Here is a 284,473-nt window from a genome sequence, read left to right as displayed (position 1 = left end):
GCCATACCTCTGTACCATGCCTTCTTCCCATAAAAAGTCCAAGGATTTCTCTCTTGGTTTCCTTTCCCTAGCACCTAAATAAACTATTATTTTATTCTAATCAGATTTGTGTGCAAGAGGGTGTTATTCTTTAAAGAGGAATTCCTCAGAACCCCTACCTCAACCCCCCCCCACACACACACACCATGATTTCCCCATAACAAGGGTGTTATTTTAAAGTTGTTTGGAAGTGAATATTGGAAGAGGTTGGCTGGATTGCTGCCTGTACACCATCTTGGCTCCTTTTTATTTTGTTATTTTAATAAAAATGGTAGCAAAATGATATTTAAATGTAAGCTATTATTATTTCCACTGCACCATGTCATTTCTCACTATAAAAAAGATGTCCCCAAAGTCTTAGTGTAGTTTTAAGCTATAGAACTCTGACTCATAACAATACCTTAAGACCAAAGGGGGCTAGTACTGGACTAAGTCTTTTGGTACACCCTGTATTCTATGCCCAAGGAAGATCAGTTCCATTAGCCTTTTCCCATACTGGTCCAAAAATAATGGTGAACTTTGGGATTCCAAAGTCTTTTCAAGATGAACAGAACATCTCTAATCTTTAATCCTCACAGGCACCCAATCCACCATTAACATCAATGGTAGAACCATTACCATCAAACTCTATGTGTAGTAAATTATTTTTATGAGACTTAGAGCAAAGCATTAATACTAGGGCAATGTATTAAACTAAATAGTTGTGGAAGTTTGAAAAGTCACTCCACTTTTCTTGGGCCCCATTTATAAGATGGTTGTATTTAAAGACTTCATTCCATAGTCCTTTCCGGTTCTGTCGGTTTCTGTGAAATAGAATATTTTAAAGTGGGTGAGTAGATGGGAAGAGAATAGTAAGTGTCAAGTATCTGAGGCTGGATTTGAACACAGTCCTCCTGAGTCCAGGGCCAGTGCTTTATCCATTGTGCCACCTAGCTGCCCCAAGAGAATAAACTCTTAATGGCTATGTGATCTTGGATCAGAAAGTAATTTAGGTGTGGTGACTTTGCCCTGGGGCACTGAATGTAGAGGATTATTATAGCACTTGCAATCCTTTAACACCACAGAAACAACAGTTTAGCGTCTCCTTAACAAGGATCATTAGGGGGCAGCTAGGTGGTGAAGTGGATAGAGCACCAGCCCTGGAGTCAGGAGGACCTGAGTTCAAATGAGGCCTCAGACACTTAACACTTACTAGCTGTGTGACCCTGGGCAAGTCACTTAACCCCAATTGCCTCACCCCAAAAAACCAAAACAAACAAACAACAAAAAAAAAACAAACAAGGATCATTAGTCAAAATCGAAAACTATAGGATGATGAGCTGAAGTATGCCCCGCCTCCAGTAACATCACTGCACTTAATGTTCTAGGAATTTTTGTCTTTACACCATAGCACAACATTCTTTCTCCCCACTTCCCACCTCTGTACCTATACCTGGTGCAAAAATTCCATGTTAGAGCTCAGCCTTGGATAAATCACTTTTCTTTTTAGACTTGAGTTTCCTACTCTATAAAATGCGGGATGGGGATAGACTCTAAATTCCTTTGTAGTTCTAACATTCTACAGTGAATATCACATACACATACATATGTATATATGATATGTATGTGGCCCAAGATCCCAAAAGGAGTTAATGGCAGAGAACTAGAAACTGGGCTTTCTTGACATCAAATTCAATGCTCTTTCCACACTCCAAACTTTCACCCTTATTCTTTGGACTTATTTCGGAGAACAATTGTTTATTCTCAGGTTTGGCTAAAGTTCAACTAAAAATAAGGATTTTTATTTGAAACATTTTTTTTAAAAAGGTGTCAATGGAAAGCTGCCTTTTGACAGGCTCCTCTAATTAAGCTTAAGATAACACATGGTTTATTACTCTGGTCTCTGGGTTCACAGAAAGATATTATCCCAAATAATGAAATGCTGACAAATTCTTATAATTCTTAGGGTCCTTTGGCACATACTCAGGTCTATTCATCTTGTTTCCATTTTTCTCATCTTATATAGTCAAGGAAGTGGAGCTAAAAAGAAAATGTAACCTTCAGAAAAGGAAATAGCACTTGATCAATCAGTTGGCATATATAGAATATGACCTTGTCCTTATCCTTGCCCTCAAATATCTTTTTGTTTTGTTTTTGCAGGTCAATGAGGGTTAAGTGACTTGCCCAGGGTCACACAGCTAGTAAGTGTCAAGTGCCTGAGGTTGGATTTGAACTCAGGTCCTTCTGAATCCAGGGCTGGTGCTTTATCCACTGCACCACCTAGCTGACCTCCTGCCCTCAAATATCTTATAGACAAATTGATGAGGCAAGACATTAATCTTGAAACAACATTAAAAAAAATACAACAGAGTATATAATTATTTGCTAAATTTTGTAGCCCTGAAGATAGAGAAAGGAGACATTGGTGAGGGTAGAAGTATGATTTAAGGTAAAAAATTCTGGACCTAAGTCCTGGCTCTGACACTAGGTATATGAAATTGGGCCAGTCACATCATCCCTCTTGGTCTGTTTTCCATTATTATTATTATTATTATTATTATTATTATTATTATTATTATTTTGCAGGGCAATGAGGGTTAAGTGACTTGCCCAGTGTCACACAGCTAGTAAGTGTCAAGTGTCTGAGGCTGGATTTGAATTCAAGTCCTCCTAAATCCAGGTCTGGTGCTTTATCCATTGCCCACCTAGCTGCCCCCTCCTTTTCTATTTTGACAATTTTTCTAATTGAAAGGGTGGCCAAAACCAAAACCAAATATGAAATCTACATGCTATGGAAACACTAAGAAAGCCACCCATGGAGAAAAGACATTTTTCTTGGCTTTTTTATGGTTTTAGCAATGTCTTTCCCTGAATCTAATTTGCATATGAGTAACAGGAGGTTTTTTTTTAATGGTGGCTGGGAAACACTAGCCCCTAAAACTGTTTTGTGACTATTGGACAAATGTATGTTGCCTAGTTATGCACAGACAGGGCATGGAAATTCTACTGATAAATGAAAATATTTTGAAATCGGGCATGGGAACGAAAAGGTGACATGCTCAGAAAAGGCCAAATTTGTCCCCAGATTCACCTTATGACATGTAAACCCCCAAAACACACCTCCACGGAAAAAGGTACCTGCCTCAGAGGTTGGTTTAAATCCCCAGGAACTCCAAATTAGGATAAGCCCATCCACGTACCTCCCCGAGGAGGAGATTATTATAATGAGACTGATAATCAGTTTATCCATACTATCAAAATAACTGTCTTTCTTTCCTTATTTGAGAGATACTTTTCTACTTTTCTGGTTTTCTCCCTGTGTTCACTCACAGTATTGCAATAAAACTTGGGAAACTGAGTCACTGAGTCTTGTAATCCTTTTGGGAGGACTCATGATCAATTTGACCCTAAATCCATCCCACATCAGATGGATTTTTAAAAGACCTCGTACTGGTGGGGAGATGAGTTGAGATTTAAAAGGAGCTAGTGATATTTATTTATTTATTTATTTATTTATTTATTTATTTATTTATTTATTTATTTATTTATTTATTTAATTTTTTTTTAGTGAGGCAGTTGGGGTTAAGTGACTTGCCCAGGGTCACACAGCTAGTAAGTGTTAAGTGTCTGAGGCCAGATTTGAACTCAGGTCCTCCTGACTCCAGGGCTGGTGCCACTGCACCACCTAGCTGCCCCTGGAGCTAGTGATTCTAAGAAGTGGGGATGAGGAGAGAGTTCATCCTGGGCATGGGAATAGCCAATGTAAGGAGCAGAGATAGGACACAGAAGGTCTTGTGTGAGGAATAGCAAGAAGACCAATTTGGCTGGAAGGAAGAGCATTATTTGGGATAATATCTTTCTGTGAACCCAGAGACTAGAATAATAAACCATGTGTTATCTTAGGCTTAATTAGAGGATCCCGTCAAAAGGCAGCCTTCCATTGACACTCACCTTTTAAAAGGGAAGAGGTAGGTTGGGACTTGACTGTGAAAGGCTTAAAAAAAAATGATGTTATATTTGATCCTAAGGGCAATAAGGAGACACTGGAGTTTATTGTATATGGGAGGATTATGATTAGGCCTGTGTTTTAGGAAAACTCATTAGGCAACTTCATGGAGTACAGGTGGGGAGACAGTTGAGCTAGGAAGACCCATTGAGAGGTTATTGTAATAATCCGAGAGAGATGAGTTGATGAAGACTTGGACTGGGGTGGTTGTGGCAAGAGTGGAGAAAGAGAAGGAGAATAGACAAGACTCAGTAACTCAGGGGCAGCTAGGTGGCGCAGTGGATAGAGAACTGGCTCTGGATTCAGGAGGTCCTGAGTTCAAATCTGGCCTCAGACACTTGACAATTACTAGCTATGTGACCCTGGGCAAATCACTTAACCCCAATTGCCCCACCAAAAAAAAAAAAAGACCCAGTAACTCAGATACTGGAGGAGTCAACAATGTGCTGAGGGAGGAATCGACTTTGAGGTAACAACCTCAGGTAAACAGAAGAATGATGAGAAAAATGAAGGGGATGCAGAGAGAAACTGTGTAGGGCAAAATTGTTTCAGACATTCCAGGTGACATTTCCTGAGGTAGGTAGTAGGGTGGAGGAGGCAATGTGTACACAATTTGGTGCTGCACGTTCTTGGGGTTGTCATGCAGAAGGAGAAGACATTGTCTTCTCATTACCCATACTGCCAGACTTGGCTGATGTGTTACTTGCTTTAGCTGAACTGCCTTTCTTTTGTTTTCTTTTTATTTTTGTTTGCAGGAATGGCTTTCTGGGGAGAAAAAGGAAGAGGAATATATTTGGTAATGATGATGAGGTAAAAACAAATGATACCAATAAGCATTTTAAAATAATATTTTATTTTTTCCAACTATATGTGAAGACAATTTTTTGTTTGTTTGGGGTTTTTTGTGGGGCAATTGGGGTTAAGTGACTTGCCCAGGGTCACACAGCCAGTAAGTATTAAGTGTCTGGGGGCAGATTTGAACTCAGGTCCTCCTGAATGCAGGGCCGGTGCTCTATCCACTTCGCCACCTAGCTGCCCTGAAGACAATTTTTAACTTTCAATTTTATAAGATTTTTGAGTTCCAAAATTTTCTCCCTCCCTTTCTCCCCTCCCTCCTCCCTAAGACAATAAGCAATTTGATATAGGTTCTATATGTACAATCATGTAAAACATTTCTGCATTCATCTTTTTTGTGAAAGAAGAAACAGAATGAAAGGAAAAAATTATGAAAAAAACAAAGGAAGTGTAAATAGTATGCTCAGATCTGCATTCAGTCGCCATCATTTCTTTCTCTGGATGTGGATAGCATCTTTTGTCATGAATCCTTAGGAATTGTCTTGGGTCATTGTATTGCTGAGGAGAGCTAAGTCAATCATAGTTGATCATCGAACATTATTTTTTTTTTAAAGATCACCCTGTTCCTGTGTTCCAGGAGCTCATTATGCTCCTTATACTACAAAGCAGATGGAACTTTGTGTCCCACGTGGTTAAAAATGAAAGCTCGGCATCCCAGACTTTCCCTCTGATTCCCTCTGGAATGTGTGGGGGGCTCCATTAACGTGGGTTGGAGCCCGAGATCAGGCCATGTAGTTTAGTGACCATGAATCAGCTGTATCACCTCTCTGATCTCATGACTTCATAAGTAATAGTACAGGGCTGAATAATGGGAAGCTGTGTGACAGTGGCTAATTTGCTGGGCTTTAAGTTAAGATGACTCTTTCTATTCCTAATGTTTGGTAATTCTGTCTGGATCATTCTTTAGCTCCTACCACATCTGTCTTTGTACTATGCTTATTGTTTATTTCATATACACCTGTTAGACCGTAAATCCCTTTAGGATATCTTTGTATCCTCACCCAGTACAGTGCCTGGTACCCACCAGACACTTAAATTGGGCATCATTACAAGAGGCACAGTGTCTAGGATAGGGAAATGATGATCCTACTGTACTCTGCTTTGGTCAGATGACATCTAGAATATTATGTTCAACTCTGGGTACTAAATTTTAGGAAACACATAAACTCTAGAAAGTATCAAGAGGAGACTACAGGAAGCCTGAATGTGTACAAGTGATAGAAAAAGAGTAAAGAGGTATATTAGAGTAAAGAAGTATATTTTTGCTAGTTCTTGAAAATGATTTCCTTTCATTTCAAGTTTCTTGAGGCTTAAAGACCTCCGCTTCACCTAACCCAACCCTGGCCTGCTTATGGCAGCAAGTGGGGATCCCATAAGCTGTTACACATACTCCAAAGAAAACAAAGTCCAAGAGTTACCTCAATACTTCTGAAATCCCAGAATGATGAAGTTCCTCCTATGCCCACCCCTCTGTCTCCTCTGCACAGCTTATCCCGAAATAACCTTCAGGCCTGGTGCCAGAGACTCAGTATCAGTAAAAATGGCTGGGACACCCCCAGCACGGAAGAAAAGGCCCAGTGGATAAACATCAAAATGGAAACTTCAGTTGAGGAAGATTGTCCAGGTGAAAGGTGGCTAAAGCAGCAGAGACACTGACAAATAAGAAAAAGAAAAGAGAGGTAACAAAGACTCCTCTAGTCCAGACAGCCAAAATAGCAGCATGGGGCAGACTCATGGCAACAGTGAAGTCCAAGGTGATGTGTAGTACATGGTGAAGCTTTTCCTAATGATGTCCCTGGTTTAGTTCCTTTGAAATTCCATGGTGGACAGACCTGGGTGCCTGAAAATGACATACTGATCCCTCTCTTGTTATTGCCCACCTGCTCTTTTCCACCCCCAGAAGTAGAAGACAATTGGTTGTGCCCCAAATGTGTCTTCAGGAACAAAATCCTGATGGAAAATTTTCTGTGACTGTAAAGGACCAAGGCTACAAGACTGTTTTTTACTTCCTCAAGATACTGACTTTAAAATGTGACTTTCCTTCCACTGAGAGTTTCTTTCCCAGTTAGTCATTGGCATAGCTCCTGTTTTCATTGGGAAAGTTTCCATCCACCCAAGTTTTTGGTAAGGATAGAAAACTTACAAGTCAACAAAGTAGGAAGGACCTGACCAAGTCCACATATCATATGGTTTTGGTCAGCAGCTGAGGATAAGTAAAACTGAAAATCTTAGAAACAAATAAAATTTAACTCTATTCACCATTGCTTGCCTATCTTTTGTCTCCTTGTGCCAACCCCCAGGACTTATACGGCTATGAATTCCTTAAAAAACAACAACAATAAAAAACCCAACCTACTCTGCAAATAATAAAAACAAAACAAAACCCCACTCTGCAAAATCAAAGGTACTCTTTGGATTAGCTAAGAAAATTACTAGGGCAGCTAGGTGGTACAGTGAATACAGCACCAGCCCTGGATTCAGGTGGACCTGAGTTCAAATCCAACCTCAGACACTTGACATTTACTAGCTGTGTGACCCTGCGCAAGTCACTTAACCCCCATTGCCCTGCAAAAAATAAATAAATAAGGGGGGCAGCTAGGTGGCGCAGTGGATAAAGCACCGGCCCTGAATTCAGGAGTACCTGAGTTCAAATCCGGCCTCAGACACTTGACACTTACTAGCTGTGTGACCCTGGGCAAGTCACTTAACCCCATTGCCCCACAAAAAAAAACCAAAAACCAAAAACCAAAAATAAATAAATAAACAAACAAACAAACAAGCAAATAAATAAATAAATAGATAAACTAAATGTAATAGGAGTTTAGGGAAAGAAAGGGTCACTTTTGTCCAGGATGACTGGGGGATTGTTTTGGAGGAGGTAACATTTGAACTGGACATTGAAGGAGGAGCAGAATTTTAAGGGGCAAAGATGGAAGGGGAAAAGGAATTCTAGGGTAGGAGATACCGATTGGAATTGAAGCTTTGGAAGTAAATGAGATTTCTGAGAGAGAAAATGAAGACTGAGGAGAGAACAGGCACAGTAAAAGAAGCTTGGAAAGCATTTATATTTAGGGTGCTGGACACAGGAAAGGAGACCAAGAAGCTGTCAGAGAAGCAGGACATTCAAGACAAGGCAGTGCTGAGGAAGCCAGGGGAGAAGGGAATTTCAGGAAAGAGGAGATGGTAGATAGTTAGATGCTGTAGAGAGTTCAGGTCCTCCTGAATCCAGGTCCGGTGCTCCATCCACTGCGCCACCTAGCTGCCCCACTGTTTTAATTTAAATTACTTGTTACAGCTCAAAACTCCTGAGCTCCAAGGATCCACCAGCCTCAGCCTCCCCAGTGGGTAGCAGGGATTACAGGTGTTAGCCAACAAACACAGCCAGCTCCCTTCCCCTCTCACAGTCTAAGAGTGCTATTCCTTCTGGGAATGAGTAAATGCTCTCTCTGGGTTAGTCTGAACATAAGTTGCAGTTCCTGCAAGGAGGGACAAGAAATGCAATATCTATCAGCTGAAAGTTGTTGTTTTCTAGAATTTAACTATTTTCTTTTTCTTTTTTTTTTTTGGTTTTTCTTTTGTTTTGTTTTGTTTGTGGGGCAATGAGGGTCAAGTGATTTGCCCAGGGTCACACAGCTAGTGAGTGTTAAGTGTCTGAGGGGTCCAAACATTTCACTGGTCAGAGAAGCAGAAAGAGCTCTCCACACAGGCAATGACATCATCATTGTAGTCAGTGTGACACCCAGAAAAACTCTTTGTATATAGTACCCTCTCTGAGGTACTTCCTCTAATTCCCCAAGCAGGCTGGGTTTCAGAGGGTATTTGACTATCCCCCTCCCCTTTTTAGGATTCCATGATCAAATAACCCTAAAGGATTGTGATCTCTGACATAAACTGCCTTAATTTGGTGTTTATATGATTTTAAAGGTGCATAGACATTGACCTTCAAAGGAAATAAAACGTTCTTTTCCTCAGTATGAGAAATAATATAGCTGTGACCAAGATAGAGGAAAGTAAGGAATTTTCAGATCCCAGAAGGAACTTGTTGAAGAATTGTTAAACTCTTCCCAGAAGGAATAGCAAGGACTCAACCTGTCAGAGGGAAGAGGACCTGGCAGTGTTTGTTGGCTAACACCTGTAATCCCTGCCTGGGGGGAGGCTGGGGAGGCTGAGGCTGGTGGATCCTTGGAGCTCAGGAGTTTTGAGTTGTAACAAGGCAAACACCTATCAGGTGCCTGAACTATGCCAATGGGATGAGCGCCGCAGGAGGAGGGAACCACCAGGTTACCTAAGAAGGACCAACAGGCTCTGGTGGTAAGCGATGAGTAGCTGCTGCACTTCCAACCTGAGTGAGATGGGAGAAAGGGAAGAAGGAAAGAAGACCCAGTCCAGCCCTGAAAGAAAGAAAAAAGAAAGTAAGAGAGGGAAAGAAGGAAGAGACTTTACAGATGTTCCAGTGCAGTCCTCTGATTTTATAGATGAGAAAGCCGAGCACCAGAGTGGTAAAGCAACTTGCATGAGGTCATATAGTCTGTGGCAGAGCTAAAACCTGAATTCTGTTCTTCTGGCTTCTAGTCTAGTGTTTCCCCCTACAATACATACCTAGAATAGCTGTTCTTTTTGTTTGCTTGTTTGGTTTTGGAGGCATTCCAGGGTTAAGTGACTTGTCCAGGGTCACACAGCTAAGCTACTAAGTGTCAAATGTCTGAGGCTGGATTTGAACTCAGATCCTCCTGAATCCAGGACTGGTGCTTTATCCACCTAGCTGTCCCAGAGGGTTTTTTTTTTTAATCACAAAATTTATAGCAGAATTCCAGGAGAATGTAAACTCCTTGAGGGCAGAGTCTGTTTCACTTTCATCTTTGTGTCCCCACTGCCTAACACAGAGCTTTGCACATAATTAGTACTTAGTATCCTTTTGTTGAATTGAAATCAATTAAAGGTAACCTGTAAAACCAATGATAACATGGAGGGGGGCAGGGCAATAAGGGTTAAGTGACTTGCCCAGGGTCACACAGCTAAGCTAGTCAGTGTCAAATGTCTGAGGCTGGATTTGAACTCAGGTTCTCCTGACTCCAGGGCCTGTGCTTTATCTACTGCACCACCTAGCTGCCCCTGAAAGGAACTATATGTGCCACATATTTGTAGAAGGGTTTTTGTTTGTTTGTTTGTTTTTGTTTTTTGGGGTTTTTTTGGAGCTAGTAAGTATTAAGTGTCTGAGTCCGGATTTGAACTCGGGTCCTCCTGAACAATGATAACATTTTAATTTCTTTGCTGTGGCCAGTACTAAGTCTGAAGAGACCCAAGGTATAGTAGGATCCTTCATTCATTCAACAAATATTTGTCAAGTACCTACTTACTATGTGTTCACCTACAGTTCACCCTGTAAAGTAATTGAGGCATCAGACAAAGCATAGTTAGATCACTCATTAGAATCATAGAATTTCAGGGCTGAAAGGAACCTTTGAAGTCATCTAGCGGGATCTCCTAGTCTATGCAAGAATCCCTTCAATAACACCCTTGAAAAGTGGTCATCTGGCCTTTGTCTGAGTACTTGTGGTAACCCCTAGCTCACCATCCTATAAAACAGGCCATTTCATTCATGTATATTTTAATTGTTAGAAAATTCTTCTGTGACCTGAATCAAAGTTGGCCTCACTGTAACTGAGATTCACTGATTCTAGTACTTTCTGAAAGAATACATTAAAAGGCTATATTTTCTTCTAGATGCACAACAGCTAGGTTGAGAAATAGATAGAGCGGGGCAGCTAGGTGGCGCAGTAGATCAAGCACTGGCCTTGGATTCAGGAGGACTTGAGTTCAAATCCAGCCTCAGACACTCGACACTCGACACTTACTAGCTGTGTGACCCTGGGCAAGTCACTTAACCCTCATTGCCCTGCCCAAAAAAAAATAAAAGAAAGAAAGAAAGAAAAGAAAAGAGAAATAGATAGACTGCTACACTTGGATTAAGGAATCCCTGAGATCAAACTAGGTCATAGATGTATGTAAAGCGTTTTGCGAATCTTACGAGGCTAGATAAATTGTAATTATTACTCTCTCTGGGTCTCTGTTTCCTTATACATAAAAGAGGGAAGATTATACCTATAGTATCTAGCTCACTGGGTTGTTATGAAGGTCAAATATGATAATGCAAGAAAAGTGCTTTTGTTATGGGAATGCAGTGGGACTGAAAGAAACTTAATAACCACAAGTTACTGAGAACTGACTGATACCTAACCCATTCCCAGGGCAATGAATTCCCTGGGGCTTATCAATCTTTGTCAATTCCAGACTCTGGATTGATTTATGGATCTCCCCCAAACAAACTATCCCCTCCCAAAGATTCCCCAGTTTACTCCCTGGACTTTAGGTTATTATGTAAAAGGATCCATTTACCTTAAGTACTTTCTATTTAGAGCTAAGTAGCTTCTATACTTAATTTAAGGGCATTCTTATACTTCCCTTTGTTAAAGGTTCTTTACCTTAATTAGATGAGTAGTTTCTATCCTTAACTCTAGGGCAGTCTTATAGCTCCCTCTGTTCTGTTACCCCTTATAAACCCTGTCCTCAGTCCCCATCTTTGGGTATTCCTAGCATTCTTGCTTTGCTACTGGATACTCCAAGTTATAGCTCTTCTCCCCCATTAAAGACCTTATTTCTCCTATAGTGATTGTTTCATTATTTTTCAGGTTGACAAACCTAAAGATCCCAACCCCCCAAGACCTAGGAAAAAGCAGCTCTCTCTCCCACCTCAGGTATGAGGTGTGGCAAGACATGATCCCAGTATGCTGATAAGCAATACTAAGGTTTGCTAAAGGATATGTAGGATAGGGTTGGATGCTGAATATCCTGGATACCCTGTTGTCAAAGATTCCCTCTTAGTTATCTGGCCCCTTACCTTGTAATTCTCTTCCCTTTGTCGTATAAAGATACAAAAGTCCAGTCTTCCGTTATTCTGGGACAGTAACCAAGGTGATCTGTTCCCCAGCCATACTTCCCTCTTCTAATAAATTCTCTTTTTATTTTACAAGATTCATGATGAGCCTCAAATTCTTTGGGTGAGCTAGCCCCTCCCTCTACTCAGGTCACAATTCCTCTCAAACATTTCATTTTTCTTTCAAATTGCATTTTATTTTCAGCTATGAATTCTCTTTTTCGCCTCTACTTCCTTCTTCACTGAGAAATAAAGGAAAACAAAACCATATCACAAATGTGCATAGTTGAGCAAAACAAATTTCTGCTTTGGTCATGTTAAGAAGAAAAAAAAGGGGCAGGTAGGTGGCACAGTGGATAAAGCACTAGCCTTGGATTCAGGAGGACCTGAGTTCAAATCCAGCCTCAGACACTTGACACTTAGCTAGCTGTGTGACCCTGGGCAAGTCACTTAACCCCAATTACTTCATGAAAACAAAAAACAAACAAAAAAGAATCAGGGCCTTCCAGCCCCTTTTTTTTTTTGCACCCACTAGCTGCACACTAGGGTGCCTCTGTCTCACAAGAAGGAAATAAACAAGCCTTTGTCACATCGCTACTGAATTCCTGAGAATTATTGAGAAGAGGATTGTTTTCCCTCACAAAGTCTTGCCTGGTTTCTCTGAATCCATGATTGGTTGGTTTCTAAGCACTTGCACCACTTGTCTGCACTTTATGACCCTGGGGAAACTGCTCTATTACCTCTTCTTTATTCTTTTTAAAAAGTTTTTATATTTAAAAGAAAAAAGGAGGGAAGATGTGTACTGAAGGCCAGTAATCCCCTTTTGGCAATGATAATTTCATTGTGAATTTCATAGTTGCCCAAGGTCACATGGACTGTGTACCATTTCTTCAGGACAATCTTGTCCCAGGAGGTGCCTGTCTGGACTACAGTGAGTTTCCTCAGGTCACCTATGGAGTCTTGGGGTTGCACTTCACTCTGGATCTTCTTGCCCAGCTTGCAACCTCAATCTTGGTTTCTGGACACCCTCCAGCAGCAGCAACAGCACCTGCAGCTTCAGAGCTCCACCCCTGCCCCCAACCATTTCAAGGGAAATTCAGTTCTACATTTATCAAGCACACCTACTGCTTGGTGCAGAAGGAGATGAAATGCTGAGATAAGAGACTTCAAAATCATGGGCAGATCTGACAGAACTGGTAACATGACTTTATTTTCCATAATTTATTATAAGGCATGAGGGGCAGGGTGGCATAAAGACCAATGTTGATGTTGGAGCCAAGAAGCCCTGGGTTTAAATGCTGCTTCAGAAACATACTGGCTGTGTCACTTGGTGATCCAGCTGAATCTCTAAAATCCAGAGTTTCAGAGAAGGTGCTGACCTGGATGGGTAGAGGAAATTCCCCACTGGGAGTTCATACCAAACTTCCCCTATTATAAGACACTAAAGACACTATTTTCAAGGAAAGTCATTCCAGAGTAATTTATAAATGGTTATATATATATATGTATGTATGTATATATGTATATATATACATACACACACACAGATATATGTTTACATATATCACTTGACATTTAAAAATTTTATTTACTTATTTATTTTAGTTTTCAACATTTGTTTAGATAAGATTTCAAATTTCAAATTTTTCTCCCTCCCTCCCTCCTCCCCTAGACAGCAGGTAATCTGATATAGGTTTTATATATATATGCATATATATATATATCATTAAACATATTTCTGTATTAGTCATTTTACACGAGAAGAATCAGAGCAAAAAGGAAAAACCTCAAAAAAAGAAAAACAACAGCACCAAAAACAAAAGAAATAGTATGGTCCAATCAGCATCCATATTCCATTTTTTTCTTCTTTTTTTTCTGGATTTGGAGAGCCTTTTCCATCATGAGTCCTTTGGAACTTTCTTGTAAGGTTGGATTGGTGAGAAGAATCCAGTCTATCACAGTTGATCAACACACAATGACGATACTGTGCACAATGTTCTCCTGGTTCTGCTCATCTCACTCACCATCAGTCCATGCAAGTCCCTCCAGGTTTTTCTGAACTCCTCCTGCTCATCGTTTCTTACAGCATAATAGTATTCCATTATATTCATATACCACAGCTTGTCTAGCCATTCCCCAATTGATGGGCATACCCTCAATTTCCAATTCCTTACCACTACAAAAAGAGCAGCTATAAATATTTTTGTACATGTGGGTCCTTTTCCCTTTTCCATGATCTCTTTGGGGAAAAGACCCAAAAATGGTATTGCTGGGTCAAAGGCTATGCACAGCTTTATAGCCCTTTGGGCATAATTGCAAACTGCTCTCCAGAATGGCTGGATCAGTTCACAGCTCCATCAACAATGCATTTGTGTTCCAATTTTTCTACAGCTTCTCCAACATTTATTATTTTCTTTCTTGTCATATTAGACAATCTGATAGGTGTCAGGTGGTACCTCAGAGTTGTTTTAATTTGCATCTCTCTAAGGAATAGTGATTTAGAGCATTTTTTAATATGGGAATAGAAAGCTTTGATTTCTTCATCAGAAAACTGCCTGTTCATATCCCTTGACCATTTCTCAATTGGGGAATGACTTGGATTCTTATAAATTTGATTTAGTTCCCTATATATTTTAGAAATGAGACTTTTATCAGAAGTACTGGCCATAAAAATTGTTTCCCAGCTTTCTGCCTCCCTTCTAATTTTGGATGCATTGCTTCTGTTTATACAAAACCTTTTTAATTTAATGTAATCAAAATCATCCATTTTACACTTCATAATATTCTCTATCTCTTGTTTGGTCATAAACTGCTCTCCTTTCCAAAGATCTGAAAGGTAAACTATTCCTTTTTCTCCTAATTTACCTATGGTATCACCTCTTATGTCTAAATCATGTACCCATTTTGACCTTATTTTAGTATAAGGTATAAGATGTTGGTCTATGCCTAATTTCTGTCATACTATCTTCCAGTTACCCCAGCAGTTTTTGTCAAATACTGAATTCCTATCCCAGAAGCTGGAGTCTCTGGGTTTATCAAACACTGTATTACTAATGTCATTTGCTACTGTATCACTTGACATTTAATGAACCTTCTATGTCAGAGGTTGAGGTGAAGAGAGATAGCCTTGAAGGACTCAAGCAAATATAATTAAGGTAGACATTGAACTCTCTGCATTCATGAAAGGAGTATTTCATGGGCTGCAGAAGTTGTGACAGTATCATGCTATTGATGGAGAGCTGTTAGTGATACTAGAGATCCTCTACTCCAAATCCCTCCTTTTACAGATTAAGAAACTGAGGTTCAGGGGTCAAGTGACTTCTCCCAGCATGGCATCTAGGTTGTGCCATGGATAGGGCATCAGACTTGGAGTTAGGAAGATCTACTTTTGTTTTTTTTGGTGGGCAATTAGGGTTAAGTGACTTGCCCAGGGTCACACAGCTAAGTAAGCATCAAGTGTCTGAGGCCAGATTTGAACTCAGGTACTCCTGACTCCAGGGCCGGTGCTCTATCCACTGGGCCACCTAGCTGCCCCCAGTCCTCTGATTTCATAGATGAGGAAGCCGAGTACCAGAGTGGTAAAGCGACTTGCATGAGGTCATATAGTCTGTGGCAGAGCTAAAACCTGAATTCTGTTCTTTTGGCTTCTAGTCTAGTGTTTTTCCCCTACAATACATACCTAGAATAGCTGTTCTTTTTGTTTGTTTGCTTGTTTGGTTTTGGAGGCATTCCAGGATTAAGTGACTTGCCCAGGGTCACATAGCTAAGCTAGTAAGTGTCAAATGTCTGAGGCTGGATTTGAACTCAGATCCTCCTGAATCCAGGGCTGGTGCTTTATCCACCTAGCTGCCCCAGAGGGTTTTTTTTTTAATCACAAAATTTGTAGCAGAATTCCAGGAGAATGTAAGCTTCTTGAGGGCAGGATCTGTTTCACTTTCATCTTTGTGTCCCCAATGCCTAACAACACAGAGCTTTGCACATAATTAGTGCTTAGTATTCCTTTGTTGAATTGAAATAAATTAAAGGTAACATGTAAAACCAATGATAATTTTTTTTTGGTGGGGCAGGGCAATTAGGGTTAAGCGACTTGCCCAGGGTCACACAGTTAGTTAAGTGTCAAGTGTCTGAGGCTGGATTTGAACTCAGGTCTTCCTCAATCCAGGGCCAGTGCTTTATCCCAGCTGTTTTTGAACCCAGGAATCCTGTCTCCTCAGCCAGTGTTCACATGTCCCTAAATGTTCATCCTATGACTGTCCAGGATTTTCGTTTTTGTTTTTTCTCTTCATAGTCTGCTTTTTGCTTGGGGTGGGGGTGGGGGGGCTCTTTTTCGACTGAACTTCTGAGCTCATCAGTAGAGGAAGTTGAGAGTGAAGGACTTCCTCTAGCAAAGCCTATAGGCAACTCTTCCATACATCCAGTTAGAGAATTGTCTAGGCCACTCAAGTAATTTGCTTTGAGTTAAAAAGTACTAAGTAGGGGGCACTTAGGTGGAGCAGTGGATAAAGCACTGGCTCTGGATTCAGGAAGACCTGAGTTCAAGTTCAGCCGTAGACACCTGACACTTACTAGATATGTGGCCCTGGGCGAGTCACTTAACCCTCGTCCCGTAAAAGAAAAAGAAAAGGTCCTAAGTAGCACCAGATGAATTAGATCTTCCTCCCTTTAAATCATATTTTTATCTACTAGGTGCCATTATCTGCTTCTCTCTAGTTTGCGCTTCAGCGAAAGTAACCAGAAACTTAGGGGAAACGCCCACTTTGGGCAAATAAGTTTAATTGTAGTTCTAAGGCTTCCTAAGAGTTCCCACCTGGGTGAATAGCAGCACTTGATTAAGTAAACATTCTTTTTCTTTGTTTTGTCAGGATTTATCAAAAGATTCCTTTCGACCATCCCTTTTCATCCGGACGATCCCCACCCTTTCCTTTTTAAATCGGGCTATAAATGCAGACCCCAGGCTGATGAAGACTGGAGGTGAGCCTGGTAGCCACCCTGAGGCCCCGACCCTTCTTTAGAAGGAACTTTCTTGGGTGCAGGCGGCGGGCCGAACTCGAAGCGAGCATAGGCCTCCCGAACTGTCGTTTGCCTGAACTCGCATTCACGGCTCCTCTGGTCGGGCCGGTGTTCCAGAACCGAGCGCGTGGGAGCCAGGTGGGCAGTTTTCACCCGGCTGCTGGGCCGCTCCGCTCCGCCTGCGAAGAGTGGCAGCGATCCCTTCGAAGGAGGTAAGTCAGCTGTGTCCGGGGTCGGGGCTGGGGCTGGGTCGAGGGGGTGGGGGCTGGCCGGGTGCCAGCTGCAGGAGCAGGAGCTGCGGGAACTTTCCCATACTTGCGCTGCACCTTCCTCTAGGCTACCCAGGGCTCACGAGTACCTGGTCGATTCATTGCTTTGGCTAGGGAAAAGGTAAAGAAAGGACTGATTAATACGGTGGACGATATTAGTGGGTGTTCTTATTTTTTATCACAGTCATTTTGAGTCCTATTGAACACCCCCCCCCCATTTTATGGCGCATTTTTTTTTTTAGTTTGTATTTCTTTATTTTATGTCTGTCTCTCATGTCTTTGACTACATACATATATACATATACATATTGTCATTGCACTATGAGTACATAAAAATTGCTTAGAAAAAGAATGATTATCTTGATTTTCATAGTCCCCTCCCTCCAAATGAAAATGATTCAATAAGTGTATAGAGGATGGGTCTAATAGAATATATATTCATGATATTATTGAGTATTTTTATGAGATATTTTATTTTTTCCGTTACATGTAAAGATAGTTCTCAACTTTTGTTTATACATCCTTTACAATTTCAGATTTTTCTCCCTCCCTCCCCTCCCTCCCCCCTCCCCTAGACAGCAGGTGCGCATTTTTCTGATAAGGAAACTGAGGCAAACAGACTTGCCCTGCCACGCAGCTAGTAAATGTGAACTATATCTGAACTCAAGAAGACTCCAGGCCTGGCATTCACTTCACTGTGCCACCTTAGCTGCCTCCTATTTTAATCGTTAATCATTAGGTCTTCAGATTGAAGAAATGTGGATGTTTAGAGACCCAAATGATCTTTCTCTGTGCTGTCCATTAGACAGACTGTGGCCACACCAGAATGCCTGAGAGGATTTCAAAGGGTTACCTGCTGGAAAAGGGGGCCTGCCTTAAAGTGCTTGTGGGGAGAGATTATGCCTGTACCCCCTGCTAGGAGGGTTTTCTGGGTGAAGAGTAGAGGGTAAGATAGCTGTCACTTTTCGCAGCTACAGGAAAATGATGTGGGGCAAGTAGTCAGGGTTGGGGGAGGCAGTTTTTATAGGGGAATGTGCCTATTTTAAGGGTTGGTCCATTTGGAGGTTAGAAGAGTGCAGCATCTTCTGGGAGTTATCCTAGGGTCAGGAGGTGAGGGCAGTAGGCTAATTTATGCCAAATTTTAAAGACAGTGTTGATGGCAAGGATGGCTAGAGGGAGGATGAAGTTAGGAATAGGAAGAGGGCTGACTTTGGAGGCAGAGGACCTGCTACTTCCCACCTGAGAGACATTGGGGCTTCTTCCTTCCTTGATTTCCCCCATCTGTAAAATGATACTATTGAACTGGGTGGTTCCCATTCTTTTTTTTTTTTTTTTTGGTGAGGCAATTGGGGGTTAAGTGACTTGCCTAGGGTCACACAGCTAGTAAATGTAAAGTGTCTGAGGTTGGATTTGAACTCAGGTCCTCCTGAGTCCAGGGCCGGTGCTCTATCCACTGTGCCACCTAGCTGCCCCTAAGGTTCCCATTCTTGATCCTGTGGATGCTTTGCTTAAGACTACTGCTGGACTGGAGATCTGCGATAAAATCTTGGATCCCAGCCCTGGTTGAGTGACCTCTCCCCTCTCTGAGCCTCAGCTTTCTCCTCTGTAAAATGGGAATAATGTGATAAAAGTATTTTGCAAATTCAAGTTCTATAGAGATCACAAACTTAAGAGCTGGAAGGAAGGGCTGTAAGAGGCCACCACCTAGTCCCAACCTTTCATTTTACAGACACAGAAACTAAACTGCCAGAGAGGTTTGGTCACTTGCCCCACAGGTAGTGTTAGGGAATGGATTTGAACTCAGCTTGGGTTCTTCCTTATCTGGTGTTCTTTCTGCCACTGAAGTGGCTTTACCTGCTTGTATCCCATCTCCCATTTAAAAGAAAACCATTTCTGCTCCCTGATAGTAGGTGGGTTGATCCAGTTGGTGGTGTCTTGGGCTAGCTGTGTATCTGTCATTGCCTAATGTTCTCCAGCAGTTCTTCTCTCCTCCTCCTTCCCCTCCTCCATTGTTGAGTCTCTTCTATGTAGTTTCTTTAAGGCAAGTGGGTTTTCTCTGCCCTGCTAAGTAGAAATAAAAACATCCTCAAAATCAGATGAAATTAGACACCTTTGAACTAAAGGCCTAAAAAAATCGATTGTCCTTGGGATTCAGTGAAAAGTCTTGGTGGTTTTTCTATTGTGGGCATCTTTCAACACAATCTTACCTCTCTCATGCTTACAAACTTGAAAACTGACTCAGAAGTATAGGAGACTTGCCTAGGGCCACATGGCTAGCCAGTAAGAGTTGGAGCTGGGGACTAGGTCTTCTGACAATTATCCAGAATAATTTGGGCAGGAGAAGAACAAGAATAGAATTCAAATCATCATGAAACTTAGTCTCGGCTCCTCTCCTTTCCCCCAAACCTTTTCCTTGGAACTGGAAGCCAGTTCTGCCTTAGAGCTGGAAAGGACCACAGAGGACAAGTCTAACCCCCTCATGTAATAGCTGACAAACATGAGACCCAGGGATGTTAAGTGATTCTTCCAAGATGAGACAGATGATCAACATCAGTGGTAGGATTTGAATGAGGGTCTCCTGTCTCCAGAACTTTTGTTCTTAATATTGTGCTAACACTCCTTTTTGTTTTCCTACTTGTGCCCTATTCACTGTTTAGTGGGAAAAGTTGCAAGTTTAGAGAGACCCAAAGGGAATAGGCTAAGGAAAAGAGGTTTACTCCCTACCTGATTTGTGACTGACCTGGTCATTTTAGAAATGAGGGCAGGTCTGTGCCTTGAAAAGGTGAGGGAGGCAAGAGTGAGAAATCCTTGGGGAGGGGCACACCTCAGGAAAATCAGGATTTATTGAAAGTAGATCTCAGAGCACTGAAAATACTGAGTAGCATTACCCTATTCTGACACTTTCAATCAATTAACCACCATTTAACAAAAACCACCCACCAACTAAGTGCCTTAGGTCCTAGAGATACCAAGTACTAAGTACCAAGAACTAAGCAATGCCTAAAGAGTTTACAAGCAAGGTCCTTTAGTTGGCCATAACTTGTACCACTAATATCAATACTCCCTACTCTCCCATCCCAGTCACACCTAATGGCTCCATTTTTGAACTCTGGCTTTTCTTGAAGGGAAGACAATTCTGCCCTTGAAGAGCTGTTGTAGAGCTAAAGAGATTCCCTCATCCCTGCATCCCTAGCACTCATCCTCTTGCTGTTAGACCCTAAGTAGTCTGGGCTACCCTGAGACTAGCTCAGCATCTCCTAGATAACTGAGAGTTTATTCTAGTTGGGCCTATTCTGGTTTTACCTGGGCCAGGCAGAGGATAAATGTAGTAACTGGAGCTTCCAGAGAAGTCTGTTGGATTGGGTAAATGGGTCTCTGTATGTCTGCCTGCAAAAGGGTGTTGATTGGTTAGGTGCCAACATCCTTCACTTTTTGTTCTGAAGCTGCCAGGTGACCTACTTTATCATCTGGCTCTCTCATCCATAGGAGCTTCTTTGGCTCTGGGGGTGGAGAAGTCCAGAAAAGGTAGAAGGGAGTGGCTCAAACAACTGAAGGAAATGTTTGCTTCTGGCCTCATGAGTATTAAAATGGCCAGGCCCCATTGGTACTGAAGCCTGCCTAAAATTCAACTCACTTAGCAATGCTTGGGATTCCTGCCTAGGTGGATTGGGGTTTCTCTGGAACTACTTCAAGCAAATGCTAAAATGTTGCTGAAATAAACTCCAGTGGGCTTTTCCTTCTGAACACTTTGAAAAGCATCTTGGAATCCTAAAAGAGGAGGGTGACCTTGTATTTCAGCTCTTTTTGCCAGTTGCCCCAGTTAAACCACTGACCAGCTTCCTGAGTGAAAAAGCCCATGAAGATAATCTCTTGCAAAGCTATACTTACTCTGACCTGATGAAATAGGTTAAAAGTTGTTTCTCCTTAAACAGACAAGTGGGAAGGAAAGTGAAATCTTCCCTAAATGACCATCTACCACTTACTGAGAGAAAATAGCATGGATTTTCCAACCCGTGTATGGCATGATGTGTCAGTGGCAGGACTCTTCATCTCTGGTAAAAAATGGATTATCAGGAAGGAAGTCTTGAAAGTCTCAGAGGTTGCTGGGGAGCTTGCTTTTCATAGATGAACATTATTCAGTTTGAGGACAGTAGAGAAGTCTCAGAAATAATAAGGAAGAAGATTGGAAACATTCCAATGTCAGGTAGGGAGAGTAACCCTTAGGAAAGAGATGAAACTAATTGAGAAGTTTGAATTAGAGGGTTAATTTTTTTTTTTTTTTTGGTGAGGCAAGTGAGGTTAAGTGACTTGCCCAGGGTCACACAGCTAGTGTCAAGTGTCTGAGGCTGGATTTGAACTCAGGTCCTCCTGAGTCCAGGGCCAGTGCTCTATCCACAGCACCACCAAGCTGCCCCAAGGGTTAATCTTGAAAAGGAATGGAGAACCATTGGAGGGAGGAGCCTTTAATGAGGACATAGTTGACATTTGTTGAGCTGGTGACTAAAACACATGGTTTGGATAGTTGAATTGAGTCAGCTACATTTAGAGGCTAATAAAGAAGATTCTAGAAATCCAGGAGGCCAATGACCAAGACCAGGATTAGTGATTTAGTTATGAAGTTGGGGCAGGAGAAGAGAAAGACTGAACTCAGGGAGAAAGGACATGACTTGATAACAGGCTGGACATGTGGTTGGGAAAGTAAAGTTTGAAGTTTATTTTTATTCTATTTATTTAAGGTAATCAGGGTTAAGTGACTTGCCCAGGGTCACACAGCTGGTAAGTGTCAAGTGTCTGAGGCCAGATTTGAACTCAGGTCCTCCTGAATCCAGGGCCAGTGCTTTATCCACTGCACCACCTAGCTGCCCCTATTTTTATTATTAAAATAAGAAAACAGACAAAAACTTTAGAAAAAGGAACTAACAAAAAAAATTATGCTACAATCTGTATTCAGATACCATCAAGTTGGAAGTTTGAAAAATGACCCCATGATGTCACACATAGGAGAAAGAAATATATTGGTTATATTCTCAAAATGAGCTTGTTTTGTTGATGCTCTTGTTGTATATCTTACTGTCCTGGGTTTCCATGTTGGTATAAAATCCAGTGATAGACATTTAAAAAAAATTTTTAGAATTTTTTCCCAATTACATGTAAAAACAATTTTTAACAGATTCAAAATTTGCCTCATACGCAGCGAGATCTCTAAGACAGGGGGAAAAAATGTAGAAGCAACAAGTGGAAGAGGGCTTAAGTAGTTACAGCCTCTATCAGATGATAATGACATTGGTCTTGGGGCAAGGGTTTTACTTAGCCAGCTTGTCAAGTGATAGACATTTTAAGTTTTTTCAATTTTATTATCCACAGACCATGGTACCTCAGCCTGAACTGAGAAACTCCCACTCTGATCCTAATAATTATGTTGAAGCCACCACCCAACAAGATACTGTATCTGAAAAAGATAAAGAACCCCCCCACAGTAAGTACCATTCTCCAATTCATCTTGAAGCAACATGACCCTGTCATCTTCTATTCCTCCCCAGGAGGAATGGGCCCTCTCCCTGATGTTGTTTTTTTTTTTTCTTTCCTTGTCAGATGATGCCCGATCTACTTTAAGTATGATGGAATCTTATGTTGCTGTTACAGCGAGTCAAGAGTCAATAGTAGAGCAAGACCCATGGGATATGCCGAACTTGAAGGACTCGGGGATCAAGTGGTCAGGTAATGCTTAGCTCCCTTTTTGTTGTTCAGTCCTTCTGTGACATTTTCTTGCCCAGATACTGGAATGGTTTTCTATTTCCTTCAAGTGTGTCTGTACCTTACAGATAGGGAACTGAGGCAAATAGGGGTCAAGTGACTTTCCTAGGGTCTTACAACCATTAAGCATTTGAGACCTGATTTGAACTCAGGAAGCTGAGCTGGGGGAACCATTTCTAGGCTCTGGGGGCCAGGACTAACAGCACCTAAGTAAGGGCCAATCCTCCTAGGGCTGGCCACATCATTAGTAATATCTGGGGGCCAAAAGATTCTTTCCAAAAACAAAACTGTCATTTCTGTTGTGAAGTCCAATACTTAAAAGTAATGCCTAATGTCCTCCTGAAGAGCAGCACTAGGTGCTTTGGCTGGTCACCCTCTCAGGACCCCTCTGCCTGGAGGTGGCTGATATTATTATCTGCACCACTTAGCAAGCCTGTGGTTCAGCTAAGAATGCAGCCATGATGTGCTTATGGCTCCTTCTCCCTCCCCTCCAGACCACACCATTTTCGGTGCCAAAAAGCTTCTCCATAAATGTGGCTTTTTTATTAAAAAAAAAAAAAGAAAAAGAAAAAAGAAGAAAAATAGGTGGCAAAACTGGGGGGCCACTTCATGTAAATGGTATGCTTCTTAAAATGCAGTTTCTAATGCATCTCCAAAGCTGATAACCCAGGCTGCCTGCTCTTGGCTAGAAAGAGATGGGAGATTCTTGTACAAAATGCTAGATTCTGTGTGTGTGTGTGTGTGTGTGTGTGTGTGTGTGTATGTTGCATACAACAAAAAGGACAATATTTGTAAAAGTGCTGAACGCAGTTTTGCACATAGTAGGTGTTTCATAAATGCTTATTCACTTCCCCTTTGCTATTGCAGAGAGAGACACCAAAGGGAAAATAACTGCTGTCTTACAAGGATTTGGAAAAGTGCTTCTCCTCCTGGGCTTTCTCTACTTATTTGTCTGCTCCTTGGATGTTCTCAGCAGTGCCTTCCAGCTGGTTGGAGGTAGGAAAAGCAACTTCAGAGAGGGTCTGAGGTTTGTGGGTGGGTTGGGCGTTTGTTTTGGGGTTCTTTTGTTTTTGCTTTGGAATTGATCAACAAGCAGTCTCATCCCAAGTAATCTCCCTTCTTTTTAAAACTATTCTCTGCCTGAGGGGTCTCACCTTTTTATCCACTCCAGTTTTACTGGATGCTTCTTGAATCATGCTTTCCCTTCTCCCTTCCCCAGCACCCAACCCACCTTAGACTTCTTTTTTTTTTTTTTGCAGGCAGTGGAGGTTAAGTGACTTGCCCAGGGTCACACAGCTAGTGTCAAGTGTCTGAGGCCAGATTTGAACTCAGGTACTCCTGAATCCAGGGCCACTGTGCCATCTAGCTGCCCCCTCACCTTAGACTTCTTATGGAAGTGAGACAGAGACAGTTTAGGTATTAGGTTTCAAAAATCTTTGTGAAAAGACTTTGATATGGAAGTTAGGTCACCAGAACAAAGTTTTGTGGTGAGAGTGACCCTCTGCATCCCTGTATTGATGTTTGAAACACAACCTCTAGTTCCAGAGACTAGAATCTATGTAAGATGCATACATGTGTATCTTGTGCTGTGTTGGCAGCAGAAGTGGTTGTCTCTGGGAAAAGTGAAACAGGTAGTTTACACTAAGTGAAGAGAAGCCTTGGGGTCATTTTGTGCAAATAGGCTCACTTTGGGCCTTCCCCATCCCTGCCCTTATATTCTCTGCACAAATTCTTCCACTTCTATCTCAAAACAATCTGTCCTTAAATTTGGATCCAACCTGTCCTAGTATGTTTTCCACATTTTTTACTTTAATTGGTGTGGTACATAGATGGTCATTTGTTTTTGACTCCAACCACTTGGACATTTCCTTTGTGTAAAGCCTGGCCTTCATGCTTCTACTCTGTATAGTGGAAACATGCAAAGAAAATGGAAGACACAACAGCTAGGTGGCACAGTGGATAAAGCACCAGCCCTAGATTCAGGAGGACCTGAGTTCAAATCCAGCCTCAGACATGACACATACTAGCTGTGTGACCTTGGGCAAGTCACTTAACCCCAATTGCCTCACAAAAAAAAAAAAAGGTAAAAAAAAAATAGAAAATGGAAGACCTATCTCTACCCTCAGGAAGGAAGTTTGAATTTTGTTGGGATGACACAACATGCACATGAAAAGAATTCCGAGTCTTCTAAAGCATTCTAACAGGAGCAGCTAGGTGGTGCAGTGGATAAAGCACAGGTCCTGGATTCAGGAGGACCTGAGTTCAAATCTAGCCTCAGACACTTGACACTAGCTGTGTGACCCTGGGCAAGTCACTTAACTCTCATTGCCCCACAAAACCCAAAAATAAATAAAGCACTCTAAAGAATGGGGGAAAGGAATGAGCATTTATATAACCACTTATGATGTGCCAAGTATTGTGTTAAGCAAATCCAACCCTCACTGCCCTCTGCCACATTGAAGTCATCTGACTCCTCACTCCTCATTCCCATATAGTGGACCCTACCCTTTCATCTGTGGCCAAGCAGTCCCAACCGATGACCATATATTTGTTTTAAAATTTTTATTACCTCTGCAGGAAAAGTGGCTGGGGAGATTATGAATGATGGTTCAGTGCTGAACAACCCCGTGGCCGGCTTGATGCTTGGCGTGTTGGTGACTGTCTTAGTGCAGAGTTCTAGCACCTCCACCTCCGTTGTTGTCAGTCTGGTGTCTTCTTCATGTAAGTTACCCTCCCCCTCCTCCTCCTCCTCCCCGTCCCCCACCTCAGCATTGTAGCTTAGGCTAGCCTGGATTTTTCATTCCAAATTTCAGAATCATGGAATTATAAACAATCTGCTCTGGGGGTTTCATTTCCCTACTTTTCTATCCTTCTAAGTTTTGGACAGAGCTGTTGCCACAGCCACCATTGGAGCAGTGATCAACCTTCCCCCCCCCCCCCCAACATTGCCACAAGTGGTCTTAATTTTCTTGCTATGGGAAAAGTCCCAGATGCCCTGCCTTAATTACAGTTCTGGGCACTTGGTCTCAGCAGCAGTTGGTTATTCATCACACAGGAGATCTTCATGCAAAGGCTGGATGAGTGACTGGTTGGGGATCTTGTAGAAATGATTCCTGATTCCTTAACCGTTCCTTAATCATTCCCTAATGATTCCTTTGTTTCTGTGAATTTCCTCATTTTTTCTTCCTCATTTACCTTTTTCCTTTGACAGTGCTGACAGTAAAGGCAGCAATTCCCATTGTCATGGGAGCCAATATTGGAACTTCAATCACCAATACCATGGTGGCCCTCATGCAGGCTGGAGACAGGAATGAATTTCGAAGGTAGGAAGTTTTATCTCACTTATTTGCTAGTCATGTTGAGAATCTTTACCCAGCTCCAGATACTTATCTGGCTCTTCCAATGGATCTCCTTAAGAGTATGGAATAAGCAGATACACAGAGCAGTTCTAATAACTCATTTCACTTTGTGTCAGTTCATATAGATCTTAGCATGGTTTTTTTTTTTCTTTCTGAAACTACCTTTTCCTATAGAGAAATAGTACTCCATCACAGTATAGCCCTTTGAACAAAGTTCTTAATTGTTCCCCAGAATGGTTTGACCAGTTCATAGCTTCATCAGCAGTTCATTAGTTAATCATAAGTCTGATTTGTTGGTACAATAGTATTTCTTTTTACTGGGGTTAGGAAGACCTGAGTTTAAATCTGGCCTCAGACATTTACTAGCTGTGTGACACTTGACAAGTTACTTAACCTCAGTTTGCTTTAATCCACTGAAGAAGGAAATGGCAAACCCCACAGACAATGATATGTTATGGTTATTAAGACTGACATCATTTCCCTTTACATTTTGTTCTTCTAGACTTGGAAAAAGCAAAGTGAGTATTATAGGAATATGGTCTGGGAATAGGTAACAGGTCATTGTGGGTATTGGTGGTGGTGCTGAATATCAAAGGGAATTTTTGTCTCTCTGGTGAAGGGAATATCACCAGCATTCTATTTTCTGAATTGGTTTTCGGGTTCTACTGACTCCTGTGTAGAGATGTAAGAAGTGATGAACTGAGTCAGAAGCAAAGGAGACTTCTGAGAAGGAGCAGAACATAAAAGAAAGATAAATAGGAAAAAACAGGCTGGAGCGAAATACACAATTAGTAATCATAACTGAATATAGTATTGGGATGAACTCTTCTATAAAAGGGAAGTCAATAGCTAATTGGATTAGAAACCAGAATCTAGACACAGAATCTAGAGACATATTTGAAATAGAGACACACACAGTTAAAATAAAGGGCTAGAGCCTAATCTGATACACTTCTGTTGGAGTTGAAAAGGAAGGGTAGCAATTGTGATCTCGTTCATTCATTCTTTGTGCTGCAATGAGGGTTGAAGAGTCAAATTTAGGAAAATAAGAGCCATTCTCCAGTTAATAGTTTAGAGGATATGATTTCTTCTGAAAACTGATTGTTCATATCTATAGTCATATGAAAAAATGCTCTAAACCACTATCAGAGAAAGACAAAGTCAAATAGCTCTTGAAATACCATCTCACTTACCAGAAATTGCAAAGGATGAGGGGGGAAAATGATACACAAATGAATTGCTGGTGAAGTTGTGAACTGGTCCAACCATTCTGGGGAACAATTTAGAACTCTGCTCAAAGGCCTATATTGTGATGGAGTACTCTTGTTCTATAGGAAAGGAGAAGAGTAGGGTAGTTTCAGGGGAAGAAAAACATGGTAAGATCCATATGAACTGACACAAAGTGAAATGAGAAGAACTGGGAGATCTTTGTGCACAATAAGACCAATATTGTAATGATGATCAACCGTGACTTGATTATTCTGATCAATACAGTGATCCAAGATAATTCCAAGGAACTCAGTGATGAAAAATGCTATCCACCTTGAGTGTGGATCAAAGGATATTTTTTCACTTTTTCTTTTTTTGCAATATAGTGGGGAAACTTCCCATGTGGAAAGCTTGGGAGTGTTGATGTTTGGAAACTCCAGCAGTGGGTCAGACCACTGAAGGTATTGAGTGACTGGCCTGGGGTCCTATAAATAGGACACTTGAAGCCAGGGCTTCCTAACTTTCAAGCCAGTCTTTCTCACCGTCTTCCCACCATGTTTTCTCATCCTGCACACAGCAAGCACTTAATGAGAGTGACAAGACAGTAGTACCATAACTTTCAATGCTTTGGGTTCTCTCCTTCCTCTAGGGCTTTTGCAGGAGCAACTGTCCATGATTTTTTTAACTGGTTGTCAGTGCTGGTGCTGCTGCCTTTGGAGGTGATGACAGGCTACCTCTACCACCTCACCAATGTCATAGTGAAAGCCTTTAACATCAAGACTGGAGAAAATGCCCCTAAACTCCTGAAAGTGATTACAGATCCCTTCACAAAAATCATCATCCAGGTAGGCATGAAGACTCGTTCTATTTATCTCTAGCCAAAACACTAATTCTGAATATGCTTGGCTATTCATCCAGCCAAAGAGGAAGCTCTTTCCCAAGAGATGCCTCCTAACCAAGATGTATTCATTAAACCCCTCCCATGGACCAGGCACTGGGGGATACAATTTTAAACATGAGACCCTCATTGGCCTCAGGGAGCTGGTGGTATACTGGGCCCCTGGAAAAGGGGCAAAAGGGTTTATCTGGCCTGATCCTAGTCAAACTAAGATAAAGCCAGGGGCTCCTGTGAGGGTAGTCCTCTGGAAATGAGGCCAGTCTGTGTCTCCCTTTTGCACACATCCTGCTTTTCTCTTCTGTGCACTGGAGCCCCTAGGAGAATAACTAACTTTTCAGTCACAAATCATAGCTGAGGCATAGGCTAACTTTTCCTCATGTCTGTTGCTTTCCCCAGCTGGATAAAAAAGTCATAAATGAAATTGCTACAGGAAATGAAGCAGCAAAAAATAAGAGCCTGATAAAGATTTGGTGTAAAACTTTAAAAACTGTGGTAAGTATCAGAAAATGATTCAAAGACACATAGATGGGGGATTGGGAATTTCTGTTCCTCTTGTGATGTTGAGGGACTGCAAGTGCTGTTGGTTTTATATAAATTTAGTGCCCTAGAGAAGAGGGGGAAAGTGGCCTGGGGGGGTGGGGGGTCATGTCTTCAGTGCTGTAAATTTTATCTTCACAGGATACCATTCTTAAAGTTTTTTGGGTTTTTTGTTGTTGTTTTTTTTGCTGTATTGTCATCTAGACTTTAAGCAATGTTACCGTACCCTCACCGGAAAATTGTACCTCGCCTAGTCTATGTTGGACTGATGGGAATCTGACCTGGACCTTCATGAATACAACACATGTAAAGAACATTGCAAAGTGTGAGTAAGAAATCTTCTGGAAGGTCTGCTGAGTAAAAAGAGGAATGCCTAACTCTATTCTCTACCTATATTTATCAGGGAGTCATTTAGAAATCGAAGCTCAAACATCAATTCTAACAGTGTCCTCTTCATGATGGGGCAATGGACCCAGAGTCAGGCAGACCTGATCCAAATCTAGCTTTAGAGACTGAGCAATGCTGAACAAATAACTTACCTGCCTTCTGCCTCATTTTCCTTATCTCTAAAATGGAGATAAGCACCTATCTTGCAGTGTTGTTGTGAGGAACAAATAAGTTAATATTTGTAAATACAGACATTAAAGCACTTTCAGTATACAAAGCACTTCATTATATTTCCTGTACAATTAAACTGAAGGGGCAAGTAAGTAGTACAAGCTCAGGCAAATCCATTCTTGTAAAGGGAGACCTGGGGGAAGCTAGGTCTTGCAGTAGATAAAGCAATGGCCCTGGATTCAGGAGGACCTGAGTTCAAATCTGGCCTCAGACACTTGACACTTTCTAGCTGTGTGACCCTGGGCAAGTCACTTAACCCTCATTGCCCCACAAAACATGCACACACACAAAATACCTTATTAGCTACCAAATTTCCAAATGGAAAGGGAGATCTGCTCACTGTTGCAGAGAGCAGAATCAATATTCAAACCCAAGACTTCTGACTTCAATCTAGTGTTCTTGCCACTTTTGTTATACTGGGTTTAGAAGCTTTAGTACCAGTCTTTGGGCATTAAGCATTTATTAAAGCATACTAGGTATTAGTAAAAAAGGAAAACACATGGAGTTCAGAAAGTTAAGTAAAGGCCTATCTAGTCTAGAGTTCCAGCCTGGTCTCTTGTTCTTCCTCAAGTCCTCCACAACTACTTTGCTTCAGCTATGAAATGCTTCTCCACATTGAGTGTGGAAGCTTTTTATAGGTCTGGAGCAGAGGAAGTCCTTACACACTGCTTCAAGCTGATTGGTTAGCATCATCCAGATCCATTGGTTCACTGAACTTGATGGTGGTCTTGTGTCTCATGAGTTCAAAGTCCTTAGTTTCTGAGAACAGTACCTTCTTAAGGCAAAGTCAATCACTCTCCCTTAATTCAATCAGTTTAATCTCCAGGTGGGCTTTTGAATATCTGCCAAATCCCATTATTTTCTCACATGGGTATACAGAGACTTAACTGCCAATGCACCTTCCCACACTCAGGTTGCAAGGCTTTTTAGTAATCAAAAGTCTTACAAAAAGGTTGGGGACTTGGGGTCCTGGGGCTGAATGTTATTTGGATTGAAGTTAAATTTCTTATCTCCAGCACCACGTCTTGTATAAAGTGATTCTATCTGCCAGGTTAAATGATGAGGAGGAAGAGAAAGATGATGATAAGTGGTTCCTCTGGTTCCTACAGGCAAACATGCATTTGTGGACATCAGTCTCCCAGATCTTGGAATTGGGCTCATCCTTCTAGCCCTCTCCTTGTTGGTCCTGTGCACCTGTTTGATCTTGATCGTCAAGATCCTGAACTCTGTGCTCAAGGGACAAGTTGCTGCAGTGATTAAGAAGACCCTCAATACAGGTAGTCATTTCACCTTCCCTTGGCCTTTCAGTGGGCAGAGTCTTTATGAGAAAGGAGTGTCCTGGCTCCCCTCCCATTGTGCTCCCTGAGCTCCACATCGGAGCCAAGAACTGCAGATGCCCTTGCCCTCCACTTGGGTTCTCTCCTTCCAGATCGGCAATCCTGGGAATCCGTATTGTCTCTTTTGTTTAGAATTGGCATTATTGAACCATTCTTAGAGTTGCCTCAAGCTCTTAAGAGCTTCCTAAGACTGGCCCACATTGTAGCGAATCCGCCAGCCTGCACTGGAAGAGGGAATTTCCTCCTCCTAGCGCTCCCTAAGCCGAAGAAATCACAAGACGGGTCCCTTTCCCTGTCCCTTAAGTTATGCAAGTACTGTTCCTAATGAAGGCACTGTAGATAATAGAGCTTCATTAGTTTCAGTGTCCAGGGTAGCTAGGTGGCACAGTGGATTAATCACTGGCCATGGATTCAGGAGGACCTGAGTTCAAATTTGGCCTCTGACACTTGACACTTACTAGCTGTGTGACCCTGGTCAAGTCACTTAATCCTCATTGCCCCGCAAAAAAGTTTCACTGTCATCAGTTGACATGGGAAGATAGTCTAAGGTACTACATATCCCTGCTGCCTCATCCACAACCGCAGAAACAGGAATGTTGGAGACAAAAGGACAGAAGATCATAGCAATATAGTGGGCAGAGCTTGGCTACGGTGGCCACCTCTAGCTGATCAAAGTTATTAGGAAAGGGCATGTGGGCTGAGCATGCAAGATGGCACAGTGGTTAGAATGCTGGGCCTGGAGTCAGGAATTTGAGTTCAAATCCTGTCTCAGAAACTACATGTGGACCAAGGCAAGCCACTTTTTACCTGTTTACCTCAGTTTCCTCAACTGTAAAATTAGAATGCATCTACGGGGCAGCTAGATGGCGCAGTGGATAGAGCACTGGCCCTGGAGTCAGGAGGACCTGAGTTCAAATCCGGCATCAGACACTTAACACTTGCTGTGTAACCCTGGGCAAGTCACTTAACCCCAATTGCCTTAAAAAAAAAGAATGCATCTACCTCCCAGGGTTGTTTGTAAGGATGAAATTAATTGTATGTAGCACAGTGCCTGGCCCGTAGGAGATTTGTAAATGTTTAAACAACCCCCAGCATCCAGAAAACTATTACCCTTGATCTCACCCCTTCCCCACCCGGGCTGTTCTGAATTAGGATACTGATGAAACTTGGGAGGAGTGACTCAAGCTCCCCCACCACCCTGCCACACTAAGACCTTGGGCAATTTGGGTTGATCTGGGCCCCAGCTCTGGGAACAATGAAGGAAAGAAATGAGCATTTTTATAGAACCTCCTATGTGCTGGGTAGTGTGATTAGTGCTTTAAAAATATTATCTGGTTTCTGCAAAGATGAGGATAAAAGTAGTTTTTAGGGTGTTGTCAGGGAGCTTCTTTGACCCCCAGGCACCTCTTTCTGATGGCTAGAAGTTTCAGAATGAGTTATTAGCAAAAGGACTGTTTCTGGGCCTCCCTTTAGAGGGATCTGAAATGCTGACCAGGACGATTGTAGAAATGGTGCCTTTTTCTTCTGCTTTTCCAGATTTCCCCTTCCCTTTTGCCTGGCTGACAGGCTACCTCGCCATTCTTGTTGGAGCCGGGATGACCTTTATTGTGCAGAGTAGCTCTGTGTTCACCTCTACAATCACTCCTCTGGTTGGTAAGTGCTCCCTTCCTCTGCCTTTCCCTTTGTGCCTCCCCATGTCTCCATTTTTACATTTGGTCCTGCCATGCTCAATCATTCCCACCCAAGACTGAATCCAGTGTTTCTCTTTTCCCTTAGGCATCGGTGTGATCAGCATTGAGAGAGCTTACCCTTTAACCTTGGGCTCCAACATCGGTACCACCACCACTGCCATCCTGGCTGCATTAGCTAGCTCTGGAAATACTTTACAAAATTCACTCCAGGTAAGAATGCACACTTGTGAATCATTGCCTCTTTCCATTAGGCTCTTTTTCTTAACTGACTACTGAATCCATCACATGAATACCCTGGTTTTATAATCTTTTTTTTTTTAAGCGACTTGCCCAGGGTCACACAGCTAGTAAGGCTGTGTGAGGTTGGATTTGAACTCAGGTCCTCCTGACTCCAGGACTGGTGCTCTATCCACGGAGCTACCTAGCTGCCCCTCTGGTTTCATAATCATAAGGAGATAGTTATTACCCCTGAGGTCTTAGCTGCCTCATAATGGAGATCTGTGGGCTAGAAAACCATCCCCAGCTAGTCTTCTCAGAAGCTGAACTTTCTACACAATGACCAGCTTGTACCTATAATGAATTAGGGATGTTGAACAGATACATTCATCCCCCACCTTGTCTCCTGTCCCCCACATAAAAGGTATAGATAACTCTCCCATCTTTTCCCTCCTATTAGTCAGAAAAGGTGGGATGGTAAAGAACTTCTGACTTTGTCAGAAGACCTGAGTTTGAATCCCAGGAGTAAAGCTTGATTCAGAGCATGATAAGACAATAAAATTAATTTTTAAAACAATGAATTCCAAAACTGATTTGGAAAACAATTATAATAAAAGTATCATTGGTTCTGGATTGCAATAAGTTCTTTCATTTTCATTGATTTTTACTCACTGGTATCTTAAATTTCATTTGGAACAATGTTTTTAATTAACTAAATTGTTTTTGAAATCACTGTTTTGGAACTCAGTAAAAGTGCCTTAAAATATCAACTTTGTTTTGTAAGCTAGGACTCCAGCTCTTCGTGGCATTTAGTTCCTGCATGCTCATTTGCAAAGAGGCCCATTTTCATAGGAACTTTGAGATCATCTAGTCATCCTTTTGTAGATAGGAAGAGTTTTGCTGAGGGCCAAGGTCATGCAGGTAGTTAATGGCATAACCAGACTTCAGAAGAGTAGAATGTAAGCTTATTGGGCATAGGCACTTTTTTTCCTTTCTGTATCCTCAACACCAAGCTTAGTGCTTTGCATAGAGGAGGCACTTAATTAATGTTGGTTGACTTGTAGCCAGGTTTTCAGACTCCATATGCATTGGGTTTTTTTGTTTGTTTTTTGGTTTTTGTGAAGCAATTGGGGTTAAGTGACTTGCCCAGGGTCACACAGCTAGTAAAGTGTCTGAGGCCTGATTTGAACTCAGGTCTTCCTGAGTCCAGGGCCTGTGCTCTATCCACTGTGCCACCTAGCTGCCCTCCATTGTTTTCATGACATCCTGATGAATATTCTTACTGAGTATTCTTAGAGGGCATTAGTTTCCAAAGAACTTTACATAATGATCTCATTTGATGCTCAGAATAACCCAGAGAATTAAGGGCTCTATTGCTATGCTATCTTTACAGATGAGCAAAGTGAGCCTAAGCCAAGGTTCTTACTAAAGTCTTCCCAATTCTCCAGATCTAGTACTCAGAAGGTCACACCTAACATAACATCCATCCATCTCCTGCTGGTATATATTTTTTCAGTTAGATGGAATTTATTTTTTGCACCCTATATGAACAAATGATAACAAAACCAGGTAATAATCTAGGTTCGTGAAAATTTGCTTCATTAGCTCAGCACATATTTTTAACCCACTCTTTTTTTCTAAGCATTTTTTTTCTTTTTTGGTGAGGCAATAGGGGTTAAATGACTTGCCCAGGGTCACACAGCTAGTGTTAAGTGTTTGAGGCTGGATTTGAACTCAGGTACTCCTGACTCCAGGGCCGGTGCTCTATCCACGGCACCACCTACCCGCCCCTAGTTTTTAACATACTTTTGTAAGGTTTTTGAGTTCCAATTTCTCTCCCACCTTCCCTTCCCTCCCCCTTTCCAAAGGCAGCAAAGCAATATCATGTTAAGCATGTTTCCACATTAGTCATGTTGTAAGAAAACAATCAGAACAAAAGAAAAAAACCCAGCAGAAATGAAAGCAGTATGCTTCCATCTGCATCCAGATTCCATAGTTCTTCTGGGTGTGGAGAGCATTTTCCATCATGAGTCTTTTGGTATTGTCTTTGACAGCTATTCTCAGCAATATAGTAATCTATCACAGTTGATCATCACACAATGTTGTTGATACTGTGTACAATGTTCTCCTGGTTCTGCTCATCTCACTCAGCATCAGTTCATCTAAATCTTTCCAGGTTTCTCTGAAATCTGCCTGCTTATCATTTCTTATAGCACAATAATATTCCATTATGCTCATATCACAACTTATTTAGCCATTCCCCAATTGATGGGCATCCCCTCAATTTCCAATTCTTTGCCTCCAGAAAAAGAATAGCTATATTTTTGTACACATGTGGGTCCTTTCCCATTTTTTTATGATCTCTTTGGGATACAGATCCAGTAGTGGAATTATTGGGTCAAAGGACATGCATTTTTATAACCCTTTGGGCATAGTTCTCAATTGCTCTCCAGAATGGTTGAATAGTGGTGATAATGGACATCCTTGTTTCACCCCTGATCCTAATTGACTTAGTGTGTGATATATTAGTTTTCATCTTGTCTAATTCTTTGGATTTCAGATTTCCCTGTGCCATTTCTTCTTCAACATCTCCGGAGTCCTTTTGTGGTACCCAATCCCATTCACACGCCTGCCTATACGCCTAGCCAAGGGCCTGGGAGACATCACAGCCACCTACCGTTGGTTTGCCATCGTCTACCTGGTCATCTGCTTTTTAGTAACCCCACTGATAGTGTTTGGCCTCTCCCTGGCAGGTTGGCTTGTGTTGGTGAGTGTAGGGGCAACCCTCATATTTCTGTTGCTTGTGGTACTGATGATTCGGGTCCTTCAAGCCCGCCATCCTCAAGTTCTTCCCAACGTGCTGCAAAACTGGGACTTCTTGCCCTTGTGGTTGCGCTCTCTTCAGCCCTGGGATGAGCTGGTATCTTTTCTCATGGACAACTGCTGCCGAGTATGCTGCTGCTCCTGCTGTAAGCGCTGTAAACTGGCTGAAGATCGAAAAAAGGACGAGGAAATGGTCTTGGAGGAAACTGGAGTAATAACAAGTCCCAAGCCCGTGGCCCAGACCCAGGCAGAGAGCCAAGAACAGGTTCAGTTATAGTCACTGAATCTGTATGGCTTTTTCATAAGTTATGTAGTAAACAACCTGTATGATTCTGGTTTTATATTGCTTGCCTTTGTATATTTTGTAGTATCTTTTAAGTTTGTCCATACCACACTGTAAATATAGAAGTTAAGCACCTCATTGGTGCCTTTTGCACTTTGGATGCCTTTTTCCAGTTGGATTATTCTTGTGATCTTACATGTTTTCAGAAAGGAAACAAGATATTCAAACCCAAAGGAGATGCATTTTCGAAGGTTAGGGAATAGGTTAATTTACTCTTTTTTTTTTTTTTTTTTTTTTTTTAGTGAGGCAATTGGGGTTAAGTGGCTTGCCCAAGGTCACACAGCTAGTAAGTGTTAAGTGTCTGAGGCCGGATTTGAACTCAGGTATTCCTGACTCCAGGGCCGGTGCTCTATCCACTGTGCCACCTAGCTGCCCCCTTTAATTTACTCTTAACAGTTTCTTCTTATCCATCTCGTTTAAATGAGCCCTTCTGCCCTTCAACTCCCTCTCCCCCCATTAGCAAAAATTAGCATCAGATGAGGTGTCTTGTCCAGAGTCTGACCAAGAACCTGAAAACTAGAGCTGGGGTCCATTACCCTTTATAAAGCATTTTTTGTCCAGTCATTTTCAGTTGTCTGACTCTTCACGACCCCATTTGGGATTTTCTTGGCAGAGATACTGGAGTAGTTTGCCATTTCCTTCTCCAACTCATTTTGCAGGTGAGAAACTGAGGCAATCTGGGCTAAGTGAGTTGCCCAGGATCACACAGCTAGTAAGTGTCTGAGGTTGCATTTGAACTCATGAAGATGGGTATTCCTGACTCCAGGTCCAGCACTATCCACTGTGTGACCTGGCTACTGTTTCTTAAGCTAAGAGAGAATTATAAGCATATCATATTTTCTTATTCCTGTTCCTGAGTCTGGAAACCTGATTTAATCTATATAATTGTTGTAGAAGGTACCATTTCCGGTACCTTCCTTTTTGGGGGTGGGGTGGGGAAGGGAGGCAATGACATTAAGTAACAAGTGTCTGAGCCCACATTTGAACTCGGGTCCTCCTGACTCAAGGCCAGCACTCTATCCACTGTGCCACCTAGCTTGACCCCATACCTTCCTTTTTCTTAAGTAACAAGTGTCTGAGGCCGGATTTGAACTCAGGTACTCCTGACTCCAGGGCCAGTGCTCTATCCACTGTGACACCTAGCTTCGCCACCCCCCATACCTTTCTTTTTAATTGAACATTTCCAGGTTAGAGTCAGGCCAGAGAGCTATTAGTCCATGCCAGAAAGAATGGAGATGCCACCCAGTCATCACTCTGAGAAGCATCATATGACTGATTTCAAAATGGAGATGGGATCTGACAGATGATGGGTCAGAAGATGCAAATAAAGACTTAGCCCTTTGGAAACTCCTAATTGGCCTGTATGAGGCAGGCAGCTCTTCTGCAATCCCCACTAATGAGTACAGTGGAGTACATTATTAAGTATCAACTTTGGCCTCAGAAGAAAATAGTTTGTGATTAAGTCACACTCTGCCAGTCTAGCCAGCATGACTGGCTCTTGTATGGCACGGGGAACATACATCATGCTGTTGAGACATAAATCATAAGCTTTCTCTTTTGGCCGGTGTTAATCAAAGATCCTTAAAGGGTCTCTGGTACCAGCTCAGTCTGTGCTGAGATGGGGAGATTCTTCCTCCTCCCTTGGAAACCAAGTGGCACAGTGGATAGAATACTGGGCCCAAAGTCAGGAAGACTCATATTCCTGAGTTCACATGTGGCCTCAGACATTTACTAGCTGTGTGACCCTGGGCAAGTCACTTCACCCTGTTTGCCTCAGTTTCCTTATCTGTCAAATGAACTGGAGGAGGTAATTACAAAACCACTCTAGTATCTCTGTCAAGAAAAGCCCAAATGAGGTCATAAAGAGTGGGACACAAGTGAAAACAAATGAACAACCTCCTCCCGTGGCAGGAGACATCTCCTCTTTCCATAGCACCATTCTTCCATGGCTGCTCAGCTGTGGGGTGGTAGCAAGTGCTGAACTTGGAGAAAGGAAATACCACATCTAGTAATTACCCTCCAAGGTTATTCTAAAGGAATGAGAAAGGGCTTCCCAAGTCAAATGCTATGTAAATATCAGCTCTGCTCAATGCTGTGTAAGGCTCTCCCTGAGATTTAGGGACATGGGGTACATAGAATTGTGGTTGGTTATTCATCAAATGCGATCTTTTTAAAGCCCTTTGAACAGTGCCTGACCCATAGGAAGTGCTATATTATTAAATATCATTCATCTTCACACAAGGAGGAAAGGAAGGAAATGCAACATTTATTAAGCACCTAATATGTGCCAGTCACTTGGATCATCAGAACAACCCTGGCAAGTAGCTGCTAATATTCACATTTTACAATTGGGGAAACTGAGGCAGAGGGTTAAGTGACTTGCCCAGGGTCAAATAGCTTGTTAAGGATCTGAGGTTGGATTTGAACTCAGGTCTTCCTGACTCCAGGTCCAAGCCCTGGCCTCCCTCTCTGCTTCTTTTCATTTGAACTTAAAATTTTTTTTAGATGAACAAGTATGTACTTTGTCCCCCTTCCCCCTGCCTCCTCTCTCCTATCCTCACTAAAAAACAACAAAACAACCCACACATACACACAAAAATAACAATCCTTGGCTATGAATATAGCAAGCCAAACAAATTTCTGGTCTTAGCTATGCCTAAAACATGTCTCATGATCAGTCCTGCCTTTATCTGTTCAACATACATCTAATTACTTAAGTGCATTCTCCTATACTTATTACACAATAGGGATATATATTACAGGAGCCTGGGCCAGAGTTAGAATCCCCCCCCCCCACCAGTGATTTCATTAGTGTGGAGTGTTTTCCCCAGCAACAATTACCACACCCACTGAAAGATTAAGAAACTTGCCCATGATTACCCAGAATTTTGGGGATAAGGATGCCAAGAGAAAAAATAGTTCTTGACTTTGAGGAGCCTACCTTTACTAGCAAGATAAGGGCACAGGTAAATACAATTTAAATACAAATAATGCATAGTAATTTAAAGAGGCAAAGAAGGAAATAAGCATTTATATGGTACCTACTATGTGCCAGGAAACTGAGGCAAGAAGAGGTTGTGTGCGTGAGTGTGTGTGTGTGCACCCATGTGGCCTGATTCTTTGTGAATCTAGCCCCAGGCTCTAACCATCAGCTGCCTCTAAGGGAGAGTGTTAATCACTGAGGTGGGAGGGGAAAGTTTTTATATAGGAGTTGGCACCTGAACTTTGCTTTGAAGGAAGCCAGAGATCATATAAAGGCAATTTGGGAAGGAAACGCTTCATAGACCTAGAAGATCACTGATGCTGAGGCAGAGAAATTTATCAAATGTCATGTTGAGCAACAATTAGCAGACCAGTTTGACTGGATCAGACAGTGAATGTAAGGTTATGTTGTGAAATGACCGGATGGGGAAAGTATGTTCTTGGAAGATTTTAAAAATTAGGAATTTGTAATCAATATTGAGGCAATTGGGAGTCATTGAAGATTTTTGAATGGGATTGGGATGTCAAATCAAATGTGTTGAAAAAATTTTAGTGGTCTTTTGTTTTATCACCTACATTTCTCATTGTCCCTTATCCTCACCCAAAGAACCAGTGAACATTCAAAAAAAAAAAAAAAGGCTGATAATATATTCAGTGTTCTATACCCAAAATCCCCTCATCTCTACGAAGACTTGGGAGAAGTGCCTTTCCATATAGGTTGTTTAGAGCCAAGTTGGTTACTAAAATTTGCAGGGTTTCAATTTGGATTGTTTTGTTTGCTGCAATCATTGCATATATTGTTTCCTTATTTTATTTTTTTACACCAATTCAAGCAGGTTTTCCAATGCTTTCTCTGTATTTATCATATCCTTTGTTTTCATATCACCATATTATTCCATAAGAGCTCTTTTATGATCAACAAATAATGCACAAGGTGAACTTGTTTTCCTGAACCATTTAGCCAACTTTGGGACTAGAAAGGTGTGGTCAACTATAGAAAATCATCTATAAATACTCCACAATCTTCAAGACAGTTAAAAGCAGAGACTCACCTGAGCTCTCCCAAATTCCCTTCCAAACAAGGTTATAAAAATACCTCAAAATGAATTCTGTAGTAGCAGAACCAACAAAAAGGGTGAAACAATTTCCTAGCACAAGATAATTTAGAAGGTCAGCAGAAAAGATCTTATTGTGGTGAAAATGGAGCATAGTCCCAGTACAGGCCATGCCAAAGCAGTAGTAGACTTTAGAGATGACTCAATTAGCAGTAGCAGCTTCCAGATCTCTCAGCCCACAAACAGTGATAAAAGAGGGGTCATACAATTGGTCAGAACAAGATTACAGGAGATTCCTGGGAGCAGGACTCTATTGTGCCCTTTCAGTTCACAGTACAGGGGGATGAGGAATGCTAGCATAGCAGGACTGGGGACCTTGATCACAGTTTAAGAATTAAATGAGTGCTTGTGGTCCCTCACAGACCAGAGCATAGTCCAGGAGAGCAGTGACCTCACCTTTTCTTAGATCATAACAATTTGGAACAACTAAAAACTTACAGATCCCCAGAAATAGCTCTGAACCCCAGGATCAGAGCCCAATTTTAACAAAGTTAAAAGTCAAAACAGGTTGTAAAATGAGCAAAGAACAACAAAAAGAACTTGACCATAGAAAAAAATCAGTAGGGCAATGAGGGTTAAGTGACTTGCCCAGGGTCACACAGCTAGTAAGTGTCTGGCATCTGAGGTCAAATTTGAACTCAGGTCCTCCTGAATCCAGGGCTGTTGCTTTATCCACTGCACCACCTAGCTGCCCCCACCATAGAAAATTACTACAGTGACAGGAAAGATCAAAACACAAACTCAGATGAAACAGAATCAAAGCAGATACATGCAAAGTCTCAAAGAAAAATGAGTTGGTTTTAGGGTCTAGAAGAACTCAAAGGATTTTGAAAATTACAAAGAATTAGATGAAAATTTTGAGAAAAAAATGAGTGACACAAAAAAAAAATCATGAAAAGTCAATAGGTCAGTAGAGGAGAAACAAAAAAATACTGAAGAAAACAACACAGAATAGGCCAAATGGTAAAAGAGGCACAAAAATCCACTGAAGAGAAAAACTATTTACAAAGTAGACTTGGGCAAATGGAAAAGGAGGCACAAAAGCTCAATGAAGAAAATAATTCCCTAAAAATTAGAATTGGGCAAGTGGGAGTGAATGACTCCATGAGAGATCAAGAAACAATGAAAGGGGCAGCTAGGTGGTGCAGTGGATAGAGCACCGGCCCTGGATTCAGGAGGACCTGAGTTCAAATCCGGCCTCAGACACTTAACACTTACTAGCTGTGTGACCCTGGGCAAGTCACTTAACCCCAATTGCCTCACTAAAAAAAAAAAAAAAAAGAAACAATGAAAGAGGGGGCAGCTAGGTGGTGGAGTGGATAAAGCACTGGCCCTGGATTCAGGAGAACCTGAGTTCAAATCTGGTCTCAGACACTTGACACTTACTAGCTGTGTGACCCTGGGAAAGTCACTTAATCCTCATTGACCCTCAAAAAAGAAAAAGAAACAATGAAAGAAAAAAAATGAGAAAATAGAAGAAAATGTGAAATATTTCATTGGGAAAACCAAATGACCTGGAAAATAGATCAAGGAGAGATTTTTTTTTAAAGGACCTGGACATCATATTTCAAGAAATTATCAAGGAAAACTTGCCCTGATATCATAGAACAAGTGGATAAAATAAAAATTGAATCTACCCATCACCTCCTGAAAGAGGTAATGAAACCTCAAAAGCCCCAAATGAAAACTCCCAGGAATATTATAGCCAAATTCCAGAGCCCTGAGAAGGAGGGAGGAAGGGAGGGGAGAGGGGAAAAGGGGGAGGGAGGAGGAAGGGAAGGAGAGAAATACTACATAAAGCAGAGGCAGGGAGAGAGTTCAGGAAACAAAGATAGTCCTTAGTTAACTATATGGTCAAGCACATGGTGCTTAAAGAATGGTGGTTGGTGGTTATAAAAACAAATGTTGAAAACTATCTCTACATGTAACTGGAAAATAATAAAACACTTTTATTTTTAAAAAAGAATGGTGGTTGATTTCATTAATAAATGGGAAAAAATGGTGTCCCATCTGAAAAGGTGAGGATAACCTTCTTAGAGGCAGATTATTTCACTTTTGTATCCCTAGTGCCTAGCACAGAGTTGGTGTTTTAATGACTGGTTGTTGATTCATTGGTTCATACATACTTTACCCCATATATGCCCCCTTCCTCCCCCTCAATTTCTCTGTTGTTGAGGTTTTAAGGAGAAGCACTAGGTAATTCCCACAGCAAGATCTACACTACACACACACACACATACTTGATTTTTATTTTTTTGGGGGCGGGCAGGGCAATGAGGGTTAAGTGACTTGCCCAGGGTCACACAGCTAGTGTCAAGTGTCTGAGGGCAGATTTGAACTCAGGACCTCTGAATTCAGGGCCGGTGCTCTATCCACTGCGCCACCTAGCTGCCCCACAAAGGAAACTTTTAAACTCCTCTTTTAAACTTTTAAGTCACCCTAGTTAGGTACTTGGTTGAACTGTATAATATGTGATGTCAAGATGAAATTCATGCAAACACATCAAAGGAATAAAGTAGAAGGAAGGTTTGGCAGTACAAATATCCAATTACATTCTGTTGTTCCATGTAAACAATGTATGATTTTCTCTTATGACTTTCCATTTCCTGTTCCCCACAGTACTGGGCACATCATTGGTGCTCAATATTTGCTAATTGATCCCTGCCACAATCTTTTTGCTCTGACTTGTCATTAAAATTCAATGAAATTATCCTGGGAAATGACTCTTTGCTTCTCACCTCAGCCCTCCAGTCATTTGAAACAAGACAGTATAGTTTCTACTTTAAGCCAACTTATTACTTAGCCAATATCATCACTGTCCATTTGAATGTTCGAGTCTCCATTTCCATTTCTGGGGTGACAATAGGGGAAAACAGTAGGTTCAGATAGGGTCCAATGAGGGCATTCTGTGGTACATTCTCATCACTGGATTTCCCTCCCAGGATTTGGAGAGAACAGGTTTGTTCTGAGAGATCCTGAGGGGAAAGGGACTCTACTGATCAAGACAGTTTGGTCTTGCCAGACTTGTGACCTGCTCTAGATAATGTCTACATCCCAACCAGAGCTCTGAGCTGGAAAGGTAGTTAGTCCCTATAGAGTCAGTCACCAAGGACCTAGGAAGGTATCAAGTTTTAGAGCTCAAAGGGACCTTTGAGGTGGAATCTGAGGCAGGGGGCAGTTAAGTGGAGTACCCAACAGGTAATAAATAGCCGAGCTGTTTTTGAACCCAGAAATCCTGTCTCCACAGCCAGTGTTCATGTTTCAGTTCATCCTGTCATCAAGTTCTGAAATAAATGAAAGTCATGAGCTGAGGAAGAAAGCATCTTTAAGATAACATGGAAGCAAACCTGCCATCTTGGGGGGTATCCCATTATTGCAGAGCACAATGGATTTCCCAAGCAAGAGACCCATGAAGAGGTTCTTTATACTTTTAGGAAGGGAGGAGGAGGAGAAGGTAGTATGAGGTAGCAAGGCCTGGTCAGGATATGTCAGCACCCCCCGCCCCCCATCAATTTGAACAAGGAAAAACCCACATTCTGACTGTTTTGCCCTTCATGCCATGAATCCCAATAGAAGGGGTGAGGGTAAGAACATCAGGGGGCTGCTGTCTGGCTCAAGCTGGATTTGTCTGCAAGGAAAGGTTCTAGGGTGGGGATATAAGGTATTGTTCAGCTCATGCTTAATTGTTGTTCATATTTTCATCTTTCATTCTTGAAGACATTAGGAAGGTGATGTCTTGACTTACAAATGAATGGGATTTAAGTGAGGTAGGGCTGTGCAAAGTCATTGGTCTAACTCTCTTCCAGGGTCATTGGAGTCCACTGGCAGACATGGTCAAGATGACTGGAGATGGCCCCGAGGACCCTGGCCTTTTTAAGCTAAAGTCTTTCCCAGGTCTCAGTTTGTCTGAGGCAACAACCATTCAGTGATTACAGGTTAATTAAGCATTGAGGCAAAAGATGGCCTAGTTTGACTTCCCAAAAGGATCAGTCTGAGAGGGGAAGATCCTCAGAGTTTCTGTCCAGAACAGAAACAATTGCTATTTACACTTACTCAGAGCCTTCAAAACCTGAACAATGAGCAAGTGAGGTTTGAACTGGGAACTATTATTGACCAAAAGGCATAGTCAAGTAGTTTCATTTGAATCACAATGGACTTTATAAAAGCCTGTTTTAATCAGAGTTATATTTCAAGAAATCATGAATGAAAACATTAGACAAAAGAGTTCATTGTCACAGTTTAACACCCCCCCCACAATGTGAAGTATAAGCAATCAAAAACACATGTAAGGATATGACTCCCCAAGTGGATGGAGGAAGACAAGGAGGGAGAGGGGAGGGGGGAGGGGGAGGAGGAGGGAAGGGAGGGGGAGAGAAAATGACTCAACCTAATAAACATTATCTTAAGGCAGGAATGCAAGGACATTACTGCAATTCTGACGTTGCTAGGATGATTAAGAGATTGTGACAGTTAATATTACATTTGGTGTTAATTTTGCCATTACAGTAAAATTTTACTGTCACCGTTATATGTCTTGGTTTATTTTTTCCCTCTTTTCGCTCTGTACTTTGGGGATTTCTTTTAGGACTGGACTTATGATCTCATCAGTATAGAAGTTGAAGGTGAAGGACTCCTTCTACCTATACCTATTGGCACCTCTTCAACAAATTAGGAATTGTCCAGGCCACTGGGAAGTTAGGTGTTTTGCCTTGAGTTAAAAAGGTACTAAGTTGCAGAGGATGAACGTGACCATCCTCACTTCAAATCAATTTTTTAAATCTACCAGGTCCGGTGATCTGCTTCTCTCTCATTTACCCATCTGCAAAGGGCACAGCAAACCTAAAGACTGCTACCCGAAAAATTTTGGGAAAAAACCCCCGCCAGCTTTGGCAAATAAGCTTAATTGCAATTGTAATGCTTAGTCTGGGCCTTCCACGTGGGTGAGCATTTGAGCTTCAATTAGGTAAAGTCTGTTGGTCTTTGTTTTGAAAGGATTTATCAAAAGATTTCTAATTGACCATCCTTTTTTATCCTTACTCTTCCAGCCTATAAATGAATAAATAAATATAAATATGAATAAACTGGCCTATAAATGCCATAAATGCTATAAATCCCCGCTGAAATTAAGCCTTGAGAAGAGGCTAGTAACCACAGTGTCTTCTCCCATTCCTTCTTTAATAGATATTTCCTGGATAGAGACGCGGGGTGGCCTCGAAGCGCACACAGGCTTCCAGAACTCTGGTGGCCTGGACTCATCATTCATGGCTCCTCGGATCTGGCTTACTGATGGAATGGGAAGGGCTCCTGGGGATCGGGAACCAAGAGAGTAAGAGGAGGTGGGCAGTTTTCACCTGGCTGCCCGCCACTCTGCTTAGCCCTCTCCAGCCCTTCCCTGCCCTGCCCTGCCTGGGAAGCGTGGCTGCAATCTCCGTCCAGAAGGTAGGTAAACTGTGTCCGGGTGGGCTGGCCTGGTGCGGGATTGGAATGTGGAGTGCGCGCTGACAGCAGCAGGAGTTGCTGGAGCAGCTGTATCTTTGCGCAACACCTTCCTCTATATATACCCTGGGCTCAGGAATACCTGCTGGAGTCATTCCTTTAGTTCTTTAGCTAGCGAGAAAGAAAAGGATTGTAGAGTACAGGCAACTCTCCTTTTTTTCTCCAGACAGTCGTGGAAAGGTAACTGAGGGGGGAGAATGTATTGGACAACCTTCGAGCATTTCTGGGGAGCACTAAGGAAGGTCCCAAAAATATTACAAGCTTTTTATCGCCAGATTTCTGCTTTTTATTGATCATTAGGTCTTCGGATTGAAGAAGTGTAGATGTTTAGAGACCCAAATGATCTTTTTCTGTGTTGTCCACTAGACAGACTGTGGCCACCCCAGAATTCCTGAGAGGATTTCAAAATGTTACCTGCTGGAAAAGGGGTCCTGCCTAAAAGTGCTTGTGGGGAAGGGGTGGCTGCCTGTTACCCTTGCAAGGAGGGTTTTCTGGGTGGAAGAGTGGAGGCTAAGATAGCTGTCACTTTTCAGCAGGTACAGGAAAATGATGTGGGGCAAGTAGGCGGGGTTGAGGGGGGGAGGTAGTTTTTATAGGGAAATGTGCCTATTTGAAGGGTTGGTCCATTTGGAGGTTAGAAGAGTGCAGCATCTTCTGGGAGTTATCCTAGGGTCAGGAGGTGAGGGCAGTAGGCTAATTTATGCCAAATTTTAAAGACAGTGTTGATGGCAAGGATGGCTAGAGGGAGGAGGAAGTTAGGAATAGGAAGAGGGCTGACTTTGGAGGCAGAGGACCTGCTACTTCCCACCTGGGAGACATTGGGACTTCTCCTTAAGCAGCCTCAGTTTCCTCATCTGTAAAATAATACTAGTGAACTAGGTGATCTTTATGGTTCCCATCTTTACATCCTGTGATTTCTTTGCTTAAGACCACTGCTGGACTGGAGATCTGAGATAAAATCCTGGATACCAGCCCTGGTTGAGTGACCTCTCCACTCTCTGAGCCTCAGCTTTCTCCTCTGTAAAATGGGAGTAATGTGATGAAAGTATTTTGCAAACTCAAGTTCTGTAGAGATCACAAACTTAAGAGCTGGAAGGGCTGTAAGAGTCTGCCATCTAGTCCCAACCTTTCATTTTACAGACATGGAAACTGCCAGAGAGGTTTGGTAATTTGCCACACAGGTAATAAGGTGTAGTCTGGGTTTGAACTCATGCCTGACTGGATCCAATGTTCTTTCAGTTGTCGAATCTGCTCTTTCTCCTAGATGGAGAGACTCTCTCACTCCTGCTGGGACAAGGGTGATAGAGCTCTGCTCCTGGGTTCACAACAACAGGGTAGGATTGGAAAGAAAGAACCTGTTCCTCTATTTGTTAATAAAAAATAACAAGAACCTATATCAAATCACATGTGTAAAGTGCTATAATTGTTAACTGTTATCAGTCTGTCTACCTTTCCTCATGACCTACGGAGGGTAAAGATCTGTTTCCCTCTTTTATTTAATTAATTAATTTATTTTTGGTCAGGCAATGAGGGTTAAGTGACTTGCCCAAGGTCACACAGCTAGTGTCAAGTGTCTGAGGTCAGATTTGAACTCAGGTCCTCCTGACTCCAGGGACTATGTCACCTGGTTGCCCCCTCCCTCTTTTACAAACAAGGAAATCCAACTCAGAAGTAAAGGGACTTGCCTAGGGCCACATGGCTAGTCAGTAAGGGTTGTGGCTGGGCCTCTGTCTTTTGACAATTACCTAGAATAATTTGGCAGGACAAGAACAGTAATAATTAGAACTCAAATCATCATGAAACTTAGTCTTGCTCATCTCCTTTCCTCCTCACCTTTTCCTTGGAACTGAAAATCAGTTCTGAGTTACAGTTGGAAAGGACCTCAGAGGACAAATTTCAACCTCTCCTTTTACAGCTGACAAACCTGAGACCCAGAGATGTTAAGTGATTCTTCCAAGATGAGACAGATGATCAACATCAATGGTAGGATTTGAATGAGGGTCTCCTGTCTCCAAAAGTTATGTTCTTTCTATTGTGCTAACACTGCTTCCTCTTTCCTTTCCTTCTTGTCCTCCATTTGCTGCCCAGTAGGAGAAATGGCAAGATAAAGAGTGGCCTAAAGGGTGTGACATTGAAAATAATTAATATAGACACAAGTGTGGTTAGGCTTGATGGAGGAAGCTCAAAGAGTTAATAGATAAACTAAGATCTAAATTTTTATCAACAGTAACCAAGAGACTTCGAGTCCCTATTAACAAACAATATCAACAGAAGCTTAAGGAAGGTAACCAGGGACCATTAACCATTAATAGCCATTAATATTCCTAGATGACAGGACACCTAGAAACCAGATTCTAAAGTAAAGAGATATCATAAAAAGAGAGACTCTCTGGCTCTGACAAATTTGAGCATGTCTTTATGAACATGTGCAGAAAGCCAAATGTGTCCTTAGATTCATATTATGACATTTAAACCCCCAAAATACACCCCTAGTGAGAAAGGTACCTGCCTTGGGAGAATGACATAGGACCCCAGGAAGTCCAAATTAGGGTAAGACCTCCCATGAACCTCCCACAAGGAGGAGATTAAGGTAATGAGGTGATAAACTACTTTTTCTCACTATAAATATAACTATTCTTCTTCCCTATTTGAGATACCCTTTCTTTTCTCCTTTGGTATTCTCCCTGTGACCTCACAGTATTCTAATAAAACTTAGGAAACTGAGTCACTGAGTCTTGTAATTCTTTTGGGATATCTTACAATCAGTTTAAGCAGTTAAATCCATCCTTGCTATTGCAGCTACTTCAGGCTTATATTAATCTATCAATATTATACTAGTAAGGGATTGACCACATGTTTCCCTAACTTCTCATGGTCTCAGGCTTCATGGTGGATGAGACAGAGAGAGAGCTTCAGCATGCCAGTTAGCTTGAGCAGGAGCAAAGCTCCCCAAAAGCCCATGTGGTCCCCCAGAGAGACAGCATGTGGTCCCAAGGAGACCAGAGAGAGAGAGAGAGAGAGAGAGAGAGAGACAAAGACCATGTGGCCCTAGAGAACCAACATGGATACCTGTCCAGGTTTTTTTTTTTTTTCATCCTTTTTCTATAAGAGGTGGGTCATTATGCATCAATCAAATCTAATTGGGTTATTATACATCAAATATAATTGGTTGACAAGACTTGAAGATTGTCTATATTAACATGAAGTCCAAGCATGACATCAGGTCACTCAATTCCTGGTAGGGAAAAGAACATTAAGCTTCCCTTCTCTCTCCTTCCCTCCCCCTCCCCCAATAGCTTCCTTTCTAGGTGTGATTTGATCCCATAAGTCCTTCAACAAGCTAGACAAAGGATCTGTCTCCATTTTTTTTCTCCCTTACGTTTGTCCCAGATAAGATTTGATGAAATTTCTCAAGGAGGATTCCACTTTCTTGAGTTGGGGGGAGGGGGCAGGGAAGGAGGAGAGAAAGGACTGATCCGTTGATCCTCCAAGAAAATCAATGATTTAAGAATTATTTTCTCACAAGGGAATAGGCTAAGTGTGAGAAATGGTGATGGTTTGATATATGGTGGAATCTTCTCAGAACAGCTTGATACATGAAGGGATCTTCCCAAGGGAAGCATGTTATAAGGGGAAAAGCAGGGCAAAATTATCTAATGAATTATGTCAAGAAAGAGAAAAGTAAGTTTTTCAAGGCTAAAGATAGAAACCAGTTTGATCTGACTCTCACCAGTGTCCTAGAAAAAGTAGGTAAAAGGTTAATCTTAGTCTCTACTGCGCTTGCTTTATAGACTTATTAATATTAACTTCTCCCCTGTCTAAAATCTCCACCCCATTTTCGATCAGGGGTCACATGAAGGTGTAGGTGTATGGGAGGGATAACATATCAAGGATGATTTAGCTAGAACTCTTCCAGCAACATTGTGAACCTGTGGCTAGCAACCTATTGGTGGCTCAGGGGAGGGATTGATTGGCCTAAAAAAAAAAAAAAAAGATTGGGAATGAGATAGCAAATACCTGTTTCTTAGAATTTCAAGCAATATAAGTGAGTTGGCCATAGTAACTTGTACTACTAACACCAAAATGCTTCTTCTTCTCCCATCCAAGCCATACTTAATGGCTCCATCTTTGAACTAGTAGCTTTTCTTGAAGGGAAGACAATTCTGCCCTTGAAACACTTTTGTAGAGCTTAAGAGATCCCTTCATACCTGTATCCCTTGCACTCATCCTCTTGCTGGTAGGTTGCAACTGTAAGCAGCCTGAGCTACCCTGAGACTAACTCAGCAACTCCTAGATAACTGGGAATTTCTTTTAGTTTACCTGTTGGAGTCAGGTGTAAGTAGGATGTATTAAGTAGCTGGAGGTTCCAAAGCAGTTGGATTCCACAAAAGTCTGTTGGATTGGGTGAATGGGTTTCTGTATGTCTGCCTGGAAAAGGGTGTTGATTGGTTTGGTGCCCACATCCTTCACTTACCTTTTGTTCTGAAGATGCCAGGTGTCCTACTTATCACATTTTTAGAAATTGCAATCACAAGTAATTGCTAATTTTGAAACAGTAGTTAATCTTGAAAAGGATTGGAGAACCATCAGAAGAAGAGACATCACTGAGAAAGTTGACATTTGCTGAGCTGGTGATTAAGATAGGTGGTTTGGATAGTGGAATGAGACATCTACAATTTAGAAGCCAATGAGGAAGAGATTAATGAATATCAGAGCTTCCTAGGTTCCCTGTTGATGTAAAATTCAGTTGCTGTACATTTTTTTGTAATTATTCATCCATTTGTTAGATCATCAGTTTTGCTTTCATATAGTTGGGAAAAATACTAATTATTGGTGTTGAATTTGCTCTCCAATTCTGATACTAGTAATCTGGTTTTCTTTTTTAAAAAAATCAAATTAGCTTATGATTTATCTATTTTATTGTTTTTCCATAAAATCAGTTCCTAGCTTTATTATTTCAATGGAGTTTTAACTTTCACTTTTATTAATCTCTCCTTTGATTTTCAGGATTTCCATTTTGGTGTTTAATTAGGTATTTAAAATTTATTCTTTTTCTAGCTAAAGCTACATGCTTAATTAATTGATTTTCCCATTTTTAAAAATTGTTGTATGCATTTGGAGATATAAAATTTCCCCTAAGTACTTTGGCTGCATCCCACAAATTTTGGAATGTTGTTTCATTGTTGTCATTATCTTTAATGAAATTATTGATTATTTCTATGGTTTGTTCTTTGATTAATTTTTTAGGATCACATTATTTAATTTCTAATTAGTTTTTAATATATGCTTCCACAGCCCTTTATTAAATGTAATTCTTATTGCATTATGGTCTGAAAAGGATACATTTAATATTTCTGCTTTTCTGCATTTTGTTGTGAGGTTTTTATGCCCTAATACATAATTAATTTTTCTCTAGGTCCCATGAACAGCTGAGAAAAAAAGGTATACTCTTTTCTATTCCCATTCAGTTTTCTCCAGAGTTCTATCATATCTAACTTTTCTAGGATTCTGTTAATTTCTTTGACTTCTTTCTTAATCAGTTTTATGGTTATATTTATCTAGCTCTAAGACAGGAAGGTTGGGGTCCCCCACTAGAATAGTTTTACTATCTGTTTCCTCCTGTAATTAATTTGATTTTTCCTTTAAGACTTTGGATGCTATGCTACTTGGTGCATTTGTGTTTAGTAATTTAGTAATATTACTTCATTGTCTGTGGCTCTTTTTTTTTTTTAGCAAAATGTAATTTCCTTGATTTCTCCTATTAAATAAGTCTATTTTTGTTTTTGCTTTGTCTGAGATCATGATTGCTACCCCTGCCTTTTTTTTTTTTTTACTTCAGCTGATGCACAATAGATTTCTTCTCTAAAGCCTTATTTTAACTCTATGTGTGTGTCTCTCTGTTTCAGGTGTTTCTTGTAAACAACATATTGTGGGAATCTGATTTCTAGTTCATTCTGCTATCTACCTCAGTTTTATGGGTAAGTTCATCCCATTCACATTCATAGTTATGATTGCTAACTGTTCATTTCCCTCTATCTTATATTCTTCTGTTTATTCTTCTCTCTTTTTTATCCTTTCCCTCTTCTAGTCTGTTTGGTTTCTGACCACTGACTCATATTATTTATTTTCCCTCTTTCCTTTGTCTTCTTCCTCTCCTACTTTTTTGTTGGCTAAGATAGATGTCTTACCAATTGAGTGTGTAGGTATGTGTGTATGTGTTTCCCTTTTTTGAACAATTTGGATGTGGGTGAAATTCAAGCATTGCCGCCCCCTATACCCCAACTATTTTCTTCTTCACTGTAAAAACTCTTCCTTGTGTCCCTATGACAATAAGAAATATGATGGAAATAGTTTCTGGGTAATTTAATTATTTTTAATAGGCTGGCAGGTTATTAATAAAAGGCCATCTCTGTCAGATCAAAGATTCCTAATGGCTGTGGGATCACAGCTTATATACCCTTCTAACTGTAGGTGGTCCATCACAGAGCAATCAAATCTAATTGGTCAACAGCAATCAAATCCAATAATTGGTTGACATGATTAGAGGTAGGTTATATGAAAATGAAGTCTTGGGATTAGTGACTTAGGTCACTCAAATCTTGGTCAAAAAGACAGCAGAGGACAGAATGTAGACCTCAGCCAAGCTGATGAGAACACAAGAGTTTCCACCTAGGTGTAGTTTGCAGGCTAAATATTCTCAGTGAAGTCCTTCAGAAAGAACCTGAAAGGCTTTGAAAGAAGTGATGGGGGAGGGGCAGCTAGGTGGTGTAGTGGATAAAGCACTGGCCTTGGATTCAGGAGTACCCGGAGTACCCAAGTTCAAATCCAGCCTCAGACACTTGACACTTAACTAGCTGTGTGATCCTGGGCAAGTCACTTAGCCCTCATTGCCCTGCAAAAATTAAAAAAAAAAAAGAAGTGATGGGGGAGTATGAATATCCCAATATATTGATTATTAATAATACCCCAAGATATTGGTTATTTTTTTTATGGGGCAATGGGGTTAAGTGACTTGCCCAGGGTCACACAGCTAGTAAGTGTCAAGTGTCTGAGGCCAGATTTGAACTCAGGTACTCCTGACTCCAGGGCTGGTGCTTTATCCACTGCACCACCTAGCCGCCCCGATATTGATTATTAATAATTATTTTACAAATGTCTTTCTGAGGTGAGATGATTTTCCCCGTTCTTGCTCTTCCAATGCCCTTCTCCCAGTGCATCCCTTTTTCTTGCCTATCCATTTTTTCACATCATCCCAACATAATAGACTCACCTCTGCACTCTCTTTCTTCTAACTGCACTAATAGTTATAAATTGCCTAGAAGATATATGTATCATCTTCCCATGTAGAAATATAAACAGTTTTCTAGTATATACAGTTTTCTGGTTCTGCTCACTTCACTTTGTATAAGTTCATATAAGCCTTCACAGATTTTTCTGAAAGCACCTTGCTCATCATTTCTTATAACACAATTGTATTCCATCCCACCCCCATAACCCAACTTGTTCAGACATTTCCCGATTGATAAGCATATCCTTGATTTCCAATTCTTTGCCACCACAAAAAGAGCTACTATAAATTTTTGTACAGATAGGTCCTTTTCCTTTTTCTTTGATCACTTTGGGATATAAACCTAATAGTATTACAGATCTATTAATGTTACAGACCTTATTATAGTGCTACTGACCTACAGTGTTTTTTTCTTCAGTATTTTTGTGTCTCTTACCAACTTATTGTCTTTTCATAATTTTCTTCCTTTGCTTTCATTTATTTACCTATTTTTTCAACCATTTTTATGTGATTTTTTTTTTTTTTTTGGTGAGGCAATTGGGGTTAAGCGACTTGCCCAGGGTCACACAGCTAGTAAGTGTCAAGTGTCTGAGGCCGGATTTGAACTCAGGTCTTCCTGAATCCAGGGCCAGTGTTTTATCCACTGTGCCACGTAGCTGCCTTCATGTGATTTTTAAAAATCATTTTTTAGCTCTTCCAAAAATTCTTCTTGAACTTTGTCCATTTCACATTGGTTTTTTTTTTCCTTTGAGGCTTTGCTAGTAGCTGTTTTGACTTTATTGTCTTCTACTGAGTTTGGGTCTTAATCTTCCCTGTGACCATAATAAATAGCTTTTTATAATCTTTTGTTGTTGTTGTTGTTGTTTGCACATTTTTCTCCTCTGTTTCTTCATTTGGAATTTCATGTTAAATGTTGAGAGAAGGTGTCCTGTCTCAAACTTCATTGCTTCCAAGGTGGTGTTATCTGGGGAGAGATGTGGTCACTGTTCTGTTGGTATGTACTCTGGTCCTTACCCAGGAAGGGCTCCTGATTCCTTGAGATTATAATCAGTACTGTTCCTCAGGGCCCCTCTTCCATTACTACCTGAGATGATGCTGTTCCTGAGGGTCCCTGATTCCTTGGTGTCAGAAGTGATCCTAACCTTCAGAGCTCTCAAAACTTCTTGACTGAAAGTTTTCCTCTCTGCCCTTGAACTATTTCTGGGAATTTTTTCCTTTTTAGGTATCATAATTGTGTGTGTGTGTGAGAGAGAGACAGAGAGATAGAATATAGGTATGTGCATGTTTCTCTGTGTGGGAGGAGACAGCATCTTAGTAGAAAGAGCCCTGAATTTATATTTTTAAAATATAAAATAAAGTTTGAGTCTTGCTTTTGACACTTGGTAGATATGTGACCTTGGACAAGTCACTTCATCTCTCTAAGTCTTCATAGTTTCTTTAAAATAAGGATAAGGGAAGGGGCAGAGCCAAGATGGGGGAAGAAAGGCAATGACTTTCCTGAGGTTTCCCCAAGACCCCTCCAAATACCTTCAAATAATGCCATAAGATAATTCCTGGAGCAGCAGAATCCCCCAAAAGACAGGGTGAAATAATTTTCCAGCCAAAGACTGCCTAGAAGGTTGGCAGGAAAGGTTCATTGTACTGGAGTGAGAATGGAGCAGTCCAGCACAGGCCCAGCCCCAGAAAAAGAACAGAGTCCTGCCTCAGTGCTAGCAAAGAGACACCTGTCATCTTTTTCTGGTCAACTTTTCATTCCCCTTACTGTATGTGGGCTGAGTTCCACCAGCAGTTGTTGCTGCTGATGATTTAGAAGCTCCTGAGGCCTGCTCTGGCTTGCCGGGATTGAGGAATTTCTTAGCTAAGGCCTTGTGAGCATTTTTCTTATTATTATACTATATCTCTCAGTGTGGGTTGTTGTTGGGTTTCTTGAATTCAATTTTTGCCTTAGTCTAGGACTCTGGCATAATATTCCTCATTGTTTTCCACTTCCTCTTTTTTCATTCTATCTCTGGGGGAGAAGAGAAGGGGGAAAAAGTTACAAAATAACTATTATACATTTAAAAGGAATAGCAAGTTGTACATAATAGATTTGCAGTTTTATGTGCAATCATCTTTTTTGTCTATTCGACTATGTTATGGAAATGCTTGTTTTATTTCTTAAGTTCAGAATAAAATAATTTTTATTAAAAAGTGAAAAAAAGTTAATTTTAATAGGAATCAATAGTATGTTATGTCCGTCTCATTGACTCATTTCAAAACCGAGGTAATCACTTTATTTTGAGTTCAAATCTGATTTCATAGGTATAGCAAACTCTTGGTATAAAAATTTCCTCTTCTGATACAGATTGGCAATTCATCTATAACTTATAGTTTTCTTTTTCTTTCTTTCTTTTTTTTTTTTTAGCGAGGCAATGGGGGTTAAATGACTTGCCCAGGGTCACACAGCTACTAAGTATCAAGTGTCTGAGGCCGGATTTGAACTCAGGTACTCCTGACTCCAGGGCCAGTGCTCTATCCACTGCGCCATCTAGCTGCCCCCTGTAACTTATAGTTTTAAAGAATTAGTACATGAGAGAGCAGGATTTGAACTGAGATCTTATTGATTCCAAGGTGAGGCTTCTCTGTGCTACATTACCCTGCTCCCTGCCCTGCCCCACTTTTTAAAATTTCTTTATTTCTTTGTTTGTTTATAGCATTCTTTTAAAAATTTTTGAGTTCCAAATTCTCTTTCCGCCCCCCATCCGTTCCCTGACTTCCTAAGAAGACAAGTTATATGATATGCTTGCTCTCTCCTAGATGCACTTTTTTTTTTTGGCTGGGCAATGAGGGTTAAGTGCCTTGCCCAGGGTCATACAGCCAGTAAGTGTCAAGTGCCTGAGGTTGGATTTGAACCCAGGTCATCCTGAATCCAGGGCCAGTGCTTTATCCACTGTGCCACCTAGCTGCCCCCTGTCTAAATGCACTCTTATTTAATTCTATCTAATCCAAGTTCCTTTCCTTCACTGTAGCACCCAAGACTGAATATAGTGCTTTAGATATCCTATAATAAAGAATATAATGGAATGATAACAACATGATCTAAACATGTTATTTCTATTAAGGAAGCCTAATATTAAGAAGCATTCCAGGATGGGCTCATAGAAATTCTGGGAATGATAATTTCTGAAGGTGGGAGGGAGGTGCATAAACATCTTCATACCTTCTCTCCTTCATGTATACCACAATATGTACACTAGGTGGCGCAGTGGATAGAATGCTCTTCCTTCTGAAGAGCAGCAGTAGGTGCTTTGGCTGGTTATCCTGTCAGGACCCTTCTGCCTGGAGGTGGCTGCTACTATTATCTGCACCACTTCGCAAGCCTATGGTTCAGCTAAGAATGCAGCCTTGATGTGCTTATGGCTCCTCCTCCCTCCCCTCCAGACCGCACTGTCTGTGGTACCAAAAAACTTCTTCACAAATGAGGCTTTTTTATAAAAAAAAAAAAGGGTGGGGGGGGACCACTTCAAGTAATTGGCATGCTTCTCTTCCTCCTCCTCCTCCTCCTCCTCCTCCTCCTCCTCCTCCTCCTCCTCCTCCTCCTCCTCCTCCTCCTCCTCCTCCTCCGGCAGTGAGAGTTAAGTAACTTGCCCAGGGTCACACAGCTAGCAAGTGTCAAGTGTCTAAGGTCAAACATGAACTCAGGTTCTCCTCAATCCAGGGCCAGTGCTTTATCCACTGCACCACCTAGCTGCCCCTGGCATGCAGTTTCTAATGCATCTCCCAAGCTGACAATCCAGACTGCCTGCTCCTAGTTAGAAAGAGATGGGAGATTCTTGTACAAAATGCTAGATCCTCTGTGTGTGTGTGTGTGTGTGTGTGTGTGTGTGTGTGTGTGTTTGTGTATGTGTGTGCACATGCACATGGACAAGCTATACACTCATGAATGCAACAAACAAAGCAATGTTTGTAAAAGTGTTGAACAGGGTCTGGCACATGGTAGGTGTTTCATAAATGATTTTTCCCTTCCCCTATCTTTTTTTTTTTTCCAGAGAAAAGTAATGTCTTTCACGGGTTCACACATTTTTTTCTCCTCCTGGTCTTTCTCTACTTTTTTATCTGCTCCTTGGACGTTCTCAGCAGTGCCTTCCAGCTGGTTGGAGGTAGGAAAAGCAACTTCAGAGTGGGTCTGAGGTTTGTGGGTGGGTTGGTTTTTTTTTTAATTTGTTTTGTTTTGTTTTGTTTTTGCTTTGTAATTGATTTTGGTTCAGCCAATAGCCAATCAACAAGCAGTCTCAACCCAAGTAATCTCCCTTCTTTTAAACTAGTCTCTGCCTGAGGGGTCTCACCCTTTTATCCACTCCAGATATATGTTACTGGATGCTTCTTGACTCATACTTTCCCCCTCTTCATCCTCTCCCCTCTGCAGCACCCCACCCACCTTACTTAGACCCTAGTCTCTGGAAATGAGACAGTTCAGGGATTAGGTTTCAAGAATCTTTATGAGAAGACTTTGTGATAGAGATTTTAGGTCATCCCATTAAGGTTTTGAGATAAGGTATGAATTTTGATTCCTCTATTGATGTCTGAAACATTACCTCTCCTTTCAGAGATTAGAATCTGTCTAAGATGCCTGTGTATGTGTTGTAGTGTGTTAGCAGCAGTAGTGATGTCTGTGGGAAAGGTGAAACAGGTCAGATTTACACTAAGAAAATAAAGAAAAGAATTGGAGTCATTTTGTCCAAGCTTCCCCATCCCACTCTTCCCTATGTTTTCTCCATAAATTCTTCTAGTTCTATCTCAAAATAATCTGTACTTGAACTCAGAGACCCTGGAGTGTATGTGTATTTTTTTTTAATGTATAAGGTATTTTATTTTTTTCCGTTACATGTAAAGATAGTTTTCAACTTTTGTTTATACAAGCTTTACAATTTCAGATTTTTCTCCCTCCCCTCCCTCCCCCCTCCCCTAGACAGCAGGTAATCTGATATAGGTTATGTCTATATATCTCTATACATATACATATAGATATAGATATATACACACACATATATATACACATAATAACATTAATCCTATTTCTGCATTAATCCTGTTACAAGAGAAAAAATCAGAACAGTGATGCAAAACCTCAAAATAGAAAAAAAAACCAACAGCACCCAAAACAAAAGAAATAATATGGTTCAATCAGCATCTATACTCCACAGTTCTTTTTTTCTTTTTTTTTTCTTGGATTTGGAGATCCTCTTCTACCATGAGTTCCCTGGAACTCTTCTGTACCATTGCATTGGTGAGAAGAATATAGTCCATCACAGTAGGTCAACACTCAATGTTGATGATACTGTGTACAATGTTCTTCTGGTTCTGCTCATCTCACTCATCATCAGCTCACGTAAGACCCTCCAGGTTTCTCTGAACTCTTCCTGCTCATCATTTCTTACAGCACAATAGTATTCCATTGTATTCATATACCACAACTTGTCCAGCCATTCCCCAATTGATGGGCACCCCTTCAACTTCCAATTCCTTGCTACCACGTAAAGTGTGTGTATTTGTTGTTGTTGTTGTTGTTGGGTTGGTGGTTTGTTTTTTTTTTTTTTTTTTGGTGAGGCAATTGGGGTTAAGTGATTTGCCCAGGGTCACACAGCTAGTAAGTGATAAGTGTTTGAGGCTGTATTTGAACTCAGGTCCTCCTGAATCCAGGGCCGGTCTATCCACCTAGCTGCCCCGTGTGTGTATTTAATCTCCAACCTGCCCTGGTATGTTTTCCACAATGTTGACTTTACTTGGCATAGTGGATAGATGGTCATTTGCTTTTGACTCCAACAATTTGGACAATTGACTTTATTCTCCACTCCATTTCCTTTGTGGAAAGCTTGGCCTTCATGTTTTCACGCTGTAGACTAATAATGGGTAGCCATTATTATTACTAAGCTCTAGGACAGGGATGGGAGCACACAAAGGAAATGGAAGACCCATCTCTAACCTCAGAAAGGAAGTTTGCAATTTTGTTGGGATGACACAACAAGTATATGAAAGGGATTTCTGGTCTTCTAAGTACCCTCCTAATGAATATACCTTAAATAAGCCAAGTGAGGGAAAGGAATAGGCATTTATATGTCATTTACTATGTGCCAGCCACTGTGCTCAGCACTCAACAAATATTATTTCATTTCATCTTCACAACAGCCCTGTGAAGAAGGTTCATTTTATAGTGAAGGAAACAGAGTCTGAGAATGATTAAGTGACTTGTCCAGGGTCACACAGCTAGGAAGTGTCTGAGGCTAGATTTGAACTCATGTCTTCTTGATTCAAGATCCAGTGCTCTATGCACTGCCTCAGAACCCCTCAGTGCAATAGAGATGCTTGGTAATTGGCGGAATTGGGTGGAAAAGTTTTGAAGGAAGAGAGTGCCCCTCCCCTCTGACAGAAGGAATACTTGGGGAGGGGGTGGAAGAGAGGGGAAGGGCCCTTCTAGGCCAGAGCAATTCTTCCAAGGCACAGGAACATATAACTATGCGTGAGGAATGGCAAGTGGATTTATTCTGATGCAGCAGAGACACTCAACTGGAGTGAGAGAAGGTAATGAGGTTCAGGGCAAAAGATGAGACTAGGTGGCATTTCCAGCTTTAAAATGTGTGCAGACAAGTGAAATGCCTTGCTTATGCTCACACAGTGAGACAGAGGCTCCCTAAAACCCAATTCAGCCCTCACTGCCCTCTGCCCCACTGCCTGCCTCAGTAGCCAGTGACTCCTCCCTCCCCACTCCTCATTCCTATAGAGTGGTCCCTAGCCTTTGGACTGTGGCCCAGCAGCCCCAACCATCTACCATATAGAGCAGTTATTTAAAAAACAAAACAAAACTTTGTTTACCTTTGTAGGAAAAGCAGCTGGTGTACTTTTCTATAAAGGTTCGATCATTTACAATCCTGTGGCTGGCATGATGATTGGTGTGCTGGTGACCGTCATGGTGCAAAGTTCCAGCACATCTACATCCATCGTTGTCAGCATGGTGTCCTCTTCATGTGAGTCAGCCCTGAGGCTGTCACCCCCACCCCCTCCTAGACCCTTGTTGGATAGGCAAGCCTGGAATAGGTTCAAAGAATTTCATTCCAAATGATAGAATCATGTAATTATTCACAATGTGCCTTGGCCTTTAATCTTTATCTTCCTGCTTTTTCATCCTTCCATCAGGCTCAGTCTCTGTCTCTGGTGTCCATCCGTGTGTCCTGTACCTACTCTTGTGGTAGAGTTAGAAAATTTGGCTCTAGCTGGCAGAATTGGGCTGCATGTTCTTGGATGAAATCTTTAGTGCTCGTTGCTGAAGAAGAAGAGCACTAATCATAGAACAGATCTGCTTTGGGAGAAGGGAATTCAGTGTGAAGGATTCCTTTCTCTTCTCTTTTTCCTGTCTGATATTTAAGCCAACTGAGTCTGAGTCAGTGCCTTGGATGTAGCTATTATTTGAGTGGATTTCTTTTTCTGAGCAGAGATAATTCAGACCAGATCCTTTTGAATCACTTCTTTATTTTTCAAATGGGCTTGATTTGGATCAGATCTCTTCATCTCTCAGAACTGGGTCCCCTCCTCCCTACCCCACCCCACCCCCATTTTTTGTTAGATAAATGTCAACTTTCCCTCTACTGCAAGGGACAGATTTTGGGTCGGGGGTAAGCTTCCCTGGAGTGTGGCTATGAAGGAGAAAAGAGGATAAAGAAGTTCCCTGGAAGACAGAGAATTCTAAGTTGCTGAAGTGGAGGTTCAGTGATCTATCCACTATGCCACCCAGCTGCCCCAATAGGAAGGTAATGTTGGGACAAAGCTGTGACTACAGCCACCATTGTAACAGTGACCACACCCCTCAACTGCTACCAGTGGTCTAGTTTTCTTGCTATGGGAGAAACCCCAGTTGCCCTGTCTTAGTTAGAGTTCTGAGCATTTGGTCTCAGCTGTAGTGAGTTCTTCACTACACAGGAGATCTTCAGGCAAAGGCTAGATGAGTGACTGGTTGGGAATTTTGTAGAAATGATTCCTATTATTGGTCATGACTGGATTAGATAGCTTCCCCTACTTTTTTTTTTTTTGTAGTGAGGCAATTGGGGTTAAGTGACTTGCCCAGGGTCACACAGCTAGTAAGTGTTAAGTGTCTGAGGCTGGATTTGAACTCAGGTACTCCTGACTTCAGGACCGGTGCTCTATCTACTGTGCCACCTAGCTGCCCCTCCCCTACCTTTTTTTAAAAAGCTGATTGCTTAACTTAAGGTTTGGTTTTTTTTCTGTGAAAGTCCACATTTTTTTCCTCATTTATCTTTTTCCTTTGACAGTGTTGACAGTAGAGGCAGCAATTCCCATTATCATGGGAGCCAATATTGGGACTTCAATCACCAATACCATGGTGGCTCTCATGCAGGCTGCAGACAGGGAAGAATTTCGAAGGTACGAAGTTTTGTCTCACTTGTTTGCTTTTCTTTCATGTTCTCTCCATCAGTGCAGTAACTATCTTTGATTAACAGAGTTGAGAATCTTCATTTACCTCCACAGATATCTCCCTGGCTCTTCCAGTAGACCTTGTAACCGTGCAGCTTGTAGGATAAGCACATAGACTGAGCAGTTTAAATATCTCAGCTTAGTTATACATAAGTGTATTTCATTTTTGGTACAGTGTATTCCTTTTTACATTTTGTTCTTCTAGATTCATAAAAAGCAAAACATATATTCTAGGGATATGGTCAGGGAATAGGTAACAGGTCATTGGGGTAGTGGTGGTGCCAAATAACAGACCAAGGGAATCTTTGTCTCACTAGTGAAGGGAATATCACCAGTATCTTATTTTCTGAACTGGTTTTCAGGTTTTACTGCCTGCTATATGGAGATCAGAGCAAACTAGAACATGAAAACTTATAAGAAGTGATGCTCACATCATTTTTGCCTTTCTTGTTTACTGTAATCAGTATTGAGAAATTGCACTGTTCTTTGACAGTAAATGTCGTACCTTGTCTCTTAGTCAATAGAAGCATGTTAGTAGAAGAACCTGTGTGTGTAAACATATACACTCACATATATATGTATACATACATATATATACATATATATGTATACATATATGTGTATATATACATACATATGTATACATACATATATATTTATATGCAAATAAATAATGGACCATTCTGTGCCATTAGGCCACCTCTCTGTCATATTTAACATCTACTGTCTCATATTATCCAGTTCTACTTCTGTCTGTGAATCACAAATACTTTAAGACCTAGTGGTGTTCCTGCAGGGTAAATGTCCAACAAATATTTGGTATTTGAACATAATAATGGCTACTCTGTCTATACCAACAGAGCTACATTGGGTACAGGGGAGAGATTTTTTTTTTTTTGGTGAGGCAATTGGGGTTAAGTGACTTGCCCAGGTCACACAGCTAGTAAGTGTCAAGTGTCTGAGGCCGGATTTGAACTCAGGTTCCCCTGAATCCAGGACCAGTGCTCTATCTACTTGTGCCACCTAGCTGCCCCATGGCAGAGATTTTTAATTGGAATCAAGAGCAGTTGCATGCCATACCACTTTTTAGTAGGCTGCTTCTGCATAGCTCCCAAGTTTTACAGTAATAATAATGGAATGGAGGCTAGGGTCAAGATAATGGAATGAAGGGTCACAATTGCCAAATTTTCCTTCAAACCTTTTCTACAAAACAACCAAAGAAAATGCCAAATTGAATTCTGAGTAGACAAGCCAACAAAATCATTGTGAACAGCTTTAAAAAAAGAGAATCAGAGGTCTATGACATTGTGTTGGGAGCTGGCTGGGAGAATGAAGCAGCCCTGGCTGTAGGCATTTGAGGTCATGGCAACACTGGGAGCTAACAGAACCTAGGCCTGGACAGCATATTTCAAAAAGTTACAAAGGAAAACAGCCCAAATAGAATGGGGAGGCGGGAGTAGGGAGGTGGGGGGGAGTGTGGTGTAAAATTGAAATCGAAAAAAATCTATCAATCACCTCCTGAAAGAGATTCCAAAATAAAACCTCCCAGAAATATTGTAACCAAATTCTAGAGTTCCCAGATTGGTTAAATCTGCAAGTAGCTAGACAGAAAGAATTCAAATACCATGGTGGCACAGTCAGGATCCCATGAGATTTAGCAGCTTCAATGTAAAGGGAGTATTGTTTACAAGAGACACATTTGGAACAGAAAGACATACACAGAGTTAAAATAAGTGCTTGAAGCTGAATCTATTAGACTTTAGTTAAAAAAAGGAAGGGGTAGCAATAATGATCTCAGACAAAGCAAAAGAAAAATAGACCTAATTAAAAGAGATAATCAGGGAAACTACATTTTGCTAAAATGTGTCACAGACAATGAAGTAATATCAATACTGAACATATATGCACCAAATGGTATAGCATCCAAATTCTTGAAGGAAAATGAAAGGAACTATTGGATGAATTAGATAGTAAAACCATACTGGTGGAGGACCTCAATTTACCCCTCTTTAGATAAATCCAACCATAAAATCAATAAGAAAGATGTTAAGGAGATGAATAGCATTTTAGAAAAGTCAGATATGGTAGACTTCTGAAGAATATTGAATGGGAATAGAAATGAGTATACTTTTTATCTCAGTTGCACATGGCACCTTCACAAAAAGTGACCATGTGTTAGGGCATAAAAATCTCACAAACCAATGGCGAGGAGCAGAAACATAAAATGTACTCTTTTAGACCATAATGCAATAAAAAGCCTCTGAAACATAGTTTAAAAATAAATTGGAAATTAAATAATCTAATCCTAAAGAATAAGTGGGTCACAGAACAAATCATGGAAACAAATTAATAATGACAACAAAGACAATATACTAAAATTTTTGGGATGCAATCAAAGCATTACTTAGGAGAAATTTTATCTCTAAATGTGTATATCAGTGAAAGAAAGAAAGAACAGATCAATGAATTAGGTATGCAACTCATAAAACTTGAACAAGAACAAGTTAAAAATCTACAATTAAATATAAAGATAGAAATTCTGAAAATCAGAGGAGAGATTAATAAAATTGAAAGTTAAAAACCCAATTGAACTAATTAATAGAAGTCAGTTTTATGAAAAAAAAACAATAAAATAAATAAATCACTGGCTAATTTGATTAAAAACGAAAGAAGAAAACCAAATTATCAGTTTTGTAAAGCATGAGTGCATGACCACTGAAAATGAAATTATAGCAATTGGAGGCAAGTCTGGGTCATGGAAGATTAGACATTTTTTCTGGTCTCCATGACCTTTCAAACCTCCCCCAAATGGAAATTTGCACCAAATATAAAACAACTTCATCTATTACCATGGTCTAGGGCACTAAGAATCCAAAACAAGGTTAAAAGAAACAAAACCCCAAGGAACTGACACTCACTGATCCTAAACTCATTAAGCACCTACTCTCTACGTTCTATACAACCACCAGCAAGGCTACACTAGCAGACCAAATGTAGGATATAGGCTTATATCAACACCCACCTATGCAATATGTTCCTTACTCTCTCTTTCCAGTGATATAGTGACACCAGCCCTAGGCTGTGGAAGTTTTCTTGGGTCAGCTTGGCCATAGCCCTTCAAGAGAAAAAGCCTGCTAGACATTATAGTCTGGAAGCAATGACACTGTAAAGCTCTGAACTGCTGGTAATGGGGAAAGAGCTAAGTGTGACAGATAATCAGGATGGGACATTGCATGTAGGTAACTGTGCAGCACTCCATGAGCCCTGAGGGAAGAGCCACAAAAATAAGCAAGTCACCAAAAAGGATCCTGACCATAGAAAGTTACTACGGTAATAGGGAAGATCAAAACAAATCTCAGAAGAAAACAACCAAGTCAAAAACTGCTATATCCAAAGCTACAAAGACAAATGTGAATTGGTCTCAGGCCCAAAAAGAATTCATAGAAGAGCTCAAAAAGGATTTTTAAAATCAAATAAGAGAGGTAGAAGAAAAAGTGAGAAAAGAAATGAGTGACACAAGAAAATTATTTTTAAAAAGTCAACAGCTTGGTAAAGGAGGTACAAAAAATACTGGAGAAAATAACACCTTAAAAAACAGAAAAGACGAAATAGTTTTTTTAAAGAAACACAAAAATCCAATGAAGAGAAGAATGCCTTAAAAAGTAGAATTGGCCAAATGGAAAAGGAGATACAAAAGTTCAAAAAGAACTTCTTAAAAAGTAGAATTTGGCAAGTAGAAAATAATGACTCTATGAGAAAGCAAGAAACAATAAAACACAAAAAGAAGAAAATAGAAGAAAATGTGAAATATCTCATTGGAAAAATAACAAGCCTAGAAATAGATAAAAGAGAAATAAGATAAGAATTATTGGACTACCTGAAAGCCATGATAAAAAAGAGCCTATATATCATATTTCAAGAAGTTATCAAGGAATATTGCCCTGATAATTAAGAAACAGGGCAAAACAGTGAAAGAATCTACCAATCACCTCTTGAAAGAGGCCCCAAAATGAAAACTCCCAGGAATATTATAGCCAAATTCTAGATCTCCTAGGTCAAGGAGAAAACACAATTCAAATATCATGGGGCTATAGTCAGGATAACACAAGATTTAGCAACTTCTATATTAAAGAATTCAAGAGCTTGGAATATGGTATTCTGAAAGGAAAAAGAGCTAGACTTACAATCAAGAATCATCTACCCAGTAAAACGAAGTATTAATCATTCATGGGAAAAAATGGATATTCAGTACAATAGAGGACTTTTCAAAACAATTCTGGGATACTACCTCATACCTACTGGTATGACAGCAGAGAGAAATAGGACAGCAAAGAGAAATGACAAATGTTGAGGGGATATGGGAAAAATGAGACATCAATGTACTGTTGGTGGAGTTGTAAACTGATTTAAGCATTCTATAGAGCAATTTGGAGGTATGGCCCAAGGGCTATAAAACCATGCATACTCGTTGACCTAGTAACATCACTAAAGAGATAAAAACCAAAAAGTTAAAGGACCTATATATACAAAAAATATTTGTGGTAGCTCTTTTCTGGTGCAAAGAATTTTAAATTGAGGGGATGCCTATCAATTGGGGAATGGCTGAACAGATTGTGGGATGTGATTATGATGGAACACTATTGTGCTATAAGAAATGATGAGCAGGATGCTCTCAGAAAAACCTGGAAAGGCTTACATGAACTTTTGCAAAGTGAAATATACTATATACAAAGTAACAGCAATGTTGTAAGATGATCACCTGTGATTGATTTTGCTATTCTCAGTAATACAATGATCCAAAACAACTCTGAAGGACTTATGATAAAAAATGCAATCCATCTCCAGAGAAAGAACTGATAGTATCTGAAAACAGATTGAAGAATATTTTTTTTAGTTTGTTTTTCTTGACTTTTGTTTGTTTTCTTTCACAACCTAGTATGGAAATGTTTTGTATGACTACACATGTATAACTTATATTGAATAGCTTGCCTTCTTAAGGGGGGGGAAGAAGAAGGAAGAGAATTTGGAGGACAAAGTTTTAAAAATGGATGTTAAAGGGGCAGCTAGGTGGCACCAGCTTCAGACACTTAAGACTTACTAGCTGTGTGACCCTGGGCAAGTGACTTAACCCCAATTGCCTCACTAACAAAAAAAAAAGAAAAAGGATGTTAAAATTGTTTTTTACATGTAATTGGGGAAAAATAAAATTCTAAATAAATGAAAGAAAAAAAGAAAAAAAATCAAGGACTTTGAAGCATTCCTGATAAAAAGACCAGAGCCAAGGAAAAATTTGACATTTAAATATAAGTCTGAAGAAAAGCTTAAAAATATAAATATGGAAAAGAGATCATAAGGGATTCAATAAGGCTAAATTGTTTCCATTCCTATATAGAAAAATAATACTTGTAACTCCTAAGAACTTTCTCATTATTGGGTCATTTAGAAGGCGTTTACATAAACAGAGGACATGGGTATGAGTTGAATATGATGAGATGATTATCTAAAAAATAAAATTAAGGGGTGAGAAAAAGGATGCTCCCAGAGAAAAGGGAGTGGTAGAATGGGATAAATTATCTCACATAAAAGAGGTATCGGAGTAGCTAGGTGGTATAGTGGATAGAGCACCAGCCCTGGATTCAGGAGGACCTGAGTTCAAATTCGGCCTCAGATACTTAACACTTACTAGCTGTGTGACCTTGGGCAAGTGACTTAGCCCCAGTCGCCTCACCAAAAAAAAAAAAATCAATTAAATTAAATTTTAAAAATTAAATTTAAAAGAGGTGTAAAAAAGCTTTTACAGCAGAGGGGAAGAAGGGGGAGGAAAAGGGGGGAATGTTTGAACATTACTCTCATTGGAATTGGCTCAAAGATGAAATAAAATACAAATTCAGTTGAGTATAGAAATCTGTCTTACCCTACAGGAAAGCAGTAGGCGGTAGGGATAAGAGAAGTTTGTGTGTGTGTGTGTGTGTGTGTGTGTGTGTGTGTGTGTGTGTGTGTGTGTGTGTGTGTGTGTGTGTATGTGTGTGTGTGTGTGTTGTGGGGGAAGGGTACTGATAGAAAGTTATATTTGGAGAGGTGGTAGTCTGAAGCAAAAAAGATTTTTAGGATGGACATGGGAAAGGAGAATAGGATAAAAGGGAGAAAATAGGATGGAGGGAAATATACAATAACCATAACTGAAAAAAAAATTTACAACAAGTTTCTATAATAAAGGCCTTGTTTCTCAAATATATTGAACGGAGTCAATTTTATAAAAATAAGAGCCATTCTTCAATTGATAAATGGTCAAAGGATATGAACAGGCAGTTTTCAGATGAAGTAATCAAAGCTATCTATAATCATATGAAAACATGATCTAAATCACTATTGATTAGATAAATGCAAATTAAAACAACTCTTGAGGTACCACCCCACACATATCAAATTGGCTAATATGGCAGAAAAGGAAAATGACAAATGTTGGAGGGAATGTAAGAAAATTGGAATACTAATGCACTGTTGTTGGAATAGTGAACTGATTCAACCATTCTGGAGAGCAATTTGTAACTATGCCCAAAGGGTTATAAAACTGTTGATATTTTTTGACCTAGCAATACTTCTACTAGCTATATATCCCAAAGAGATAACAAAAAAGTGAAAAGAAACTATTTGTATAAAAATATTTATAGCAGCTCTTTTTGTGGTGGCAAAGAATTGGAAATCAAGGGGATGTCCATTAGTTGGGGAATGGCTGAACAAGTTGTGGCATATGAACGTTATGGAATTCTATTGTGTTATAAGAAATGATGAGTAAGATGATTTCATAAAAAACCTAGAAAGGTTTACATGAACTGATATAGCATGAAGTGAGCTGAACCAGGTGAATATTGTACACAATAATAGTAGTAATGTACAACAATCACCTGTCAATGACTAAACTATTCTCAGCAATACAATGATTCAAGACAATCATGAAGGACTTATGATGAAAAATGCTATCCATCTCCAGAGAGAGAACTGATGGAGTCTGAATGAGGATTAAAGCATACTTTTACAAAAACCTTTCTTTTTCTTTATTATTGTTTGGACTCTGTTTTCTTCTACAAAATTACTAATATGAAAATATGTTTATGTATAACCTATATCAGATTGTTGACCATCTCAGGTAGGGAGGCAGAAAGGGAGGTAGGGATAGAATTTAAAACTCAAAAATGAAAAAAGTGAATGCCAAAAATTGTTTTTACATGTGATTAGAGAAAAAAAAATTTTTTTTTAAATAGAGGGATAGGTCAATGGAAGAGACTAGACTAGAGAGATCCAGAAACAATAGAACTTTAATAACCGAGTACTTGATACAGTGAAAAAATATATTATATATGGGGACATTTCCTATGTGATTAAAAAGCCTGCTGGGAAAAGTAGAAAGCAGTCTGGCAAAATTAGGCTTAGATCAACACCTTACTCCACATGTGAAGTGTGAACCCCTCAATACACATTCTAAATGGATATATGATCTTAACATTAAAGATCATATTATAAAAAAATTGAAAGGGAACCTCTCACACCTATTTGTAAAAGGTGTATTCTTAACCAAACAAGAGATAGCAGCAATTACAGAAAATAAAACGGATAATTTTGAATATTTGAAACTGAAAGCTTTTGTACAAACATTAATGCATCTTGCAAAAGATGGGAAGTGGTTGAATGAGATAAAAATCTTTGCATCAAAATCCTCTGATAAGGATTTGATATTCAAGATATATAAATAATCTTGTAAAATTGGAAACTATGACCAACATCTCACAATTTCTACCAAGATAAGGTCAGAATGGGCATATGACAGATATGAAGTGTGATATCATAAGTAAATTAGGAGAACATATCAAAATTAACCTGTCAGATTTATGCATAAAGGAAGAATTTATGAACAAAAAAAGAGATAAAGAGTATCATGGGGTGCATAATGGATACTTTTGGTTACATAAAGTTAAATACATTTTTGTACAAACAATAACAATGCAGTCAAAATTAGAAGTAAAGCAGGAAACTGGGAGAAAAACAATGTCAGCTGAATGATGACCTCATTTCTCAAATATATAGGGAACCTAGCCAAATTTATAAAAATAAGAACCATTCCCTGATTGACAAATGGTCATAAGATATGATCAGGCAGATGCTAGAATGAAAAATCAAAGCTATCAAAAGTCTTTTGAAAAATGTTTTAAGTCAATAGATTAGAGAAATCCAAATTAAAGCAATTTTAACACTCATGAGAATGGCTCATAGAAAAGGAAAATGGCAAAAGCTGGAAGGGATGTGAAAAAGCAGCGATATTAATGTGCTGTTAGTGGAGTTGTGCTCTACCATTCTGAAGAGCAGTTTGGAATAATGCCAAAGGAATATAAAAACTTTGCATGGTCTTTGACCTACCAATACCAACTACTAGGTTTGTATCCCAAAGGGGTTAAAAGAAAAGGAAAAGTGTCTCTGTGTACAAAACTATTTATAGCAACTCTTTTTGTGGTAGCTAAGGTTTGGAAATTGAGGGGATGCCCATCAGTTGGGGAATGGCTGGATAAATTGTGGTATATGATAATGATAGAATACTATTGTGCTATAAGAAACGAAAAACAGGATGGTTTCAGAAAAACCTGACAAGACCTATATGAATTGAAGCAGAATGAAATGAGCAGAACCAGGAGATCATTGCATTTAGTAACATCAGTATTGTAATGATGGTCAACTGTGAAAGACTTAGCTATTCTGATCAATTCAATGATTCAAGACAATTCCAAAGGGCCTGTGATTTTTTAAAAAATGCTATCCACCTCCAGAGAGGGAAAACTGATGAACTCTGAGAGCAGATTGAAGCATGTTTCTTTAAAAACATTTTTTTTAACATGGGTAAAAGGGACATGTTTTACATGACTTCACATGTATAACTGATATTATATTATTTGTCTTCTCAATGGGTGGCAAAGGGGCTGATGGGAGGGAAGATTTTGAAACTCAAACTTGAAAAAAAAGAATGTTAAAATAAATTAAAATAAAAAACAAATTGGCAAAAATGACAAAAATGGCAAGAGTCAGTATTGGAGGGGTTGTAGAAAGATAGGAACACTAATACAATGTTGGTGGAACAGTGAAATGGTACAACCATTTTGGAGAATAATTTGAAATTATGCAAACAAAGTGACTAAAACGTTCAAACCCTTTGAACCAGAGACTCTATTATTGGACTTATACCCCAAGGAAACCATAATTGGGAAAAAAAGTCTTCCTATAATCCAAAATATCAATTGGGGAAAGGCTAAACAAATTGTTGTACTTGAATCTAGTGGAATATGATTGTGCTATAAGAAATGATGCATTTGATAAATACAGAGAAAGCATAGAAAGATATATGTGAAGTAAGCATAGCCAAGAAAATTCATATGCATAGTCACCATAATGATAAACAGAAAGAATAGCACATCGACAACAACAAAAGTAAATATAACAGTTATAAAGGTCAAGGAGGACTCAAATGAAGCAGCTATGAGAAGACACTTCCTACCTATCCATTAGTAGAGGTGGGAAGGTCTACAGGTATTACACATTGCACATGTTTTGCAACTTTCTGAACATAAGTGAGCAATTATGCCACTTTTTTTCCCTTTCTAAATACCCCACTATCATATTGGATGGCTCTTAGGGAGTGATACATGGGATACTATGGCGATGTAAGAAACAGAAAACATAAAAAGATTAGTTAAAACTAAAGCAATTGTTAGGAACTATTTTGCCTAATTTTATGCCAATAAAACTGACAATCTAAACTAAATAGATGAATATTTATAAAAATATGAATTGCCCAAGTTAACAGAAGATAAAATAGTATACTTAAATAACCCTATTATAGAAAAGGAAATTGAATAAGCTATCAATAAGCTTCCTAAGGGGAACAAAATAAAACCTGAGGACCAGATGGATTTATAAATTAATTATATCAAATATTTAAAGAACAATTCATTCCAATGCTATATAAATGATTTGAAAAAATAGGCAAAAGAGTCTTATTAAATTCCTTCTGTTTCACAAATATATTTTTGATACCTAAACCAGGGAGAACCAAAACAGAGATAGAAAACTGTAGATCACATTCCCAAAAGCAAAAATTTTAAATTGATGCAAAAATTTAAAATAAAATGTTATCAAGGAGATTATAGCAATATATCACAAAGATCATATCATGTCCAGGTGGGAATTACACCAGGAATGCAGAGCTGGTTCAATATTAAGTAAACTGTCAGCATAATTGAACTAACAATAACAAAAACAACAGAAATCATATGATTATTTCAATAGATATAGAAAAAGCTCTTGACAAAATACAACATTCCTTCCTATTAAAAATAGAATAAATGGAGCTTTTCTTAAAATGATAAGTAGCTACTATCTAAATGAAAGAGAAAGCATTATCTGCAATAGAGATAAATTAGAAGCCTTTCTAATAAGATCAGGAGTAAAGCAAGGATGTCCATTATCACCATTCTTTTTCTTTTTTTTTTAAGTTTAGACTCTACTTTTTTTTTAATTAATAAAGTATTTTATTATTTTTTTCCATTACATGAAAGATAGTTCTCATCTTTTGTTTATACAAGCTTTACAATTTCAGATTTTTCTCCCTCCCTCCCCTCCCTTTACCCTCCCCTAGATAGCAGGTAATCTGATATAGGTTACACACACACACACACACACACACATATATATATATATACACATAATAACATTAATCCTATTTCTGCATTAGTCATGTTATAAGAGAAAAAATCAGAGCACTGATGAAAAACCTCAAAATAGAAAAAAACAACAGCACCAAAAACAAAAGAAATAGTATGGTTCATTCAGCATCTATACTCCACAGTTCTTTTTTTTTTTTCTTGGATTTGGAGATCCTCTTCCATCATGAGTTCCCTGGAACTCTTCTGTACCATTGCATTGATGAGAAGAATATAGTCCATCACAGTAGATCAACACTCAATGTTGATGATACTGTGTACAATGTTCTTCTGGTTCTGCTCATCTCACTCATCATCAGCTCACGCAAGACCCTCCAGGTTTCTCTGAACTCCTCCTGCTCATCACTTCTTACAGCACAATAGTATTCCATTGTATTCATATACCACAACTTGTTCAGCCATTCCCCAATTGATGGGCACCCCCTCAACTTCCAATTCCTTGCCACCATGTAAAGAGCAGCTATAAATATTTTTGTACGTGTAGGTCCTTTTCCCCCTTCCATGATTTCTTTGGGAAACAGACCCAAAAGTGGTATTGCTGGGTCAAAGGGCATGCACAGCTTTATCACCCTTTGGGCATAATTCCAAATTGCTCTCCAGAATGGTTGGATCAGTTCACAGCTCCACCAACAATGCATTCATGTTCCAATTTTCCCACAGCTTCTCCAACATTTATTATTTTCCTTTTTTGTCATTTTAGCCAATCTGATAGGTGTCAGGTGGTACCTCAGAGTTGTTTTAATTTGCATCTCTCTAATCATTAGAGATTTAGAGCATTTTTTCATATGACAATAGATAGCTTTGGTTTCTTCATCAGAAAACTGCCTGTTCATATCCTTTGACCATTTCTCAATTGCGGAATGACTTGGATTCTTATAAATTTGATTTAGTTCCCTATATATTTTAGAAATGAGGACTTTATCAGAAGTACTGGCCATAAAAATTGTTTCCCAGCTTTCTGACTCCCTTCTAATTTTGGATGCATTGCTTCTGTTTGTACAAAAGCTTTTTAATTTAATGTAATCAAAATCATCCATTTTGCATTTTATAATATACTCTATCTCTTGTTTGGTCATAAACTGTTTTTCTTTCCAAAGGTCTGATAGGTAGACTATTCCTTTCTCTCCTAATTTACCTATGGTATCACCTCTTATGTCTAAATCATGTATCCATTTTGACCTTATTTTAGTATAAGGTGTCAGATGTTGGTCTATGCCTAATTTCTGCCATACTGTCTTCCAGTTTTCCCAGCAGTTTTTGTCAAATACTGAATTCCTATCCCAGAAGCTGAAGTCTTTGGGTTTATCAAACACTACATTACTAGTGTCATTTACTACTGCATTTCCTGAGCCTAGCCTATTCCATTGATCTACCACTCTATTTTTTAGCCAGTACCAGATAGTTTTGATGACTGCCGCTTTATAGTAGAGCTCCAGGTTTGGTACAGCTAACCCACCTCCCTGTGAATTTTTTTTCATTATTTCCCTGGATATTCTTGATTTTTTGTTTTTTCCAGATGAATTTTGTTATTATTCTTTCTAGCTCTATAAAATAATTTTTAGGTAGTCTGATTGGTATGGCACTGAATAAGTAAATTAATTTAGGCAGTATTGTCATTTTTACTATATTAGCTCTGCCTATCCATGAGCACTTGATATCTTTCCAATTATTTAGATCTGATTTGATTTGTGTGAAGAGTGTTTGGTAGTTGTGTTCATAGAGTTCCTAGGTTTGTCTTGGCAAGTAGACTCCCAAGTATTTTATATTATCCACTGTTATTTTAAATGGAATTTCTCTTTCTATCTCTTGCTGCTGGACTTTGTTGGTCATGTATAGAAATGCTGATGATTTATGTGGATTTATTTTATATCCTGCTACATTGCTGAAGTTGTTAATTATTTCAAGTAATTTTTGAGTTGATTCTCTAGGATTCTTTAAGTATACCATCATATCATCTGCAAAGAGTGATAGTTTTGTTTCCTCCTTGCCTATTCTAATTCCTTTAATTCCTTTCTCTTCTCTGATTGCTAAAGGTAACATTTCTAGGACAATATTAAATAATAGAGGTGATAATGGACATCCCTGTTTCACCCCTGATTTTATTGGGAAGGCTTCTAATTTATCTCCATTGCATATAATACTTGCTGATGGCTTTAGGTAGATACTGTTTATTATTTTAAGGAAAGCTCCCCCTATTCCTAAACTCTCCAGTGTTTTTATTAGGAATGGTTGTTGTATTTTGTCAAAAGCTTTCTCTGCATCTATTGAGATAATCATATGATTTTGGTTGGTTTTCTTATTGATATGGTTGATTATGTTAATAGTTTTCCTAATGTTGAACCAGCCCTGCATTCCTGGTATAAATCCCACCTGGTTATAGTGTATTATCCTGGTGATCACTTGCTGTAATCTCCTTACTAATATCTTATTTAAGATTTTAGCATCAATGTTCATTAGGGAAATTGGTCTATCATTTTCTTTCTCTTTTTTTGCTTTGCCTGGTTTTGGTATCATCACCATATTTGTGTCATAAAACGAATTTGGTAGAATTCCTTCTTCACCTATTTTTCCAAATAATTTGTATAATATTGGAATTGTTGTTTAAATGTTTGGTAAAATTCACCTGTAAACCCATCTGGCCCTGGGTATTTTTTCTTAGGGAGTTCATTAATGGCTTGTTCAATTTCTTTTTCTAATATGGGTTTATTTAAGGATTTTATTTCCTCTTCAGTTAACCTGGGAAGTTTGTATTTTTGTAAATATTCATCCATTTCATTTAGATTGTCAAATTTATTGGCATACAGTTGGGCAAAATAATTCCTAATTATCGATTTAATTTCCACTTCATTGGTGGTAACATCACCTTTTTCATTTTTGATACTGGTAATTTGGTTTTCTTCTTCCTTTTTTTTAATCAAATTAACCAATATTTTATCTATTTTATTGTTTTTTTCATAAAATCAGCTCTTAGTTTTATTGATTAATTCTATAGTTTTTTTGCTTTCAATCTTATTAATTTCTCCTTTGATTTTCAGGATCTCTAATTTAGTATCTAATTGGGGATTTCTAATTTGTTCTTTTTCTAGCTTTTTAAGTTGCATGCCCAATTCATTAATCTCCTCTTTCTCTTTTTTATTCATGTAAGCATTTAGAGCTATAAATTTTCCCCTAAGCACTGCTTTGGCTGCATCCCATAGATTTTGGTATGTTGTCTCATTATTGTCATTCTCTTGGATATAGTTATTGATTGTTTCTATGGTTTGTTGTTTGGCCCATTCATTCTTTAGAATGAAATTATTTAGTTTCCAATTGATTTTCATTCTACTTTTCCCTGGCTCTTTCTTACATGTAATTTTTATTGCATCATGATCTGAAAAGGATGCAGTTACTATTTCTGCCTTTCTACATTTTACTATGATGTTTTTGTGCCCTAATACATGGTCAATTTTTGAAAATGTGCCGTGTACTGCTGAGAAGAAGGTATATTCCTTTCTATCCCCATTCAGTTTTCTCCAGACATCTATCATGTCTAACTTTTCTAGTAATCTATTTACCTCTTTCACTTATTTCTTATTTATTTTTCAGCTAGATTTATCTAATTCTGAGAGGGGGAGATTCAGATCCCCCACTAGTATAGTATTACTGTCTAATTCCTCTTGTAACTCATTTAACTTCTCCTCTAAGAACTTGGATGCTACACCACTTGGCGCATACATATTTAATATTGATATTACTTCATTATCTATAGTACCTTTAAGCAAGATATAATTTCCTTCCTTATCTCTTTTAATGAGATCTATTTTTGCCTGCACTTTGTCTGAGATAAGGATTGCTACCCCTGCTTTTTTTACTTTAGCTGAAGCATAATATATTCTGCTCCAGCCTTTTACCTTTACTCTGTGTGTATCTCTCTGCTTCAAATGTGTTTCTTATAAACAGCATATTGTAGGATTCTGGTTTTTAATCCACTCTGCAATTTGCTTCTGTTTTATAGCAGAGTTCATCCCATTCACATTCACAGTTATTATTACTGACTGTCTATTCCCCTCCATTCTATTTACCCCCTTTGTACTTTTCCCCCCTTCTTTCACCCTATTCCTCCTCACCGACGTTTTACTTCTTACCCCTGCCTCCCCCGATCTGCCCTCCCTTTTTATCACCCCCCTCTCTTTTCTTTACCCTTTTCTCCCTTGCTTTTGTCCTCCCTTCTATCAGTCCCCCCCTTTCCCTTCCCCTTTTGTTTCCCTAAAGAATGAATTAAGTTTCTCTATCCCAATGAACGTATATGTTATTCCCTCTTTGAATCAAATCTAATGAGAATAGGGTTGAAATAATGTTCACCCCTCCTTTCTTTCCCTCTATTGTAATAGGGTTTTTTTTACCTCTTCATATGATATAATTCATCCCATTCCACCTCCCCTTTCCTCTCCTCCCCATAGACTCCCTTTTTAACCCCTTAATTCTTTTCTGTATCATCACCTCAAAGACGATTTATATTTATACCCTCTGTGTAAAGTCCTTCTCTCTGCCCAAATACATTTACAATTCTTAAGAGTTATGAGTATTATCTTCCCGTGTAGGGATATAAACAGTTTAACCTAATAGGGTAACCTTTTTTTTACCCCCCCCTCTGTTTACCTTTTTAAACTTCTCTTGAGCCTTGTATGTTGAAATCGAATTTTCTATTCAGTTCTGGTCTTTTCACCAGGAAAGATTGAAAGTCCCCAATGTCATTAAATGTCCATCTTTTCCCCTGAAAGAAAATGCACATTTTTGCTGGGTAATAGATTCTTGGCTGCAATCCAAGCTCCTTTGCCTTCCGGAATATCATATTCCAAGCCTTGCGGTCCTTTAATGTTGAAGCTGCCACGTCCTGAGCAATCCTGACTGTGGCTCCATGATATTTAAATTGCTTCTTTCTGGCTGCTTGGAGTATTTTCTCCTTCACCTAATAATTCTGGAATTTGGCTACAATATTCCTTGGAGTTTTCCTTTTGGGGTCTCTTTCAGGAGGTGATTGGTAGATTCTTTCAGTGATGATTTTATCCTCTGATTCTATGATATCAGGGCAGTTCTCCTTAATAATTTCCTGGAGTATGGTGTCTAGATTCTTTTTCTGGTCATGGCTTTCAGGCAGTCCAATGATTCTCAAATTCTCTCTCCTCGATCTGTTTTCCAGATCAGTTGTCTTTCCAATGAGGTATTTCACATTTTCTTCTATCTTTTCATTCTTTTGCTTCTGCTTGACTGATTCCTGGTGTCTCATGGATTCCTTATCTTCCAACTATCCAATTTTAATTTTTAAGGCATTGTTTTCTTCAGTAAGATTATGTACCTTTTTTTCCATTTAGCCAAGTGAATTTTTTAAGGCACTGTTTTCTTCAATGAGATTATGCACCTTTTTTTCCATTTGGCCAGATGAATATTTTAAGGCATTGTTTTCTTCAGTGAAATTATGCACTTTTTTTTTTCCATTTGGCCAGTCAATCTTTGTGCTTCCTTTTCCAAGCTGCTGATTCTTTTTTCATATTTTTCTTGTTTTGCTTTCATTTCTCTCCCCATTTTTTCTTCTACATCTCTCAATTGATTTTTAAAATCCTTTTTGAGCTCTTCCAGGAAGGCTTTTTGTTCTTGAGACCAATTCACCTTCCCTCATGAGGCTTCACATGTAGGCAATTTGAGGGTATTGTCCTCATCTGAGTGCATTGGCTTCTTCCCTATTGATACAGAAGCTCTCAATGGAGAGGGCTCTTTTTTGCTTCTTACTCATTATTGCACCTTATTTATTTATTTTTTAAGTTGAGTTGAGGTCTGCTCTGGGGGCACTGTTTTGGGCTTCTTGTGCAGGAGTATAGGTGCTGTGTGACCGGCTTTTTACTCTGAGGCCTTTGGAGTGTGTGCAGTTCGCCCCCCTATACTTCCTGTCTGAGTGTGCTTGGCCAGGTGCCCGATACCGGCACCCGATCCTGCCTGCCCTGTTCGTGGCCCTCCCGGCCGGTGCAGATAGGTTTTTCCACTGTCCTTTTTGGCCACCAGAGTTTTGAGCCAGGTTCCAGGGGCCTCAGTTGTTCAGCTGTGGCCCGTAGCTCCTGCTGACTTGCCCCGACCCCCTCGATGCTGGGTTGCTGCCCTGCACTGGGCCTCCCTTTTGCCTGAGTCAGATAGACCTTTTCCTGAAGTCTTCTAAATGATCTCTGGTTGGAAGACTGTGTCTCTCTGTCCCTTTGCAGGTTCTGTAGTTTTAGAATCCGTCCAGAGGCTTGATTTAATGTTCTTTTTGGGGGAACAGAAGGAGAGCTCAGGCAGCTTGCTGCTTCCTCTCTGCCATCTTGGCTCTGCCTAGACCATTCTTTTTCAATATTGTACTAGAAGGCATAGCAATAAGAGAAGAAAAAGAAATAGAAATAATAAGCATAAGCAACAAGTAAACAAAATCATTACGTTTTGCAGATATGATGGTATATTTAGAGAAACATAGAGAATCAAATAAAAAACTAGTCAAAACAATGAACATCTTTAGTGAAGTTGCAGGATATAAAAAAAACCACATAATTAGCATTTCTATATATTACCAAAAAAACCCATCAAGAAGGGATAAAAAGAGACATTTCCTTTAAAATAACTGCAGACAGTATAAAATACTTGGGCATTCACCTGCCAAGACACACAGAAACTATGTGCACATAATTATAAAACACAGCACACAAATAGATCTAAAATATTGGAGACATATTAATTGTTCATGGGTAGACTGAGCTAATATAATAAAAATGACAATCCTACCTAAATGAATTTACTTATTCAATTCCATACCAATCAAACTACCAAAGAATTATTTTATACAGTTTGAAAAAGTACTAACAAAGTTCATTTGGTAGAACAAAAGGTCAAGAATATCATGGGAGACATTTTTTTTTAAAGGAAAGTGGCCTAGCACTAGGATAGATCAAACTATAAAATAAAGTGATAATTAATCATCAAAACAATCTAATAAAGGGTAATAAATAGCGTGGTTGATAATGGAATAGATTAGGGTCACAAAATATAGAAGTAAACGACCAGAATAACCTAACGTTTCATAAACCCAAAGATCCCAGCTATTGGGGCAAGAACTCACTTTTTGACAAAAACTTCTGGGAAAACTGGAAAGTACATTTCACAAGATATAACAAGATAAGCTCAAAATGGGTACATGATTTAGACATAAAGGATATCCTGAACAAATTAGGACAGCATATAAAGAATTTTCCCATCAGATCTATGGATAAGGGAAAACTTCCAAACCAAAAAAGAGATGAGAGGGTTATTAAAGATAAAAAGTATAATTTTGATTACATTAAATCACTAAAGTTTTTTGCACAAACAAAACCAATGCAGACAAATTTACAAGAAAAGTAAGAAACTGGGGGAGGAAAATTGACAAGTTTCTCTGATCAAAGGTCTCATTTTTCAGATATGTAGGGGACTGAGCTAAATTTATTAATATAAGACCCATTCCCCAATTGATAAATGATTATAAGAAATGAACAGGCAGATTTCAGAACAAGAAATCAAAGCTATCAAAGTCATAAGGAAAAATGTTCCAAATCACAATTGATGAAAAAAAAAAGTAAATTAAAACAACTCTGAAATATCATCTCCCAACCATGACAGAAAAGGAAAATGACAAATGCTGGAAGGGATGTGGAAAAGCAGGGATACTAACATACTGTTGGCAGAATTGTAAACTGGTCCAACCATTCTGGAGAACAATTTGGAACTATGCATAAAGAGCTATAAAAAAGAGGCATACCCTATGACCTAACAATACTGCCCAGAGAGAGCACAGAAAAAAGAAAAAGACACATATGTACAAAAAAATTTATAGTAGCTTTTTTGTGTGTGTGGTGGCAAAGAATTGGAAACTGAGGGGATGCCCATCAATTGGAGAATTGCTGAACAAGTTGTGGCATATGATTATAATGGAAAACTATTGGAGTATAATAAGTGGGGAAGGAAATGATTTCAGAAAAGCCTGGGAAGACATGTGAATTACTGCAAAGTGTAGTGAGTATAATGAGGAGAATATTGTACACGGTAGCAACAATAGTGTAATGACTTTACTCTGATCAATACAGTGATCCATGACAATTCTAAAAGACTCATGATGACAAATGCATTCTGCCTTCAGAGGGAAAACTGTTAGATTCCAACAGCAAATTGAAGCATATATTTTTTCTTTCTTTTTTTCTTGTTTGTTGTTGTTCTTACACTATTTGACAAATGTGGACATATATTTTACATAACTTCATATGGATAATGGTTAATATTATTTCTTGCCTTCTCACTTCATGGAGGGGAGGAGAAAGAGAAGAGAGTATGGAAATGAAAACAAAAATAAAAATTAATTTAAAAAATAGAACAGTAGTACTGGGTGAACTAGGAAACTGAATTAAATTTCAAAATGTAAACCAAAAATGATAATAAAAAAGAATGGAAGGAACAAACATTTATTAAGCACTTACTATGTACCAAGCACTGTGCTATTTATTTGCTTGACAAATGTTATCTCCCTGGATCTTCACAATTCCTGTGAGATATACTTGATGGTTATCCCCATTTTTTATAACTGGGGAAACTGAGGGAGATGAAGGTCAACTGACTTGCCCATTGTCACACAGTCAGGAAGTGTCTTAAGACTGTGTTTAAACTTAGATCTTCCTGACTCCAGACCCAGCACTCTCTCCATTGTGTCACTTCTCTATATAATAGATAGGACATGTAATATAGAATATTATAGAATATCCATGTGATATATAATATAATGTGATATTATGTAATAATAGCTAGCATTTATGATTTGGGTCCAAAGGCTTAGCTTTAATATTTATTTACAAAGCACTTTATAAATATTGTCTCCTTTTAGCCTCACAACAACTCAGGGACATAGGTACTATTGTTGTCCCCACTTTACATGTGAGGGAACTAAGGCAGGTAGAGTTTAAGTGACTTATCCAGGGTCACATTGGTAGTATGTGTTTGAGACTAGATTGGAACTCCAGTCTTCTTAATTCCAGGTTACAGTATTTTATCTACCTTGCCACTTTGGCAAGTCAACTAAAGGTATATTGGAAAGGTCATGGAGTTTACCATTTATTACCTCTGTTGACTATGGGCAAAGTCACTTCTTTTTCTCAGTTTCCTTATCAGCAAAAACAAACAAACAAACAAAAAAGTAGGTAGTATAGAAGTCTATACTAAGACCTCTCCCAGTTCCAAAGCTATAATCCTATTTATGATTCAATTCATCCTTGATAGGATAAACATATTTGCTCCCCCTCATGACTGCTTGGGTCAGGCATATTTTGTGTGTGTGTGTGTGTGTGTGTGTGTGTGTGTGTGTGTGTGTGTATGTGTGTTGTGGGGGGTGGGTAGGGTGAGGCAAAGATCACTCTAATGATTAATCAGGAGGCTTGGTCATTACTACCAAATCTGCCACCTACTCCCTGTGTGACCTTGGTTGAGCAAATTGCAAGAAGGTTTCCTTGTCAGTGAAATGGAAACATTAACAATCTGGTCTGCCTACTTCACAGAAGTATTGCTCCTAGATAGCAAAGAGCTTTGAAACAAGAATCTCTACAACAGTGCAAGAGGAGGTGGTATTATGGTGACGTGTGTAGACAATGCTGTCTTTCTTCCTCAACTGCTCTGTTCAATTGGGGGGGGGGGCACCTGGATCCATGATTTCATTGATGTGGGGAAACTTCTAATGTGGAAATCCCCCAGGGCTGATGCTGATTGGCAGCTCCAGCAGTGGCTTGGCTCACTTTGTTAAGTGACTTGCTCATGGTCCTATAACTAAAGATGGCACTTGAAGCCTGACTTTCAAGCCAGTTTTTTCTCGTTCTGCACACAGTAAGCCCTGTGAATTAACTGTCTTGCTGCTCTTTCTTTCTTTGGGTTTTCTCCTTCCTCTAGGGCTTTTGCAGGAGCGACTGTCCATGATTTTTTTAACTGGTTGTCAGTGCTGGTGCTGCTGCCTCTAGAGGTGATCACAGCCTACCTCTTCCATCTCACCAATATCATAATAATGTCCTCTAATATCAAGCGTGGAGAAGATGCCCCTGAACTCTTGAAAGTCATCACGCAGCCCTTCACAAAACGTATTGTGCAGGTGGGCATCAAGACTCATTCTGATTTTAAGTCTAAGTCCTTAAGAGGGTAAAACAGCACTTGTGATGAACTTGGTTCCTTTCATTAATTTCCTTTCCCAGTCTGGTAGTACTAGTTGGATGTCTCTCCTACTTGCATCTTTCTCATTTCATTGCCCTGGATGAGTGGAGCTAAAAAACAAGCACTGGGTTGCTCTGAGTACCACATCAGTAGAGTTTTGTTCCTTACCACCATTCTGGCCAAAGCAGACACTCAACTGTTCTACAATTTTGTGGCTAATGACTTTTTTTCCTTTATGATGTTGACCTAATAGTATTGTCCTTCAGATCAGGTCAAAGAGGAAGCCCTTTTCCAAGGGGTGCCTCATAATCAAGAAGTATTAATTAAACCCCTCCTATGGACCAGGCACTAGGGGATACAATGTCAAAAATGAGACCCTCATTGGCCTCAAGGAGCTGGTGGTATACTGGGCCCCCTGGAAAGGGGCAAAAGGATTTATCTGTCCTGATCCTAGTCAAACTAAGATGAAGCAGGATCTCATGTAAGGGTAGTCCTCTGGAAATGAGACCAGTCTGTATCTCCCTTTTGTACACATATTGTTCTTCTCTTCTGTGTGCTCGAGCCTCTACGAGAGTAATTAACCTTTCAGGCACAAATCATAGCTGAGGCACAGGCTAACTCTTTTCCCTCTGTTTGTTGCTTTCCCCAGCTGAATAAAAAAATCCTGATTGAAATTGCCACAGGAAATGAGGTGGCAAAAAACAAGAGCCTGGTAAAGATTTGGTGTAAAACTTTTAAAAATATGGTAAGTATCAGAAAATGATTCAAAGGACATAGATGGGAGATTGAGAATTTTCTGTTCCTCTTGTGATGTTGAGGGACTGATTACAAGTGCTATTGGTTTTCTATAAATTTAGTGCCCTAGACCAAAGCTCTAGTCACCCTGCCCTAGTTATACCTCAGACTATGGGGCAGACAAGGATAAAGCAATTGACCGCCCGGGTCCCCATTCTGAGATAACAGTGCTCAGTCTGAGTGCAGCTCAGCTGGCCTTCAGAAGTAAAACAGATGTTCTATAGGTTCAGCAAAGGGTCTGTGGATCAAGCATGAAGGTTGAAGGTCTTCTCTGGGGATTATGAGGAGGGAGAGGTAGAAACAAGGGGGAAAGTTGGGGTTCAATGACTAGTGGGGTCATGTCTTCAGTCCTATAAATTGCATCTTCACATAATAATACCATTCTAAGTAACAGGTATTTTTTCCCTCCTGTATGGTGTCATCTAGACTATAAGCAACGTTACCATTCCCTCACCAGAAAATTGTACCTCTCCCCGTCTGTGCTGGACTGATGGGAACATGACCTGGACCCTCATAAATATATCATATAAAAAGAACGTTGAAAAGTGTGAGTAGGAAATCAACTGGAAACTCAACTTACCTGAATTTCTAAAATCATTCTTCATTTTCTTTTTGTTTGTTTTTGTTTTGTGGGGCAATGAAGGTCAAGTGACTTGCCCAGGGTCGCACAGCTAGTAAGTGTCAAGTGTCTGAGGCCGGATTTGAACTCAGGTCCTCCTGAATCCAGGGCCTGTGCTTTATCCACCGCACCACCTACCTGCCCCCCCTTATTCTTCATTTTTGCTAGGAAGACAAATGCAGGACAAAAGAATTATCAGATAAATGAGACCTATGAAATACAGGTATATGAGACTTGGGGAGATATGTCAGTCATCAGCAGGCTTCTTCACCTTCTCTTGTCAGCAACTGATAGCAAGATGGTCCATGATAGAAATTTGTTAGGACTTATTCTCCTGTTTTTCCAAACAGTTCATATACTATTGGAATCAATTGTTTTTTAAATGTTTAAATTCACTTGTGAAATCATCTGGCCTTCCAGATTTTTTCTTAGAATTTTACTGATGGCTTGTTCTATTTCTTTTTCTAGGATGGTGCTACTTAAGTAATCTATCCCCTATTCTGTTATTCTGGGCAATTTATATTTTTGTAAATTTTAATCAATTTTGCTTAGATTGTTAGGTTGATTTGCATATAATTGGGCAAAATCATTCCCAATAATTGCTTTAATTTCTTCTTTAGCAGTTTATTCACCCTCTTCATTTTTGAAATTAGAATTTAACTTTCTTTTTTCTTTTTTTTAAAATTGAATTAACCAATGGTTTGTCTTAATGATTTTTCCATAAACCCAACTTCTAGTTTTATATATTAGCTCAATGGTTGTCTTACTTTCAATTTTATTAATCTCACCTTTGGTTTTCAAGATTTCCAATATGGTACTTAATTGGGGATTTAAAATTTATCCTTCTTCTAGTTTTTTTTTTTTTAGTTGCATGCCCAATTCATTGGTCTGCTCTTTCTCTATCTAATTTATGTAAGAACATAGAGATATAAATTCCCCCTAAGTACAGCCTTGGCTGCATCCCATAAATTTTGGTATGTTGTCTCATTGTTGTCATTCTCTTTAGTGAAATTATTGATTGTCTCTATGATTTGTTATTTGACCCACTCATTTGTTAGGATTAGATTATTTGATTTCCATTTAATTTTTAATCTATCTTTTCACTGCCCTTTTTTGAATGTAATTTTTATTGCATTATGATCTAAAAGGGGTGCATTTTAAATATTTTTGCCTTTCTACATTTGATTGTGAGTTTTTATGCTCTAATATATTTCAATTTTTGTATAGGTGCCATGTACTACTAAGAAAAAGGTATATTCTTTTCTGTCCTTATTCATTTTTTTCCAGATATCTATTCGATCTTATTTTTCTAAAATTATGTTCACCTCCTTAATTTTCTTGTTATTTTTGTGGTTAGATTTTTCTAGTTCTGAGAGGGGAAAATTCAGATCCCCCAGTAGTATAGTTTTATTGTATATTTCCTCCTGCATTTCTCCTTCAAAAATGTAGATGCTATACTATTTGTTGTACATATATTTAGTACTGATGTTACTTCATTGGCTATCAGCAAGATGTAGTTTCCTTCCTTATCTCTTTCGATTGCTTGTGTTTTGTCTGAAATCATGATTGTTACCCCTGCTTTTTTTTTTAACCTCAGCTGAAGCAGAATAGATTCTACTCCAGCCCCTTCCTTTACTCACTCTTATAACCAATATATTGTAGGATTCTGTTGTTTGATTCACTCTGCTATCTGCTTCCATTTTATGAATGAATTCTTCCTATTCAAATTCACAGTTATGATAGATTTCTATAACCAACCTAGTGTTATTCCCTCAATGAGTAAATTCCAATGAGAATAAAGTTCAAGCAATGTCCCCCCATCTTTTCATCCCCTTTAATAGATCTTTCATGCCTCTTCAGCTGAGATAACTTACTCCATTCTACCTCTCCCTTCCTTCTGCACCCAGTGTAATTGTCTTTTTCATCCTTTAATTTTTTTCAGCCCATCAAAATCACTTTAAACCCACACCCTCTGTCTGTCTGTCTGTCTCTCTCTATATAATATTAATAAGAATACACACACACACACACACACATATATATATATATATACATATATATATAATTATTCCCCTAATGGTGATATAGTTCTTAAGAGTTACAAATACTGTCTTTCTATATAGGGATGTAAACAGTTTAGCCTTACTGAATCCCTTTTGTTTTCTTTTTCCTTTGTACCTTTTTATGCTTCTCTTGAATCTTATATTAGAAAACCAAGTTTTTGTTCAGCTCTGGTCTTTTCATCAGGAATGCTTGAAAGTCATCTATTTCATTGAATTTTCATTTTTTTTTCACCCTGAAGAATTATACTGTTTCACTGGGTAGGTGATTCTTGATTGTAAACCTAGTTTCTTTGCCTTATGAAATATCTTATTCCATGCCCTCTGGTCCTTTGTTGTAGAAGCCTCTAAATCCTGTGTAATCCTGAATGTGGTTTCATGTTATTTGAATTGTTTCTTTCTGTCTGCCTGTAGTCTTTTCTCTTTGACCTGGGAGTTCTGGAATTTGGCTAAAATGTTCCTGGAAGTTTTCATTTTGGAAACTCTTTCAGGAGGTAAAAGGTGAATCCTTTCAATGTCTATTTTATCCTCTAGTTCTAGGATATCAGGGTAATTTTCCTTGATAATTTCTTGGAAAATATGATATCCAGGTGCTTTTTTTTGATCATGGCTTTCAGGTAATGTAATAATTTTTAAGTTATCTCTCCTGAATCTATTTTTCATGTCAGTCATTATTCCAATGATATATTACAAATTTTCTTCTAGTTTTCATTCTTTTGATTTTGTTCGATTGATTCTTAATGTCTCATTAAATCGTTAGCTTCCACTTGTCCAATTCTATTTTTTTCCTTTTTTTTTTTTTGCAAGGCAATGAGGGTTAAGTGACTTGCCCAGAGTCATACAATAAGTGTTAAGTGTTTGATACCAGATTTGAAATCAGGTCCTCCTGAATCCAGGGCTGGTGCTTTATCCACTGTGCCACCTAGCTTCCCCCTCCAATTCTAATTTTTAAGGAGCTTTTTTCTTCAGTTAGCTTTTGTACCAACTTTTCCACTTGACTAATTATACTTTTAAAGAAGTTTTTTCTTCATTAAATTTTTGTACATCCTTTTTGTGCTTCCTTTTTCAAACTATTGACTCCTTTTTTTCATGATTTTCTTACACTGCTTTCATTTCTTTTCTCAATTTTTCTTCGACCCCTATTATTCGATTTTTAAAATTCTTTTTGAGTGCTTCTAGAAGGTCTTTTTGGGTCTGAAACCAATTCACATTTTGCTTTGAGGTTTTGCTTGTAGATGTTTTGATAACTGTTGTCCTCCTCTGTTTTAGTGTTTTGATCTTCCTGTCACTATAATAACTTTCTGTTTTTTGTTCTCTCTCCAACCCCCAGCCTATTTAATTACTTTTAAAGTTGGGTTCTATTCCTGGAGTGGAGGGGTTACTGTCCCAAGCTTCTTGTGCTAGGGATTGCAGGCCCTGGCTGCTTGTCTGGTGCTTTACCAGGGCCATAGGGGTGCCTGGCCAATTGTCTAGTGCTGTACCAGAGCTATAGGAGGCTTAGTCAATCTCCTGGTGCTGTGCCAGGGCTGTGAGGGGCTTGAACACACGCCTGGTGGTATGCCAGGTACTGCAGGGTCCCTGCTGTTGCACCAGGGCCTCAGGGAATAGGGGGTGGAGCTCTGGCTACTCATATGTCACTGACCCATGCTGGGGCTCAGCACCTCCTTCTAGCTTTCTAAGGTATAACCTGCCCTGGACTGTGCTCTCCCATCCCCCTTTTTTTTTTCTTTTGGTTTTTTTCTGTGCTCTCCTTTTACATGAGTGAGACAGACCTTTCCTGCCAACCTTCTAAGTTGTCTTGGGAAACTTGAAAAATTGTTTTATCCTGTCTTTTTGTTGGTTCTGCTGTTCCAGAATTCATTTTGAGCTATTCTTTTATAATTGTTTGGAGGAGAACTTGGGAGAGTTCAGACAATTTCCTGCTTTATTTTTCTATCTTAACTCCTGGAAGTCAAGGGTACTTCCTCACGTTGTAGATTTTAAAGCACCATCTAAACGTTAGCTATTATTGTGTTGATGTGACTCTGAAGCTATATTTAACCTGTTTTCTTGAGTTGCCATATTTTCCAGAAACACAGAACCTGAAGTGTAGAGGAGGCCCTGCAAGAGCCAATGATGAAGGGCCCCCCTGCCCCCGAACTGACATAATTTGCAATTATCAACCCTAATTGAACTTCCAGTATGCCCTTGAAGGTGAATCAGCTACAAAACAAGTGCTAGCCAGTCTGCATCAGACTGATAAACTGCTTATGCAGCTGGGACCTTTTAGATAAGCAAGGACATCACACCTCCATGGTCCACCAATTCCCGAGGGGGGGGGGGGGCTAGTGCCCCTCCCCCTCCTTCTCATTCCCCCTCCTTTTACTACCCCTTTTCTCCTCTCGTGTCACCTACCATATGGGAGGGGAATGACCTTCTCTCCTCCTGTGTGACCTTCCCTTTTCAATGTAACCCTTAAACACCCATGACTTTGTCTACAGTATTGGGTTCCTTTGTATGTTGTATAAAGGATACCTAACATGCATGTCTTCTCCTATCTCTTGTAATAAAATATGTTACTGCTCAAGTCTTTTTGGAGTAGTGACTAAAAGTTGACAATTGTTATTATTACTACATTATATAGAATTTTCAGTATACAAGGCACTATATTATATTTCCTATACAATTAAACTGAACTGGCAAGTAAACAAACTCAGGAAAATCCAGTCTTGGAAAGGAGGAGAATGTCATCTATGGTGCAAAGATCATAGAATGTTAGAGCAGGAAGGATCCTTTGAGGTCATTTAGTCCAACCATCTCCTTTTACAGAGCAGGAGACCCAACACCCAGATAGGTGAAGGAACCTGCCCACTGTCACAGAGAAATTAGCAGAAAGAAGAATCAAGATCCAAACCCAGGACGCCTTTCTTCAAATCTAGTGCTCTTTCTACCATGTTAAATTTTTAAAAAATGTTTCCCATATAAATATTTTATTATTTTCCAGTTACATTTAGAGATAATTTTCAACATTCGTTTTTTATAAGATTTCTAGTTTCAAATTTTTCTCCATCCCTCCTCTCCCTCCCCCCTCCCCAAGACAGCAAGTAATCTGATATAGGTTATATATGTCCAATCATATTAAACATATTTCTGCATTAGTCATGTAATGACAAAAAGGAAAAACCTCAAAGAAGAAAAACAACAAGAACAAAAACAATAGAAATAGTATGGTTCGATCTGCATCCAGATTCAACAGTTCTTTTTTTTTTTCTGGATTTGGAAAGCATTTTCCATCATGAGTCCTTTGGAACTATCTTGGGCCATTGTATTGCTGAGAAGAATCAAGTCTATCACAGTTGATCAACACACAATGTTGTTGATACTGTGTACAATGTTCTCCTGGTTCTGCTCATCTCACTCATTATCAGTTCATGCAAGTCCTTCCAGATTTCTCTGAAATCTGCCTGCTAATTGTTTCTTACAGCATAGGAGTATTCCGTTACATTCATATACCACAACCTGTTCAGCCATTCCCCAATTTATTTATTTATTTTTTTGGTGGGGCAATGAGGGTTAAGTGATTTGCCCAGGGTCACACATTGTAAGTGTCAAGTGTCTGAAGCTGGATTTGAATTCAGATCCTCCTGAATCCAGGGCCAGTGCTTTATCCACTGTGCCACCTAGCTGCCCTCCATTCCCCAATTGATGAGCATCCCCTCAGTTTCCAGTTCCTTGCCACCACAAAAGAGCAGCTATAAATATTTTTGTACATGTGTGCCTTTTTCCCTTTTTTATGATCTCTTTGGGAAAAAGTCCTAATAGTGGTATTGTTGGGTCAAAGAGTATGCAAAGCTTTATAGCCCTTTCAGCATAGTTCCAAACTGCTCTCCAGAATGGTTGGATCAGTTCACAGCTCCACCAACAATGCATTAGTGTTCCAATTTTTCCACAGCTTCTCCAACATTTATTATTTTCCTTTTTTTGTCATATTAGCCAATCTGATAGGTGTCAGGTGATACCTCAGAGTTGTTTTAATTTGCATCTCTCTAATCAATAGTGATTTATGACAATAGATAGCTTTGATTTCTTCATCATAAAACTGCCTGTTCATATCCTTTGACCATTTCTCAATTGGGGAATGACTTGGATTCTTATAAATTTGATTTAGTTCCCTATATATTTTAGAAATGAGGCCTTTATCAAAAGTACTGGCTATAAAAATTGTTTCCCAGTTTTATGTCTCCCTTCTAATTTTGGATGCATTGCTTCTGTTTGTACCAAAACATTTTAATTCAATGTAATCAAAATCATCCATTTTGCATTTCATAATATTCTCTATCTCTTGTTTGGTCATAAACTGTTCTCCTTTCCAAAGATCTGAGAGGTAAACTATTACTTCCTCTCCCAATTTACCTATGGTATCACCTTTTATGTCTAAATCATGTACCCATTTTGACCTTATTTTAGTATAAGGTATGAGATGTTGGTCTATGCCTAATTTCTGCCATACTCTTCCAGTTTTCCCAGCAGTTTTTGTCAAATACTGAATTCCTATCCCAGAAGCTGGAGTCTTTGGGTTTATCAAACACTACATTATTAAAGTAATTTACTATTGTGTCTCCTGTGCCTAACCTATTTCATTGATCATCCACTCTATTTCTTAGCCAGTACCAGATAGTTTTGATGACTGCTGCTTTATAGTAAAGCTTCAGATTTAGTACAGCTAGCCCACCTTCCTGTGCGTTTTTTTTCATTATTTCCCTTGATATTCTTGACTTTTTGTTTTTCTAGATGAATTTTGTTATTATTTCTTCTAGCTCTATAAAATAATTTTAGGTAGTCTGATTGGTTTGTCACTGAATAAGTAAATTAATTTAGGTAGAATTGTCATTTTTATTATATTAGCTCAGTCGATCCATGAGCAATTGATATTTTTCCAATTATTTAGAGTTGATTTGATTTGTGTGAAAAGTGTTTTGTAATTGCGTTCATAGAGTTCCTGAGTTTGTCTTGGCAAGTAGACTCCCAAGTATTTTATATTGTCTACCATTATTTTATTTTTATTTATTAAATTTTTTAATAAAAGTATTTTATTATTTTCCAGTTACACGTAGAGATAGTTTTCAAAATTTGTTTTTATAAGATTTCCAATTTCAAAATTTTCTCCCTCCCTCCATCCCTCAGACAGCAGGTAATCTGATATAGGTTTATATATATATTAAAAAAATATATATATATACACATATACATATATATAATAACATTAAACATATTTCTGCATTAGTCATGTTATAAGAGGAGAATCAGAGCAAAAATGAAAAACCTTAAAAAAGAAAAACAATAGCACCAAAAACAAAATAAATAGTATGGTTCAATCAGCATCCATATTCCACAGTTTTTTTTTTTCTGGATTTGGAGAACCTTTTCCATTATGAGTCCTTTGGAACTTTCTTGTACCATTGTACTGGTGAGAAGAATCTAGTCTATCACAGTTGATCAACACATAATGTTGATGATACTGTGTATAATGGTCTTCTGGTTCTGCTCATTTCACTCATCATCAGTTCATGCAGGTCCCTCCAGGTTTCTCTGAACTCCTCCTGCTCATCGTTTCTTACAGCACAATAGTATTCCATTACATTCATATACCACAACTTGTTCAGCCATTCCCCAATTGATGGGCACCCCCTCAACTTCCAATTCCTTGCCACCATGTAAAGAGCAGCTATAAATATTTTTGTACATGTGGGTCCTTTTCCCTTTTTTATGATCTCTTTGGGAAAAAGACCCCAAAGTGGTATTGCTGGGTCAAAGGGTATGCACAGCTTTATAGCCCTTTGGGCATAACTATCACTACTTTAAATGAAATTTCTCTTTCTATCTCTTGCTGCTGGACTTTGTTGGTCATGTTCTACCATGTTATATTGAGTGTACAGGGACTTAATTGTCAGTTAAACTTCCATAACCTTCCATTTCAAGTCTCTGTGGGAATAAAAATCAGCTTCCTATAAAAAGGTCGGGACCATTACTCTAAATCAGAGTCTCAGGGTTAAATGTTATTTGAGTTTAAATTCCTTTCCCAAGATTTCTCCTGAATCTATAATCTTTTTCTGAATTGGAATCATTTTACATAAAGCATGGTGCTTTATACAACACCATCTACCCAGATCAGGTGATGAGGAGGCAAAGAAAGATGATTGGGCTGCGATGAAATTCTTAGAAAGAGAAACCTATCAGAGTCCTAGAAAAGACAATGCTAGCTCCAAGGAAACCTTCTGCTTTGATAGGCCTTATTAGCCATGAATCCTCTTGCTAAGTGGTTCTTCCATTTCTTCCAGGCAATCACTTATTTGTGGGTGTCAAACTCTCTGATACCAGCATTGGACTTATCCTTCTACCTATCTCCTTGATGGTCCTGTGCACCTGTTTGATCTTGATTGTCAAGGTTTTGAACTCTGCACTCAAGGGACCAGTTGCTACAATGCTTAAGAAGACCATCAATACAGGTAGTCATTTCACCCTCCCTGTGGCTTTCTTTGTGGTGTGGGGTGGGGGGAGGGGTGTTCTTTTGGAAAAGGAAAAAAAAGACACATGGTAGCTCTTTTCCCATTGTGGTACCTGAGCTCCACATCTGACCCATTTGTCTGGAGGCAAGAACTCCAGAAGGATCCAGAAGACCCAGGTTTCCACTTGGATTTTTCTCTTCCTGATTGACAATCTTGTAAATCCATGCAGTCTCCTTTATTTTGCATTTGTATTATTTGTCCTGGTAATGTTCCTGAGCCCAACAGAAGGCTTATTGCTCTGATGTTCTGTCCTGAATAAGAAAGAACTGGTTCTGGAGGGTCTGGCTTAGCTGTACAGAGAGATCTAGGAAAATATATGCTAGCCTATGCCACATTTCCCACACAGGGATTCTTCACAAGATCTTGATGGGATCTCCCTTGGGAGACTAAGAATAGTAATGATGATGATAATAAGAGAGGCAGCATGATATAGTAGGTAGAGAGCTGACTCAGAAGCCAGGAATATCTGCGTTCAAGTCCCACTTTTGACACATACTTGTTGGGTGACAAAGTCACTTAACTCCTTAAGAGCTTGAAGCAACTCTTTAAGACTCCACATTATAGAGAATCTGCCAGCCTGCATTGGAAGAAGGAGTTTCTCCCTAGAGCTGCCTAAGCCAGAGAAATCACAGCACAGGTCCCTTTCCCTGTCCCCTAATAAGTGCTGTGGAGCTCTGAAGTTTGCATATCCCTTATAGACATCCATACATTCAGTCTTCACACCAGTCAGCCACATGGGCATTATTATCCCCACCTGAAAGATGTTCAATGATTTGCCCAGGGTTACAATACCCAAGGTGGGATTTGATCTGGGTCTTTCTGATGCCCAAGTCCATCCTTCTTGGTCAGGCACTTATTAACTCTGTCATCTTGAACAAGTCACTGAACCCACATGAGCTTTGTGGTGCAATAGAAAGTGCATTAGATTTGGAATCAGAGGCCCTGGGTTCAAATGATGCCTCTTCTATATGCTGTTGGGCAAGAAAATGAAGGTCTCTGGTCCTCCAGTTCTCCCTCTGTAAAATGAAGGGAGATGGAACTAGGTGATCTAAAGTCTCTTCATTCTCTAGTCAACTAATGATAGTGAAACTTCTAAAGATCTATTATTTACAATGTCCTCATCAGGAACAGTACTTGTATAACTTTTTTTTTTAATGATTTTAAAAATCAGATCATAGGTTCTTCAAACTTAGAGAATGAAGAGACCAAAACAAAAAAACGACAAAATTTTTGATGAACAATGGGGATTGTCTTGGCTCTTCTCATCAGTGCAACAATCCAAAACAGTTTCAAAATCCAGTGTAAGGGGGCAGCTAGGTGGTGCAGTGGATAAAACACCGGTCCTGGATTCAGGAGGACCTGAGTTCAAATCCAGCCTCACCTGACACTAGCTGTGTGACCTTGAACAAGTCACTTAACCCTCATTGACCCCCACAAAAAAACACAAAAAACAATCCAGTATAAACAAATGTTGAAAATTATCCTTATATGTAATATGTAACTGGAAAATAATAAAATAAAATTGAAAGATTTTAAAAAAAAGAAAAGGGCACATAGGCCTAGCATACAAAATGGCACAGTGGTTCGAATGATGGGCCTGGAGTCAGGAATATATAAATTCAAACCCTGCCTCAGACACTTATTCTTTGTGTGGCCCAAGGCAAGTCACTTAAACTCTGTCTCAGTTTACTCACTTTCCTACCTTTCAGAGTTGTTGTGAGGATCAAATGAGATAATGTCTGCAAAGTGTGTGGCACAGTGCCTGGTGTATGGTAGGCAACTAATGCTCCCTTTTCCTGCCCCCACTCCCCACCACATAGAGAATTAACAACATGCAGCGATTCCTATTGATTCTTTTTTTTTTTTTTTTTGCCTCCCTCTTAAGTGCCATTTCCCACATCTAACCTCAAGGGGAAGCCTATGATATTTCCCAATAAACCCTTTTTAGCCTTGCCTTCACTTCATGGTCAACTGTCCCAATCTCATTCCTTCCCTGGCTGGCTTGTTGTGCATTAAGATACTGATAGTACTTGGGAAAAATGAGTTGCTCCAACCTCTGACTCCCACCTGGACTGTTACAAGCAAGGAAGCTGAGGTGCAGACCTGGGGCAGTTTGAATTGATCACTGACCCAGCTGTGGCAACGATGGGGGGATGGGAAGGGGGATAAGTATTTATATTATGCCTACTATGCGCTAGACTTCTTACAAACATTATCTCATTTGTGCAAAGAAAAGTAAAATAAAAGTCATTTTTAGAACATTGGCTGAAAGCTCCTGAGGACCCATCTCCCCCCAGGAACCTCTTTGCTGACTGCTTTTAATTGCCTTGGGATCTGTTTCTGATAGAAGTTTAGTAAAAGGACTGTTTCTGGATGGACCTTGGAGGGATCTCTTGCATCAGATATAAAATTGTCCCATTGAGCAGAACAATTGTAGAAAGTGTCTGTTTCTTCTCCTGTTTCCCAGATTTCCCCTCCCCTTTTGCCTGGCTGTCAGGCTACTTTGCCATTCTTGTTGGAGCTGTTTTGACCTTTATTGTGCAGAGTAGCTCTGTGTTCACCTCTACAATCACTCCTCTGATTGGTAAGTGCTCCCTTCCTCTGCCTTTCCCTTTGTGCCTCCCCATGCCTCCATTTTTACATTTGGTCCAGCCATGCTCAATCATTCCCACCCAAGACTGAATCCAGTGTTTCTTTTTTCCCTTAGGCATCGGTGTGATCAGCATTGAGAGAGCTTACCCTTTAACCTTGGGCTCCAACATCGGTACCACCACCACTGCCATCCTGGCTGCATTAGCTAGCCCTAGACGTAGTTTATATAATTCACTCCAGGTCAGGATCCACACTTGTGAATCATTACCTCTTTGAATTCTTAACTTACTACTAAATAAACGCCCTGGTTTCTTCTTATCAGATGCTTCATATCACAAGGAAACATTTATTTCCCCTGAGGTCTTACCTGCCTCAGAATGGAGGTCTGTGGGCTAGAAAACCATCCCCAGCTAGTCTTCTCAAAAGCTGAACTTTCTACACAATGACCAGATATCTTCAGCTTGTACCTATAATGAATTAGGGATGGTGAACAGATACATTCACCCCCCACCTTGTCCCCTGTCCCCCACATCAAAGGTATAGATAACTTCCCCCTCTTTGCCCTCTTACCAGTCAGAAAAGGTGGTATAGTAAGAAGAACTTCTGACTTTGATGTCAGAAGACCTGAGTTTGAATCCCATCTGTATTACTTGCTAGGTGACTGGTCTAGACCCATGTTTTGTGTTTAGGCGAGGAAGAGATGACTGTTAGTTACCTTGAAGGATGCTGAGGCTCTGTTTGGGCAGAGAGCAGGAGGAAAGGGGAAGGATATGAACAAAGGTCCTGGGGATATATCAAGTGAAGGAGCATCTCTGAAGAACCAGTTTCACTGCAATGGATGACAATGGTTGTAGCAGTAATTACATTAATAATGATAATAGGACTTGTATAGACATCATCTCCCTTAAACAGCAGGAGGTAGTGCTGACAAAGGCAGATGGGGATCAAGTTCTAGAGGGCCTTGAAAGTTGAACAAAGGATTTTGGTTTTATTTTCATGATAATAGGTATTGGATTTCAGGGTGGGACATTACCAGAGTTTTGATTAAGGAAATGTGTATGGGGGATATATTAGAGCCCAGAGACCATCCAGGGAGAGCCTTTTATAGTAGGCCCATGTCACAGAGCTAGAGATGGATGAACTTTCAGAAATCATCCAGTCCAACTCCTCCCCGCCACACACACCTCATTTTATAGATGAGGAAATTGAGACTAATATTTTGCCCAAGGTCACACAACTAGTACTATTCAGAGGAAAAGCAAAATTATTTCCCACCATTCTACAAGTCCAGTTCACCAAAAAAGAAGATCTGGTGGTGTCATTAGGAATGAAAGGAAGGGGTGAATACAAGAGCTACTGCAGAAGGACTTGGAGAGTGATCCCTTGGAAGTCAAGAGAGAGGGAAGGGTCAAGATTAAGATTTGCAGCCTAGACAAGGCAGGATTAACATTCTCCAGTGTAGGGGCAGCTAGGTGGTGCAGTGGATAGAGCACCAGCCCTGGATTCAAGAGGACCTGAGTTCAAATCCGGCCTCGGACACTTAACACTTACTAGGTGTGTGACCCTGGGCAAGTCACTTAACTCCAACTGCCTCACTAAAAAAAAAACCCAACAACAACAACAACAAAAAACATTCTCCAGTGTAAATATTGTCTCAAGAGGCCCCTGTCTTCTCCTCTTCCTCTCCTCTCCCAGGCAAAGGAGGCCAATTGTACCTGCTGGTGTTTATGCAGGTCAGTCAATGGCTGGGTAGGAGGTAGGTGACAAAGGAGTGAGGGGGGCAGGGTAAGGAGTAGAGCTTAATTCAGAGCATGATAAGTCAATGAAATTAAATTTGTAAAACAATGAATTTCAAAACTGATTTTGAAAACAATTATAATAAAAGTCTCACTGTTCTGGAATGCAATAATTTTTTTCTTATTAATTTCATTGCTTTTTACTCACTGGTACTTAATTCCATTTGGAATAATGTTTTTAATTAACTAAATTGTTTTGAAAATCACTGCTTTGGAACTCAGCAAAAGTGGCTTAAAATATCAGCTTTGTTTTGTAAGCTAGGACTCCAGCCCTTCACATGCATTTAGTTCCTTCCTGTCTGCCTATTTTCAAAGAGGCCCATTTTCATAGGACCTTTGAGATCATCCAGTCATCCTTTTGTAGATAGGAAGAGTGTTTTGCTGAAGGCCAAAGTCATGCAGGTAGTTAATGGCATAACCAGAATTCAGAAGAATAGAATGCAAGCTTACTGGGGACAGGCACTTGTCTTTTCTGTATCCCCAGCACCAAACATAGCACTTTATATATTTGATGTTGTTCTCCAGATGTTTCTGTCTCTCTGGGACCTGATTTTGGGGTTTTCTTGGCAAAGATGCTAGAGCGGTTTCCTATTCCTTTTCCAGCTCATTTTACAGAGGAAAAATGAGGCAAACAGGGTTAAGTGACTTTCCCAGGGTCAGATAGCTAGTAAATGTCTGAGGCCATATTTGAACTCAGGTATTCACAACTCCAGGCTCAGAACTCTATCCTCTGTGCCACCTCGCTGCCCACCATGGCCTTTATGCTTTGCATTTAGGAGAAACTTAATAAATGCTTGTTGACAAATTATAGCTAGGACTTTAGACTCCATATACATTGTTCTTTTCATAAGCACTCTTATTTATAGAGTGCATTAAAGTTTCCAAAGTGCTTTACAAAATGATCTCATTTGATGTTCACAATAACCCAGTGAATTAAAGGTTCTATTGCCATCTTCACAGATGAGCAAAGTGAGTCTAAGCAAGGTTCTAACCCAAGTCTTCCCAACTCCAGGTCTAGTGCTGCCTGGAAAGTCACACCTAACGTTTCCATTCAGCCCCTGCTGCTCTGTATTCTTGCGAGACTGAAGAAACCGGACTAGATGACTTCTGGTGTCCCTCTGGTCTCTTAAATTTATGAATTGATAATGACAACACTTGTGATGATAGTTTCTGTGACACCATTGATCTTTCTCTTCCCCTCTCATCACACTTACCTCCTGATTTCCCTTCCCTCTCCCTGATTAACTCCCACTGTATACTGGATGAGTTTTCATCTTGTCGAATCCTTTTGATTTCAGATTGCCCTGTGTCATTTCTTCTTCAACATCTCCGGTGTACTGCTGTGGTATCCACTGCCTTTCATGCGCCTGCCAATACGTCTTGCCAAGGGCCTAGGAAATATCACGGCCACCTACCGTTGGTTTGCCATTTTCTACTTGATTATCTGCTTTTTCCTACTCCCATTGATAGTGTTTGGCCTCTCCCTAGCAGGTTGGCCCGTGTTGATGGGTGTAGGGATACCCTTCCTAATAGTGGTGATCTTAATAATGTTAATGTGGGCCTTGGATGCTCACCATACATTACCCCTCTGGATGCGCTCCCTACAGCCTTGGGATGATATGATAACTGTCTTCATGGACACATGCTGCCAGAAAAACTGTTGCTACTTCATTGGCCAGTGCTGCCAATCCATGTTCCTGCCCTGGAAATGGAGCTCTTGTAAGGACCAGGGAAGGAAGACTGATCCCCAAGAGACCAAGGAAGTCCCCATCAAGGTCTCTGAGAACGTTGAAGATGCTGAAGTCATAATAAAGAAGTCTCAGTCTTCGGTCAACACACAGGAGAAAAGCACACCCCTGAAGGTTTCTCGCAGCAGCATGGCCATATAGTTGCAAAGTGAACAAGAGGGGAAGAGAAAAGATGGGACTATTTCTTGTTCTGCCTGCCCTTCCTCCCTTGAAGAAGGGCACAGTGGGGCAGATGGTTAACTATCCATTGGACATTTGCTATCCCTACCCTCCACCTGAACCCAAAGCAATGTCAGGTAGGGCTGCCTCAGCATTGGCAGAAACAGTGATCAAAGCACCATCCTTACCAGAGCCCCAATTCTCTCTCACACGATTCTGTTCACTCAAAGGCCTGGGACAAAAATGAGCTAGGCCAGTTGTTCACACTCTCTCCAGAAACACAAGTGCTACTGACCAATAGGACTTGTTTTAAAACCCTAAACTATTTTCAGAAGGAAAAATCCTGCTGCTCAAATACATAAGTATACTTTCATTTTGTTTTTAAATAAGGGTCAGTTTGTTTTCTGAGGCTCATGGCTCTTTCCCAGAAATGACCTGACTGTAAATAGAAATCAATACTTCCCTGCCCCCACAAAGCTGGCAGGCAGGGCAGGCCTGGGTAGAGAAGATGCCAGCTAGTGATCTATACCACCCAGCCAGTCTTAGGAAGCCACATGTCCATCCATTCCCTGCCACATGGAGAACCGCAGGAAGGAAAAGGTTGAGGACTGAGTTTTTTGTATAGCAAGCTGTGTGGACCCCCTTCCCATGCCTGGGTCAGCAGTATGTGCTGTGGTGGCTTCTCTGGGAGGTAGTGTTGGGCTGCCTCTACAGGCTGATGCCCATGGTGCCCAATACCAAAGATAAATTCCAGTGAGGTAGCTCACTGCAGAGGCCCATGCCCCATCTTTCCTGATCTTTTCCCTGCTTACAGTCTATACAGTTTCTCCTGGGCAGTCTATAACCAGGTGATTTCTAGAACATTCAAAAGGTATTTCTGAAGGACAGTAATTTCAGAAGGAAAAACAAAAGGTTATAGATGTGTTTGTGGATCTCTTAGCACTGCAGGTATATCAAGGTGGTAGCACTTCAGTTGCTTGTTGGTCAGCAGCTTAGACCTCTGCCATGGGTCATTTCCCAGAGGGTGATCCAGAAGGCTGGATTGGCCAGTCAGCTTGGTCCCACGCCCTCTTTGATGATGTGCATGTGGATGTGGCTGGGGTGAGGGAGCCTATGCATTCTAGCAGCTCAGGTGTCCTCTCTCTGCCTTTGATGGGCCCTTCTAAGAGAGAACAATCTTCACTTGCCTTTCTACCAACCACATACATCTAACACACCCTCTCCAATACTCCCACCTCATCCCACTTAACTAGGCTCTACCAACAATTTTCTAGCTCCAAAGAGTATGTAAGGTGGGGGAATATAAGTTGAGGAAGAAAAACAACCAGCCCATTCCCCCAATCCCACGTCACCACATTTGGGGTCATATGAAGCCTTGCCCTGATCTTCTACCATATATATAAAACTCTTCTTAGAAAGATACCAGTATAGTCCATATGTATAGTCACTGAATTGTACAGGTTTTTCATAAGTTATATAGTAAATAATCTATATAATTTTAGTCTCATATTTCTCACCTTCGGAAACAAGAAACTGTTTAAGTATAAAAACATCTTATAGCTGACATAAGTAGGAATGTGTGTATATTCTGTTGTATCTTTTAAACTTCTCCATACCACACTGAAAATACAGAAATTAAGCACCTCAGTGGTCCCCTTTGCACTTCGTACACATTTTCTAGGTGAATTACTCATGTAATCTGTGTACCTTGTTAATTATAATGTTTTGGCAAGGAAGAAACAATAAAAGCTATTGAAACTCAAAGATTATGCATTTTTGAAGGCTAGGGAATAAGTTACTTTGACTTACTCTAACATTTTCTTCTTATCCTTAAAAACCTCTTTAAGATGCTGTTTATGTGTGCACTTCCCCTTTCTGCCTCCTTCCCAGTAAGCAAAAAGAAGTGTCTGATCAGGGATCCTGCCTGATCTGACCCCTGAGAGCTAGAGCTGGGGTCCATTATCCTGAGATCCTTTCTTAAGCATATCATTATTTTTCCTTATCATAATTCCTGAGTCTGGAAGCTTGAATTAACCTACATAATTGTTTTAGAAGGTACCTTTTGTTGTACTTTTTCTTTTGTAGTTGAACATTTACAGGTTAAAGAATCAGAAAGAACTGATAAAATGTATGCATAGTATAATTTTATGTGTGTATATGTGTATGTACATATATCTTTGTCAAATGGGGGCCTTTTGTAGTATAGGGGTGGGGATAGAGGAGGGAGGGAGACAGCTTAGAACTTAAAATGGAAACACAAACAAATAAGCAAACACAAATGAATGGATGGATGAATAGACAGACAGATGATTGATAGATAATAGATAGATGATAGATAGATAGATAGATGAAGATTCGGGCCAGAGAGATGCCATTAGCCTAAACAAGAAAGCATGGACATTCCACCTAATAATATCTTTTTTATTGATATGATGTAAGTACTAAGGTTTATTCAACCACGAAAGAAGTCTTCTTGGGGGCAGCTATGTGGCGCAGTGGATAGAGCACTGGCCCTGGATTCAGGAGGACCTGAGTTCAAATTTGTGTAATTTAAGATTCTAAATGTGGATTCTAATGTGTTTCCCCAGTTTGGGGGAAACTGACTAAAAATCACTGATAAAACGAGTTTAGGTTTTTAAGGGTTTATTGAAAATAGAAAGAAAAAGATTGAGAACAGATTCTAACAGCCTGGCATTCCTATCTTTCCTCAAATTTCCTGTGAAGTCCTCTGCCACCACCACCATCAAGTCTGGAAGCCAAAGGCCAGCGCTCTCTGCACAGGCTCCCTTTCCTCCTTCCTGTCTCCTCCAGACCATAGGAGGCTCCTCCAGTTTGATTGGCTGGTAGACTTGATAGACAGCACCCATGAGCAAACGTCATTTCCTAGACGGCCATGGAAAAGGCCAACAATGCCGCTGAGGCATTTTCCTCATGGTGGAGCTCTCCACAGCAAGTCTCCAGTAGGTGGCGTCATTCCAATCATTACAAATCCAACCTCAGACACTTGACACTTACTAGCTGTATGACCCTGGGCAAGTCACTTAACCCTCACTGCCTCATCAAAGCAAAAAAAGAAAGAAGTCCTCTTAATTCACTGGTTACATCAAATGAAACAGTCTGATGAACCATTTATTTTATTAATGTATCCATAGGTTTCTGCTCTTGACTCCATACAATGTAAAATGACCTCTTTCTTGGGTTCTGTCATTTACATGTGAGAAGATATTCTGGAACTGGTATATCTAAGTTTTCAACACATTTAAAGTGGTTAACTATTTCTAAAAACACGAAAACATTTTTGATGAGTCAGTATCTTGAGAAGCATCACTTGGCTGATTTCAAAATGGAGGTGGGGTCTGACAGATGATGGGCCAGAGGCTGCCCTTTGGAAATTCTCCTAATTGTCCTGTTCTTCTGCAGTCCACACTAATTAAAACAGTGGAGTACATTATTAAGTATCAACTTTGCCATCAGAAGATAATAGTGTGTGAATAAGTCACAATCAGCAGTCTAGCCTGGGTGGCTGGCTCTTCTACAGCATGGGAGAGCATCCATTATGCTGTCAGGACATTTCTCATTTGCCGGGGGCTAATCAAAGGAGCTCAGAGGTTCTCTGGGGCCAGCTCTGTTTGTGCTGAGGTTAGGGGATTCTTCCTTTCCCTTTTGCAAAAGGCATCTCCCCTTTCCATAGGCACCATCCTCCATGGCTGCTCAGCTGTGGGGTGCTAGAAAGTGCTGAACTTGGAGCCAGAAATAACACGCCTAGTACTTAAGTCCCAGGGTTATCTTAAGAAGGAATGAGAAAGGGCTTCCCAAGTCTTTCAAATGCTATGTAAATATCCACTCTGGCCAATGCTATGTATCTAAGGTTCTCTACTCTCAGAGGCTTCAGGGATCATTGGAGTCAGCAACACTCAGCCATGTGAGAGAAGCAGAGAGACTTTAGCTCTGGGAGGAGATGGCTTGAAGAAGAATAGGAACGTTGAGAGGGAGCTCAAACAGCCTAAAGAACTGGCTGTAGACTGTGAAAGCCCAGGAGACAGTCCTGGCAGTCTGAGAATGCTGGGTTGGCATATTTTCCCAGCTTGCCCTGGACAAAAGACCTTAGATTGCAGATGATCTGAACAAAGGTTGTGAAGGTAGCCATATGGTATCAAGAGCCACCTTGGCCTGCCTTACTTTTGTTTGTTTGTTTTTTGTTTTTATTTTTTTGGCCTGTCTTACTTTTAAGTGTATTCTCCTTTAAACATTTTGGTGGTTTGGGACTTCAGAGCCAAGTTTTCAGGCAACCAGTAGTTATGGTACCAGGGGAACAAGATGATAATTGTCAAAAGTAAGTAGGCAATGTGGAGCAGGCTAGGTGCACAGTGGATAGAGCACTGGCCCTGTATCAGGAGGACCTGAGTTCAAATTAGGTCTCAGACACTTAACACTTACTAGCTATGTGACCCTGGGCAAGTCACTTAACCCCAATTGTCTCACTCAAAAAAAAAAAAAGGTAAGTAGGAAAATGCTTGCCCTTGAGGAATGGGTATTTCAGAAAAACACCAAAATAGTCAGATAGCACTTAAAGGATATACACAACAGTGTACAGAGGGAGCTTTCAAGGAAGGGAAGGGAATGTCTGGAGGCTAGAACACAGAGAAGTTAGGGAGGTCTTTGAAGGACTGCCTTGAAGGACTAGAAAATCTGATTAGTTTAACATACCTAAGAGGAAGGAGGGACCAATGGGTTTTTGGCACTTACCTAACAGACTCCAGGGTCACATGGAAGAAAAGCAAATAGAGTAACAGGGCTAGAGAGATGAGCTCTGTAATCCCTAGTGAGGAGAGGTGGGAGATAGATGAGATACAAAGGTGACTATAGGAAAGGATCTCCTGATTATTTACCTGGAATTTCACAGTCCTCAAAAGCCCAAACTCACAATCAGCTGATTGTCAAAGGTGCCATTAGCCATGCACATTCTGTGCTATCATTGACAACCTACGTGGAGAGTTTATCGTGTGTGCTTTGGCTCAGACCACTGTTTGTATGTGTCAGCATTCTTTGAGGCCTCTAATCTCTCCTCCTTGACCCACTAAATGATTGCCCCAGCCCTATGGATGAATGAAAAAGCATTTATTAACGACCATGTGCCAAGGCTTTGTGCTAAATCCTGAGAGACAGCAGTAACAAATGAAGACATTCCTTCACTTCAAGGTTCTTCTATTTCATTTGGAGACCCTCCCTATGGGGGAGGGATGACCAGGAAGAGGTGCTTTGATTTGGAAAGTTTGTTGTTGGTGTTTTTCTTCATTCTCAAAGAGGACCATAACAATTGGGTGATGACATTGGGGTGATGTCATGACTTGAACTGACTTGGATTTAAGTGAGAGAGGGTTGTGCAGGGTCACCAACCTCATGCTCACCTCCAGAGCCATCTGGGTCCAGTGTCAAGATACATTTCAGGATGACTGGAGATGGCCCTGGATGTCTTTAAAGCAATCAGGGTTAAGTGACTTGCCCACGGTCACATAGCTAGTAAGTGTCTGAGATGAGAATTGAACTCAAGTCCTCCTAACTCCAGGGCCAGTGCTTTATCTACCATGCCACTTCAGACACTTGACATTTACTAGCTGTGTGACTCTGGGCAAGTCAGTTAACCTCACTTGCCTCAAGCATCCAGGGCCATCTTCATTTGTCTTGATGTATTTCTTGCCACTGGACCCAGATGGCTCTGGAACAGAGAGAGTGAGGTTGGTGACTTGCACAGCCCTCCCTCACTTAAATCCAACTCACTGCAAGTCATAACATCACCTCCCAATGTCATGGTCCTCTTTGAACAAAGGAAAAACAACAACAACTACAACAACCAGCACATTCCCATGGGGCTGCCCCTAGACTTGAGAATGCAAGTTTCCTGAGGGCAGGGACCCTTCCATGTTTGTCTTTGTCTCCTCATCTCCAGTCCAATGCCTTTCTGGTAGGTACCTGATAGCTAGGCTGATGTTGTTGGGTCATTTCAGTTATGTCCGATGCTTCATGACTCTATTTTGGACAGTTTACTGGGATAGTGAGTGCAGCTATAGTGGGGAATATATTGATCTACTCTTTTCAGGAGAAATGGTTGATTTGATTATGATTCCAGGACTAGAATGGTGTGAAGGGCAAGGGTTGGAGGGTAATTGGTCAGGGCACTACAAAGAAGATGCCAAGCAATAAAGTAAATGCTTAACTAGGACAGAGCCACATTTCAAGAACTTGATTTTTTCCACATTAAAAACAAACAAGATCAGAATTCCTGAGCTCTCCTTATATTTCATGAAACGACTAGTAGTTACTCAATTGTTGTCTTAAAAGATTTGAAGAGCAGGGTGTGAAGCAGGATTACTTGTTCAGTTTGGTTCCAGAGGCTAGAACAAGGAGCAATGCATGGAAATGTCAGAGAATCAGATTTCAGCTTGATGAAAGGAAAAACTTCTCAACAAGGAGAGATGTCCAAAAGTAGAATGGTTTGCCTCTGGAAACAGTGGGTCCTCTCTCCAGAAGAAATGTTCAAGTGATGCTTGGATGGTTGCTTGGGGATTATTATTCAGGCAGGTATTGGACTAGATAATACTAACAATAACAATCAACATTTATATGAGAACATTATGACATAGTGACTAGAGTATTATGGTTATGGAGATTAGGAAGATATGGGTTCAAACCCAACTCTAGGCTCTTGTTTTCTTTTCTTGCGTCACTTGTTATTGTTGTTGTTTGTCCTTCATTCTCCTTTATTTATTTTTTTTTGGGGGGGGGTCAGGGCAATGAGAGTTAAGTGACTTGCCCAGGGTCATACAACTAGTAAGTGTCAAGTGTCTGAGGCTGGATTTGAACTCAGGTCCTCTGAATCCAGGGTTGGTGCTTTATCCACTGCACTACCTAGCTGCCCCCTAGTGCAGTTTTAAGGTTTAATATCTTAAAGCAAAAGGAGGCTATTAAAGTAAAAACTGCACTAGATTTTGGGGACATCCTGTATTCTATACCCAAGGAAGATCAATTCCATTGAGCTTTTGCCCATGTTTTACCATACTGGTGAGCTTTGGGATTCCAAAGCCTTTTCAAGATGATCAGAACTTCTATCTTTAATCCTTACAGGACACCCAGGCCACCATTAACATCAAATCCCATGTATAGTAAATTATTATATGAGACTTTTGGCAAGCTTGGCACTGGGGCAATGTATTAAACTAAATCGTTGGGGACGCTTGAAAAAAGTCACTCTGCTTTCTTGGCCTCGTTTATAAGATTACTTGAAGAGTTCATTCACAGTGCTTTCTAGTCTTGTTGGTTTCTCTGAGAGGGAAAGTTTTGGAGCAAGTGACAAGAAGAGATAAGCTTTATGCTCCCATAATTCCTTTACACTAAGTCCAGAGTGTGCCACTACCACATTTCCCATGACATGACAATTCACTACTTACAAAATGACTGAAAATACTTGGGAAGGGGTTGAGTGGGAGGAAGAGAGATAGTTCAAGGTCTAAGTTAACAGTGGCATCTCTTCCCACCAAGAATTTATAGCTCCTTTCAAATTCACTGGGTTAATGTAGTGAGAATGGACCAAATCAGATTGCTCCCAGTTTGGTGCTTGGGAATTAATGTGATATGAATAGATGAAGAATGCAAGTATGTGTGCTTGAAGTCAATTAGAAAGACTATAGTATCAGGACATCCTTGGGTTTGAGTTCCTGCCAAATAATCCTACTCCTCTTCTGCTCCTCACTCCACGTGGAGGTATTAGGTAATGCTATAAGTCTTGAGTCCTTAGTTTAGGTTGATACTTGGAGTTCAAATAAACAGCCTTTGTTTGTGCTGGATTATTTTTTTTTTCAAGAATCCAGAATTGCAGGTAGCCTGTATAAAGGGCCTTTCTTGGGAATTCGGAGGCCCATGATTCTAGTCCTGACAATGTTTTAAGTATACAAGTTGCTCCTTCATCTGTAAAGCCAAAGGGTGGTACTAGGTGATTTCTTAGGGCCTTTTTGATGTGGGGGCTAGGTTTAATTGATAAGATTGATCACGAGGCGTCCTAAAGAATTACAAGACTTAGTGACTCAGTTTCCCAAGTTTTATTGAAAGACTACTGACTACAAGGAGAGCACCATGGAGATAGGTGTCTCAAATAGGAAGAGGAAAATGGTTATATTTATAGTGAGAAAAAGTTGGTTACCTCCTCATTATCTTAATCTCCTTTTTTTTTTTTTAGTGAGGCAATTGGGGTTAAGTGACTTGCCCAGAGTCACACAGCTAGTAAGTGTTAAGTGTCTGAGGCCGGGTTTGAACTCAGGTACTCCTGACTCCAGGGCTGGTGCTCTATCCACTGTGCCACCTAGCTGCCCCTTAATCTCCTTCTTGTGGGAGGTTCATGGGAGCTCCTATCCTAATTTGGACTTCCTGGGGTCCTAAGACAACCTCTGAGGTGTGTTTTGGGGATTTATGTGTCATAAGGTGAACTTAAGGACACATTTGCCCTTTTCTGAACATGTTCCTAAAGATGTGCTTAAACTTGTCAGACCCAGAGGGTCTCTGTGTTTATGATTATCTCTTTACTTAAGATCTGGTTTCTTAGGTGTCCTGTCATTAATGGCTATTAATGGTTAATGGTCCCTGGTTACCTTCCCTAAGCTTCTGTTGATAGTATTGTTTGGTAGGGACTCAAACCCTCTTGGTTACTGTAAGAACACAAACCTTAGTTTCTCTGTTAACCCTTTGAGGTACTATTGATAGCTACTATTGATAGGTTATCTGGTAACCCTTTTAGCCTCCTCCATCACTTTTTGTTTATTTGGTTTTGGGTTTTTTTGTTTTTTGTTTTTCTTTTGCGGGGCAATGAGGGTTAAGTGACTTGCCCAGGGTCACACAGCTACTAAGTGTCAAGTGTCTGAGGTCAGATTTGAACTCAGGTCCTCCTGAATCCAGGCCCGATCCACTGTGCCACCTAGCTGCCCCCTCCTCCATCACTTTTGATGGCTAACTTCAATGGCTCTGTTATCACACTGCTATAGGTACTCCCTTCAGTGGGGGCAGATTGGATGCCATCTGTGCCTTTTCCTGTTGTCCAGCTCTTTTCTATATCCTTCTCTATCTCCCCCCACCCTGTCAAGGGTCCACTCATTTTTTTTTTCTGGGCAACTGGGGTTAAGCGACTTGCCCAGGGTCACATAGCTAGTAAGTGTTAAGTGTCTGAGACAGGATTTGAACTCAGGTCCTCCCGAATCTAGGGCCGGTGCTCTATCCCCTGTACTACCTAGCTGCCCTGGGATCCACTCACTTTAATGTGAGTCTTCCTCTAGATCTCTTGATATTGTGTGGATCCCAATGGGGCACTTCTTTGTTGGTAATGTTTCAGCCTATTCATGCTTACCATGTACCTTTCTCTTCCTCTTGACATGACCTGCAAATTGATCTTCTTGAGATTTTATAGTATTCCATTCCCTGAAGCCATCCAATATCTCTGAAAGATTGTTGATAATAAAAATCTTGGCTGTTATTTTTACTTTCGGGGGGCGGGGGGAGGCAATAGGGGATAAGCGACTTGCCCAGGATCACAGAGCTAGTAAATGTCTGAGGACAGATTTGAACTTAGGTCCTCCTCACTCCAGGGCTGGTACTCTATCCACTGTGCTAGCTAGCTTCCCCCAAGATGGGCTATTTTTGAAAGACTTCTGGTGAGTCTTTTGGAGTAAGATCAAGAATCCCCAAAGGAATTCTTTAGAATATAGTCTTTCTTTGTCCTCTATTTTGCACTTTACCTATTTGGGAATGTACAACATTCCCATACTAGATAGTAAATTCTGTGAAAGCAAGGTCTGCTAGGGGCAGCTAGGTGGAACATTGTATAGAACGTCAATCACAGAGGGAGGAAGACTTGAGTTCAAATCCAGCCTCAGATACTTATTAACATTGTGACCTTGGATAAGTCAGTTAAGCTCTGTTTGGCTCAGTTTCCTCATCTGTAAAATGGGGATAATTACAGAATTGTTGTATGGATCAAAGGACGTAATAAGTCTAAAGGTGGCTTAGAACAGTGCCTGGCACATGGTAGGTGCTTTATATAAATGTTAGCTATTATAACTATTTTAGGTCAATTTTATTAGTTTCAAATTTATTATGTCCTCTTACGCAACCAGCATAAAGCCTACATATAGTAGGCATTTTATAAGCACTTGTTGAATTTGAGGCATCAATTTCTTTCTTTTTCTTTTTTTGCTGATCACCTTCCTTGGTGTTAAAACTAAGAACCTTCCATTTTAATCTCAACGAAATCAGGTTAGACTGAACAAGAACAGACTTGGACAGGCCAGTAAGCTACAGAGAGGAAGCTTGAAAAGTATGGAAGTGTGGAGGGACAATTCTCCCACTGTGGCTCTGTGGATGGAGGGTGGGAGAACAGTCATATTTTTTGGTCAGGACGTCTGTTCCCACATATTGATACAAATTGTCAGATTGTATTTAACTTATAATCTTGGGGAGTTTTCTGGGGGCAAATGAAAAGTTATATGACTTGTTGCAGTCACACAGCTAGTATGTAAGTGTCAGAGGAAGGACTTGAACTGATTCCATAGCTGGGTTGGGTACTATGAGAAGAAATAGAGGTCAGGGTATTTCCTTTTTTCTTTTTGGTGGGTCAATGAGGGTTAAGTGACTTGGCCCAGGGGTCACACAGCTAGTGTCAAGTGTCTGAGGTCGGATTTGAACTCAGGTACTCCTGAATCCAGGGCCGGTGCTTTATCCACTGCGCCACCTAGCTGCCCCCAAAGTCAGGGTATTTCCAAACCACTCAACTTACCTCTGAGGAAGGGAAGTTCCCACTTACAGGGAGAAGAATGGGAGGTTCCCAGAACATTTCCCTTCATGTTTAAAAGGTGGTGGTGAAAAAAAAAAAAAAAAGGAAAAGAGGGGCAGCTAGGTGACTCAGTGGATAAAGCGCTGGTCCTGGATTCAGGAGTACCTGAGTTCAAATCCAGCCTTAGACACTTGACACTTACTAGCTGTGTGACCCTGGGCAAGTCACTTAACCCTCATTGCCCTGAAAAAAAAAAAAGGTGGCGGTGAGGAAAAGATCATTGGCCTAGAAGTCAAGACATTTGGGTTCTAGGGTTGTATCTATCACTAACTAGCTGTGTGATCTTGGACCAGAAAGTAATTTAGGTGAGGTGACTTTGCCCTGGAGCACTGAATGTAAAAGGCTATGATAGCACTTGAAATCCTGCAGCACCACAGAAACAACAGAGTTTAGCATCTCCTTAGCAAGGATCCTTAGTCAAAACAGAAAGCTACAGGATAAAGTAGGCTGAAGTAGGCTGCTCTGCCTCCAGTAGCATCCTTGCACTTAATGTTCCAGGAATTGCTATCTCCACACAACAGCATGGTATTCCCTCTTCCCACCTCCCTCCTCTCAACCTCTACCTGGTACAAAAACTCCATGTTAGAGCTCTGCCTTGGATAAATCACTTTTCTTTTTAGACTTGAGTTTCCCAATCTATAAAATGAGGCATTGGGATAGACTCTAAATTCCTTTGCAGCTCTAACATTCTACAATCAATATCACATATACATAAATATGTATATATGATATGTATGTGACCAAAGGTCCCCACAAGACATTAATTGCAGTGAACTAGCATCTAGTTCAATGCTCGTTTCCACACCTCAAGCTTTCACCCTTATTCTTTGGACTTATTTCAGAGAACAGTTTCTTCTTAGGTCTGGCTAATGTTCAACTGAAAATAAGGATTTTTATTTGAATTTTTTTTTTTTTTTTTAGTGAGGCAATTGGGGTTAAGTGACTTGCCCAGGGTCACACAGCTAGTAAGTGTTAAGTGTCTGAGGCCGGATTTGAACTCAGGTACTCCTGACTCCAGGGCCGGTGCTCTATCCACCGCGCCACCTAGCTGCCCCTGACCCATATTTTTAAAGGTAAGTTTCAATGGAAAGCTCATTTGGACGTGATCCTCTAATTAAGCACAAGACAACACGTGGTTTATTACTCTAGTCTCTTGGTTCACAAAAAGATATTGCAAATAACGAAATGTCAAATTCCTCCAATTTTTAGAGACCTTTGAACATACTCAAGTCCATCATCTTTTCCACTTTTCCTATCTTAGATTGTCAAGACAGTGAAGGCAGACAATTTTATTTAGTCAAGGCTCCATTGAAAGATATAGCATGTAATCTTGTCCTTGCTTTTGAATATCTTATATTCAAATTAAGACAAGATATTCATCTTGAGATAGCATAAAAATATAAGAGTGTGTATAATTAAGTGCTAAATTGTAGGGCACTGCAAAGAATCAGTGGAAGGAAATATTGGTAAGGGCAGAGCATGATTTAAGGTCCAATAACCTGGGCCTTCGTCCTGGATCTGACATTTAGTTGTTCTTTAGTCATTTTCACTCATATCAGACTCTTCATGACCCATTTTAAGTTTTCTTGTCAAAGTTACTAGAACCGGGTTTGCCATTTCCTTCTGCGCATTTTATAGAAGAGGAACTGAAGTAAACAGGATTAAGTGATTTGCCAAGGCTCATATAGCTGGTAGTATCTAAGGCTGGATTTGAACTCAGGTCTTCCTTATTTAGGCTCTATCTATGTTGAGCAGTCACATCCTCCCTCTTGACTGGTTTCCCTTTCCTATTTTGACAATTTTGCTAATTGAAAGAGAGGCAAAAATAAAAATAAATGTGAGACCTGCATGTTAGAGAACACTAAGAAAGCTGCCCATGGAAAAAAGGAATTTACCCAGGCTAAAGATGATTATATGGTGTTGCTCTGAATCTAATTTGTATATAATTGACAGGAGTACTTTGGAATGATAGCTGGGAAACACTAGACCCCCAGAACTGTTTCGTGACTATTAGATAAATGTACATTAATTGGTTATGCCTTAGTAAGTAAAAATGAAGTTTTTATTAATCACCATGACCTAGAACTAAATGAACTTGTTTCCCTAGGAGATGTGTTTAAGATTTCAGAGCTGAAGGGGCAGCTAGGTGGCACAATGGATAGAGCACCGGCCTTGGAGTCAGGAGAATCTGAGTTCAAATCCTGCCTCAGACGCTTGACACTTACTAGCTATGTGACCCTGGGCAAGTCATTTAACCCCAATTGCCTCACAAAAAACCAAAAATCAAACCCCAAGATTTCAGAGCTGATTGGACACATCTTTCACACTACATTGCCTGTATTTTGTCCACCATTGTCATTTCTCTTCCCCTGAAACCTTTGCACTTTGATTCTTGGTTTTCAGGCTTTGATAGGAGATTTAGGGTTAGCGTGAATTTAGAGTTAGGGTTAGGCTTAGGGTTAGAGTTGCAGGGCTAGAATGAGGGGTTATGGTTAGAATTTAGGGTTAGGGTTATCTTGCCTGGACTTCTTTGTCACTTCTTGGACATTTACTGTCACCATGTTCGTTCTTATCTCCCCCTTCCTAGTTCCCTTTTATGTGTTGTGTCCCCCCACCAGAATGTAAGCTTTTTGTGGATAGGGACTTCATGTGCTTCAGTATAATGGTACATGAAGGTGACCTGGTCTCTTCCCATGTGCCGCCTCACTACTCACCTGCCAACTTCTGAGCAATGTGTCCTTCTTGACAGAGATTGCTTATGGACCTTTCACACACAGGTTCTTTACTAAAATGATACCATCTTTTTCATCTGGCAGAGCCTATTGGTAGCATAGTGCACCTATCCAAGTATCCTTCATTTTGATGAAACTAGTGACATACACTTTTGAACTTACTGCATTAATATAGTAGAGAACTAATTCACTTTACAGAACCCAATTCCTTGAATGTCCATGGCTGTTCAGGTTACTTCTTGTATGCTTAAAAGAGAAGTGGGCTATGGCAACTCCTCTCTGTTACTAAGAGAGGCAACAGAGGTTTAAAAGCAGACCAAGAAACCTATGAGTAAGGTGTTGTTTGTCCTTTGCTTTTTTTTTTTTTTTTTGGTGGGGCAATGAGGGTTAAGTGACTTGCCCAGGGTCACACAGCCAGTAAATGTCAAGTGTCTGAGGCTGGATTTGAACTCAGGTCCTCCTGATTCCAGGGCTGGTGCTTTATCCACTGTACCACCTAGCTGCCCCCTGTCCTTTGTTCTTGAAGAAGAGGACCATGACATTGGGGGTGATGTCATGACTTGCAGTGAATCGGATTTAAGTGAGGGAGGGCGTGCAAGGTCACCAACCTCACTCTCTCCTTCAGAGCCATCTTGGTTCAATGGCAAGAAAGAGATGCACCAAGATAACTGGAGATGGCCCTGGATGTTTAAGGCAATTGGGGTTAAGTGACTTGCCCAGGGTCACACAGCTAATGTCTGAGGTGAGACCAAATCTCACTTCAAAATTCAGGTCCTCTTGACTCCAGGGCATCTTGGCCTCTCTCTCTGATCACTAGATTCTAATGCACCTTAATAAAATGCTCAAAAGTCTAAATTCTTGTTAAAATTCCAATTTGGGGCAAGCACTCGTTAGATTTTAGACATCATAGCTAGAATTTTAGCCCCTTACACTACCATTCTTTTGAACTTTCCTGTTTCGGGGCGGGGAAGGATGGGGGCACCACCATCCTACTAGGTACTAGGTTAGCAAACTCAGCATTATCTTCCACTCCTCGATCTTCTTCACCCCTATAGCCAGTCAGTTGCCAGATCTTAACATTTCTGCTACCACGATATTTCTCACATACAACTCTTTCTTTCCACTCATACAATCACTCTTTTCTGTTGTTCAGTCATGTCTGACTTTTTGTGACCCTATTTTGGGGATTTGTTTACAAAGATACTGGAGAAGTCTGCCATTTCTTTCTCCAGTTCATTTTTTTGGGGGAGTGGGGTGGGGCAATGAGGGTTAAGTGACTTACCCAGGGTCACACAGCTAGTAAGTGTCAAGTGTCTGAGGCCAGATTTGAACTTGTGAATCCAGGACTGGTACTTTATCCACTGCGCCACCTAGCTGCCCCCCATCTCCAGCTCATTTTACAGATGAGGAAATTGAGACAGAGGTTAAGTGACTTTCCTGGAGTCACACAGCTAAGTAAGTGTCTGAGGCTGGATCTGAACTCAATGATGATCAGTCTAGCTGTAGTGGGACCCCAAGAAATCCAAAAGATTCAAATCTCTTAGGCCAAAGGGAAAACAGCTATTTCCCATCACAGGAATGAGGTGTGGTATGGCATGGCCCCAGTATGCTAATGAGCAATGCTAAGGTCTGCAAGATCTGGATGGATGCTACATACTCTACTGATAGTAGTAGGTTTCCACCAGTCAGGGACGACCATGAATCAGTGCCTTGAAGAGCCACAGGCCACAGTGTGGTTGTGCAGTCTGATACAGGAGCCGCAGCTCCTGCCTCAACGATGCACTCTCTGTTGCCCTTCGGTTCCTGTGTCTCATTCGTTTTTCTTCCTCCCGAGCTTGAAGGCCCATCTCAGCTGCGCGCAAGCTGTTCCTGAGTACTGAACTCCATCGGGCGTGGTCCTTGGTCCTCTCCTCCCAGCTGCTGGTGTCTATTCCCAGAGCCCTCAAGTCTCGCTTCTCAGTTATCAAAGACACCCTCTTCATTATCTGGCCCCAGTTTATTTTGTGTTTCTTCTTGCTTTGTAATTCTCTCCCTTTTCTTTTTTTTATTTTACAAAATTTCTGACGAGCCTCCAATTCTTTGGGTGAGCTAGCCCTGCCCCCCCCTCCAGGTAGCAAGTCCCCCCCAAACATAGCTATAGTCAGGGGGAGTGCAGAGAGGAGTTGAAAAGGGAGCAGTCAGGAGAAGCTAACAGAAGTAACATCTAGGAGTGAGACAAAGACCCTAGAATCTGAGGTGAGTGATCATTTAAAGAAGGGAGCCGGGGCAGCTAGGTGGTGCCGTCAGGAGGACCTGAATTCAAATCCAGCCTCAGACACATGACACTTACTAGCTGTGTGATCCTGGGCAAGTCACTTAAACCCCATTGCCCCCACAAAAAAAAATAAAGAAGGGAACCACCTCTCCACTTTTTAACCTCAAAAGTTAATGTGTCACCAGAAAAAAAAAAAGCTGTCTGATAATACTTCCCCTTACCTCTGCTTTTACAAAAATGCATGGACTTTAGAACTCTGAGTGATTCAGTATCAACAACATTGTGTGTTGATCAACTGTGATAGACTCGATTCTTCTCAGCAATACAATGGTACAAAATAGTTCCAAAGGACTCATGTTGGGAAAGACTCTCCAAATCCAGGAAAAAAAAAAAGAAATATGAAATATGGATGCAGATTGAACCATACTATTTCTTTTGTTTTGGGTGCTGTTGTCTTTCTTTTTTGAGGTTTTTCCTTTTTGCTCTGATTCTTCTCTTATAATATGACTAATTCAGAGATATGTTTAATGTTATTGTACAACCTATATCAGATTACTTGCTGTCTTGGGGAGGGGAGGGGGGGAGGAAGGGGAGGGAGGGAGGGAGGGAGAAAAATTTGAAACTAGAAATCTTATAAAAACAAATGTTGAAAACTATCTCTACATGTAACTGGAAAATAATAAAATACTTTTATAATAATAAAAAAAAGAACTGAGTGATTACATATGAAAAAGGAAAAAAACAGTCACTTCACGGGTGGTAAACAGTATAAAAATAATTTTATTTACTACTGTAAATAAAGTAGTGCAAAGAGAGTAGACTGGACCCACAATATTGCATTACTGATTTAATTATTGTAGCACACACACAGGCACACGCATTCCTCTTTCATATACATATGTGTGGAAACAGGCACACTTATGCACACATACACACACACATACACACATACACACATACACACCACACAGCATGGCACACCTCTCTCAGAACCCAAAAACCAGGCACAGGGGGGACTAGGATCTAAAGGATTGTTTTCTGCATATTCCATTGGCCTACTTCTATTCTAATGGGTAATTCGTGGTGAAGACTATTCTTAAATACTAATCATTTTCTAAATGGCATCTGAAGGTTTACAATTGTGAATAAACCATATCTGGTAATATCATTAAAGCATTTTAAGCACTATGATCCTAGAAAAATTTAAGGAGAAAAATGTAAACCAATTTACAATGACATTTCCTTTTCTGTAGCTCACACTGATGCGGACTTAACTCTAATTAAGGCGCCTTTTGCTTCCTTTAGGCATGACAAGACAAAGAGGAATTTGGATTGTGCTTCCAGAAGCAGCCTGGTGGTGGAAAGGACTCTTCTTCTCACAAATGCTATGGACTAAAACATTATGAATCTTGCTTTGGGTCTACAATTGCCTATTTTTCAGTAAAGGAAAATTTTGAAAGGACTCAACAACACTGATGAAAGTCCCGTTAAAACATAGCTTGCTTTAAGTGGATTAAGATAGAGCACAGGTAAGTAAATGATGTCCCCTGAAATACAGCAATACCATCATGTGAATCCAAGGGCTGCAAACCCCGTAGGCCACAACAGGGCATCAGTCACATTCCTAACAGTAGCATAGGAAGGGGCTTCTGCTATATTTGCCTGATGTCCTTGAGAAAATCAGTATCTACTCCGGATACTTCCCTGTAACATAAATATCCATATCCATATGTCTATATTTAAGATCTTATATTTATTTGCATAAATATAAGTATCACATAGACATAGATATTTACTCAAGTGCAATTTTAGCTTCTAGTAGTCAAAACATGTTCAAAGGTTTAGCATGTCATTCCCTGGTTGCAGCATTCCTAATGTCTGCTATCAAATACCCATGGTCCAAAGGCTCCATCTCTCTTCTAGGCAAACGTGGAGAGTCGGCGATTCACCCTCGCTGCTCTAAATTATTTGCGGGAATGGCCTCTTCTTGTTCCAAGGAGTCAACAGCTGGATTTGCAATGGAAGTGGCTGTTTCTGAAGAGGGCTGTGAAACAGATGCCGGAGGACCACTGGCTGTAAAGACAGACACACACACACACACACACACACAGAAGAAACAAAAAATATACTGAACACCTGAAACAATAGATAGAAAAAACCCACAGGTTTAGTGAAAGCTAACGGATGCTAGGCTAGGCGTCCAGTTCCAGTTCTGATCGCTTGCTGTCGGCGGAGCTTTGGACAAACCACTAAACACTCCTGAGATGGCACTGGGGTGAGTGCTCTGGCCTTGAGGCCAGTTCCCTTATTGATCACCAGAGCTCTGCTGGCTTTGCTGGCAGATGTCTCTGTCCTCCCTCACAGGCCATGTTGGTTCCTCCTGGAGCTGTTGTCTTGACTGGAGGGAGAATGACATGCATGAAAGGGTCAGTGCTGGACTTGGGAGTCTGAAGACCTGGGTTTGAATCCCTAAGGTGATCTACTTCACTTTACTTAATAAATACATGTATGTATGTATGTATGTGTATATATATAAAATTTATTTTTTGCAGGGCAATGAGGGTTAAGTGACTTGCCCAGGGTCACACAGCTAGTAAGTGTCAAGTGTCTGAGGTTGGATTTGAACTGAGGTCCTCCTGAATCCAGGGCCAGTCCTTTACCCACTGCGCCACCTAGCTGCCCCCATACCTTCTGGGGCTGATTGCCATGATTCTCCAAGAGATGTTAGTCCCATATAATTTTCATAAGTTCAGCCAGCTTTCATTCCTAATATAGGTCAGCTTTTAAAAATGCCACCGTGGCGGCAGCTAGGTGGCACAGTGGATAAGGCACCAGCCTTGGATTCAGGAGGACCTGAGTTCAAACCCAGCCTCAGACACTTACTAGCTGTGTGACCCTAGGCAAGTCACTTAACCCCCATTGCCCTCAAAAAACGAAAAACAAAAAACAAAAAAAACAATATTGGGGTAGCTAGGTGGTGCAGTGGATAGAGCACCGGCCCTGGATTCGGGAGGACCTGAGTTCAAATCTGACCTCAGACACTTAACACTTACTAGCTGTGTGACCCTGGGCAAGTCACTTAACCCCCAATTGCCTCACTTAAAACAAAAATGCCACCATGCTTTGGGAATTACAGCTTCCCCTTTGGATTATCTGCTGTGATGGAAGAGAGCTTTGGTGTACAGAAACCAGACTCATTTCTTTTTTTTTTTTTTTTTGGTGAGGCAATTAGGGTTAAGTGACTTGCCCAGGGTCACACAGCTGGTAAGTGTTAAGTGTCTGAGTCCGGATTTGAACTCTGGTCCTCCTGACTCCAGGGCCGGTGCTCTATCCACTGCGCCACCTAGCTGCCCCACCAGACTCATTTCTATCAGGATTTTTATCAGAATGGCTGCCTCCCCAAGATGGTATCAAGTGCTGTGGTCTCCAACTATGCCTCCCTTTCCTCCAAGTTATGCATCACTCCTGGAGGGAAGGGACTGTTTTCTTTTCATCTTTGAATCCACAGCATCTCACATAGTGTTCTGCACGCAGACACACAGGAAGTCCTTAACATTTGTCATAATATTAGAAGGAGCCCACTTTCCTAAGCTTCTGCTAGGAAGTGAAAGGAAGCAGGCTTGAGAGGAAAGATTCTTTATGGACTATCATTAGTCCTGATGAATTACTTGGAAGGAAGGATATGTTCTGAGGTCAAATGTCATGAAGATGTTCAGAATTCCCAGAGCTGGAAATTATTTTCCCCACATGTGATCTCATGGCATTTTCTGCTCCTCAGTCACATATCATGTCTTACTTATATCAATCATATTTAGCTCTGTCCGTCTTGTCTTCACTATTTGATTATAGCCCAAAGAGGGCAGTGAGAAGCATCGTGGAAGGAAAAGTGGCGTTGGAGCCAGGATAGCAAAGGGTCCAACCATACTGGCTGTGTGACCCTGGCTTGGGCAACTCTCAAAAATGATCACTTGCTGACCTACTGTGATGGACTATATTCTTCTCACCAATGCAATGGAACAGAAGAGTTCCAGGGAACTCATGATAGAAGAGGATCTCCAAATCCAAGAAAAAAAAAGAAAGAAAGAACTGTGGAGTATAGATGCTGATTGAACCATATTATTTCTTTTGTTTTGGGTGCTGTTGGTTTTTTTTTCTTTCTATTTTGAGGTTTTGCATCACTGTTCTGATTCTTTCTCTTGTAACAGGATTAATGCAGAAATAGGATTAATGTTATTATGTGTATATATATGTGTGTGTGTATATATATCTATATCTATATGTATATGTATATATATATATATATATATATATATAACCTATATCAGATTACCTGCTGTCTAAGGATGGGGGGAGGGAGGGGAGGGAGGGAGAAAAATCTGAAATTGTAAAGCATGTATAAACAAAAGTTGAGAACTATCTTTACATGTAATGGAAAAAATAAAATACCTCATACATTAAAAAAAAAATGATCACTTGCTGAGAAGGAACCAACAGGCCTTGGTAGAGGTAATTTCTATATCTGGGGGTTCCTTCTACCATTGAAATCATGGATCTAGTCCCTATTCCCTTGCCTTCTGAGGTCAGGAAACCAGTTTTATTTGTTCACTATTTCTTTATTTCAATTCAAGAAGTAGTTATTAAGTTCATGCTATGTTTAAAACATTGTAACAGGCAATCCAGGGGAGCCGAGAGAAATACAAGTCACAGTATCTATTCTCAAGGATCTTGCAGTCTTTTAGAACTGTCTTATTTATCTCCCCTATTACTCGATTGCCTAGAAGATTATGTTCACATAGTAGGTACTTACTGAATGAATACATGTAGCTTTATCAGAAACTTCATTTGGGGACAGTGAGCCAAGTTCTTATGGAATGATCGCTCAATAAACATTTATTAAACATCTATTATGCACCAAGCATTGTGCTACCTCTCCTCTGGTAAACTATGCTCTCTGAGTCAAGGAGCTCAGAGTCTAACGGGTGCCCCAAAGCAGCTGCAGCCTACTTGTGAAGAGTAAAGGGGGGAGGGGGTTAGAATATATGTGTGTGTGTGTGTGTGTGTGTGTGTGTGTGTGTGTGTATTTAAACACATGAAGACAAAATCATCTGTTTAGGGTTTAGAGCAAGGGTTTTTTGTACCATGGACCCCTCCGGCAGTCTGATGAAACATATGCATGCCTCAGAATATTTTAAATGCTTAAAACAAAATACATAGAATTAAAAAGAAAACTAATTATATTAAAACAGATGTATTTTCCCCCGTCCGAGTTTAGGGACCTCATCAAATCTATCCACATTCTAAGAACCCCTGGGATGATTTTCGAAATATTTTAGTGTAGATATCTCTAGAACAATTGGTATAAAACTATGGTTGGAGCCACAAATTTCTGAGCATTGACCAATGCTCTACTGAACAATAAGGCAGAGTAATACAGTGGACAGTTTCAGACTGTGAATCCCTCAGAGACAGGAAGAAATGGGTTCATAACTCATTTCTGACACTTTAATTTCTCCATCTATAAAATGGGAATAATTATAATAACTGGAGCAATACCTACCCTACAGGATTGTGCTGAGGCTCAGATAAAAAAAAAAGTGAGTTAAATGCTTTATAGACTTGAAAGTTATATAAATTCTTTTATAACTTTTATGTTATTTTCTATTATTATTCTTTTTTTCTTTTTCTTTTTTGGTGAGGCAATTGGGGTTAAGTGACTTGCCCAGGGTCACACAGCTAGTAAGTGTTAAGTGTCTGAGGCCGGGTTTGAACTCAGGTACTCTTGACTCCAGGGCCAGTGCTCTATCCACTGTGCCACCTAGCTGCCCTATTATTCTTACTATAATGGTAGAAATTACTTGGCCTGGTATGTCCAGTAAGGCTTCATTTTTATAGGACTTACATTAGGTTTTGAGAACTCTTTTCAGGAATGCCATAAGATTTTGGGGTGAACACAGTTTAGGGGTGGAGCCTTTGGAGATGGAAAGTCAATTACTTGATCAAATATTTAGGAACAGTCTTTGGAAGTAACCTCATTGGGATGCCACCTGATAGTGACACTTTGCCAGAAGTTGAACAAATGACTCTCTCTCTCTCTCTCTCACCCTCTTGGTGACCTCTGCATTTCCATGTGGCTTCCCATTTCCATTCCATTATAGCTTCCCATTCTCCCACCCCATGGCTCTTCTCCTCATGGGATTAGGAGCTGGGTTCTTGCCTCTTGGTCCCAATGAATTGACTTTAAAAAGTTAGCTGGAATTGAGTCTTGTGGCAGCCAATCGACCTCCTTGAGACTAATTCACACCTTGTAATGGTTTCACCCAGTTTAACACCTTCTCATCTAGTTCCTTTCCAGGATTTCCCTTTCATGGGAAGTGCAAGAGTTTGTTTTTGTTTTTGTTTTTTGGTGAGGCAATTGGGGTTAAGTGACTTGCCCAGGGTCACACAGCTAGTAAGTGTTAAGTATCTGAGGTCGGATTTGAACTCAGATCCTCCTGACTCCAGGGCTGGTGCTCTATCCACTGTGTCACCTAGCTGCCCCAAGTGCAAGAGTTTGAAAAAATGGAAAAAAGGTTTAGCTAATCTAGTTTTTTTTCAAGAATAATATTTCATAAAAACAAACAAAGAAGAAGAATATTTCATCTAGTTAGTCCTAGAGGGTCAGGTGGTTTGATTTTATGTGCTCTTCGAAATGGAGTAAGGTACCTAATTGTTTCTACATGTATTTCATAGACATTATTAATATTATTTAAATAGTTTGTGCTAAAACTGGTTAATGTTTGTGTTGGGCTATTTTAATAAAGCTTTCTATTCTTACAGAAAAACTGCCTTTAGTGGGAAAGCATGATACTCTCCTCCCCTCCCCAGTGAATTAGTTCTATGAGAAACACCGGAGTTTGAACCCTAGGGCTAAGAACCCAGGTGTTACTGTTCACTTGCTGGCAGCCTATGCCAAATTGCAAGCAAAGCACCTTGGAAGAAATAAATAACCTCTTCAGAGTTAGCCTTGCAAACACCAACCAATAAAGTGATGGTCAATTTTATACAAGGTTTCAACCGATACTAAAGAGAACATAATTCTCTATGGGTGATTGGAGCCTAAAGCAAAATGGATGGATGTCTCAGTTTAAAAGTACAAAAATGAATTATTATATTTTAAAAACTGATGACGATACAGACTGAAATGCAAGTAATTCAATAACAAAGTCCCCTAGCTTAGAACAATGTGGCATTCACAGGGTTATTTTTTCCATGTGGCTCCTGGATTTTCATATTATCTGTGTTTTAAGGATTTTTTTGAACACCTTTCTAAGTGTCAAAAACTCATCATCACATCTTCTGCTACTACCCTGGTCCTTAAGAATGCTCAGAATTGGGGCAGCTAGGTGGCACAGTGGATAGAGCACCGGCCCTGGAGTCAGGAGTACCTGAGTTCAAATCTGGCCTCAGACACTTAACATTTACTAGCTGTGTGACCCTGGGCAAGTCACTTAACCCCAATTGCCTCACAAAAAAAAAGGAGGAAGGGAAGGAGACAGAGGGAGAGAGCAAAGAGTTAGGGGGAAACGTATAAATATGTGGGGTGGTACAGCATATCGCCCACTGAAAAGTGGAAAGCTGAGGAAAAGGAAGAAAAAGGAAAAGAAATGATAAATAAAGTGAAGGAGGAAAGAGTATATTGGGAATATAGATGAAGAGATGAAGAAAAGTAGAAAAACAACTTTTGATAAAAAACAATTCTACTAGTCCATGAATTTTCATGGGTACCAGCTGGTATAGAATCATAAAGACAATTTTCAACTCCTCTAACTGAATTGCATTTGTAATAATCATAACAATATTTCTACAGAGTAAAAATGACAACGATAATTTGAAATGGAAAACACTGACAAGATGCAAAATGGATGTGCTATACCTGGTAACAAATTTAGTGATGGAACTGAATTTGCATGAGCTAGATTTATAAGTCAGCTGACGATAAGGCATCAGACCTGAGAGAGAGTTTGGATGGTCCCTCATTAACTTCCTTATGGGACTGTAAGCAAAATGATGGTTCCATCTGCCCTCCTCACCACTGACTCCTTGCTCACCACCTCCTGACATCAGGTTTATTCCGTTCACTTTTCATTTTCTGCTACACAAATAATCCCCACGCTAATGTTTATAGAGCATGTTCCTTCTTCATCTTGTTTGCAAATGTCTACATAGATGTTTGTCAGTCTTTATGTCTTTTTATGTCTGTCCAGGGTGATGGAGCCCATTTCAGACTGCAATCTAATAAGTGGGTTCGTGTGTCTTTGGTCTTTACAGTACAAAGCACTATCCCAGCTCAGATATATGCAGAATAAATGCCTTCTGATGATGATTTCAAATTTCTACATTCATGTATTTAACACATATAATCCATGTATTTGACATGTATCACCATGTATCCATCCAGCTATTCAACAAATATTCATTGAGCACTTGCTATATGCAGGATACTGTCCTGGGTGCAGTGGGGGACACGAAGTTCTTTAAATCTCTATTCCTGCTCTCTCAAGAAATTTATAATCTAGAATAAGGGTTTATTAATGAATTTATTTATTTTGGGTGGGGCAATGAGGGTTAAGTGACTTGCCCAGGGTCACACAGCTAGTGTCAAGTGTCTGAGGCTGGATTTGAATTCAGGTCCTGCTGAATCCAGGGCCAGTGCTTTATCCACTGTGCCATCTAGCTGCCCTGCCAAAATGGTTTTTAAAAGTTCATGAATCCCAGATCTAGAAGATGAGCTAAGATGCATGTATGAGTGTCCACAATACAATGCAGTATCTGGCACACACAAACTAAATCTGAGAGAAATGCCCTTGAAGGGGCCATTGAGACAAGCTGGGGATGATCAGGAAAGGTACTCAATTCACTGCAATGAAACCAATATTTAATGTGGAAACATAGAGGATCTGATATGTGAGCTTGGCCTTGAAGGGCAAGGTGAGAAGGGTTGTAGTGTGAGGGAATCAGAAGGTATTCTAAATGGATGGAAAAGTCTAAGTAAAAGAGAAAAGGGAAGCAGGAAAGTAAGACCTAACGGAGGAAGGAAAAAAAAACCAAACCCACACACCCATCCCTTCCTTTCTCCCCACCCACAAGCCTCCCTCCCCCAATGGGTTTGATTTAGATAAATCATTACCTGAGACTGATGGAAAATACTGAACTGCCAATGCAATCAATACGGACACCAGAAAGGTTCCCAGAAAGTAGATCTGCCGAACATTCAGAAGTGGGTATTAGATGAATAACAGCCAGAAAGGGCAGGGATTGTAAAGACAGATGGGGGTGGGGGGAGATGATACCTACCAGGCTGGAATGCAAAATTCCATTACAGATAATCCGCAAATATAAATAAAACAAAGCTAATGAGCAAGGACTGAGTGAATCTTCATTACTATGGCTCCAGCACCTACAATAAAAACCATAAATCACCCTGATTATTTGACTTAATTTGGTGGTAATACTGATTACTGACATTTTCAAAGTCATCTACAAAGCTGCACAGGTTTTTTTTCCTTGTGAGCAAGAACAATTTCAGGACAGGAGACAGGTTTCAAAGCAAAATAGAATGACAGCCTAGCTTTCTCTTCACTTTTATTTTTTATAGGAACTCAAGGTGAATTCTCAAGGGCTTGGACCCCTTTGGGTAAGTATCCAATAAACCAGTATGAATCTTGCTGCAATGCAGAGACTGCTTGGGCAGGATACTCATAAAGCAGGTCGGGCCTAGCCATACAAACCCTCGACTCTAAGAAAACTTATCTGATGACTGCTCTTTTCACTGCCTGTTAGGTAAGCATTCTCCAAAGGAAGATTTTTATCTAGCAGGGTGACTTTATATCAACAACTCAATCCCTTAAACCTTGTGCCTAAGGCAAATAGTGATCAATCAGCAGAAGTTGGCTGGGCAGGGAGATTTGTAAATTCACTAGTTAGCCATGGATCTTGAGCCCTTTACCTTCTTTCTAGTTAGATAGGCTTAGTGGAGAATCTGGGTGCCTGGCTGGTGTGAAATGCAAGGTAGGCTTTTACCTGGGAGCAAATACCTTTAGGTCAATAACAAAAATCCCATATTGTGATCATCAAATGAAGTTATGAGCTCACCTTTCATAAAGTTCCCGAAGGACTGAGATGTTATTAGAATGAAGCGTTTGATCAATCTCGAGATATTCCAAAATGTGGTAGGGGATAGTAACTCCCTCTTCAATTAGAAGGGCCAGGTTAAAAAATCCCTTTAAAAAAACAAAATAAACAAACAAAAAATAAGCAAAACAAACCACAAATAAAATCCACCACTTCCAAACAAATCACATACCCACACCCCTCATCAGAATGTAAACTTTTACAACCTCCATATTTTTTTTAGTCCTAGTGCCAGATGGTTTTGTCATCTTCATTGATGAGTTGTTTCCCTAAATATATGCATCTGAGAAATTTATTTGCAAAAGAACCAGTAGGCTTTCATAGGGATGCTGAGCTCCATCTGCTCAGAAACTAGTCAACCGGAGGATTTGTCCTTTTCCTTCACTTTCTGAAAAGAGAACTAGCTGGAAATTTTGCCTTCATCACAGCAAAAGGGGCGAAAGATCACAACAAAGGCCAAGCCCATTATTTACTGATTATTCTTTGAGGCCCTTATCAGCAGGCTGGAAATCAAGCTCTGTATTTTCACATTTTGGTGGAGTCATATTCTAATACTAGGAATATTTTTAAGGCATAGGATAGCTGTACTTAACTTTCCTATTAATCACCATGGGTAAATTACTCCTTTAGGGCCTTTCTCTCTCCGGAAAGGCCTTTGCTCTGCTACTTGTTTTCAGGAAGCTTGGGAACAGTTCTGACCAGTTGTATTCTGGAGCCAGCTCATATGGATTGGTAAGCTGATTGTTAAATTTCCAGTGGCAACATTCACACTTCAGAAATTGGTAAATGCCTTAAATCAGGGATTATTTATTGTTTTGTTGATTGTCTAGGTTTAAGAAAAATTATGGGAAAAGTTAATAATGCAGATTAAATTTAAAGATGTGCTGTGCATGCATACACATATTTTATGGAAAGCCCGTTGTTAAACATTTACCAGCACACCCCTGGTTACACCCCTTTTAGATAGACTCCCTTCCCTTGAACAGGGAGGGTATGGAAGAATAACTGCTTTCTCATTCAGGAGCATCAGGGGCTAGAGCCTGTTGCAGACTTGGTCCCATAGCCCTGAAAGGGAAGGCACCAGTGGCCCCTGACTGAGGCCACCAGTTCCGGGTAAGTGATTTCTCCCTAGACCCAGGAGAGAGGCTGGGAGAATCTGTTTGTTGTTCACATCTAGGAGGGCACAATGTTTGCACAAAGAGGGAAGGAAAGAACCCAGCTTTAGGTGCCGATCCCTGGGTGTAGATGCGAAGGAAAGGCTTACTGATAGGTTGCTCATCAACTTCTTTTAAGGTCAAAGGTAGTGACAAGTTGTGGCTAATTAGAGGACTCTTGAAAACAGCTCTCCCCTCATAGGATCACAGAATCAACCTTGGAAGGGCCTTTCAAGGCCACCTTTTCCCACTCCCTCACTTTGCAGTAGCTACACTGAGGCCCAGAGAGGTTAAACAGCTCGCCCTGGGGTCACATTGGTGATAACTGACCAAGGCAGAATCTAAAACCAGGGCCCACATCCCATTCCTTAGGTCCAAGTGCTCACTCTTTTCAATATTTTAATGGAGCCACGACTTCATCAGTAGGTGTATTTCCCCTGATCCTTTGCATCACAGGCTATCTGAACCTCACTGTGGACAATTAAGGTCCATATCCATCTACAGATCTTCCCCAAAGAAGCCCCAAGCTCCACAACACTGGAAATTTTCCCTTTATTAAGTTATTCTTCTTAACTACAGGGCCTTCCCTTGGTTGATTGTTTCTAATTTATCCTGCATATAGCTTATTTGTTCACAGTAGTTTGGCAATTTCTCCTCCATGAGACTGAGCTCCGCAAGAGCAAGGATAGTCTTTTTACCTTTCTTTGTAATTTCGGTACTTAGCACAGGGCCTGGCGCATAGTAGGTACTTCATGTTTATTGAATCACTGACAGTGGTCTTCCTGTCTTCAGATTCTCTCGTCCTGCCTATGTGTCACAATTTTCTTTTAAAAACTGCTTTGAAGGGGGGCAGCTAGGTAGCACAGTGGATCAAGCACTGACCCTGGATTCAGGAGGACCTGAGTTCAAATGTAGCCTCAGACACTTGACACTTACTAGCTGTGTGACCTTGAGCAAGTCACTTAACCCCCACTGCCCCACCCAAAAGAAAAAAAAACTGCTTTGAACTCATCACCTCCTATTAAAAAAAAACATCCCTAGCTCCTATCTGTAGATGGGACAGCATTTAAATCCTTCAGCCCTCTACAACCTGATCTCTACATATTACCTCCCCCAAACTTCATCTTCTGCCACTCATCTACACAAATCCTTCATTCCAGCCAAATCCTGGTTCCTGACCCTTGTTCATTCTCCGTGCCTGGGAGGGATTCCTCTTCTCTTCTTCCCTATTTAACTAATCTGTCTTGCTCTTCCTTCAAACCCCAGCTCAGATCCTAATTCCTCCCTGGAACTTTCCCCACTCAGCCTGACTCTTTCTCTACAATGAGTAGCTCCTCAGAGTTCCTTACAGCACTTAGGATCCATCATGTATTTGGCCCCTGAGGGTTTGCTCAAGTACAAGAGCTGCAGAGTATGAGAAGGCATGGATGAGGCGGGGGCTGTACTAAGGAATGTCATCCCCATACAGAAGTCCCAGTATATAAGGATATGCAGCCTTAGATCCTTAGTTTTCTTTTCTGTGTATATGTCAATTTGGTTCAATAAGCATTAAAGACCTACTAAGTATAAGACGATGCTTTTTGTGTCCTCAACTAGATGGCAAGAAAAGGGACCATCCTTGCAACCCTAGAACCTGGCATGATGCTTATATATAAATATGGCAGGCACCCGATCCTGTATTTGTGGAGGATGATGAGCGAGTAATAAATAGCACTTCTTAGAGCACCTACTATGTGTCAGACACTATATTAGGAACTGGGGATAGGAAGACAAAAATGAAATAATTCCTGCTTACATTCTTTGGGGAGAGCAGCATTCCTTTCCATAAGTATATTAAAATAAAGTAATTTAGGGAAAGGACAACTTGAAGTTTAAGCTGCCTCCTGAAAGAAAGGGCTTCTGGGAGGTAGAGGTGAGGAGGGATTGCATTCCAAGCATGGAGGACAGGCAGTGAAGAGCAGGGAGATGCAGACAGGGACAAGGCTAAGTTTGGCCAGACTAGAGAGTGTGGGGAAGTGATTGATGCATAATGAGTCTAAAGGTAGGTTGGGACTAGGATGTAAAGGGCTTTAAAAGTCAAACTGAATAGGAAGCTAATAAATTTATTGAGCAGATGAGGGAAGGGGTCATATTGATGCTTCAGGAAAATCACTTTGGCAGCCGTATGGAGGACAGACTGGAGCGAGGAGGGACAAAGCAGGAAGGCTAATTGGGAGGCGAATGCAACACTCTAGGCCAGAAGAGACAAGGCTGTGAACTAATGTCCAGCTGTGTGGATGAGTGCAAGAGATATGGAGATAGAGTAAAAGTGGGAACTGATTAGATGTGTAGGACAAGGGAAAGTCAGGAGGTGAGGAGAAAGCTCTAGAATGATGATCTAACAAAAGAAACTTAGGAGTCCTTGGACAGGAAAGAGGAGAAAAAGCTGAAAAGTGCCTTGAAAATTCAGAGAAGGCAGAACATTCCTTGACCTCAAGGATGGTCAAATGAAGGTCAAGATGGTGAGACTGTGACATGTGGCTACAAGTCTCTGATCCTCCTGAGCTGGACAGCAGCCCTGATTTCAGCGGTCTGGCTCCTCTCTCCACCCACATTAGGCACAAGCTCGCCACAACTTAGCAGGTGTTGTACAAAGTTGCTTTCTGAGTTAAAGCTTTACTAGTCTGGTCCTAACATCGCCTGTTCTGTTCTGTTGTTTGTCATGACTTGCAGTGAATTGGATTTAAGTGAGGGAAGGCTGTGCAAAGTCATCAGCCTCACTCTCTCCTCCAGAGCTATCTGGGTCCGGTGACAAGCTGTACATCAGGACGACTGGAGATGACCCTGGATGTTTAAGGCAATTGGGGTTAAGTGACTTGCCCAGGTTCACACAGTCAGTATCTGAGATGACATTTGAATTCAGGTCCTCCCAACTTCAGGGTCAGTGCTCTACCCGATACTCCACCTAGCTGCCCCCTAACATCACCAGACCCACACTTTATGGCTTCCCAGCTTTGGCAGAGTTGCCAGAACTTGTGTTGCAGAGGCATAGATTTTGCAAACCAGTGTCGGATGGATATTGGAAAATAACAAAATCCTTTATTAACCTTCACCGTTAAAATGGTCGATACAAAAGGTCCTGTACAGCACAATCTATTGCTACCCCATAGGAAAAACAGATTCATATCCACTCAGGAAGCTAGGAGGCACAGTAGACAGAGTGCTGGACTTAGAGTCAGGAAGTCCTGAGTTTGAATCCTGGCTCAGAAACTCACTAGCCTTGTGACCCTGGGCAAGTCACTTAACCTCTCCTCATTAACTTACTCTCCTCATTCGTAAAGTGGGAATGATAAAGCTTCACAGAGTTGTTGAGGATCAAATGAGATATGCGTAAAGTGTTTTGCAAGCCCTAAAGTGCTATAAAGGGGCTGGCAATCACTGTCAATCCCTCTCATGTTCTACTTATTTTCCCGGGGCCCATGAACAAGAATTCAAGCTTGGGCCACTAAGGGAGAGCTGGGGTTATAAACAGAAAAGGGATAGGGGGAGGGTGTGAACAGGACTGAAGCTCTGGTTCAGTCGATGCTCTTTCCCTTTGCCAGCCAGGGCTAGAGGCAGCTGGAGGGAGAGAGAGCCAGCCAAGAGAGAGCCACACGACATTCCCCTCCCCGAGGGGAGCAGGTGCCCTCTATCTATAGCACAATTGAGCTAGCATAGCCCAGCACGCAGTGCCAGACAGAGCAAGGCACAATGAGACAAGGATGGATGGGGTCTGTGGTCCACTTTCCCCTTATTTCTGAGTTCCTAAATGGGTCCACAGGCTTCACTCGGTCTCAGTTTCAGTTCTAGCCTTGTGTTTATATAAATGTTCTCTTAGAAGCCAGCTCTAGGGACAGCACTAAATATAGAGATGCAACTGTACAAGTGACCAAGGTCAAAATGTTTTCTGTTAGAAAGTAAATTAAATCAACATTTTAGTAACTGCTGAGCAGATGCCCCCTCCCTCAGCCTCAGTCCTCCGGGAGCACTCACACGGGGAATATTTGTCACCATGGTCCCAGTTAATTTGCATATTTCACACACACACCCCCCAACCTGCCTTCCTCAAAAAAATAAGGGTCCCATTTCCTATGGCACTTGGAAATAAACTATCACCACCAATGCCACCGATGACAGCCAGGGGTGCATTCATGCAAGGGGACTACTGGCCGGAGCAGCAGTCCTCCTCATCTCCTTTGTGCATCATGATTTCAGGGACAGGGCATGGGACTCCGCCAGGTGTTTGTTTACCTGTGAGTCTCCATCCAGCGCAGCCTGGGCATACATCTGCACAGACAGCTCAAGGTCTTTTGATTGGTTCTGGTAGCCATAGTAGTAGAGGTCTCCCATCTTCAGATAAGCTTTGGGACAAGAAGAGATTCACTTACATGGTAGCTATGGACACCCTCACGTTGCAGTGACCTGCCAGTTCTTAAGAACAAGGCTTTTATGCATCCCAAGAAGGCACTTAAACAAATATTTGTGAATTGAATTGAATTGAATTGAATTGAATTGGGAAGAGTGAGAAAGCATTAGCACTTTCCCCCGTGCCTAATTACGAAGTCAAAATCCTTTCCCAAACTGTTTAGGATTTAAATCATTATCCTGAATGGGCCTGTGGTTGTCTTAAGAGTTCAGGCTCAAAGCCTGGGAATGGCAAGATTTCTCTTTGCCGCTGAAACTTAGCAACGTTCCCTAGCACACAGTAGGCATTTAATAAATGCTTGTTGAATTAATTTGTTGCTTAATACCCGAAATCTTGCTGCAGAAGTTTGACTCAGAAAAGCTTTTCTCTCCTATTGCAAAGCCATGTTTTAAGAGATAGCCTCCAAATAACTTTTTTTTTTTTTAAATTGGATTCTCCTCCTTTTTCACCAAAATGGTGAATCTGAGCACCTGTGCAGGTCTGGGAAAATCTGACTTTTAACCCTGATTTTCATCACAGAGTTCTTTCTTTTTCCTAATTTATTTTGAGAATCACTCACTTCACATAAAACAGTTAGATTTTTTTCTTGTCACCAAATGTTCTCATGGTTGTTAATGGCCCAGCTCAGCCGCAGTCTTCCTATACATACCAAATGCAGGGGCATCGATTTGGAAAACAGAGAAATTATAATATCTCCAAACACAGTTAACTCCCAGATATCTTCTCACCAGTTCCTAGTGGGGAAAAGGGTGAAGGAAGGCATGAATCCATCAATCAATGAGATTTGGGGAGATACAGTTTATTCCCCTTAACCTGAAATTAAGAATCTAGGAGGCTAGCGTTTACTTACTGGTCTCTCCTCACAGATATGGGCTAAATTTGTTTGTGACACTTCAATCCCAGTTTCTGCTGCTAAGACAGAATATAGCAGAGCTTCATGCCTAAAAATAGACAATTAATAATAAATTCCATGTAGTGGCTCTTACAAATATTCTGAGAGAATTTTATACTCAAACATAAGAGGGCACAGAATAAGCAGTTTTTAAAAAAAAACATGAAATCACGAGGTTTTTTTTTTAAATGAATACTGTAGATAAAAATACTGCATGAATTGATTTATTTTTCATCTTAAAAGGCTGAGTTCACAGATAAGGGTTTTGTGAACTAGCTGGTACAATGGCGCCCTCTACCGGCTAAATATATGTCCAGGAGGGGACTTCATTGTTCACACTCTTATATTCTAAAGATGCCCAGTGTTTTTTTGGAGCCTTCTACTTTGTGAGAGAACCCATTAAGGCTCATGATTCAGAACAAGCTCAGTGAAAGCTCAGTATTCAAGATGTTGGGAGTTTGACATTAGAATGTTAGCTCCTTGAGAATAGGGATTATTTTCATAATAAGTATGTATGTGTCTCTCTAGCACTTAACACAGTACCTTGCATGCAGTGGGTGCTTAATAAATGCTTGCTGATTGATCGATTTGCCAAACTATGATATGATTTGAAACTGGCCTCTAGCCACAGAGCCATTGTTTCTATACTTTATATTAAATCGGAGTGTTTTGCATGAAAAATTCCAAGCTCTTGAAACTATGGGTGGGGTAGAGAGGTAATAGAGAGAGCCCTAGGCTCAGAGTCTGTCTCTGCTCGGCTACTTGCTTTATGTATAACCTTGGGCAAGTTACAGGTTATCTCACACTCTGAGCCTTGATGGCCTCCCCTGTGAATGGGTCTAAAAGATGAGCACATTCTCCTTCACAGGATCAGACTAGAGGCATGTAAATCTCTTTGTGACTGCCAAGCACCATATAAATAGATTTCATTTATTATTAAAGACCAACTTTTCCAAAATATTCAAAGTGACTACTAGCAGGGTGGCACCAGGAAAGAAAAAACATAGATATTTGGAAGCCAAATGAGGACAGCAAAATCTGAATTCAGCTATGCTGCAGGTCATGGGCAGTGTGACTGCTGAGTGTGCCGATTAGATCACACTCCACTATACATAAGGCAGCAAAGCAATTAGCCATGGTGCATAGCGAGAAGAGACAGGGAAGCTCCCAGCAGGGTCAGTTTTCCAATACATTAAAACAATTTTTTTTCCTTAACAGCTGCAAAATCATTCACGTTATCTGCTTCCCAGAGGATTCAGAGGGTCACAGGCAAAATCCATGCCATGAAATGCCAAGAAATGGGAGCCTGAGGAGGGACAGATATTAGTTATAAACTATGATAAAGCTTTCATTCTAAAGGCCTTAAATTCCATGTCCTTCTGGGGTATGCTGGACTATGGGAACATAAGGGCTTCCTCAAAGACTGAGCCCTGGATCTGAGACCTCACTCTGATGTCCACAAGCCCTTCTACCTCTGGTGAGCCTCTTTCTTCTCTAGTTGTCTCCTTTATAAAATAGTGGCACTGGATGAGGTGACAAATTAGAATGCTTAACTTCTCTGAGTGTTGGACATCTCAGAAATGATGTTGATACTTGCTCTCTCTTCCTTTTTTTGTTTTGTTTGTTTGTTTTATTTTTGCAAAACAATGAGAGTTAAGTGACTTGCCCAGGGTCACACAGCTAGTAAGTGTCACATGTCTGAGGCCAGATTTGAACTCAGGTCCTCCTGACTCCAGGGCTGGTACTTTATCCATTGCACCACCTAGCTGCCTCCTTGTTATCTCTTCCTTACTGGACTGTGAGGGAAACATTATTAAGGGTATTCAGGGACAGCTAGGTGGTACAGTGGATAGAGCACCAGCCCAGGAGTCAGGAGGACCTGAGTTTAAATCTAGTCTCAGACGCTTGACACTTAGTAGCTGTGTGACCCTGGGCAAGTCACTTAACCCCTAATTGCCTCTCAGAGAGAGAGAGAGAGAGAGAGAGAGAGTGAGAGAGAGAGAGAGAATATCCATAGGCACCTCCTCTGAAGAGTTGCTCCAAGGTTTTGCATTGAGCCATACTATATTATCACCAACCACTACCAACCAGAATCTGGTTCATGGGATAAGATGATTAAATTTGTTCTATCTGGGGTGACAGGAGACCAGTCATTCTAAGACTACACACCTTAACCTTTACCCCTCCACCCCACTCCACTGCCCTGGTATGTTGATAATGCCACACCGTCCCCTGCTCCAAGGACAAAGTTAAAGACCTGATGAACTTTAAAGATTGAGTTTCATATTAAAGGCCCTTAATACAAATCACTACTCAAGCGCTAAAGGTTTCTTCAGGAAAATAATAATAGCAAAATAAATAGCTGGGCTCTTTCAAAAGTTTCCGGTTAAAAATACTCGTTATTTAAAAGTATTTCTAGAAGGGGGAGGATTAGGTGATGGCAATGGATATGTTTATCCTGGAGAAAACACTTAGATGAGATATGGGAGCCATCTCCAAGTGGGCTGCCACATGGGAGAGAGATGAGAGCTTCCTTTTGTGCCTCTGAAGGACAAAACTGGAAACAATGAATGGGAGGCCAATTTTGCCTTGATAGAAAGAAAAACAACCTAACAGAGATGTTCAAAAGTGGAATGGATCACTGTGGGGAGCGATGGGTTCTCTCTATCCTTGGAGGCTTCATTGGTATATTGGAGAGGGGATTCATGTTCAGATGCAAGTTGGGCTAAATAACTTCTGAGGTCCTTTTCTAATAATAATAATAACAACAACAATAATAAAGACCAGTTAACGTTCATATGGTGCATTTGTGTTTGCAAGGTGCTATACCTGTCTTAATATGTCATTTGGTCCTCATAACAACCCCATGAGGTAGATGCTGTTATTCTGAGGCAGACAGGTTAAGTGATTTGCCCAGTGTCATATACAGCTAGTAAGTATCTGATGCTAGATTTGAACTCAGGTCTCCCTGCTGCTCTATCCACTGTGCCACCTAGTTACCATTAACCTGTGAGTCTGTGAAATTTCATAGCTTAGACAGCAAAAACTCTTTTTGATGAGCACTATAAGCAGATTGTAACAATATCCCTCCCCTCCTGCTCAAAATTAGTGTCAACTGAGGAGCTGGAAAAAACCCAGAGACTTTTCCATAGCCAAAATTTATGTAGAACTTTCCCCCAAATGCCTGCACACTCTGATTCTGACACCTTCAATTTTCACAGGATAAAACAACAATGACAAGGGTCGGGGTGGGGCAGGGATTAGTCCTTTTCTCAGAGTCACAAAGCAAAGCAGGATAGACAGAGAGACAGGATTAGAAATCACAATCCAGGAGATCCAAGTCATCGCATAACTACTGAGACACTCTGTTTCTCTAAAAATAATACCTTCATGTTTGTAAAGTACCTAATCTCTACAACTGCCCAGACACAGCTAGAACAAGCAGTATCATCTCTAGTTTTTGTAGCTGGAGAAACTGAGGCTCAGTAACGTTAAATGACTTGTTCAAGGACACACGGTTCATAACTGGCAAAGCTAGGACTTGGGTCTCTTGACTCCTACTTCAGTGGCTTTTAATTTTAATTAATATTGTTGCAGTGAAAACACACACACACACACACACACACACACACACACACCCATTCCCAAAGCCTTGTAAAGCATTCAGAAGTAGCCAGAGAATATTACAATTTTTTATCATTTGACCATGTTTGAAGAGAAGCTGTACAGGGATGAACCAGAGGATCCTAGATAGAGTGTTGGAAGGAAACTTTGGAGGCAACTGAGTTCATGCTTTTAATTTTACATATTAGGAAACTGAGGCCCAGAAAGGTTCAACAACTTTCCCAAGGTCACACAGATGAGGAATGGCAGAACTAGGATTTGAACCCAGGTCCTCTGATTCTTTTTCTTTCTTTCTTCCTCTTTTTTTCTTTTGTAGGGCAATGAGGGTTAAGTGACTTGCCCAGGGTGACACAGCTAGTAAATGTCAAGTGTCTGAGGCTGGATTTGAACTCAGGTTCTCCTGAATCCAGGGCCAGTGCTTTATCCACTGTACTACCTAGATGTCCCTGTCCCCTTTCTTTAAAAACAAACAAACAAAAAACAACCTTTAGACTATTCCCTGTTCTGCCCATGCCTAGGACAGGGACTGAGATGGACATCAGGTCAATTAAAGTCTAGCATACACTATGCATGCAACAAGGTGCATCTTTTTCACCTGGAACTCAGTGGATCAATTCGTTTTGCCATAAATGTGACATCCTCTTAGGTTAAGTAACCTAAACAAAAGAAAAAAGACTGAATAACTCCCAGATAAGACACATGTAAAAGGAAGAAAGGGTGAGATTAAACATGACAGCCTGACTGCTGGCCCTTTCCTGGACAATTTCCTGAGATGCCCAAAGATGACCTCGGGTGCTCTGACATTGTCTTCCATACTATGCCAACACAGCATAGCAAGAAGCTCATGTTCCCTTTTTAAACGATTCTAAAGGAGTTCTGGAATGACCTAGGAAAATATGCATTCATTGAACTGACACACATAAGTTGAAAGTAATGTCCAAAATAAATCTCCTCATAAACTAGGAAAAGAGAAAAGGAGGAGGTGGTACTGAAAGTTGGTTCACTGCAGCTCTGCAAATTATATTAAAAATGGCCAACTATGAAAAATCACAACATGTTATGGAAGAAAAGAAGGATATTTTCTATATTCTGCATGGGGAAGGGAAATGGGTTTTGGAAATCTGGAAGATGCAAAAACACATCCCCAAAATATTTTCATATGGTAAGCATTTTCCTTCTGAGATAGAGGATAATGTTTCCTTCCTTTTGGCACTGAAAGTCTTTAAATCCGGGCTGAAGCTTATATTTAAAAAACCCATTAGGCTCATCAGTGATTTCGCTACGCAACCCAAAAACCATGCAAAGTGCATCCGGGCCTCTGAAAAATCCATGAGCTGTCAGATTACTGTGAGACGGAGAAAGCAAACAAATTTTGATTTGATGTCAACTAACAGATTTTTAAAAGTGATACTTAAAAGTGAAATTCTGCATGATGTCAAGCCATTTAAATTCAGAAAATGAAAGAAAGAACCCAATGCTATTAATAAAGAAGAAAAACGCTCCCTGTAGACAAAAATAAAATATGGCCTACAACTAGGACTATTTTACAAATATGCTTTCCTTTAAGAGAACCCCAAATATGAAAATTCTGACTTACAAAGCCGATAAAAGCAGGCATGTTTATTTCTACCTAAGCGTTTCCTCAAAGACCATTAACTAGTTGACCAACAAGCTGGCTATAGGGCATAAAAATGTCAAGTAAAAATTGAGCTACTACAGCCCTGGAAATAATAAGGTATATCCACAGGGAAAATAGGATTTGCCTTACAAAAGTTCTTAACGAGGGGCAGCTAGGTGACTCAGTGGATAGAACACTGGCCCTGGATTCAGGAGGACCTGAGTTCAAATCTGGCCTCAGACACTTAATACTTACTAGCTGTGTGACCCTGGGCAAGTCACTTAACCCCAATTGCCCCGCCCCCACCAAAAGTTCTTAACAATCAACTTTCTGTTGTATAAAGTGAGGCACACCCATACTGTATACTGTGTATATTTAAATGTAACCCTATATAGGGTTGGGGGCAGTTCAGTCTTGCAGTTATCCTCAACATCTATCACACTGACAAGCCTTCATAAGCTATTCTTTTCTTAAAAATATCCTGGTGACCAGTCTCCAGGCACTGTGACCTCCAGTAGCCCCAAAAGGAAAATTATCCATCATTTGAGTTACATTTAACTTTTGAGTTAATGGTCTTACTGGAGCCTAGTTTGCTTTGAGCTGGTCTGATTTCTTTCATGGTCTATTTCTATCATGGTCTACGGGACCATGTTAATTTGCATAGCTATTTTCATTTTTACTGGAATGTCTAAATTTAAGCAATAAACCAGCTTAAAATGGTTTTGCTTAGGAGGAAATTGTGATAGAGAGTTGGGATATGGATTTGAAAGAGGCAAAGATTCAGGGGCAGCTATGTGGCGCAGTGGATAAAGCACTGGCCCTGGAGTCAGGAGTACCTGAGTTCAAATCCAGCCTCAGACACTTAACACTTACTAGTTGTGTGACCCTGGGCAAGTCACTTAACTCCAATTGCCTCACTAAAAAAAAAAAAAAGAAAGAAAGAAAGAGGCAAAGATTCAAATAATAACAAAATATTTACACGATGCTTTCTAGTCTGACAAAGGGCTTTAGCATACATGGGGTGGGGGGGCAACGTGACATGATGAACTTGGAATTAGAGACCTGGGGTTTGAATTCTGGCTCTTAACATTTAATAGCTGCATGACCAACAGAAAAGTCAATTCATTTCATGGAGCCTCAGCCTCCTTACCTGTAAGATGGAGATAATAATCTTCCTGTTACATAGCTCCCAGAGATGCTAGGAGGCATGGCTTTACAAGCCTTCAAGCAGTGTCTAAATGTGAACTATGTGACCCGTTCTGTACCATCTCATCTGCAAGGAGATCCCTCCATGTGTAAAAGCAAAAGGTGGCAAAGTGGCAAGTTGTGTGTATAAGTGATCATCTGCAGAGTCTGACACCAAGCAGCTCAGGAAGAAGACTTATAATGCTAAAAAAGAGAGGACAGCCTTCTCGCATGGCAAGTTAAGAATGAGTCTTGGTCATGCCGGGCTCCTTGTCACCTGAGAAGATGGGATGGACTTCATGGAAGGTCAAGATTTAAGTTGTCCATCTGCCCATCTGTGTCCTCCTTGGCAACCTGGATAGGACAGCCTTTCCCAACCTGCCTCCCTGGCCATAGGATGAAGAAGAGTATGACTTGAGGTTATGCCGATAATGCTCAGGTCTACTTATCTAGCCTTAACCTCTCTCCTAACCTCTAGAATCATATCTCCATCTACCTAATGGACAACTGCAACTGGATGTCCTGGAGACTTCTTAAACTTAACATGTCCAAAACTGAACTCAATATCTTTCCCCTAAGCCGCCTCTTCTTCCTATTTTTCCTATTACTATCAAGGAAACTATCATCTTCCCAGTTATCTGGGCTTACAACCTTGGCATCATTCTGGACCCTTCACTCTCTCACCCCCATAGTTAATCATGTGCCAATTTCACTCTTCCTTCTAACATCCCTTGTATATGCCCCTTCTCTCCTCTCATACTGCCACCCCCCCTCACCAACTCACATTTGGATTATTGAATCTAGCCAGCTGGTTGGCCTTCAGACCTCAAGACTCCCCCAACTCCAGTTCATCCTCCATTCAGCTGTCAAAGTGATCTCATATCACAAGCCCGACCCTGTCCTCTCCCTAGTCAATAAACTCTAGTTGTTCCCTAACACCTCCAGGATCAAATACAAATAAATGACTTTCAAAGCCCCGTATAATCTCCCCCCTCCTACCTTCCTAGTCTTTTTTTGGGGGGGGGGCAGGGCAATGAGGGTTAAGTGACTTGCCCAGGGTCACACAGCTAGTAAGTGTCAAGTGTCTGAGGCTGGATTTAAACTCAGGTCCTCCTGAATCCAGGGCCGGTGCTTCATCCACTGTGCTACCTAGCTGCCCCTCTCCCTAGTCTTTTTACAATGTACTCTTCCAAAAGGACTCTGTAATCCAGTGACACCAGCTGCTGTGCTCTTCCTTGCACCAAGAACTCCATCCTGGCTCCTATTTCCGGTACGCTTTCCCTCTTGATCTCTGCCCCCTTGGCTTTCTTCAAGTCCCAGTCAGAACCCTCCTTTAACAAGAAGCCTCTCCTGATACCTCCTGACCTCTGGGATTTATCAGTTTATCCTGCAGATAGGCTTTTGCTACATAGCTGTTTGCATGTTGTCTCTCACATTAGAAGGTGAACTCCTTCAGAAAAGGTACTAATTTTGCCTTTCTTTGTATCTCCAGCACTTAGTACAATGCTTGGCACACAATAAATGCTTCCTAACTTGACTTAAATTCCCTGTATATAAGGGTAACCTTGATTCAGAACCCCTAGGACAATACAAAATGCTCAGTTATCTACAGAAATGGGATGCAGGAGGAGATGTGGGGGAACTAAAATGTTAATGTATCTGTGTTTCTTAGTCTGATGAAGGTGAAGTTTTCCCTCAGTGTAATAGTTCTCTTGTATAATTAAAACTAGAAATACTATTTCTCAATCAAAAGCCAATTAGCCTCTGAAATGCTGCCATTATTGGGAGTCCATAACTTTCCTGCATTCTTCTGGGTTTAAAAAATGTGTTTCTTAAAGCTGCAGAAACTAATTGAAAAACACAAACAAATTAAAGAGGTGCAAACATTGGTATTCAGCTGGTGTTTCAAGCTTACCATGACATGTCCAGGTAGGCATTGAGAGCTTTCCGAATGACGTGCCCCAAATAGCCATTTTTTTCTGCAACATGTTTTGCCCAACTATAAAAGACAGGGGGATAGCAAATATCAAAACCACTGCAAATTAAATTAGGTGGAAATAATTATCTTTTTTTTTGCATATGAGCTCTACAAATCCCATTTGGGGAATATTTTGCTTGTTAGAATTTTTACATAGCAACAAATCACAACTGAATGTCAAGAAGAAAAATGATGATACATTTTTTAGAGCTTTGTAGTGACTGTTCTTTCTCATAAATGCTTACAAATGAAATAGTAGAGGACAGGTACAGATGGTCAATTCTTGATTATTTATGCTAAAGAAGGACAAGTATAGTATGCAGAAATAAGGTGATTTTTTTTTACTTTTCATGAATGTCATTTACCCATGATATGCATATCATTACCCATTTCCATTACTACATATGAAAATGCCTCTGTAAAGTTGGCAGGGTCTTTGTTCCTGTTTCTGAACAAAAGTTATTTGAAGAGGTGCTTAAATTCACCTTGCATATTGACTTCCCTTCCAATAAATGAAATTGATAATAGAATCTAAAAACCTCATTTTCACCTGCTATTCCTATCACCTCTTTGTTAAAATGGGCTCGCTTTTTAGCATCTAGCTAAGTTTTATTTTCTTTGACCAGAATAAAAGGTCCAGCTAACTTATAAGCTAGATAATCAGTTGCCAGATAATTAAGAGATGATGAATTCCAAATAAGGTAAGTCTTGGTGTAAAAGTGATTTCCCAAGGAGAAATGTCAAGAATTCCCAAGATACCACTTCCCAGAACATGTTTCCCCATTCCCTCAGTTGCTGTTGCTTTGATAAATGTCTCTTCCACATAGAACTTTTCATGGTTTCTTACACAACGGCTTTCTCAGGGTCTCTAGGAAAAGTCTCCAAATTGCCCGTCATATAGTATAGGGAACACCACAAGGTTCCTTCGATGTGCCCTCCTTGTGCAGCCTTATGGAAATATTCACCAGCTAATGTCTGTAAAGAAACAGATAAAGATGTCAGCCTGCCTAATAAAGAGTTCTCTTTTCCATGTTCTTTTTCTCTCTCTGCTGAGCTTCTTTCAGAAGTGCCAAGATAGCGAGGTACCTTGAGACTGATTTTATCACAGACTCATAACTCCAAATGCCTTAAAGAAAACAAAGACAGGACAAGCAGTTCTAGAAGATGCAAGCCCTGTGAAGAAGGGCTTCTGTCTGACAAGTGACAGCCTACTCCAGTTAATCCAGGGATCAAGCTAGCCAGTAAATAAGTCTGTTCATCACACATAAGCACACTACAAGTCACTTCGGGTGAAAAAATCTACTCGGTTGATTTTCCTAATCCCTCCCTCCAAACACATACACAAAATTTTAATTTATTTTAGGAGATATGAGAACTAGAATATAATTAGCAATATAAGTGTCATGTATTTAGATGTGTAGGAGGGTTATTAAGCATGCATAATGAACAAAAATACATACGGGGCTTCCCAAAAGTCTGAGCACAGTTTCAAGCTATTAAAGCTTAAAACTTATTTAAACTATTGAAGCTCGAAACTGCACTAAGGCTTTTGGGACAGTCTGTATGTAGGGGTTTTTTGTTTTTATTTTTTGGTGGGCAATGCTGCCCAAAAATAATCTTTTTTTTTTTTTTTTTGCAAGACAATGAGGGCTAAGTGACTTGCCCAGGGTCACACAGCTAGTAGTGTTAAGTGTCTGAGGTTGGATTTGAACTCAGGTCCTCCAGAATCCAGCACTGGTGCTTTATCCACTGTACCACCTAGCTGCCCCTGAGTGTCTTCTGTATCATCATTTAGAATGTGTACTACACAATATAGTTCCTAATTAACTACTGCTACATACTATTTTGAATTATTTCATCTTAGTCTTATTGTTTCAGCTAAACTTGAAAGCCTTTGGGGCAAGGACCATACACTTAACCATCTAAACCTCCTCAGATGCATCTGGAAATGCTGGGCACTTAGAAGACACTCAACAAATATTTGATTCTGCCTAGAATTCATGGCCACAACAAAGTTTTTCTCTCTCTAGACTATCTTGTATGTTTCCCCTTTTCAGGATAATGAAAAATGTATAATTGAAGTTGTATCCACTTATGCCTGAGTGACTAGGAAACAGAACAAAATTAAGGGCTCAACTTAAAAAAAATTAACTCAGTCTGGGTGTCTGGCCATATCTACTTCACTGGCTCCTTCACTGGTTTTTGGTTTTACTTGTCCTTTTTCATATATGTTTTAATTTTATGGATTTCCCCAAGTCTACTGGGGAAACAGATTGGTTTAAAAAAAAAAAAAGGTTTTGGGCAGCTAGGTGGTACAGTGGATAAAGCACCGGCCCTGGATTCAGGAGGACCTGAGTTCAAATCTAACCTCAGACACTTGACACTTACTAGCTGTGTGACCTTGGGCAAGTCACGTAACCCTCATTGCCCTGCCCAAAAAAAAAAAAAAAAAAGGTTTCACCAGTGGTTCCATGAAGTCTTACTCACTTGGTTCCTTCCAGAAACCCCCGGGAAAATGCCATCTAGATAAAGGACTCCAAGATTGTACGAGGCGTCTGGATTCCCCATTTCTTCTGCTTTTAGCCAGTATTTTGCTGCTTTGACATAGTTTCTCCTAAATTTGTGGTAATACCATCCTAAGCCATTCACTGCCTGATGTAATCCCTGCATTTTGGGGGAAAAAATAGAAATTATTCTTCCTAGAAAACAAAGTTTAAAAAGTAATAAAACATATGAGTACTCTGCACAAATCTAATACCTGTGGGAGCTTCTACTGTTACATTTTTCTTCTTTTTTAATATTTTTTATTAATGTATTATTTTATTTAAATTTTTTTCCAATTACATGTAAAGATATTTTTTTGAGTTCCAAATTTTTTCTCCCATCTTCCCTTCACTCCCCACTCCCAAAGCCAGCAAGCAATCGGATATAGGTTATACATTTTTTTTTTTTAGTGAGGCAGTTGGGGTTAAGTGACTTGCCCAGGGTCACACAGCTAGTAAGTGTTAAGTGTCTGAGGCCAGATTTGAACTCGGGTACTCCTGACTCCAGGGCCAGTGCTCTATACACTGCGCCATCTAGCTCATGTTGTAACAGAGGAACCCGAACAAAAGGGGGGAAAATGAAAGAAAGAATAAACAACATACTGTTACTTTTTTAGGGGCAGATGGGTCATTTATGCAGACCTTAAAATTACTCATCAAGGTATCCCCAACATCCCTAACCATGTTGGCTTTTATGAAGCAGTTGCTATGATTTCTATCATCTTAACAATGATTCCAGGGCCAAATTTATCACTCATTTCCCAAGCTCTGATGATCTTAGGGACTTTGAAGGGCAACATTCTACTATATGTGGAAAAGATCAGGGTAGGTAAGCATAAGTAACAGGAATTTCTGAACAGCCCCAGAAGTATGTGAGGCATATGGGGCCGTGATGTTTGAACTCTGCCCTAGCTTAAGGAGGTGGACAGTGGATCTGTTTGGTTATTCTGCTGTAAACAATGAAATCACCACAGCAGGAAATTGCCATGACTTCCTACTTACAAGTAAAGACCATCTGTGACTACTGAGTCTTTCCAGCTTTGACAGCTAGTTCAAAGCCTCAGCAAGGAGGAAGCATGTAAGAAAAGAAGGGAAGACTTAGGAAGGTAAGAAGAGATTGTCAACAAAAAAGTGATTGAACCTGAAAGGGGCCAACTTTAGAGACTCAAGTGCTGGAGATAGATATTAACTTGGGAGAGAGCCACCCAGTAAACAGTGACTTGTAATGAGTCCTCTTGCTCTTTTTAAATTTTTAAAATCTAAAATTTTAATTAATTAATTAATTTTTGGTGGGACAATGAGGGTTAAGTGACTTGTCCAGGGTCATACAGCTAGTAAGTGTCAAGTGTCTGAGGCCGGATTTGAACTCAGGTCCTCCTGAATCCAGGGCCAGTGCTCTATCCACTGTACCATCTAGCTGTACCACTCCCTTGCTCTTTTTGGATGAAATCCCTCTACATTTTTCATATCCTTGCTCTTTCTCACATCCTTTACCCTCTTCCTCCTCCAAGGTCTCAAAAAAACCCATCTGATATTAGAGCTACTGCTCTAAAAAGGATTATGAGAGAATTTCTACTAAAGTGGCTTCTTAACCTTTTCATGTATGTGTGTGTCACAGACCCATTTGGTAGTCTGGTGAAGTTTCTGGACCCCCTCCTCAGAAGAATGTGTTGTTGTTGGTGGTTTTTTTATTTTCAAAAGAATGTTTTTCAATGCATAAAATAAAACACATAGGAATACAAAGGAAGTCAACCATGTTAAAATATAGTTCTCATAATATTTTTTAAATGTCACCTGGTACTAAAAGGACTTAGGACCAACAGCACAATAAGTCACAGTTCTTTGTGCCGACAGTGTCTCTTTGCATGGTGTTCTCCAGTGAAAAAGAGGTTCTTTGAGGGCAAGAACTATTTTTGGTTTTGGTTTTGTATATCCAGGACCAGTGTAGTGCCTTACCCAGAGTAAGCACCTCATAAATGCTCTTTGGATTGATTTGAATGATGTAGTGGAAAGTATTGAACCTGGATTTAGTATTCCAGGGTCCTCAGTCCTGGTTCTGCCACTTACCAGCTATGTAACTTCAGGCAAATCACTTAAAATTGTTTGACTCTTGGTTGTCTCCCCTGCAAAATGGAAACAACAGTCCTTGCAGGGTCTACCTAAAGGTAAGATGTTAGACTAGATAATTTGTCATGTACCTTGCAACTCTAAGACTCTAGGATTCTATGCGATATGATATTATATTCATTGTAAAGTGCTATATAAATGTACATTATTATCAATATTGTTGTTGACTGATAGATAGGCTAAGTGTGATGAAATAATGGGATTTAGCAGATACTCAAAGACCCACCTGGAGATTAATCTAGACTGATTGAATCAAGTGAGAGTGATTGACAAGTAGGCTGATTAGCCTACTTCAAGTTAACTGGATTGTAATCACACCTGGCTAGCCCTTAAGAAGGTATTGTTCTCAGAAGCTAGACTGTGAACTCAACTTGAGAACACTTTCAAAACCAATGGATTTGGATGACAACAACCAATCAGCTTGAAGTGGTGTGTAAGGACCACCTCTGTTCCAGATCTATAAAAAGCTTCCACAATCAGCTTGCTGGAGAGTTCCTGATTAAAGCAGGCTCCTGGAGGAGGACTTGAGGAAGAACCCAACCAGGCTGGAACTCTAGGCTAGGTAGGACTTCTTTTTCTTAACTTTCTGAACTCCTTGTGAATATCTGTATGCTTTAATAAATGTTTAATGCCCAAAGACTGGTGCTGAATCTTCTAATTCAAGGCAATAACACAACATAGATTTTAAATATCACATAAGTACACTATCAAAATGGAATAGATACAAGGGAGCCAAGGTGGTAGAGTTGAGGCAGCAACCCAGCTGAACTCCCCAAACATTCCTCTCCAAACAGCCTTAAAATAAGGTGTCAAATTGATTTCAGGAGCTGCATAGCCAACAAAAGCTTGAGATGAGACCTTTTTTTCTAGCCCAAGACAACTTAGGAGTCTGGCAGGAGAGGTCTGTGATGCAGGCGTGGGGGTCAGCCTGGAGAGGGTGAAATAGAAATAATCCACAGATTACCTACTAAAAGAGATTCCAAAAAACAAAATCCCAGAATATTATCACTAAATTCCAGAGTTCCAAGGTCAAGAAGAAAATATTGCAAAGAGCCAGGAAGAAAGAATTCAAATACCACAGAGTCACAATCAGGATTACACAAGATTTAGCTGCTTGCATACTGAAGGAGCAGAGACCTTAGTACATAATAATCTGGAAGGCAAAGGAGCTAGGAATACAACCAATAATAACCTACCCAGCAAAACTGAGTATAATCCATTGTGTGGGGGGAGGGGAAGGGGGGGAATGGATATTTAATGAAATGGAGGACTTAGAAGAACTGCAGTTGAAAAGATCACAGCTGAATAGAAAATCTGACATCCAAGGGGGCAGCTAGGTGGCACAGTGGATAAAGCACCGGCCCTGGATTCAGGAGTACCTGAGTTCAAATCCAGCTTCAGACATTTGACAGTTAACTAGCTGTGTGACCCTAAGGAAGTCACTTAACCCTCATTGCCCCCCCCCAATCTACTTTACCCAACAGAGAAATAGGAGGGGAAGGGGATAAGAGAAAGCAGGAGGGTGATAAAAGGGAGGGCAGATTAAGGGAGACAGTGGTCAGAAGCAAAACAGACTTTTGAGGAGAGACATGGTAAAGAGAGAGAGAGAGAGAAATGGAGAGAAATACACAATTAGTCATCATAACTGTGAATGTAACTGAGATGAACTTGCCCATAAAATGGATGTAGATCACAGAATGGATTAAAAACTAGTCCCCAACAATATGGTTATAAGAAACACACGTGAAACAAAAAGACACATACACAATTAAAATAAGAGGCCAGAGCAGAGTCTTTTATGCTTTAGCTGAGGTAAAAAAGGCAGAGGTAGCAATCATGATCTCAGACAAAGCAAAAGCAAAAATAGACCTAAATAAAAGATAATCAGAGAAATTACATTTTGCTAAAAGGTACCAGACACTAGATAATATATAAATAATATAGATAGATAATATATTAAAAGATTACAGCAAGTTTCTATGATAAAGGCCTCATTTCTCAAATATATAGGAAGCTGAGTCAAATATATAAAAACAAGAACCATTCTCCAATTGATTAATGGTCAAAGGATATGAATAAGCAGTTTTCAGAAAAAGAAATCAAAACTCTGTAGTTATATAAAAATGTTCAAAATCACTACTGACTAGAGAAATGACAAATTAAAACAACTCTGAGGTACCACTTCATACCTATCAGATTGGCTAACATGACAGATAATGAAAGTGACAGATGTTGGAGGGAATGTAGAAAAATAAGGACACTAATACACTGTTGGTAAGTTGTGAATTGCTCCACTCATTCAGGAGAACAAGTTGGAACTATGTCCATAGGGCTATAAAACTGTGTGTACCTTTTTACCCAGCAATACCTCTACTAGATCTGTATCCCAAAGAGATCAAAGAAAAAGGAAAAGGACCTATATGTACAAAACAATTTATTGCAGCTTTTTGTTTTGGCAAAGAATTGGAAAGTGAGGGGATGCCCATCAATTGGGAAATGGCTGAAGAAGTTGTAGTATATGATTGTGATAGAATACTATTTTGCTATAAGAAATGACAAGCGGGATGGTTTTAGAAAAACCTAGTAAGACCTATATGAATTAATGCAGAGTGAAGGGAGCAGAACCAGGAGATCATTGTACATCATAACAACAATATCTTAATGATGATCAACTGTGAAAGACTTACTCTGATCATACAATGAACCAAGATAATTCTGAAGGATTCAGGATGAAAAATGCTATCTACCTCCAGATTAAAAAACTAAATTCTGAGTACAAATTGAGGTATATTTTTTTCACTTTATTTTTCTTGCTTTGGGCGGGGGGGACTTGGCTAACACAGAAATATGTTTTGTATAATTTTACATGTATAATTGATGTCATGTTACTTGCCTTTTCAAAAGGTGTGGGAGGGGCTAGAGGGAGAGAAAATTTGGAACGCAAGTTTTTTTAAATGTTAAAATAAATAATAAAATTGAAAAAATAGAGTAGATAAACATTCCTTATTGAAAAATAGGGCAGCAACCTTGGCTTTGTTTGACTTTTTTTTTGTTTTTTTTTTGTGGGGCAATGGGGGTTAAGTGACTTGCCCAGGGTCACAAAGCTAGTAAGTGTCAAGTGTCTGAGGCCGGATTTGAACTCAGGTACTCCTGAATCCAGGGCCAGTGCTTTATTCACTGTGCTACCTAGCCGCCCCTTGTTTGACGTTTTTTACAACAGTCTAAGCATTGACTCAAACCTCTCCAGGTTTCCCATTTACAAAAAAGAAAATAAGGTCATTAACTGATGCTTAAGGACATAGCAAAATATCCCAGACAATGCATTTGGAATCATAACCCCCAAATTTACATAGTCTAAGGAAGTATCAAATCATGACTTTTAAAAGGCAATAATTGCTATTTTAAGCATTAAATCATAATGAAAGATAATTGTAAAATTATTGTAAAAGATGACTAGAAAATAAAATAGTCATGTATCAAGAGCAAGGGATAACAGAGGGCCAACTCATGTGTTACATTAATACCTTTATAACATTAAGGGATCTAATAAAAGGTCTATTAGAAGGCCCTACCCTATGAGTATGTATAGATAGATTATAATATGTCCCATTGGTGGGTGTACCCTCATTAGTGAGAACACATATTCTTTGAAGGGTTGAAGTGTTTATTCCTTCTGCTATAGATCAGGGAAGCCCAGAGAAGATAAACAGTATCCAGGAGATAGGAGTGGTAAACAGTTAAAATGTTCAGAGAGTTCAAGGAGAATGAGACCTGAAAAAAAGTCATCAGCTTTAGTAAATGATCTGTTTCATAGTAGAAAGTTGGCTTCTTCAGAGGTAGGGCTCTAATTTTATCAGTCAGAAGGTGGGCTCTCTATTGATGAATTATTTTTCCAACTATCCAACATTAAGTAGAAGCAATGCCTATATAATTGAAATATATTTCTCAGAGTATTATGTAAAGATATATTGGTTTTAAAAATTTAAACAAACATAGTCCTCTCCTTAAATTTTTTTTTTGGTTTTGCAGGGCAATGAGGGTTAAGTGACTTGCCCAGGGTCACACAGCTAGTAGGTGTCAAGCGTCTGAGGTCAAATTTGAACTCAGGTCCTCCTGAATCCAGGGTCAGTGCTTTATCCACTGCGCCACCTAGCTGCCCTATCCTTAATTTTTATTTGGATGTTTTGTTGCAGTATGGAGATTTTCCAAACTCTGGTAGTTTCTATCAAGGTACAACAAGCTTGATGACAGACTTTATCATTTGAAGACGAGCCTAGCTAAGTTCGGAAATGTTCATATTGAGGGTGCTGAGGTTTTTGGCCATAGTAACTCTTGAAGAGCATCTGCTAAGCTGTGGACCTGCTAGAAGAAGTTAATGATATCGACAAAGTTACATATCCTTTATGCATTGAGGTAAATAAACATACATAAGGGAATAGTGGTCCCTCAGGAAGCGCTGGGACAGATCTGTTTCTGAGTAAGCAACAATACTCTCTCTGACTAAATAATCCCAAAGGCTTTGGGGCTAGGGATGCATTCCTAGAGTACTACATCTGAGCTCCACAGCCATATTCCTGCACGTAGGAGTTTAATTAAGGCAAAACAAAACAAAACAGGATGGCTGAACAGAAAGAAAGCAGAAAGAGGGGGAAGGATTATATTTGGATGGAGAAAGGTAGGTAAAGATAGACATGCAAAACAAAAAAGCATTAGCAAAACACTTTTTAAGTGAAGAGAAGAAAACAAAATGAATTTTCAGAAGGGGACAAACAAGACAGCAAATTACTGATTATTTTGTTAAATTATATATATGAGATATATACTAATATAGACAATACATATAAAGTACATATATGTACGTACATAAAATCTTTTTAAAAACTATATGCCAGATGTTTTTAGCTTCTTTTGCAATCTTTTTTTCATATTCTTTGAATACTGAAAAGTTTTTGATTAAGTTCACAATAAAAAAGAAAAGAAAAAAGAAAATGATGGAGAATGCTGAAATGAGGCACAAAAAAGGTGTATACCTTTCCCACCCACTACCATCTATGTGGGAAAGATAAAATGCCCATCTCTCCTATGTGCTCAATAGACCAGAGCAACCCAGTGGATTTCTAGATAGGGGTTCTAAGTAAGAGACAAGACTTGTGAACATTGACATAACCTTGAAGCTCCTGACAACTTGCCTGTCTATACTGAACATAGTGGCTATATATAAAACCATCTAAGATTTTAGTTTAGAAGCATCGGCAATGGGCAATATAGCAAGCCCTATTCTCTATTAATTTACATCTTAGTTTAAGAACTTCTCTATAGGGGGCAGCTAGGTGGCATAGTGGATAAAGCCCTGGATTCAGGAGGACTTGAGTTCAAATATGGATTCAGACACTTGACACTTACTAGCTGTGTGACTCTGGGCAAGTCACTTAACCCTCATTGCCTTGCGCAAAAACAAAAAACAAACAAAAAAGAACTTCTCTATAATAGCAGCTTGACTAGACATCCTTGGATTTTTAGGATGCTAGTAATTTGAACTTCAGAGTGGAGGTGGTGGGGTCCAAGAGGAAAACTTGACCTTGGGAGGTTACCTGTGTTAGATGCATTCTATGCTACCTGCTTGTTGCTGATGGGTATTACTAAGCTTTTCCTAATTGAACAGTTTTAGTTGCTACAATAGTGAGATCTGAGGAAAAAGAGTTAGCAGTTGATGGGAGGAAAAAATGAGCCAATGCAGATGAACCTGAGTTCAGTCCCCACATGTTGAGTCACAGGAATAATAGGAATGGTACTGCTCATAAATCCCTTTAAGAATCAGTTACACATGGAAAAACTCATAGAAATAAGAACTATTAGCTCTGACTGTTGTTGTTCATCCTTTGTATTCAAAGAGGACCAATGACATCATGATGTTGGCGTTAAGGCACAGTGTATTTGGCTGGGGCTGATCAATCTAATATATGAGCTCAGAAGTCTCTACCACAGGTCAGGTACAAATAGTCTGTATGAACATTTGGGATGGCGATGTCTCTAGATTTGTGCATTTCATGTTTCCAGTCTGCTGTTGTAATTCTGCTTTGCACATAAAGCACCATGCCTTCTTTGATGTAGCACACCATGCAGGATGGTGCAGTGCCAGCGTCTCCCATATTTCACAATCAGTACTAAAGTTCTTCAGAGAGACCTAGAGAGCATCCTTCCTCTGTGTGAGTCTTGCCTTGTGTGCGTTCTCTGTAGTCTTTTAGGTAAAAGTATGTTTGACATTCTGGCTACATGGCTAGCCCATCAGAGTTGTGCTCTCTGCAGTAGAGTTTGAATGTTTGGTAGTTCATCTTGAGAGAGGATCTCTCTCTCTCTCTCTCTCTCTCTCTCTCTCTCTCTCCCCATACACACACACACACACACACACACACACACACACACACACACACACACACACACACCTTATACTGTCAGGTAATCTTTAGAATTCTCCTAAGACAATTCAAATGGAAGCAGTTCAATTTTCTGGCATGGTGCTGGTAGACTGTCCAGATTAGATTGCACAGGCATACAGTGAGGTCAGCATAATGGCTGTGTAGACCTCCAATTTGGTAGTCAGCCTACTACCTCTTCTCTCTCACACTTTCTTTTGGAACCTCCGAAATGCTGAGCTATCTCTGGCAATGTGTGCATCAACACTATCCATGTAGAAATCCCTGGAAAGTATACTGCCAAGGTAAATGAACTTATCCATAGCTTTCAAAATTTCTCCATTCTCTGTAACCAATGGTTCCATATATGGGTGGTATGGTGGTGGCAGGTGGAGAACCTCTGTTTTCTTGGTGTTGATTGTCAATCCAAAATGAGCACAAATGGCAGAGAGTTGGTCCACACTCTGTTGCATCTCAGCCTCAGGGTCTGCACTACGTACACAATCATCAAAAAGTTGGGCACCAACTCCCCCTTCACTTTATTATTTTTTTTTAATTAATTTAAAAATACAAATGAATGAATGAATGAATTTTTTGGTTTTTTTGTTTTTTCTACTTTATTCTTGACTTGAAGCATTTTTAGTTAAATAGTTTACCATAAGTGTAATAGCTGACTTTGATGCCATTTTTGTCCTTATTGAAGGCATCTGACAACACTGTATAAAACATAATGCTCAAAAGCATGGGAGCAAGCATACAGTCCTTCTTCACTTCACTGGTAACTGAGAAAGCTTGAGATCTCTGTCCTTTATCCAGAACCTGTGCAAGCACGCCATCATGCAACTGGAATATAAGATTGTTGAACTTTTCCAGGCAACCACATTTTGCCATGATTTTCCACAAGTCCTCACTGCTAACAATATCAGAGACCTTGGTCAGGTCAACAAATGTTGTGTCCAGACCTCTGTTCTGCTCCTGGCATTTCTCCTGAAGTTGCTGGGCAGCAAAGACAATGCCAACTATTCCTCAGCCCTTTCTGAGGGCACCCTGGCTCTTGGGTGCATGGACCATCTTCCAGGTGAAGGATCAGTTGATTAAGGAAGACTCTGGGAAGAATCTTGGCAATAATGACTAGGAGAGAGACCACTGATCATCACAGGATGACTTGTTTCCTTTTCTTTTATGAAGATGGATAATGGATGCATCCCTGATCTCCTGGGGATAACCTTCTCTTGCCATATAACCTGAAAGATTTCAGTCAGCTTTTGTAAGAGCAGTGGATACCTTTGTCTTGTAGATCTCTGGTGGGATGGAATCAGCACCAGATGCTTTGTCACATGAGAGGAATCTAATGGCATTCAAAAACTCTTCTTCAGTAAGAAGTTTGGCTACAGAGGGATTGACTTTAACCTGAGGTCAACAGCTTCAGCATTGATTGATTATGGTATGTTGAAAACACTATGGAAATGTTCCCCCATCTCTCCAGGATCAAGTCCTTATTGCTGATCAGTGTGGCTCCATCAGCATTTAGTTTATATGCACCTGAGAGTCTATGACCCATAAACAGTCTTCAGGGCATCACTGGATTGTTGCTATAGGAATAAAACTGAATCTCATCTGCCTTCTTACTGAGTCAAGAGTCCTGCATCTCTCTAAGCTTCACTTGAACTTTACTTTGGATGGAATTAAATGCTGCCTTCTTAGAGACTGACAAACTGTCCTGCTGGTAAACCCTGTGGAGTTCTCGTTTTTCATTTCTGAATGAAAAATCATGATTCCAGGCGAACAAGGATAAGGAATGCTACCCAAGACTCCGGAAGGAGAGGTGATGAACTAAATATGCAAAGTGAGACACATTTTTGGACATGGCCAGTATAGAAATTTGTTTTGCTTGACTATGCATATATTTTTTTAATTAATAAAGTATTTTTTCCCATTACATTGTTTATACAAGCTTTACAATTTCAGATTTTTCTCCCTCCCTCCCCTCTCTTCCCCCTCCCCTAGACAGCAGGTAATCTGATATAGGTTATATATATATATATATATATATATATATATATATATATATATATATATATATATATATATATATATATGTATGTATGTATGTATGTATATGTGTATATATACATACACACACATATATATGTATATATATATACATAATAACATTAATCCTATTTCTGCATTAGTCATGTTATAAGAGAAAAAATCAGAGCACTGATGAAAAACCTCCAAATAGAAAAAAACAATAGCACCAAAAACAAAAGAAATAGTATGGTTCATTCGGCATCTATACTCCGCAGTTCTTTTTTTTTTTTTTTTTGGATTTGGAGATCCTCTTCCATCATGAGTTCCCTGGAACTCTTCTGTACCACTGCATTGGTGAGAAGTAGATCACAGTAGATCATCACTCAATGTGGATGATACTATGTACAATGTTCTTCTGGTTCTGCTCATCTCACTCATCATCAGCTCATGCAAGACCCTCCAGGTTTCTCTGAACTCCTTCTGCTCATCATTTCTTACAGCACAATAGTATTCCATTGTATTCATATACCACAACTTGTCCAGCCATTCCCCAATTGATGGGCACCCCCTCAACTTCCAATTCCTTGCCACCACGTAAAGAGCAGCTATAAATATTTTTGTACATGTGGGTCCCTTTCCCCCTTCCATGATTTCTTTGGGAAAAAGACCCAAAAGTGGTATTGCTGGGTCAAAGGATAGACTATGCATATTTGTTACAAGGGTCTGTGGGGTTTTTTGAAAGGGAGAAAAAATGCTTGATAATTGAAAAGCTATACATCTATCTCGCTCAGAGAACCTGCCATTGTTCAAGATATTTTTGGAATTTCTCCTTGAAAATGCCTAAAGAGATAGTTTATAAGTTCACTGAAATTCAAATCAGTCAAATTACATTATACTCATGCTTCATTTTGTACCACAAACGGTACTGAACACCTTAATCAAGCCAAACCTAGTTCTGTCTGATATTTAGCTATTTCCAAAAATCCTATCTATACTCAAAAGATTAAGATGAACTTCTATTAAGGATGCTCAAAAGAATATGTTGTAGACACTGAAGGAAATTCCAAAAGAAGAGTTTCAACCCTGCTGTGAGTAATAGCAGCATCATAGGAATACAATTGTACAATTTTCCAGTATAATTATTTTGAAAGAGACAACACTCATTTTGCTGTAAAATTCTGGCATATTTGTTTAAATAAAATCAATCCTGTAACAGTATAGTCATGGTTCATATTATATTGACATTTACTTGTCAAATTAACTACCATGTAAAATGTAAGTAATTATAAGTAACTCTACATAGCTGTTAAAATGGATGTTATCTAACTAGATAATACAATGGATTTTTTTTTACTTAAACATACTTAAATTATAGATAGATTTGTAGAACTTTAGAGGTAAGACAAGTTTTAAAGATCTAATTAAATAAAAAACAGTACTTTAGGAACATGTCTACTCTAGGTAATGAATCTATGTTTTTTTCTAAATTGTTATCTTTGTTGTTGTTAAACTTGTTCTCATCTTTTTCTCTTTTTATTTTTAAAATATATTTTCTTTTTCTCAATTACACATAAAAACAATTTTTACCATTCTTTTTTAAAATTTTGAGTTCCAAATTTTCTCCCTCCCTTTCTTCCCTACCTCCTTCTTGAGAAAGCAAGAAATTTGATATACATGTGCAGCCAGGTGGTGCAGTGGATAGAAAGCCAGGTCTAGAGTTCAAACATGGCCTCAGGCACCTACTAGCTGTATGACCCTGAGCAAGTCATGATCTTATTTGCCTCAGTTTCCTCATATACAAAATGAACTAGAGAAGGAAATGGCAAACTACTCCAATATCTTTGCCAAGAAAACCCCAAACTCACAAAGAGTTGGACAAGACTGAAATTCCTGAATAAAGACAACACAATTCATATGCAGTCATGCAAAATATATTTTCTATATTGGCCATGTTGTGAAAGAAAATCCAAACAAAAAGAAAGATAGAAGAAAGGAAGGAAGGAAAGAAGGAAGGAAGGAAGGAAGGAAGGAAGGAAGGAAGGAAGGAAGGAAGGAAGGAAGGAAGGAAGGAAGGAAGAGAAATTTCAAAAAAGTATACTTCAGACTCATGATGGAAAATACTATCCACATCCAGAGAAAGAAACTAGCAGAGTCCTAATACAGATTGTGAAATTTAAAATTGGATATTAGATCATAAATCTCCCCTACTTAACTTTTCCCTTAATTTATCTCCCAGACTAGTAAATGGAAGAAGCTTCTGGTTTTCTAGATAGAGCCTTTATTGTATATAAGGTGTTGTTGATTAGAAGGATAGGGAAGTAGAAATACAGTAGAAATCGTCTTAAATCTAGGCTTAGTCTATATTTCTTATAAAAACTCACCAAACCAAAAAAGGCCACCTTTGGAGTGAGGGAGACCGTCTGTGCTGCGCCGCCAGGAGTCCCGCCAAGCAGGCAAAAAGGCCTACTCTGCTTCTCTCCACCCCCGGAAGTCAAAAAACCCGGCAGGCAGTCTGACATACGCAGCAGGCGGACTGTACCCGGCAGGCAGTCTGACATGCGCAGCAGGCGGACTGTACCCGGCAGGCAGTCTGACATGCGCAGCAGGCAGACTGTTCATCTCCTCCCCAAAAGGGTGGTCCTTGAAAAACTGGCGTCTTTCAGTTATCCTAACCGACTGTTAAAAACTTTCATATTTTACCACATTTCCCCCCTTTGCTTCCTCAAGAAATGGAATGTTTCCTTGATGGAACAGTAAAAAGAATATAATAACTTTTGCTGACTAATAATATGCGAACAACAATACAGAAAAAGAAGAGAGGAAAGTTTTGTCCAGAGGGGCGATTTTTTTTTTTTTTCTTTCCTCATGAACCGACGCTTTGACATTAGTCTTGCAAAGGGAGAGCCTCTGCAGAGAGTACATGTTACAGATAGTATATAACAGAAAGGAGATAGTAAAAGCTAATAAAGCAAAACAGTTCATATAAAGTCTCTGAGTTCTCTTGTCTTCTTGAAGTGGTAAGATGTCATCAGGAGGAAACTGGATTCTGGTCTGGAAAACTGGATTCTGGACTCTGGTCTGGATTCTGGACTCTGGACTCTGGTCTGGAAAGCTGGATTTCTTCTTTAACTGTTTGAATTGCTGTATTTTTTTTTTTACTAAACCTTAGCATAGCATTTTGCAATCAGTAACACTTTTTACCACCATGTGTCTGGATCAAAGTCAAATTTAGTATGTGTTCATGACACCTGAAAATGTTATGGAAAGGTTATCATACCATATCTCATGGTTCCGAGACAGCCAGTGATTGTGCTAGGCCACAGGTGAATTCAACTGAGTGAGATAAAAAGATAAGTAAGTTCAGTTAAATTAGGTTAAATTAGGAGGGAGAGAGGATGAATACTGGACTGTGCCTAGTAATTGTGCTCTACATAGTCACCATCATAAGCAAACCATGGACTTATGTATACCTGTCTCTCCTTTTGTTGCACATATATTCTCTCCAGGGCCTGCATCAGAGTTCACAGCAAGTTAGTCTCTGAAATGATAAGTTTCCATATTTCTGAAATCTCATTAATTTCACCAAAGACGATATGATGGTAAAAATGTGTGCTATGCTGCATAACTGAGAATATATTAGTGATATATACAATAATTCCAAACCATACCCAGAGTATAATGACATATAAATAATAAATGAATGTAAATAGCTGATTATATTAGACATTGTTACATAATCTTCTTTTAGACATTATTACATAATCTTCTTTTAGCAAGTAGACCACATCATCTTATACATGAATTCTCTAGTATAACAGTAGCAGATACTTAAAGTGGTGATTAATTCATCAAAAAGAAATAAGACTTCAATTAGCAAGATTCAATATTCAATAGCATATACTTAAAATGCCTTTGAAAAGTCACTTAGTTTACAAAATCATAGGGAATTGAGGAAATTATCATAGCCGGATTTGCGACTATAGAATGTCTAGGAATAACATAATTATTAATCGCTCTAAGATCTTGCACAAAGCGATAAACAGGTTTACCATCTGGCCCAGGCTTGGGTTTTTTAACTGGCAAAATGGGAGTATTGCATGGAGAGTGATGACATGGAATAATAATACCCTGGCTTTTCAAAGCCTCAATTATAGGGGTGATCCCTTCTATTGCTTCCCTAGACAATGGATACTGTGGAATGGAGGGGGGTGGTCCCCCCTTAACTTTAAAGGTAACAGGCATGGCAGACTTAAGGAGCCCCACCTCATTAGGGGATGAGGCCCATAAAGACTCAGGAATGTCAGAGGGGATTTTGGATACCTCCCCTGCTGTTCCTTGAGCTTCTGTAAGTAAAATTGGTAATAAATGAACAGTATCCTCTGGCAATTGTAAGGAGACAGCCCCATCTGGAGCACAAGATATGGTTGCTCTAAGCTTGCAAAGGAGATCACGACCTAATAAATTTACAGGGGCATCAGGCATGAGTAAAAATGAATGTTCTACTGTTAAGGGCCCCATAGATACCATGCGAGGATTCAATTTTGCCACTCTCTGGCTCTTTCCTGAGACTCCCACTACATTCAAATATCCTACAGGTCTACACCCAGCATCTGGTTTGCTTACTAATACTGATTTAGAGGCTCCTGTGTCTAGCAGACAATCATAATAAGTCTCCCCCACTTTTAAGGTGACATGTGGTTCATTACTCTGGGGAGGTGAATGGACTGGCACAAGTGCATTCAAAAAATCCGGATCTGGGAATATATGGCTTTCATTATCTATGTTCCATTCCTCCCCAAGACACCGTCATTCCTGTGTCCTCTTCTGAGGGGGACCTTGGTTACCATTATTCTGGTACTGCCTTTCTGTATTCCTCCGAAAAGATCTATTTCTATTTTGATTTCGCCTGTAATTAGAATTAGAATTTCTTCTCCAAGTCCTACATTCTCTCAATTCATGCCCCTCCTTACGACAGTAACAACACACATTAGTGTCCTTGCTCCAGTGTTCACATGGCTGACTAGGAATCGCTGGTGCCAGAATGCTCTGTTTAGGGTGATCTGGATCTTCCTCACGTGAGTCAAAGACATAATTTGCAAGTTCCTTAATTCTATCTACTGTGAGATTTCTCCAGTCTGGACATTGTTTCAGAAAGTATCTGCGTATTTCTGGCAGTGAATTATAAACAAATGTGTTGAGAACGATATAGGAATCTCTTAAATCTACTGGATCCAATCTGGTGTACTGTCTAGCGGCCTCACAAAGTCTATCATAAAATCTGTTTGGTCTTTCATTAGCCTCCTGAGGTAGGCTTAAAAATTTCTGCCAGTTTTCCGGTTTTCTAGAGCAAGATTCCATTCCCTTCAGAAGTGTTTCTCTAGCATCTTTTAATCTTTGGAAATCCCTATCATCATTATAATTCCACTCTGGATCCTTTAGAGGCCATTCCACATTGGCCTTACCTTTCGCAACAAGGGCATTTCCTGCTGAGATAATATCTGTAATCTCAGTTGGGGACAGTAAAGTTTCCAAAAGGCAAGTAACATCAGCCCAACTGGGTTGATATGCATTAAATATAGTCCTTAACTGTGAAATTACAGTGTTTGGATTTTTCTCAAAACTAGGGATGAAAGATTTCCATGCGCTCAAGTCACTTGGTCTAAAGGGGCTATATTTTCTGACTTGAATTGGCACTCCCTTTTTACTATGTTCTATAGCTTCCTGCAGAGGGAGTAGTTTCTGTTGATCTGATTCTAAACTTGGATCATCTCTAGTAGAAACAGCCATTTTGAGGTCTCTCTCCATATGTGAGAATTTCATTTCGAGGTCTCTCTCCATATGTGAGAATTTCATTTTGAGGTCTCTCTCCATATGTGAGTATTTCATTTTGAGGACTCTCTCCATATGTGAGAATTTCCCCCATATCATAACAATGATAATAACAAAAACAAAACAAGACAAAAAAAACCCAAAAAAAATAAAATCCTTAGTCGTATGAACTATGGATGTGGTATTAAAAGGTATTTCAATTGCAGGCATAAAATTTCTACTTATATTAAACGTATTTTCCCAAAGATTCTCACTTATACTATTATACAAAAAACTTTTTGCTGCCTGAATGAGGAAAAAAACCAATAATGTTTTGAAGGACCATTGAGTAAACTATTCCTCTAAGTCGGGACGTTATGCTGTCCCAATACATTCCGATGAGAAAAATCAAAGGGATAGTAGAATATTCGAGCATCTTGCCCTTTAAACTGGGCTGGCTTTTCTGTTTAAAGCAAGACTTTTAGAGGCTTAAAGTCTTTAAGGGAGATTAGACAAAGGGAAAGTCCGTGGGGGGGGGGGGGTATTCGGAAAATCCACCGAATTAGCCGGCTTATGGCCAAACTAGGGAGGGTGGGAGGGTCCTTAAGGTCCCTTCGGGGTCGCCAAACTGTGAAATTTAAAATTGGATATTAGATCATAAATCTCCCCTACTTAACTTTTCCCTTAATTTATCTCCCAGACTAGTAAATGGAAGAAGCTTCTGGTTTTCTAGATAGAGCCTTTATTGTATATAAGGTGTTGTTGATTAGAAGGATAGGGAAGTAGAAATACAGTAGAAATCGTCTTAAATCTAGGCTTAGTCTATATTTCTTATAAAAACTCACCAAACCAAAAAAGGCCACCTTTGGAGTGAGGGAGACCGTCTGTGCTGCGCCGCCAGGAGTCCCGCCAAGCAGGCAAAAAGGCCTACTCTGCTTCTCTCCACCCCCGGAAGTCAAAAAACCCGGCAGGCAGTCTGACATACGCAGCAGGCGGACTGTACCCGGCAGGCAGTCTGACATGCGCAGCAGGCGGACTGTACCCGGCAGGCAGTCTGACATGCGCAGCAGGCAGACTGTTCATCTCCTCCCCAAAAGGGTGGTCCTTGAAAAACTGGCGTCTTTCAGTTATCCTAACCGACTGTTAAAAACTTTCATATTTTACCACAAGATTAATTAAACTGTGTGTGTGGGGGGGGGGGGGGCGGGGGCTGGCTGGCAATTGGGGTTAAGTGACTTGCCCAGGGTCACACAGCTAGTAAGTGTCAAGTGTCTGCAGCCGGATTTGAACTCCAGTTCTCCTGACTCCAGGGCCGGTGCTCTATCCACTGTGCCACCTAGCTGCCCCCCTAATACAGATTGAAGCATACTATTTATACTTTATTTTTTTGGTGTGTTTTCCCTTTTGTTATATTTCTTCTTTCACAACAAAACTAATAAGGAAATATGTTTTACATGATTTTACATATATAACCTATTTCAAAATTGTCTACTGTCTTAGGGAGGGGAAAGATGAGAGAAGGAGGGAGAAAATTTGGAACTCAACATTTTATAAAAAATGAATGTTAAAAATTTCTTTACATGTAACTGGAAAATACTATTAAAATAAAATAGCATTTTTAAAAGTATGCTTCAATCTGCATTCAGACTATCAGTTTTTTCTCTGGAGATGGATAACATTTTTCACTGTTAAGTTCTTTGGAATTGTCTAGGATCACTGTACTACTAAAAATAGCAAAGTCATTCACAGGTGATCATTGTATAATATTACTATTACTGTGTACAATGTTCTTCTGATTATGGTCATTTCACTTTGCATCAGTTCATATAAGTCTTTACAGTTTTTCTGAAAGCATCCTGCTCATATTTTTTTTTTTTTTTGGTGAGGCAATTGGGGTTAAGTGACTTGCCCAGGGTCACACAGCTAGTAAGTGTCAAGTGTCTGAGGTCGGATTTGAACTCAGATCCTCCTGACTCCAGGGCCGGTGCTCTATCCACTGTGCCACTTAGCTGCCCCGTGTTCATCATTTCTTATAGCATAATAGTATTCCATTACAATCATTTACCACAACTTTCCCCCAATTGATGGGCATCTCCTCAATTTCCAATTCTTTGTCACTACAAAAAGAGCTGCTGCAAATATTCTTCTACAAATAGGTCCTCTTCCATTAAAAAAAAAATCCCTTTGGGATACAGACCTAGTAGTGGTATTGCTGGATCAAAGGGTATGCACAGTTTAATAGCTCATGCAATTTGTTAGCCCTTTAAGTATAGTTCCAAATTGTTCTCCAGAATGATTCGATCAGTTCACAACTCAGAGAAGAGATTTAATTGGAATCAAGAGCATTTCCATGACATGCCTCTTTATAGTAGGGAACTTCCATACAGTTTCCATGTTTCACAGTAATAACAAGTGCATGAAATGAGTATTTATTGAGCATCTACTATGTACCAAGTACTGTGCTATTATTCATTTTACAAATATTTCTTTTTTTTGGTTGTTTTTTTGGGGGGGTTATTTATTTATTTATTTTATTTTTAGTGAGGCAAGTGGGGTTAAGTGACTTGCTCAGGGTCACACAGCTAGTAAGTGTCAAGTGTCTGAGGCCGCATTTGAACTCAGGTCCTCCTAAATCCAGGGTCGGTGTTCTATCCACTGCACCACCTAGCTGCCCCACAAATATTTCTTACTTGCAACAACCCTGTGAGATAAATGGAGATATTATTATCCCCATTTTTTAAAGCTGAGGAAACCAAGGTAGACATGGGTTAAGTGACTTGTCATGGTCTCACAGCTAGTAAGTATGTAAGGCTGGACTTGAAGTCAGGTGGGGTATTGGTACTCCCTTGCCTTCTTGTGGTACCAGAACAAAGAGGAACCCTATTGATACCTCACGTTAATCATCATGACAGTTCTTAGCATGAGCAACTTTCAACCCTATGTTACCCCCTTACTGACTGAGGTGCTAACCCAATCACTGATAACAGTAGAGACCAAATGGCTAGCTTTACCAGTTGACAATCAAGTTAGCAGTCCAAGGGTACATAACAACATCAAGAAATGCTTTAAGGTTTGCAAAGGACTTGATATTTGACAGAGGTACCCATTGCACATCATCTTGACTGAATTCCCCTACTTGGCTGTCATTGATCCCTTATAACATGACTGATGAGTTTGGCTTTGAGGGGGTTGTGAAAATAATGATAAAAGCATTATTATTTTATTAAGATCTATTTAATATGCATTTAAAACAGACCACATTATGATTAATTTTCCACTCAAAGGTATAGCTAGATCCTTCTACAAATGGAAGACTGTGACATTTGCATTCTTTTATATAGCCAGATCCTAGTTAGTGCAAATCAGGAATCTAGTGAAGAAGTTATGTTATTTAAATTCTCACTGAATATTTCCATTGGGATAGGACCAATTGCCTTATTTTACATAATTATACCTTTGAATAGCACAGATCTGAATACAAAGGACAGCTTCACAGGATTCATTATTTGCACTAATGAGGACCAAGCTGTATAAGAGAATGAAAATATCACACTCTTCTGGGTAGAGAAGGGAGAAAACCCATATGTATCTCTGGAGTGTCCAGTGAAGTACCTTCCCTAGTTTTGTGAGCATGACTTCAAAAGTACTTGCAAAGCTCTGTAAGGTGTGGACACTTTACTCATACTGGCTCATTGAGGATCACACCTCTTTATGGAGGCAAATGGGTGAATGAATAATAATCGCTCCTTTGGTTTTCATCTGCTTCCTTCATACTCCAGTAAAACCAAATTACATGAGGTCAGAAACTACTTGTTTTGTCTTTGTCTCCCAAGTGCCTACCACAGTGCCCAGAACATAATAAACCTTAATAAATGCTTATGGAACTGAATACTTCTTAAATCCCCACTGGCCATTCAATGATCATTTGGGAAGGGGATAGGAGAGAAGAATCCACTTCATTATTCTAGCTTTCATTGTGCTTCTAGAAAGTTCTAAGTACTCCTTACATAGATCATTTTTGTGATGAAAGCACTTTCAAAAGACAGCAATACACAAAGAAGACAGTATGTATGGTAGCACAGCCTGGTCCTTACTTTCAATTACGTGGTGAAAAAATGAAATGCAGACAATACCTCTGAACACACCATAACTTCCTTTCTACAGAGTTTCTTTTAAAACTGTTGTGCTGAACATTTTTAGAACTAATGACACCATCAGAACAGGTTCGTGGGATCCTAGAATTTAGAGCTGACAAAGACCATCCAGTCCAGAGATCATTTAGAGCAAGAGAAACTAAATGATTGGCCCAAGGTCACACGCAAGTAATAGATGACAGTGTCTAGCTTCAACCCCAGGTCTTCTGACCTGATGTATGGAATTTTTCCAATGCAGCACACTACATTAAAACCAATAATAAGGTCACAGCTTAAGCCCTGATAGCCAAAAAAAGGACTTTCACCGCAGAAGGTTGAATTCAAAAGAATCAAAATGATGGCTTTTCAAATTCAATAGTCTTTGTACTCATTCCATTTTAAGGAAATAAGCTATTTTTTTATCAATGGAACAATGATCACATCTCCAATATAATTTGGCTTGAATTATGTTTGTAAAGACGAATTCAGTTTTTGAATTGTTCAGTCTGCTTTGTGGAGGGTTTCTGTGTGTATTGGAACTAAATTATACCTAACCACTGCACAGTTGTTGTTGGGTTTTTTTTTCCCTTCTCCCTTTTCCACCTTCAGGATCTTTATATAGTGGAGCCATTTACTTCTGTAAACTTGTGAGTGCATAGGTGTTCAATGTGGAAATGTTTCATTATAAATAAGAGGCTTAGGTGTTACCTTGGCAGCAGCTTTTTTCATCAGTTCTAAAGCAAGCCTTCTATTCTTCCGCACTCCTTGACCCTAAACAATAACAAACAACAACAATAAAAATGATGAAGAAAAGATACACAGTTGATGCTCCATAGCACAAGGCAAACAGGCTCAGCTGCTTTGGGCAGAATGTGTATTGAAAATGTTAACTCACACTTTCTAAATTTAAAGCCAATTCTGAAAGGATTCTAGCTATAGGATTATTATTATCAGAATAATAATACTAGGGCAACTTTGCTGGCATGAAATTCCCATTCATCACTAGTATGAGTTCTATTTCAACCAATCCTGAACCACTGCCATCAGAAGTAATGGCCAAGATTCAATGAGGTTAACGATATGTTCCTTCTAAAACTCCCTAACTGGTAAATTAGATGAAACAACTTTGGTGGGGTAGGGGGATGAAGGAAGAGTGATAATAGTGGTTAAAACCATTTTCTGTCTTGGTTCATCAGGGTCTAATCCAGTGAGATGAAAACACCAAAGAATTAGTACTAGCACAATAAAGACCTATAAAATAAGCAGAATTCTTCAGAATCAGTCAGAGGATGACACTGACTCAGAGTTTTCAAAAAGAAAATATTTTTTCTGCCACAAGAATGAAGTAAATGCTTCCATTAGAATCATCACGTTTCTCCGGCAGAAAAGAGAAGAAAGCAATTAGGAATGAGTTGTTTATGGGAAAAGGGAGGGGATGGGAGGACAGAGTAGAGGGTAATTAGATTTGAGGATACAAGTTACAGGGGAAAGTCACAGGCTGATTGTATAAAACATAAACTCATGGGCTACCCAGTGGACCTCCACTTGTGGGGTGGGAATAGATGGAAGGGAATTTATGCAGAGACACTGTCAGACCTTGGAGCCCCTGGATTAGCCTGGTGAATGAATGAAATGCTCTATCTAATTTGCAGTAGTGTTGATTGTCCGTATCATAATATCTACTTTGTGACCTAGGGGGTCACAACAAATTGCTTACAATTACCTCAAATATCAAATAGGATTGTCACGAGAACTGAATTTTTTTCCTGGCTAAAATAAAGCACCCAAACAATCAACCTTTGCTCAACAGATATACTTAATAAACACAGGAATGGCTGGGAAGGTGGAAAAAAATGACCTCACCTCCTTAGTTTTACCCTTTGGTCTGGCTCAAATTCATTTGCGTGCCAAGCCACAGAGGATTCTGAGATATCTAACTCTTAAGTTAAATAGTTATCTGAAACAGAAGGCTTTGATCTTCTCCTAGGCAGGTGTAGGGTTGAAAAGAAAGGACTCCGTCTTAGTCCACCAGCTACACACATGAGCTAAGTGTAGCAGATTTTATGAGCTAAAGACAGAGAAGCCTAAACTCAGCAAAAATTAAATGCCCAGAGCCACCAAGAGACCAGCAGAGTAATATATACAGTGCAATGATATTTTCAGAAGATACTGGTGGGTCCAAGGTATCAGATGTGTGTTGCTCCTCCACACAGGTAACATTTCCCATTTGTGTACTCCTTATGTCTATTCCTTATGTGTGCTCACTCACCCCATGGGTGGTATATGTATTGACAGGATTGTGGCCTAGGTCAATGGAAGGAATGTTCTATTTCCCATTTTCCTGCTATGCTATTTTATTAAATTCCTTTGCTTCAAAGTTATTGTGTCCCCTCACTGACTAGAGGAAAAAAGATGGGGCTCAAGAGCTGTGATTTTGAGTAAATATAATCCCCCTAGAATACCTTGAACCTGAGTAACTGTTCTGTTATTCTGGGTAACTATTCATATGTGAGAAGGGAGTTTCCAAGATGCTAAAGAACTGGGATCATACTGGGAAGGTGCTTTGCAAGGTGTAATGTATATTAATATACTGTTTCATATTAAAAGACAATAGGGAGAATACGGAGTAATATGGGGACATTTTGAAATATTGACTTTCTTTATAGGAGAATATGTGGGATTTTAAATAATGAGCTGTGAACCAAAAGCCACAATGAATATGACTAAGCAGGAGTCTCAAATATCAAACCCAAACTCACAGATAACTTTTTAAAATAAGAACAAAACACTAGATGAATCAATTCAATCCAGACTCAAATCTACTTATTTTCTAGTGCTATTAAGCCAGAACCAAACTGCAACAACAAAAGATTCTCTGAATATCCCTTCATTGGATTCAAGTCCCTGCTAGATAAATGGAGAGATGACTGTAGAGAGACTGACTAAAAATGGTAAGCTGAAGTTTGTAAGCAGGGAAGACAGAAGAAAATTCATTAGGGATGACTGAGGCAACACTTGGTGAAATGTGCCAATATGGCATTGATTTGCTGGGAATGACCAACTGAATAGTCTGGTTTACAATTAGAGATGAAGTTTCCTTTTCAAGACTTAAGACTGACTGTGAATCTGAACATTATAACAAATAAGCCGTGAGGCAGCTAGGTGGCGCAGTGGATAGAGCACCGGCCCTGGATTCAGGAGGACCTGGGTTCAAATCCAGCCTCAGACACTTGACACTTACTAGCTTTGTGACCCTGGGTAAGTCACTTAACCCCAATTGCCTCACCAAAAAAACAAACAAACAAAACAAAACAACAAATAAGCCATGACTGTGGTACAAGGACAAGACCATCGCCTAGGGAGGGGGAGGGGTCAAACAAGTGATGTTCCTCAACATCACTGATGTCCTCTGAATTGAAAAAAGAGATCACAGAAACACAATATATGTGCGTATCTTTTTCTATAACGTAGTGGAAAGAGCTGGCCTTGGAAACAGGATGATTGGGGTTCAAGTCCCACATCCAACACATATTGGCTTTGGGGCCCAGATAAATTACTTTACTTCTCAGTGCCCTGGGCATGTAGAGTCTCTTAGACTGCAAATAGCATTGAAAATGACGATCTGTATTGAAAAAGGGTTTTCCTATCTAGGAGTTCCGTGCTCATGAAATCACAGGTCCAAGCCCTCTCCCTATCCCAACTGATCTTCCCATGAGAAGTAGCTTAGACAGATGCTCAAATAGTGTGTAATTTGGTTGGAAGCTAAGACTTAACTAGGTTGTTTTCAGTGGGTCAAGCTGAGATTCATTACAAAGACAAAAAAAGATGATTATACTTGGACCCATGAGAAAATGTAAAAGGAGTTGGAATGATTAGGCCTAGAAAAAGAAGGCAGGGAATCTAAATGAATACATCTCTGTGAGTAATGATCATGGATATTTTCAGCCATAGACTGTGAAGGGGGAAGATAAAGCCAGTATTTGGATGAGTTGTTATTTGTCCTTTGGTCTCAAAGAAGACCAATGACATCAAGAAGGTGATGTCTTGACTTGCAAATGAATTGCATTTAAGTGAGGCAGAGATGTGCAAAGTCATCTATCTTGTCTCTCCTCCAGAGTCATCTGAGTCCAGTGGCAAGACATAGATCAGGACAAATGGAGATGACTCAAGATTCAGTGGGCGACCTTGGCCTTTTTCAGCTAAGATCTTTCCCAGATCTCAGTTTCTCTGAGGCACACCCATTCAGTGATTTAAGTCCAGCTGAGAAATGAGGCAAAAGATGGCCTAATTTGTCTACTCAAAAAAAAAAAAAAATCAAGCCGGGAGGGGAAGACCCTAAGGGTTTCTGACCAGAACAGAAACAATTGCTTATTTTCACTCACTCTGAGACATCAAAACCCAAACAATGACCAAATGAGGCTTGGGCTGGGACCTGACTCAGTGAGAGTCAGAGTGATTTGGGTTTAAGGCATGGTCAAGTAGCTCTATTTGAATCCCCATGGGCTTTATCAAAGCCTGGTTTTCCAGTGTTCCATTTCAAGAAATCATAAGTTAAACTACATGGGACAAAAGAGTTAATTGTCCCAGTTGTTTGTTTTTTTCATTCTTCTTTTTTTTTTTTTTTGTGAGGCAATTGGGGTTAAGTGACTTGCCCAGGGTCACACAGCTAGTACATGTCAAGTGTCTGAGGCTGGATTTGAACTCAGGTCCTCCTGAATCCGGGGCCAGTGCTCTATCCACTGAGGCACCTAGCTGCCCCCAAGTTTTGTTTTTTTTTAAAGATAGAATAAATAAATAGGGATGGAAAAAAAAAACTAGCCTGTAAACTCCAAGATATCTTGCAAGGTTTCAGTGATCAAAATTTCTCTTCCTTTGGGCAGAGGACCAACATGTAATTCCTTATGTGAACAGAGGGAGAGGAGGGAATGAAGGGAGTAAGAGAGAGGGAAGGAAAAAAGCAGGGAAGGAACAAATGAACAAATGAAGGAAGGAATGAAGGATAAAATAAAGGAGCATTTCCCAACTGGAACTGGCCAGATGGGTCCCCAGTGGGGCCCAGAGACTGCGGAGGGGAGATAAAGACAGTGTTTTGATGAATAGCATCAGCCATAGAACCTTGGTGCTTGGCTTTGTGGAAGCACACAGAGATGCAGGCGTGCTGCCCCTTTTGCCCTTGATTTTCATGAATACTCAAGTAGTAAAAGGCTGTAAGGTTTAGTGGAAAGATGACCAGTTGTATTTTCATAGGACCTGGATTCCCTGAATCCAGGGCAAGTCAATTAACTTTTCTGAGCCTCAGTTTCCTCATCTGAAAAATGAGCAGGTTGAGCTAGATGATCTCTAAAGGTCTCTTCCAACTCAGAATCCAATATTAGTGGCATGTTAGCATGAAATAGCCATGCTGAGACTAATTCCCACAAAAAGTTTTCTCTCCTGACCCCCCACTGCTTGGGTAAGTAGGGGTTAATTAAAAGTCTTTAGACTCAGGATCAGTATTTCAATACCAGTAAATCAGAAACAGGTGTGATTTCTGTCCCAACATGGGCACTGTATAGACTATATGTATATGATAGGGGATTTCTTGAATAAATGGCTATCCAGCAAGCTGAGGTACAGGGCATCAAACTAAAAAAACAGGGATATCTCTTAGAGAATGCAGCAGTGTTGGGAAAAGTATCAAGAGTCAAAGAGCCAAACATAGAAACAGTTATTAAAAAAAATTGGGGAAGTGAGTAGGGGATATGAGCAATTCTCACTCCACCTTTTATCAGCTATCACTCCCCAGAGTGAGGGATGGAAGCAAATCTTAAGTTATCTTAATTACCCACTCCCTGTTTGCACATATGCCTCCAGGAAACTGTTCTGCAATTCTGATGGGAGCTGCAAAATTTAGGCACAAATTAAGTTATTCTTACCTTGAATAATACAATGGCATAATCATATATTAATGCTGGGTCTTCAGTTTCCAAAGCACCCTTTGCATACCACTCTATTGCTGCTTCAAGGTTTTTAGCCACGCCTTGTTGTCCCCAGAATAGCATCTGTGCCAACCGTTGCTTAAACAAGAAATAATAATAATTATGATAATGATTTTTTTTAAATGACCTTCACAAGACACATTTAACTTCAGGCTTTTTCTAAAATAGAAAACACATTTCATGCAATATATTTTGTTATCCACAGCCACCAAGGCGATTGACATACTATGTGTTCCAACTGATAACCATAGCCTTTAATCACTGAGTAATTAGAAATATCCTAATATACTGTGGATTGAGTGTATCTTTGTGTGAATATGTGGAGGGAGAGAGAGACAAACAGAAATTGAGGTATCACAGAATCACAGAATTTCACAGTTGGAAGAGAGGTCAGTGGCCAGCCAGTCCAACTCTGCAATCTCCCAATCAGGCCTCTGCCTGAAACCCTGCAATAAGGGAGAATCCATTCTTCCTTTTGGACAGCTCTAATTGTTATGGTTTTTCCTAACATCAAACCTAATTTTGCCTCTCTGGAGTCAAAGAGAACAAGTCTGATCTCTGTTCCATAAGACAGCCCTTAAAATTCTTAAAAACCAATATGACCTTCTTAAGAGTCTTCACTTAGGCTGAATGCCTACAGTTGCTTCAACTAATCATCAGACAGAACCGTTCACTATCCTGCTTATCTTCCTCTGGATGCTCTCCAGTTTATCAATAACTTTTCTAAAATGTGGGACCCAGAATGCTGGGATACAAAATTTCAGAAATGGTCTGACCAGGACAATCACCGTCCATATTCTCTGGATTTCTTATCAGTATATGAACAGATGAAACACAAGACATGATTCTGAGGAGATAGCTATTCAAGGGTTAAACCTCTTATTCCTGGAAGTATGCATCACAAGATAATCATTTTTGGAAGCCACATCACACCGTTAGCTAAAGTCCCCAGACCTTTTTTCAGAGAAACTGCTGTCTAGCCAAACTCATTCATCTTATACTTGCAAAGTATTTTTTTTCTCTTTGAACCCATGTAAGATTTTACACTTACCCCTCCTAAATTTCATCTTACTATATTCAGTCCAATATTCTATGATCCTTTGGGGTCCCACTGTCACCCAGTGTATAAATCACTTGTCTAAGCTTGGTGTCACCTGCAAACTTGATGAGGCTGCTATGTAATTACCATTATCCAAGTATCTGACAGAATTAGGCAGCATCGAGTCATAGATTCCCCAGGGTACTCTACTAGAGGCCTACTTCTACAATGACATCTATTTAATACTACTCTTCTCTTCCTAGTCTACTTTCTTATCAAATGATTCTGTGAAAATGAACTTGTTCAATACTCAAAACCTTCTCCTCATGAGAAAATGGGAATTTCTTTTCTATTAAAAACCACTGTGTTCCCCAAGGCATTTGTCTGATAGACTTTCCAAAATTCTAGACCTCGCTCATTTGACAAAGGAGACAGATAGATAGATAGATAGATAGATAGATAGATAGATAGATAGATAGACAGACAGATATAGATACCTATATCTATAGATATATATGTATATAAATATGTATATAGAGAGAAATATATATGGAAAAGGTAGGAGGGAGAAAGAGGAGAGAAGAGAGAAAAAGAGGAGAGAGGAGGAGAGAGAAAGAGAGAGGAGAAGGGAGAGGAGAGAGAGAAACTAAAATGAAATCTTTAGATGGACTTCCTTCCTAAGCCATGAAAAACAGAGGCAGATGCTCTTTGGCACAGGAACCCAGGTATCTTAAATAATCACTGTCAAAACTTTGCCATTCTTCACTTTGTACACTCTAACTGTCCCATGTCTTCTTCTCCCTTTTCTTATTCTGCAGCTGTAATGATGATAGCTTGTAGTTATATGGTGCCTTATAGTTTACAAGCTGCTTTACAAGTAGATAGGAGTGGTGAACTCAAGGACCAGAGGAAACCACAGGTAAGTTTCCTTAGGGTCCTGAAATCCAATCTTTCTATTTCCTTCTGAATGTTTCCATTTCTTTCTTCTTCCTACTTTCTCACTTTCCTTTACCTCATACCTGAAGGTGGTTAATGCTACCCAGAATGCCTGGCTTCTCAGCCTCTGAACTGAGTGTAAGGTTACTTTTCCTGTACCATCAGTCTTAGTCAATATTCTATACTGGGGGTGTTTTTAGGCCATATAACTTGGAGGAATAGTCTTCCAAGCTTTGAAAAGTTTTAAGTTCATTCTTTTACATCCCAAAATCTTTCTGAAGTATATAAAAGTGCCCTAAGGAAGCAGATAAGATCCCTTCTAAAGTTCTCCCATGTCATACCTTCCTAACTGTTTCTACATTTGTGATCCCAGTTCTGCCAAAATGGTACCCTTTGGACTTTCAGCAACTAGATCCATTTCTTCATATGTAAAAGGAAGGGATTGGATCAGAGGATCTCTTAGGTCCCTTCTATTTCTAAGTCTATGAGCCTAAGCTTCTCTATTGCTACCTTCTTGCAGGCAGATCCCCCAATCTCACCTCTCTGGTCCTTCCTGCACTCCAAATTCTTCACTTTTCCCACATTATGCACAACCCACTGACCATTTAATACCACTGTAAGATGGAGGATGGCCCACATCTTTACCTGAGCGGCTGCATTGCCTCTTGTTGCTTCATGTTTCAGCCACATGAAGACATCACCATCTTCTTTAGTTTGGACCTTTAGCATTTCATCATCCTTCAGTCTCACTGTTTCTACATATGCCTACAACATGACCAAAAAACACAGAACATCAGAAATGACAAGGGGGCCTTAGAAGTCATCTAGTCCAAACCTCTCATTTTCAGCATAAGGAAAATTAGGTCCATGGGTCCAGTGACTTGGCCACAGTTATCCAGTAAGTCAGTGGCAGACCTGGAACCAGGACCTTTGTTCCTGACTCCTAACTCCACCTTTTTTGCTCTCTGAATGACACAGGCAGATATAAAAGACAAAGGATTGTCATGCATTTTCCAGACAACAATTGGCAGAATAAATTGATCTAAACTCGAAAATACACATGAGACTATTTTTTGAGCAATGGAGCAAACCTTCCTGAATATACAGCCAAATGATTGTTGTCCCCAGTGGGGGACAATGTGCATATGCCAATAATGGTGCCATTGCTCAGAATACATTGAAACTGCTCTCTTTGGTCTGTCTTCAGAGACAATTTAAGGGACACCAAAGAGAGTCAGCCTATTAATTTATTGTTGTACTTCATTTTATGACCAAATGTAGCATTATTCAAATTGACAAACCTTATCTTAATTATTATTTAAACAATATCTAACTTGGTGGTATAATTATTATTATTATTATTATTATTTTGCTCCATGCATTCCTTAATAGGTATAGGGAAACCCCTTCTGAACATACCTGGAGTTAAAAGCCCTTTCTGGTGACACATTTGCCCTGGCTCTTTCTAGTGGGTTCCCTGATACAAGATAGCATTTACAAGGTTTGCAAAGTGCAAGCCTCATTTGATCCTGTGGGGATCAATTTTTAATTGGGGAGTGCTAGCTAAGCAGCCCGCTGCAATATTGGGGCAAGGAAGGAGACCAGCAGCCTCCCTCAAAACAGAACAGGATTTATTTTAACAAGAACAAACTTAAAAAAAAACAAAACACAAACAGGATCAGTAGGATCAAGGGAAAGGAAATAAAATGGGGAAAAGGAAAATTATACAACCTGAAAAGATAACACCGCTTAGGAATCAGCTGAGAATACGCAGCAGAACGCCTGTCGCCTTCCAGTTTCCCGCTAGAATGCCCAATTCTCCTCCCCCAATCCCAGAAAAACCCCACACAGCCCCAGCCAATGGGATGACCGCTCTGACAGTCACATGACTGCCCTCACTAGACTTCCAATCATTATAATTTTGCCAGGCCCACGTAGGCGTCGGTGAATGGTGATGACGTGAAATGCCAGTGCCCTGGCAACAGCTACAACCAGTGAGGGGAGCACCTTGCGGTTTGCGGAGCCCCAGGCCAGTGCACGCTGAGGCATAAAAACCTCAAATAACAATTAATTCTTTATAATCCTCCCAACAACCTTGAGAGTTGGGTACTATTTTTATTCTGATTTTACAAATGAGGAAACTGAGGCAGGCAGCAGTTAAGTGATTTCCCCTGGGTCACACTGCTAATAAGTATCAGAGACAGGATTCAAACTTGGGTTTTCCTGACTCCGGTGGCCACCTTGATAAAAGACATGCTCAACCAGAGACTTCTGGTTGAACATACACTACCATATACTATCTTCCTCCATCCACCTTGATGGAAAGGTTGCTGTTTCAAAGAGCAGCAAGTGAGCAGCAAGCTCACTCAGTAGACTTAAGAGAGAGAGAGAGAGAGAGAGAGAGAGAGAGAGAGAGAGAGAGAGAGAGAGAGAGCTTCTGCTCTTCTTCCTCTCTTCTGAATGTGTAGCTTGGGACTTGGACACTTCTCCCACTTCCCATTAAAGTAGTCACCTTGACACATCCCAAGAATGAGACATGTATTCTAATCGTTGTCCAAAACAAGCATGGAACTCTTCTACCAAAGGAACCAGCTGGGTGGCTCAGTGGATATAGCACTGGGCCTGGAATTAGTAAGACCTGGGTTCAAATACAGTCTTGGACACCTACTAACTGTGTAACTGTGGGCAAAGTCACTTCACCTCTGTCTGCCTTAGTTTTCCCAACTATAAAGTAGGGATAACAATAACACCTTACTGGAGATGATAATAACACCACCACAATCTGGGTAGAGTTGTGGTGATGATCGAATCAATTAAGATTTGTAAAGCACTTGGCATAATGCCTGGTATGGCGCTTAATGAATGATTCTTTCCTGCTTCCCTCCTACTGACCCTGCTGCTTTCTGAGGCCGCAGCTCGAATATCTCTTGAATACCTTCAGTGGTGGCAAATCTTAGCCCTTTTTGGAAAGTTTATTTATTTATTTATTTATTTATTTTTAATAATTGGGCAAAGACAATTAAGATACATAAGTTCTGATATGCTTCTAAAAAAAAAAGTGGTCACATACACATGACGACATCTAAGAACATTCCAAAAGTTGCTTTCAGAGAGTGATTCCCCATCTGGCTGCTACCCAGGCCAGTTCATTTCATGAGCAGGTGGTGAAACAACCAGAGATATTGGATCCGGACCTAATTTGAGAAGGAGGCCCCAGACAGCACTGAGAATGGCTTTGATTTCCCTTTTGACACTCTCTTAATGAGGGTTAATAAAAACACCTGGCAACACAGAGTCTACTCTGGAGTTCTATTTGTGCAGCTAAGGTCTCTGTTTTCCAGATGTTGACATGTGGAGTGAGGGTCGTGTAATACCATAGGAGGACGTTAGGGGCCCGTGGCGGGGCTATAATATAGCATCAGGGGCACCGGCAGATACTGAAGCTGCATGGGGTGAGCTGGGACAAATGTCCAATATCACTCTCTGCCAGCCACCTGACTATGTGAGGCCGCCGAGCTTCTGTGGCTGAAACCGTACAAGCCGTTCTGTTCTATTTATTCCCCGTGAAGCACGTTGGTCAATATTTGCTGAGGGCTCACACTGAACATGATGCCACAGGCCAAACTTTAGGGGACAGTCTACGTTCTTTGTCGCCTTGGAATCTGTACTATTTCAACAAGCAGCTCACTGATGGAGACTAGGAGAAGGAACTTAGCTGCAGTGATTCTGCAGCAATAGGGCGACAACCAGACGCCACACAGGAAGGCACCGGCTGTGCCCTCTAGGATCTTATAATCTCAGATGTTCTCATTCACTATCAGCACTTGTGAGGACTAATGCCAACGCAAAAGCGAAAGGCCCTGAGTTAAGACCACATACTCGGGGTCATCACAGGCTTAGAGGAGGAAGGGATCTTAGAGATCCCTGAGTTCACAGATGGTGAAAATGAAGCCCTTGTCCCTAATGTCCCCTAGACCAGGACTGGCCATTAGCAAAACGATGAACTTACTCCTGGGTGCTTCAGCCTCCCTCCACTCTTTAAAAAAAATTTTTTTTGGGGGGGTGATGAGGGTTAAGTGACTCTCCCAGGGTCACACAGCTAGGAAGTATCAAATGTCTGAGGCTGGATTTGAACTCAGGTCCTCTTGAACCCATGGCCAGTGCTTTATTCACTGCGCCACCTAGCTGCACCCCCTCCACTCTTTCCATTGACGCCCAATGCTCTCATGCTTCTCCTTTTCCCCTCCTTCAAACCTGGCTTCCTTTGTGACGAATAGCAGCTTCGAATATTGCCTCTCTCACAGATTTTTCCAATTTTTCAGGGATACAAACCTTAATTTTCAGGGACTACAAGTTGACTAGGGAGATGTCAGGCATAAGTCAATAAAAAAGGGAAGATTGGGGAGGTGTGCAGGTTCTAGGCTTTCTCAATGCCCTTGAAATCATACCACAGAGGTGATCTACACCTTAGGCAGGTAAACAGCACCAAATCAGGGCTATGTGCCCAGAGGACAGTCAATTAGTGCTAATTAGCACTAACGTTAACTGAGGAAGGGAAAGCCTTTAAAGAGAATCCTGTTCAGCTCTGGCCAGGAAAGGGGCCTTGGAGGGAAGCCAGGACCTGAGCCTACCAGGCAAAAGATATAGAACTGGATAAGAAGTAGCCTGGCACAAGACTCCAGCTGAAAGTTGGAGAATATAGGCGGCCAGCCAGAGCAGTTTCACCTTTAACCTCCTCAAGGAGAACTGCTTTTGTTTCCTCTAACTTCCAGCTATTGGAACTCACCAAGGCTGAGCCCCACAGCCCTGGCTGCTCAGCATGACTGCTCCTAACGAATAACTTTCCCATCCAGAGTATTGCATGAAAGAAATATGCAGTACTGAGGCAAAAAGAAAAAAGGGCAGGAGGAAGAAAGAGAGAGAGAACTTTGTGTAGCTGGGAAGACGCAGCTTCCAAAGGGGGCTCACACAGGTTGTAGGGGTCTCTGCCTTCTCTCAAGTTATAAAACTTAATGGGCCGGCCAGCAGGCCTTGAGAACTAAGAAGCACTGGCAGTAAGAGGGAAGGGCAATTTCATAACCTACCCTTTAAACGCCTACTAACACAAATCTCCTTGGGGCCTGCCAGAGCTGACATTGGGAGCCCAGCTCTTAGGGTTTATAAATCAGCTGTGATATTTGGGGCCTATTAGGAAGCTACGTGGGTTCCCGCCCCCCTGCCCCTCCACCCCCACCTCTCACTTATTTCTTGAAATTTAACATTGAGATATTTTAGAAGAATGGGAAAATACTCTCTTTAATGACAACAGTGAATAGCAGAAAATACTCAGGTTTCAAAAAACACCGGACGTCATTTTAAAATGAAACATTGGGTGCAATTTAGCTAGTGCATAAAGTGGGTCGGATGCTTTGGGTATTTACTGTTGAATATTAAATGCCAGTTGTTGTGCCATAAAACATCAAGGTTTAAGCTCAGGCCATCACACAAGCATGATAATTACTTTCTCGGAGAACAATAGCTTCCGAATAAACTTAGCTTATTCATCCCAAGACATTAACACTCACATTCTATCAGTTAGTATATTAGGGATACTCACAATTTGGCCAAATCTAGATAGGAAATAATGTTCTAGCTGATAATGCCAGGATGATGGGAATTTTAAAAAAATAACATAATGGCCTTGGAAAAAAAGTTATTTGGAAATCAAGCCGCATAAATGTTGCTGTTTAGCTTTCTATTAAAGCTAAAACGGCTTCCTACTCAGCCATAAAAAAGAGGGATCTGAAGTGAGATTAATGTTAGAGTTTACCGTAAAATTAAGTTAGAGATTACTGTAAAAATTAAGCAGATCCTAATTCATATACTAAAAAAATGGAGGAAAAAAAACCCCACCACCTTTTCTTGATTCCTTTTTTTTTAAACTGACACTTCCTTTGTTAACCAAAGGTCTGGATTCTTACAATGTGTTAATTTGCTGGGTGCCTCTGATGAATTAATAGATTTTCAACAAAGGGACATTTAAATTAATGTATTACATCCACTTAAATTCTCAAGAAGGCATTTATTAAATATTCTGAAGCAAACTTGAGTTCTGATACAGTCCTCCTGACTATTTAATTTGCAGATGCAATTCTTCATTATGTTGTTTTCTGTCAGCAAGGAGGAGCATCTCATTTAATCTTTTCTGGCCCTGGCCACATTGGCGGGGGGGGGGGGGGGGGGGGGGGGGGGGGGGGGGGGGGGAACGGACTAAATAAACATTTCACTTCAGAAAGGCCAAGTATCACATTCAATGTTGGGTAGTTTCATTTCTGTATCTCTGACTAAAACAATCAACAACCACTTATTAAGCACCTACCACATGCCAAGCATGGTGCTAGGCACTGGAAATATCAATACAAAAAAATGAAACAATCATTGGATACCCTTATGCTAAAGAGAGAGCTTTAAAAAGCACATTTTTGTGGGAGTCATTTATTTCACAACCACGGTGGGGGGGGCAGTTAGGTTCTATTTCCTAACCCACCCAAATCTGGGACAGCCAACCATGGGCAAGCCATCTGCACTAAGGATTGCTATGTGCAATTGAAGAGCCAGCCAGCATCCTCTAGTTAGGTCAGGGTAATGAGCACATGCGCCCAGCTAAGGGTACAAACAAGGTGGCATGGCTCCGACTGTGACCTTAAGCTGATTTGGGTGGATCATCCATTTCTATTTTCTGTACTGATTTTCTCCTCCCCTGGGGGAGATGGTTAAGAGTTTATAGACTTCTTCAGGACAATTAATTTTCCATTTGCTTAATGGATCACTATCAACTATCTGAAAAATATGGTGATCAAAATTCTTCATGAGTAACTTCTATTAACTCCTGATTTCCATCATCAACATCTTTCTTCAAGATAAAGTTCTGATAACTTTAGTTATGCATTGATTTTTTTTAATAGAAACTGTGATTTCTTAGGAGAAAACAACCCCTACCAAAGCTGATTAACATCTGGTCCACGACTAATAATCTTATTAGGGGGTAGGGGCACAGAGATGTTAATCAGATTGCCTGGGGCCTCACAGCCAGGATAGATCAGAAGCAGGACTTGAACTCAGGCCTTTCTGACTCCCAGGTCAGCCTTCTATCCATGAGACAGCCATGGTGCCTCAATGTGAACCATCATTTCCACTTATGTATTATAACATTTTTATATTTTAAAGTGTGGCATAGGGAATGTGGTGTAGTCAGCCTTAGGCAGGAAGACCTGAGGTCAAGTCCCCCATGTGACACCTAGAGGCTGTGTGACTGGGGAGGCAGGCAGGAAGGTAGTTTTAGAAGGAACACATTGTTAACCTCCTTGAATCTTCGCCATTACTGCTGATAGAGGGGCAAATAGGTCATGGATGTGATAGGGAGCCACTGCAATTTACTGAGTGACGTGGTGGGCCTTGCGCTTTAGGAAAATCAGTTTGGTGACTGAATGGAGGCTGGTTTGGACCAGGTAGAGATATGAGGCAGGCCCCACCAGCAGGCTATTGCAATAGTTCAGGCCTGGGGGCGGCTAGGTGGCGCAGTGGATAAAGCACCAGCCCTGGATTCAGGAGGACCTGAGTTCAAATCTGGCCTCAGACACTTGACACTTACTAGCTGTGTGACCCTGGGCAAGTCACTTAACCCCCATTGCCCCGCAAAACAACAACAACAACAATAGTTCAGGCCTGAGGTGATGAGGGCCTGCTCTTGAGTAGTGGCAGTGTCAGAGGAGAGAAGGGGAAGTATTTGAGAGATGTTACAAGAGGCAAATGACAGGCCTTGGTAATAGATTGGACTTGGGAGGTGAGAGATGGTCCGGAGTTGAGACTGACACCTAGGTTACAAGTTTCAGAGACTGGGAGGATGGTGTTGCCCTCTATAGTAATAGAGAAGGTGGGGGTGGGGGTGGAGTAAGAGTTTGATTTTGGACATTTTGAGGTCCACTGGACAGCCAGTTCAAGATGTCTAAAAGGCAGTTGGAGATGTGAGACTGGAGATCAGCAGAGAGGTTAAGGCAGCATAAGTAGATCTGAAAATCATCAGATAGAGATGGTAACTAAATCTAAGTTTTGAGAGCTACAAAGTTAGAAGTAAAGGTTAGTCCTTCTCAATGTATTCTCGTCTAGGGATATGGAGATTCCCTGCTATCAATTCTGCATCTTTTGGAGGAACATGTATGGATAGTAATCGTCCTCGTGATCACTTCTTACCTTTCCATAATATTTTATAGTTTCCATAGTACTTTCCTCATGAAAAGCCTGTCAAATAGATAGTTCAATCATCCTTACTTCTATTTATCAGATGAGGAAACTAAAGAGAGGTTAATGTTTCTGCTACAGTGGCTAGATAGTTAGGCATCAAATCTTAGTCTACTACCTCTAAAACCAGAATTTTCCCACTATATTGGACCAGAATAAATAGTGCACATTAAACCCAGAATGGAATCTGTAGTTTTGTGGGGTTGTTTGTTTGTTTTGGCTGGACAATGAGGGTTAAGTGACTTGCCCAGGGTCACACAGCTAGTGTCAAGTGTCTAAGATCGGATTTGAACTCAGGTACTCCTGAATCCAGGCCGGTGCTTTATCCATTGCGCCACCTAGCTGCTCCTGTTTTTTTTAAATAGTTGACATCTACCTCTTGTTCCTCACTTAGCCTGATGTTGCCACCACACTCTTTATGCCATCTATACCTACCATCTGAGGACCACTCTTTGGTCCTTAGCCTCATTTCATTATGGTATGTAGAAGGCAAGGCATTATGCCTGTTTCCTTTATGTACATAATTAGGGCTAGATCAAGGGTAGGGTAGGGTGTGCTCTCCTCACAGTGACAAATATAGGTATAAGTCCAACTCTTCAAATACCCACCTTTCCTCCTTCTAACCCCATAAAGGTCCTTACAGACAGAAATGAGATTGTTCCTGTTTTCATTCTTGGTAAGATAATTGAGAAACACAATATGATGAATGCCTTTAACAAGCTCCCCTCTCAGTTTAGTGAGATGCATTCTCTAGGAATTTGGGAATAAATCAGCAACAGATGCAGACACTTTAGATGGTTACTTTTAAAGCCCTGTACATATAGTTGGTAGTAAATTCTCCCTGTTCATTAATTCTGGGTACCTGATCTCCTTGCAGAGTGTGTTGATCAAGAGGGGTCTTGGTGGCGATGTTGCTATAATAAGCATATGACAGTTCCCAGTCCAGTGGGTAATCATCAACACCCTGGTAATGTTTATACCCAAGATTCATTGCAGACAGTCTCTCGCTCCCCTGGGCACCGACCAAGCTATACAGCATGCCCTGTTTAAAAAACAAAATGGACAAGAAGGCCACACAACTAACAATCATCAGAATCACTCGTTTTCCAGGGATGCTGAAAAATCCATTTAATTGTTCCCCCTCCCTCAAGTCTCTCCCCTCTCCAATCTGTCCTTTATACAGTAATCACGGTGATTCTAAGGTGCACAAATGACCATCTCACCCCATTCTCGATGTCCCCCAATGGTTCCTTGTTTTCTCTAGAATAAGATAGAAACTATCCTGTTTAGCTTTTAAAGATCTTCACAACTTGAACCTAACCTTTCTAATTCATTATAAATTATTCCTTTCATAGTACCTCTGCTTCAGGCAAACTTTCCTTTTCTCTGTTCCTCAACACATAACACTCCACCTTCCTCATTAGAATGTAGGTTTCTTGAAAGTGAGGATTGCTTCATTTTTTTTTCTTTTGGTCATTGGATCACCAGCACTTAGGAGCATGCCTACCACATATCACAGACTTAATAAATGTTTCCTGGTTTCCTGGAAGTCAGGAAGACTAGTCCTGGATTCATGAAGACTCATCTTCATAAGTTCAAATTTGGCCTCAGACACTTAGTGTGTCCTTGGGCAAGTCAATTAACCCTGTTTGCCTCAGTTTCCTCATCTGTAAAATGAGCTGGAGAAGGAAATGGCAAACGACTCCAGTATCTCTGCCAATAAAACTCCAAATGAGTGCACAAAGAGTCAGACACAACTGAAATGACTGAATAACAAGAGCTGGAGAGACAAATAAAAGTAAAAACAGCCCCTGTCCTGAAGGAGCTCACATCATAATGGAGACAATATGTAAATAACTAAGTAATACTAATGAGTTGCAATTTATCTAACACTATAAATACTATCTCATTTGATCCTTACAACAAACTCTGGAAAGTAGCTGTTATTATTATCCCTATTTTACAAATGAGGAAACTAGGGCAGAGATTAAGTGACTTGTCCAGGGTCACACAGCTAGTAAAGAGAGGCTGAGACTGGATTTGAACTTAGGTCTTCCTGACTCCAGGTCTAGTACTGCAAAACCAAGCTGCCTATAAGGTATAGGTATAGGTAGGGGGAGGGTTGGTCCAGGAAAGGTCTCCTGTAGAAAGTGAGATATAAGCTGAGTCTTGTAGAAAGCCAGGGAAACTGGAGGCAAAGATGCTGAAGGAGAGCTTTTCAGGTATACAGAGCAGCCAGAGGAAATGTACAGAGATGGGAAATAGAATATTATATGCAAGGATTGTCAAGGAGGTCAGAATAGATGGATCATGGAGTGCAGGGAGGGGTGCCAAGCAAGAAGACTGGAAATGTAGGAAGGGGCCAGTGAATGAGAGGCTAGAAAGACCCAGCAAAGAACTTTTATGTTTGATCTCACAGGTAATAGGAAACCACTGGAGTCTGTTGAGTAGGGGATGACCTCTGTCAAACCTACACTTTAAGAAGATTACTTTGAGGGGCAGCTAGGTGGCGCAGTGGATAGAGCACTGGCCCTGGATTCAGGAGGACTTGAGTTCAAATCTGGCCTCAGACACTTAACACTTACTAGCTGTGCGACCCTGGGCAAGTCACTTAACCCCAATTGCCTCACAAAAAAAAAAAAAAAGAAGATTACTTTGTTGGTTTAATGGAGGACTGTGGAAGAGTGGAGGGGATCAGGCCTTGAGTTAGAGAGACCCATTAGAAGGTTCTTTCAATAGGTCAAGTGAGAGGTGAGGCTGCTGCAAAATTATTTCAGAAAACTATTGCTGTTTTCTTACAAAACAGAAAAAGACATGGTACGAACTTCAGTGTTTCATGACACCCAACGTAATAAGGAGATTCTTCCATATGATAAAGCACATCAAAATTGCAAAGCACTTTATCTCATCCCCGTATAATAATACAAGTATTTTTATCCTCCATTTACAGATCAATCAACAAACATTTATTAAGCACCTACTATGTGCTGGGGCTGATGCTAGATGCTGGGGATACTAAGATAAAATCGAAAGATTCTGCTCTCAAAGAGTTTCTATTCAGTTAGGGGAAAAAAAACTTTTACATGTCAGTAGATGCGAAATATCTACTCATTGAACATGGGGAAGGATCCGGAGAGGCTGCGTTTAGGGGGAGGGGTGCTCCAAGGAGGAAAGGGGATCAGAGGAATTAAGAGTCTTTTTGTTCTTCAATGGAAATGGAGAGGAGCTGTGCAGCACAGATGAGGCACTATTCCTTTATACAGCAGAAGATTTCTAGATCATAGAGTCCCAGACCCTTAGATCTGGAAGGGATGGAACCATCTAGCTTGACTCTGGTTAATTAGCATCCTCCTTAAAGCTCCACAGAGGTGAAGTGACTTGCCCCAGGTCAAAAGGGTAGCAAGTTAGCAGGGCCAGGATTCAAACTCAAGTCCTGTGAGTTTCACATTGGAGAAAGTAAGTCTAAAATGACTTGCTTCAGAGGTCACTTTGTAGGTCTGTGGTATGCTCTGAACCAGAGCCCAGGTTCCTGAGCCCTACTAGGTGATGCTGCCTTTACATCTCCCTCCCGGGATTTTCCATAACATTGGGGGAGGAGGGGTGGAGCTCCAAACAAAACTTACAAAGACTGCCAATGTGGCACTGAAAAGAAGCAGCAAAGCCTTTGCACAGTCAGGGAAGCAACTCCCCAATTGTCTGTGCTCTGCAGTAATCCAGGGATCAAAGATAATCAACAAAATATGGAAATCAGAAAACAATATGCAGATCAGGCAACATTTTATAGAGTTTATGAAAAGTGAATACAAAATGCTAGATTAAGCTGCATCATAAATCTGTTCAATTTGTTTTTAAACCTTCTCTGGTGTGGTCATCATCCCTTTTCTAGGGCAAGGGTGGGGGCGGGGCAGCTGTGGCCCAAATTATTTCCCTTAGCTAAAGGATCAGGAGGATAAGAAAGGCTAAAGTAATCAAAGTCAAGCATTTATCAAAATTTGGGGGTTTTGTGGGGAGGGGGGACAAGATTTTCTTTCAAGAAGTAACCTCCTCTGAAATGCTCAAGGAGTTGTTGCACATTGTGGTAAGAATGCTTCTCTGCATGATGAAAACCAGCACTTTGTCTAAGGCTGAGTCTCCAGAAGAGAAATCACTTCCTCATTTAGTCAAATGTTCAGGCAGTGGCCTCAGCATCCTGGCGTTACCTCATTCATTGGCTATTTCTCTTCTACCTGAAGATCTTCAGAGCACCCTGGGGAGTAAGAAATGGCCAGTTCTACCAGTCAAGATGAGCATCAACTGTTCTGCCTTCCCAACCTCTTCAACAATTTTTTAAAATTACTGCTAAGGAAAAAAAAATGTAAAGAGGGTTATTGATACCAGAAAAATCCATGAAATACTCTACCTGTAGGTGATCTATAGGCACATTTAGTCCAGTTTCATAAAAGACTGCAAGGAAGTAGGATGCTTTATGGTATCCACAGCAGCTGGAATCCATCAGGGAGGGAATAATGGAGCTAATTTGATGTAGACCGTCAATGCCGGAGAGTCTCTTTACAGCCTTCTCAAATATCCTCCCACCAACTTCTAGCACTGAATCATTTTGGCTTCCTGGCACTGGAAATAACATAATTCAGGACACACAAAATTAATTACTATGAGATGGCCAGGATTCTGGAAAGAGGGGGGAGAAAGCCAATTAAATTACCTGAGTTATTGTTATGACTGATCCTACAGTGAGTCAAGGTAAACCACCCTCAGGGGAGGTAAATTAAACTCTTCTGGGATGCTACAACGTCATTTTGCAAATCACTTCTTCCCAGGCTCTAAATGACTGCCTAGTGCCCTGAGAAAACTGATTCTCCATATATAGCTGAAAAGATCCCCCCTAGAGAGCAATTTATTCACTGTGACTCACTATCAAATCAGGACTATTGAAACTCTTATAGAGGTTTCTTCTATTAGATTTCCTTAAGAAAGGTGTATTTTTCTTCTAAGGTTTCCTTGAGTTTCCTGAAAAAGTTGTGCAAGTCCCCCAGTTTTCTTGCTCCACCCCCCCCCCTTTGAACCGGATGCTGCCTTGTCACCTTTTGTCTCTAATTTTCTTCCCAGGGGTTGCCATATATAAGACATAAGTACCTAGTTTTCTTTGAAAACACTGCTGTGAGCCAGAAACCGATTATTCAGATTCCTTATGCTACATATCATCTTACAAAGCCTTCCTGTGAACCTATAAATTTATTAGCACTTAAGCACAACTTGAGGGTTTTATGGTCCAGCCATTCCAGTTATCACCATCTCAATTCCCTAGTCTATTCTTTATTATTTATTCATTCTTGTATTTATTGAGGGCCTACTGTGTGCAAGTCAGTCCCTGTGTTGGGTGGTATATTATAAAAGATTCCTGCTAGATGTTAGGCCATTAAAGATGATTCACTTTTTAAAGAGATATTTTAACTAATTTAAGCCCTTTCTTATCTACTTGAAAATTGTGATATTCAACAGGGATTTTCCCATGGAGTCAAAAATCCTTTTTCATGATTTTATTTTAGATTTTCTACTCAACTGCTGAGAAATCAACACACAAAATAGCAAGAGTCGATAGGGAAGACAAGCACAGAAGACGTGGTTAAAACCAGTTTGGGTGTGGTCGTGGAGCTGCCAACACATCCCCTTCTTCAAGAGCAATTCAAACCCTGAGCTATGGGGAATGGAAATATTTGGCTCTCTACCCATCTTGTTACTTGAAGTAGGGAGGAAAACTGATGGCTGTAGCTCCTAATCACAAGGCTCTTTCCCCTTGTAAGCTGTCAAGAGTCTTCAGGCCGAGGGCAGCTAGGTGGTGCAGTAGATAAAGCACTGGCTCTAGATTTAGGAGGACCTGCGTTCAAATCCGACCTCAGAAACTTGACCCTTACTAGCTATGTGACCATGGGCAAGTCACTTAACCCTCACTGCCCCGCAAAGGAAAAAAAAGAAAGAGTCTTCAGGCAATGAGAGAGTGACTCTAAACCACAAAATGGTCTGGGACACGGATATGTATTTTGACCATGCACAATTCAATTCATGGGTTATCATGAATTGGCAGGGAGAGGTGCATGGTGGGTGTGACTAGGCTGCAACACACAACAAATGAGGAACAATGAAGAACAACAGGAGTACAGAATGTTTTAGGAAAATCTACAATAGAAAAGATGTTTTAATCATGTAGAGAGGACAAAGGATGGCAGTCAGAAAGCCCACTGCCCCACTGGTATTGGAGAAAGAGAGGAAAATTCCCATCCGACCCTGTTGGCTGCATTGCTTGTGTTGAAGTTATGGGAAGATAGGGACGAAAATCATCCCAGCAGGGCTGGCATGGATAGGCTGTAATCGGCATCATTGCAGGAACATCAAACTCAATGAGGTCACAGATCCATTGGAATACAATGCAATTAAGAATCTCATTTTACCCAACAAATCTAATCTTCTCTCTATTCAATAGAAATTACACCATTCAAGTGAAGTTTTAAAAATAAATCCTATTCAAACTTATTCACAGCTATACTTTTAAATACTTATTCTTCTCAGGTACCTCCCTATGTATATGTATAGCAAAGTATTTTAAAACATTAAGGTGTTATTTGCCCATACTTCATCTGTTTGGCCCCAAATTTGAATATGATTATTAGTTTGGCCCGAACACTTAAGGACTTCAGTTTTGTTGCCTGTTGAGCCTGGAGAAGAGAAGGCCCGGGGTGGGGGTGATTGAAGGACTGTCAAGTGAATTATATGTGTTCTACTGGCTCTAGAGGGAAGAACTAGGAGCAGGGGTGGAAGGTGTAGATATCCGGAAAAGCTTCCTAGTTATTAAAGCATTGACTGCTTTGAGAGATGGTGAATCTGTAAGCAGAGGCTGAACAACCACTTGGTGAGTATTTTATAGTGGGGATGTCTTCACATATGGGTTAGACTAAAATCCCATAGATTTCTCAAATTCTGTGATTGTGTGAAGGTGAAATAAATTTCCTAGCCATGTCTGACTCCTATGGCCCCTGGCTTGTAACTCCAGAAATTATCACATTGGTGTTTGAGTAGTTAGGAAGTGACAGATAACAAGGGCCGGGAGGGGAATTACTCATAAGATGAGCTTCTAGATCTAGAAATCTCATGGACTTGGAAGTCATCTGTTTTTAAAAGACTTTTTTATTTCTTTTAAATAATTAAAATTCTGAACTTAAATGAATGCATGAATCAGTCTTTGCTGTGAAAGAACTAAGCATTCAGCAGTGAGAGGGAAGGCAATTTAAAAATTTTAATTCCAAGACAAAACTGCTAGTTTCACACATTCTTTGAAGTCTGAATTTCCAATCATGGCACAAAACCAACACCATGATTGCTTTGGTGTCATCGTGAAACTGACAATTTTAAAATCAATTTAATGAAACTGTTAATTTCGTCCATCTGGTTTAACATATGCACTTTCTCTAGCTGGGCTGTAACTAAAAAACATGCCTCATTTATGGAGATTAATGGGGTAGGGAAGGAACCAAAAAGGATCTACGTTCTTTCTCCTACAGCATCAGAAGCCAAGAAACCAAACGCCTCTGTCATCATGGCTTAACCCTTGACAGTTGCAAAGTAGCTGAGCCCTGGTTTGTTCCCTCTCACAATAATCCCACCAGGGAGATCACTGACACTTTCTCCATTTGAAGACAACAAAGCTGAGCTAGAGAGGAATTAGCTCCTTGTCTCAGGATCACAGGAGTGCAGAGACTGAAACAGAGTTAGAAATCAGGAACAGGAAACCAGACTCACTGTGTCAGAGAAAGGGAAGCATAAAGAAGAAAGTTGTTTTTAGTTCAGGCTTCCAAAGGGACATTGCGAATAATGCAGATGGTTTTGTTCCTTTATTTTTAAGGAAGTGAAGGTGCAAATGTCATTTAACCGTCAAAGGAAAGGATTGTGTACACATGTGTCTGCTGGACAAAATCAAACATTAGGAAATCAAATTGGCCAAAAAGGATCCGTCATCTGCACTCTAATGTAGGTAATGCCCACTGGGCTATGAAGACCTAGCAAATGGTTTTATTAACACCCTGTGAATCCACCAAGAGTTGGCAGTTTCCAACACAGTTGTGGATTATGCAAGTTCTCTAAGCATTCAAACAATCAAAAAGGCTCCAAGGAATGAATGCCCATATATAGGAGAAGGTGGCCACGGTGCTGAGGGTTAACCTCTCTGCCTCAGCCCAGGAAAAGGTCTACCTGAAGGCCTCTGATACCATTCCCAAAATAATAAATTGTTGGCCCTTCATTTTTTCTACTTCCTTCCTTCCTTCCTTCCTTCCTTCCTTCCTTCCTTCCTTCCTTCCTTCCTTCCTTCCTTCCCTTTCTTTTTTTTTTTTTTTTTTGCAGGGCAATGAGGGTTAAGTGACTTGCCCAGGGTCACACAGCTAGTAAGTGTCAAGTGTCTGAGGCCAGATTTGAACTCAGGTACTCCTGAATCCAGGGCCTGTGCTTATCCACTGCGCCACCTAGCCGCCCCCTTTCTTGCTTTCTTTCTGGCAATGAGGGTTAAGTGACTTACCCAGGGTCACACAGCTAGTAAGTGTCAAGTGTCTGAGGCCAGATTTTAACTCAGGTCCTCCTGAATCCAGGGCTGGTGCTTTAATCACTGCACCACCTAGCTGCCCCCCACCACTAGCCCTTCATTTTCAAAGAGGACCAATGACATCTTGACTTGCCCCTGAGCTGGATCTAAGTGAGGTGAAGTTGCACAAAGTCATTAGCCTCACTCTCTCTTCTAGAGTTGTCCAAGTCTAGTGGCAGGACAAAAATCAAGGTGACTGGGAATGGCCCAGAGATGTCATGGAAGACCATGGCATCTTCAATGTCTGACCAAGCTCTAAGTGCTTCATAGTGCCAGCTTCAGCTGCTTTCATGGCTTTTGGAACAAATTGTTCTCATCCACCCATTCTAACCAGAGTGGGATAGACACCCCACCTCACCAACAGCTTTGTGGCCCATTGGTTACCCTCAATCTAGTTTGTCTCATCTGCCGAAATGGTTTACCAGCATGTAGCCTCAGTGCATATTACAGCTTCTTGGAGTCACAAATAAGAGTTAAGTGCCAGGTAGACACCAAAAGTGGATGAACAGCCCTGAAAGGGGCTTGGCAAGCCCTCACACCAGAGGTGCTAGTCTTCCTTGAACATCCATACACGCAGACCTCAGGATCAGAGGCCACAACTCTCTTGGCTCACTGAGTACCAGCTGAGCTGCCCTCACTGACCTCCAAGAGTCTGCCACCTTGGACCCAGGGCACATTTGCCCTAGCCTGCACCTTTTGCTTGACTAAACCTCTGCTATGGGCTGGACTTCTCTGGCTCAACTGGACTCCTTGTCCAGATCCAATCTGCTCAACTCTGTGCCCCATTCCCTGGCATGACAGACACAGGCCAAGTTTTATGGCCATTCTAAACTGCCCTCCTAAATTTCAAATCCATATAAAGGCCACATACCAAGAGAAAAGGAAAGAAGAAGAGGCCTATGCCACTTTCTCTGTAATTGTGGAACCCACATTTATGAGCATTTAAATTGAAACCCCATTAGAGAGATTCAATTTGGACAAAATCTAAATGCTGATGAGGCAGTTTTGAAAGGAATCATTTTCCTGGGGCTAGTCCCAGCCTGACAAGGAAATGGACTTCTAGGCTGAACAATCATAATGGCCTTTGTTGAGAGCAGGAAGCTCTCTGTGCTATGGTACAATTAGGAGATTGTTAAAGAATTTGAGGCAGCTGGATGGCTAGAGCACTGAGCCTAGAGTCAGGAAGACCTGAGTTCAAATCTGACCTAAGGCACTTAACTAGCTGTGTGACCGTGGAGAAGTCACTTAACCTCTGTTTTCCTTAATCCACTGGAGAAGGAAATGGTGAACCACTCTAGTATCCTTGCCAAGAAATGCCCATCAACAGTATAGTAAAGGGAGGGGCGGTCAGGAAGAGTCAAATATGACTAAACGATAACATCATGAAATTTGAGGCCTACTTAGTAGCCATCTTTCTTGACTCTTCTTATTCATCCATTTCAAGGGTGTGGTTGACTTATTTAAAATTAAGCCAAATGCTATCCCCTCCACAATCTTAGATACTGCTGATGTTGATACAATAGTAGATATGCATCTGATGGGTCTAGGTTGTGAAGATACAAGATAATGACTGGACCTGGGATGTCATCAATATAGGGAACTCTGGGGAGAAGAGACTCCCTCTACCAATGTAGCCTGGTGAGTCTTTATTACTTATGAACTTAGAGAGTTGCCCAGGGCATTAAGAGGTTAAGTGACTTGTGTCAGAGACAGGATCTGAACCCAGAATTCTGACCACAATGCCATGCTGCTAAGACTATGTGTGTGTGTGTGTGTGTGTGTGTGCGCGCGCGCGTGTGTGCATGTGTATATATGTGTGTGTGTGTGTATGTATATGCACATATATACATATTCACACACATATATATAGACACACACATCTATATGTCTATAAAAACTCTACTTTTACATAATAGAGCCTATGATTTTTGTGACTATGTATGTGTATAAATATATTCAGAAGCCTTTCTTAACCCCTCTTAATTCTAGCACCTTCTCTCTTTTAATTATTTCCTATCTATCCTGTATATAGCTTGCTTTGTATACATTTTCTTTGCATGTTGTCTCCCCATGAGATTGTAAGCTTCTTGAGAGCAGGGAATGTCATTTTTTTTTCCTTATTGGTATTTCTAGTGCTTAACACTGTGCCTGGCCCATAGTAGGCTCTCAACAAATGTTTATTGAATTGATAAAGTATGAACTCCTCGGATTAGACTCTTTTTAAACCCTGTTATTCTTCCTTCCCCCTTCAATGACTAAAACGAGGAGTTCCAAACAAGATACTCCTGACAGAATTTTCACATGCTTTCATCAGACCCTGGTGGTAATTGGACGGGAGCTGTATAGATCTTGAAGGTACCTACTTATTTACAATTTGTCTCCTTCATTAGGATCTGAGCTCCTTAGAAAAGGGACTGTTTTGTTTTTTTTAAAACCTTCCTCTGTGTCCTCAGTGTTCAGCATGGTCTCTGGCACAAACTAAATAATAAATGCCTGTTGACTGACTAAAAAAACAAAACCCTATGTAAACTGAAAGGTGTTAATGGAAGCTAGTGTCATGAAGCAGATGAATTCCAAACAAAGAAAGGATTATAAAAACAATCCAGACACAATCTCCTGTCAGCTACGGTCAGCCAATGATCAATTTTTACCTAGTGAGATTTGGAAGCTATGCTAGGTACTTAGGACAGATTGAGGTCAGAGAGAAGGGAGGGAGCAAGCATAGAGTCACACCGATTTGATTTCTGTTCTTTGCACAGGAAACTGGGGTAAAAATACTTTAAAACCTAAACTTATTTATTAGAAACTATAAAATACGATTTACATGCCATTTATTCCTCCTAGTTACATAACTAAGCATAGCTCAGCCATGCCAGCCTCTCTCACTGTGCTAATATGAGGACTCTAACTCGAGCCAATGAAATGCCCCAGGTAAAGTATCTTTTTTTTTGGAAGGGAGAGGGAAAACAACCGCAGCTGGGACCAGGAGGGGGCTGCTGGCAGGGTAGCCCTCTTCACATGCTTCTCATTTGGCTGGTTCTTCTGCCCCAGGGGAATGACTAAGAAGGAATGTAGGGCTGTGTGTGTCTGTGGGAGGCAAGGCTTGGTGGAGAAAGGGGAGATCCAGCATTCAAGGCAGCACCCAGTGGGCTGCTCCTTAGCACAGATCTAAGTAGATCTGATGCCAGAAGAGGCCTGAAGGGTAAATGAAATGACAAGTCCCAGTTTCTCCACACCCTCTCACTGCAGGCTGCAAGACCCGGATGTTAAAGGGCTCCAATGGAACACACCCAATGCACAGGGATCTGTGAGCTGGGTAGCGATTGCTATCTATTTTTGATGTTCAAATGTGAATCTCTTAAAGGAGCCAAAAATTCCAGTTTACACTCATCTTTGGTTATCAGACCGCAGGCACTAACAAAATAATGATGTCAGAGCTCCTGACACTTGGGTGAAAATTTAAATTTAGATGAAAAGAAGTCTTACTGAACTGGAAAATGAAACATGAAAGGATGCCAATTAGTATCACTTGCTTGGTTTTCTTAAAAAAAAAAGATTTTGAGGTTTTTTTGAAATAGTGGAAATTAATACTGGTTTCTTTTTGAACCTTTTGTAAAATAATACAGTCTTATTTAAATATGGTCAAAAACCTAATTATAGAACCTTAAAGTTGGAAGGAACCTTAGTCCATTTAGTCCAATGTACCACCCAATGCAGGATTAATTCCCTTCTTTAAGATTTCCAACAGATGGATACCCATCTGTCCCAGTGAAAGCCCCATTTTCCAGTGATGAGGAGCCCACTGTGTCATAAGGCATCGCTTTATACTTCTGGTTGTTAGGAAAGCCTTTTCTTTTCTTTTTTCTTTTTAGGTCAATAAGGATTAAGTGACTTGCCCAGGGTCACACAGCTAGTAAGTGTCAAGTGTCTGAGGCCAGATTTGAACTCAGGTCCTCCTGAATCCAGGGCTGGTGTGCTATCCACTGCACCACCTAGCTGCCCCTAACCCTCTTCATTTTTACAGACTGGTACACTGATGTCAGAGAAATGTCAGTGGCTTGCCTAAGGTGATGGGACTCGATAATGGCTGAGCTGGGCCTCTGACTACAAACCCAGCACTCTTTTCCACTGCACTACACTGTTTCTTTATTTGACAATAACTATCGTGCTTTTTCCTTAGCCTTCTTTTCTCCAGGTTAATCTTTGCCTGTTCCTTCAACCCCGTATATATTCTGTGACTATCCAACTTCTTAGCTTCCCGGTTATAACTATCTTCTTAATACATAACAACAAGTCATTGGATATCTTAGGAGATGATGACAGCCTGTGAAAAGCATCCTTAGAGATTTCTAGGTTGGGGATGACTTAAATTACAATTTAAATTAAGGACTGTCTAGGTGATTTCTAAATTTAGGGCCCAGTTTTGAGCCATGATATTTTAATATATATATATAGTATCACTCCCAGAATTACTGAGAGCTACTTGTATATATGGACAGAATTTAACTCTGAAAAAGGAAACACTTAGAAACACAAAGCAGCAAAGAGAACATGCTGGTATAGCCCAAAACAGGAACTTTCCAAACCAAAAAAGCCAAGACAAAAGACTCAATTACCGGGTGATAAATCCTTTTCCTGCAAAACCTGGAACAAATTTAGGTATCTGTCCTTCAGTTCTTTTTCCCAAGGAAAGGCACGGCATGTTGACAGTCTTCCATACCTAGCATTAAGGTCTAAATAGTAGTTCTTGCGGTTACCTAGACAAAATGAGAAACATAGGAAGTTATCATACTAACTTACTTTAAAATAGTATTTGTGAAGAAACCCTTTGTGGTGACATACATCATCCCACTGATCCCCACAATGACCTTGTGGCAGAGGTGGAGTTAGAACAAACTATTATCCCCAATTTATATCAGAGGAAACTGGAGCTCAGAGAGGCTGAGTGACTTGCCTAAGGTCACAGAGCAAATAAGTGGCAGTCAGAACTTAAAGCAGGCCTTTAGACTTCAAGTCAAGTGCTCTTTTCATCACACTAATCTGTCTTCCTGTTTCATATATGTGTGTTAGAGGAAGAAATTTCTCCCCTCTCTAAGACCCTTCTTTGCCAAAGCAAACTCGAAATAAAACCCGGGAGCTGGAAGTAAGAGGTAGAAAAGGGCCCAAGTTCATCTGAACCACTGATGTTTGACTATTTAAGGAGAAAGGGATTGGAAAGGATGCCCTTTGTCATGGGGTCACATCTTGGTAGCCAAGCCAGGGGGAAGTGATCCCGAGCTGCTGATGACTGGTAAGTGGTTTTGCAAAATGAACAGCTGGTCCCCCTCTAGGACCAATGAGGTAAATGTCTGTTCCACCCTCACTGGCAGCTTTGTCTGAGCAGCAAAGTGAGGGGAGCTCAAGGAAGGCAAACTCTTCAGAGGGTGGTAGTCGCAGAAATCTTGTTGTCACTCTTCCTCTCTGAGAAGTCTCTGCATAGAGCAGATCGTATGACAAAGTGAGGTGCTGATTGACAGAATACATTCCCTAAAATTATATTTTTTAAAAACCCCAGCACATTTCTTTCTGCTGAAGGATATCTCAGTTCCCCTATATTCACTCTCTCCTCTTTTGACAGTATCATATTTTTGGCTGATTTTGTTGTTGAAAGCAGCAGTTTGGGATCCATATAGCGTATTCCTGAATTGAATTTCCAAAAGTACTGCCTTTTCACACTCATATAACCCATCTCTGATCTCCAACTTGGAACATTTGATGCAAAACTCATTTGACTGGCATATGTGCAAAAATTTGCCCCTCAATCTAATGGCAATTGAGGAGTTCAGCTACAGGGTATATAGGGAGCTGTGTGGGCAGGAATGAATATGTAATTTGCTGCAGCTAACAGCAAATATCCCTTAGGAATTTCCTGTTCCAGAAGAAATGCATGTGACTAATTCTAGCATCACTGCATCAGACAAGGAGTCCAATGGCACTGTGGAAGTAGTTAGTGGGTTCTCAACCTCCAGTTAGAACACCAGAGGGCTGATTGATTATCCAGTTCAATTCAATCCAATCCAAATTGATCCAATCTAATCTAATCCAATCCAATCCCCAAAGCATTTATTAAGCTCTTACACAAAATACAAGGCAAAAATACAAGACACTGGAAATACAAAGACAAAATGAAAAACATACCTGTCCTCAAAGAACAAACATGCTACTGGACATGTGGGAGATAATGGTAATGCATATACAGTATTCTGGGAAAGCAGGTACATGATAATATAGGGAGGAGAAAGAAAATGCTAACAACTCAAGGAATTCAGGGACGGCTTCCCATTGGAGGAAGGATGAGCTAAGTACATGCTATGCATGAGGCAAAGGCAAAAAGGCAGGATGTAGAGTGTTGAGTTGGGAAATAGCAAACAGACCAATTTGTTTGGAACAGAGAAGGGAGCGGTACGCAGTGAGTTTGAAGGAACTGGATGGAGCTAGCACTTTATGTACCAAACGGAGAAGTTTGTATTTTATCATTAAGACCATCAAAAGCCTTTGGAGTTTCTTTAGCTGGGGTAACATGGTCAGATTGGGCTTTAAGAAGATTATTTTGGGAACTGTGTGGAAGATTGATTACAGAAGTTAAAAGACTAGAAGCTAGGAGTCCAATTAGGAGGCTGTTGCAATAGTTTAGGCAAGAGATGATGAGGGACTGGTGAGTGGATAAGAGAAGAGAAAATGGATATGGGAGATATGGAAGTAGAATGGATAAGACTTAGCAACTGATTGGCTATGGGAGTTTGAGGGTGGGGGAAGGCCTAAAGGTGACTCTAAGGATACAAACCTGGTTGAATAAAAGAGTGGTGCTCTCAAAAAGAAATAGAAGACTTTGGAGGAGGAGAGGATGATAACTAAGGGCTAGTAATATAATGAAATCAAGTTCTTGCTGAATACTTGTCAAGAGATCTGTACAATTTAATTATAATTTGTTCTTTCTATTAAAAATCCTAAACTTCTTAAAGTAGAATTCAATGTTAAGGATTTTTTTTAAAAAAGCAAAAGCCCATAACAAACTCATTACATAGCATTTGTAAAAGGCAAATAATACACAATTCTTTTCTTTTCTTTTTTTTTGGTAGGGAAATGAGGGTTAAGTGACTTGCCTAGAGTCACACAGCTAGTAAGTGTCAAGTGTCTGAGGCCGGATTTGAACTCAGGTACTCCTGAATCCAAGGCCGGTGCTTTATCCACTGCACCATCTAGCTGCCCCCAATACACAATTCTTAATGGTCTTAGGTCAAAACACATCAATGAAGGAAAAACATCTAGTAATTTTTTCCTCTAATTAACCCTTATTTTCTAAACTGTTAACTCTTCTAGTTGGGAATAAAATAATACAGGAGTTTAAACTTCTGTCTCTAGATTGGAATTTCATATGCTTAATACCATGGGACAGTTTTATGCTCCTCTTTGCTCTTACTTTTTTATTTTTTTTTGCTAAGTTTTGCTGAGTACCCAACTCCAGAGTTTGTTAACCATTTTTTAAAAACTTACATCAGGTTATTGTTGCAGCTCTCAATTGCGGTCCAGTTGGAGTCCACTCTGAAGTTTAATAGAGAAGAAAGCACAAGAGTATGGTGCTTAAAAGTAGTGCCCCGGCACTGAATACTCACACATTCTTGGGTTCTCATCACCTTGCTGTATGATGTTTGCATATAGAGAGATGATTTCTTTAATCTCAGCACACCTTTCATAGTATAACTCAATCTGGTCAGCAAGTTGTTTTTCGAAGAGAGGATTGACGATCTAGAGAAAAAGCAAGTCCAAAGACTGAGTTCCGATGTTTTGGGGTCGGGGAGATCCCAAAAAGTCCATCTGATACTTTTTCTGAACATGCACCTTCTACTTGAGGTTTTCAGAATCACTTTGCAAAATCAAAGTCACTGCCTTTTTTCTTTTCTCCTCTCTCAGTCTAAGCGCTCTCCCACCTGGGGAGAGGGTCCTGATTTTTCTCCTATTTGGGACTTGAATTTTAGGGTGCCAGTCACCCTCCTACAGAATTAACTATAAAAGAAACATTGAAAAAAAGGAACTTTCCTATCAAGGGATTGTTAATAGAGACAGAAGGCTTCTTGTCTTTTGTCCTGAAACTAAAGAAAAAAAGTTTCAGTGAGGGGAAGCAGTAGCAGCTAGGGGAAAATCTAGGTCTCCAGAATAATAATAAGCAACATAGCATGGAGTCCTTTCAAGGTTTGCAAAGGTCTTGATGCACATTGCCTCCTCTGCTGCTTTCTGCAGCCATAGGTGGTGCAGTGGATAGAGCATAGGACTTAAGAGTTAGGAAGACCTGAAGTCAAACCTAGTCTCAGACACTTTTTTCCTTTTTTTTTTCCCTCTCAGATACTTATTATCCAGCTGTGTGATGCTGGACAAGTCACTCAGACCCCTTTAGCCTCAGGTTTCTCAAATATAATGGGAGATGGTAATAACAGCACCTGCCTCACAGGGCTATTTTGAGGATTAAATCAGATAATGTGTAAAGCTTTTTGCAAACCATAAAGCGTGCTACGAATGTCAGCTATTATTATTTTACATAAGTTAAGTGGGGGTCCACGAGATTAAGAAATTTGCCCAGGGTCACAAATTAGTAATCCCCAGAGTAAGGATTTGAACCCAGGACTTTTAGACTCTATAATGTGTCTATTCCTCCCATCCCAGCTGGCTGCAGGCAGGTGTCAGAGTCATTAAAACTACAGTCCAGCTAGTTGGGCCGGTCCAAGTGGCCTTTCCTTATGGGAGATTATGCTCCACATGAGCATAATGTTACACATAGCAGCTGGTTCCTACAGTGCCAAAATTTAAAGGCTCATCGACTGTTCAGATGACTTCTAGTAGTCTGCATGTTACTCCTAAACCCACTGTACCTGTCTAGACAGAAATTCTCCAAATTACATGTGCCTAACTTACTGACATATATTTTTTTTTGGTGGGGGGCAATGAGGGTTAAATGACTTGCCCTAGGTCACACAGCTAGTAAGAGTCAAGTGCCTGATGTCAGATTTGGACTTGGGTCCTCCTGACTCTAGGGCTGGTGCTCTATCCACTGCACCACCTAGCTGCCCCCTTACTGACATATCGTACAGAGAGCTTTGAATGCCAAGGTGTTGAGTCTGGGCTTTATTTGGTAGGCAAGATACTTGACATATCTCAGACAAACTATCACCTGGGTGGACAGAGGAAAACCCATTTTCTCCCAGCAGTTGTTATTTGGGATTTCCTATCCTTTCCTTTCTACTGTCCTCACTGCTTCAGATCTCATATTGCTGGCTTCCTCCCATTTTCCCCAAGCCCTAGCTTCAGTTTCTGATTCTTATCTAAGTTGCTGTTCCATTCACACCACAAGCATTTAGTCTAGTGCAGGACCTTTGAGGAGAAGGTAAGAAACAGGGGCTCCTTGCTCCCTGCCCACTCCTTCCCCAAATGTTGTTTCCCAAGTCACAGAACTCATCTCAGACCAACCCAGGTTCTATGATGAAATGCTCAGGAGGTTACAGTGGTCATCTGAAAATGTAAATAGGTATTACTTTGGTCCTATGTACACTCAAAGAACTGCCATTAATTATCCTCTAAGTGCACCTCTGCCTTTCTCTATAGGACCTTAGTGAAAAAGAAAAAAGCGAGAGCAAAGGATAGGAAGGATCCCTTTTTTTAACCTATCTTTTTTCTGTCGTTTCTAACAGTTCAATTTCATTCATCAAACATTTATTAAATACCTTCTATGTGCAAAAAGACATACATGATCACACACAGAAATCCCTGCCCTAGGTGCTGGGGAAAATACAAAAAGTAGGAGAACAGATCCACATATAAAGAATATAAAATAAAACATGATAAATGCAAAAGTTCTATATGAGATTCCAAGAAGGAAAAGACCATTTCTGATCAGAGGAAATCAAGGAAGTTCTTGTGAAGGGGCATTTGGCTATAATAGTAAAATTTTAGGGGCAGCTAGGTGGCACAGTGGATAGAGCACCGGCCCTGGATTCAGGAGGACCTGAGTTCAAATCCAGCCTCAGACCCTTGACACTTACTAGCTTTGTGACCCTGGGCAAGTCACTTAACCCCAACTGCCTCACCAAAAAAAAATTTAGCAGGTATAGATAGGGAAAGGGAGAGAGAGAAGGGCCTATAGACATAGGGAAGAGTCATAGCGAAGTATGGAGGTAGAAAAATATAGATGTATACAGGGAGTGATGAGTAACCTGGTTTGACTAAAGCATAGAATTGATGGTAGAGAATAGTGTAAGCACAGTGCTTGGCAAATTGTAAGCTCTCAAGAAATGCTTGTTGACTGATTTGTAAAGCTGGAAAGAGAGGCTGGTGCTATATGGTGCAGAGCCAGGAATGCCAAGGGAAAGAGTTTGGGCCTTATTTGGGAAGGCAAAAGATAGGCACTGACTGTTTTGGGGCAGTGGAGTGACTAGAAATATGCATAAGAAAGACCAATCTGGTCACGGTAGGAGATAGATTGAAAGGAGGAAGAGAATGAAAGAGGAGAGATTAATAAGAGTGGGTGGTCATAAAGGCATATACTAGGGTGATGGCAGAAATGAGGAGACAGATTCAAGGAACATTACATATGGAGAAATAATGATATTTCACATTCTGTTAGATGTACAAAGTGAAGAAAGGGCAAAAGTTAACATGGGGACTTAAAGTATGGATAACTGGGTGAGTCGCCATTGACAGAAATAGGGAAACCTATTAGGAAAACCTCAAAAGATGAAATTGCCCTGGCATAAGGGAAAAGCTGTGAGATTTCATTCTGTTCTACAGTGGATCAGGGAGGACTAGAAGCTGTGGATGGAAACAATTCGTAATGACAGTGAAAAGGAAAATCTGATGAATCTCTTGGGCCCGTGGAAAAGAAGGAAGTGAGTAGAAAAAAAAGTGGACTGGACAACATACCATATGTTAGGTAACAAAACTCATCACACCCTTTGATCCAGTCATTTCATTGCAACGACCTTTTCCAAAAGATTTCATGAAAAGGACAAAAAGATCCTGTACAAAAATATATCTATTTTATTTGTAACAGCAAACAAAAGAAAACAAAAAAACCACCTAGAAACAACCACTATATTTGGATTGAAAAATGGCTAAATAAATGATGGTATATTAATGCAATGGAATATTATAGCATCATAAAAAAGATAAATATGAAGCCCATCAGGGAGTAAGGAAAGGCTCATCAGGAGAAACACAAAGTGAGAGTAGGAGAACCAAAGCAGCATACATAGACAATGACCACATAAAAATGGGAAAAAGAAACCCAAAGTAATAGAAACATGGATGAATTGTGAAGGGGGCACAAATCAAATCCATCTGGTTTGTTTAATTTGTTTTACTCTATTTTGTTAAGATGTATAGTATGATGTTTATGGTTTTACTATAATTCTGTTCTTTTTTCTTTACATTTATTTGATTATTAATTTTTGTTGATGGTCCAAACTGGAGATTTCACTGGTGGGAAATCAAATTCCAGCATGGCAATTCCCTTTCTTGGATGCAGATCATCAATGTGTCTGTACCTTTTTAGTTTAATGTTGTTGCCTAGGGAACTCAAAGGTTAAATGATTTGCCCATGATCCTAGAACTTGAAGCTAGGTCTTACTGACTCCATGTCACCTTCCATCATGCCACTTTCCCCACCATGCCGTGATGTTTCTCTTTACTAGGTTTATAATTTTTTCTCATATTAAGAAAATGAGAAGTGTTCATAGGGATAACTACAGAAGGTCTGACCTGAGATTTTCCCATCATCTCATCTTCCAATCTTGTCACCCATCCCTCATCACCTAATCAGCTAGAGAGCCAACTCCTGAGTATAGAGAAGAACTTAGAGCCCATTCTCGCTGCCCTGAAAAGTAACAGTGAGTGAAGAAAAATTCCACATATTCCTACTCCCAGGTTATATTAGGGGGTGAGGTGTTCCTGGCATCTGGAATTGTAACTCTGAACATAATTTCCCATAGAAATATTATTACAGGGGGCAGCTGGGTGGCGCAATGGATAGAGCGCCGGCCCTGGAGTCAGGGGTGCCTGAGTTCAAATCCGGCCTCAGACACTTAACACTTACTAGCTGTGTGACCCCGGGCAAGTCACTTAACGCCAATTGCCTCACTAAAAAAAAAAAATAGAAATATTATTACATATGGCAGCCAGTTCCCATATTACTGTTAATACAGTATTATATTTCAGGCACATTATGAGTTTCCTCATTTTTTGAGTTCATTTGGGAACCTAATTATTTTATATGTATGTATAGAATACAGGTTTGTATGTATATCTATCTCTATGTATGTATATTTGTGTGTATATATAAATACACACATATAAGCATTTTCTCTATGGGAGTACATGTTCCAAATTCTAAACAACTGCCTTACAAATGAATGTGGTTTTTTTTTGTGAGGCAATTGGGATTAAGTGACTTGCCCAGGGTCACACAGCTAGTAAGTGTCAAGTGTCTGAGGCCAGATTTGAACTCAGGTTCTCCTGAATCCAGGGCTGGTGCTTTATCCACTGCACCACCTAGCTGCCCCTACAAGTGAACTTTTAAAACAATCCATTCTTTTTTTGTTGTTGTTGTTTTTGTTGGGTTTTTTGGGGGGGTTGTTTTGTTTTGTTTTTGTTTTTGAGGGGCAATGAGGGTTAAGTTACTTGCCCAGGGTCACACAGCTAGTAAGTGTCAAGTGTCTGAGGCCAGATTTGAACTCAGGTACTCCTGAATCCAGGGCCAGTGTTTTATCCACTGCACCACCTAGCTGCCCCTACAAGTGAACTTTTAAAACAATCCATTCTTAAATCAGGGACTGCCTGCATTTTTTAAAGGAATTTATTACTAAACAAAGAATTTCCCTTGCTGAAGCGTTACTTCCTTATACCTTAAATGAGACCTCACAAAGGCTGAACAACTTGGATTCCTTTCATTAGTTTAATCAGTGGATATGCAACATCCTGATAAAAGTCTGCTCTATCATTAAGCTAGTAGTTATTAAAACACAGAAAGCAAATTATTTCCATTTTATGAGTATTAAATGAACCAAATCTTGACAGAAATCCATTATTACACTTGCTGAAACCCTCAAAATTAATCATGCTTGATTACAGAATTATTACTCAATTTGTCTTCAGTAAATCTCCTGTTTACATTGCATTACATGTTCCTGTGTTACATTACCCGTGAATGACCATTAATTTGTCATTTAGCCTCTATACCTACCTGTTCAGTCTCCATCACACTGAGACGATAGTATTTCATGGGACCAAAGAACCCTTCAATTCCAGGGGCATACCTGCTCCCTCCAAGAATGAAGTAGCCCTCTGTGTCATTATAATAGAAATCCTCCCGAAAACTAGAAAAAGAATATGTAAGTTATTAAGCAGACTCTGTGTTTTGATGGGACTTAAAACAAGAAATGCAAGTCACTTTGTTGACTTTTTTAGATTCATTCCATGTCTCCAAGCCCCACCCCCCACCTCTCTCTCTCTCTCTCTCTCTCTCTCTCTCTCTCTCTCTCTTTCCTTTAAGGGCAATGTGAACCAGCAGATGGAGCACTAGTTAAGAAATCATTTGTTCTAAAAAATGTGATGGGTGACCCTAGTGCCAATGACATATCCTTTCTCTGTTCTGGTTTCATTACCAGTGAAAGTGAAATTGCCTGATTTTATAGCTCTAAGGTCAACAACAACAACAATAACATTAATAACAACAACATCGACAACAATAAAACCTTCATATGGAATGGGTATAGATAATGGTAGGTCATAGCTCTGGGTGAAGAGCTAGGACCAGGAAAGATGAAGCAAAAGCTGAAGGGTAGAGAAGGTAGTAAAGACCAGAAATAGCATTGAGTCCACTAGACAGTGTCAACAGGCAAGGATTGAAAAAAATCAAGCAAATATCAGAGTTAGGATCTTAGGGAGGCAAAATGAGGTTAAAGGCATATGCAAATTGAATCCGAATCAGGGACATTTAGAAACCAAACAGACAAAAAGTTGGAGGAATCAGGAACCCTGTTCAAATCCCAGCTCTGATGGTAGCTATGTAACTGTGGGAAAATCATTTAACCTCTCATATCATCAGCTTCATCATCAGTAAAATATAATTAGACCATCTTGTAGGGCTGTTGTGAGAAAAAGCACTTTGCTTAAAATGAGAGACTAATACTAGATAATAGGTGGCATTTTTTATAATGTTTTATGGTTGGCACAATGGTTTAGGATTAATTATTATTATTGACACCACTAACAAGAATAACTCAGGGCAGCTAGGTGGCACAGTGGATAAACACCAGCCCTGGATTCAGGAGGACCTGAGTTCAAATTTGACCTCAGACACTTGATACTTACTAGCTGTGTGACCCTGGGCAAGTCACTTAACCCCCATTGCCCAGCCCAGCCCCCCCAAAAAAGAATAATTGCTAGCATTATGTAGTACTCACTAAGTGCCAGGCACTATGCTGAGTATTTTACAATTATTATTTTCTTTGATCCTCACAATGACCCTGGGAGGTAGGTGCTATTAATATCCCTATTTTACATATGAGAAAACTGAGGCAAACTGAAGTTAAGTGACTTGCCCAGGGTCACACAGCTAGTAAGTGTCTGAGGTCAGATTTGAACTGAGGGCTTCCTTATTCCAAGTCCAGCTCTCTATGCATTGTGCTGCCTAGTTGATATGCAATGATATTATCACTATACAGGCAAGCAGTCATAAGCCAAGATCTCTGCAGGCATCAAGGAGTGGAGCAAAGTAAGCAGAATGGATTGATGATGACAGAATTAATGTTGGATTCCTGCGGTGACCCTGTGCTGCCTCAGCACAGAACCTTTCATATTCCTTCTATCACAGCTGGAACCACTCTAAGTGTGGCTAGTCTGGGACTTTATGGGAGGAGGTGGGTGAGCCCTTCTGGGTAGAGCTAGAAGGGAAAGGATGAAAACAAAGGCAGTGTATGATACATTCAGTTATAAAGCCCAATGGGATGATGAGTGCAGACACCTGGAAATAGATTAGATACAAAAGCTAAGGGAAACTGGAAACAAATGACCATTATATTGTTCTTGGGATAAGCCTGTATGTTTCCCTATCTTCCATCAGGACCACGTATCAACAATCTCCAAATGATGACAATTCAGCCCATTGTTAAAGACTTTCCCATTCCTCTCAAAGAACATTGGGCAACCTCCTTTGGTGACTTGTTCTTACAACCCACAAGGTCATCTTAAAAGGCTACAGAAGAGCTGTGCAGACTTGTTTCCTGTTCATGTCAATGTTTTTCTCTTTTCTGGTCCTCTGCACTTTTCTCCTAAGAAACTCATTGGCTTCACAAGAGAAACCCTGTGTCCCTGAGCGTACCAAAGAACATATGGGTGCATGAGGACTGGAATCACCAAAACAGCCTCTTGCCTTGTGGGTGGAAGGTACTTAATAGATATTTGTTGAACTGAATTGAACTTAGACTATTCTAATGGCCATGAATTTGGTTCACATTGAGATTTCATCAAGACAGCCATCCTCTTCACCAACACAGATCACAACCTTTCTGTACTTACTAGATGGTTTTCCCACTCTGCCATGATTGAAAAAAATTAACCCCGTGATGGCCAACATAAACCTTCATTGAATGCCTAAGATACTCTCTTCAGATGAGTTAGGCACATAAGTATGCTCTTATCTGGCCATCAGGGTAATCTAATATAAAGATCTGAAAGAATTAATGACGTTTATGTGCCTATCTAGCAGAATTAAGAAGAAAAAGGCAAGCTTAGAAGTCTACAAATGCATGTAAATTTAAAGAACTAGGTCAAGTTTTTAACCTGGATTAACCCTGAACTAATTATCACCTACCCATCAAATGGCTGTTGCTATATGAAGGTCTTAAATTACTGACTTCTACAGACTGTCACCTACAATTGGTGCCTTCTTGAATCCCAGATTTGTATTTTGGATCTGAGTTCTTCATTCTCAAGCACCTTTGAGACATTCTCTGGTGAATCTGCCCTATCTCACTTTTGTGGAAGAGCCAATATAAATGTTTTTACTGATAGAAAACTGAATCTAAAGAGTATTAAGAGGCTTTTCTAGGGTCATATGAGAGCAAGCAAACCTGCAATTTGTGATTGTCAGTTTCCTGACCAGACATTTTCTGAAAACAGAGTCCCTGGAAACACCTGAGATGGAGAGGATCCTGGGTATGCATAGATCTCTAAGCTTGATATCTCTTTATTTGTTGGGCTTGAAAAAAAAGATCTTGCAGAAAAACATAGCAAGTGACTATGAAGTTCAACCAGATTTTTTTTTTTTTTAGTGAGGCAATTGGGGTTAAGTAACTTGCCCAGGGTCATATAGCTAAGTAAGTGTTAAGTTTCTGAGCCTGGATTTGAATTCAGGTCCTCCTGACTCCAGGGCCGATGCTCTATCCACTGCACCAACCTAGTTGCCCCACAGATATATATTTAAATAATATTTTATTCCCCCATTACAGGTGTTAATGTGAATATATGGTTCACCTGGATTTGATGGAGATGCCTTCTTATCCAAAAGTATTTTTTATGAAACCCTGGATTAATAGGATTAATAGGGACAAAATGTCCTTCAACTGAACTCCAAACTGAACCCAGAAAGCTAGCAGATAAAAGACCCTACCTGGTGACTTCTTTTCCCTCAGGATAGTAAGTCCCTATCTTATGGTGACATCTGAGCATCCTCATCCTTTCCAAACCCTTTTTTAGAATGCTGTAATCTTATGATACTTCTGTATTTCCTCCATACTTGTCATAACTGAAATTGTTAAACTGATTTTTGCTTCTGGGTTAATTTTTTTATCATACTATTGAAACTGATAATGCCCGGTAATCAGTGGACAAAAAACCTTATATACCCTCAGAAAGCGGGAGTCTCTGAGCTCCCTTCTGATGGTGGTGGGGGCGGGGAGGGAGTCTCCAACATGATCATGTTATATTTCTTCTTGGGACAAAAATCAAATTGGTATTATGTTTTTTGTCTGTCTCTGATCTGATTTGTAGCCATGTTCTCTGATCTGGTTAGTAGGAAATTAATTTCTCTGATCTGTTTTGTAGGAGGACAGGTATGGAAACAAATTGTAGGAGATATAAGATATCATTTTTCTGATATGTTTATTAATTTTGTAGGAGAGACTAAAGATTAATTTGTCTGATCTGTTTATAGAAGACAGGCAAAAATAAACTATATATTTTAATAATCAACACAGGTAAAAACAATTTTTAATAGTTGTTGCTTGTTTTTTTAAGTTTTGAGTTCCAAATTCTATCCCTCGCTTCCCTTCCTGATATAAGTTATACATGTGCAATCACGAAGTTCAATCAGACGTTGAAAATATCTGAGGGAAGGGCTAAGGAGAGGCAAGGAAAGGAGAAAGAGGAAGAGACCTTTTAAACTAGCTTCTTAACATTTAAGTGACCCTGCCATGATTCGAATCCAATTTGATTCCAAATTCAGCATTCTGTCTTTCAGTATAAGAAATCAATACTGTCTGACTGTGATGCTAGAAGGAAAAGTAAATGAGAAGGAATGGTCAGCAACTCCTGAAGGAGATTTAAAGAGACTGAAGAAGTGTATGATACTTTATGAATTGAAATTAATTAAAATGTAAATAATCATTCAGCAACTGTAATTGATGTTTAATATTATCCTTCTAATAAAACATTAACGTTTAATTAACAAAAAGAAATCAGAATGGCCTAATGGGAATCAGGAAATGCAATAAAAACTTAAACACTTAATTCTCATAACATTTTTCACAGAATCAGAACTAGAGACCTAAAGACACTATCTAGTCCATTCCCTTCCTCCTCCTATTCTGTTCTTGAAATCTTCAGAGAAAATATCAAAATCACCCAGATTAAAATTCAAAACTCCTAGACTCATTGAATTTTTCCTTGGGTCTAGTTTAAATCTTACTTGCTGCAATTTTATTCTATTTCTTTTTTGCTCTATTCTTTTTTTTATCTTTTTATTTTTTTGTGGGGCAATGAAGGTTAAGTGACTTGCCCAGGGTCACACAGTTAGTGTCAAGTGTCTGAGGTCGGATTTGAACTCAGATCCTCCTGAATCCAGGGCTGGTGCTCTATCCACTGCACTACCTAGCTGCCCCTTTTTTGCTCTATTCTTGTTCAAGATTAGCTGGTTAACTAACAAACTTTACCTAGTTCAGTATAGTTATAAAGTAGCTGCCTTGGCCTTCTCTTCCCATGCTAAATAATACCAGGTTGTTTTTTTTTAGGCTTTCTATATAGCTCTAATCCTTTAATGCAGCTTTGACAATATCACTCTTCAATGTGTCCAGAACCTGAAAGAAATCAGTGTGGGCCTAATGGGAATCAGGAAATGTGGTAATAAACAAATAATATACACTGCTCATCTTCTTTCACTTCTCTTTTTGCTTGGTTTTCAAGGGAATATGTGTTTGTCTTGCATTCTAAGTTGTTCAAACATCTGTTGCAGATTGTACATGCTTCCTTGGACTCTCAAAGAAATACACAGGAAAAAGTGGCTGAGATGATTGTGATAAAAAAAAAAAAGTAGCTGCTAGGTGTGAATAGGGCTAACCAAAGGGCATGGACCAGTGGAATTTCAGCAGTCCTAATGAATTCTGAAAATCCTTTACAAGAACGCTTTAATGGTATTCTTTTCTCTTCATTAGACCCTCTCCACATTCTCCACAAACCTCTTTAATCTCAATGTAATCAGAATATTTAACTAGTGCCTTCCCAATTCTGAATTACATCAGAAGGTTCCCCCTATGATTTCTGCATTTTAGACTCCTGGCTATGAGCCCCAGGATTATAAACAAAAACTGGAAGAAAGGAAATAATTATAAAATACAAGGCAAGAGGCCAAATTCTTATTTTCTATAACTCTTTTGGGAAAATATTACATAAGGATGACAAACGACACCAATATTTATAACCGTATAAATTTCTAATTCAGATTAGAAACATAAATATGAAGAATGCCTCCCATTTATACAGTGCCTAACATATTGACTGTTTTCAATAAACAATATTAGAAAGATGATGTATTTTACACAATGTTTTTCAAGGAAAATGGAATAATTTTAAAGTACTATAAAAGAGAAACCTAATTTACATGGACGTGTAGAAAAGGAATATTGTTCTGTGGCTTGAAAGGAGGGGAGATTCTGTGGACTGCAAAAAAGAAAGGCAAACTGCGCCATTTCTTTCTTTCTTTCTTTTTTTTTTTGCGGGGCAATGAGGGTTAAGTGACTTGCCCAGGGTCACACAGCTAGTGTCAAGTGTCTGAGGCAGCATTTGAACTCAGGTCCTCCTGAATCCAGGGCCGAAGCTTTATCCACTGCACCACCTAGCTGCCCCCAAAACTGCACTGTTTCTGTGACAAACCAAATACAGTATAGATACTCCTCAAACCTCACACTGCATCGTTTTGGGTAAAACAAAATGCTGCACTTACATAATTGACTGATTGTGAAAGCTTTGCAAATCCTGTCCAACATTGGCTGTTACTGTGATCTAAAGAGAGAAAAAGAGACAAGTATTATTAGGGACCGAATCAAATAGAATTAATCATATTATGCTAAGTATGGTACATACAATTAACATTAATATATTTGGTTTCATCTCTTAATTGTATAGTTTCTGAATGCTTGTCAACACTATACTCTTATTATGTGTACTTAATGGACACAATTCAAAAATGTAACTTCCCCACATGACATAATGTGATATGTGTGTATATATGTATGTTTGGATGTGTGATGTGTGTATGTATGCATATTTGTGGTTGATACACACATCCAGATGGGGCAGCTAGGTGGCACAGTGGATTGTCCACTGACCCTGAAGTTGAGAGGACCTGAGTTCAAATCTTGCCTCAAGATACTTACTAGCTGGGTGACCCTGGGCAAATCATTTAACCCCAATTGCCTTAAACATCCCCGGCCATCTCCAGTTATACTGATGTATATGTTGCCACTGGACCCAGATGGCTCTGGAGGAGAGAATGGGGTTGGTGACCTTGCACAGCCCTCCCTCACTTAAATCCAATTCATTGCAAGTCATGACATCATCCCTATGTCATGGTCCTCTTCAAGAATGGATGACAAACAATACACACATCCACATAGAAACACACATGTGTGTATATGGTATATACACAAACATATAAACACATGTAAGTTAGCTATGTATGTATATAAACACATATGGACATACCCAAACATGAGCACTGTATATATGTGTATAGGTCTATATGTGGGACATAAACATACCTAAAACACCCCCCAGATATAAACACATGTATATATGCATGTGTATGCATAAGTATGTGATGTGCATACATACATGTACTCACGTGTATATACACATATGCACACACATATATTAAGTAAGAAGTGATTCCCATAGGATTTCAGATCCTTTAAAACCATAGTCTTTCACAAATGGAAGGGCTTTTTATTTCATGTGTAAAGACTCAGGTTCTTAAAAGAAAATGGAATGTTAGATCTCAAAGAGAGCTTGTTAAAATTTAGTCTGCTGCCAAACAGTCCTCAGAATTTTTTTTAGTTCTGCAGACCCTTCATTTGCTATCATCCTTTATCATTCCTCTGAATTTTTGAATTCCTAAAGTGCTTTTAAGTTTATATCATACAGTATAACATTCAATTATATGCTGTCTTACATTATTCTCTGGTTGTTTCATGAAGGTACATCTGTTCTCATTAATGACAATGCAAGCTTCCCAGCCAACTAGGTGGGGCAGTGGATAGAGCTCTGGGTCTGGAGTCAGGAAGACTCACCTTCCTAACTTCAAATCTGGCCTCAGACACTTGGTAACTTCATGACTCTAGACAAGACACTCAACCCTGTTTGCCTCAGGTTCCTCATTTGTAAAATGAGCCAGAGAAGGAAATGGCAAACGACTCCAGTATTTTTGCCAAGAAAGCCCCAAATGGGGTCATGAAGAGTCAGACCAACTCAACAACAATAACAAAGCTTCTCAAAGGAAGGGGAATTTTTTCTTTTAATTTAGTTGTATTCCCCACAGTGCCTAGCTGCATGCTGAAAGCACATACTAGGTGCTAAGTGTTTGTTGACTATATTTAAGTATGATGCTACTGGTGATAAGTGCTAAATGGTCTGTTGTCTACAGAACAGAAAACCACTCATAAATTTGGTGAATTCAATCAAGTAATTGGTCAGGTCAATAATAAAAAAAGAACTATTATTGAACTAAACTCACAAATTGCTTCACTAAATCCGCTGGTCAAATGATTTATCAAAATAATTGAACTGATAACTCTATAGGAGAAAAGGCCTGGGGATGCCTGACTGTACAATTGGAAAAACTTTACAAATTATATTCACACAAAAAGAGCTCTTTTATTACCTTTTAAAGAACCTATCCATATTTTCTTTCTGTCTCCATTTCTTAGACTTATCTGCACTCATTTGTAAGCTCAACATAAAGCACTTCCAATTAAACCTCTTAACTCATCTCCCTGATTGCAGTCTTCTCTGCTCCAATTGACCCTGTGTGATGCAGTCCTATTAGTCATCCTAAAATACCATTTTCATCATGTTACTCCCCTGCTCAAAGACTTTCAATGACTCCCCACTGCCTATTAAATAAAACCTAAATTGCCCAATCTGGAATTTTATTTTCTTTACATTTTGTCCATAATATACTTCTTCAATTTCATTTCCTGCTACAACTCACATGAATACTCCCTTCGAGTCAAACTGGTTTACTCAGTATGCCCTGAATAGGCACTCCTCCCTTCTCCTGTTTATGTTCACAGCTTTCATCTATCTTCAATGACTTTCTCCATCTATGTAAATCACACCTGTCCATTCTCTCTTTTGTCCTTCTAGGAAAACTCAGCAGAAATGTCACCCATTCTGTAAAGCTTTCTCTGGCACAGTCTAGTCATAGCGGTCTCTCCCTTCTCTAAACTCCTATGGAAATTTACTGTCTTTACTGTCCAGTTGGTAATTAATCAAGGGAGTTCCTTTGTGACATACCCGTTTTGGTCATCTGAAGCTGTTTTTGTTCATCTTTGATTATTTATTTTTGTTGTTGTTCACTTGTTTCACTCATGTCCAACTCTTCCTGACCCCATTTGGGATTTTCTTGGCAAAGATATTGGAGTGGTTTGCCATTTCCTTCTCCAGCTCATTTTACAGATGATGAACTGAGGGAAACAGGGTTAAGTGATTTGCCCAGGGTCACACAGCTAGTAAGTGTCTGAAGCCAGATTTGAACCTAGGAAGATGAGTCTTCCTGATTCTAGGCCCAGCACTGTATCCACTGTGCCACCTAGCTGCCTTTTTACTGTTTATATCTTGATGCTCTGTCTCATCTACCAGAGCACAAGTTCCTATAGCACAGGGATAACAAACATGTTCCCTTACAAATAACAGGGGCTCAATAAGATTGGTTTTGTGTGATTTAAATATTTCTAGAAGCAAATACACAGCCCTAACTTAATGTTTCCTTAGGGGATAAGAGTGATATTAATTTTAAAAAATACAAAGAATATACTCTTACACAAATACACAAAACAATACACATCACAATTTTACATTAAAGACTGGGGCAAATAGAGGTATCTGACACTTTTAATGAAACAAAAACGCTAAGCTATTCACAGAAGTCTCCCAGAAAGGAATCAAGTTCTAAGATTATTTTCCTTTTCTCTAAGGAAAAAGAAAAAAGAAAAACCATAAACCACAACCAAGAGTGAAACCAGGTATCACTCAGTATACAAAAAAACCCAAAAGGTCTCTTCCCAATTTTGTTTTTTTTTTCCTTTTCTTTTTGTTTTGTTTTGGTGGGGCAATGAGGGTTAAGTGGCTTGCCCAGGGTCACACAGCAAGTAAGAATCAAGTGTCTGATTCTGGATTTGAACTCAGGTCCTCCTGAATCCAGGGACAGCACTTTATCTACTGAGCCACCTAGCTGTTACCCCCCCCCCATTTTGTTTCAAGAAAACCTCAAACCAATAATATAGGTTAGTACAAGAGAAAAGTAAGCAGGAAAATGTAACATTGACTTTGTATATGGTGATATGAAATTAGTTCCAAAGACAACAGTCATAGGTTTGCCATAACATGAAAATCTGTTCCATGGAGACACGACACAGCTATTTGTAATGATTCATGGCACTAAATGTCTGTCTGAACAATCTTTTCTTCACTAGGATGATAACTTTATCTACAAGATGTCCAAACAGCCAGTTAATTCAACCATTACTTATTAGTCAAACCAATCCCTAGGTTGAATTTGGGTTTTCTGCTGGCCCTATATGAAATACAACTGAGGCTGTTGAAATAGATATTCTTGTAGGATTGGTTCCTCAAGGGAAAGGAACTAAATATAAGATAACTGTGTGTGTTGTTGGTGTGATTACTTCCCCATTTATATAATTTAAAAGAGATTCTTTTGACTGGAAAGAAACAGGGCTATTGTGGTCTGAATGCCATGACAGTCTGACTTAGAAAACATACAGTTCACTACCTTCTCCAATGAACTTGTTTCTGGAGATTCTGCTCATCCCTAAAACTGAGTCTTCCCCCTTTATCAGCACAGATGCCAAATATGAAATCAGTGATTGACTATTTACAGACACTCTACCTGTCCTCCGTTAAAAGAGATATCTAGTCGAAACCACTTCTGCAACGGAAGGACGAAGTTGGTTTTCACAGCAAGGTCTTCCCCTTTGACAAGATGCATTTGAATATGCAGGTGACCTAATGGAAAAAGAAACCAAAACTGTTCAAAATGAAAGAAAGCTAAGCAGAAAAATGGACTTTCCAATATTTTTCAAAAAAATACCTCAACAAGATGACCTCATTTCTTGTTGAATAAGAAAATAGGAGTTTGGGGGCAACTTTTGGTCAATTTCCCTATCTATTGCTATTAACTTCCTTAGTCTAGGATTAGCCAATAGGTAGTTGGTGGTGGCGTTTGATAAAGTCTTCTCTTTTGATAAATCCTTCCAAAATTCCAATGGCTTTTTGAGGACATTGTGTTGTACTTACCCTCTTCAGTTAGAAATAGGGATGGTGTGCCATACATCTCATTTGAATCGACAAAGTACAGAATCCCACAGAGATGTGCTTTGCAATAATGGAGTAAATAAAGCCATACTGAAATGGTAAACCTGAAAGAGCAAAGGGGAGAAACAAAAAAGAAAACTGGCTTTTTTATCTCACCCAAGAACATCTTCTTATAGTTAACAGCTATCATGTAAATTATTTCCTTCCTAATAAAAGGATGACTTTGCCTTCAAGTATATCTTGAGAGATGAGCAGCAAGGTATGATTTCTCAAGACAAGGAAGCCACATTAATGTATACCACGAAGGAGCAAGGCTGCATTGTACAAATACAACATCCTAGCTGACATTTTTTAAAAACCTTGTTTTTGTGTCTCTCTGAGAATCTAAGGTGGTTGTCATTTCTATATTTGATTAAGTTTACAAAGCTAAAGAGGAAATAAAAATTTTGGTGCTAGTAAGAGATAATTTAATAAGGAGTGATTCTAATTTGAGTGCCTAAAAACAATAATATGACACCACAATTAAGACTTTTGATTCCTTTTCTTTCCTACCAAGGTAAAAGCCTTAAAGAAGAAAAAATAGACTAGATTGTAACATGTGTTCATCATATGATAATCGATGGTTCTATATTGCTGAGTATATTGTTTTCATGTATCTCCATGCATTTCGGTTATTTAGTTTCACATTTTCAGCTTACTAACACAGAACAAATATTCTGAATGTAAGTTTTTCTAGCAGAATATGAGCTTCATGAAGGTTACTGATGGTTTGCTTTCTCTCTGTATTGCCAGAGCCTAGCAAGTATTAGGTGCTTGTTGAATTTGAGTAATTATTTTTTCTTGGACTTCAGCCATCTTAGTTGAAAAAATAATAGTTTATATTTTGTGATTAATAAAGGGAGGGAGGGAAAGGCATATAATGTACATTTAGCCAAAAAACCCTATAATACTATAAAGAGTATGCATATAACAAACACTTTTAACTTAATAATCATTAGTCCAGGTTGAAACAGGTGAGTTCTCTTCATTTATCACAATACTAATTTACAATTAGGGTTAGAGTTCAGGGAACCTCAGGTTGTTCAAGAGTATACAGGCATACCTCATTTTGTTGTGCTTTGCTTTATTACGCTTCACAGATATTGTGTTTTTTACAAATTGAAGGTTCGTGGCAACCCTGTATCAAACAAGTCTATCAGCACCATTTTTCCAATAGCATGTGCTCACATTGTGTTTCTGTGTCACATTTTGGTAATTTTCAATATATTTCAAACTTTTTCATTACTATTATATCTGTTATGGTGATCCATGATCCGTGATCTTTGATGTTACTATTGTAATTGTTTTGGGGCACCATGAATTGCCCCATATAAGATGGTGAATGTAATTGATGAATATTATATGTGTTCTGGCTGCTCCATCAACTGGTCAGCTATGTCTTTCCCTCTCCTTGGGCCTCCCTATTCCCTGAGACACAACAATATTGAAATTAGGCCAATTAATAATTCTGCACTGGCTTCTAAGCATTCAAGTGAAAGGAAGAGTCAATTGATGTAGCAAATTTCATTGTTGTCTTATTTTAAGAAATTGCCACAGCCACTCCAATCTCCAGCAACCACCACCCTGATCAGCAGCCATCAACATTGAGGCAAGACCCTCACCAACAAAAAGGTTACAACTTGATAAAGGCTCAGATGATAGCATTTTTAGCAATAAAGTATTTTTAAATTAATGTATGTACATTGTTTTTTAAGACATAATACTATCACATATTTAATAGACTACAGCATAGTATAAACATTTTTGTATGCATTGGGAAACCAAAATATTCATGTGGCACACTTTATTGTGATATTTGCTTTATTGGGTTGGTCTGGACCTGAACCCACAATATCTCCAAGGTATACCTGTACTGAAATCCTTCACAACGTCCAGGGCTTAACAGTCTGGTCTCAAAAATCAGTGGTAAGATATTCAAACAGATGGAATCACCCAGCTCCCTCCTGACCACCCAGCTGAGAAAGCTCATGAAGATAAGTTATTACAAGGAAGCTTAGCAATAACATACACTCACTAAACTGACTTAAGATCTATCTATATCCCAGCAGCATGGGAAGGATTAAATCACTTTGCTAAATCCATCCAGTCCAAGGAGGCATCCCTCAATCTAGTTGAAAGAAAATGCACGTTTTACTGAAATCAATGAAGAAAATCAAAAGTTGTCCAAGTTTCAAAGTCTGACCTAGGAAGGGCAGGGTGGAGGACAGAAAAAGTGCTGACTAGACAGCTACATCTGAAATCTTTGTGTGGCATTAGCCTCCTTGGCTTCAGGCTTGTTTTCCTATCATCTCAAATCTTGTCAGATATATAAAACCAAAGGAAAAAAAGCAATAATGTATATGAAAATAACACTAAAATAAAGTTAGACTTTGAGTAATTCTAATGGCCAGTCTTGGTCCCAGAAAACAGATCATGAAACATTTCTCTTGCCAAAAAGGTGGGGGACTACTCTGCAATGAATTGTATACACTGGTGAGCTACAATCATTATATGGGTTTTTTTTTTTTATTTAACTATTTTCTCTTTGGGAAGCTAGATGACACAGTGAATAGAGTGATGGGTCTGAAGTTGAGAAGACTCATCTTCCTGAGTTCAAATCTGGCCTCAGACACTTCCTAGCTTTGACTCCAGGCAAGTCACTTACCCCTGTTTGCCTCAGTTTTCTCATCTGTTAAATGAGATGGAGAAGGAAATGACAAATCAGTCCAGTATCTTTGTCAAGAAAACCCCAAATTGGGTCATGAAGAGTTGGACACAACTAAAAAACAACTGAACAAATTTTTCTCTGTTATAATGGAAGGTCAAATACTTGGATGGGAGTAGGGATGGAGATGGCTCCATCAGGAAATGACTGTTATGTAAAAGCAAAAGGCACCAACAAAAACAATTTAAAATAAAATAAAAGTCTTTTTTTTCCTAATTCAATTAAAACAAAGGATAGCTGAGAGTTGACAATAATTCAGGAATATTGGGTTTTCCAGGCCTTGGAGCTGATTTTAGGACTTGTAGACTTTAATTTAGGTTACACAGATATTGACCTTTTAAAGAGTATATTAAAAAATGCATGTCTTTTAAAAGCCTGCATTAGACTGAGTGTGATCCCCAGGGAGAGTCAGTGCGCACCACTGGCTTCTGGTTTATATTCTCTTTACTTACATTGGGTAATCAATATGCTGGCGTCTGGTTGCTTCAAGCTCTCTGTTCTGAAATCTCTGGAACTTTTTCACAATTCCCGTGTTTTCTCCACTGGATGCATAGGGAAAGCTGAGGATATTGACCACATCTGAAAATAACAAAACTTTTCAGTTTAATGATCATATAAAAACCCACATAACCATCAGAACCCTCTCTGGACCCATCAAACTAAATATTTAGAGGAAACATTTTTGAGGATGGTTGGGGGGGGGACCCCGAACTGTACAAAACTTGACTCATAGCATAATGAAAATCCTTGAGATTTGTACAGTTCCTTTATTCTAACTTGGAGACTCTGTGTAGATGGTTTGCTGTTCAATGCTCTTTCATGTATTTTGGCATCCTCATCCGCTAACATGCAAATCCCTTAAGCCAGGCCTATCAATACTTCGCAGAGGTGGGAGAATTTGTACTCCGCGTCTCTGGAGGGCACAGTAATGAACACAGGCAGAGCCTTCAAGGGAGATATGAGTTGACTCAGCCCCAAGCAACAGCTTGGTGTGGCCACTCACTGGACTCATTAGACATTTTCCTATGGGAAATAAGGTCACCGAACTAATTCCTAGAATCACAGGATTGTAAATCTACAGCTGGGAAATAACTTAGAGTTCATCTAATCCAACCTTCCCATCTTAAAGATGAGAAAGCTGAGGACCGAAGAGATAAAAATGACTTGGCCAAGGTTCCACAGCTAGTCAGTAGTAAGGTCAGGATTCAAACTCATATCCTCTGACTCTAAATTTTATCTTCTTTTGCTGCCTCTCATTGGTTTTTTTAAACTACTCTTTGGGCTTAGTTTGATAAACCCTACAGGGAACACAAACCGTCTCTACTAAAGTATTCAAATCATCCTATTTAGCCGGGCTCCATTTAGGAAAGTAGAAGATAGAGCCACTGTGCAATGCACCAAATGCAAATGCTGGCACTAAACAACAGAGCCTCCTGATGAGACCCAGGGCATCAGAAGTCTGGCTTATCAAAGCAGAAAATTCTCAGTTATATAAAGAAAAGAATCTCTGGTTTGTTCTAACTGGGAAGTCACCAAAGCACAGTGCAACATCATAGACAACAGTGTACATATTTAATATCATTAAATGAGCCAAATTTTTGCAATCAGCTTCTGGAAAATCCACCTGCTTTGTTAACAGGTCAACCCACTGGGGAGTAGAGGACTGTGTGATTATCAATGCCAACTGAAGACCTGCAGCCTGGCCTTTTCCATTCAAACACTGAGGTGGGAATAGACACTCTCAACCTTCCGATCTGCCTGAGGGAATTTGGCTAAAGGACTGGAAATGCCAAGAGGGATTTTTAGAGAAACTGGACCAATTTCACCCATTAGGTTCAAGTCAGTTGAACCTTAGTTTGGCATCCATGGGGTTGTGTGGTGCATAAGACAGACAGATGGCTAAATTGGACCCCTAGGAAACCTTCTGTTAGCAATAGCTGTTGAGTTATCTAGTATGCAGTAGGAACATTTATCAAATGGGAACAGGATTTTACTGCTTTCCAACCTGATTCAAGTAATACGGGCTCTACAAAGGTTTCTGAACTGAAAAAAAAAGAAAAGAAAAGAGAAAAAGGAGGTAACATAAGTGAGTGTTGGAGTGGGTCTCCAGTTCCCTGGGATTAAAAAGATAGTGACAGGGAAAGGCGATCCTGCAGTCAAAGATTATGTAGAGGGGAAAAAATTAGACCTGAGGGTCTAAACTAATTTTGAAGCACCCCGCAGACCTACTCTGTCCAACAAATTCAAATTAATGGTGATTTCCTTCTGAAATGGAAAAACCAGACCTTGTGCCTGGAGCTTCAACAACCATATAATTTGGAAATTCGGGGTTATGACAGATAATGTTATGGCTTCCCTTCTACTGTTTACTTCTAATTGGATTGAGAAGTAATCAGTCAACTTTATCATCCATGGAATTTTACCGCTGGAAGGGACTATTTAGCTGCTCTAGTCTAACATTGTTCTTTTATAGATGAGGAAACTGGGGTTCAGAATTGTTAAATGACTTCACTGAGGTTCCCTGGCTTGTAAGTAGCAGAGCCTGGATTAGAACACAGGTCACCTAGTTCCCCTTTGCGGTATTCTTCGCACCATACCATACTCTCTTCTTTCAAATTCCTCCCCCCAAATCCATTTCCTCTAGAAGAATTTTGATTTGATAGGTGCACCTGATACGAGGTAACCTGGCTATTCCAAAATGCCAACATGCAGATTTTAGCAAAATGCCAAGCTGACTATGAATCTTAAAAACCAAGCAAACAACATCATCAACGTTTTTGTGCATTTTATTCAGATAGTGCAACAATGTGGAAGGATATGTGATTTCATCAGCATGGGAATGTGGGAACCATCTAGGAAATCGTAGGGAGTTTTCTAAAACATTGAAAGATTAAGTGACTCGCCCAGGGTAACACAACAGATATTATTAGAAAGTGGCAGGGAAATCATCAGGCAAAGGCTGAATAACCAATCCGGGATGAGTCACAGAGGGGATTGTTTTTTCTGGGTATGGATGGGCTGGACAAGGTGGCCACTGAGGTCTCTTCCAACTTTGACATTCTCTGATTCTATGAATAAACTAGTACACAGCAAAATAGGATCCGAGCCACAGCACTCCTCATTCAGATCACAAATCCACTAAAAGGAACCATTAGGCACAGAGTATGCTGCTGCTCCTCAGTAAGAACAGCATTAACACAAAAGACATTCAGACTCTTCCCCATCTTATGAAAAGCCAGATTTTCATGTAACCAGCACAAAGTAGCCTTATTATTTTGTCCATATTTTAGGAGGAATACAGAGAAACCAGAAATAGTCTGGGATGGGTGGGAGGGAGGAGAACTAAAAAACCTTGGTAAATGGAACTCGTGAAGAAGAGAAAATTGATGGGATAACCAAATAATGTTCCCTAAGTGTAGCAATGAAAGCTCTTTCAAAGATGGTCAAAGGATCAAAGAATGAAAGGTCAAAGGATGTTTATTGACCCTTGTACAAGAAGATTTGAGATTCATATCCAGACAGGGAGGTAGGCTAGATATTAAAAGACTTAAACTCTTAGGTGGGATAGAGAGGGAGTGGAATATTCCCTACTAAAAATATTGAAGAATACTGTGTAACCCCAGCCTCCTCAAAGTCAGGGAAAAGGACTAGGTGACCCTCTGAAGTCTCTCCTAGCTCTGTCAATCTACACTTTATGGAATACATAGAGTCGCAGGGCTAGGAGAGACTTCAGAGCTCTTCCCTTTCCTCCGAGATGGTTGGAGTTAAGTTTGTGATTCCGGAATAAAGTGAGGCTAGAACTCTTTATAGAAGAATTAAAGCAATTGAGATTTTTTTTTAAAGTTACATAGCAAATGTTTGGGTCTTTGAAAGCCAATAATCACAAAACTGCAATAATAGTATATCGCTTACCTGTAGAAAGCCACAGCATGAACTGACATTTTTATAGGGATAGTTAAAATCCCATTACCACAAAATCTGCAGGCCCCCTAATTATTTTTACTGCAATGGAGCTTTGTTAAAAATTAATACATTCCTAGAAATCACATTCTACATCTATAGCTGAAACAGAGCAGATACCTTGGAGCTCTGGACTGAATTAGCCCATGAAAAGAAAATGACTGGCTGAAACTCAATATGGGATGGAAGGAACTCAAATTTGAAAATGACACAATGCTGGGAAGCCTGGTTAATATGCTGGATTACAGAATTGAGATCCAAAAAAACTGACTTGAAATGCCAGAACAATGGGTTTGGATTGAATTTAATGCAGATTAAATATAAAGATCTCACTATAAGTTTAAAAAATCAACTTCCCAAGTATGACCAGAGAGTCATGGCTAAACAGTAATTCATCTGAAAAAGATCTGGGTTTTTTAATTAACTAGAAGCTCAAAATAAGTCAAAACATGTAAGAAAGCCAATGTGGCCCTTGGCTTTGTTAACAGTAACCAGAAAGAGAAAGGCGATAATCTCTCTGTACTAGTCTATCTTAGTCAAATGTCATATGGAGTATTGGCGGCTAGGTGGCGCCATAGTTAATAGAGCACCAGATGGGGAGTCAAAACGACCTCAGTTCAAATTTTGCCTCGGATACTTACTGGGTATGTGACCCTAGGCACGTCATTTAACTTCTGTTTGTCTCAGTTTCCTCATTTGTAAAATGAGGGTAATAAAAACAGCTACCTCAGGGTAGTTGTGAGGATTAAATGAGATGATAATTATAAAGTGTTTAGCATAGTGCCTGACACAGTGTTACACAAATGTTGTTATTTTCAGTTCTGGGAACTACATTTTAAACAAGACATTGATAACTCTGAAGTTGTCCAAAGAAAGGAAACTAAAATGGTGAAAAGACTTTGGTCACACCACGTGAGAACTGGCTGAAGAAATTGGGGATGGTTAGCTTGGAAAAGAGACAAATTAGGGAGGGGACATGATAGCTAACTATAAGTTGTCTGTTACATGAAAAAAAGAATGGAGCTGTCCTGCTGGCCCTCAGAGCATAGGACCAGGGACACCAGTAGAAGTTGGGGAAAAGCTGATGTAGGCTTGATATAAAGAGAAAACTGTTGACAATTAGTTACCCAGAAATAAAATCAATTATCTTTTGTTTTTGTTTTTTTGTGAGGCAATTGGGGTGAAGTGACTTGCCCAGGGTCACACAGCAAGTAAGAGTCAAGTATCTGAGGCCGGATTTGAACTCAGGTCCTCCTGACTGCAGGGCTGGTGCTCTATCCACTGTGTCACCTAGCTGCCCCTATAAAATCAGTTATCTTTTGAGAGGCAGTAAGTTCCAACACACTTAGAGGTTTCCCAGCAAAAATTAGATGACCATTTTCTAGTTGGTATTGTATTTGGGCATAGGTTGGACCAGATGGATTCTGTGCTTTTGTCCAAATACCATATGCACCACAAAGTCATCTCTTCCATTGTGAGTTTCTGGGCTTTTTTGTATGTTGTTGAATATTTTGAGAGTTTCTGTAGGTTTTTCTGTTGGAAATGTTATATGGGAGGTAGAATAAAAAAAAGGGGGGGGATGATCAGTAATTGCCACTTGACAGGTCAGAAGAACTAAAGAGTTCAACTACAGTTTAGCTTTCATATCCCTACTTACACTGAACAAATACTTTCCTTTAGAAAAGATAGAAATCAGATAAAATACTATATCATTATGGAGTATTTCTCTGAACCAAATTATCAGAGAATTATTTCTATGGTCCATCTGATGGAAGATGGAAGAAACAGCTTAATGCAGAATTGTATCAAATTCTTCCCATTGGCCTTGAAACCTAAGAGCACTCCAGAAGAGACCTCCGAAATCTTCTAGTCTAATCCTTACCTGAAATGTGAAACCACTCTATAAAATCCTTCACAAATGGTCATTCCACTTCTGCTCAAATACGTCTAGCAAAGGAGTGCTCACTACTTCAAAATCAGCCCATTCTATAATTAGACAGTTTTAATTGTTAGCAAATTATTCCTTAACCTGAAATGAAATCTGCATATCTTTCTTCCATACGACAGCCTTTAAATATTTGAAAGAAATCCTCCAAGTCTTCTCATTGACAAGATCAACATTCCTAAAATTCCTTTAGCTCTTCTCACATGACACAATTTTAAGTCCTTATGGGACACTGACAGCAAGAATTATGCCTGCTATGTGTATAGTCCATATAAAAAGCACTTAATATACATGATCTCATTTGAGCCTTAGTTTGAAGCCAGTGCTAGAGATACCGTCATCCCGTGTTACAGAAGAAGAAACACCTTCAGAGTTTAAGTAGCTTGCCCAAGGTCACACAGTTAATAGCATCGGATTCAGAACCTGAGCTCAGGTTTCTCCAGACTCCCGTGTCCAGCACATTTTCCTGTGTGGTGTTCTGCCTCCCTCACTCACAATGTCCTCCTCTGGGACAGACTCCAGCTTATCACCCCTTTCTCCTAGAGGTTCGGCTTTTCTGACACTTTTTCCCATTATTTCTCTTCCTATCTGACTGGTCCCTTCTAGGTCTCCTTTGCAAGATCGTTGTACACTCAGCCCTCGGATCTTAACTCTATAAGTTCTATCTGATTATGTCACTTCTCTGTTCAAAGAGGCTTCATTGGCTCTCCACTGCCTCTAGGATAAATACATGCTCTTCTGTTTGGGATTTAAAGCCTCAGCCTTTCTTCCTAGCCTGATTATACTCCTGAAAAATGGGGTTTATTTGTTGCTCCCCACACACAGCCTTCCATTTCCTGACTCTTGAATCAGGTGAATCCCTCACCTTTGCCTCTTGAAATTTCTACCTCACCTTAGAGGCTCAGCTCCAGATCCACCTTCTTTAGTAAGTCTTTCCCCATTCCCTGCTCTGAATCACTTTGGATTTATTTTTAACGTATCCCATATTTACTTGTCTGTGAACATCTTGAACCATCACAGTGTAATTGGAGTCTCTTGAAGGAAGGGACTGTCTCTTCCTTATTGCCAGCACCCAGAATACTGTTGACCACAGAGTAGGCAATGCTTATGGATTGACTGAATACTCCTTCTAAAGTGTCCTGCCCAGATCTGATTGCCAAGTTCATCTGAATAGAATACAATGAATACTCCCTGATCCTGCACACCACTCATCTGTTAATACGGCCTAAGATGACATTCAATTTTGGAGCAGCCACATCACATGGTTGGTTCCCAGCAAGCTCACTGAGACTTCTAATTCTCCTCTCATGAGCTGTCTAGACACATCTCTCTATCCTATACTTGTGCAGCTAATTTTTAGACTTAAAAGTGTGACACTTTTCACATATCTCTCTTACTGGAGTGTTCAGTGCTCTAGCCCCCTTTTTTTTTTTTGGTGAGGCTATTGGGGTTAAGTGACTTGCCCAGGGTCACACAGCTAGTAAGTGTTAAGTGTCTGAGGCTGGATTTGAACTCAGGTCCTCCTGAATCCAGGGCTGGTGCTTTGTCCACTGCACCACCTAGCTGCCCCTCATTGAGATTTAAAAAAAATCTTATACTATCTTCTAACCCATTAGCTATCTTGCTCAGCTTTGAGCCATCTGGAAATTTGATAAGCATTCATATAAGTCACTGATAAATGACTTCTAATGATATTGGTTATAATGGAGTTTTATCAGTATTTATGTTCTGTTGGGCATTAGTGGCAGACAAGGAAAAGCAGGCCTTCATAAGGTAATCCTTTAATACTGCAAAAATTATTCAGGGCAAAGCTCTACCCCAGAAAGCGCTACACTATACAATAATAAGTCAAATGTAGCAAAAGCATTAGTATGAACAAGTAGGGAATAAAGATGATAAACTTTGAACCATTAGCACCTCCTTATCCCCCAAGGTATAAATAACATCTCTCCCTCATTTAATTAACAATGATTTAATGAGCAAGGGGCAGATACCTTTTTGCTAGACTATTTCTGTATTATACTAGTAGATAAAGAAATAACAAGGTATTCAGTCTACTTCAAGAGTTGTAGAGGTTGGAAAAGAATAATTACTTATTTCATTTTGTGGTTCTTGGGAGTTTGGCTTAAAAGTCAAGGCCAGATGGCTCTGGAGGATTTGCTATTAATGGTTCTGCTATTTTCAAGTCACCTTGGGAAGTACACTTATACAAGTGATCAACACAGTGATGTCACACCAGCCTGTTGGCTTTGTTATACAGGTCCAGGGACCTTAATTATAATGGCAAAAAGACATCTCATTCAGCTACACATTTCCTAGAAAAAATTAGCTCCTGTGATAAAAATGAATGAGGAGTATGTGCTGACATAGTCGCATCAAGCATGTGTTTTTGTCTTATAAATCTTCATTTAAGTCTGGATGGAGACAATAAAGGCAATCTTGACACATCACCTCATAAGGAACTTAACAGTACTGGTTCCTGCTATTAAACACAGAATGCTATGTTAAGCAATTAGAAATGTGACAAGACTTATTGCCCAATCTCCAAAAAATTGGCTCAGGGGATCTTTAATAGTTCCTGCTACTCCTTAAGGTTTACCATTTTCCCAAGGGTGATAAAACACATTGGTGAAAGCATAGATGTGCAATTCAAATTAATCATTTTAAGCACCTACTATGTTTAAGTCACCATCCAGTATCTGGCAATCTGCAATACAAGTAATCGATGCAGAGTTCTGAGGACTACAAAAGAGGTTTATGATAGAAATGGGGAGCTTTGAATGCAGTACCATGCTGTTGTGTGGACCCTTCAGTCAGAAGACCCAAGTTTAATTTTTAATTCTGCAATGTACCGGTTCTGTGACCTGGGGGAAGTCACTTCACTTGTCTGGTTCTCATTTTCCTCAGCTGCAAAATGAGAAATGTGGATCTTATGCCACATGCCAGAAAAAAAGCTTAAAGTAAATACGTAACTTTAAAATAAAAGGTCACACCACAAAAAACTTGGAAGAGAACAAGATCAGGTACTTTTTAGAGATATGTGTGTGTGTGGTGGGGTGCTTAACCAAATAAGGGGCAGGGGACCATTTGTGAGGGATTTTGTAGAATGGTTTCACATTTCTGGTAAGGATTAGACTAGAAGATTTCCGAGGTCTCTTCTGGAGTGCTCTTAGGTGCCATGGCCAATGGGAAGAATTTGATACACTTCTGTATTAAGCTATTTCTTCCATCTTCCATCAGATGGACCATAGAATAGTTGTGATTACATTGAATTGAAAATTTTTTATACAAGCAAAATGAATGCAACTAGGATAAGATGGAAAATCACTGAATGGGCAAAACTGTTTGCATTAAATATTTCTGAAATGGTCTACTATCCAAGACATATAGGGAACTTAGTCAAATATATGACCAACAGATAAGTAGTCAAAAGATATTAACAAAGAGTTCTCAAAAGAATGGAAAACTATTATGTTACTATATTATTATAAACCATATGAAAGATTTTTCCAAATCATTAATGATAATAGAAATGTGAATCCAAACAACTCTAAGGTATTACTTGTTACCCAGCAAATTGACAAAGGTGACAAAAATGGAAATAGCTAGTATGGAGGGGCTGTAGAAAGAGAGAAACACTAACATACAGTTAATGGAGTTATGAATTGGTCTGCCCACTCTGGAAAAGAATGTGAAATATGCTTTTTAAAAGATACTAAAAAGGTCAATCTTTTGATCAAGAGATCTCACCACCAGGCATTCACCCCAAGGAGGTAAAAGATAGAAAGATAGGCCCCAAAAAATTCATAGCAGGACTTTTTGTGGTAGCAAAGAATTTGAAGCAAAGTAGATGAAAATTGATTAGAAATTAGCTAAAGAAATTGTGGTACATGAGTGTTATGGAATATTACTGTCCTTTAAAAAACAAAGAATTTGCAAAGTATAGGAAACCTCATATGAACAAATGCAGACTGAAGTAAGCAGACTTATAAAAATAAGGTACACAATGATTATAACAACATAAATTGAAAAAAATTAAAAAGTCAGTGATTTCTATGTAATTCTAATGACCAAGCTTGACCCAGGAGAAAGAGATGAGAATTTGCTTCTCGTTCCCTTCTTTGACGTGGTTGGGAACTATGGGTGTAGAATATCACATATACTATCAGACATGGTTGACGTGTTGTTTAGTTTTACTCACATTCTTTTATTTCCTCTTTATCTATTGCTATTTGTTATAAGGGATGAGTTGATGGGGAGAGGAGAGGGAGGGATATATTTGAAAATGAAGGTGAGGTTAAACCAAGGGATGTCAATAAAACGAAGATAAATAATGTTTGGCTTGCATGAGATGATTTAGATGGTCCCTTCTGAGTCTATGAACATATGAGTCACTAGAAAATGTCTAACACAAATGAGGAGTTCTTCCCCTTTAGTGATTCTGAAAAATCAATATGGAGTCATGACCAAGGCTTCTTACTCATATCTCATGGAAAAATAGGTGCCTTTGGTGGGTTATATCAAATAGCTTAGCATGTGCTTCTTGGATTTTCAATACTTGAATCAATTCCAGGCCACTAGGCATAGCTCAAGCTAATTCACCCTGACTACTTCTGATTGTACTAAGAATAGTGAATTCAAGCTAACATGGTGAGTACCTTCTGAAATAGCAATGGGATTTACTTCTAAAAGTCAACCTTTTGGGGCTCCTTTTGGTAGATCACATTAATTGACCAACTCATATTGATAGATTATGATTCAGATCTAGAGATGAAAGGGACTTCAGAGGTCAAGCTAGTTGACCCTTTCATTTTAAAAATGATGTTGAGGCTCAGATAGGTTCAGTGCCTTGTCCAAGGTCATACAGGTAGTAGTAAGTGGCAGAGCTGGGATTTCAGCTCAGGTTCTAGGCCTCCCAAGTTCAATGCTCCATGCTCAGCCCTCTCCCACTGCGCCAAAGTACTTGGGAATGATTTCAGTTACTCAAGCATTTTTTTTTTTTGGTTAGACACAGCCCTCCATGGAAAGAAAGACAAGGGTGAATTTGGGTATTTTGTGCAACTAATTGTATGATTCGATCAGCCTAGAGAGATGAGTCAGGGCCAACTTCTAACATCAATGCTTCCAGCAGAGTGGTACGACATAACTGGGGATTTGTTATGAGAGCTGGCTTGGAGTTTCCGCATTTGAAATTATTCTTCCAGGCTTACAGATAAGCATGGAGTCAAGGGTTGAACAAGATCTCCAGTGCTGCATCTATGGGGATACAATTATAAGGGGGTAGGCTTTTCCTTAGAGAAGATGTAGAGAAAAAAAGCACACAGTACTTGCAACATGTCTGTCTTCTAAATTAACATAAGAAACCTGCTTGTATTTGGGTAGAAGAACTCTCTAATAACACTAATCTGTGGCAGGTGCAAAGAGACTTTGACTCGCCCTGAATATTTCTATAGAGCAATAGGAAAGTAAAATAAATATGTGTGTACAGTAGCCCACAGGCAGAGCCATCACAATACATCAGACACTTGACAAAGTATGTATCTCAGGAAAGCCATGTTGCTGCTGGAATCAGATGGTGAAAGGGACTGAGCCTGAAAGAAGTCCCACTGACTGAGAACAATTTATCAATCCTCTACCTTCTTTATCCCATCTTATTGTTTAGAGCTGACTCCTGTTCACTTACCAGCCAAACAAGGCCGTCCTGCTGTGAACAACATTAGGGCTGGACCTCATCCATTCCCCAGCCATAATGGAGAACAAAAGTCTTCATGTGTTCCTTTTGAAAACTATTTTATCTTCTCTTTTGATTTTTCTTTTTAGGAAGAGTATTAGGGACATGTTTCTTTCTGGAAGGGGGAGCACATTATAGTGCTGTTAATGGTGCAGGTTAAGAAGTCCCCTATTTTGGTCTGCTTTAAACACTTATAAAGGTTTTCCTCTGAGTTAAGGTAGGTTAGATTGGCTTGCATCCCAAAGGTAATATGCCAAAGAAAAGCTGGAGAAAAAAAAATCCCACTGAGCTATTTCTGAGCATTGTGAATATGGAATAAAGAAAAAGAATTTCACATTTTAAGGTTATGTTCAGAAGCTCTGGGAACTCAGTAAGCTCATAAATGACTTCATTTTTAAACTTCCAGCTCTCGATTCATTCATTCTTCAATGAGAAATATATGATTTGCCAAACATGAAATGGAATCATTAAGCCATAACAAAGTAGGAAGCAACTGAAAGCTGTGTACTGCATATGCCCAGTGCTTCATTCCCCTTAACAAATTAGGTACCCACTGTGTATGGCATTCCAGACAGATGCAAGTATGAGGTTCTGATGGTATGAAATATACATATTGATCATCGAAATAAATGTGACCCTATTTATTCCAGACATTTAATTACATGCCCAGCAAGGGAATTAGATTTCCTCTCATTGGTATCAATAGGTTTGCAGCCCAGTAAAAGTATAAAGTCCTGGCTAGCTATTAAAGAACAAGTGAGGACTTCTCACTCACATAGAGATGCAATTAAAACAAAATATAAATATTGCCAATGTACTATTTCACTAGGACAATTTTATTCTAACCAGCTATTTAATAAGATCACATGGACTGGACTGATTCCTTTTTCATGATGTAAATAGCCATATTTTGGTGGTGCCAATAAAGTACTACAGCTTCCTTCTCCATCCACCCCTCAACTTTTCCGCATGGGACCTTTGGCAGGAATTCTTTTACAACAAGTGACAAAGGTATAGGTAACAAGAGGAAGGAGACAATGGTCCAGGTCTCTAAATTCATGAAGCACTTGTGGGAATCCCCAAAGTTTGAAAGATGACAGGATCATTGAATTTAGAGCTAGGTCAGACAATAGACATCTCATAATTCAACTCCCTCATTTTACAGATGAGCGAACTGAGGCTCAAGGAGACCGTGATTTGTCCAGGGTCACATCAGCAGTTAATAACAGGACTGGAATTTAAGCCTAGATTTTCTGATTCCACCTATGTGTCATAAGAGAAGGGTAGGATTTTGATGAACCTTGATACCTTTCTAATCTCACTGGAGTAAGCAATCAACAAACATTTATGAAACATTTACTATGTTTCAAGCACTGTCTGAGGCTCTGGTGATGCTAAGACAAATGTGAAACAGTCCTTGTCCTCAAGGAGCCTAACTCCTATCAAAGGGCATCATAGCTTTTATCCTTGAACCACAAGGTCTTGACGGGCTTCTCAGGGTTAGGATATAGATTGAGTCCATATTGCCAAAGGGTTAGGTAAGAAAGCTAGGAAACCATTCAAGTTGTTTTGTATCAAGGTATTTCTGTTTGATCTCAGTGCCAGTGTGTAGACAATCAAGGTAAAGACCATCCGCCGTCTGAGGATAGAGTTCTCCAACTCTCTGACTTAGCTTTCCACCACCATCTCTCTCTCACACACACAGCATGTATACCGAATCATGATGAGGTCAGCCAGGGCTATGCTGGAGCTAGCTTGAGCCAGCTTTTGAGTTGATCATTACATTTTTAGTGTGTGTTTAACACCTCGGAAATTGGCAAACTATAAATCAGGGCTTGATTTATTGTTTTGTTGATTTCTAGGCTTAAGAAAATGATGGAGAAAATGTTAATAATGCATATTAAACTTAAAAGTGCATCTTATGTACATTTTTGGGGGGAAAGAGCTGATGGTTGAATGTTTGCCACCAAACCATCGCATATATCCATGGCCATACAGAATGTTCTTCCCTTTTACTAGCGCTTGAGGTAGATAGAAACAATGGTCTAATTCTTTTGTGTTCATGTGTGGTGGTTCTATTCTGCTCCTGCATTTCTGTGCAGGAGCACAGAAACTAGAATATCTCTCTTATTGTCACTTTCCTTAATTTTTGTTTCTTATTTTCTCCTTTTCCATGCTTCCTTCCAGCCTCACTTCCCAACAAAGTGTGAAGTAGCCCACAGATGACAGAAACTGAGAGTTTGGATTGAGGAATGGTCAGGGAAAGGACTTTATCTTTTATAAAATAAATCTCCTCTCTTCAAATTCTACTAAAATCATAAAATGCTCTCCTGTCCTGATACTGGTCATCTGAAGAAAAAAATGGTATTCCAGCAAGGAATAAGGCCACCATACCTACCATTTTCAAGAGGGCATTGGGGAATCTTGTTTGCCTGTAGGTTCCATATGTAGTCCATGTTCCACTCAAGACATACTTGATGATCTTTGAAAGGACGTTCAAAAGGTGGGACTGATTTCAACAAAGTGAAGTTCTTTGTTATAGCATGTAAGAAATTTTCTTCCCATCTTGCACTCAGATCTCCACTGTGCTTGTGAGTGATCCAGGCATGGAGTATCACAGCAGAGACTGCAATGGAGTGTCTGATGAAATAATCATCTCGATAAACCATGATGCTAGGGAATTTCACATGCACCATTTTAATTCTCCTAGTATGAAGATGTTTCTCATTCATCCATCTCTTCTTATACACAGGAATGCTGCTTCTGAATTCAGATGAAACAATGGCTTCAAAATTGACCACGCAAGGCTGAGAACATAAATACTGAACTGAAACTTCAGAAACATTGCGAACGTTTCCTTCGATAACAATGACATGAATGAAATCTTTGTAAGTCACACTTGGCTTGGCTTCTGGGATTAGTGATGTAGTCAGGAGTGTTTGTCTACCCAAAGATGGCACAAAGTTCTGAAAGAAAAAAAAATATCAAATCTTTCAAGGTCAGATCCCATGACATACCACTTATAGTTTATCATCTATTTTGCAAATTCAGGTACAGTGCCTGATACATAGTAGGTACTTAATAAATGCTTGTCCATTGATTTGCTCTATAAGGGCTTGTGAATTTCATAGGGGAAAGTGTCACTGGAGAAAAAAATCATACAAACTAAGAATTGGCTACATTAAAGTCTTTGTGGGTCCACTCCCTGGCACAGGAGCAGCTGCTAATCAAAATGCTACTCTCTGAACAATGTGGCAACAGTCCATGGAGCTGCTTTCCAAAAAGAGAGCTATGACATAACAAGGCTAGCAGCAATTGAAGTGACTGCTACAGTTTAAAAAGAGACACCCCAGCTTCAGATGCTGTAAAAACCATTGTCAAGAAAGACTTCAAAGAGTAGTGGTCAGAACCTGTCAGGATTCATCAGGGAGAAGGGATCAAAGTGCACCCCAAGGGTAAAGTCAACAAGAATGCAAAAAAAAAAGGCCCTACCTTCTCCCTATAATTGCAAAGTTGTAGACCAGCAGACTTGTATTGTTCTAAAAAATCAAACAAAGGCAAGTTCAGACCAAGAATGGGCCTGCTCAGCACCAGAAATATTAAGAAATATTTTAGCTGCCTATTTGTTGAAGGAAGAGAAACTAGCTATTATCCTAGAGTCCCTTTGACCAAAATTTGCTATGGCTCCAGGTCTGACCATTTCTTCCAAGAAGAAATAGATGTTGTCTTGTCAGCAGACCAAGAAACTAAATACACACCTAAATTCAAGTTGGCCACCCAAGAATCATGACATGTAAAATTTGAAAACCACTTTGTATATTGCCCAGTTGACTCTGGATAAGGAGGAACAAAATCTGATTCACTTGCTTCACCATCAGATACAATTGTCACAACATGGCCAACGGGTGGAAAGGAAACTAAAGGAAACCAAAATAGCCACTTTCTTTTCTTTTCTTTTTGCTAAGTCATGGGAAATGGGTGGGAGGGTTTATGGGTATATAGATTCTGAGACCCTCAGGGAAAAAAAGGAAGTTGGTATGCCCCCTAATTTTCACTCCTACAGTGAAATGATTAAGTTACAATTTCACATATATGTCTAAATTATAGGTTTATAGCAGATATAAAATGATCTCATAATTAGTAAGTAGTGAGCTTTAAAGAAAGTTTGTTTCAGTCCTGATTTATAAATCTGGGATTGAATGCTATTCTCTAGGGAATGGTAATAAAACCAGCAATGGTAGCAATAACAGCAAATTCAACTGATGCGTTGACTCATTTTTCAAGATGTACAATGATGTCCTTAAAATGAGGACCAAACTATTCGGATTGACTATACAGCAGACCCAAAGCAATGGAGGATCAATGATGTTGAAAACAGGTTTAGACATAACCTGATTTGTAACTCATTTTTTTTTTACATAGGCAAGATATCACCAAATGCTGCCTCCAAAAATACTAGTCAATGAGCTTGCTCTAGGACATGCAAATAGTATGTAAAATAGTATGTTTTGCATCCCATTTCAGAAGAATAACTTTAAACCTCCTCTTCATTCTTTTAAAAAACTGTCTTACTCTTCCATGCACCATCCTACAGCATCATCAAATATTTCTCTTATCCGTCAGCACTTGGCATTGAACAAGACAGCATAGCAAAATCTCAATTAACCAAAATGTTGAAAGAAACATTGTTCTGATTTGCAAGTAATTTCAGTCAAATAGGAAACCTTTTTGTTGTTTCAACTTGTTATTGCTGAAAATCTCTCTAAAATGTACCAGTCTGTTTTTCTGGTTTGTAAGTTTGTTGACATATTTGGAACTTTCATTGATGATGACCTCAGAGTATCTGTTTGGGTAGCTGGGGGGGGGGGTCATCATTGTGGACAGCCATGATCCCTGTTCAGCCCCATAGACATAAGTAGCGATAATATTAAAGATTAGACTGAACTTGTACTGATCCCAGGATGGAGCCTAGAAGTTGTTTACTTAAGAAATCCCTGGTGTGAGTTTCTTTTCTTTAAATTTGCTACTTTTGAAAGTTGAATGTACAAAAATAGGTCTAGTTAGTTTAGAGTTCTGATTATTTTGGTACTGGTGATTCAAGATTGTTCAGTATTTAGATCTTTAAAGAATACTGAGAAAACAGTATTCTAAGATACTAAGCTATTACAATCTAGAAGAAATGAGATGAATAATCTTTAAGTATATGCTCATATATATGAATACATTTGTTTACATATATAAAAGAATATCTTAGTAGTTGGGGGGGCGGGAGTTTTATTTATAAAGGTATTTGATCAGGAGAATTCTCCACTCTCCAACAGGTAAATTTGCTAACCACATCTCTCCTCTACAGAGTATGGCTATGAAAACTATTCCTTGGAGGACAAAGACAAACTCCTGGTTTTCTGTGATTGGACCTGAGTGGGATACCTTCATTGACTTGGAATCTGGTAAGGAGCAACTGTTAACAGAGGCACCTTTTCTCTCTGCACTCATCAATAAAAGTGAGCCAACAAACCTACTCAGTTCCTCTTTCTATTGCCTTTTTCTTTTGTACCTTTTTTTTCTTCTGGAAAGCATATGGGGTTAGGGGCAAAAAAGGAGGGGAGTCCTCCAATTTTCTCCCCGCCCCCCCCAGCAGGAAATGATGAATTGTTGAAGAAGCACAAGGTAAGTTACATGAGCTTATTCAAATGACCTAAGAGAAGAGTTCCTGATACTCAGGTACTTTTTTGTTGTTGTTGTTTTGTTTTTGTTTTGTTTTTTGTTTTGGTGAGGCAATTGGGGTTAAGTGACTTGCCCAGGGTCACACAGCCAGCAAGTGTTAAGTGTCTGAGGTAGGATCTGAACTCAGGTCCTCCTGACTCCAGGGCTGGTGCTCTATCCACTGCTCCACCTAGCTGCCCCTGATACTCAGGTTCTTGACCTTTCTGAGCAGATGTTAGAGATGTTCTGGTAGAACTTTCCATGTCAAGAGATGTCAGCTGCCAATGGCAATCATAGAATTCCTGCAGATACACATGGAAGAAACAAATACACTATACTTGTCCCACTCAGCCCAAAATTCATGGGCAAGATTTTTGATCTACAACATCCTTTGAGGAGTAGGTGAGATTCTGATTCCCTATGTAGCATATCTCATAACCTAGCCTTCTAGCCAGAAAAGGGAGATTTCTTGAGCAGTTCCAGCTTTTGGGTTGCCACACAAAGAACCCCAATTTTGAAAGTTCCTGAGAAATAAAAGAATCACCCATGTGGCTCCTGCAGTTAAAGAAGCAATGAGAAAATTTGAAACCATGATGGGGGAAGGAGAGAAGATCAGAGTATACCCTCCTATTGCAGCGACTTATTCATATAATGTAGGTCTGATTGGAAGTGGGGTTGCCTGTCCAGCAGCCCCAAAATATGTTTGCTTTCTAGAGGTAGTGCAAACCACAGGAGGAATTATTAGTTTCAGAAGGACTATGTCACTGGTGGGAGAGCTAGAAATTTGTCAAAATGTAAGAATATTACCCTGCTGGCAGTCTCAAGTTCAGTTCTTTCTGAGAGGAACTACTGTGAGAGGTTTCTGTGTTTTCTGTATTTAGATATGGGCTCCTATGGGTGATCTGAGTGCTTGTTTATTTTCTGTATCTGGGGGCTCCTGTTAGTCTTTTGTTTGCCCTGCATTTTCTGTGGGGGTGAGGTAAAGGAGTTCCTTTACTGGATACGTATATATGCATTACTTTCAGTTGTTGTTCAGCAAAAAGGGAGCATATTATATGTATATATACATATATATACATACATACATACATGTATACACACACATAAATATATACCTATTTGTAGAACTCGAGACATGAACATATTTGGAAATTTCCCAGAGCAAAACTGAATCAGGACATAATCCACCAAAAGACAAAATTATCCTATTTGGGTTAACCATTGAAATTTGGACCTTGTCTATGTGAGCTCAGAGCCTAGGAAACCCTGGGCCATGGGAAACATTATTCAAGGAGGATGTCCCCATATCACTCCTGTTTTGTCCGGAAGAATGTGTATAAAAAAAGTGAAATGTAGTTACGCTGACTAGAACAGTACAATTCAAAATAGCATTTCCCCAAACAAGAAAGAAGGTAGGGGCTGGTAGCAGGTTGCAAGAAGTGGGGGGGGGGGGTCTCTCTTTTAAATGTATAGGGTTTTTTTTTGTTTTTGTTTTGTTTTTTAGTGAGGCAATTGGGGTTAAGTGACTTGCCCGGGGGTCACAGCTAGTAAATGTTAAGTGTCTGAGGCCCGATTTTTGAACTCAGGTACTCCTGAATCCAGGGCTGGTGCTCTATCCACTGTGCCACCTAACTGCCCCCTAAATGTATAGTTTTTGAGAAGTAAGGTCTTTGGGTAGTAAAGGTTTTATAGATCAATTCAAATTTTTTTGGTCCATCATTTTTTCCACAGATTGGCAGTTACAAAACAGTGGGTTACTGGATTATGCTAAGGAGATTACTGAAAGAATGGGGAGGAAGTAATGTACAGGCAAAGGCTCATAGATTAGAAAGGTTTTTTAGTTTGGTGGGTGGGGCAAAGGCCTGATGATCAGCCTTGAAGATACAGAACATAGCTTGTCCAGAGTGTGGGTTGGATCACTGAGCTGTCTTTTAAAACATACAGAGCATGTAAGCCAGTGACACTGTGGGTTGGAACAGGACCAATGTGCTTATAGCCATTGCCTTCAGGATGTATATAACCAGCACCGATCAGTGACACATCACACTCTAAATATTGATTATGCTAAGCTGGTTTCCTGTCATATCTTATGTGAGGTTATTAAACATTTCCTGTTGCAGTGGTGGGGGAAGTCAATTAATGAAAGAATGAAGTTTCAGGATAAACATTGTATTTAAACTTCCTGGATTTGTTCACATGCCAGATTGTATTAACATAAAATAAAAACAACTAATTTTTTCCTATTAAATATTAGACCATAATATTTAATGCTGGCCACAGCAAAGACATATCATACATCATCACTGCAGGATCCCAAGCAACAACTCCACACAAAACAATAGCACCAATAGCCTTCCTGTTACTGCCTTGTTCTTTCACCTTCCATCTAACACCCCATTGCCTCCGTTCATTCCAGCTTCTTTATTTTTTTAACTCATTTCAATTCAATTGAATGGCCATTTATTGAGTGCCTTGTTTGTACAAGGCACTGAACTTTTAAAAAATAAATTTAACAATGAATAAAAAGGAAAGAGAAAAAAACAATTCAGCAAGAACAATTGACACACTAAGCATCATTCCCCACTCAATTCTCCTTTCCATGCTGGGTCTATGTCACATCTCTGACACTGTATGCAATATTCCATACACATATTCCCCCTTCCCTCTGCAAAGAGAGTGAGGGTATATTTCTCAACTTATCCTTAGGTCAAAGTTTGATCATAATAATTACACAGTGGAGTTTTAAAAAAATTTATTCTTTCCAACTATAATGTTAAATTCACTATGTACGTTGTTTTCCTGATTCTGCTTATGTCTTGTATTGGTTCACATGTCTTCCCATGATTATATTCTTCATATTTCTTGGAGCACAGTAATGTATATTCCATACACTCATGTGCCACAATTGGCTTAGCCATTCCCCAATCAATCAATGGGTACCTACTACTTTTATTTCTGATTCCTTGCTACCACAAAAAAAAGCTCTACTAAGAATTTAGGGGAGTATATGGGAGTATCTTTCTGTCTTTAACCTCCTTGGGGCGTATGACTATCTATGGAATCTTTAAGTCAAAGTGTGTAGACATTTTAGGTACTTTAAAAATAGCATAATTCCAAATTCTTTTCCAGAATGTTTGAACCAATTCACAGCTCCAACAACAATGCATTAGTGTGTCTGTGTTTCTTAACCTCCAACATTAAGGCTTTGATGGTAAGGGTTGGCCCTAGGGAGAATTGAAAGGATGAGAAACTTGTTTTAGACACTTTCCATTTAATCTTTGTTCATTCCTTCCTCCCAGGTAGCAAGTCCTCTCATATTTTCTCTAGCTATTCAGGGCTCCTCAATCTCCTGCTGCCAATGCTTTATGTTCCAGAACTTTCCAACTTTCTTAGATCCTCATTCTCCATCCCATTTCCCCACAACAAACAGGATGCCCTTATAATGTGAATGATTATGTGATAGATAAAGCATGATTTGAGGTTGGCATGCTACAATTTTCTGGTAACACTGTCACATTTCAACAGACTTTCTGGAGACAAGACTTTTACCTAACTACCTCACACCCATGAAACCAGCTAACATGACTGAAAAGGAAAATAACAAATGCTAGAGGGGGTGTGGAAAAATTGGTACACTAATGCACTGTTGGTGGGGTTGTGAACTGATCCAACCATTCTAGAGAGCAATTTAGAACTATGCCAAAAGAGCAATGAAACTATGCATACCCCTTGACCCAGCAATCCCATTACTTGTTCTGTATCTCAAAGAGATTCTTTCTTTGTTTTTTTTTTCAGGGCAATGTGGGTTAAGTGATTTGCCAGAGGTCACACAGCTAGTAAGTGTAAAGTGTCTGAGGTCGGATTTGAATTCAGGTTCTTCTGAATCCAGGGCAGGTGCTTTGTCCACTGTGCCACATAGCTGCCCCTAGAGATTAAAAAAAGGAAAAAGGACTGTTTGTACAAAAATATGTATAGCAGCTCTTTTTATGGTGACAAAGAACTGGAAATTGAAGGGATGCCCATCAATTGGAGAATGGCTGAATAAGTTGTGGTATATGATTGTGATGAATACAACTGTGCTATAAGACACAATAAGCAGAATGGTTTCAAAACAACCTGTAAAGACTTATTTAACTGATGCAAAGTGAAATGAGCAGAACCAAGAGAACCCACTGTACACAGTAACAGAAATATTGTATGATGATCAGCTGTGGATGACTTAGCTATTCTCAGCAATACAATGATCCCAGACAATTCTGTAGGACTTATTGATGAAAAATGCCACCTCCAGAGAAAGAACTGATAGAGTCTAAATACAGATCAAAGTATACTTTTTAAACTTCATTTTTCTTGCTTCTTTTTGGTCTGTGTTTTCTTTGCAAAATGGAAATGTTTTACATGACTGCACATGTATTATCTATATCAAATTACTTACCTTCTCAAGGAAGGGGAGGAAACAGAGAGAGGAAGAGAATTTGGAACTATTTTTTTTTAAAGAATGTTAAAAATTGTTATTATATGTAATTGGAAAAAATAAAATATTTTTTTAAAATTTTACTTAAAAAAATCTTTTACCTAGACAGAATGACAGTTCTGGGGAAAGACAGTTTTGGGTATGTGGGCCTTCCTTATATCCCACAAGTTATACACAAGAGTCCTTTGTTGTCTATCTGTTCTTTGAGTTTAAAGAACAAAGAACACTAACTCTTAAGACACTCTTAAGACATTGACTATCATCTTTGTATACAAAAGCTTAGTTCTATGGTACTTCATCTATGAAATACCAAATTCAATTTTAAAATGAAGATATTTTTCATGGGAGGGGTGTGCTTTCAGCAATACCCAATTATTTTGTAGATTTTTAAAAAAATCAATTGTACACATGCTTCCATGACAGATAACCCAGACTGGGAGGAATAAATGTACTATTTTTCTGAGTGAGATTCAACATAGAATTCAAGACTCTGAAGGATTTATGTTTCTTCTAGATGGGAAAAGGATTAGTCAATATTGTCGACTGCTTCCTTTGGGATGACTGAGTTCTATATACTTAAAAAAAAATCAATGAGAAGAGACTCTACTCAAACAACCATCCCTTGATACCAAGGCTGTTATCAATATTGAGAAGTCCACAGGAAAACATTTTTTATATTTACAATAAATGACTCACCTGATGACAATAGCAGGAGGGGGCGGGGGCTTGTGAATAATCCCAAATTCATTCATTTTTGACACCAAAATGTGTTTTTGTATTTACAGACATGTCTGAAGTGCAAATAAATTTTAAACCCAATGATGAAACCATATTATGAAAGTCTAAACACTCAGTGTGCTAAGTCAAAAGCTCAGACTAAAATCAGGCGGAGATGTTTCTATGTGTTTGCTGATTTAAGCTTTCTCCAAGTCATGGAGGGAATAGTTCTGGCTTAAAAAGCCCTCCTTTTGTAGGGCTAGAGAATAAGAAAAAAGTCTTGTTTCTATCAACAAAATACAACATTGAGTAGAGTAGGTGATACTGTCAGAAAGCAAGATTCATTGTGACGAAATTACCCATGGATAGCAAGCAAGAGAATTCCATTCCATTCAACCAGCATTTATTAAACACCTACTGTTTGATTCCGGAAACATACTCCTTTCATTTATTAAATAATTATACTTTTGGAACAGTATTTACCACTCTTAGTGGTGCTTAGGCCACCCCCACCCTCCCAAATGCATTAGACCAGTGATTCTCAAAGCGTGTTCTTAGGGCCCCAAGACCCTTTTAGGGGGTCTGCAAGGTCAAAACTATTTTCATAATAATACCAAGATGTTATTGCCTATTAACCAATTGTAGTTGCCCAACTACATATATGTGTGACTAGATTTTCTTCATGTACCTCAACCAAAACATATGACAACAGATTGAATGTAGAAGCAGAGATGAGAATCCAGCTTCTATTAAGCCAGACATTAAAGAGATTTTCAAAAATGTGTGAAGCAATGCTATTCTTCTCACTCTTTTTGTTTTGGAAAATATAGTTATTTTGAATAAAATATTATTTATGCTAACATGTAATGGGTTTATTGTTTTTTAAATGAATTAATAAATATTTAGAAGCAGCTAGGTGCTGCAGTGACAGTAGATAGAGTGCCAGTCCTAAAGTCAGGAAAACTCATCTTTGTGAGTTTAAATATGGTTTCAGACACTTAATAAGTGTGTGACCCTGGGAAAATCATTTTAATCCTGTTTGCCTCAGTTTCTTTATTTGTAAAATGAGTTGGAGAAGGAAAAAACAGACCACTCCAATATCTTTGTCAAGAAAACCCCAAATTGGGGTCATGGGAAATGACTGTACGATAGCAAAAATTAATATTTTAATTGTATGTTTTAATTTCTAATATGATAAATATCAATAGATACAACCCACAAACAAAAGCTTTTTGGAGTCCTCAATAATTTTCAGAAGTCTTACAAAGGCATTCTGAGATAAAAAGGTTTGAGAACTGCTTCACAAGGACTAATGGCTTATGTGGAAGCATTCACACTCTCTGGCCATATCCCAAGAAGCCCTGCAACATAAAGTGAACCCGTGGCTGTAACTGTGGCCTGAAGTTCTCTGCTCACCTCTGTAACTACAGTCCAAAGTTCAAGCAGCAGGTGATTGAATAACTTCTCAAGAACCACTTCTCCAGCCCTCTGGAAGTATTTGAGCTCACCTAACTCCAGCATCCTCAGTAGTTTCACTCTTGTCTAGAATGACTTACTACCTACAATCACATCACCACTGCTATCACCACTACCGCCACCACCACCTCACTACTACAACCGCTACTACCATCATTCCCATCACCATAATTCTACCAAGTCTTTCTGTTAGCAAAGAAGTGAAAAAAGCAAATACATGGAAACAGCAGCATCTCTGGAGTTCCACATGGCCCCAACAGCCCCTTGATTCCTTCCAGGGACTAAGGATTCCCTCCGCAAAGTAAGGGCCAGCAAAACAGAAGGCTAAGTATTATGAATTTCAGCTTATACTGCATCTGGGTTAATATGTTAGTGAATTATTCAAGTTCTTTTTTCCCCCTTCTTCTTGCTTTCCCTCTGTAAGCTTTCTTACTGCCTGAGGCATTCTATAAACAGGATAAATAGGAAGGAAGGACAGCACAACTGTCAGTATGGTGGGGAGACTGAAACCTTCAACAAAAATAAAAGATTTTGTTTGCTTACTTATTTGTTTAACTAATTTGAGAAGCAGTTTGGCATAATGGAAAGATTGCTAGATTTGGAAGTCAAGGCATATCAAGATTTGGATCCTGCCTCTGATATTTAATAGCTGTGTGGTGCAGCAAGTCACTTAACTTCTCTGAGCCTCGGTTTACCTGATCTTTAAAAGAGAAATAATATTTCCAGTACCTCACAGGGGTGTTGTCAGGATCAAATCAAATAATATAATATTGCACTTTATAAACAAGGCGCTATGTAAAAGTGAGGTAGGTATTCAATGATCCATGGTCCCCAGTGATTACTAGACATGGTATTCAACACTTAGTACGTTGATCAATAAATTCATGATAGTCAGAGTCAGGCATTGCCCCATAGAAGATCCCTCCTCCCATTCCTGTGCAGAGGTTGTGTGATATTGGTGTAAATGTTGCACATAATGTCTGATTTTTTTCAATATATTGATCTGTTTTGCTGATTTTTTTTCTTTTATTCCTCTTTTTCCCATTTCAAAAAAGTTTTCCCACACTCCCTCCCCACCACAAGGGATGGCTCTCCGGGGAGGGATTTGAGGAAGACTACAAGAGGAAACATGGATGGTGTAAAAATAAAAGATATCGATAAAAGTCTTTAAATAAAAAAGAATGCCGTCTATCACCACTGACTGAAAACTCTCTGATATCCATCACGGCTATGATCTGCTGTCCCCCCACATACATCTGCTATCCTAAAACCCTCTTACTTCTTTGTCCTCTTGCTGTCTAACAAGTACAAATATCCGCACTGATTATTTTAGCTCTACAGCTGCCTTTGATACTGGTGATCAGGACACTTATTTTTCAATTAAAAAAAACCCCTTTACACATTCAAGGCCACTGTTGGGAATGGGCAGAGCTGCATTCTAGCAAAGCCATATCTCACAGATGGTGCTGTGGTGGACTCTCAGGTCCTAGCCAAGTGAGACACCAATAAGATATAACTGGTGAATATCTAATCAGATGAGACCACAGTTACTGTGTTGGATAAGACGTGACATTTTTGAAGACTGCTCAGACCACTGCGGTTGCCTCAGCTAACAGAACCCCACTCCTCTGTGCTACAAAGGTTACCATCCAGAAGGCCTCGCTGCTCTCTGACATTCACTGACTTCAGACTCCTCAGAAAGCAGCTGTGACCACGGTTTGTCTTTTTAAAAAATTGTTTGGCATGGTTTCTGTGACTTATCGTTCAGGCCTCATCACAATTATTCATGCTTTGGCAGTATCCTAGCTACAGTCACAGTACTCTTCTTGGGCTAACATTGATGGTTGTGAAGCCCCAGCTAATATAGAACAAAATATCTGCTTTGGGCACTGACTATTGCATACTCATGTATAAGGATGTGTGGTTAAAAGCAGCATGCTACCTAGCCAGCTCTCAGATTTTAGCTTCATTGAAGGCAAATTTAGCCTCATTGAAGCTTCATTGAAGGCAATAAAGAAGAGGTAGTATCAAATCAAACAAAATTCAACCAATCATTTATACCTGAATCTGGAAAGTGTCCAAAGACACCTTCAACACCCATTCTCTTTTTTGCCTTTTCTTTGTATCCTCAAAGCTTAGCATAGTGCCTGACATATAACAACATCTTAGTAAATGCTTGTTGACTCGACCCCTTCAGAGATGTGCTTACACACACACGTAAGCTCAGCAACTCATACTGACAGGCCCTTGGTAATAGAATTAAAAGAAGGGAAGATTCCAAAGACCTCCTCTGACATTACTAAAGATGAAGAATCTTGTACTTTTACTACTAAAGTGCTGCTTCTCTGTCATTTTCACTACTGGTTCCTTCTCTATTAGTTGATATTATTTTACTTTAGATATAACACAATCTCTTCATGAGAAGCTCCAGCACAACTGATGATCAGTTAAGTCCTATGCATTTAAGTATGAAGGGAAAAGGATATTTCAAAAGTATGGAATATTCCTTTGTATCTAGGATATAGAACAGGAGTTCTGAATTTGGATAGGTTTTAGAGGGTCTGTGAACTTGGATGGCAACCCCCCCCCCAAAAAAATTTAGCATTTCCTTCAATTATTTGAAATCAATTTTCTGAGAAGAGGTCCATAGGTTTTGCCAAACCACCAAAAGTGTCCATGACACAAAAAAGGTAGGAATTCCAGGGTATAGATGGACCAAACTCTTTAGGATGGACCTAAAACTCAAGACCCTCTACTCTCTGGTCCCAACCTACCTCTGTAGCTTTCTCTCAAGCTAATTTTTCTCATATATTACAAATTCCAGGAAAACATATTACTCATTATTCCCTGAATGAATCGTACCCTTCCCCTACACTTGATTCATACTACTGTTCCCTATTCCTAAAACACTGACCTCTTCCCTCCTATCTAATATCTAATGAAGTCCAACCTATCTTTCAAGGTTCTACTCAAATGTTACCACCTCCACATTTCTATCCCTGATCCCTCCCACTCCTGTCTCACAGCACTTATCATATTCTAAAGTGTACTTCTCTGTGTATAAACCTAACTAGACTATAAGCTCCTTGAGACCAAGTATCTAGTCCTATTTGTATTAACATCTCTTGAGTCCTAAAAATTTGTTGAATACATGAATGGATGGATGGATGGATGGATGGATGGATGGATGGATGGATGGATGGATGGATGGATAGATGGATGGATGCGTAGATATTCCTGAACTTCAGCCAAGTGAACTTGCTTGAAATTCTTTAATATCTGAAATGGTCTCCATTTCTGTACCAATTCAAGTACCTTGTGTCTCCTTCTCAATCCTGCTTAAAAAATAAAACCCTTTCTCTGACTAATCCCCACTGACTGATGATTCCATTACTTAAATCCACTCAGCATTTACATTCATAGATGACTAGATATCACTGAGTTCAAGGCCCTCGCTTTACAGTTGAAGAAACCAAGGCAAAGAGAATTGGTTTGTTAAAGGGCATGAAGGTAATTAGTAGCAGAGACAGAACTAGAACCCTGTCACTACTGTAAAACCAAGCAGTGTTCATTCCACTATATCCTGCTGTCTCTCTGTAACAAGTTTATGAAGTCATTTTGTGAGATGTACTTGATATCTTGCTTCTCTCAGGGTCCTTTGGTCATTTCATTATGTTAGATTTCCCTAAGCAGTTTGTAAACTTCCAGGACAGAAAGCAGGCCTTTTATTCTTTTGTATTCAATAGCAGCACCTAGGACAGGGCTCCCCAAACAGTACTCTCTTAGGAGACTGACTAGCCAACACTGTATTATTTTACAAACCTCCAAAAAACTACTCATCTCATATCACCAGTTCCCCTCAACATCACTTAAACCTGTGATATGCAGCCTTAAAGGGAACTTGGCCTATGAGAAAACCCACAAATACTATACTTTTCCCAAAACCCAGCTAACCAATAAGAAACTTAACTAGCCTTAGTAGGTCTTAAAAATATTTTAAGTCTTTCTCTTGCTTGATTGGTAAGATCTTTGCATTAAATTGGGAAATAAGAGTTCTTATTTCTATCATTGGATGGTAATCCAGAGGTGTATCTGATGGACTCATAAATGGACAAGAATCACTGACATTTTGTTCTTCATATTTCAAAAAAAAAAAAATTTCCCTTCCTTCTCTCTTTACCAAGACATTCACCCATGCTCTAGTTATATTTCATGTTACAGGGTTTTCTGGAATCTCTTTCTTTTTTGGTGCTCTTCCTCACCACCTCACAGCCTTTAGTATATCCATAAACATCATTTCTCTTTTGTGTACTGCCCCGTTTCTTGATTTTCCCCTCTTCTCAAAGAAAACTTCATATTCTTCCCCAAATATTTCTATTTCCCCAGATATTACCTTTGGCCTCCAACCTTTTTTATACCTACCCTATATGCCAGAAGCTATAAAAACCTGGGCTTCTGTTCTTTCCAGCCTGGGGGAGGGGAAAGGAAGGGTCTTCTCCACTTGTAATCCTCTCACATTATTTCATTTATATTGGTGTACGAGTACCTCACAGAAAGGAATCATCTATTTAGGTAAGAACTCTGTCATTTGCGAAAGCATAGTTTTGTTAATTACACTGTACTATACATCCCTGTGGCACAAGTATTAAATAATGATAGTTCTTGGACTGATACATTTTTTCTTCATTTAAAATGACAACTTTGGCTGAAAATGTTTAGGTAATTCCATACACAACACTTGGTAATTCCAAAGTAAGATGAAAAGCAGTGTACATTTCAACAGGTAGATTTCAAGGTAGAATTAAAATTGATGTTTTGCTATCACAGTGGTTTCTGATTTGAAGAAGTCAAACATAATGGTAGAAAGGCACATAAAAGTAAAAAAAAAAAGTAAAAAAAGGTTCTGGGTACCAAATCCCAGAGAGAAACATTTTCACTTTTCCCACACTTTCCAAGCAGTTCTTAACCACTACAGGGAATTAATCTCTTCCCCCATATCCACTCCCCCAACAATGACAATACCAAAAAAATGATAAGAAATCTGGATATATACTGGTTAATTTCTTTAGCATTCTGTAAATTTCCTATTACATCAGTTTCATGATTCAGCATTTACTATTTCGATTATTTACAGTAATACATCGTGAGATAACACCAGGCTTGTACAGGATCCTGAAAGGTAAGGTGTGTTGTACAAAGAGTGCCAACCTGCAAATCCATTACTATTTAACTCAGGAAAAATAATGAGAATTTAGAGATAATTTTATCACCCTGGTTCAACAGTCTACATTATACTTAAATTTAATAGCTTTAAAGTATAGGTTACTGACTTTGGTTGTGGATGATAAACAAATGCATAGACCAAATTGAAATCATAAGACAAAAGGCATAACTAAGTGAAAATAAAATACTGTTAAATATGTTATCTAGAATCGTGCCTCTTCTGACATCTGAAACTTTGGAGAAACTGGGAAGGAGTTCAAGAGCGTTGGTAATTCCAGGTTCACAGAAGGATATGTTGTGGGATCAGGAATCAAGAAGGAGAGTGTGAGCACAGAATATAAAGGAGTTGGGCAGAGGAAGAAAAGGCGCCCGGGGTTTATTAGTGAGTGGGAAAATAAGGGTGGGGGAGAGAGGGGAACTTAAGACAGAGAGAGAGAGAGAGAGAGAGAGAGAGAGAGAGAGAGAGAGAGAGAGAGAGAGAGAGAGAGAGAGAGAGAGAGAGAGGACTGGGCAGTCCGGAGTGAGTTTGAAACGAAATCCTGGGTGAAGGGGCATTCTCTGAGGTAGAGATGGGTGCGTGGGAGAGATGCTGCGGGAGAACGTGAGTTTGGGAGAAAGGAAGAGGAAAGGAGAAAAGAAAAAGAAAGAAACTCCCGGTCCAGCCCAGAACACTCCGGTACCTGAGCTCCCCTTCTCGGGTGCCTGGAGCACCTGGTGCGCAGCAGGCAAGGAAAGAAAGAAAACTAAAGGCTTTTCCTCCTGCTTGCCAGCCTGCCCGCCACGGGAGCAGGAGAGCCCAGTGGCCGCGGCGGCCGCCCGGTCCCCAGCTCTACACACCACACCCTGGGGAGATCGATGCCAGGAGGGAGGGAGCCAGAGAGTGGAGGTGGGGGACAGGGTAGGGCAAGGGCAGGGGCAGCTCACCAGGCAGCAGAGCAGGAGTATAGTGGAGGGGCGGCCGCCGAGGCCCGGGGGACCCCCTCTTGTCCAGCCCCTCGGGCTCTCCTCCTCCTCCTCCTCCTCTTCCTCCCCGTTGTCCGCCGCGGGCCGGGGGGACATAGCTCTTGCTCCGGGGCCGGGGCAGTCCTGCTCCGTTGCGGGCGGCGGCTGCTGCTCCTCCTGCCCCGCGCAGCCCGGCTCCAGGGGGAGACGGGGGAGGGGACCGCGAGGGCCGGCCGGATCCGAGCCCGGAACAGGGTCACCTGGTGCAGAGCCCGGCCCCGGGACCGGCCCTCGCCGGAGGCGCCACCTTCTCTCTCCCCGCCCTCCCCGCCTCCTGCCCCGCGCTGGGCCACCTGCCGCCGCGGCGCCGCGGCCGCAGCCGCCACCTCCGCCCCCGCAGCAGCAACAGCAGCAGCGGCAGCAGCAGCCGCGGCGGCGGCGGCGGCGGCGGCAGAGGCAGCGGTAGCGGCGGCGGCTCCTCCCTCCCGCCTTCTCTCAGCCCGGGGGGCCCTCCCCTCCTGGCTCCACGCGATCGGGAAGGTGCTAGTCTCTTAGGGCGCCCGCACACGCTGGCCCTTGGGGTCTGCTCCGGGGTCCCCAGTCCCATAGACTCGGTGCGACTCCGTGACGGGCTCGCTCCCTTCCTGGGCGAGCTTGCCCTTTCTCCAGAGCTCTCAACCTCTTTCTGTCTCTCGTTATCGAAACACCTGCCCGGGAGGGGGGGGTAGGGGGTGGGGGGTGGGGGTGTCCAGTGAGACTAGAAATGTTGTTTCCTGACAATCTTCCCCCCTCCCACCTCATCCACCTGGAAGGATGGGGATCCCCCGTGGACTTTCACGCCATTCTAGTCATTGTAATTCATCTTTTGTCTTTCTGATTGGGTCCCACCCTCTCTGCCAATGAGAAGAGGGACACAGGACTCTTAGATTCAAAGGTACACTCATTCGAGTCAATGGTGCCATCCTGTTTGTCTTTTAAGTGCCAAGCTATTGGCTCAAAATGCTGGTTTGTATTTGATTTGCATCGCCATGGAGGTTCATGAGCCCCTAGGTCCCACTTTGGACATAAAATAAAATAAGTTAATTAGTTCAACTCAATTGTACTCAAACCCCCAATTAAGGGTGTGATGCCCCCTGAAATACACGGTTTTAAAACAAATGTAATCACATTCCTGGAGTTAGGAGAGTGGCAGGAAGTCGGTTAGAAATTGCTGCTCACCAGCTGGGGCTACAATGCGGGGAGTGTCCTGGCTAAGAGTATGTCTGCACCCCATCCATATATTGCAGCTCTCAGTATACAGTCATTCATTCCTTGAGTTGTCTGTCTCAAGCCAGTGAGCTGCTTCGCTGCTGCTATTGCTACTCAGAAACAGTTAATACGCCCCCGGAATCGTTAGCAACTGTCACTAGTGGGATCATGCTTATTAGTACTAATAATAGATTCAAAGTCTGATATAAAACAGCTCATTACCCTGGGGATTCAAAAATATTACAGGTCAAGCCTTGACCCCTGCAGAAGAAAAAAAAATCACAGCATTTCTATTAAACATATAAATCCCACAATGTCTGCACTGCTGAATCCTAGGAAGGTCTGTAATGTTCTCCATTACTCAGGTGAGGGGAGTCACCACTTGGTAATCCTAGGGCACTTGTGGTCCAGGATAAGGAACTTAGGGAATGTGTGGAGCAGCCCTTAATCAATTTCATTACAAAAGCTTACAGTTTACATCCCATTATTTCAACTACATGTTGGTATACAGAAATGAGCACTGGGTTTAGAATGAGAAGATACCTGTTCTAAATTCCAGGCCCTGCCATTCATTACCTGTATGATTTCGGCTAATTGACTTCCTCTTTCTGGCCCTCAATTTCCTCCCTTATAAAATAAAGATGATGTTATTGTCCTTTCAGGCTTTAGACTCTATCCAGAGAAAGCAAATCTGTGGAGTTAACATAGCTTGCACCATGCTTTCACTGTATTAAAACATGTTTTGAGGTTCTTTGTGTGACATTTTCTGCTACCACTTTTGTTCTCCTCTCCCAGAGTTGACTTGAGTTTTCTAAGAATGTGAGTATGTCTGGTATCTGGCGCTGTCTTTGAGAACCTGAGCATCTATCCTTAAAGATCATTTCCTCATATTTTCTAAGGTACCAATGATTTGGTGATGTCAGGCCTCCTTGGACCAAATGAATTTGGAAATGAAATGTTAACCAGAATTATTGGAAGATGAAATTTCCAAAATTACATAATTTTTCTTTCTTTTCCACTGCACATCTGAGCCTTTATCCTTTTAAGTTTTGCTCCCAATTTGACTCATAATTCAGTTCAGTTCAATAAGAACTGATTCACCCACTAAGTGCCAGGAACTGTGCTAAGCTCTGGGAAGACAAAGACGAAAATGAAATAGCCCCTCCCCTCACGGAACTTACATTTCAATAAATTCTATAAAACCTCTTTGTGATTTTATTGGAGGGGGAAATGGCTACCCCCCAAATATCTCCCTGACTAGCCCAATAAGATGTTCAAAGTTCAGCATTAGGGAGAGGATGTGGCATTTCAAATGTTTTTTAAATGTTAATATTCCTAGGACAAGCAAGGTATCAGTCACAAATACCTTAGCATGAATTTGTTTATCAGATCCTTTTTTTTTTTTTTAAATTTAACCAGGGTAGCTAGGTGAAATTAGAGCCCTGCAGAGAAAGCTTCAAATGGCAGCAGAATCTGGTGGGCAAAGTTGGACAGGTAGATCTAGATCACAGGAATGACAGGTTCAGTTTCCAATGAGGAGAGTCCTTGGGCATGCAGGACCAGCATGGCAGCACATGACAGTGGGGTAGAATATCAAGAGAGATGAGTGCTAAAAGGGAATATGAGAGAAGAGGATTGGACAGGATGACCCCTGAGGCCACTTTAGAGAGCTGGATGCTATCAAGCAATGATTGAAATTCCTTTGTGAGAACGAATATCCTGCTATACACATTTGTGTGTGTGTGTGTGTGTGTGTGTGTGTGCTCGCTCGCCTCAGCTGGCACTACTTGTGGGTCTAGGAATATTTTTAAGGTGAGAATCAATTCCTGAGAAAATAGAATGTTCCTAGGGTAGAAAGTCAGCTCATCTTGAGATTATATGAGATAGGATTGGTCCAAAATGAGAAAAATTTATATTATAAAGATGAGGGGGACCTTTCCATCTTTCATCCTTATTTTTTCTTGCCCAGAGCTATTTCCCCATTCCTCCTCTTTTCTTTAGAACTCAGTTTTTCCAATATGCAGAATTCTACGGACTTCTCTCCCCTCCTCCATCCTACATTCACAGTTACTCACAATGAAGATGTATGAACCATGACACTTGCCTTCGACATCAAAATGGAAGAGAAGATTACTATTAAACAACAAACCACATCCGGATATGAAAACCATCGCTATGGTTTCTGCCAAAGATCATCTTTGGCATCTAACTAAATCTTGCAGATCTGTTTCCATTTTTTAAATTTCCATTTCTTATATGATCTTTACCTTCCAAATATCTATACTCAGCCTCTGTTTCCTGTACTTTTCACTTCCCTCAATCACCAGAAATCACCATTCTTTTCTCCTTTAGAATATTCTTCAAATTCTAGACTCCAATCCCTAGTTTTCCAGGCCTCAGTCTCTCCCCTGAGCCTGTCTTTCTGGTCCTAAAGGGCTCCCATAAGAGTCTTTGGGAGACATTCTAGTGAAAGAATGGATGAGTTTGGGAGTGTGGGGGGGAGCTTTGTTAAAAAGGATTTCCTTACATTTTTATGGGAACTATGAAGATCTTTGATTCATTTGATATGAAGAAGCCCCAGTCTGTTTTAAAATGAGCTCTATTTCTGGGCATGTCAAAAGAAATGCTACTGCTTTTAGTTATTTTTGGATCTTTGCCCTTCTGAATAGGTGCATATTCAGCTCAATTCTCCCCTCCATGCTGGGAGAAACTAGGCAGCTTTCCTTACCCTATCCTTCCCCAGGGCTTAGGAGTCATTTGCCTCCTAGAGTTGTTTTTTGCCTTTGGGCAGCAGCCAACTGGAAGCACTGACTATACACACATTTTGTTTGTCTAGTAAGTGGGAAGGAGAAGGGTGTGCCCAGCTGAGCCCTTTGCACAGGTAGGGCCAAGGACCTGCGGATATTAGAGAATCACATTTCCTGATTCACAGCAGTTTCTTTAGACTGTACAAAAAACAGCAACCAATGTGCCATGTCAGGTTGCAGAAGGTATACTGGAGGAAATGCCCACACCCTTTTGCTCACTTTCAATGGTGTATTGTTTATGCCAGTGCATAGTTTTATGTGCATCGGCTCCCTTATCTGAAGTAAAATGACTTCAGGCTCAGTAACTATAGAACTATCCGTGTATTGAGGAAATGAGAAAAAATGTGTTTTGAGCCAGAAGGATAGGAGTGTGTGTCCATATGTGTAAGCATGTATATGTATAGGCATTTTGAGAAAAACATATGTGGATAATAGAAAGTGTTAAGTGTGAACATAAGGGTTGAAAAATAAGAGTGTGGATATGTGGCTCTACTCTGGGACACAGAGTGAGAGGAGAGAGCAATTGAGCGTTAAGGGAGAGAAAAAAGTGTAAATAATTGAAGAGAAAGAACGCATGTGTGAGCCAAGGGAGAAAGGGATTTGTGCATTCTACATTCGCAATCCCGACAATATTTTAAATGTAAACTTTGTCTGAAATTGTGAATGCAAAAGAGGATTTTAAAATTAAAAATAGGAAAAGTGAACTGGAGCTATCTCATGCTAATCAATGTAAAATATCAGCAAAGGTTAACCTGTGGTACCAGAAGCCCCTCAGTGGGTCAGGGAACTGGGAAGGATCATGGGAGAGGAGCACAGAAGAGGCGTTTGCCGCTAAAATCTAAGTGAGCTTGGAGAGGAACATTTTACTGAAAAGGTTCCCTAGGTCATCTTCTTGTTATCCCCCACACATAAGTTTCCTCATTTGAAGGGTTTATAGAAATGAAAAGTCTATAGTCTCCTTTTATAACCCAATCGAAAGGATAACAATGATCACTTTCAAGAAGTTCTAAAGTAAACCTAACACATTGCATGTTAAATCCATTTCTTTTGCTTTGTCTTCAGCGCATCCCTCTGCCTCCTTCTGTCTTGTTCTGACATCAGATTAAGGTCCCAAAGAACTTGGTAAATGGATTACCTTTCCTACCCATGATGGGTCAGCCCACCGGGCCTTCTTACTGTTCTGTACATAGAACACTTTATTCTGACATCAGATTAAGGCCCCAGAGAACTTGGTAAGTGGATTCTAAGCTAAACAGGCCTTCTCGCCATCTCTTACACAGAGAAATATATCACCTATGTGTGTCTTTGCGCTCAATGGTCCCTTTTGTCTAGAAAGCATTCCCAAATCATTTCCATTTTTTACAGTCCCTTAATTTCTTCAAAATTTTCTTCAAGTACCACTTCCCACAAAAGGCTTTTTTTGATTTCCCCAGCTACGACTGACCTTTCGCTGACTAGTACTTATCGTATATGTTCTTATTTATGTGCAGGTTGTCTCCTTCAATCGTATGTAAGCCCCTTAAGAAGAGGGATTGGGTCATTTTTGTCTTTGTATCCTTAGCACTTATTAATTGCGTGTTAATTGATTGATTAAATGAATGAGTGATAAAAGTATTTCTTTTTTTTTTTTAATTTTTTTTTGGTGGGCCAATAGGGTTAAGTGACTTGCCCAGGGATACACAGCTAGTGAGTGTCAAGTGTCTGAGGCTGGATTTGAACTCAGGTCCTCCTGAATCCAGAGCCAGTGCTTTATCCACTGTGCCACCTAGCTGTCCCCCAAAAGTATTTCTAAATCACTTACTATGTTCCAAGCAGTAGGCTAAACACTAGGGATACAGAGAGTTTGTTTAAAAAAAAAAAAAGAGTCCTGCTTTCAAGGAGCTTACGTTCCAATGGAGGAAATAACACCTAAGGAAGGTTTCAGCAGCAAGTCAGATGGAGGGGTCCCTAGGTCCTTAGGTGCAGTGGCAAAGCAAATAGTAATGAAGATTCTTGGCATTAGCAAAAGATTCTAGTGGCAAGATTGGTTTCCTAAGTATCCAGAATTAATGATTATGGCAGAAATGCAGGGTGGGGGGGGGAGTAGTTTTGTATTGGAAATAAGACGGCAAAACTGGAAGCCAAGACACCAGCTTCTTAGCTGTGCCAATGTCAATAATAATAATAACAATAACAACTCATTTATATAGTGCTTTAAAGTTTCCAAAAAGCTTTTCTTTCAAAAAACCTGTGAGACAGTGATAGACTCCTTTGCTCCACCTCAGCACACAGAGAGGTTCATACCCTTGAACTTCCCTTAACCCACAACTGTTCTACATCCATGTTCACAAACTCTAAAATTCCTTTTTTTCCCTTCGGTGGGGCAATGAGAGTTAAATGACTTTCCCAGGGTCACACAGCTAGTAAGTGTCAAGTGTCTGAGACCAAATTTGAACTCAGGTCCTCTTGAATCCAGGGCCAGTGCTTTATCCATTGAGCCACCTAGCTGCCCCCTAAAATTCCTTTTTTTACCATAATCTTTGATCATTCCATATTTCCCTATGCCTTATGGCCACATACGTTGATTTTCATCCTCACTATGACCTTCCCATGACCTTTCACCTCACTAGGACCTCCATCCTTCACCCCTTCCGGGCCATCATTCTCTTCATTTCCCTATCTTGGGAATCAGTTCAACTTATCTATCCTTAAGCCCCTTGTCCTGTTCTATGTATCCCTGAATCCGTTGCCTGCTTTGTCCCATTACTGACCACATCCCACCAAACCCCAATCCTGGAATGTCTCCCAACATTTGACTCCTTTGTTCCTCCTGTGCTTCTGAATGGAGCCAGGGAAGATTATGGCATCTCAAAGAGACCCTCACTGAAGCCAGGTAATCTTTTCACATCTCCCCAATTAATTTGCTATTTGTTTCACCACTTGAAGCTATTCCAGACCTTTTCATCTCTCCTCAAAGTCCTATCACATTTTCTACCCCTCTCCTTTGCTGAGAACCTCACCTCATACCTCACTGAAAAAATTGAAGCCACTGCCAAGAGTGCTTTCTTTCCCTCTCTTCATCATCTTCCTCAACCCTGAAGGCCTTCCCCTCCCAGACCTCTTCCTTCCTTCCTTCCTTCCTTCCTTCCTTCCTTCCTTCCTTCCTTCCTTCCTTCCTTCCTTCCTTCCTTCCTTCCTTCCTTCCTTCCTTCCTTCCTTCCTTCCTTCCTTCCCTTCCTTCCTTCCTTCCTTCCTTTCTCTCTCTCTCTCTCTCTCTCTTTCTTTCTTTCTTTCTTTCTTTCTTTCTTTCTTTCTTTCTTTCTTTCTTTCTTTCTTTCTTTCTTTCTTTCTTCCCCTGATCACCAATTCTAGTTGCCTTTTGGAAACCTCAAACGAGTTATCCTATAAGCATATCAACTCAACATGTCCAAAGTAGAACTCATTTTTATCCCCCAAACCTTCCCTTTTTCCCATTTTTTTTCTATTTACTGCTGAGTGTACCACCCAGTATTTGAGAGTAGTTGAGTGTAGTCACCCAGGCTCACCAGCTTAGTGTCATCCTCAGCTCCTCACTCTCCTTCACTCCACATATTCAATCTACTGTCAAATCTTGTCATTTCCACTTTTACAACATCTATTGTATACATTCTCTCTCTACTCACACAGCCACCACCCTAGTACAGGCCCTCATTAACTCTCAACTATCGTTATTGTTCAGTCATGTCTGACTTGTGACCCTGTCTGGGGTCTTCATCTGGTCTTCATGACCCCATTTGGGGTTTTCTTGGCAAAGACACTGAAGTGGTTTGCCATTTCCTTCTCCAGCTCATTTTATGGATGAAGAAACTGAGGTAAACAGGGTTAAGTGACTTGTCCAGGGTCACCCAGCTAGTAAGTGTCTGAGGCCAGATTTGAACTCGTGAAGATGTGTCTTCCTAACTTCAGGCTCAGCATTCTATCCCCTACAAGACCTAGCTGCCCACTTCTCAACTACTGTGCTGAAATAGCCTTTCAATTGGTATCCCTGCTTCAAGTCTCTCCCCATTTCAATCCATCTTCCACTCACCTGCTGAACGGATTCTCCTAAAGCAGCAGTCTGACCATGTCATTCCTTACTCATTGGCACCCTATTACTTCCAAAATTGGATATAAAAATACTCTACTTGTCTTTTAAAGCCCTTCACAACCCAGTCTGTTTCTACCTTGTCAGTCATTTATACTTTACTTACCTCTGTGAAATCTTGCTAAACCTTTCATGTATCACTCTATTTCCTCACTCCTTTCCTTTCTACTGGCTGCCCCCTAGGCCCTGGGATGTTCTCTGGTCTCACCTCCACCTCTTCAATTTCCTGGCTTTCTCAAGACTCAACTCAAACCCTACCCTCTTCAGAAGGCCTTCCCTGACTCTCCTGTTGCTAGTGCCTTCCCTCTAAGATGCCTTTTGATATATTATCTGTATATCTCATAAGTACATAGTTATCTTCCCTCTTTAGAGTAAAAGCTCCTTGACGACAGGGACAGCATTTTTGCCTATCTTTGCATTCCCCAGCACTTAGTACATTGTTTAGTATATAGTAAGAACATAATAAATGCTTATGGTGAGTTGATTGAATGAATATCCCTTCACTTCTTTGGTCTTCAGTTTCTACACTAGTTAAAAGGTCTAAGGTTCTAAAATCTAGTTGCAACTGAAGCATATCAGGTAATTTATTCAAATCTGCAAGAAAAATTACTATTCAGAACAGAATTGAATTTTGGTATGGAAGCTCCCAATCAACCAGCATCTACCTTTTCCCCTGTCCTATCCCCAAAAGGGAAAGGGGGGGGGAGGAGAATATTATGCATATTTGTCCTTGTCTCCTTAGAATGTTAGCTACAGAAGGTCAGAAACCGTGTCTAAGTGTCTTCTGCATATTCTGAACCGTGCACTGCTTAGCACATTATTGATGCTTATTAAGTATTTTCCCATTAGCTGACCTCTAAAGGTCCCTTCCAGATCCTTGATTCCATGATAATAAAAGACATAAAAATTAATGCAACAGAGTGAAGCCAGCTCTCTCCCATGTGCCCCTGGTGAATAGGCTAGTTGTCCTGTTGAGTCCCATGTAGCATAGCTAGTGCTATGCTAACTAGAGGGAACATTTTCCTCATTTATATAAATGATATTTAGATATGCTGTAAAGTGCTATGTTAATATGAGTTATTATAATTATTATTTCCATTATCATTGCCTGGAGTCAGTGAGGTGCTATAGTAGAGAGAGTACTGGGCAGAAAGACCAGAATTCAAGTCCGGCCTCAGAGATTTACTAACTCTGTGACTTTGGGCAAGTCATTTAACCTCTTTTTGCCTCAATTTCCTCAACTGTAAATAAGGATGTTAATAGCACCTATCTCACAGAGTTGCTGTGAGGATCAAATGAGATAATATTTGTAAAGTGCTCAGCATAATATCTGGCACATACTAAGCACTAAATAAATACTCGTTCCTCTCCCTCATCTTCTTCCCTGGGCTGAGGGAAAGACAAGGTTTGTGTTCATTGACTTCACTCATGTATCCCTTGGAGTCCTGTGAGCATAGCTCTCAAATACGTAAAATTTGTGTTTATCTCCATGTCTCTCTATCTATTTTCTGTACTCCTCTTTCCTTACAAAGTGTTTTCTACCCCTACTGCAGGAATCAAAAAACCTAGCCCTAGTTTTGGCTGACCAGGGCTCCTTTCCAGTCTCCCTTTTATTCAGTCCTACAAAAGAGGTTGCATGTTGTAATTAGGAAAACATCCACCCCAACAAACAAACCCATTGGTAGCAAAGAACTAGAAACAAAGTGCCCATTGATTGGAGGATAGCTGAACAAATTGTGCTACATGAATTCAGTAGAATATAACTGTGAAAGGAATAATGAATATGGTGAACACAGAGAAGCATAGGAAGACATATGAGCTGATGCAGTGAAATAATTAAAACAGGGAAATAATATACACAATTATTGAACCACTGTAAATGGAAAAAGAAAAGAAACTGACCTCTGTATAATTATAATGGTCAAGCTTAGCCCCAAAGAAGAATTGAGAAAATATCACTCCTTCCTTTCATTATACAGGTAGGAAAATCATGGATATGGAATATTATGCATATATATAAATAAATATATATATATACATATATATAGTCAGATATGGCTGGTATATTGGTTAGTTTTGCTGATTTACTTTTCTTCTTTATTAAAACAAGTAGTTTGATGGATAGAGGATGAAAGAAGGATATATTCAGTAAAAATGTGATGTGAAAATAAAAAATGGCAATAAACAATGGATAAAGCACCGGCCCTGGATTCAGGAGGACCTGAGTTCAAATCTGGCCTCAGACACTTAACACTTACTATCTGTGTGACCCTGGGCAAGTTACTTAACCCCCATTGCCCTGAAAAAAAAAAAGGCAATAAAAATAAAATAGAATGAATGTTATATACACATGCATTTGCATATACATATGCATATACACATATACTTATATACACATACACATACATATACATATATATGAACAAATGAAATTAAGAGTACACAAATATGCACTGGACTCTGATTTGGACGCTAGTCCAGGCTCTGTCACTAACTTACTCTGTGATCTTAGAGAAGACCACATAATGTCTCAGTTTCTTCATCTGTGAAATTATGCTATTGGACTAAAATAAAGAGTGAGAAACACACATACAGAGAGACAACACAGAGAGAGAGACAGAGACAGAGACAGAGACAGAGACAGAGACAGAGATCTCCAAAGATCTCAGGGTCTAATCCAATCAACTAGTTAGGGATCTCTGGTTTAAATTGTTGTCTGGAAAACTGTCAATTTTATGTCCAATTGCTCTGGTTTTCATATTAGAAAGGAGTTCATTAACTAATTCATGCTAAGGTATTAATAAGTGATAAAGATAATATATTAGCCCTCCAAGGAATATTTGCATTTTAATATGAGATAAAGTCTAAACCCAAAGAAATGAATCACTAATTGTCAAATGAGAGGCATTTTCCGTAGACTAGTTAGTGGCAGGGGCTTCCTAGGATCCTTCAAATCATGTCATTTAGGTGACTTCTACCCTATCTTGCATTTTGCTGCCTCGGAAAAAGTGAAATGGGGACAGAGCTGTAAGGGTTTCTACCTATTTCTAGTGCTCTCCTGGATGTGAAGGGAAGAACTGGTCTCATTATATGCATGCACTATGACTTCTGTTTTAAACTGCAATACTGCTGAACAATTCAGAAATAGATCCATTATAGGTCTAGTTTAGCCCCAGGGTTTTAGCACAGGTCACCAGAAAATCTGAAACGGCATAGTTACTCAAACCTCTAAAAGAAAAAGAAAAATGCTTATCAGCAATTTTTTTTTTTGGCATACCAGGGAGCACCTCTCCATTTCAGTAGTGTACTCAGAATAAATAGCTCTTAAGTTATAATAAAAATCTGAACTTCTATTCAGTTATTAATTGATAAGAATAGCTCATTTTACTTCTCAGGCTATAAAGCAAGATATAAATAAATTGGGTCATGGTTTAGCAAGATAGATGTAAAAATATTCTTTAATTCTCCTTAATCTCTGTGGTTTTTTTAAAAAAAGCCTTAAGATTTTGACATCATTGCTCAATAACCAAAGAGAATATGTCACTCCTTAATATCTAGCCTAAATTGTTCCCAGAGACAAAATCAACTGAATTTTTGTGATGGCTTTCCGAAGTTGTAGACTCCTCTTGTCAATCTGCTTTACTTGATGTGAGAAGAAAAGAGGTTGTGATTTCAATGAGCAGTTCAATTTAATTTTTATACATTTTCATACATTCTCTTTTTCTTGTCAAGAAAGCCAAACAGAGCTGGCAGAGAGGGAGGGGTATGTAAACAAAAGTCCCATTGACTCTCGAAAACAATCCTCTACTTAGTGTTTTATGTGGTCAGCCTTTCATTTCACCAGCTTCTTAGAACACTAATTATTAATCTCATTCTAGGGCTATTATGAGTTTAAAGCTTCCATTAATATTGGAATGCAAATTTTACATATAGATCTGGCCCTAAATCATCTTGATTTAATATTTATTGAGCATCCACCATGTGCTAGGGACTGATAGAATTGGCAGAAAGGGAAAAGAATCAAACAGGAAGAAATTAAAAAAGAAGAAAGAAAAGGGTCCCCAAAGGAAAAAAAAAAGAAGGAAAACAAGACTGTAACTTCAAAACACCTCATTAGTAAAATGGGGCAGTTGAGGGAAGAACTCACCAAGTAATCTGCTTAAACTTTAATTAATTATTCACTTATACACATTCATATGACACTCTTCCTCTAAGGAACCAATGCACTTCGTCAACATATTAAATAATCAACTCTCTCAAATCTGTGTGACATGAAGAAGAAAAATGACTGTATTTTGTCTAAGCCCATTAGTGACATATTAGCAAATGCCTCATTGCAGTGAGATGCACTGGCCCTTCTAGGTCACTAGAACCCATTTAGTAGATGACCTCTTGCAGAATATTGAAGTGAGATGAGGGGAGTAACTTGTAGGAGTACCTTCCCACAGGAAATAATTTACTTCTCCCTCCCCTTACCAATTAGATCAGAGTTATTGCTTTCTTTTCTTTTTTTTTAAAGTAAGCATCTATTTCTCTCAACTAAAATATACATATAAAATATAAAATAATTACTACAGAAAACAAGGGTTTTATGAGAAAGTTTTTAAAAGAAGGAATGGCATGGGGTAAATGGACAAAGGAAACAAAATCCTACTGGAAAGATTTTTAAAATGAGAAAAATTCAGCAGTATTCCAATTCAAGGACGTTGATTATGAGAGCAAATAAACTAAGCTTTTGATTTATAAAGGCTAAGTGTTTATTAATAAGAAATGCCAAGTTCAAGGTTTGATCTAAACACATTTCTGGCTTTAAAATTATATGTCTTCACTTCTTCAAGGACCCAACATTCTTTTTTAAAAATAACCTTGAATCAAATGGTTTTAAAGGCCACTATAGAAAGGGTACAGAGAATCTTTCCAGGTCAGTAAAAGGCTAAAAAACAAAGACAAATTTCAAGTGGGAAAATAGAACTGAAAGTGACAGCTGCTTAAAATAAGGTATTTGTAATTACTGAGAAAATTAGGGAAATAATATGAATTGGTCAAAATAGTCTTCAGAAGGAAGTGAAAGGGAAAAGAAGGAAATAAGCATTTAAGTACCTATTATGTGACAGGAACTGTGCTAACCTCTTTACAAACATTATCGAATTTGATCCTCACAACAACCCTGGGAGGTAAGTACTATTATGAGCCCTATTTATAGTTGCTGAAGCTGAGGCCAGAGTCACACAGCTAGTAAGTATCTGAGGCTGGCTTTGAACTCACAAAGACTACTCCTTTAATAATGGAGTAAGGATGCTTTATCAATGACTGGCACAGTCATCTATTACTTCTTTGTTTGTTTGTTTGTTTGTTTGGGGCCTAGCACTGAGGGTTGAGTAACTTGCCCAGGGTCACACAGCTAGTAAGTGTCAAGTGTCTGAGGCTGGATTTGAACTTAGGTCCTCCTGAATCCAGGGCCAGTGCTTTATCCACTGCGCCACTTAGCTGCCCCTACTTTTTTGGGGGGGCGGGGGGGGGGGGCGGTGTTAAGTGACTTGCCCAGGGTCACACAGCTAGTAAGTGTCAAGTGTCTGAGGCTGAATTTGAACTCAGGAACTCCTGACTCCAGGGCTGGTGCTCTATCCACTTCACCACCTAGCTACCCCACTTCTTTTTAATAATATTTTATTCCCCCACCCCCCCCGCCTTCATTACATATCAATACAATTTTTTGAATATTAAAAAAAAGTTTTGAGTTCCACATTCTATTCCTCCATTCTTCCCTCCCCCTCCCCCTGGCAAGTTGGAACCCAGAGAACTTCTTTAAGAGGATAAATGTGGTACTTAAATCATAGTAATAAAAATCTATCTATAACATGTGTATATATACATATATACACACATGTATATATGTAGCATATCTATATGTTACAGGTGATAAGGAAGCACCTTGATCTGCTGTGGAGATTAGCCAGATGATGGAGGGCCTGTGGGACTAACTAAGGAAGGGAGCACACACGAAAGAAGTTTCTTTTTTTCCTTTTGAAAATTAAAAATTATCCTAAATTACACTATATTATCCTAAAGTACACTATAATGAGACCAGAGAAGGGGAAGGAGTTAGAAGGGGAAAAAAAGGTTTGGGGACTTTGTTGTAATCTGTAAAAGTGAAAGAAACACTTTGGCTCCCAGTTCCATCTAGAAACCTGGATCTCCAATCTCCAATCTGTTTATTTTTTCTGTAAAAAAAAAGAAAGAAAGGAAGGAAGGAAGGAAGGAAGGAAGGAAGGAAGGAAGGAAGGAAGGAAGGAAGGAAGGAAGAAAGAAAGAAAGAAAGAAAGAAAGAAAGAAAGAAAGAAAGAAAGAAAGAAAGAAAGAAAGAAAGAAAGAAAGAAAGAAAGAAAGAGGGAAAGAGAGAGAAAGAGAGAGAGAGAGAGAGAGAAAGAAAGAAAGAAAGAAAGAAAGAAAGAAAGAAAGAAAGAAAGAAAGAAAGAAAGAAAGAAAGAAAAAAGAAAATCCCTTCCCCAAAGTCTTTTTTATCAGGGGCTTGGGATTCTGCAGGTCAGGGACACATTCATTCACTTACTCTGCAGCCAGTGAGACATAGGTCTGAAAAGTTCATCCATCCCCTTCAGTTGATGTTTCTGTGACATGGATACCTCAAAGTAAAGTTACATTCAAGTCATTGGGGTTTTTTTCCTTCTTCAAAGTAATTCTTCATTTTGATGTTTGCATTGGCATTACTCCTCAAGTTAACCTCAACAGTGGTAAGGATTTGGTTCTCTGTGTTAGGATATTCACATGGTATGGTCTCCCTTTCCAAATATGCAGAGCAGAACAGAGTGGGGAAACCCTCCCTCTACTCTTTTGTAGTAGATGTAGATGAATTCTCCCACTCCAGGATAAATCTGCAGGTTTTCCTAGATGACTTTCTCTCCAGGGTTTTATGACAGTCTAACCTTCAAACGAAGGGATAGAAAATCATACTGGTTAATTTGTACTTCAATAGCATTTCCACATTCTGGCCTACATTTTTACTTCCAATTACATAGGAGGAACATCTGGCTACCTATCTGTACACAAATTTCAAAAATTAATCCGGTAAATACTATAAAAGAATTGGCAACATCAAAGTGAAGAAATCATTTCCCTCAAAGGAAGGGCACTAGATTCAGCTATTGCTATCTCATTAAATCTCTTAACACTCTGGTGAGGTAACTGGCCATCAGTCTTATTTTAGAAAAAGTATAGAGAGGTACGTGGAGATACTTTGACTTTGTTGAGGTCATATATGTACAAACCAGTAAGGTAATAGAAATCTTAACATCTCTTCAGTCCAGGCATTTGAGATATAATACCCTAGCTAGACAGCTCTTTCTATACTCTACAGAAGATATTAGACTATTCTGAAGAGCTGTTCCAATCTCATATAAAATTTTATGAAGCTTTTTTCATTTCCTTTTGAACATTGTCAAACCTCTAAATAACAATTTTGTAGTTTAAAAAACATAACCCCTAAGTTGAGGTACATATAAAAATTATCTATGATGTGAATAAATATTTTAAGTCATCGACCCACAAAGCGGAAAAGACTAGTTCCTTACTTCCTTTTCATTTCTAAATTTAAAATGGCAAAATAGTTTTTGCATTTCAAATTTAGATAAAGAAATTCACTTTCTGAAACCTGAGCTTCAATTCTACTCATTGAATACAAAACTCTGGGGAAGAGCTATCTGCCCTGTAATCAGGAGTGTAGTGGTATAAATAGCAATGCTATAAAATCATTTACATATATGTGATGCATCTAGATGGTTTGAGTATTATAAATAATTTAAGGTTTTAAAAAAACTCAAATTCTTAATATTTCACACCCCTACCTACCCATAGGTAAACATGCTAATTGTGATTTTAGTTCTAAGTAATGTCTAAAGTAAATATTTGGAAGGAAATTAAGAGAAAAAAATTGTTTGGAGAAGCAGTGAATTGTCTTAATGACCATACCAATTGACTTTTTAGTTTCAGCCTTCCTTTCCACAAGTGCCAATTGGCCAAAATGAGAATGACATTGACTGCTGACCTGTTAAAACCATGGTTTCCAACTTAACTGCATTTTCTGTCCCAGGCTCATATATGCCATCTGATTAGTTCACAGATGCTCCTGATTGAGACACAATCCATGGGCTCAGGTTCTCTTTTATCCAAGCTGTTTCATCTCTTTTTTATGCATTTCTATAATTCTGTAATATTTCAGTTTTGTGAACCTAATGAGTTAAGATCTGAAGATGAATTACCAAGGAATCATTTTCCCTTCCTTTCTAGACTTGTCACTTCATTACATTCACATAGGTAACAGCAGGGCTGCCAAGTGTGTGTTCCTAATTTGCAAGAAATGTGGGGCCATTGGAGCACCCCAGAAAAAGAGCACCTTACAAAAGAGATATCAGTATAGTACCTGGAGTTTTTTATCTTTACAGCAATGTGCTTGCTGAAAGGAGACCTTTTCAAGAAAGGAAGCTGGTTTTGTTACCAGCTAGGGTTGAGAATAAGAACAAATAGAACAAGTGAGATTGGATCAACTCCTTTAATGGATCAGAAATCAAGCAATCCAAATGATAACAGTTGATTCAGTCATAAAATAGGATTTTAGAGTTGAAAGGAACTTTAGAGATAATTTCATTGAACCCCTTCCTTTTGTAGAGGAACAAGTAGAGAGGCTGAGACGTTTAGTAATTTATTCAAAGTTATACCTTGGTAATTTAGTAGCAAAGCTGAGGCAAGAACTAGAATCTCCTGATGCTCCAGGGTTCTTTCCATTGTATCCCACTGTCCTCTACAACTGGTGCCTTTTTGGGAGGGGGCAGGGCAGATCCGTGATTTCAATATTATAGGGAACTCTTGTGAAGAAATCTACTCTATCACATACAGATTAGCATCTTCGCTGCCACCTGAGTTGTCTGGGGCGGGGGGCGATGGTGGCATATTGAGAGATTAAGTGACCTGCCTAGTGTCACACAGTCACTATTTTGAGCCCATTTCCCCTTGAACTCTGTATGTACTGGTGGGAGTGTATCACAGACTCTTGGGAGGACATTTTGTACCAACTGTTCTTACTATATACTACCTTAGTAACTTCCTCTTTCTAAAAGCCAGCAAGGGGACTTGAGACCAGATCTCTCAGATTCTGAGGTGGACTCTCTATCTGCTGCTTCACAGTGACTTCAGGTGGTACGTATTGGAGAGAAAAAGTGAAATCAACTGGTTATTTAAACCAACCAAAATTAACAGCCTTCAGTAAGGTTTCTTATTTCAATAATATTTTAAAACTTTCACACAACATTTTGTTATGTATATTATATATCCATTCAAAGGCTACTCTGTGTAAGCTTGTCCATAACTAATTCATGCTGTGAACTGAGCCACAAATACACAAGGATAATACTCCTTTTCTTGGCTGAACAGACCATTTTATTCAGATATGGGTGTAGTTTTCTATTAATTCTGAAATCAGAAACCCTGTCAAACTGTTACAGTTAAATGCACTATCTGAACAGGCCATAGTGAGCAGAGGATTCTGACCCAAATGGTTCATTGGTATGTAATGGAGACCACAGAAATAGGCTACTGGAGCGTGTCTCATTCCCACCCATATACATGCCTCCTTATTATCCAGGTAAGTTTGTGAAATATGCCTATCCGACAGCTGTCAGCTATCAGTGGGACACATGTAGTTGAGTAAAGCTATAGACCAAAGGCTGCTCAGAAACATGAACAATGTAGCATGAGGTTTTGTTTTGTTTTTGTTTTTTGCAGGGCAATCAGGGTTAAGTGACTTGCCCAGGGTCACACAGCTAGTAAGTGTTGTGTCTGAGGTCAAATTTGAACTCAGGTCCTCCTGAATCCAGGGCCAGTGCTCTATCCACTGCACCACCTAGCTGCCCAATAGTATAAGGTTTTAAAACCCATAATCCCAGCGGCTTCAAAGAATTCCACAGAAGTATGTATTGAATAAAACCTTTCTTGGACTTCTATCTTCCTTCTTCCTTCTCTCTCTCTCTCTCTCCCTTTCTTCCTTCCTTCTTTTTTTCCTCCTTCCCTCTCTTACATCCTTCCTTCCTTACATATCATGTCTATTATGTGCAACATACCATACAAAGGACTGACAAGTTATAAGGATTAATATGATATAGTACTTGTCCTCAAAAAGTTTATAACTTAGAGAGAAAAGACATATACATAAATAGAAGGTTTTTTTAAGAACTAAGGTCACAGGGCAGCTAGGTGGCACAGTGGATAGAGCACCGGCCCTAGATTCAGGAGGACCTGAGTTCAAATCTGACCTCAGACACTTGACACTTACTAGCTGTGTGACCCTGGGCAAGTCACTTAATCCCAATTGCCTCACTAAAATTAAAAAAAAAAAGAGGAAGAACTAAGGTCACATCATCTGGGCAAGACTGGTGGCTCTGAATCTATTTTAGGGTGAGGGGTTACCTAGACTTCTCCATTGAATCAATGTTATAAATTAGGTGTGAACAAAGCTGAGATATCTATAACGAATCAATCAATCAAAGTAACTTCAATGAGGTGCAACAGGGAATGTGTTGATATTGGCTGGGGAGATTCAGTCACACCCTGTGGATCTATTATAAAATAGCAAGGAAGTTCAGAACACAGCATTTGAGTGTCTGGCAGCTTAGCAAAAAGAATAATTCTAGCCAAGCCCCAAAATAGGACTTGCTTGTTGGTAAGAAGTAGAGCTTCTCTCTCCTCTCTCCCCATCTGTGACTGGTACGAGTGTCTGTCTCAAACTAGGCAGTATCAAACTGAGGAAAAACTGTCTTGGAACTCTTCAGTAGAAAGTCACACCATGGCTAAAGGGATCTTCTTAAAGACTGAAGGAAAGGGAATTCAAGGAACTGTTGGTTATTACTTTTGCTACCTGGGATCAAATTTTGGGCCCATTTCTCCTTGAACTCTGTATGTACTGGTGGGAGTGTATCACAGACTCTTGGGAGGACATTTTGTACCAACTGTTCTTACTATATACTACCTTAGTCACTTCCTCTTTCTAAAAGCCAATTAAGTCTGACTAAGTGACCTGGAGAGAAGCATTCCAATGCAGGCTTAATAGCAATAGTCCTAGAAAAACACCCCTGTTCCCATGCTCAGGGTCCTGTAATACCTCAAGGAGAGAATTAGAGGCTGGCCTTTTGGGACCCAACCTGCCAAAACAAGTTGGGGTTGAGAGAACAAGCCCAGAATATTTACTACATTGTGGACCTCTTTGGATATCATATTATAGCCAAAGAATTTTGTGTGAATCTGTATATATTACAGGCAGTGAAGATAGCTGAGAAAGAATAGACTACAAACTTTGGGCAAATCATGGAGATATGTAGAGAAGCTGTTTAAAACAACAACCACCACCACAAACAATTAGATAAGAAAACGCACATTCATATAATGCTTTTAGATTTACAAAGACTTTCTCTCACAACAATCCTTTGAAATAGTAGTATAAGGATTACGATGCACATTTTACAATGAGAAATTAAAGCGTAAAGAGGCAGTGACTTGGATAGGGTAACACCCATAAGTCAAGAACTGTCAGAGCTGGCCTTGAGATTCGAATTTCTCCTGACTCCAGTGGGCTTTCTAACTCACTAGCCAGGAGAAAAAAATTCATCATTTTCTGTCTCACTAAGATTAGTCAGCACCAAAAAAATCTCATAGAAAACTTTGTTCTCTAAGACTGTTCTATCCTTCTTTCCTCTGTTCATGCTGCTTCCCAAATGGGCAATGTAAGCATACTATTGCATGTCTTTATTTTTTAATAAACATTTTTATTTAAAATTTTGAGTTCCAAATTTTATTCCCCCTTCTCTCCCTTTCCTCCCCCATCCTTGAGGCAGTAAGCAATCAGATGTGGGTTATACATGCACAATTATGTAAAACATTACCATATTAGTCATTTTGTATAAGAAAACTTGAATAAAAGAAAAAAATGAAAGTGAAAAAATAGCATGCTTCAGTCTGTGTTCAATCAATATCAGTTCTTTCTTTGGAAGTGGACAGTATGCTTTATCATTAGCCCTCTGGGATTGTTTTGGGTCATTGTATTACTGAGAATAGTTAAATCATTTACAGTTCTTCATCAAACAATATTTGTCTCTGTGCACTACATTCTCTTGGTTTTGCTTACTTCACTATGCATCAGTTCATACAAGTCTGTCCAGACCTTTGTGAAATCATCCTGCTTGTCATTTCTTATGGCATAATAATATTCCATCACCATTAGATACCACAACTTGTTTAGCCATTCCCCAATTGATGGGCATTCCTTTGATTTACAATTCTTAGCCACCGCAAAAAGAGCTAGTATAAATATTTTTGTACAAATAAGTCTTTTTCTCTTTTGGGGGATGTCTTTGGGATATAAACCTAGCAGTGGTATTGCTGGATCAAAGCCTATGCATAGTTCTATAGCCCTTTGGGCATAGTTCCAAACTGCTCTCCAGAATGGTTGGATCTTTTCACAACTCCATCAACGGTGGGTGCAGTTTTCCCACATCCCCTCCAACATCCAATATTTCTTTTCTTTTCTTTTTGTTATATTTGCCACTCTGATAGGTGTGACATGATACCTCAGAGTTGTTTTAATTTGCATTTCTCTAGTCAATAGTGATCTAGAACATTTTTTCATATGATTATAGATGGCTTTGATTTCTTCGTCTGAAAATTGCCTGTTCATATCCTTTGACCATTTATCAATTGGGGAATGACTTATAGTTTTATAAATTTGACTCAGTTCTCTATATATTTAAGAAATTAGACCTTTATCAAAAATACTTGTTTCAAAAATTCTTTCCCAGTTTTCTGCTTCCCTTATAATCTTTGTTACATAAGTTTTGTTTGTGCAATAATTTTTAATTTTATATACTCAAAATTACCTATTTTATATTTTGTTTTGCTCTCTATATCTTCTTTAGTTCTAAATTCTTCCTCTGGTCCATAAAGATAAAGTATTCCAAGCTCTCTTAATTTGCTTATGGCAACATCCTTTATGTGTAAATCATGTACCTATTTTGACCTTATTTTAGTATACAGTGTGAGATGTTCGTATATACCTAGTTTCTTCCATACTGTTTTCCAGTTTTCCCAGCAGTTTTTGTCAACAAATGAGTTTTTGTTCCAAAAGCTTGGATCTTTGTTGTATGTCTTTAATGCTGATTGTCCCACTTTTGGAAGTTAACCTTTTTTCTAGTTAGTAGTTTTGGTTTGCAGTGGACAAGAGGCTAATCCCGCCATTTTGAATATTTAAACATGACTTTGAGAGATGTCTCTCTTCAATAGAAAAGTCTGCTGATCTAAAGATGAATGACATCAAAGTTTAGTCTCCTAAATAAAAATACATAACACTTCCCGTATACCTTTTGCTGAAGTACGTGCTATATATTACTTCAAAAATGATTTAAAGAAGGTCATATGTAAATATGCAGAAATTCATTTTTGTAAATTTAAAACAATTCTCACCAAAGGAAGACGTTTTCTCTGATCAGATGGATGATATATAAATGGAGAGAAGATTTTTAAAAAATTAATCTCTGAACCAGGCTTGATTTTTATATTACTGTGTCATTTTATGTATAGTCCCCAAGTGCCTCATCACTGACAGCCACTCATTAAATCATTTAAATTATCATGTAAAAATAAAGATGCAATTTAAACTACATTGATTCAGTCAGTCATTTAGCAAATATTTATCACTCTCCATGAGGCTCATAATATCATACTAGATGACTGAAGTATATGTAAAATAGCTAATATAAATTCCCCCAAATATCTCAGTAGATGAGAACAGTGGGCTGAAAGCAACAAGAAAAGTTCAATGTAGTTAAATGTAAAATCCTTTAGCTTGAAAAAAATGCAGCAGTACAGGTACAGGATGGAAAAGCCATGACTAGAGAACACTTAATGAGGCTACCAGATGGTAGATGGAGGATAGAGTGTTGGACTTTGGAGTCAGAAAGCCCTGAGTTTAAATCTGGCCACAGATACTTGCTAATTATATCACCCTGGATAAGTCACTTAAGCTCTGAGCTTACTTCAATTTTCCCTCCACTGTGAAAGGGAGATAATAATAGCACCTACCTTTCAGAGTTATTATGAGGATAAATTAAGACAGTATTTATTCATGAGCCTTAAAAGTCCTATGTAAATGCTATTATATTGTTGTTATGTTGTTTTCTTTTTGCTGCTATTGTTATAGTGAAGACCTAGGGATTATAGTGGTATGCAAATTCAATATGAATTATCCATGTGATATGGTATTCCAAAAAGCCAACACATTCTTAGGTTGTGGTAAAGAACAAATTGGATCTACAATGAAGGAGGTAACAGTGCTGATAAGGCCTACCATCATTCATACCACATCTGAAGTACCATTTCCAGTTCTGTTCTGAATATATTTTATTTGGGGTATTGATAAGCTCGTGTGTATCTGAAGGACGGTGAACAGTATGGTGAGAGGACTTGAAATCATGTGATATAAGGCTCAGTTGAAGAAACTAGAAATTTTCTGTCTAGAGAAGACAAGACTTGGTTATAGTAGAAGGGGGCAGTAGTGGAGGAAGATATGATTTTTATCTTGAAATACATGGAAAAGAGTTTGGATTTTTATCTGCTTGACCTCAGAGGACAAGGAGAATCATGACTGATTGGTAGAAATTATAAAGAAACAGATTTTGGTTCAATATGAAGAAAGACTTTCTAAGAGAATTGTGAGTCATTAGAATAGGATAGGATACCTTGAAAGGTAGTGACCTCCCCATTGGAGTTTTCCAAGCATAATCTCAATGACTACTGGTTGAGAAGGTTGTAGAGGGGATTCTGGCTTTACATCAGAATTGGGATGACACTGGAGTCTCCTAAGTGTGGGATGCTAATATATAAACAGAGTAATTTCCAAATTGGATTAAAGTGCAGAGGTAAATCAGTTTTCATGTAGATTGCCATTAGGCTTCCATAGAAGTAGGTGAGCTGGGGGATAGGTAGTGGTTTGAGTTAATCAGGAAAAGCTTCCTAGAAAAGGTGTGCTTTAAATGAGTGAGAGGGGTGGTAAATTATTTGTGAGGTCATATGAGATGAGATGAGATGAGTTGTTACACATTTATGAGGCAACTGATGTGTGGGAAATGGAAAAATCAGGACTGTGTATAAGGATGTCAACAAGTCCAGGTTCCTGCAATGAAGGAGGCAGGCTGGTAGATGGTGGGAGAGGAAAGGCCCAGGATGTATGTGGGAGGATGGGGTTAGTTGATGGAAAGCTTTGAAGAAAAAAGGCAGAAGTTTGTATTTTCTTGACTAGGTAATGGGAAGCTGGGTGTGAGCTAAAAATAGTGGGATGACATGGTTGAAGCTAGGGAGATGAGGAAGTTATTTTAGCCACAGAAGGTAGGAGGAAGAAAGACCTGGGTAGCCCAGCAAGAAGATTATAGTCTTCTGTAGATTGGAGGACCATCGTCTCTGTAGGCTGGTTGGAGGTAAATATCAAAAAGAAGGAGATCTGAATAAAATTACAGATGAGAAAGCTACTCCATGAACATGGTTGGGGGAAGACAGGGAGGAGAACCCTCCTCCCCCCAATTATTCCAACATTTGGGTCCTGGGAGAAAGGTATGATAGTGATCGTTATATGAAAAAGACTCAAGAAGGGAAAACCAATCTCCAGGCCCAGCCCTATATGAGGACTTTGAAAATTCTCTCTCTAATGGGTCTATACTCCAGAGGTGTCTTCGCATCTCTAGCACCTAGTACAGTACCTGATACATAGTAGACACTTAATAAATGCTTGTTGCTTGATTGATTGATAGATGTCGGGGTTGCTTCTTTTTTAGAGTTACAACAAAGCAACATGACGCAATGGAAAGAGTCAAGAGATATGGGTTCAAATGATGGCCCAAACACTTATTAGTAATATAATCATAAATAAGCCACTTAATCTTCTGAGTCATTTCCTCAACTAACTATCCAACAAGTATTTGTTTAAAAGTGTTCACTATGTATAAGATATCGCACTGGAGATGCAAAGGGGGAAAAAAGCAAAACAGACCCTGCCCTTAGTAATATCTGTGGAGGTCTCCTTCCTCTTCAATTTCTCCTTTGGAATGTGTTCAGCCACCACTCCTGGTGACCACTTGGAAGCTTCCAGGAAAGGCATAGGGGAGGCTGGCCAGGTAAGATGTGTTTCTCAGTTGAATCCCCTGAGTTGGAATTCTGGGTTATACTAATGGCTGACCTACCCCTCATCTGGTCTTCTTTAATCTTCAAAGTATGAGAATGATTCTCTGAGCTGTCCAGAGGGTGAGGGTCTTGCCACCTGGCAAGCCATAAGCACATGCTCTGCCTAGGTGAGTCAGTGACTACGATGGGGCTGCCTCCCTTCTGTGGCTTCTTTCCTTCCATACGGGGCCTTGTGAGAACCTGAAAGGTCTGTTGATCTGCGGTTGGATTTGAAACTTCTCCCAGTGGCAAGGTGACATCCTTTGGAGTGACACTGGCTGACGGCATGGAGAAGAGCATACATCTAGCAATTCAACCACCACCAGGAGAAAATGATTGAGCAGTGGGAAGAGCAGGCTAATGTGAGGGGAAAATACATAAAATACATCAGATTACAAAAGAAATGAACTACATCAAAATATTTATCCTAAACTCCTGCCTTTAAGCTATCCAAACCTTGTATTTTCCTCATTATCTACCACAATAGACATATTCTACAAATGCTTAATAAGTGTTTATTGAATGAATAAGTTCTGAACTATGTGAGATTATGGATGGTTATGATCGCTTCTTATCATAATGGGAAAGATGGTTAGTGGTAAAGACTTAGGAAGTCCCCTGCATGTAAGCAACTCTATTGGACTAAGCAAAATGATTTTTTTTTTTAAAAAGGAAACCACATTAACCTCATTCAGTTAGTCTACTCTAACAATCCACCTCTTCTACTCAATTTCTGCTGAATGGTGTGTGTGTGGGGGGAATTATACAACCATGCTATGATGACTACATCCACCACAAATTTATGTTATTTGGTTTCAGCTGGGCTCTCACTGCAGGAAGGCAGTTCTCTTAACCCTCCTTAGTTGGTTCTCTACCCTACTCCCCAAAGTAGTTATTTCAGGTTTCTCCTGCAGCCTCTCACAGTCCCTGCTCTGTGTCTCTGCAATGGCCATCACCCAAGATGCACTTCCTCCTTGCTTTCAGCTCTTGCAGTCCTTGGAGTTGTTGTTTTTTTAAGATTCAGCTGAAGTGGGGAAGCTAGGTGGCGCAGTGGATAAAGCACCGGCCCTGGATTCAGGAAGACCTGAGTTCAAATCCGACCTCAGACACTTGGCACTTACTAGCTGTGTGACCTTGGGCAAGTCAGTTAACCCTCATTGCCCCGCAAAAAAAAAAAAATTCAGCTCAAGTGCTGCATGAGCTTTATCCTGGTTTCCCAGCTGCCAGTGCCTTCTCCCCATCTGCAAGGTAACTTTGTATCTGCTCTGTGAATGCCTACAAATATCCATGTTCTCTTTCCTGTTAGAATGTAAGCTCCTTGAGGACAGGAACTGTCTCATTTTTGTCTTTTTATCCCCAGGGCTTAGCACATTACCGTGATAGGCATTTAATGAAGGCTCATTGAGTCATTCAGTTAGCAAAATGATACTACTTATTGAATACTGCTACTATGTACTCAATAAGGGTTCTCAGGCCTCTAGGGGTCCATTAAATAGTACATAGTTTAAATTACATCTATGATTTTATATAGTATTAACGGTTTAATAGGTGACTATGACAAGTCACTTGAGACCTGTATTTAAAATGACACAATAATATTAAAATCAATCTTGGCTTAGAGATAAACATACAGATTTCTCTTCTATATACAACATATGCTGCCGTCACATCAAGAAAGCTTGTTTCATTGGGTTACACATCTGTTTTACATCTGTACAAATATATTTTCTTTTTTAAGTTCATCTCTTTGAAAGTTTATATATACACGTCTTATTTCGATATCAAGCATGTTAATAAGTTGTACTTTAAAAAAATAAAGAAAATTCTAGACATTGTGTCCACTTGATCTAGTTTCCAGTTTGAATGCTAAAAGAATAGGAAACTTTGTTACATAGAAATCTAGGGGCCTGAAGGAGCTTTTTTAGAATCAGAACGTGGCCGCCTTTCTCCAATGAAGAGAAAAAGACGGCTCATTAAATACTGGACTTTCCCTGACCTAGTCCCATACTGCTTAGCCAAGGAGAAAGCCAAATTGGTGCCCAAATAGATGTACTCAGTGAGTGATACACATGGTCTTGGCTTGTTCAAATTCATTACCTTGTTTTCCTGTACCATCTCAACTTCTTAGGCAATTGCCTTTCCATGCAATTCAGCGCACAAAGCAGCCCAAGTAAAACTCCGGAGACGAGCTCCATACGTTAATAACACTATGCTTCCTCCTAGAACTTCAGAGTGACTCATGATACTTTATCTCATTTCCTCACCCTCCCAGAAACCCTATTTCAGAAATCATTAGGCCCACAAAAGTTCTATTCAGATAGCAGAATCTGAATGGATCCTGTCCCCACTGAATCGGTGCCATCTCGATCTCCTCCTTGTTACCCTGTCCTCCATCTCCTGCTCCCACATCATTAGACAAAGAACACACAAGCATCTACCAAAAGCATACGGAGCCAAAGCTTTCTCACAAATGCAGATGACTATAGAAATCAAACAAAAAGGAAAGAGAAAGGCAAAGTGGGGAAATGAGTTTGCTTTGAGGCTCACAGTCTGTTTTCCGGTGGATCCTGAGTATACGTTGGGTACGTTAGAGTTTTATTGGCCCAGGCAGAGAATATGTGACCACAGGCTGCTCTATTCTCTGTTTTTTGAGACTTAACTAGAAGAATATTTTGCTTATAATTTCAACTACATCCACTGTTCCTTCCTTTATTCTTATTTGGAAATGTTTCATGCTCTTAAAAATCTAAATTCCCAAGCCTGGTTTATTGTATTCTGAAGAGTCTTTAGTATCCTACAGTGAAAATTTACAGACATAGACATAGATATAACTGTATCTATATCTCTATTGTTTTCAGAGGGAATTGCTATTATGGAACATACCTATCATGTTTACCAAAATAGTCAGACTGATTCTTTCCCTCCTGCTCCTAAGGAAATTGTAACATACCTTTCTGAGCAACAAAGGAGAAGAAATTTGATTCCCTTTCACTGTGAAATAGATGAATGCTACCTTTGGAAAGACACACAGTGGGTCTACCCAGAAATGTCAAGCAATTGGGCCACCTACTCACAGGTGGCAGAAGCAACTAAAACCACCCCACCCACAGTGATCTCTTTCTTCTTTGAACTTCCAGGGCAATTATTATCCAGGGTCCTTATTTGGCATCGATATACACTGCCATAGATAGATTAAAAAATAGATAGATAGATAGATAGATAGATAGATAGATAGATGATAGATGTGTATATACACACATACCAGAGAAATACATATACACACATATGTATGTGTATATATATTCTTGTCTCCTTGACTATATTTAAGCTCCTTGGGGGCAGGCACCATGTCTTAAATTTCTTTGTATTTCCTACAGTGCCTTGCACAAAGTAGATATGGAAAAAATTGTTGATTGATTTCTTATGAACTAGATGGACACCTACTCAGGTCATGAGATAGGGGACGAAAGGGAATTGCAATGGCTCTATCCAACATGTATGACTTAGGGCTTTGAAAGAGAAGAGGAAGAAGGAAAAATAATGAAATGTGGAATATGAGACAGGAAAAGCAGAAGGGACTCATAGAGAGGTTTTTACCAACCCAAATTTAGAGGAAAAGAATTTATGTCATCATAAGAATAACCAACCAGGTGCCATGGTGGATAGAGTTCTGGGCCTAGAGACAGGAAGATGAGTCTGGCCTCAGACACTTTCTAGTTGTGTGACTCTGAACAAATCACTGAACGATCTTTGCCTCAGTTTCCTCATGTGTAAAATGAGCTGGAGAAAGCAATGGCAAGCCATGCCAGTATCTTTGCTGGGAGAACCATAAATGGGGTCACAAAGAGTCAGACATGACTGAACAACAACAATAAAGAATAACCAAAAGTCTCTCTGACTCAATGGGTCCTATGAGGATGATCATGGATAATAGACTCTAATGACCTAGACAATGACTAACTGTAATTACTCTGATTTCCCGCCCCCTCCCCTCATCACAATAATCTAATGCTAAAATTTCAGGGGGAAAAAGATCACAAAATTAAAGATCATTTGAGTTGGTTTCCTCTCAGGAAATGTGGACCTTATTTGTCTTGGCATTCCAACAAAATGTCTTGGGTGTGATTCTGTGCTGTGAAGCAGACACAGTTGCATTTCAAAGATGTGCACTGGGATTTCTTAGCTAACAAGGGTGCCATAAGGCTTAATTACTTAGAACCACGTTCTCACCTTGCTCTGTGCCCCTTGGAGTTCTCTGTGAAGTCAGTGGGAATCTTTTTTTTTTTTTTGGTGCAGTTCAGCAAAATGAAAATTTGGCTCCAAATGTTTGCAAATTACCTGGAGGTCTGTAGATGGAAATTGTAGAGCCTCATTTATTTTTCAAATAGGAGGATGTTCACATTTTTACCTTGTCTCTCACAGACATCAGTGCTGCTTCAGTCATATTCTATTTTCTTTGATTAATTCTGAATTTCAGCTGTCTTGGTTGTTTTGCTTTGTGTTTGTTTTGTTTTGTTTTTGTTTTTGTTTTTACAGCTGGTACATTCTGCCTCCCTTAGACTTCTTAGTCTTAATCAAACAACTGGTAATGTCCTGTGGTATTGTGCCCTAATTTAACACCACTCTCTAATCCATTTTCTGTTAGGAGATTGAAACTTCCCTTTTGTCTCCAGGAGAATTACAATGTACTGTTTCAGACAGAGGGGAGTAGAGTCTCCTTATGCTTTCTTTCCAACTTTCTGATACAGATTGGGTTATCCCTGACTGTGGTTAGAAAATGAGCAGGCCATTCATTGCCCGCAGCCTTGCTCCCTGCTGATTCACAATGACTGGCAAGATGCAAAGGTCTTTTACAAAAGAAAGGTAAGAGAGACTAAACATTTAGGGTTGTGCTCTGATTTCACCTTGCTCTGAGGCTTTAGAGGTTACAGGTTCCTCTAAGATCATTTAGTCCACCCCCTCCATTTTGCATATGAGGAGAATAAGGTCTCAAAGGGTTAAGTGATTTACCCAGATTCACAAGGACAGTAAGAGGTGAAATTTTAAGCTAGGTTTCTGACTCCAAATCCAGGGTTTGTTCTATTATATATTTCAAATGATGATAGATCAATAAAATAATGGTACTTTTAAATAATATCAAATGATTTCTTTTTTTTTTTTTTAGTGAGGCAATTGGGGTTAAGTGACTTGCCCAGGGTCACACAGCTAGTAAGTGTTAAGTGTCTGAGGCCGGATTTGAACTCAGGTACTCCTGACTCCAGGGCCAGTGCTCTATCCACTGCGCCATCTAGCTGCCCTTATAAAATGATTTCTAATAGGCTTTAATCATTTTGGACCTACCAGGATAGAGAATCTAGGGCCTTGGTATCGGTGAGTGGCTTCTGAGACAACTGTTGATGGCTCCTACTCCCTCTTCACCATGACAAGGTCTTCAGTGTTCGATTGAGTTTGAACTCTATTAAGAAGGCAATAGGGAACCACTGAAAGGCCCAAATTTATGCATGTATAGGAGAGACTATTCTGGAAAGATGAGTTGGGAGGGGCATGAAACCAGAGGCAGGGGGAACTGTGAGGAGGCTAATGCAGAACAGGTAGATGATAACGAATGCCTGAACAGTGCCATTGAATCTAGACAGGATGGAACAGTTTGAAGATGTATTACAGTAGTAGAATGGACAGGACTTAACTGATTTTGCATAGAGGGTAATAGAAAGGGAAAAGTCAAAGATGACATGAAAGTTTTGAACGTTTGTGACTAGGGATGCTGTTGACAGAAACAAAGACATCAGTACCTTATATGTTATGCTCGATTATATTTATAATTATATTTTATGTGGATCATAATTTGTATAGTTTATGCTCAAGAGGACAGGATGCATATTAGATATACATTCTGCAAATGGCACTAAAGAGATATTTAATAAAGACCATCATAATTCAGTTTGTGGTTATATACAATATATCATTGTTTACCTACCTATAGGTTATTCAACGTTTTCTTAACAGAAGGACTTAGTGAAAGTACAAAACAAATTAAACATTTAGATATAACAGATAAATGGCATGGCCAAAGAAAGCAGTGTATAATTAACTATCAATAATTAATGGGGAAATCAAAAGGGGAAGTCTACCCAGGAGGGATGGGAAGTTATTGAGAATAATTTGAAGACTGAAAGAAAAACAATTCCAAAAAGAAGGAAAATGGGGAGTTCTCTAAATCCACTAATGTGGATGCAAAAGGAACCCCTAGACTACTTTTGAATTCAAAAGTCATGTACAAAAGACAGAATCAAGGACAGGGAACCAGGGAAAATACATAATTATGGCATGGTGCTCTAAAAATAGCATCAGACGTTCCAAAGCTCATGATTGGATTTGATTCAATTCAATGAGCATTTATTAAGTGCCCACTTTGAATCAGGTACTAGTTTGGGCAGTGGGGAAGCAAAGGCAAAAATGAAACAGTCCCTACCCTCAAGAAACCTATGCTCTACGGAAAAAAATGCTAACTATATTCAAAGGACATCTGTTATTATATATAATAAAACATGTTATATATTATGTGTTGTTATATAGCACTTTACATTAGCTAAACACTTTTCATACATTATCTCATTTGAGCCTTATGACAACCCAGGGCAGTCAGTATTATTATTCCCAGGAAGAAACTGAGGCTCAGAGGGTAAACGACCATGGTCACATAGTCTAGAGAAAGAGGGAAGAGAATGGACTTCAAAAAACACATGCCAGTGACTTTGAATTCCAGGCATGGAAACATTCTGTCACTTATTTCCTGTGTGACCTCAGCCAAATCTCTTCTCTTTTCTGGGCTTCAGTTTCCTCATTTGCAAATGATCTCTAAGGTCTTTTCCAACTCTAGAATCTATGATCTCAGGATCTAGAAAAGGAAGGAGAGATGACAAAGAGCCATCATAACTTCATCAAGAACAGGTCGTGCCAAACTCACTTTATTTCCTCATTTGGGGGGGAGAATTTTGATTAGACTGTTAGATTTGGGGAGTGCTATAGATGTAGTCTACTTAGATTTTATCAAAGTGATACAAATTTCTCATATTCTTTTTGGACAAGATGAGAAAGATAGGCTAAGCGATAGCACAGTTATGTGGATTCATGGTTGGACAACCAGAGCCAGTCATTAATGGTTGGATGTCACTTAGAAAGAGGTCTCAAGTGTAATGCCCCAGGAATTTTGGCCTTGTGTTGTTAAGCATTTTAATCACTGACTTGGAAAGAAGCATCAGTGGTATGTTTATAAAAACCACAGATGGCATAAAGCTAGAAGGATAAGTAAAGTATTAGGTAGAAAATTTATATTGTAAAGAGACCGTGATAGGTTTAAATGCCAGGCCAAATCTAAGATGAGATTTGATAGGAATAAAATCCAACTTGGGTTCAAACAAAAATCAACTTCACAAACACAAGGTCAGGGAAGAGGAGCTTGGCTATACAGCAATTCATCTGAAAAAAAAAATCCGGGAGTTTTAGTAGACTTCTAATTCAAAATGAATCAAACTGTGAGTAGACAAAAAAGTGAATTAAATATTACACCATCTTAATAGGGACAAAATGAGGTGATAATATGGAAACACTCTGACTCATTAAGCTCAAATTGAGAGTATTTTCTTCATTTCTAGGCACTGCATTTAGAAAGGTCATGGATAAGATGGAAAGTGTCTAAAGGGGATGAACCAGGATGGCAAAAGGCCCTAAAATCACACTATGTAAAGTTTGGTTGAATTAACTAAAGATGTTTAGTGTTGGGGAGGGAGAGGTGCCATCCTAGCTATTTTCAAGTATTTGCCATGTGGAAGAAAGATCACACTTGGTAAAGCTGAAAGAGCACTGACTCTCTAGGCAGGGGATCCGGGTCCAAATCTAGTTTTTGATGTTTCCAATCTATGTGACCTTGGGTAAGTTACTTCATTTCCCTGGGGCTCAGTTCCCTCATCTATAAAATGAGAGGGACTAGATAGCTTCTGATAGAATCTGGAACAGTGGGTGGAAGTTTCAAAGAATCAAATTTATGAGCGAAGTAAGGAAAAATGTCCAAACAATTCAAGCTATTCCAAAGTAGAATGGAATGCCTCAGGGGCTAGTGAGTTCCCCCTCAATAGGTCTTCAGGGAAAGGCTAGATGGCCAAGTGTTGGATATGTTGTGAAGAATTCTTGTTCAGCTATGGGATGAGGTAGGTTACCTCTGAAGCCTCTTCTGATGAGCATATTCTGGATGCTTCAAAGCTTTTAGATTTGGGTGGGGGGCGGGGAGGGGGTGGGGGTGGGGGGGACCCATAGCTTTGGCCAAAGACAACTTCTGGTGCTCTCTTACACTCTGTTCCATTCTGCTGAATTTAAAACATCTATCTTCTTCCTTCCCATCCCCCCAAAAGAAACCTTTGCTATTTAACTCCAGATGTTGAAATCACTCTGCTTATTTAAAGAGGCAAACATTGAACATCGACGAACATTGCTCCATTTCTGACATTTCATTGTTGCCTTCTCCTAAAAACATATCCCGAAAGGATGCTTTTCTTGAATGTAAGCAAATCTTATGATTGCTGGAATCTCTAATGCTCTGACCTTCTTAGACTCACTTAGGAATTATGAACATTCTCCAGGGAAACTGCATAATTCTCCACTTAGCCAAAGGCCTGAAACACTAGTGACATATTAACAAATTACCCACTTTGATTGTAAGATAGAGGCATATGGTTCATATCAAAATATTCAAACTGCCCAACCTCAGGTTCCGTGCTATCTCAGTCTCTTTCAAAATGCATAGAAATATTAATCCTTCCAGAGCTATTAGTAATGCATACATAGTAGCATTCTTGAGAAAGCTAATAATTATCTCACTGTGGCAAGTTCAACTTACTGCAGTCTTTCTCTGCAGGAACAGAAAAATATTGTGACTTGTCATACTAATGCAAACACTGTGACAGCATAAACTAGGACACGTAAGCTAACAATAATAAAGATATACAAGTATAATGTCATTTTAAACCTAATTGATAAGATTAACAGAAAATGGACACCGTGATAAGAGAGGTAAATGCACTGTGAATGGCTGAGTTGGAGACACAGGGACAAATGTCCCTTTCCTTATTGCACTAGTATAATTATCATTTAGTCAGCACCTGCTGGGCACTGGCATTATTTTTATCAGTAGTAAGAAAAATATGAAATTATTATGTGCCAAACAAGTGCACTGTAATTTAATAATGGAGCTAGACAGAACTCTTATTAAGCCTTCTGAATCTATTAAGAGCAGAATTTTTGAGACAATGGGCCAATGGACCATGTTTTCTAAATTGTAGCGCCACCTTGGAGGGAAAGTCTTCCAAGGAAAAATCAAATTTCTGTCAGGGGAACAAGTGAGTATATCAATATTCCTCCCAAGATAACTTTGATTCTGTTATTTCTTCATACCATTGCTGATTCATTATTTAACTTATGCCAATGCAGATCAAAACCTCTTCATGCTTGGTGGTAGGTATCTGTGAGTTTCTGTGGCTGAGAAATTTGTAATTTTTGATCAACCTGGTCATGAGTTTTGTAGAATTTAGCTAGGCTGCTCCTCAGATGGCAGATGTGTCTAACACTGGGCCCATACTGAAAACCTTTTTTAGCCTGACAGGTCCTGCCAGAGAGGTCAGAGCTTCTGCTCAGCTGAAACAGCCAACTCTACTATCACAATGAAATAATAAATATCTAATTCTACAGGAAAACATTTCTACACTAGATTTTCATGGGCTATGGGACAGTACAAAAACCTTCTCCCCCCCCCAAAAGTTCTCGATTTAAAAAAAATAATCTGGTAAATGGCAATGTGCTACACACCCCTCTCTATGGTGTGATTCAGCTCTTCTTATCTCTGGATCTTTTCATCACTATGTAATAAACTGCAGTTGTAACTGAAGTAACATTAGGCGATGAATGGCTAGAATGCTAGACCTGGAGTCAAGAAGACCTGGGTTCAAATCCCACCTGCACATTCACCACCTTGCTGTCACAGATAGCACGTTCATCATGAGTCGTCTGGAATCATGGGTGCTTATTGTATTGATCGGTGTTTGTTTTTATTCTCTAAGTCTGTTTTCTCGCTTGTAAAACAGGAATAATAATACTTACAATATCTATCTCATGTTTTCTGTGAGGATCAAATGAGATAATGTACGTAAAGCAGTTTGCCAATTTTCAGATGCCATATAGATGTCAGTTATTATTGTCGGCTTCGGTCTTTGTGTCCACTGTATGTATTTGTTTCATGAATACTATGGAAGAAACCCTCCCCCCCCCCTCTTTTTTCTTTCTTAAATGGTTTATCAGAAATGTCTTCCGTGGAATCTCAGCTCTCAGGGCTGTGTTAACTTGGCACAACTTGGGATTTCACCTCTTTCTTTTCACCATCAACAAAGTGATTCACTCTGAGGTTACATTGCTCAGCTGTCCTGTGCCGAGGGAATAACTAAAGTCTAAGGAGAGGAAAAGCAGTTTATTTGTCATGAAGCAGCTTGAGAAGTATCCCCAGGGATCTTCCTGCAATACAGATGACTGTTCACTGAGACGGGGAATGGTCACGTGACGATGGTCATTGTAGCCGTCTCCCCAAGACTTTGGAGTCTGATGAAGGATCTCTGGTGGCTAGTAGCATGTTCAGGTGTATGATTTGGAAACTCTGATTCATGATCAGATCAGAAGAGAAGGGTATCATTATTCCCTTTCTTCAGGAGTCATTAGGGGAACACCTGATGTCTCCTGAGCTGTACTAGGGAATCTTGGCTCCTGTACTAAACATGGTCTCACTGAGGGAAAGTGTGATAGGAAATATTAAAAAAAAATTTCTATAGCACTTTTAAGATTTACAAAACACTTTCTTTAAAAAAAACACATAATACCCCATGAAGTGGGCAATACAGGGATTACTGTCCCAATTTTACATATAGGGAAGTTAAGGTATAGAAGAGTTAAGTAATTTGCCCAAGGTGGCAAGTAGCATGGTTAAAGCAAGGGTTCTCCATTGAAGCAATAGAGATCTGAAAGCCTCTCTTTCCCCCTAGTGTCAGGGAGTCCCCATTAAAAGATACCAATTGGCTTAGAAATGCAGTTGTAAAAGCCATAACTCTCAAGGGATCTTATCAAATCCAAAAGCATTTCTTAAGTACCAGTGGCTCTGGGCATAGTGGAGGAAGAATTGCCAGATTATTAAAAAAAAAAACACATCTCTACATCATGAACATATCTTCATGAAAAGAATTTGTAGGTACTAGACATGGCAGATTCCAAATAACACCACACAGAATTAGAATTAGAATTAATAGAGGGGAAAATATTTTATTGACATCAAAGTTATCCCTGAGTCAGCTGTCAATGTATGGCCAGATTAATAAGACCTAAGATCAGAATTTGTTCACACACACACACAGACATGCACAAGAAGAAATAATAGTGAAAAAAGGATATATAACACACTTAAATGATTTAACCCTAAGTTATTTAAATAAGTTTTTGAAAATTGGAAATGGACAACAGAAATGACATTGAGACTGACTATAATAATTACATCCCTAAATTTAAACAATGTAAATTAAGTATCACAATAAGGAGACCAAAAGAGCCAATAAAGCACTTTAATCAACAAACATGTGATACACTTGCCAAATATATAGAGAGAGGCATTGCCAAAGGCAATACCAGATTAAAATATAAGCTCAGCTGTAGGCTCTTATAAAGGGTGATAGATGATTATGAGCAATATTGGTTCATAAAGCAGAGAAAAGAAATGGAGGTAAAATCAACTTAAAGAAAGCTTGGCAAGATATTCATTCAACTAAGCAAAGTCATCCCATTAACATTCAAGGACGGAGGACTACAAACAGAAGAAAAGTGGAAAGCATTTGCAAGAATCACAACTTATCTCCTTCCCTATCTGGACCCTAACACCACAGTTCCCACAGTGCTTGTAGAAAAGGTAGAAATGTCACTAAAGAGAACAAATATGTGAAAAGCAGCTGGAATAGACCAAGTATATATAAAGGAGATCCATGATGGGGGTGATGGAATTGTGGGAACACTGAGGAATGAAGATACAATTTATCACCCAGTTTATTATTCAATCCAGCTACTAGTAGCTGTTATTTACTGACCCACAGTATATATTGCTGCCCTTTTCCAGTGAGATCAGTGCTGGTTCACTGTCTTTCTCTCTACCCCAACTCTTGTCCTCATATGAGGGCAATATACACAGAGATGTTCCCTCAAATACTTTAACTTCCTAATCCCTCAATTTCCCTTACCTGCTTTTCCACTTCAGCTCTACAGAGAAATGATCATACCCTTGATATTGTCATCAGTCAAAAAGGTTCCCCTTTAAGGTTCACAAACACCAAAATTCCTTTATCTGGCCATAATCTTTTTTTCACTTCAACTTTCCCTATGCCTTTCGACTCTTAACCCTGTTCTTTATTCATCCTTACCAGAAGGTCCAGTCTTTCCAACATCTCAATACTCTCAATATTCAACACCATCACCCCTGCTCTGGCTACATTATCTCTCTTTCCCAATCTCAAATTCTTGTCTAATCGGTTCAACTCTACATTATTCTCTACTCTTAAATCCCTTTCCCCTTTGTCCTACTTCCAACCATCCCTTACTAAACCCCAAACCTGGTATACTCCTATCAACTGCCTCTTTCACTCCTGTTCATATGTTGCTGATTGGGTATAGAACAGTATAGAGAGAAAAGAATTGGTTGGGTCTACTACCAATTTATATTATCTAATCTCAACTGGTCCTTCATGGCAGCAAAGTATTCCTTTTCTTCAATTAATTGTCTATCCCACTCACCACAGAAGCAGTTCCAAACCTCTCATCCTTCCTTAAGCTTCCCACAGCACTTCTTTTTCACAACCTCTCAGCTGAGTACCTCTCCTCATACTTCACTGAAAAAAAGAGATTCATTAAGAGCTCTCTTTTTTCACTTTTATTCTCATCTCAGATCTCTCTGACATCATCCCCTTTATCTCCTCCTCCATTTCAGTATCTGATGAAGAGCCAGCCCTTCTACTTCCAAAGTGAACATGTCTATAAGCATCCTCATATATTCTCTAGCATATTATCTCCACTCTATGAACCCTGTTCTCTCCCTAACTACTTCTTCTCTGCTGCCTACAAATACACCCATGCTTAGAAAGGCCTCACTTTATCTGATCATCCCTACTAATTACCATGCTATTGTGAGATTTAAAATTGGATATGAGATCATAAATCTCCCCTCTTGAACATTTCCCTAAATTTATCTCCCAGACTAGTAAATGGAAGAAGCTTCTGGTTTTCTAGTTAGAGCTTTTATTGTATGGTAGTTACCAGGTGATGTTGATTAGAGGGATAGGAAAGTAGAACTACAAAGCAAATCGTCTTAAGTCTAAGCTTAGTCTATATTCCATATAAAACTCACCAAAAGCCCAAGGCCACCTTTGGGGAGAGAGAGAGACCGTGTCAAGTGTGTGCTGCTAATAGCGAGCCGGGCCGAGTCGAACTCCAGTCAGCGTCTGTCTGTGCAGCACAGTCAGGAGACCAGCAGAGCAGGAAAAAGAAGCCACTTCCGTTCTCTCCTTGCCTTTTAAGTTTGCACCCCGGAAGTCGAGTGTGTAGCAGGCAGTCTGGCATGCGTAGCTCATGCTGTTGGTCTCCTCCCCAAAAGGGTGGTCCTTCAAAAACTGGCGTCTTTCAGTTATCTTAACCGACTGTTAAAAAACTTTCATTTTTTTTTTTTTTACCACACTATATATGTCCTTCCCTTCTCTGTTAACCTACTTGAGAAAGTTATCTATACATGATGCCTCTACTTCCTCTCTTCTCATTCTCTTCTGGCTTCACCAAAACCTGGCTTCTGACCTGGTCATCTACCTAAAATGACCCTCTCCGAAGTTAACAATGATTTCTTGACTGCCTACTCTAATGGTATTTCCTTATTTTTCATCCTTCGTCACCTTTCTGCTATAATTGACATTGTTGATCCCCTTCTCCTACTAGACACTCTCTCCTTTTGGGTTTTCATGATACTGCTATTTCTTGGTGCTTCTTCTACTTCTCTGACTTTTCCTTTTCAGCCTTTGTTATATCTTCATCTTTGTCATGGCCACTCCTTGTAGGTACCTCCCAAGACTGTTCTGTGTCTTTTCTGTTCTCTCTATACAATCTCTCTCGGTGGTCTTTTCAGCTTCCACAGGTTTACTTATCACCTCTATTCAGATGATTCCCATATAGGTATATGTAAATACGTATCCAGTCCTGACCTCTCTTCTGAGTTCCAAATTCACATCTTCAGCTGTCTGCTGGATATTTCAAACTGGATAGTATAAGCATTTCAAATTCAATGTGCCCAAAGCAGATCTCATTATCTTCCCCCCAACTCCCACCCTTAACCCTTCCTCTTTTGCCTACCACAGCTAAGGGTATTACCATCCTCCTAGTCTCCCAGGTTTGCAACTTCAATCTCCTCATTCTCGATCACCCCCAGATATCCAATGTGTTGCCAGATATTGTCATTTTTACCTTCACAACATTTCTCATATACATCTCATCTCCACTCATATAGCTACAACCCTAATTCAGTCCTTTATCACTTGTTAGCATAACCTCCTCATTGGTCTTCCTGCTTCAATCTTTCCCTACTCCAATTCAGCTGCCAGAGTGATTTTTCAAAAGTATTAGTCTGACTAGGTCATCTCCTGCTCAATAAACTCTCCCTTTTACTTCTAGGAACAATAGAAAATCCTTTGCTTGGCATTTCAAGCTCTTCACAGCCTTTCTACCACAACTGTCTTCTCACACTCCCCTCTCCTCTAGGTACTCTAGGATCCAGTGATGCCAGCACCCTTGCTGTTCCTCACACACAATAGCCTATTGCCCTTCTCAGTGCCCTGCACCATCTGTTCCTTTATGCCTGAAATGCTTTCCCTTCTCTCCTCAAACTCCTGAGATCCCTGACTACATTTAAAACTCATCTTAAATGCCAATTTCTTCAAGAAGCTTTCCCAAACCCCTAACCACTTCAGCCTTCCCCTCCAAGGTTACTTTCCTTATCATTTGGTTGTGTCTTGCCCATGATTATTCATTTACATATTTTCTCTCCTTTTAGTATGTGAAATGCAGGAGAGCAGGTACTCTTTTTGTATTTTTTTCCTTTCTTTGTATTCTCAGTGTTTAGCACAGTGCCCAATACATACTAAGTGTTTAATAAATGTGTTTCCATAATAAACAAAAACACCCACAATGGGGTCTTCCATTTTTCTACATTTTTGTCATCTTCTTTTCCTTCACATATCAAATGTATAGAAAAAAATCTCAGATCTTGTTAATACTGGGAGGGAAAAAAAAGCAGTCAAAGAGAACACCAGTGACTGATATGCCTACCCTCCCATCTATACAGGAATTAAGGGTATCCTCAATGAGGACATTATGGTACAAACAGGTGCCGCTCCACAAGAGATAGTCAATAATGGGCTTGCTTGTATGGAAAAAAAAAACATGGATTTTGATAGACGCACTACAAAGATTGTCCAATAGGAAGCATATCTAGACTAGATAATACAAGTGGACACTGAGCTGGGCCCAGAGTTGAA

At 39.9% G+C, this 284,473-nt stretch overlaps 4 protein-coding genes across 5 annotated transcripts; 3 read left to right on the top strand and 1 right to left on the bottom strand.

Moving 5' to 3' along the window:
* The first annotated feature begins 3,054 nt into the window (after positions 1-3,054).
* Positions 3,055-6,850, top strand: LOC122732003 (developmental pluripotency-associated protein 4-like). The gene is given in 4 exon segments (XM_043972217.1): positions 3,055-3,068; positions 6,238-6,506; positions 6,509-6,635; positions 6,637-6,850. Coding segments are annotated over 4 exon segments (624 nt in total).
* Positions 6,851-22,459: 15,609 nt separating this feature from the next.
* LOC122732002 (sodium-dependent phosphate transport protein 2B-like) lies at positions 22,460-41,099 on the top strand (the record flags this gene model as incomplete). The annotated part of the gene is made up of 13 exons (XM_043972216.1): positions 22,460-22,568; positions 22,685-22,810; positions 23,714-23,842; positions 25,424-25,567; positions 26,058-26,169; positions 28,064-28,259; positions 28,709-28,804; positions 29,054-29,174; positions 30,577-30,744; positions 32,341-32,457; positions 32,581-32,705; positions 35,272-35,799; positions 41,052-41,099. Coding segments are annotated over exons 1-13 (2,019 nt in total), but the record flags the coding sequence as incomplete, so codon positions are not given.
* Positions 41,100-45,877: 4,778 nt separating this feature from the next.
* On the top strand, positions 45,878-98,492 carry LOC122732001 (sodium-dependent phosphate transport protein 2B-like). Its single transcript, XM_043972215.1, has 13 exons — positions 45,878-46,006; positions 46,735-46,804; positions 47,698-47,754; positions 56,787-56,897; positions 59,616-59,759; positions 61,059-61,170; positions 81,942-82,137; positions 82,846-82,941; positions 83,418-83,538; positions 91,988-92,155; positions 94,683-94,799; positions 94,923-95,047; positions 97,902-98,492. The coding sequence occupies exons 1-13, from the start codon at positions 45,878-45,880 to the stop codon at positions 98,490-98,492; spliced, it is 2,037 nt and encodes a 678-aa protein (XP_043828150.1).
* Positions 98,493-115,171: 16,679 nt separating this feature from the next.
* On the bottom strand, positions 115,172-244,745 carry SEL1L3 (SEL1L family member 3). 2 transcript variants are annotated; one of them, XM_043971344.1, is made up of 24 exons: positions 244,392-244,745; positions 228,270-228,837; positions 214,688-214,814; positions 211,454-211,575; positions 211,047-211,162; positions 206,865-206,923; positions 200,610-200,742; positions 194,998-195,130; positions 191,962-192,102; positions 183,119-183,330; positions 179,582-179,761; positions 171,088-171,207; positions 168,405-168,545; positions 163,198-163,260; positions 141,919-142,095; positions 140,279-140,406; positions 139,369-139,452; positions 130,985-131,075; positions 130,784-130,868; positions 129,960-130,069; positions 124,498-124,625; positions 123,700-123,802; positions 123,533-123,605; positions 115,172-116,439 (listed from the first exon to the last, which is right to left on the bottom strand). In XM_043971344.1, exons 1-24 carry the CDS (start codon positions 244,524-244,526, stop codon positions 116,312-116,314), a joined length of 3,357 nt encoding a protein of 1,118 aa, XP_043827279.1. In that variant the 5' UTR covers positions 244,527-244,745; the 3' UTR covers positions 115,172-116,311. The 2 variants fall into 2 exon arrangements, with proteins under 2 accessions (XP_043827279.1, XP_043827278.1); XM_043971343.1 differs by lacking the exon at positions 115,172-116,439 and adding an exon at positions 116,448-116,764 and having other exon boundaries at positions 244,392-244,672.
* Positions 244,746-284,473: the final 39,728 nt, after the last annotated feature.

Source organism: Dromiciops gliroides, chromosome 6, assembly GCF_019393635.1.
Source record: "Dromiciops gliroides isolate mDroGli1 chromosome 6, mDroGli1.pri, whole genome shotgun sequence".
NCBI classification, from domain to species: domain Eukaryota; kingdom Metazoa; phylum Chordata; class Mammalia; order Microbiotheria; family Microbiotheriidae; genus Dromiciops; species Dromiciops gliroides.
Note: the sequence above shows the minus strand (reverse complement) of the source record. Positions and strands in the feature narration are given on the sequence as shown.

Excerpts from the sequence above, each read along its gene's own strand:
- LOC122732001 (XM_043972215.1), top strand. The coding sequence starts at position 45,878 with ATGTTACCTGCTGGAAAAGGGGTCCTGCCTAAAAGTGCTTGTGGGGAA. Across the intron at positions 47,755-56,786 it reads TCAACAGAAGCTTAAGGAAG|AGAAAAGTAATGTCTTTCAC; the intron begins GTAACCAGGGAC and ends TTTTTTTTCCAG. Across the intron at positions 82,942-83,417 it reads GTAAAACTTTTAAAAATATG|ACTATAAGCAACGTTACCAT; the intron begins GTAAGTATCAGA and ends GGTGTCATCTAG.
- SEL1L3 (XM_043971344.1), bottom strand. The coding sequence starts at position 244,526 with ATGTCCCCCCGGCCCGCGGCGGACAACGGGGAGGAAGAGGAGGAGGAG. Across the intron at positions 171,208-179,581 it reads ACACTCTGCAAGGAGATCAG|GCATATGTAGAAACAGTGAG; the intron begins GTACCCAGAATT and ends GTCATGTTGTAG. Across the intron at positions 131,076-139,368 it reads GCCTACCTGGACATGTCATG|GCATGAAGCTCTGCTATATT; the intron begins GTAAGCTTGAAA and ends GTCTATTTTTAG.